This window comes from Ammospiza caudacuta, chromosome 5 (assembly GCF_027887145.1).
Source record: "Ammospiza caudacuta isolate bAmmCau1 chromosome 5, bAmmCau1.pri, whole genome shotgun sequence".
In the NCBI taxonomy this organism is placed as follows: domain Eukaryota; kingdom Metazoa; phylum Chordata; class Aves; order Passeriformes; family Passerellidae; genus Ammospiza; species Ammospiza caudacuta.
Genome location: NC_080597.1, coordinates 42887678 through 43163187, shown reverse-complemented (window position 1 = coordinate 43163187; position 275510 = coordinate 42887678). Strand labels below are relative to the sequence as shown.

The window sequence follows — 275510 nt, the reverse complement described above, 5'->3', positions numbered from 1 at the left end:
ATATTTCCTTCTTCAAATTGAATGTCATTATTTGTCATGTTTATGGAAATTAACAACATATGGTAGAGGGAGTAAGATCAACTGCATTAAAATACTAAGTACCTATGACACTTCTAAAAACAGTTAAGCTGAAATTGGGAACCTAAGTTCTCCCAAAAAATACTTGATGTTACAGTTGTTTTCAACTGCCCAGTGTTTCAGAAATCTGAAATGCCTGAGTTTTGGGAAACTTCTCACCAGTGAGCACAGAACTGGTAGCTTTGCTACTTCCAGGTGGGAGAACGGTATGGCTCTTGTTTATCAGTTAAATAAGTATGTATGGAGATTTTAAAATCTGTGACTTAATTTCATATTACACTGGGTTGAAGCAAGAGAAACAGATATAAAGAGAAAACAAGGTGTAAGGTTGAAGCGATTTCTTAACTGATACCATATTAATTTTAAAAACTGAAAAAAAGAACATACTGCTTTTTTTACTGAAAGGAAGAACACCTCAGCCCTCATGTACATACTCATGTGGCAAATGGGTGACTGAATTGCCCTGCAGATTTTCAGACTGACAATTAAGGTCTAAGGCTTATTAAATATGTTTTTACATTACACTAACACTATAAATAGGAATATACTAGAAGCCTGTTTTTAAATTTGAGGTGGGTGTTTTTCCCCATAACTAGTTTTGTACAACAATGTGCAAGGTAAGTTCTGGGTAGAAAACCCAGTGTTCTTGGAAAAAAGTAGTAATATTCCTATTTCTGGCCTGTCCAACATGCTCTCATAGTCCTTGTTGCATATTGTTTAGAAATCTTCATTGAATAGTTAGCTCCACTTTCTCTGCAAATCCACTACCTTCAACTTCCAAGGTTTAACAGCAGTTTCACTGATTTGATTACACCCACTATTGCAGAAGATACTTCGTATTTCAACAGTTGTTACTCAAACCACCCTGCTTGTGGAAAAATCAAGTGTCCTGAAGGAAAGGGATAAGGATGCTCCACTGAGCTGTGTAGAAATAAACAAGAACCACCCTGCACTCCATCTCCTCCACCTTAGTGGTCTGGTGCCACAAATACATGAGCACCTGAGAACCTTCATGGGCTTGATTAATCTAATTGAACACCCAAGTAACCCAGGGAAGCCTGCAGGTACTCACATGGGTAAAAATATTTTTCACATGACTGTTACCTTCAGTGAAGTGTCAGCTGCACCTGTGTTGGGATTCACAGCTGAGCACACCACTCCCTCCTGGCTGTGTAGCATTTCTGCAGTGCAAGGATGTATGATTATATCACTTGGCTGCATGGCAGGCCTGAAATCTTCTCTGACCCCCAGCCAGTACTTCTTGTACTGGTCTGATTCTGTTTTACAGTTTCCATGAAAAAAGGGAGAATGTACCCAAATGAGAATTTGTGTGTTGTAGTCAGATGCAAGATTTTTGCAGTATTGACAGAGTGTTTCTGTCAACCATGAAGAGACCACACAGAGTCTTTGGCATGACCTAGGCAGCACTGGGAAAGAGAGGTCTGTGGGGTCATCATCTTGGTCCTGAGTGGCTCCTCAATGGCCATGGCCATGGAAGAAGGCTGTCCATCTTCTAAATAATACTGTTTCAAGTTACTAGTTACTTGAAAGCAGCTTCCCCCCACCCAATTCCTTGTAACTTCCAATTGAAAATCCTTCCATGGCTGGACATTGAATGAAACAAAAAGGAAAAACTGATTGCTATCTGTCACACTCAAGAAAAGCCTCTAAATGCACAGCTGCCATCCTAAGCATGGAATAGCTAGACAGTGCTTTTGGTTTAAGGTCCTAAATATAACAATAGCTTTTCAAGCCAAATTTCAATGTGCTTAGTTTTCAAGTATCCTTTCATTGTGTCCCTCAAAATTTGCCACTGGCCAAAATTATTGCTAGTAGAAGTTGAATTCTGATAGTGCAGAGTGGACTAAGAAGTTAGTCTGGATTGACGGCTGATGCTTTTATTTTCATATATAGTATGTGAATTAATTTTTTTTCCTCTGTGATAAGCATGCATGCTCTCGTTTCCATAAATCTGAAAGCTTCCAGTACATTAAAAAGACCTGAGGAAATGCAGCTGGATAACCTACTTTGAAATTTTGGCTTTAATATTTTCAGTACCTTTACTCCTTAAAACCACTTTAGTGTTAGAGGTGAACTTTATATTTTTGAAAGTAATGTTAAAGCACATTGAACAATAGCCATGACTGTTACTGATTCAGTTCACTTCTGGATTAGCAGATGTGAACCAAGTTTGTGTGGTTTTTTTCTAGGCTTCAGTTTCTCATTTGTATTTCATACTGTCTTCTTGGTACTAATGAGCTAATATATGTGGGTATATGTCAAGTTTTTTCCTGATGAAACTACCAAACTAATTTTCTGTAAAATCACCTTTTGAACTCCCTGTGGTTTAGCAGACAATCCAGTGAAGTAGCCAGTTGTCATGACTGGGGCATCCTGCATCAGCTGTAAACAGTCCTGATGAGGAGCCAAAGGAAGGCAGTGTCCCAGAGCTGCTCTGGTGCAGGCATTGATGAACCTCTGTGGAAACCCTTCAGTGCTCTCTAAACTCATTCTTGACTAAAGGGTGGCTTTGGTGGTCCCAGAGATCTCTCTTCCCTTGGAAGGCCAGTTGACTTTCTGGTGCACATCACAGTGTTGGTTTTATAAAGGCACTCTGTTGTTTTATATGAACATTTGCTTTTGGAAAAGGCAGTTCACTTCCCGGGAGAGGCAGCATCCCACAGAACAGCACTGGGCTTGTGCAAGGAAACGGGAAAGGGGCGCTGTGAGCCCGGTCCCCATGAGCTGCCCTGTGCGTGCCCAGCCTGCAGCTGCCCCACCAAGGCACAGATGTTCTCAGCACTGCCCGTACCCACTGCAGGTGGGTCAGCTGCAGCTGGCCACAGGTAAGGCTGTCCCTTGGCTGTGGGGCAAGGAGGGGCCCAAAAGAGCAGGATCTGTTCTCCTGCTGTTGAGATTTTCATACAGACACTGGATTTTGTATGCTGACTTTCTCAGCACTGGTGGCTCCTGGTGCAGCCAGGGTCCTGGAGCCAGCATGCCCACTCCTGCCCTTGGCAGATGTCAGCAGAGCTAAAATCTTCACAACAGGCCCCCTTCACTCTGCTGCAATGATCAGGCTTTGATAATCATTTTTCTCTTCCAATTGATCCAAATAGACTTTGAGTCTTGACTGAGTCATTTGTGCAGAAAAGTTCAAAATCTATGAGATCACCTGGTGAATGCTAAGGCCATTCCCAGTTAAAATACAGCTTCAGCCTCTCCCCAGCTGTGGAGGATGTAGGGATTGGATGCACACAGGAGGACTCTGTCACCCAGTGAGCTGTTGCCTTAATTTCCGCCTGACAGCGCCTGATGTACAAGGGACTGCAGGGAGTTGGACCGAGTGTGGAAGGCCAGCTGTTCAGGAGGTAAGACAGAAAGAAGCTGCAGCTCACTTACACTGGGAAAGCAGAGCTGGAGCTTCTCTTTCAGGTGGTAAGTGACCAATCAACCTGATTATAATGTTATTTTTTATATTATGAAAACTCTATGCAGCAAGCCTCTTCCATTAGAGACTGCTGTTACCATAAGTGCTGGCAGCAAAACCTGATGATGGGTATGAATGAACAGAGCTAAGGACTAAGCAAGAGGAGTTGAGTTTCTACTATAAACACCTATAGGAGGTTTAAGTAAAAAACCCATAATTCTGGCTCAGAGCTGGTATACTTTTCCAGAAACCCTTTGATAATCAGGGCAGGCTCCTGCAAAGCAGCTGGCTTGAGAGGAGTGTGGTAGTGTACTTGTGCAAGCAAGGACAATATTTACATCCATCTATATTCATGGCACAGCGTGGACTCTTAATAGCCTTCCTGCCAAACCTTGCTTAATAGTCCATTTGGAGAACCTATGGATCAGCTTCATTTATAAAAGTTTGATGTTACACTCTGCAGTGGGAAAGAGATTGAAAAAGGAAAGTGCTATTTCCCGAACTTTTTCTGTGTTTCTATGCCTTCTTCTCTGCTGTGTCATCAAGTTCATCTATCAGCTCTGGGCTCACATTTTGTTCTACCTAATTGCCTGTGATAAAGATGACAGAATAGAACTATAAGAATTGCTATGGTACTTTGGCACCAAAGAACTTGTGTTGCCACAGTGGGAAATGCTGGGTAATAACCAAACTTTATTTGCCAAATAAATATATTTTCTTGAATCAGTGGCTTTTCTTGCAATCCTGCTTGGAAGAGAGCACTTCTTAGGGTGAACCTTCAAAGGTCAATAACTTCCTGTTCAAAGCAATTCCTGTGTGTGATAGCTATCATCTTGCTTGTCTGTTATCTCTGTCCCTGCTGTGCAGATGCTGGTTTTGGGGCTGGCCAGAGTACTTTACCCTGCACCCCAAAAATGTTAACATTTTGCCAATTTCCATTATGTCCTTTCTTAATTAATGAGGTAAAAATAGAAGATGCCTTCTCACGTTAATAGTTTCAGTAGCTTTACTGAATATTTCAGTATTTTTACTGAAATATTCAGTAAAGCTACTGAATATTTACTGACTTGTTCAGTAGCTTTACTAGATATTTAATTTCTTTAATTTGAGCTTAGTTTCCTCCTCTACTCATAGAGACCTTGCAGACTTTGATGCCTTGGGGGTACTAAACCAGACTTTACACAAGATCTCCAGGATTTAACCAAGCCAGTGTTGCCTTAGAGGGGGACCACAATGCACCCAAAGGACCCCACCCACCCTGTTCTAGATGTTGTACATTGCATGCTGGTACCCAGTATTAATCCGGACTAGCCCTCCGCACAGCAAATCTCCGGGGTTAGATAATCCCGCTGCAATCTGTCCCTTTCCACCCCCGGAGGGCCCTGAATTAGGTCAGACGGGATTAAATTTGCATTTTATTCATTTATCTTTTTTTTTCCGTGCTGGTTACACGCACAGTCAGCCTCGGAGGAGGCGGGGAGGGAGGCGGGGAGCGGCGGCGGCTTTAGCCGATGGCAGAGGCTGATGCCCGGCGGCGGATGCCAGCGGCGGCCGGGCGATGGCGAGGAGCCGGGCGGCTTACGAGTACACGGAGGCGGAGGACAAGAGCATGCGGCTGGGTTTCCTCCTCATCGCCGCCGGCTTGCTCTCCCTCCTGGGTTTGGGCTGCTGCTGGCTTCGCCCGGCGCTGCAGGAGCGGGGCGGCGGCGGCTCCGCCAACTGCACGGTGCTGGCGGTGCGGCAGCTGGGGGAGCGCTTCGCCTGCACCTTCTCCTGCGGGGCCGCCTGCCGCGGCACCGCCCGCTACCCCTGCCTGCAGGTGCTGGTCCGCACCTCCCGCTCCTCCGCGCCCGCCCTGCTCCATGAGGACGAGCGGCAGCTGCGCACCAACCCCAAGGTGAGACCCGCGGGCTCCCTCCTCTCCCTCAATGCGGGCGGTGGTCCCGCCGCGCTCGGTGCCCCTTCACCGCTCCTGCTCCCGCCCTCTGTTCCGTGCGCGGATTTCTCTTCTAGAAGCGAAGGGTGGTAAGTGAAGTGGGGAGGATCCGTCCGAAATGCCGCTCTGCTTGTTGCTCAGCAAAAAGTAGTGTATCTCTACAGTGTGTATCTATAAACATGCACTGTACATCTATATTTATATGTTGTGTTTATATCTGTATCATCTCAGGGAAGGTTTAGGCTCGATACTGGGAAAAGGTTCTTCACCCAGAGGGTGGTTGGGCACTGGAGCAGGCTCCCCAGGGAAGTGGTCACAGCACCAAAGCTGACAGAGTTCAAGAAGTGTTTGCTGTCAAACACATGATGTGACTCTTGGGGCTGTCCGGTAAAGGGCCAGGAGATGGTCTTGATTATCCTGGTGGGTGCCTTTCAATTCGGGATATTTGTGATTCTATATAGCATAGTATAACATGCTCTGTATAATGTATAATATACTATATAGTGTATTGCACTGTACTATATACTATACTAAGTATGATACATGCACACACACACACACACAGACTCTCACACACTCTCACACACTCTCACACTTCTCTGCCATCCCCATCCCGTCCGCGTCCGGAGCGCAGCCCCCGGGCGGCAGCGCAGGGACAACAGCGAATGCCGCTCCCGGCACGCCGGAGCCCGGAATGCCCCGGAGAAGAGGAGCAGAAGCCCCTGCTGTCGGCGGGGCGGTCTGTCTGTCTGTCTGTCTGTCCGTCCGGGCAGCGCTCGGTGCCGCTGCGTGGGGATCTCGCAGCGCCGCTCCCCAAAGCGCACGGAGACGCGGTGATGGAACTGCTGCTGGCGGGGCGCTGGGGAAGGGGCTGCGCCAAAACAAAAGTTTCCCCCGGGCTGTTTTGGTTCCTAAACTCCTCCATCACCCACACGAAAAGGGACCAAACGAAGAATTCGTGAAAGTTGCATCTTCCAGCAAACTGGGGAAGGCAAATGTGCGACTTGTGCTTTCTCTTTTTTTAAAGGCAGTTACTCTGCCTTCTTCTTTTTCTTTTTATGCTGGGTAAAGATGGCTTTTGACAGCACACACTTGTGTGGAGGAGACCTTATTAAGGAGTTTGAAGAAGAAAAAAACCAAATATGTTGGAATGCTCCTACTCCTGAAAGAACTTGAGATTAGGAGTGTATTGGAGTAGGAAATTTCGGCTCTTTGACTGAGCTGTGGATGCCAGATAGTGCCAAGGGCCATGTTCAGCATGATGCATGGGCTGTTTGCAGGGGCTGGGAAGCATGCTTGGGTGTCCAGCTGGGATGTGCAGCCTCACATCTCCTCAGTCATACTTGTGCTGGTGTGCTCCATCTCTTGGAAGGCAGGTTAAGTTTCGCACTCAGGGTTTGAGGGTTGCTTTTTTCCCCTTGGCAGCTTGGAAGGGTGGCGGAGGTAAAAATCAGCAGAGTAAGTAGCAGGATGGTAAATCTGGCAGGATTTGGATTAAATTGTTGGCACCGCTCAGAAGTGATGAGTGATTGAAGCTGCAGTGCTGGATGGAGCCTGATCACAAAGCAGAGGAAGTGCTGGCCTTTTCCTGGGAGTGCTGCTGCCAGGCTCCCTGTGCAGGGGGCTGTGGTGGCACAGCTGTGCCAGGATTGCCCTAGCTGGCCGGGCTGCAGGACTCCTCTGAACACCCCTCCACTTGCAGGCGGGCAGGGGGGAGTTGGCAAAATGCAGGAGAAAAGTCGCCCTTTGAGAGGGGGTAACGATGCCGCGGCTCTGCAGAGGGTGCAGCGTGGCTGTCTCCGAGCACGGCCCTGCTGTGGCCATGTCCAGCAAGCATGGAGCTGGGAGATGGAAAGTGGGAGATGGGAGGTGAGTGCTGATTGCCACCACAGTGCCTGGGCTCAGCAGCTCTGGCAGCCCTGCAGGCTCAGCAGCAGCTCTCAAACAGGACCATGACCACACTGCATTTCTGGCCCACCACTTTGTTCTGTTCTTACTTCTTGATCTTATTTTCTTCTGCCTTTCTGGAAGTGTGGTGGGAAGAGAAGGATTGCACCTGGCTGGATTGCAATTGCAGGCAGGCGCTCCGAGCTTCAGAAGTAATGCCTGTAAATGTCACTCAGAAAACTATTTTTATTTAACAATTAATTTCATGTTAACTCTACATAAGAAAACAGGGCTGTTGGCAGTGTGTGGTACTTTCCTGCTTTTACAAATATAATCTGTTTTCTTTACCTTCCACCTTGCATCTCTAGATGTGAGCTGTTTACCCTGGGATATTGATTGCTGAGGATTAAATCTGATTTACCAGATGTGACCAAGCAGAAAGGATGCATTTTTTTGATGTAACTGTATTTTTTGTTAGTAATTGAATTTATCTCAGTGGAAAACTGTGTAGAAAAAAATGTACTCTAATTATTTTTCCTACTTTGAGAAGCTTATGTAAAACAAAAACAAAATAAGAAGAAAAGTTGGTTAGGTCTCTTCAGGAAAAAATACCTTTTTAAGGGATTGAAGTCTGCATCTGTTTCTTTGGTTTTCCCTTTTTTCCCTACTTCAATGCCTGTGGAGCCAAACACTTACATCCTCCTTTAATTTTTGATTTCAAGTCTTGCTGTCTTTGAAAGCTTTCAGGATTTTATGCTGGAACACATTAGCTAGAGGCACAGAGTAGGAACCTGCAGGATTTAATGCTCAAGATCCTGTACGTAGTGATGAACAAACACTTAGAGATCTGTTTAACCCTTCCTGTTCCCATCACATTTTGCACTATGCCTCCTTGTGTTCATGCATTTAGACACACATACAACATGTTAATCAGTTCTCACTAGCTAGAAGGGAAGAAGAAGATCATTTTTGTTTTGAACATTTTTTAAATTTAACTTTCTGCTTAGGTGCTTCACTTTGTGGGGTAGCAATTTTTCCCTGTAAATCAATAGTGTTGAAAGGGCATAGTTCAGGCTCCTTACAACACACAACAAAAAAAAATCAGTTGGTAGCTTCACTCCACCCAAAAATACCCAGTGTATTTGATTAAAAATCTTCTACTTTCTGTAGTAGAGCAGGCTGACATATAAACATATCACAGATATGAATGACTGTTCCAGTGAGGAAAAATATTTTTCTAGATGCAGGAAAATGAATTTTATTTTCTTCTCTTGCTTTCTAAGATAATCACATCATTGTACAGCCCAGGATTCATTTTAGCTCTTAAAAGATTATATAGCTGGGTCAGAGATAATCCAGGAATGTATATATAAAGCACCAAACACGATTACATTTGTGTTCAGTCTGAGTGATCCGTGGATTTCCTTTTTTTTTTTCTGATTGCTGTCTCAGAGGAAGAAATTCATTGGAGTGACTGTAGCCTTTCTTCAGCTGCCTTGATAGCAATAATAATCTCTGAGATAAGGCTTAAGCAGGATTAATTCCAAAGTCAATTTGTCGCTGTTCTCTCTGGCCATGGGGTACGTTGGTGGTGCGCAGGGACCAGGCCCAGGGGAGTACGGCAGCTGCTGAAAATGTCTGCTCTCTGGCTTTTTAGACATTTCCTTTCTACATCTGCAGTTAGTGTAGGGTTGGAAGGAGTTGCCCCCTGTTTTGCCTAGGAAAGTTGAGGGGAGTGGCTGGTAAGGCAGATGTTGGCAGCTGTGCAGAGGACCTGGTTCTCGCCCTCCTTGTCCCCAGGCAAGGAGCAAACAGCAGCAGCCCCTTGTCTGCTCTCCACACCTGCGTGTGCCCCTGTCGTGCCTCTCTGTGTAATGGCTCCACATGACAGGATGATGTGCAGCCATCTCTTCTGCACACCTGTAAATAGACTTGGGCTTAATTTTTGGACTCTCTTAAACATGGCCTGTGGCAGAGGAGGTATCATAACAGAGTACAACTTGACAATAATTTTGTGAGAGTCTGGAGCCTCTGTCTGGTGAAGCATTCGGATCTGTGTTTGGGCTGGCACCTGGGACAGGCAAACTCTGCAGAGGCTGCCAAGCAATTCCTCTGCAAGTGGGCCCAGGGGCCATGGATAAACCCCACAACCCACTTGTCTCACCTGGGCACCACTCCCTGCCTCCAGCCTCTGAGAGGGGTCATGGCTTTGATCAGTCCTGGTGGGCTGTGCAGCTGATGATGATGATGATGGTTTGCACTGACAGATGCAGGTGGAAGCCAGGCACGGTGCTCAGCTCCAGCTCCCTCAGGACCCTCAGCTGGGGGGGGCCATTTCTGTACTAATGGAGCGAGCCCACCTGCTCTGCCCTGCCCAGTGGGGTGGCTGTGGCAGCCCTTCCTCCCCTCCACGCCATGAAGGTAACCCAGGAGTGCATGGAGACACACACAGAGCTAGGAGAAGCTCATCTACTGCTTTCTGTGGTGGGTTGACCCTGGCTGGACTTCAGGTCCCCCCCAAGCTGCTGTATCACCCCTCAGGTGGACAAGGGAGAGAAAATATAATGAAAGGCTTGTGGGTTGAGATAAGGACAGGGAGAGATCATCCATCCGTTATCATCATGGGAAAAATGTACTTGACTCAGGGAAATTAATCAGGTTTATTGCCAATTAAATCAGAGAAGGGCACTGCATAAATAAAATCAAATATAAAAATGCCTTTCCCCTGCCCATCTTTTCCTCCAGAGCATAACTTTGCTCCTGATTTTCTTTACCTCCTCCTTCCCACCAGCACAGAGGGACAGGGAATGTGAGCTGTGGTCAGTTCATCACACATTTGCACTCCTCCCTGTTCACACTCTTTCCCTGCTCCAGGGTGGGGTCTCTCCCACAGGAGACAGTCCTGCATCACCTTCCAGCATGGGTCCTTCCCACAGGCTGTAGTTCTGTATGAAGTGCTCCAGCATGGGCTCCTCTCTCCCCAGGAGCACAGGTCCTGCCAGGACCCTGCTCCCATGTGGCTTTCCTCAAAGCCACCACCTCCTTTGGGATCCCTTTGCTGTGGTGGGGGTTCACCATGGGCTGCAGGTGATCTCCACTCCAGCAGGTGTGGTAGGGCTGTGCCCCACCAAACAAATGGCACAGGCTCTGCCCCACAGCTCACCAGGAGCCAGCAGGATGCTCCTCCACAGGTCACTTGGAAACTCACTTTGAAATCTTGCTCCTGAATTACTTTGTCTTCTGTTGGGCTGAACTGCTTCTACTTTGGGCTGGAATGCCTCTTCCCATTTGAAACTTTCTTTGACTTGTAGTCTGTCAAGTCTGGTTTTTTAAAATTAAAAACGTGACTGAATTAGGCAAGAATTGATCATTGAAAAGCAAGAAATTCAACCTGGAACTTAAACCATAGTCAAGAGTTCATGCATCTGCTCTTTCTCTGTGATATGGAAGAATATCTGCCCTCATTAAGTGCTCAGAAGTATCAGGAATCTTTCCAGACACCTGCAGGGACACTGAAGTGGGAGAATCCAGCAGCAAACACAGATACAAATCCTACAAAACCTTGGTGTAAAGATGTATTGGCTATTAACTGACCTTTTTACTGGTGTCCTGGCTTGCTTTCAGTTGGCATTTGTTTATGTTTTGATGTCAGTATTTCATGCCATGTCTTGCATGGGAGGACTACAGATTTCATGTTTCAGAAACTGCCTATTGCCAAAGTGGAAATTATTTCACATCCATCCATCAAGTCACAGCAGCAAAATTTGTGAGGACACAATTCCCTTTTATCTGCCTGCTGGATCTGCTTTGGAGGGTGATAGATGTGGCTGAGCAAAGTGCCCTAGAAGTATGAAGAGAGATCCAGCCCCTGTGTGGGTCAGAAAGGGACAAAAATCACCTTGGATTGTGGGGACAGTGCTGGCATCCTGGGGAGGCAAACAAGCTCCAGTGTTTGTGCAGCAGCTGACAAGGCTCACTCTGGAATTGCATCTTGGGTGTTTTCTGTTGCTCAAGGCCTTTGTCACATGGAGTTGATGTTTCAGGGTGGCCCCTGGGATTCATATTTGGGCAGGGACCATTCCTCTCCTGAGGACTGTTAATCCTCAACAGGCAGAAGCAGAGAGGCCACGTCAATTTATGGCAAGACCCCAGGTGTCTCCTTTGTGTTTTCCACATGGAAATAAAGAGGAAGAGGTAGAAATGTATCCAGATGCTTTCTGTCAGCTGGGATTATGTGTGCAAAATATGATGTGAAGCTTGAGTAATGGAAAATATTTACTCTTGTGCCCAACTTCCAGGGGTCCCTCCTGTAGGCACTGGCAATACTCCTATACACTGCTTTGCTTTGGCACAGGAAAACACAGAAGTGCTGCCCAGAGAAACTCTGTGGGCCCCTTTACATCTTCCAAACCAAGAAAAATCCCTGCCCTGAAAAACTCAATTTTTAATATCTATGTATTGAGCTAACAGCATGGGGACTGATGGGAAAAAACGTGAAGCTCTCTGTGATGAAATGTCCTGGGCGACTTGATACTTGTCTGTTCAGAGGAACATCTCTTGGGAAAAGAGACCTCTCTGTTGTTTCTAAGCCTGAAACTCAGCATGGGGCTAACCAACAGCTCACCAGGTTATGAACTTTGTGAAGGATTAAAGTGATATATTGTGGAGTGGAAGGTCTCTGAAGGATCCAGAGAAAGTTTAATCAGGACTGGTGGGGCAATGGCTGCATTTTCATAGCAGAGGACAGCAGCAGGCTCAGCCAGGAGGAGGAAACATTTCAGAGGATAGAGGAAATATGTGTACTGGAGCCAGGAACACAGGAATAGGAGCTTTGAGATAGCTGGGTGTTTAGGCAAAATAATCTCTATTGGTACTTAGCTGGTTTGTCTAGTTATGCATTTTGTGTGCTGGCTAAATAGCGTCTGGTTTGGGAGCTCTTTCTGGAGCCCCTAAAATCTGGGGGCTGCCCACAAGCAGGGGCTGGGAAGAGCAGAGCGGTGGTTGCTGTCAGATGGGGGCAGTGAGTGCACAGCCCGTGGGGTTTGGTGCCATTCCCAGGGCAGGGAAAGTTCCCTACAGGAAAACCTCGGAGTGGAGGATGTTGGAAGGGCTGGGGCGCGGGCCAAGCAGGGAGCAGGGGAGCAGCTGGGAAGGTGCAGCGCATGGGCGCTGGCAGGGGTCAGAGCAGAGCCAGCAGAGCTCTCAGGTGTCTTTGTGCCAAATTTGCTGACTCTGCCCAGCTGCTGCACAAATTGTTTGTGCACTGGGAGTGCGGAGGAAAAAGGAGAGTGTTTGATGCTTCCAAAGTGGGCAACCAAACCAAAAATTCTGCTGGCCAAGGAATCTTATCTGAGATGGCAATAACAGTATGTGATAAGCCCTGCATTCTGGTTCCTGAAGTAGAGTGGGGTTGCCCTCATTTCTGTCCTCCATCATCAGCAGTGGGACACCCCTTGTGTAGGGTCCCGTGAACAGGGAGCTAAAGGGAGCTCTGTGCCATGGCAACACCAGCCAGGAATCCATGTGAAAATGAAGATCCTTGCACGTGCAAAGGTAGGTTTCAGTCTGGAAGCAGCAAGGAGGACCTTGCAGATTCTTTCATTCTGAAGCACATAAAACACTGGCAGCAATTGCAGGAGCTGACAGAAGTGGTCAGATTTTACATGACCAGGAGAATAAAATCCTGAGATTTCTCCCTTGCCCTTGGAATGGCAAATCTTCAAGCTGTTGTATGGTGAATTAGGCTTGCAGGTCTGTAGATCTTAGGTATAGTGTGCAGCTGGGAGCAAGGTAAGCCCCTGTGAAACCTCAGCAGAAGGAGAGGAAGCAGTGCCAGGCACAGTGACATGCATGGTGAGCTTCATGCTCACGTCAGAGAGGGCTCTCCTTGCTATTCCTGCCTTCAGGACACAAGAGAAATTAATGCTGTGATCAATTGTGGGCCCCCTTTAGGGGTTTCCCACACCCTTCACCTTCTGTGTGGGGGGATAGAATTAAGAAAATAAAGATCGTGCAGAAGGCAATCTCACCCCTGAGGAGCTGCAGCTGTACTAATTACCAGAGATTAGGAACAGACCTGCCCTTTACAGGCCACGGCTGTGTCCAGCAATGATGAGTGCTATAGAAGAGTGGGTTACCTGGGTGAGGAGAGAGCTGGAGTTTGTTGGCTGAGCTGTGAAGAAGGAGTCAATGCTGTGAGGAGATGTCCATGAGAAATCACCGAGAAGGTATGGGAGCTTTGCAATAAGATGACAACAATTCTGCTTCCTCATCCTTCCTAAGCAGGAGGCCTTTTAGCTGCCTTCCCAATCACGCTTTTTTTCTGTTTGCAGCTCCCAGTTTTAAAGGAATTAAAATTCAGTGTGTTCAGTTCGCTTGGTGTCCGTACGTCCTGCAGGGGGAAAAGCCTCTGTGTTATGGGAGGGTCAGCCAAGCTCTGTCACTCAGTGTGGTTCAACAGCTCCCAAGGAGCTCTCTTCAATGATCTCCTGTGTGGATGCCTGGTAAAAATGAGGGGGATTGTGCTTGGACACTGAACTCTGATAGGCTGACACTTGATTCAGGGCACTGTTTGCTTTCTGTTGGTTAACTGCCCTGTGGGTAGGACTTGAGGGTGCTGTGGCAGAGACTTGGAAACAAGGAGTGTGTGTCTGTGTCTGACCCATAGGGGAGCCTCTGAAAGCCCAGCCCCAAGGACACCAAGCCAGGGGAGGAATCTCCCTTGCTCTCTGGGCTCTGAAGCAGATATCTGAGGGTGAGATCTGCAGATAGCTCAGCTGCATGCTCAACTCTCCTTGACTTCTGTACAGCAGAAGCAGATGCTGAACCTTTCTGCTGAAGCAGGGCTGTGAGCCTTTTTTCTTCTTTCCGTGTGTTGTACACAGTAGATAAATACCTTCTTTTATCAGTGGACATCAGCCAGCTATCCCATCCTCTGGGAAAGCTTGCTGGACTCTTTGGGATATTTATTAGCATGATATTTAACTAAACTTCTGATTATGTGCCTCACTGAAAATAGGAAGTTATTCAAATCCAATCCATGCAGCTGGCTAGGAATACATCAAAATGAAGTTATCATTTTCCCATTCATCATGCCAAACCCCAAGATATTATGAGGTGGTTTGATTTAAGAGTGGAACAAACACGGCAAAGCCTTTCTTTTCTTTCTACTATATGCTACTATATTCTTTTCCAGTACCCACACAGAATAATTAGCAATTGAAGTGAAGTTCAGCAGATATTTCTTTTCTGTTTCTTTGGGGCTTTTGTTTGTCATTCTCAGTCCATTTCAGTCATGTTGGTATCATGAGGAAAAGGCAGAGAAGTGATGCCCTGAGTTCCTGAGCACAGCAGTAACCCTGTTTTGCAATGTGTCTTGGCAGTGCTCATACATCCCTCCCTGTGCAAGAGATGATCAAGAGAACTCTGAGAACGTCACGTACAAGCAGAAATACTGGAAGGAGAAAGTGGGATCTCAACCATTCACATGCTACTTTAACCAGCACTTGAGGTGAGTAATCTCCTTTTGGCTGGGCAGGAGTGCTTATGCATCTGCTTCACAGCTGTCCACTGGCTCTGTTTGAACACACTATAAATGCATGCATATGTGCACACACAGAGAGACCCCCTCCAGGGCAGTCTGCTTTATCACACAGAGCTCAGTGCAGAACTTTGCAGGACAGCTCTACTGATGAAAAGCTATACAGAAAAGAAAGGAGTATTTTTACCACTTGAAGTAAAAATATAAAACACTGAGAAAAGTTTTCCTTAAAACATAAATATAGCAAAAAGCATCTTGGCTTTTAACGCTCAGATGGCAGATTTCTGGTGTGGATATTAAACATTCCTTTCCTCCACAGGAAAGAAACCCTAGTGTGTTCATGGAAGAAAGGGGGAGATCAGTAAATATGACAGACTAACTCAGCAATTGTGTTCATAGAGGGTTAAGGGATCAGATATAAATAAATAGCAACAGAACTGCCAGGTTTCATACATGCTTGTAGAGTAGAAAGTTGTAACCTAAAGCATCTCCCCTTCTGTTTTAGTTCTTACTTTTGCTGCCAGTGTTGATGTGACTTGATGTGTATGACGTGTGGTTTCCTTCCTCCAGTAAACAGAAAGGGGAGGGAATGCTTTTTCCTGTCTCTTTCTGATGTGATCTGCCAGGAAATAAAAGGTCCTGTGGCTGCAGGAGGAGGTTAGTCCTGTCCCACACACACTGGAAAGGTAAATAGATGAGGGACTAGCTTATGGCTTGCAGGTGCAGTTCAGGGCTCCGTCTGGGAGTGTTGGCACCAGATATTTCAGTTCAGAAAGACGATCAGGAGGAAAATGGATGGCAGGTGGAGAAATGCCTGACTCACTGCGAGTGTCCTGCTCAGAGCCTTGGGGGCTTCAGCTTTGTCCTAGGTTGGCTATAACAATTGTCTCCTTGAAGAGACTAGACACAGCCAGCATGCCCAGGATGAGTTTGTTGTCCCTGGTTAACTCTTTGCAGAGGGACACCACAAAAACTTTATAGCAAAACTTTTTCCTTTAGAGGGGAAAGAAACATTGCTTACAGCATGCAGAGGTTAAAACTCAGGGCACTCTGAGTCATGGCATCAGACCTTTCAGGGACCTTCTTGGGAGTCCTCTGGTCCTCAAGGAGCCAAAGCTTGGATCTGGTGAACCAGGAGCCAAGTTATGGTTCTGGTTTGTCTGGGCAGGCAGGTGTTGCCTGTTCCTTGTACTCCTGAGAACTGGGACTTGCAGCAGCCACTGCCCAAGTGAGCAGGAGAGTCAGAAACATGGGATTGTCTGCAGGAGAAGGCTAGGATACATCTAAACTGGTGTGGGAAGGATGGTGTAAAAGGTAACTGTGTGACTTTTTTAGTCAGTGGAGAGAAACAGGAGCCTTTTATCTTACCCCAAAGTAAATGCCTGATACAGGTCAGATGCCCAGAGATGTTTATTTCTCTCCTCTAGAGGAGTGGAGGGTGGTAGTTGTCCAGAGCTATGGGAGCTGATTCTCACATTACACTTTGGTGTAGCAAAGACAAAGCTTTTCTTTCTGCCTAGCATCTGACATTTATGTAAGCTGGCACTGAGAAGCTGTGCAGCACTCAGGAAGGGTTTTTTTCCCTAAAGATGCTGAGTCCTATACTGCTAAAAGTTCTTGCCAGCACAATGGCTGCCTTGAAACACTGCCTTTTGCTGATCATGCAACAATTCATACACAGGATGAGAGAGGCTTGCTGCCAGAGATACTAGAAGATAGTCTAAGCTGAAATGTGTACACCATCTATTTTCTTCTGGAGATAGCAATGAGCTTTGGGACATAAGTTCTGCTGACTGGGAATGTGCTTGCTTGGGTATACTTTTAGAGCAATGATGACTAAGCAGCCTGAAAAGCAGTGAAAAGAAACCACAACAAAGAGGGAGAAATCTGTTCCCCTCAAAATAGAAGTGTGCATGTTTTCTGACAGTATTTTTTCACTGTGTGGATAAGCTAACTGTTCTCTGTCAGTCTGTATAAAATGTACAGTAAATAGTTCCTTAGAGAATGTACTGTTTGTAATGTTAATACTCCCTCTTTTGAAACAGCAGAATAAAATTCTACTTAAATATGCAGGCAATGAAAGAACATCTTCATCGAGTTTACTCAGTTTTCATTGTCAGAACTGTTGCTGCATGCAGAGTGCACTGTTGGGTAACTTCTCCCTTTCAGTTTGGTGGGTTCAACAGGTTACTTTGGAAAGTTGAAAAAAATGGGTGCCGTTTTCACAGTTCAAACTTCTGCAAAAGGGATGAGAAGCAGACTTGGCAATTTCAACCATTCTTAGTTACTGTAAATCAAACTGCCCAGCAAAATTAGCTGCCTGACATTTGTCATAGGGAACCAAAGTACAGCTTATCTTGGAGCTCAGTGCTCTACTGAAGAGTGAGGTTTTGCTTTGCACTGTAGGCACTTAACTTCAGTGTTGCACTCTTCTCTGACAAGCTTTGGGACAAGGGGCTCAAGCTGCATGTTCAAGTTGCTTTTCTGGATCTCTGGTGAAGGTGCCTCTCTGTTGGCATGATGATACCCCAGGCTGAAGGAAGCACAGCAGAAACCAGCCTTCAGTTGGTTTCAGACTCTAAAATAAAGGACAAATCCAGATGAAGTTCTCAGGCTGTTGCCAAAGGTTTGAGAGGGCACTGAGCTCTGGGGCTTTGGTGTTCTGGGTCTCACACCCAGTCCCAGCAGTCTGCAGTCACGACCTCATGCAATGCAAACAAGGGCCACAGCTGCGTGCCCTAAAATGGGAGGCCTGTGGGAACAGGCAGGATGGGGAAAATCCTGTCACTTTATTCCTTCGTGCTCCAGGTGCCGTTGACATCCATGACAAGAACAACAAAGAGAGAAGCTAAGATTGCCATGAGCTGAGACCTCACTGTCTCGTGCCATGCAGAGACAGGCAGAGCCACCTGTGTCAAGTCATTTCTTATTAGTGGCTGATTTCTATGGCATTATTGCTTGCTAGCTCTGGGTTTGTCCCATACACAAGAACACTCTCTTTCCTTTGCTGTGGCACAGCAGATGAGCCAGCCATGCTTTAACCTCCTCTGTGTTTGCTGCAGGATGCTGTATACAATTCATCAGAGATTTGAAGAGCAAACCCTGTCAAGTGATTAGTGGCAACCTGTGTGTTGTTGGGGTGCCCTGCAGGGTTCCCACTTATCTCAGAATAATTATGTGTGCAAACCAAGGGTGCTCAGGTAGCAAGGCTGCTCATCCATAAAATGTTGGAACATAAATCTTGGTTTGCTGTCTGTTACTTCACAGTTTTCTAAATTAATTCCCTCCACCTGTGGAGCAGCGCTTGGGCCTGAGGGGAAAAGGGCTTGACTGTCAGTAAAACACTGTGCTGCCTCTGCATGCAGCCATCCAGCTGAGGATCTCTGCATCTTGCAAAAACAAGGGAAAAAATGACTGCTTGTCAGAGCAAAGGGATGTGAATATCTGTGGGGGAAAAAGTCAGTGTATTGCAAACATCTTTAAATCCAGATTGTTTGAATACAAAGATACTTGTAATGTTTCCCTATCCAGCATCTCCACCTCTGTCAGCTATTGTTCTGTGACATTAAGTTCACAGTTTGGTTCATAAGTGATGACTGAAATGTTTATGTGCCTGTAATCTTTTGGTCCTGCATGACATTTTGGTAATCTCTGCCCTGCAATTCTCCCCATGATGTTCAGTAATTGCTCTGCAGGCACCTGTTTTATTTGGTGTCTGAGCTACCTGGCAGAACCTAACAGGGATGTGTTGCATAATGCAAGTAATCCAGTTAGCCCTGCTCAAAGCTCCACAAGGGTCTAGCCCTAAGTTCAAAGTCCTGCTAAAAATAAGTCCTGGTCTCACCTCTTAGCAATGAAAACAAAATTCCTCCCTCCTTGCCTGTTCAGTGAAAGGGAAAGCTGTGTTTTCAGGGGTAAGGCAAAGGCTTCTTCAGGGATGTTTTTTCAGTTTGTGTGTTGTTTCACCCTGGGACTGCTGCTGGGCAGAGGTGGTGCTGCACGGTGGCCATCATTGCTGGCAGCAAGAGCCAGCTCTGGATGCCTGAGCATGGCTTGCAATCGCTGCAGGGTTTCCCCCTTCTGTCCCACCAGGTCTCTTTCTTGCCTCTGCTGTTGTTTTATGCATGGATAACTGGTGTTAGGATTTTGGGTGCATCTCCTCAAGAGGCTTTACATTTACTGGAAACCTGAATGGCAGCATTGCCAGAAGGAAGAGACTGCCAATAATCATGCTTAGGGTGAATATGCACAACCCCTCTGCCAACATCTTTGAACTGAAGTACTGTAGAAAGTCACAGAGCAAAGATGGGTTTATTGAAGACACTGTACTTACAGGAGCAAGGCAACAAATTTAATTGTATCAGCTGATTTTTATAGGGAAAAGAAACATGTTTCTAGGCATGGTGTACCTTCTTTGGGTTCAACATCACTGCCTCAGCACCAGGAGAGTGATGCTCTTAGGCTCTCCAGCAAGGACAGGTCTTTACCATGAGAAGTCCTCCTCTAGGGAAAGAGCCTTTCCTTTTCTGTTTCCAAGTAAAACAACAAGCCTTCAGACTGTGGGAGCAGGCAGATCACCTTTAAAAAGATAGCATGAAAAGTCAAAACTGCTAGCTTTGCCAAGCAAACCCAAAGCAGTTACATTACTGTGCTTCAAGCGCTGCAGAATCACAGAATACTCTGAATTGGAAGGCACTCACAAGGATCATCCAATCCAGCCAATGGCCCTGCACAGCACCATTCCCAGAATCACTCCATGTGCCCAAGAGCATTGTCCAAATGCTTCTTGAACTCAGACAGTCTTGGTGCTGTGACCACTGCCCTGCAGAGCCTGTTCCAGTGCCCAGCCACCCTGTGGATGAAGAACATTTTTCTAATACCCAACCTGAACCCCCCTGACAAAGCTTCAGGCCATTCCCCTGGGTTCTGTCACTGGCACCACAGAGGAGGGATCAGTGTCTGCCCCTGCTCTTCCCCTTGTGAGGCAGTAACTGCAATGAGGTCTCCCCTCAATCTTCTCTTCTCCACACTGAACAGAGATGCCAGCCACTACTCATACAGCTTCCCCTCAAGGCCCTTCACTGTCCTCATGTCCCTCCTTTGGATGCTTTCCGACATCTTAACATCTTTCTTATATTGTGGCACCCAAAACTGCACACAGGAATCAAGGTGAGGCCACTCCAGTGTGCAGGGACTCTTGCTGTACTTAAAAATAGCAGTAATACCCATCTAAACCCAAACCTCAGCTCAAAACTTACTTAAAGGCTTTGTCTTTGACTCTTTTCTAAAAGGGAAACTCTTTTAAATTACTAAGTCATTGTCATATCTATAATGAGTGTTTGACATCCATCACTGGTACCTTTGGTATCTATGTTTTTCAAAACATTTAAGATTCAGTCTAAAAGATATCTTACTTTCCCCAATCACACTTTCCTTCCTTTAATTGAATCCAGTTTTCTAGGTTTTTGCTTGTCCCTTATTTTTGAACTAACATCTGCTTAAAAAATACTTGAAATAATAAGTTCAGAGCTGTGAAGAATGAGTGTTGCCAACTTATGGCCTACTTGCCAATTAGCACTCTGTTGTTACAGGTGATGATTCAGTAACTGTGGGGGAGCAGGCTTATTCCTCTTGTGAGAGGATTTCTCTGTTCAGGTGCACAGTTTGGTGAGTTTGCACCCAAGAAGTTAAAACTGCTTTATTCAATGTATAGTCTCCACCTGTGCCTGCTTATATATCTGGAGGATTTTGGTTGTGCAGAATTCATACATTTCACTTCTGAATACACCTGGGATTCTTTTGCTATCTTTTTATGCTGCTGAATTTCCAATTTTATATAGCTGAGCTGCTCACAATCAGAGTTTTATTCTGCTCCTTACCACAGAAACAAAGAGAGATGAATGGTGCTGGCCTTGGGGACTTTCAGGCTGGCACAGTGCAGAGGATTCTCCACACACAATTTTGGGGGAGAGACCCCCAAATGCAAATACAGGAGCAATTAAATCTGGCATCAAGGGTAGCTTGGCAGTCTGGCTCCAGTAGCTCCTTAAGGATGGATAAAACTCTGTAGACTTGCAAGCTTCTCCATTCAATTTCTCAGTGAAGGAAGAAGAGTTCCTTCTTTTTCCTCGACAGAGAATTCTTCCTTAGGGCTCCTTTCTGATCAGGACAGAGGTATCATGGGAGAGACAGCACAGTCATTGAGCAGGGATCTGCTCCCATGTGGCACCATGTTAGGAGACCTTGATTCCCAGGACATTGCTGGATGGGCCTGGTTTGCCAGGACTTTAGGCTGTGAGGTTTGTTGCTCCAAGAAATGTCAGGTGGCATTGGTGAAGCAACAAGTGATGGATGGGAGTGCTCAATGTGAGTGAGGACCAACATGAGCCAAGACTATTGATATTTTTCTAGCTGGAGCTTTCTTTCTCTCCTTTGCAGATAGTTTTCCAGCAGACTGCGTGTCTCTGGCTGTAGATGGGAAAGCAAGAGCAAAGTGCAAATGCCACGAGATCGATTTAATAACTATTAAACTGCAAGGGAGAGCAGAAAGAGCCAGAGCTGAGAAAAATCTGCCATCACATTTTGCCAACAACCTCCCAGACTTGGAAGAGGCAGATAGACAGCAAGTCTTTCAGACATGTGGCTCAGCTAAATTTCCAAATGTCTCAAGATACTTCCACCTCAATTCTCCTCCTTCCTTCGTGTCCCTTTGGAAGTGCATAAACCTGTCACAGGCCCCACCATGAGTGTGTGTTAGATGCTGCTGCTGGAGGCAAGGAGGTTCTGACCTTCGTGGGAGTCTTGCCAAATTGTCCCTGTAGGAGCCAGCTCCAGTCTACTGAGGCCCTGCTGTGTGCAGCCCCAAATCCCAGCCTGCTGCTGAGACAGCCACTGCTGGGAAGGAGCTGACCTGGGAGCCCTGGCCACCCAGGCAGGCTGTGGTCCTGGTGGGGATGGATTTCCTGCAGCCTGCCAGTGCAGCTGGGCCAACCTGGGCCACCAGCAGGCCAGTGCTGAGCACAGGGACCAGCCCCCTGCCCAGAGCCAAACCACAGCCAGGGCTTGCTTCATCAGGAGCCTCCATGGAGCCCCATGGACGCATCAGTGCTCAAAGCTAAAAGTGAAGCTTTAATTACTGTTTAAATCCTTTCACGGGGCCTGATAACATTTGAGGTAGATATGTATAAATGCTGCCTGGTATTATGTTTTTGCCAGAGTGGTTTTGCAATCCATAGTCAGTATGATACTGTATCTCTCACGGCTGTTTGTGATGACCACATTTGCTGGAAGATCTAGAGCACAAACACTTTTTTTTCTCTCTTTATCCAAGTGAACTTGTTAGCCTGTAAACACTGCAAGTGGAAAGCTCTCCCAGTCTGCCATGAGTGCTGGCGATAAAAAGGCAAATGCAAGCAGTGAACAAAATAATCCACTTAATCATTTTCTAACACTTTGGCAAATAAATCACCTTTACTCTTACCATGTTAGATGGCTCTCACTGATGAATTGATGATATTATGTTGATTTATCTTTTCTCCATCTTCTGTTCCCGTTTCCCAGGCCGGATGACGTGATGCTGAAGCGCACCCACGACGAGACTGTTCTCTTGCACTGCTTCCTCTGGCCCGTGGTGACTTTGCTTGTCGGAGTCCTCATCGTGGTCTTGACCATCTGTGCCAAGAGCTTGGCTATCAGGGCAGAGGCAATCAAAAAGAAGAAGCATTTGTGAGTGGCAAGGCTGCTTGTGGAAAAGAGAAACCTGCATGAAAGTCCGAGGTGGGGCAGCCTGACACACCTGCAGGTCTGTGGGGCACCCAGCTGCATCTCCTGCCAGGGTCTGATCTGTGGTGGAGTAGCTCTTGTCTCAGGATTGCTCTTGGGAGATTGCCCTGTGAAATGCCTGCTAATTGCTTCTTCTGCTATGGCACTAAATAAGTATATCCTACCAAAAAAAGAGAGAAATCTACACTGCACCAAATATGCTGTGTGCTGTTAGTGCTGAAGAGCAGCTGCCCAGAAACTGAGACAGTTTATGAAACTCCCTGATGATGTTGCTTTCATCTCCACAAAGCAATCTTTGCTAATGTTTAATATGAAATATTTAAAATATTTACTTTAGATAGAACATATTTCTAAAATAATAAAATGTTATTGTTTTGGGGGTTTTAACTTTTGGGGGGTTTCTTTTTTTTCCTTTTTTTTTTTTTTAATGCTTTAAGGCAAACGTAGCATTGTGCTGGTTAGGTTTTCTCCCACTGTGTAGAACTTAATTTTGAAGTTCAAACTTTACCTTCTGTCTAGACAAAATCTTTCATCATCACCCATTCACTGTGATGAAATGTAGAAATCTCTCAGAAATACTTCTTAAAAAAATGAAGCAGTTATTGGAAAAGATGATTAAATACTGGATCTACCTTTATTGCCTCAGTGGTATTCAGTCCTAGAGTTTTTCTTGTCCCCTCTCAGGCACCCTCTTCACGAGTGCTCCATGCTGTAAGGAGCAGGGATTTTACAGCAGTGGTTTTACAGGAGTGTGTTTTGCCAGCACTCTGCCCAACCAGTGAGTGCCTGAGTGCTTGCTGAGGGTGACTCACAGCACCAGAGAGGGACAGCAGCTCCTGTAGGGCTGTGGGTGTTTGCTGCTGAGCTGCCCATCCCAGTCTCGCCAGCTCCATCGAGGCTGCCTCCGAGGGGATGCTCCAGAGGACACAGGGCACTGTGGGCATGGAGTCCTGCTGGGTCTGCTTCCCCTGCTTGCCCCACTCCTGGCTGTGTGTGATGGGAGCACCAGCTCTAGCCCATGGCTCGGCACAGAGAGCTCCCTGTTCCTGGCAGTCTCCCAGAGCACATTTACCCTGCTGCAGCCAGGGGCTGGGGCCAGAGCAGTCCCATGGCACTTGTCACAGCCCCACAGGGCCCCCCGGGACCAGCTGTGCAGCTTGGCAGTGCTGGAGGGCAGCAAATGGAAATGCCATGTGGCTGGGTCGGGAAAGTGAGTGATTACTGGTAAAGCACTTTAAGCTACATTAACAATTCTGCAATTCTAAACATACTGTGCATTATACTAATCTCTGATATTCTTAGTATTATGTGTAAATACCTTGGGGTTCGTTGTGATTTTAACACATAGCAGAAATATTTCCTGAGGATGAGAAAAGTGCTAGATTTGAAAGGCTGAAAGCTTAGTTGGCACAAGGCACGATGACAAACCTGCTTGTATTGCTCAGTGTCCTTTTCAGATTAATTGTCTTGTGTGTTTTAGAACTGATTTCCATAAGACCTCTTGTACACACTGTGGTGCCCAGTGACGAGGCTGATGCATGGCAAGGGCAGCAGAGTGACTGGAGGTCATTTGCTGCTTCTCTTCTTACTTGCTGTGTGACTTTTGGGGTGTCCTCTGGTCCCAGTCCACGCTGGGATAGCTGTTCCCTCAAAGCAAGTTAAGGAAATGTGTTTGTAGGGGTAGGAACTTGATCTTCTTGGCACATTACTCTGTATGAAAGATGCAGTTGGCATTGGTTGCACGTGTTCAAGCACCTCCAGTCCTGCAGATGAAAAAGACCTCTTGTAAGAAAAAATTTCCAATTCTTTCTGTTAAACATCACCACTTTGAAGGTGCCTGCTGTCTAGCTCACACTGGTACCTTCTGTCTCAGCCTGAAAAGAATAGTGCTGGATGTCCTGGGTGCAGAGAGGTTGTGAGCTCTCAGCCTCTCAGAGGAAAGCCTGCAAACTTCTGAAAGAACTGTCCTGCAAAGGACACTGTGTTTTGTTTTGCTCTTGTCTCTCTTGTGGCCTTGTTTGCATCCACTGCGATTCTCTTGCCTCAGCTACCCACAGAAACACTGCATCGTGTCTCTGACTTGGGGGTTTGGCTGCTGTTTTATATATATATATTTGTATATTTATATCTAAATATTATATATATATATATATATATATATATATATATATATATATATATATATATAACTTGCTTGCCACTCTGCAAATCACATAAAGCTGCAGGTGTGGGGTGGTTTGGTTATCTGAGTAGCATGATGCCAAATTCTCTTCATTTATTTCTCCTTGGTAGCTTCTTACAGTTAAGAGGAATAAGCCTGATTTTCTACATACATTCGTCCTTTGTTTTCCCAAGGGAGAAGGAAATACAGGGTGACACAGATTCATCATGAAATTTTAAACCAGTAGCTTGGGGCTCCCAAATCCAGATTAACAAAATCCTCTCTTTCTTTGCTCCAGAAGCTTTTGTGAATGGATCCTACAGCTGGTTCTCTGAGCAAAAGGCAAGAAGCAAATTGAGTGGATGCAGCTCACTTGATTGGCAATCATATATTTAAATCTGTTGGAAATGCCTTTTGCAAAGGCCTCTGGAAGAAAATAATGGCTACAGAGATGATATTATATTGTTTTGCTGAGAGATTAACACCCCAAGTTAAATACGAAAACTGGTATCCAAAGACCAGCAATAGGAATAAGCCTGGCATGGCAGTATGGGATGCTAAGGGGAAAACTCAAAATCCTAACATTCAGTCTTCTGTCTCATCCCATCCCTCAGTGATTTAGAAATGTCTTTGTAATCCCTGTACTTGATTGTGGAAGCTGGGGATTTCCCCCTAGTGGATTATTCATTCCTTGGCTTTGCAGATTTCCAAGTTTTGTAGTGTGTGCTCTGAAACATACTTGCAGCCAGAGCGGCTGCTTTTCCCAAAGCCATCTGCAGAGTTGGCTTTTGCATTTTATTCAATATTTATATGCCATTGCTTTGAGGAATTTTGTTCTGGCATGCTGTCTACTGCTCTGCTTCAGTAAGACCTGCCTTCTCTTTCATGTAGTGCAATTAAATCAATTTGCTTATGCAGTATCTCTCTCTGTTAGTTTCTTACCCTCATTTTAAAAGTTGTAGTGATAGAAGCGTTTTTGGTTGCCTTTTTCCTGCTTATGTGTTTCTGTGTTGCCAGTGACAGACAAAATTTCACAAAGTTAGAAAATATAGCTGTTGAATGAACAGCTTAATTCAAAATCAGACAGATAAGGGATGTCATGGGGGAATCCAGGGGCATTTTAGAAGATCTTTACCCATAATCTCTGCTACAAACGGAGCCCTTTGGCAGGGGTCCAGCACAGAGTGCTGGATTTGAAGGACTGTTTCCAGCTCAGCTCTTCAGCAGGTGCTGCAGGGGGGATGCAGTTTGGGAAGTGCAGTGGGGAGGTTGCAAGGTCTCAGTTTCCAGGCTTGCACTTCCAAGTGTGTTTTGAGGGATTTGTCCTAGAACGGAACGAAGACATCTGCGAGGAGAGAGCGCACAGATCTCTCCATGCATCTGCTGCCTGGCACAGCCTGCTGTGCCCACCCCAGCCCTGGTGCTGCCATCTGCAGTGTCCCTGCCTGCAGTTTGCTTCCTGGGAGCCCTCCTGGCTGAGCCAGGCTGTGGTGTCGTGCCCATAGGAGCAGGGATGTCCTCAGAGGGCTGCCACACAGCTCAGCTCATTTCACACACAGCGCAAAAGCATCCATCTAGTGTGTGTCATCCCATCGAGCCCAGCTGGGAAAGGCAGAAGGGGAAACACTGGTCAATGTTTAAAACCTTTTAACAGATAAAGTGGTAGGGTTTCAGTATTCCTGAGGAAGTGTCTAATGCAATTTGCTAAGGCTTACTTGGAAAATGAAAACTTTAAAATTGGCAGTGGGGCTGGTCTGACAGCAGGACAGTGTGGATTGCCTGTGAGCAGGAGGGAGGAGCTGTGCAAGCATCTTTGCTCAGCACTGCAAATACAGGCGCTGCCCACCAAATCAGGGCTTCTGCAAACTTTAGACGAAATGGCCAAAGAATCAAGAACAAACACATGGAAGAGGAGACACCTAAAACAGTGTTTAATCAAAAAGAAAAACACTCATGCCACGGCTTATATTTCAATAATCAGATGAGAGGAAGCACAGCTGAATTTCTAATTATGATGCCTATTATATCATGCAAATATGGTCTTTCAATCCCTGACAGAAATCCCATAGCCAGAGTTATTGAAAAATCAGCTTATTCCCATGTGTGGTTTTCTCTGAGAATCAAAGCCTGTTTGGTTTGGGGCTTTTTTCCCCCTCAGCATGAAACAGCTGCTGTTCCTCCATTAACTTTCAATCAGAAACCAACCTCTTCCCTTTCTGGTATCTTAAGAGGCTGCTATGCTGATCTGTCAAGCTAACAATCTTTGCTGCAGAAAGCATGAGCAGGAAAACCTCAGAGGGAATTTGTGTGCAATTAATCATGCTGCCTTGTCAGGTCACAGACCCACTGAATGAATCAGCCCCACAGTTTGGTGTTTGAGAGGCTGTGCAATTCCCCCTCTGGTTTGATAGCCAGCCCAAGTGCTGCCATTGCCTGCACTGGGCTCAGTCCACAGCTCCTTGGTGGTCTAATGGTTTGAAGTCTGGTAAGCCAAAAAATCCCTCTGTGTGCATTGGGTGCATGGCTGGAGATGCTGTAAAAAGAAAAAAGAATAGCTTATTACACTACATAGCTGTAATTTGCATGTAAAATTATATTATAAAGTGTGTTGTCATGGCTGTAAAATTGCATACACAGCTAGAGTACACAGTCTCCAAACAGCACATTGCAATCAATTGAAAATAACCCTCCCAGAAATTCACTACTACTTCTGACACTGCATTAAAGAAAACACTGTAATTTAATTTAATGAGCTAATGGAGTTCAAGCTTTACTTTTAATAATATAAGTTTTTCATAATGTTTCAGCTAGCAGAAGTTCTATCCTTGTTTTTATTTGCATGCCAATTGCCATTCGCTAAAAGCAGTTGGAAAAAAATCAACCTGTAAGATCTTTCACATAACTGCTTGTTCAGCAGCTGAAGGTTTCTGGACAAAATGCTTCAATGTGGACCCCATGCAGCAGAATCATTTCCTTTCCCCTCTTGCTGTTTTGTCTCATGGTACCCACAGGAGAGGGAGCAGGGCAGCCACCCTCTCTGCCCTGCTGTGTCCATTCAAAAACATCTCTAGAATGTAGTTCCTGGGGTTTGCCAGGGGCCTGGATATCAGGAGCACTGCCAGGGCGTGGGGCTGTGGGGAGGGAGCATCACCCAGGGGCATCAGGGAGACAGCTCCCACCTAAGGAAATGTGGAACATCAGAAGGGGCACGGGGTTGGCAAAGAATGGAATCTTCCATGGAATCCAAAGGGCTGAACTATACATCTCTGCACTATTCCTCTGAAGAATAATGTTCGAGACAATTAAAAAATTACTGTGAAAATTCCAAGAAATCTGTTCTCAGGTAGGGGGAGAGTAGTTTGGAAGGACCAAATATACAACAGCACACCTAAACAGCCGGTAACCTATATCGTTACTAGTTTTTTCTGAAAATTCATAAAAAATGGGTCTGATACAAAAGGAAAAAATGTATGGAAATGATGGAGTTAGCTAGGGGTTTTTGCTTTTGATGGAATAATTTTAAGTCCTTATAAGAAATACAAAGCATATGTTATGAATGTGCAAGTATCTGGGTAAGTGAATCACAGGCAGTAAATTATTCTGCTGTATTAAACATAAATAGTGTCCAGTGAACTTCCCTGCTTTTTTGCTAATGGAGACATGTACGAGAAGCAATATATCATAAGGAGCATTTAAAGTATTATCTCAAGATTTTATTGATAAAGTTAATTTAGTTCAAGCTGGCAACAACAGAGACTGAAAATGGGCTGCAGAATTGTCAGCACAAAGCAATAATGAAGAGTGAGCTTCCAAGCACAGGTGTGGGATGATGTGTCTCATAACTTTTTTTCCATTATATTAAATGGCAAGATAAAGGGCAAATTAATTGAATTTTTTAAAATATGCCAGATCAGGAGATTTATGAGCTTCAGTTTGATGGGCAGGTGATTCAGTAACAAATATTAGGAGTTAAGAATACTAGCAGAATAATAAAATGTCTTGTCTATTCTTGGAAAATATAAGGTAATAAATAAAGATAAAAGGTACAGACCAAATGTTTTGGTGAGAGGAAACATCTCAGCAAGCAAAACTGTAACTGTAAAGCCTTCAGATAGGCTGCTAAAAACACACTGGTGCTAGCTAACTCTGGGTTTTGATGGCATGCAGCTGATGTTTTAGGTCTGAAACTGCAGCCTTTTCTCCAGTAGCTGTCACTAGGTGACATTTCGAGGACATGTGGTGGTACCATGTTTTTTTAACCTGTTTCAACCTATTTTTTTCACCTGTTTTGCTCAGAGAAATGTATTTCCCATTCTTTTTTGTGTTGAAATTTCTGGGAAGTTGAGAGCAGTGTTGCATGGGAGTGTTTACAGCAATTTGGATGGGTTTTGGTGCCTGAGGAAGGATGTGAAGCAGGCAGAACCCAATGGAAATAGCCCCATCCTGTCTGGGTCTAGGTAAAGCAGAGTAGCAACTTCTACTGCCAGCTTCAAGCTCTGCCAGTGCAGCACCCGGACCATCGTGCTGATCTTTGTTTCCAAACAGCAGCACAGTTCTGCTGCAAACCCGTGCACGACCAGAGAACCCCTGCCTTTCTCCTGCCAGGGGAAGGAAGTTTGCACAGCTGGATGCAGCAAGCAGGACCTTGCTGGGGTGAGCACCTCAATGTTCTCTGGGGTCAGTGTCCACAGGTTTGGGGCTAGGGGGGCTTTTCCTCCAGACTAACTTTGGGCATAAGCCATTTATTCATGCACACAATCTACTGGCCAGTAACCTGTCTTCCTCACTGACAGGACGTGCATGTGTGCCCACAGAATTCCTGCCATGCCAAGCAAAGCAAAATTGAAAATGGTTTAGGCAATACTCCATGTTTCAAGTCAGTTTTTAAATTATGCCTTGGCCTATATTGAAACCTTGTGGGAATTGGTGGTTTTTGTTTGTAGCACCTATACAGATTTACAGTCCCTTTTGTAGGAATAGAACAACTACTGCATAGTGGAAGCTCATTGCAGCACTAACAGTGCCTCAAAGTCAGATGGACTGGAAGTTCTTCCTTCCCTACATACTGCTGTTGGAGTGATGCACACATGCTTTGATTTCCCTCTGTTGCTTCCTTGTTAGACACTCTCTCTCCAGGCACACAAATACATATGTATTGTGCAGTAAGTGTTTACCCAACTCATCATTATTCTGCATTCATGCACACTGAGCTGTCTTTCTCAATAATTAGCTTTGTAATGATCAAAGACATTCTGTACCAACTTGCATTCCTCCTTGTTTTATTGTTCTTCCATCACTCCTCTCTAACTCTTCTTATGTTACATTTTCAAGGTTGTTTTTATTGATAGCCAAAACAAAAAGACAAAATTAAAAATGAAAAGCCAAATTGATTAAAATTTATTTTGCAAAGACATATTAAAATGAACTTTTTATTTTACTTGATGTACATTCTGTGCTTTGCTAAATAACGTTGAAGACTGTGCTGCCAAGTCAAGAGTGGCTATTAGCAATGCTCATTATGTAGTTCAAAAGTGTTCTGATAATTTGTCCCCCTATGTTTAAACACTATCTTTTGAGAAAACAAAACAAAACAAAACCAAAACAAAACCAAACACATAAGAGCTGCAGTCTTGTTGACAGTGAAGCATTTGCTTCCTCTTTCACAAGAGTAAATTTCTGGCAAATGTATAATGTAATAATGCACTCTGCCCTTGGATGAGGAAGAGGGCTGGCAGTAGAGCTATTAGTTGGAGTTGGGTCCCCTCTCAACCCCAGGAAGCCAGAATTTTTTACAGGAAGCTGAACTGCTATATGCAGAGGTTAGATTTTATATGAAGGGCTGGACAGTGAAACAGAGACAGGTATGAACTGCAGGGGACATGGTTCCTCCACCCCTGCCTCAGAGACTAGCCCAGTTCCCATCCCTTGCTGGAAGCATCTGTGGGAGATGCAGGTTCTGTGGAGCAATTCGGTGTTTCTGCACATCAGCAGCCCAGTTAAGTGCCTAGAGTGCTCTGGGGAAGCTGGCTGTGCAGGCCAGGCTGTGAGGCTGTGAGTCCAGTGCTTGCTGCTACTAACACTGGATCCTAGCTTGGCAATGGAGAGTGGCTCTCCATGTTGGCAGGGGTTGGTACTCACACATCTGAGGGAAGGGAGACAGCTTTGCCTCCTTTTTCTTCCCTTTTCCTCCCTCCCCCGTTGCTTTACCCCTTACTGCTCCTCTGAACAATGCCCTCGCAGTTTGAACTCATTTTCTTTGAACTGCAGGCACTGCATAACTCATGCTTGTGCCTGTTATTCCATCCCTAAACATCTGCCATTATTTATCTGGGTGGTTTAAACTCTTTATGTTCGATTTATTAATCTCCCTGAGAATTACCTCCAGCTTTGAGTGGAAATGTGTTCAGCAGTGGAAACAGCTGCAGGGCTCCCCAGCTCCTCCTGTGATGGATTCCATTACAAGGCGACCTCCAGCATTCAGAGGGTGGGATCTGATGACTGTGCCATTTTCCTGGACAGAGGCCATAGCCCCATCCAACACAAGCTGGAGCAAGCTTTTTTACCACCTATGTGTTGAGTGAGGATGCTTTTAATGCAGATCCAGAGGCAAATGTCATTGGTGAACCCCTTTCCTCCGTTGTGGTGGCAGAGGAGCTCCAATTCTGTCCTGCTGGACCTGCTGCAGTGGGCTCCCACCACACAGTGCTCCTCCAGCACGTCTGGGGACATCCAGCATGTCTGGGGACATGGCATTTGTGCTGCCAGCAGCTGTGGCAGCTGGTCCTCACCCAGCCTTGCCCGCTGTGGTCTTAAATGTAAGGAAGACAGGGGGACCAGGGGCTTAGAGCCTCACATAGATTAAAGATCTCTTCTTTTTGGTGTCTTTTCCCCTTACATTTCAGACTTGTGCCAGGCTGAAATGCTTGCTTCAGGGCTCCATCTTGCCCAGATCCCACATTTCCTACCATTGTCAGTTACCAAAGACCTGGTCAGGTCACACCACATTCTATGGCAGATTAGACCAGCCACAATCGTCATGGAAAGGCTTGATTTGGATACTTAGTGGTCAGTATCAAGTTGAAGGCTGGAGGGCCATTCATTCTTTTTGCTTAAAGGTCAGTGCACAAGCAGCCTTTGAAGTTCAATTGCTTCAAGGCCCATATACCTCCCAAATCTGTCTGTGTCTCTGCTGTAAGGTTTAAAATGCACCACTGTTTTCTCTAGCATCTTGCATGCCATCTGTTTTCCAAATCACTTTCCTCAGCTGCATAATTTAATTACTGAAGATAAGAACTACAGGGAAGAGGATATGGAGAAAAATGAGAAATTTGTTTGTGAAGCCTCTGCATTCAATTCTCCCTTTCAGTGTGTGGGTACTAGAAGATGTAAAGTGGCACTTCAGGAGCAAAGGGGACCTGGTCACACTAACAAGGCTCTGTTTCCCTATCTCCCTGGAGAAGGTTGAGGCAGGGAACAAAGTCTCACCATGCTGGGCTTTCGTGTGCTTGGCATAACACATGGCATGAACCAGTATCCATCCTCCTGCTGCAATCCAGATCTTTTCCTTCACTTCCTCGGGTCCCTTCCTCTTTGAGGCTGGTACCCAGCCATTGGTCATACTTGCATTTATGGGAAAGTCAGTGTTGGAATAGCCTTTTTTCAAACTCATCATTCCTGTTCCTCGTGGGCATAGGTGGTAGTCTGGGGGCTGAGGTGGGTTGGAGCTGTCCCCATTTTCTCGGGACAGCTGGGAGGGACTTGTGAGTGGCAGATCGTGTTTGGCCAGAGCAGCCAAAGGTAGTGGGAAAGGGAGTGGGAAAAGTCTGAGAAACAAAGAGAGTGATGTCTGACAATGCATGTCCTGTGAGCCCATGGCTGCACAAAAACCTCTGACTCTCTCCTGTGGAACAAACTGGGGAGATTAAAAATAGCTATTTGTTTTTGTTGATGACAAGGTAATTTTAACACAGGTCACTTCCCCAGTCTGCTGCACGGAGAGACAACACGCAGAGAGATGTGGGAACAATTGGGCAGCAAATGGGGTGGAAAGGAGGAGGTGGGAGAGAGCCACTTCCTTGGGGGCAGCAGCACCCCACACAGAGAATTCCAGGGTGGCTTTCCCTGGGGGGGCTGAGTGAGGAAGGAGAGGTGAGCCCCCCTTGGTGCAAGGACCTCATGGAGAGGTGAGAGTGCTCCTGCACTGTGTGAGCTCCTCAGCTCAGCCCCCTGCTCAGAGCACAGCAGAGACTGTCCCCTGTGATCACACCATATGGTCCTCCACAGGCTTTTTTTCAGAGAAGGGGAAATAAATAAAAGATGTCACCACAGTACTGTTGGAGGTCTTTGGTGTTTTTCCCCACTGAAATGGATGGATCTTCCTTAGACAAGAACAGAAAAATTAACTCAAAATCTTTTCCGTCTTGTCTTCTTTTTCTCTCATGGACTCAGTGCAATGAGATGCTTAGATCTAGCCCCAGCAAAGTAAACACAAATCCGTGGTGAAGAATATTGCCGGGGCAAGGATATGAAATACATACCTGACACTAGCACTTATTTTTGGTTTTTCCCTTCTCCACTTTTGTAATTGAAAGCTCTGGCATTTTAGAGGCAAGATTTCACCCTAGGAGCTGCTGGAGGATGCTGGGGGACTTTCTTGCTCACCAGAATGTTTACAGAAAATTTGTCACAGCCTGACCGGATCTAATTGGCATGATGTGTAAAGAAACAAGCTCCTTGGATATTTTTAGTACTCTCCAACCTTTCTAGCACAGAACTGTTGGGCGTTAATTAATTCCAGTTGTCTGACAGTTCATTCTTTCAAAGTTGGATTCTCACAAATAATTTGGCTCCAGGTGTCTTTCAGATTCAATGATAAGACAACAGGATGCTGGCATTTATCATGTCTGGTGTCTTGAGCATATATTTTCTGATGTTTGATGCTTTGGACATTATATATCTCTTTATTGCCTTTGCAACTATCCATCTTTTTTTCCTAGTGGTTTCATTACTGCAACTTTAGTCATTGACAGGCAGGAGGAGTGCCCCCAGTTAACACATGGACCTTTCTGTCTTTTATTTGTACAACATTTTCTCCCTAGCTAAGATGTGTGGAGCATTCTGAACATCTTCACTTTGCTTTCTGCATCCAATTATTTTTATTCTGTGTTTTTACAGTGGAGCTCCATTCATACCAAGCTATTTGGGTAGCTTTACTACGGGCCATATGGTCTCTATTTGATTTTCCAGGATGCTTGAGTGTTCTTATCCAGAATGCCCCTACTCTCTTCTTTAAATTCAAGATTCTTTACTCTCTGTGGTATGGAAAATGAAATTGGAGGGCTTTCTTCCTGTGCTGGCCACGCTACAGCCTCAAGCTCAATCTGGACAAAAACTAGATACATTTATCCCATGTATCCAACAGGTCTGGGAGAGATTTTGTGATATAGTGGAAAGAGTTAATTTTCAAAACTATTACTAAGTTTCCAAAGTAAAATTTTCTGAGCTAGAATTGGAGACAGGATTTTGAAAGAAAAAAAAGTACTAGATCAAAGCAGAATTTGTACTCCTGATAACCCACCAAAGGAGTTTTGTGATGGTATTATACTAGCCTCATATTCAGCTTTCTTCTGCCCAAGTTTCAGATCTATGAATGAGGATGCACTTGGGCACTGCTTAGTAAAACATGGATAGTTTTAATGCTTTGTGGAAGCCAGCCCAGCCTAGACAGATACATAGAAAGCATCCATGAAATCCAACCGTTGAAAAAGGGCTGCTGGGAGACATGGATCCCCAGGAGGGGTTCACTCATCTCACCCCTTTATACCTGCCCTGTCCTTTGGAAAGAACAATTCCTCTTTTTGAAAAATGAGTTAATATTTGCAGGGGCAGAAATATCCAGGTTTGGGCCCCTTCTTGTCCTGAGAGGACTAAAATTGCAGCTCTCTGCAGAGCTCACACCTCTGCGAACAAGGTTGTGTGGCCTCACGGATGTCGAGAAGATGAGAAATCTCTGCCTTTATCCTTGGTAAGAAGCAGATTCTCCACCTGCTACTGGTTTGGTTTGGCACATCAGCAAGCAACCACCAAAGGCAAGCAAGGACACTGTGTAATTTGGCAGGGATTTTGGCATGAGTGTGCAAAAAGCTGTGTACAATGATGTCTGGTCAAGCAGCCATAAGACTTGCCAGCGGTGCTTGGAGCCTGGCATTCGGCTGCTGCACAAGGCCATGGGCTGTTGCCCTCTTGGCACTGATCTTGGCTCATGCTCTGGGCCCCTGAAATGTACAGATCCCTGTCAGCCTTGGGATGAGGCACTGGTGGATCTGGTGTGTCCCCATCACGTGTCTCTGCAGTCTCCACCACGTGCTGCAGCCCCACAGCTCAGCGACTGAAGGCCTCAGCATGGCAGGGCCACGCACTGCTCACACCAGTGCTGAATCCCAGCTGGGATACCTCACAGTCCCCTCCTTCCCTGAAGCTCTGTGCACCATCTGGAGCACTCTGTTGGCTAGGACATGCTTCTGCCACCCTTTCTGACTGGGAATTTGAGTCAGGAGGGGTGGGGAGGGCAGCCTGCAATTGGGCTTGGAACATACCCTCCATGTGCCGACAGTGGGGACCCTGCCTGGTCAGTGAGAGCCCTCAGGGGAATTTTAGCCTCTTTTGGGGGCCCCAGGACTTCTCAACAGCAAAGCTGTTGGTGCTGAGGTGATGTTTTCCCTGGAGCCTTAAAGGCTTTGAGGTCTATAAAATGCTTTGCCCTCTTGGGCAAAGGTGCCTTTGTGCCTGCTCTGTGCTGCTGACACTCCAGATGTCTGGGAGCTGGGACCATCTCTCACCCCAAGGAAAGCTGCTCATTGCAGTGAGGTTCTGCATGGCGCAGGAAGCACCCAGCTGGGATGTGAAGAGGATGCCTGGCAGCTGCAGGAGCCAGACAACAAGTAGCTGCAGCTGTGTCCTGAGGAGAACCAACAGCAGGTCAGCTCCAGGGGGAGCCCATGGGTGGCTCAGTGACCAATCCAGCCCAGCCACGCCACAGCTCCCTCCCAGCCTGCCCATGGTCTATGCAGCCACTGCAGAGCATCCCCCAGGCCCACAGAGCACTGACCATGGCAACAGGAGAAGGGCTTCCTGCTTTTAGAACATCTCCACAAATTAACTGAAATGCTTTTTTCCTCCTCTTTTTCTCCTGTGGTGTTTTTGTTGTTGTTTTTTGTTTTTTTTTTTCACAGGTTGGGAATGGTATTGTACCAGAGTGAAGTGCAAAGCCTTGGCTAGTAACATCTGAAATTTTCACTTGTGGTATTTGCTGATATACCAGCACTGACATGTCCTGCCTGCCATAAGATGCTTAAGCAGCTATTTCTGGGGCATAATAAAGCAACTGATAGTGAAGACAGGCACAGACATAAAACTGAGATTAGGGTACAGGAGCTGACTTTATCAGGCAAAACCACCAGCTCGTAGGCATGAAGCCCAGGTACAAATCAAGTGCACGTAAAAATATCAAAGTTAAAAACTAGATTCTGGGGATATTTTAACAGGAATCAACCACTGTGATCTTGTTGAACTAGAAGAGACCCTTTAGTTTCCTTGCTGTACCTTGTCAAAAGATTTTTATCTATCCTTGTCTGCCATGTTGGCCTTGTTTTTCTTGTGTGGAGATATTAACTGTACATTATTTTATCTTTTTCACTTCTCTTTGGTGTCTACATTGGTTTCAGGACAGAGCAGAACTCAGAGATAAACTTTTATATCACGAAGAAAAAAATCTCACAACTCCCTCCACCTTTGATACACATCCCCTCAGCAAATAGTTCACAGTACACGTCAATAAATCATCCTTTCTTTGAAGTAAACTTGTCTTAAACGCTTCTGATGACCAATAAGGTGTAATGAGAGCATTAGCAGCAAACACACTACTGCCAAGCACTGTGACCCCACAAGGACAGTTATGCTATTGGTTTTTAAGACCTTTGGAGAGCAGGAGGAGAAGAAATACATTTGTTAAAAAGCATGGCTCAAGATCCTCGAGGGGCAGGCAGCGATGGAGCTGCAGTGCTGTGCTAATTGGTGCAACTGCCTGGCAAAATGTCTCTAAAATAACAGGCACTCAAGTTCAAGACCCAGTGTGGTTTCAAATATCCACTGCATAACCCAGACAGTATCTGGCTTATTAAAGGAGGGCACAAAACCAGGGAGGAGAAGACAACAACGGTATCTTTCCACATGGGCACTAATCTGGCCAGTGGGCAACAGCAGAGCCTCTTTTCCCCCAGCAGGCTGAGGCTTCTGATGAATTTAATGCTCTCTGAAGACTGTCTCAATTGAAATCAAACTCACTTATGACCTTTCCTCTGAGCAGCAGGGCAATAAAATCCATAATGAAAAGGCAGTCAAACAGAAGACAAGAATATGATTTTTTTAAATGAATGTTTTATTCATGAAGTATTTCTAAAAATGTGTAAAATACACTCAAATATATTTGATTTGTTGACTGTAGCTAAAAATACAAAAATATACTTAAATGCATAAATTAAATTGACAATAGTAGCACAGTTCTGTGTTCACCCAGTGTTTGTTAGGAACACAATTATAGGTAATTATATTGCATATGAGCATGGAATAAATACTGAAGATGTTTTTCAGACACTTTACTCCAAGCACTGCCAGAGAATTTATGGCCAGCCAAATTTCAAAGTGGTGGGGTTTTCACTATAGTGTACTGCCCTGCTCTAGAGCAATATATATTTAGCTTCCTAATGTTACTTACAGTATTTCTCTAGCTTTCAAACAAACCAAGAAACAAGTAAACTGTAATGAATATTAGACTACCTGCTTTGCTGACACTGTGTGTGTTCCAGTTCCACATTTTTTTCTCAATTAGCTGGTCCCTAGTCTCCAGCATTTCCTGCAAGCCTTGAAACAAAAAGTCCCAGTTTGAACCAGTTGTTGATCTGTGAGATCACTGATAACAAACCAGTTTGCTTTGGCCACAGAGGTGCTCCCAACAGGTCAGGAGTTTGATTTTGTCAGTGTGAGGGAGACAATTGAGGGCATGGGGTCTACAGCAAGTTGTTCAAATACTGGGGTGAGCACTCATTTCAATTCCAAGTTACAGCACCCTGAGATTACAGGTCCCAGAGCTCACAGCTCCAGAGTCCAGACATCTGTGACAGGGCCATGAAGGGAGTGGTGTTCATTCTATATTGCATTTTATTTACACAAATTGTATGTAAGAAGTACTGAAAGAAATCTGAATAAATGTTAAGCACCTGCCAAGGCACTCCTTGGGCATGAAGCTGTGGCTGTGGTAGGCTGTCTGTCTGAGTGTCAGATGCATTTCTCTGTTCTGTGGCCTTGTAGAGAGATGCTGATAGATTGATTTGATGCCTGTTGTTCTCATCCCTCTAGTCCATATATTAAATCTCAGGCTGAGGAGCACAGCTAAGTGCTCATGTACTCCTATCTGTCTAGTGTTTAACTTTGTGCTTTCAAAGAGTAAATAACCATATACAATACATTATATAAACTTAAAGCTCACACATTTTCTTTTCTCTGTTCTACAATTGGAAGGAAATTCATTGCATATTATGGCACAATATAATATTTCTGGCATTTTAGGCATTATTTATTGCTAAATAACTATAGCAGCAGAGAAAAATGTATAAAGTTGCACTTTTTGACATCTTCACAGTATGCCTATTTCTCTCACCCACTTTTGTGTTCCATTAGTAACAAAAAATATCATTTATCAACTCCAGCTATGTAAAATCTATTTTTTCCCTACAATTGCTAGTGGATCTTGTAATTTTATTGCACAGATTAAAAAAAATATTTATTACAATTTTTTCATTATTAAATAACTTTCAATACAAAAATTTGAATTAACCTAAAAGCCCAACCCTGCAAGTGCTTCAGAAGTGGAACAGTTTTTTCTTCAGGCAAGCATTCCAGTTGACTTTCATGAAAGTACTCAGGTAGATTTGTGGACCATGCAGAGATTCAAAGGATGGGCTCCAAGTGTGCAAATCTTAGCTTATGGATCAGCAACAACACTAGCTTTGCTTTGTAACATTATTATTGGGAAACATCAAGAAGGGAATTCTGAACATCATCAAGGACATTCAAAAGATATCTTTTTCCTTGAGCTCCCTCAAATCTATTTTTCTTACATTAACAATTTCCCATCGGTCCTGTTATTCAGCTTAGAGGCACAATAAATATAACTACTTATACTGATAAGTAGGTGTTGTATATTAAAAAAAATGCTACATAGATACTTTTTTATTTTTTCTCAGTGGATTTACACTGGTTTCATATGAGCAGAATTGGCTAGAGAGCAGAACCAGAGCAATAACGTGTGTATACAGTCTCAGGTGTGACCCACTTGGGCAGAAATGTAAAGCTGCTCAAGAGCATTGTGCCAGAGTGTTTAAGGTCATCTGTCATGTTATGAAGTGATGAGGAGGAAGAGGCTTATGAACAGTGTCCATTATTAGCTGGGAGAAAAGATGAAACTAGCTGTTTGCTATGACATAATTTTGGGTACACATGTACAAACTCTGCAGCTGCAGACAAGGGAGCTGAGAATGATAAAATAAACTGCAGAATGATGTGTGTCTCTGAAAATGATGAACAACACACATACAGAGCATACAATCAGACTTTTGCCCTCACATTGTGTAGCATTGAGCGAACTCCACTTCCCTCAGCATTAGAAAATGACATGGTGATATAGAGTGTGAGGTAATTTATAGGGTACACTTGGTGTGTGCTAACAGTGTAATTGTACTGCTGGTAACTAACATGGTGATCTTCGTTCCTCGGCTACCCCTGCAAAAAAGAAAGGACCAAATGCAATGCATGTAACACAACAGCAGTTTTCACCAAGCCTTAAATGCAGAAGTTACGAGCCCTATCAACAATTGATCTAAAGCTACCAATGCTTGTTTGTCCTCGCTTGCTAACCTAGCCATCTAGCAAAGGAAATAGAGAAAAGAAGGCATCTGCAGAAAATGTGCTCATTTCTTTGTGGTTTTGCTTAGGCTTTCCTCTGTGAAAATGTCTCCCACCCTAATGCTAGTTCCCTTCTTCTTTGGTTTCCATTAAGGGTGGTGAATTTTGAGGTTTGTGTGGTACCAAAGAGGATGCGCAGGAGAGATGAGCAGTATTTTCATTCAGAAACACCTAAAAAGAATGACCAAGTTTACATGTTCTGAGCAGTTGTGACAACTGATTTGAAGGGTGGCTTCTGAGGCATCTGAAGGTATTTGGTCAAGAAAGGATAACATTCCGGACAGAGTAGGAAAGAGTGGAGTAACATGGATATGCACAGTCCTGCTGTGGCACAGGAGTTCCTCAGTTAGGCACTCAGTTAGCTACTTACTGATTCTCAGAAGGCCTTCAGAAATATTTATTTTTCTCCAAAACAGAAGTGGAATTTAGGCACTTGTCTTCAGCAACATGCTATGTTTTCTCTATGAAAAGTATGGGTAGATATATGAAAGAAGAACTATGAAGCCCTTCCTTCTTTTCGTGGTGGAGATGAACTGTGTACTGGCTTTTCACTATTTGTTTGAGGAGCATTTTATAAAGATAAGTAATAGCTGAACAGAGTGTTTAGACCCTTGAATGAGATGCCTCTTTGTAAAGGAGAGAGAGGATGCGCACAATCCACTTGGCTGCGCAGGATACCTGGTAAGTGCTCTTTGATTGTACTTCTTGCTGTCATTCAGTTCTTTTATTGATACAAAATTAAGTTGATACGTTTTGAATTTTAAACACATTTTCAGCAATGTGCCCCTGCCTGGGGCATGGAGGTTGGAACTAGATGATCTTTAATGTCTCTTCCAACCCAAAACATAAGATGATTCTATGATCAGGACAGCCCTGCCAGCCTACATTCCCTGATGAACTTTTTTCCATTCTAGCTGCCCCTGTGGTGGTGACATCATGTAACATTCCAATGGAGAACTCTTTCTATGGAGACATGCTGGGGCCAAACTGTCCCACTGTGAAACCAAGTGGCATTTGAAAGATACCAACACTTGGGGCAAAGTGCAGCTTTACTCCAGTTGAGTAAACTGTGGGATATATACCTTTACATGTCTTTGTTTCAATGTTTGCCATCTCTCTACTTTTTTAGCTCTCGTGGTACAGAGAGCTAAAAAAGTAGAGCTCATCATTGTTTCTGATGAGCTATGGAAGTTGCCAGACTTCACATCCTCACAGGTTTGTTAACACAAATGTCTGAGGAGTGTCTTTGAACACCTTTCTTAATAAAAATTTTACACACATGAAAGTGCACAGACACAAGTTGTGGTCTGATTCTGCTCTCCTAAACCAGTGTAAAGAAACCAGTATGTGACCTGTCTCCCCCCAGAGTATGTGGTCAGAGAAAGGTCTGCTAGACTTCACTGCACGTATGTTGTTTGATATTTTTCTACTATGTCACACTAGACTGAAACAGTTGCTTCTAGTGAGGTGAACACTGTTTTGGTCAGTTGTTAATGAGTTCTGTAAAAGGTATGCCACTGTGATATGGGTTACTCCCATTTTTGTCAGATGAAAAGCAGTAAGTTTGAAGTGTAGAGTAACATTGTAACTGCTATACAGGACTACTGTTCCCTTGCTTAATAGTAGCTTATTTCATCTCACACAAACACTGAAATATTTTTTAAAAATGAGGTTCTCTGTATAGGACTTTTTCCATGTCATGCCAATAGCGCCCCAAATGCAGCAGTCCTGTTAGCCATACAACTTAAAATAGTTTATGTAGAACAGTTTATAAAAACTGTGATAAGAAAAAAATAGTATTATCTGAAGCATAATATTAATATAAACAATATAGAAAAAATACATATTTACACAATGCCAAAATACAATTATATACATTAATATCTATTACATTTAAATTATATATCTTTAAAAAATCACCAGACCAATAAATTATACACAGTCTCATCCAAAAGGTCTGGCACCTTTCTTGTGCATGAAATACATACATAAAAAAACCAAAACAAAACCCCTAGTTCATAAATGTGTTCACAAAAGCAGATATCTCTAACATTCTTAGTGCCTTGAATAAACAGCATCTGAAAGCAAAGAAAAATGAGATTAGAAAAAGTAAAACAACACAGATTCAGCAGTGCTCTGAGAGGTGGCTGTGTGGGAACAGCACTGGCTGTGATGGATGTTACAGCTAAAGTTCAGATCCCACCTCTGCTTGGTCTCTCAATATGTGAAACCTGGATGTTTCAGTTCTTGGTCTCCTCCAAGCCTGTTCTACCTGTCTATGACAACTCTGATTTCTACAGGCTAGATCAGGAAAATTATTTAGATTTCTTATGATATAATCTTAATTACTAATGTCCAAATTTGTGGAACTACTGAGATCCTTCTGTCTTGACCCTAAAAACTTCTACATCCTTTAGGAATCAGCTCCACCAAGGCACATGGTCACCACTGCTTACAGCTTCTCCACACTGGTCCTCTGGCCATGGACCCAGGAGGTGAAGGGCAGTGCTAGTGCCAGGTTTGCTACTCCTGCCACTCTTATCAGCAAGGGACTGGATACAGGCTAGGAAAAGGAGCCTACAAGGATGGGGAGTCTGGGGAGAAAGAAAGAGCACAGCCTGGGACACTTACATTTTTCAGTCAAAGCAGATGGGAAGTCTCCCAAGGCTGCCTATATTGTCAACAGCAGATGAGGATGATGCAGACAGAAATTGAACTCCATGAATGGCAGAAGAGCCCAGTGAGTGCTGTCAACATTCTCGGTTGCTTATGGATAGTGAGAGCATAAATATAAGGTGGGAGCAGGAAGTGATGCTATAATGACTACTAATGGAGAAAATAAAGACACAACTGCAAGAATGAAAAGAGCACAGAGAACAAATGATGGTCCAGGAAGTAAAGAAATATCAATGGTTAAGAATAGCACAATTCCCCCTCAATTACACTGTCAGTGAGCTACTACATTTGAAACATTTTACAATTTGATAAACTTGCAGTTACCTCTGTGATACTCTGGATTCACATTTTCATATATTGGAAACAAGGGATTTTCTTGTTCACTGCGAAGTTTTCTGGCTCTTAACACATCTCTCACACATTGATGTAGATACACATATTGACACTGCAAAAGATTTGTTTTTAAGACACTGAGGAATTTTGTAACTTAATTTTATGAGAGCTAACTCCCTCAAAAAAATCAAAGGTGGTATTAAAAATTAAAATACAATTCTAAAATTAATCTCCTTTTCACACTAGTAATAGAATAAACTTTTGTGATCACCTCTCTTTAGAAATAATACCAGTAAAATATAAATGAACACAGTATGTTTTGACAGATTATGCCATTAGTGAAAGCTTTAGCTTTCAGTGCAATTTCACATGGTGCTGTGTTGGATAGCTACTACTTCTGAATGCTTTGGTATAAAGTATATATAGAATAATTAATATGCACAGGGAAGCATGCAGGAAAGACAAACAATTTTTGATTTTTCTTTTTGTTCTAAAAGAAATATTTTCCACAGAATTTTACAATAACATATAAATATTTCAGACAACTGTGAGAAACCTAAATCTCTGAAAAAAATCAGAAAAATCTCTGAAAACACTATTTTTTTTCAGATCTAGCATAAGTTCTAAGATTGATTCTGACTATACAGCAAATGACTGTCTTTTCTGAAGAGTGCCTTTCATAGAATAGAGCTAAGATGACATTTACAACCAAAGTAAGGAGGGTCAGCATGTTATTGACGGTTGATTACTCACCAAACTATCTTGACAGAATAGCTTATTAAACTTTCATGTTTTGCTACTCTTTGTGGTTTATGACATAGGTCATAATAGTCTTTCAATTAGTGCAACATGGTACCCAAAAGTCAGGCTGAGCATGTTTATATATCAAGGTGTACCTTTTTAACATTATCTCAAAAACATAATTTCTCCAATAAGTGTATGTATTTTTTCCCCCTCACATCTTTAGCCGTTGCTCTGTGTCTTTCTCTCAGTGCTCTGGCTCTGAGAAAGTGAGGATATCTGCCTTTATGCACATGCAGCTGCTCTCTCTGCAGAGCTGAACCCTGCACCCCACCACCAACATGATGGAAAGGTGGCCAAGCATGGAGACTTCTTCAGGCAAAGACCATTTTTCAACTGGAATGGTTACTGCTGCTGGAGCATGCTGCCTTTTGAGCTGATGCACAGAGTTTTCCCTTGCCTGTCTCCACCTCCAGTCCCTTGTCTTAGACAAGGTTGAGCCAAGTCTGAGGCAGAGGCATTGTTTTGTTGCTGCTGGTTTCCTGTGACTGAATATGGCCAAGTATGCTGGTACTGTGGCCTTCGACTTTTGTGTGGATCTGGCTGCCTTTTGACTCAGATGTCATGCCAAGCTCATGCCAAAGGCAGGTTTTGTATCACACAACTTTAGTTGTTTATAAGTCAAATTTAGGCTCTTAAGGTTGTTGCTTCTTTTTTCCAGCTAGGGAAAAAGAGCCATCTTCCTGAGATGTCTGACTGCCTTTGCAGACTACAGATGATGGGGAATGTAGGAGGATCTGTCTCTGAAGATGCAGAGACTAGACTGGGAACCTGTCTCCTCTCCAAAAGAAGGTCTTCTGCAATTAAGATATTTCCACGAGCCCCTTTGTTTTGTGTTCCCAGCTGGGCCTCTCTTTATACCCATATGAGACATTTAATCTATCAGAAAACACTGTCACTGACACATTGGTTTCCAAATTGCAGCAAAGAGCTCCATTAGTATCAAGCCACAGGCAGACACATCAAACTTGTTCTCATTCTTCTATTAATGGTTCACAGGGAAAATGTACAGAGTAACTCCACAAGTGAACACCTTTATTAAATCAGCTCCTAAATGTTTAGCTCCTATCAGTATAACATGATTTTCTTGCCATTTTAAAAGCACGAAAGAAATACAAAACATTTACTTTTTCTAAACTTTGAGTACAAATGTACTTGATTTTCCATAGTATGTTAGGAGAATGCCAGTCAACTTTCCAAAATCATTGTAATGAAAATGACAGAACAGCTCAATAAAACATAAACTGCAAAGGCACAAGGTCACAGCGGCCAGAGTTTTAAAATTGCATACATCTAATTTTCTCTGTCCTGCATTCCTCTTTCCTATTATGCCAACCTATCTGTCTGGTTTAGGCTTGTCTTCCAAACCCATCCCTGAAGGACCTATCTCCACTTAAAGCTCATTTACTGGACTCTGCAGTGAAGCAACTGTGAGCTGTTAAGTGCCTGATGCATAATGCTGCTGGGGTGATGATGGGCCTGGGCAAAAAAAAAGGAGAAATCTACAGGAAGCATAACTGCAACTTGTTATGGTTTGGATCTTCTCTAAAAGAGCCAATGGAAAAAGACTTGAACTGGAAATTCTCACAGAGCTAAAATACATTTAACTCATATTTCACAGTGGAGTAAGTGCAAAGTGCTTTGAGAGCCTTTAAGATGAGACTGATTTTACATACTGTAGGCATAGCAAGCTATCCAAACCTTACCTCTGTCTGAACCATGTGAACACGGTGAAGCCTTAGATCATGGACTGCTGCATAAATGTCAACAGTGTCCTTCGAATCCAGCTGCTGCAGAATTCGGTCCAGTGCAATGAATGTGCCAGTCCTGCCAACACCAGCACTGAAAAAGAGAACAAACCAAGAGATTCAAAAGCAGATGGATCAAAGCATTCACTATCTTCATGTGATACTTTTGTGAAGTTCAGATCTCCAGGGTGAAAAGCAAGTTGTTCAAATGGCATCTTTGGGTCTTTAAACCACTTTATAACGGAATTTATTTAGGAAGGAGGAAAGGATAGTAATGGTAGAGGTATCTCTGCTACTGCCTGCACTGCTTTCTGCTTTGGATTAACCCAGTCATTGAGATACACTGAAAGACTGCACCTGACTCTAACTTTGAAACCTGTTCTCTCCAGAGATGCAGCTGTGGGACACAGCAGACATCTGACATGCTGCAGCACATGCTGTCCAGGCAGACACAGGCAGGGTCATGTAAGACACAAGCCTCAGCCCATATAATGGTGGAGGGCTCAGATGCTACAATCAGGTACTACCAGTGAACATATGGCTTTATCAGAAGATACAGCACCAATTGCACTCTTTCTCCCTCTGTAGCCCTATACTCTGCTGCAGTTATCTGGCCAGTGGAAACAGATCAGGCAGTTCAATTTTGCAATTTTTTATGCAAGTGTAGTGGTGCACCACAGAACTGAGAGAAAACTGCAGTCCTGTGACTGCCAGGGATGGAAAAAGCACAAGAGCATGAAAAGGCAGTAGGAAAAGAGAATCTCAGTCAGAACTGGGGAAGGATGGATCTGTCAGCTAGTCTCAACATCCACACACAGTCAGATTCACCCCTGGTATATCTTACCTTTTAAACACCCCTTTGTGATTCCAGTGATGGGCCACAACAGCAGCATGTGGGCAATTTAAGAATGCAAAAGCTGATGAGCAGTGGCAGCTGCTGACACTTTCATGCTCTGCAGTGGTACCACAGAGACACAATGGTTCCCTAAGAATAATTTTTGAGCCATCTCCAGGGTGAGGTTGTGGGTGAATGCATGTGCCCTGGGAATACTGCTCTGATGTATCTGGAAACTTAAGACCATCAGCTATCCCTCAGATTCTACAGCTGCCCATAGTGTAACAGGGATGAAGATTTGGGATCTTCCCAAGGGTAGGCACAAGGGCTCAGTCCCACTGACGTTTTGCTGCTGACATACCTGCAGTGTACAATAGTTGGTCCTGTGTCTGGGGTCCTGTTGATATAATCTCTTACAGTTCTGACAAACTGGATCAGGGATTGGGTGGTCTCTGGCACACCATGATCCGGCCATACAGTGTAGTGGAAGTGACGAATGAGCCTTGTTGAGTCAAGCTGCTCTTCCTGTTGGGATTCAAAAGTGTGGGTCATCAGGGAAAGAGAGGAAGGGACATATAGAACAGGTACCCTCAGAGAAAATGCTACAGCTTCCACCAGAGGGGAGTCAGGCATGATGCAACTATGGTACAGCAGAATAAACCTTCCTAATTTAGCCTTGCAAGTGTTTTAAGCCAATTAATCAGGAAAGAAAAAAATGCAAACATACACTGCAGATTTTAAATTCTCGTATTGTCCACTCTGGGAGCACTGATTCAGACAGCATCTCAACAATCAGGTCTCCATAGTACAAGGAATCCTGGTCATGGGGCCAGTATTGATCACACTTTACCTGCAGGGACACAAGGAAAGACAGATTTAGTGGTCAAAATAGCTACAAACAATGCCACCATCCTGCACTGGCAGAAGCAGACTTCAGACTTCTTGGGCCTGAGGATGAAGGAAGAAAGGCAGCAGCTGAATTCAGAGAGAGATGCAACTCTCTGCCATGTCAATAAGCAGGGTCTGGCATGGGAATGGGTTAGCATGGGGGTAGGAAGTGGAAGTTTTCATAATTCATTTGTGATGGAGGGAATGAGAAGCACTTCATTGATGACTTCTTATAGGGCATATTTTCTGTGCCAACACTTCTCAAATTTCTGCTTGGATGAGAGCCATGCCTCCAGTGCCCCTTGCTCACCCCTTGCTAAGACATGGCAGTAAGGTCCCACTTGGAACCAGTGAGATGCAGGATACACATCCTATTCTGAGTTGGCTTTCAACCTCTCCTCAGGAAAAAATGGTAAGCTGAGGGGAACTGACCCTATATGTGCTACCAGAGGATCACTACTTTAAGTTTGTTTAATCTTCTTACAGATCTAGTCACTGTCTTACAAAGGGACAGGACATGGTCATACCTGGGGAGGTATGCTACACCTGCATTCAGGAAGAGTGTTAAGTGCATGAGTGGTCTCTTTGCTAACTCCATTAGGGCTTATATATCAGAGATAATTTGATGTATTTACTGAACAACATTGGCTCTCCAGAGCTTATATTTAAAGTAGAAGTTGATCAGAGTTGATGCGACAAACAGGCACATTTTGTTGGTGGTTGTCCTTCTGCATGCTGAAGAGAATTGTCTAGTGAACAAAGTACTGGATTAGACACCAGAAGCACTGAGCTCTGTTCCTAATTCTAGCCTTGACATGCTGCATGATCTTGAGACAGTCTGTGTATCCTCATTTCACAGCCTTCATCTGTCTCCAGTCTTTATATTACACCTTTTCTTTCATGCTGTGTATCTCCTTGACTGGGCTCTTTTTGGCTTTAGTGTGATGAAAATAAGAAGCAAAAACTTTTAATAGATGTTAAAACAGACATTAATAACAAAGAAGAGTCACTGCTTACCCGGCCCTTCTCAACACACTGGGTTACCATGACAATATTGTGAACATTTTGCTCCCATGCCATCTTCCAGAACTCATCTTTGGTTCCAGGCAAAGGGCCCTGAGTTGCTATGTATTCCCTGCGGAAATTATTGCCCTGCAAATAAAGAGAACTCCATTAGTTTCCAAAAGGGCAGAAAAAAAAATCTTCTAACAACTGAACAAGGCTTGGGATTGCAGACAGGGCTCTGCAGCAACCCTTCCTGGGACAATAGTTTTGAAAGCTAAATTGCTGCCTTGGACCCGAAAGCAAATGACTGATTGGAACAGAGAGAAGGAAGAGATGGTGGCAGTTTATCTAAATACTGTCCCTTTCGTGACAGTCAAAGCTTTCCATTGTTCTTTTGTGTTCAGCACAGTCTCAAGCAATTTTAAAACTGCTAGGGGTTTTTGTTTTATTTATCATTTTTAATAAAGTAGCTGAGTTCTGGCTTGAAATCTGGATTGCTAAAGCCACTGCTATTATCAATCATAACTCTTTGACAAAGGGCATTAATTTAATTTCAGCCAGTTTTGTCACCCTGCAAGGTGCCAATGCTGTCAGGATGAGCTACAGCTCTACAGTGAGGATGCCACCTGCAGTGATAGCTACAGTTGTTGTGGACACTGTATAAAACCAGCGACCTTTAAAAATATGTCCTTGGCCAATTAGACTTGCTATCTTACATAACTATAGCAATGCTAGAAAGTGTCCTTAAGTGCTGGGTAAATCACTCACAGTTAACTTAATGGTAGTCAGCCACAGTCTTTCAGCACACCCACAAAATGAGTTCTTATTTTTTTAGCTCAAGTGAATCAAGGAAGGGGGAGGGGAGCCTTAACCATCCAGCTTTATATTCAGTTTTAGATGACGGAAAAAACCCAAACCACTGGAAGGAGGATTGTAAAACACCACCCTTGAGTCACTTACTGGTATGTAGCTTGCATTAATGTAGTCTGAGCAAGGGTCATCATCCACATTGGAAAGCTTCACTCTCGATGTATCATCTAGCAAGAAATTGATTACAAGAGGCTCAGGGCTAGGTCTTGATTTTCAGTCCCTCTCAGCACTTACAGAAATGTGTTTATGAAAGGACTGCCAGCACTATTACAAGATTTTATGTGAAGAGCTAATTTATAAGGAATAACTGCTGGTTTTACTGCCTCTTTAATCTGTGAGTGCTGTGGAGTGTTCCAGAGACTAGGAGATAGATGGGTAAGAAGGATGCAATAAATATACTGAATTTCCTCTGCTGAGCTGCATAGGATTTATGACAACAAAAGGGCCAAAATAGCATCCTCCTTTGATCCTAACAGCAGTATGCTGTACTGGGAAGTAGTGCCCAGCTCTGCCCTTGAAAGAACAGTTTCACTTCAGTGGTGTTCTGAGCTAATGCTGAGCAGGCCAAACATCTTCTGTACGTGAAGGGCCCTCTGTACAGAAACATATAGTGCCTGAGCTGCCAGGACATTGATTCACGAGATGGTGCCATGTTGGATCTCAGTCAGGTGTCATTGCTGGCATGAGCAGGCAGGACACAGGAGAGGCTGTGCTGCCAGCACATGCCACATCCATTAGTGGGGATGTGGAGCAGTGAGTTATGTGGTGTTCCTCCTCAATGTTCTACCTCCAAAATGACACGTAGGTGATTAAAGGGGGAAACTCTCAACAACAGATGGGTCTTGCCTGAGAGGAACAGGGTTAACTTACACACCTTACCATGCAGAATCACACTAGCTCTATATTGTATAGTAGGTTTAGTGTACACTGAAGAACAAAGATTTGGCAAGGCTGTCAAAGAGCACTGAATGGATGATATTCTGTATGTAAAAAACCCTACTGTTATTTCTACTATCCTTGTTATCAGCAGTGACTGAATGCCCCTAATAGCTGGAGCTTTTTCTCCCTGGACTGAATGCTAGTCATTACACCTCTATTGTAAAATTAAATTACTGGTCTGTGTGAAGCCATTCAGGGCCATGCATCATCTGCCTCCTAGCACAAGAACCTGAGCTGGCACAGATATTTCATCTTGGACAGAAAGGAGGAAAGGGATTGGCTGCACTCTTTTCCACTAGGCTTGCTGAAAAAAAAGTGAAAAATAGCTAGTGTGATGCAATATTACACAACCAAAGCTAAAACTCACAGGGCAATATATTGTTGTATCGATTTTTCCCTCTGTTCTCTGGCAGAAGTGCTATGTCACATGTCTGGTTTCGACCCACATCTTTCAAGTCCTGCAAAAAAGGAATAGGAATAAAATGTGAGGTGAAAATAATTAAAGGACAAGACAAAACAAAGTGAAATAGTGTTCATCAGCTATCAAAGGCCGTGGACAGAAAACAGGTGCTTTTTTATAAAAAAACAAACTGAAATTACATAGGTAATCATACTGTTTTAAAGCAAGTGCATGGCTGGTGGGTGCCTTGCATACTTTATCCCATAGATGTGCCATACAAACAAATGCTCCTAATCTCAGCCAGACAAGTATCAGGCAGAAGCTGTCAACCAGAACATGCCAAATGAAGAGTTGGTTTCTGCACATGGACAAGTGGAGTTCAAATGAAATGTTCAATCTTTTTTGTATTTGTGTAAATAATACAAACAAATGCAGGCCTTTCTAATACATTAACCAGTTGACTCAGTCATCCCGCCCCTTCACAAAGCAAGTCCTTTGCCTAGGTTAGGATCCCACCTCATACTCCTTGGACAGAAGGTAGTTGGAGTCTGCTTGAAGTTTGGTGAAGTGTGCTTCAAAGTGACTGACTTTGATCGGACTGAAATATTCAACAGGAGGAAGAAAATCACAGGATGAATCACAGTCATAATTTATCCAGTTGGCTACCAAGAAGGTTTTAGATATTAATTTTTTCTTTTTACCTGGAAGTTTTCCGGTATCTGGAAATTATTTCAAAAGAAAAAGAAACACTTCATCAGTAAGTGATCAGATGGCTCTGTTCAACCACAATGCTCTGTTAAAAAACCAAACTTTTTACATTACCCTTTTTGCCCCAAGTTCAAATGGACTGACAGTGGCCTGTCTCTGCGAATGTTCAGCCTCGCTGTAGGTCTCTCATGGCCATTGCTGGAACAGAAAGAAGATATTCTATCATTAAGTTTTGAAACTGGTAAGTGCTGGCAAGGACATAAGTTATACTTTCTTAAATTTCTTTTTTTCCAGTTTACCATTTTCCATTTTCCAGCGTGTTTTGAATTTTGGCTCTGATCCTGTGACACTGCTCTTAGCTCAGGCTCAGAGTTTTCTTGTTGAAACACTCACAGCCCAGTCCATCATTAAGGAGGGTGCCCTGTGCTAAGATGGACCCTAAATCAGTTGATTCTCTACATGTATAGGAACATGGAGGAAGATTTGCAGAGCTGTAAAAGGTCTACAGCTTCCAGCACATCCACTCTGCAGACCAGACCTGTAGCAGATGCCCACATTCATGGCAGGAGTGAGCGGCAGAACCACAGCAGGCTCTGGGAAAGCCACAGAAGTGGTACTTACTCCACACAGCTAGTGTATGCCTTTCATATGCCTTTCATATTTTTGCTGCCATCTCCTCCTTCAAGACATCTCCCTTAGAGAACACTTTCTCTTTATGTCTGATGTGGGAAAACCATAGCAGTATTACTGCCATCCTGCTGGGTATATAACTCACAACAAGAAACCGCATTCTATAATGAAGTTTATCCATTTTGGTTAAAAGCCATGACTAGTCAGAAAAGAGATTTTGTTTCAATCTGAAATTCTGACAAATTCAAAAACATATCAACTTAATTTTGTATCAGTAAAAGAACTAAATTTCAGACTTGCAGTGTTTCCCATGCACTGGAAATGTTGAGGTTTTTTTTCTAATTTCAGAAACTACAAAGAATTTCACATTTCTCAGTCATGCAAAATAGTTTAAATGGATAAAGATTTTTTCAGTCAACATATAGTATTTAATTTTTAAAAAATATGTAAGTTCACTATTTAAGATTCATCTGTAATGTGAAACATACAACTATAACTGACAAAAAAATGAGAAGCAAAATTTGAGCTAATATTTTGGACACTGAGGTAATGTCACATTTCAGTATTTTTGCATTGAAATGATAAAGTCTAAAGGAACAGTTTCAAAAGCTTCCCATCTACAATGCAGATGCAATTAATCTGAAACACTTCATTTTTTGACAAAAGACATTTTTTCCCAGAAGATAAAAGTTTGAATGATAAACCATTTTTTACTCAGAACTATTCAGACTCCTACTGCAAACTAAAAGTTACAAGGATCCTCTATGACATAATTCTGACACCATTTGAATTAAGCATATATAGATTCCTTAATATGCAAGTCATTATTTGTATACTTAGTGTGTACAAAATTTGGGGGAACATAGATTTTATCTGTTGAACAGTTCAGTGCATCCATCCAATTTTTAGCTAAGCCTTATAAATTGTATTACTTAAATGAATATAATTTGATCTGACTTCAATAACAGAGACTGACAAAGGGAGTCAGCTTACCCAACTTTTTGTCTGCAGACAAATAAAGCAGTAACAGCCACCAACATCACAATCAGAAACAAGCCAGCACTCACACCTTCAATAACTCCAAAGAGAGGCTCTAGAAACAAAACAGTGTATTTATGTATCTTGAGGAAAGTATCAAAGGAATCAGAGAATCAATAACTTTCAGAGGTTCTGTTATTATCAGCTGAAGAAAGTGGCTAAATACAAGGAAATCTAAGGCATTAAAACACTTAGCTAAAACCTGGCCTTGATCTTCTGTCCTCATTTTTTCAAACCATTAAACAAAATTTTTCACTCCCAACCACAGTAAAAGAAAGCAAAAACTCCATTACATGGGAGTGGTTCTCTTGCAGTTGGAAGCTTTCTTGGTGACAGCCTCACTGAGCATTTCTCCTTTTCTCTACTTTCAGCAGCTCTGTCAAGCAGTCCTCTGAATTTTCCAGTAGAGGTAGATAAGCCAAGTCAGCTTCCTCTCAGAGCAGCTCTCAGGACATGCACAAGCTCTGTTCCACTCCTTACAAAGAGCTCTAGATGCCAGAGTACTCTTAGGCACAATATGTAATCACATGGCACAGTCACTGATACCAGCCTGAAACCAACCTGCCTCTGTAGTGATCGGTAAAGAGAAGAAGGTGTCTGCAAAGAGCGGTTTAGGAAGTTCCTTTGGGTCTTCACTGAAAAGCTGAGTAAAAGCTCGTATGCTGATTCTAGAAAATACAGTAAAAAAATGGCTCATCAGATGTTCAGAACCAAGAGCAGAAAAGTAAAAACTCATTTGCCCCTTTGAGACAACGAAAAACTTTCTACTGACCACAGATAATTCTTAATATAGACACCTGAGTTAATCAGTCTTCTACCGAATTATTAATACTTATCCCTGAGTTAAATATGGGGGACTACAGCCAGTACAGGTGGAGGGCCCTGAGGTACCCTGGCAGAGGTAACAGATGGGGCCCTGGCTGCAAGCACACACAGCCTGACCATGTCTGAAGGCAGGACTAGCAGAAGCTGCAGAGGAGAGAGGACTCAGAAATGCTTCTCAGGAGGGACACATGTTCCCTTCACTTGGCTGGGCACGACTGTGCTAATGGATAATTGTTATAATCCTCTTTGCTCTCCTGGTAATGTGGGTATTTCCCAGACTGAAGTTTTGGGAAATGTGACCTAATGAGAGCAGCCTACAGTAGGCTAGCACTGTTTTAATGATGATGAAGAAGCTGAGAAGCACAATGGGCATCCCTTGGCGTTCTGTCCATGTGGCTTTCCAGGGAGCAGCTTGCAGGTCTCTTGGGACAGTATTTGCCTGTGGTGGGGGGTGTCACTGAGCCACACTGTTTGGTCTCCCAGCCAGTGTAACTGCTGAGGCTGGTCTTGGCAGTCATTCTCTTCTACATTCTACAGCTAACCTGGACCTAGCTCTGGAGCCTGAGAATGGTGCCACAGGATAGAATAGCCTCCAGGTTTTTCTAGCTTGTTCCAAAAGAACAAGCGGGGTAGTTCTGCCAGACTGAGTGAAGCATGCTTGCCTTCTTCTTGCCTTAACTTAGCCAATTGTCTTCAGTCTTTCCAAAGAAATGTTGAGCACCAATAGGAGAGCTTCCCATCAAGTTGATGTAAATAAATAAACCTATTCACTGCACAGAGTTTTGTGCATAATTAATCATATCATTCCCATGCTAGTGGATGACTGGTTCTTACCTATGGAATAGGGCCATGGATAATAAAGCTTTCATGAATTTGCAGTGAAACACAAAGAACATTGCACAATGCAGTCACTAATCTACTGAAGCTCAAGTGGATGAGGCACCCAGATGACACCAAGCCTAATATAAGAGCACAACTACCAATATGAGTCTAACCTGTATGCAGTTCGAGGCTTTAGAGGTCCATCACAGAATTTCTGGTGATCTGGATCACACTTTCCTCCCAGATTTTCCATTTCTCCTCCAAGCTTAATGTCAAAGCTTTTATAGTCACTGTCAGGGTTTTCAGCACAGCTACTGGCAAAATAATTTGTCTGGTAGATGCGTATAGAATCATTGTGTTTGTACTCCAGGTAGGAGGGTAACGGGTGCTGCTCATCGGGCTTTGGTCCTTCACTGCCTACACCATGTGCAGAGAAAGACAGAAGGTTTAGATGCCACAGCCATTAATGTGATGAGGTTTATAGGCTCAAGCTCTTGACAGACACGTTCTTATCCAATTTTCTATTTCTTGGAGGCTACCTCATGAATACAAAGCTACAATGGTTAGGGTACCTTGTTTCTAGTACCAACCTTTCTATTATTTTTTAGCCAGATTTCATCACAAGTCCTCAGTGCAACTTTTGCTGCAATAGGCATGCCCAAGTCAATTGCTATGATTTTTTTCCTGTGCTGTTGTAGGGAGTTTTTGTGATCCAGATTCCTGGATCCTACTACTAGCTATTTTAAAAAGAAGTAAAAAACCCCATAAACTGACAACTCTTCTGTATATAGAGAAAAACTACAGTAGGAAATTGCAGGGACCCCCTGAATGTAAATTCATAATACTGGAAGAGATTCAGATAGGCAAAGCTATGGCAATGAGTGGTCCTTCTCAAAGAGCTTTATAGTTTGCTCAAACACAACAAAGCAGACAGTGGAAATATTATCTGGCTTTTTTTCCTAAGGGCTGATGGACAGAGAGATTAAGATTTCATAAAGGTCACAAAATATGTCCTGGTATGCCAGCAAATGAAGCCACTTCTAAAAACAAGGTATAAACTGTTGAGACATGTATCTGATTTGCCAGACACACATCTCAGCAATAGGTAAGCTGTAGAAAGGGAGGTTTACATGCATGTCACAAGGACCACTTCTGTTCTGCTTTATAGTGCTGCATGCAAAGTCATTTTCTTCAGTTAGCAGACATCACCTGGCAGACCTGTGGCTTCTCAGCATGGTTTACTGAGACTCTCCAAAGGGGTTGCTTTTTAGTGTTCACACCTAACATTTAAACTACCTTTCAAAATCTGTGCACAGCAAGGCACGGATCTGTGTTCACTGGCAATGGCAACCAACATAAGCCTTTGACTACAAAAATTGTCTGAACATACATGACAGTGTAATCTAGAGTACTGCTTCTCTCTGAGCTCTGTAGCTGCTACAGACTCTCTGACAACAGGACTCTCTATATCCTCAGGCTAGGGAGGAAGTATAGATCCAAAACCTGTATGACACTCAGCCATTAGATGAGGAGAAACCCTGTTGCTGTGCAGTGATAGGGATGTACTTCCCCATGGAAATTTTATTGGCTATGGAGAGAATAGCATTAAATCATGACACTTACCATCAGCCTCCCTCACAACCACAGTAAAGTACTTCACAGCTCCATTAGTATCACTAAACCAGCTGCAGTTAAAAGTAAAGTTGATGGAGGATTTGGTAACCAGCACCTCTTTTTTGTTCACTCGTACATCTGGAGGTGGCTGAGGAGGACCTGAACAATTAAATAAACAAAAAATAAATACAAAATAGAGAAAAAGCATTAACCATGTACTTGCTGTGAGCTAGACCTAATAAGGAAAATGCAATTTGTAATAAATCTTGGTTGCCTGGACCTAAGTCTCTGATTCTACTCTCTTTGCAATCAAGAAAGTGTCTTCACCTCCCACAGTGAAACTGCCAGAAGATGAAACAAGCCAGCAGTGTGTTCACCATAATAGGAGCGACACCTCCTCAGTACGAATTCCTGCAGAAGCCCACATGGAAATGCATTAAAGTCGTGTCAAGCCTATGAAAGCAGAAATTGTAGCTGCTGAAAACAACAGTTTTAAGCCAAGCATTTGGAGGCCACTTAACATACTATAGACATTACCTATTTCAAGCATATATATTTCTGCTTTCTTTTCCAGAGGAACAGCCAGCGTTACACAGAACATTCAACTGCAGAGTACCATTTTCTAGACTGACTGCAGAATCTCCATAGGAAATGTTCTTTGTATGATACAAAACTATACTTTGAACATTGACACAGTAGAAGTAAATTGGAAAGTGAAGTTCACAGGGAAGAAAGTGCAGCAAAGGTGGGGATTTTAAGGATCTACATTACGGATTCTTTTAAAAATCTGTAGTACTGAAACTATATTGCACTTATGGGAAACATATAAAAACTGTAAGCAGAAGGCTAAATTTCAAAAGCTTTTAGAATGCCAAAAGATCCAAAAATTCACACATTTATATGCTTTTTAGCTAGACCTCTTACATCTATGAAGTCTAGCTGCAATTTTTTTTGCTCCCTTGAGGTCGGGCCTCCAGTGTTAACCAGGGTCTGGGAGAGCAGCAGTGTTCAAAACAAGTAAGTGACAATAAACAAACATGAACATAAACCAAATAAGAATAAACATGATCAGTAAACCTTCAAACAGGACTCAGTCTCACCTCTTGTGACATGAATAACTAGGTCTTACATCTGGATTTGTAGTATCCTTTGTGATAGAGGAAGGAGATTAAAAGGCAACTGAGGGGCAAAGGAGAAGGCAGTTTGGTGATTGAACTCTAGCTTAGCTCAACAGCTCCCAAAGCAAACATAATTTTTATGATCTAGCATTTCACACAAACGTGGGTTTTAAAAAGCAGCTACAGAGGTGTCCCTGAATATAGGACTCCTGGCTCTCCTCTCATTTTTCAGTTTAGCCTTGGAACAGTGCAGGCCTCTGCATTGTGCTGTCCCACTGAATCCTGATGTAGTGTAAAATCTGGGGCTGCTCTAGGGTCAGCAGTGGCAGGCTGTTGACTGCAGTGATGCCTGGCAGTGCAGAGGTACCAGCAGATGCTACTGATACATTCCACTCAGCAGCCTATGGGTAGAGAAATGGAAGAATCTATTTCAAAGCACATGCTATAGATATCTGGATCCTCCCTCAGGTAAAAGTCCTGCAGGTGATTTGGCCAGGTAGCACCTCAAAAGAGTCTATAGATGCCAAAAGAGAATGTGGTACTACAATCCAATGCCCTTATTGATGGATATTTGTGCTGAGGATGGCTACCATCAATAAGGGGTACAGATGGCCAGATGCAGAAAGCCAAGAAGCAAGCATGAAGACAACTGATGAAAACAAGGCATGTGATGATGAGGACAAAGTATTTATGTTTCTCAGGCTATATTTAATGAATGAGCCAAATAATTGGGTCTGGCAATGTAATGAGAGGCAATATAGTCAAAATCCTGCATGGTCTGTCACAACAGAGACCAAAGAATGGGTTCAGTCTACTTTGGCCACCACTCCACACAGTGGCAATTGTGGAGTTCAGGACTCCTTTTACTGCCTAAGCAACACGAGCAATTGCTTATTGCTGCTCAGTGCCTGTCTTCAGGGCAACTCTGAATTGCACTTACGATCAATCATTGTGATGGTGCTGTCTTCAACCACTTCACTCGTCATGTCTGCAGAATGCACCTTGATGGACACCAGGTATCGCTTGTGGGGAACAAGGGTCATAATATTAAGTACAGATTTGTCTTTTTCTATCCTTTTAGAAAATTCCACTTCATGGGTGTCCATCTTCTTGCACTCAACGCTATAGCCATCAAAGTCAGAATCAGGAGGAGTCCAGGAACACGCGATGGCAGTAGAGGTTTGGGGCCGACAGTGGAGGCTTTGTATCTTGTCTGGCTCTAGAGAAATGTTGAGAAGTTGAAACTCAGTGGGAAAAGGGACAGGTGTCACACACTGTCTGCTCACACTACAGCTCCTAGATTCTGCATCAACCATCAGATCAGAACAGGAGGCTGGGACTCAGAATTCCCAGTTATCCTGCAAATGTGTGCTGCCTGATTATTATGTAAGGCTAACTCATTTTAGCCATCTGAAATCAGATCTAGTGACATCCGCCCCATTAGCATTGTGAAGCTCCAGTAATTAATTCTGAAAACAAGGAAATTACTTCAGTCCTACTTGAAGAAGTCTTAACATGAACAGCAACACCACAAAGAAATGGATTTCTAGAAAGTTGTTACAACTTATTTGGAGGCTTCATGTGGTCACTTATATCAGTAAATACTGATACTGTCATCTCATGACAGATCTGGTTTCCTGGGCAGCATGTGATGTGTCCATATTACTAAAACATAACATAGAAATATGCTTCATCCATGTAATATGGGAGCACCATTTATATCATGTAACCTGTAACAAAAACAGGATTTCAGTCTCAGATGGCAGGCATCTACATTTAAGTGATTAAGTACAGGAGAAAATTTAATTATTATGCTGTATTAAAGAGTATATAGCTTACTAAACATAGATGTCAATTTAGAGCTGAATCCCACCCCAAATAACATGAGGATTTGCCACTACTTGGTTATTTTTACAACTTCATGTCACTTTTTCAAATCAGCCTTTTACTGAAGTTGCTAGAGACAGCTAGAGATGAATCAGATTCACAGACATGGGCAGAAATGCAGAGCAGTAAGACACTGTTTCCAGTCTCAAATCTAGTACAGCACAGTTTCTTTCATCCTTCCTGTCTTATCATTCAGAAACATGATTATTTCAATATACTACCACCAGAGAAGTTTGGATATTCAGCCTTATTTTACCCCTGAAACTGAGTGATTTAGGCTCTGCAACCAAACAGCTTGACTCTGGATGTGAAGATTATAAATGTATGTCCATTATCAGTCTTTAAACAGCTGACCTTGCACACAGCAAGAGCTTAGGATCTAGCTGAATTCATCACTGTCATTCATGAATTTATTAATGTAAATTACTGATTGCAGAAGGAATTGGTAATATTTTACAGTTTTGCATCTTCTTCAGCTGAGTGTTAGGGTGCAAGAGAAATTTTTACTTACTTGTTCTCACAGTTGCAGACTGTGACTGGCTGTATGTCTTCCAGCTGCCGCCACTGACAGTTCTGACACTGAACTCATAGAGCCTCCCTGGTCGCAGGCCATAGATGATGCGTACTTTGGATTTGCTGCTGCTGTAGGGATTGAATACTGTGAGGGGATCCTTTGGAAGCCACTGCACCTCAAAATCATCATAGTCTGTCCAGTCTGGAGGACCCAGCCAAGTGATTGATAAAGAAGTGTTTGCAACATCGGTAAATGACACAGTGTTAGGAGGGCTGGGTGCTATGCAGAAAGGGGGTGAAAAAGGAGAGAAGAAAAAGAGATTCTTAACAAATTTTTACACAAGACAAATAAAATGAAACATGGATTACTTCCTTCATGCATCACAAAGTAGTTTGTATTATCTCATATACAAAGCCAGTTACTGCACCTGTGCTAATGATGGTGACTTTCACAGTTGTAACATATTCCCGAGTCTTTGAAAGAAAAACAGTGCTGACTGCTTTTCTTTCACATTCCATTGTTTTAATGCTCTTAAGGTTATCCTTCATCTTTATACCTTCAATGACTCTTATAATAAATCCTCCCTCAGAAAAAGTCTGTTGCATAGTTGTGAACGAATGAATTCAAACACATGGGACTAAAAAAAAATCCCATACCTGTTCTTCCTTCAGCATTTGCTGTGTTGGTCAGCTCACCACTGTGAGTCACCACAACCAAAGTATACTTTCTGCCAGGAATGAGCCCCTGGAAATGCCACTCTTCCAGATCTTTCATTTGCTCAGTTTCTTTCTGTGTCCCATTTGGGTTGTAAAGATTCAGCTCATAGAAGTCAACATCTCCTGCTGCTGGACCCCAAGTGAACCACAGACTGTCTGTCATGTTTCGGTTGGATGCCTTGAGACCAACAACTGGGGCTGGTACTGAAAAAAAGGAGGAATGAATATTACTTTATGTAGAACATCCTTTGGGTGAGAAGAAGCAAAAAGGTCAAGCAGACCTTATATTTGTCCTGTAATGACAGTCATTTTATAAACCAGACAGCCACCACAGCTGGCTGAAAAGCATAAAGCATATCTCAGTAGCTTCCTTTATTGTTTTGAACTGCCACTGTTACCAAAAGAGGTTGCAATGTTTACAATGGATAGTTTGCAAATATGAGGCAGCTTTTTCCTAGTTAGTATTTGGAACCATCCATTTCTGAGGTAGCTGAAAAACTGTACCACTGTGCGGACGTAGTCCCACAGCTGGGCTCCTATATGGTGCCGCAGGAGAATAAAGAAAGGTTTCACAGAATGCCACAGCTGCTAGAGCTGCTTAGAAAACTGCCTCCCACATGTGGCTGAACAAGCACAGAGCTGCAGCCAGAGCTTCCCATGAGAAACAAGTTTTATTTCTCTGGTAGATTGGCTATCCCATTAACCCTATTTGTTTTGCTTTTTGCTTTATCCACTCAGGCCAATATTGCTTTTAGGATGGGAGACAGCCATTTTCCTGCTTAGGGAGCATACACTGGGATGTCTTTCTTCTGACATGAGCTCCTGGGAACAGGGCTCTTCACTTCATTTTTCCTGCTGTAACTACATAATTCAGAATTTATCTTTTTATGTATCTAATGCTTTTACATATTAGAGCCAATTTGGATACTTTTAATAGTTGCTCTAATCTAGTATGAGCATCAGACTCAGACCAGCTCACTGGTATCCCCCATGAGCACCACTGGTGACAGATAGCTTTCTTAGATGTCCTTGCCTGTTCTTCCATAGATAGATGACTCATTAGCGAGGCCTCCACTGTGTGTAACAATCACCATTCGATACATCCTGCCTTGACGCAGGTTCTGGAATGAACACTGCTGGAGATGCTGCTCTCCTGAAATCCTGTCATGAAGGGACTTGTCTGGATTGTACAGGAAGATGTCATACGAATCAAGCTCTCCTTGAGAGGTGGTCCAGCTGAAGGACAGTCGGTCAGTGGTGTTCTCTGTGACTTTCAGATTTGTAACAGCTGCTGGAACTGAAAAGAAGGTAAGAGTAAATATCAGAATCTAGGCACTAAGTTGAACCTTTAATAAACTCATGGCTGTAACACATTTCAATTAAGCCACAAGTAGTTAGTTAAGTAATATCAACAGCAACTATCAGAAACAAGAGGAAAGTATGAAATGACATTGATTCTCTCAAATACAGTGTTTTTATTTTCCAGAATGCCTGATTCTCTAGACCATGCTTACAGAGAACTGTCCATTAGCTTCTACAAGAAGCTATAAATCAGTAAAGACTGCAAGCAAGACTTGGCCTTGAGTTTAGAAGTGTGTATTCACATCAAATCCCACACTAAGAACCTTGAGACTGTGAATTAAAAAATTGATGACAATAAAGCATTCAGGTATATCCACAAAAGACAGAGGGAAGCATTCAGCATTTTGATTTAATATCCTTATTATGAACCATGGTCACATTATTATGATAATAAAGTTCAGATTCACATACAAAGCATGTATTAGGAAAAATGATGCATAAACATCCAGAGTCTGTACCTTACCAGAATCTTTGTAGAATCAAAATATACAGATGGTTCATGTATTTAATGATATCTGACTGAGGGAAACATAAGTAAACCAAGATGTACTAATTACCTGTTCGGCCAACAGTTTCTGCACGCTTACTGAAGAGTCCACCACTGACTGTCAAAACTTGTATTTTATACTTTTTGCCAGCTAGTAAATCTTCAAATTTGTGTTGTTTGGCAGTAGCTGGCTCTGATTTGTTACTCAGGAGGATTCCTTGCTCATTCAAGAGCAGAATGTCATATCTTTCGGCTACACCAGGAGATTTCTGCCAGGTCACTAACAAGGAATGACTGCTGTACGCATGATGGGCTAATAATTCCTGGACAGCGGCTGGAACTGGAAGCAACAATTAAAGGCAGGATATTACCAGGTGAAATACAGACCACTCAATACACAAATCTGAATAAAGTAATTAACAGAACATAACTCTATATATTTTCAGGTTCACTTGTGGGAAAACAAATGTCTCTGCATATGTTTATGCAAACAACTAATTCCTAGACATAAATTCAAACAGATGAAGTTACAGAGTTATGAAGTTACAGATATCATGGATATCTGAACCGGGAATGGAGAAGCAACAGATATATACAGACTATCATGAAAAGATGGAGAAGGAGAGTGAAATGAGCTGACTGAAACAGTTAAGAAAGGAATATGAAAAATAAAGAAGTGGTAAATTGGTGCAAAATAGTAGCCCAAAATAGAAAATGTTAGCCAGCAGCTGCTGCACAAAAGTCAAGGCCATAGATAACAAATGCAAGTGCTAAAGAGAGAGGATACATTAAAAACAAGGTATTGCATTGTTTTGTATGTTCTGACACCCTGGACACTGGGGCAATATGTTGTCTAACAAGCCTTGCCCATGCAATAGGCTCGGCTAGGACACAATAATTGCCTACATGGAGTGGATGTATGTGTCAGATGGGTACAGGCATAGGAAATGAGAGGGGTGGAACTGCATTCATCCTATGAAGGAAGAGACTGGGCTGGACTAGAATTCCATGCACATTCATCCAGGTAAAGCTACTGAAATGACACATCTCACTGGTATTAACAGACCTATGCCAACATCATGACTCATGCTTTGAGATAAAAACTACCCAGGAGTGTGAATGTACCCATGCCCTATGGTACATTCATAAACATTATAAAACATTATCAAACAAGGGTCGGTCTCTGGGAAGATAAAATACAACTTTCTCATTGTCTCAAGAAAAACATACTTGTTCTCCCAAAAGCAGCTAAGCTGTTGTGCAAGGTGCCACTGTTAGATCGCACCACCACCCGGTACTGCTCCCCAGGTTCCAACTTGTGAAACATGTGCTCAGAGATGTGTTTGGAGACACTCTGAGAATCAAGTTGATGGCTTTGTTGAAATATAGTCACTGTGTAGGAATCAACATCTCCACCTCCAGGGGTCCAGCTCACTTTCAGACTGTTTGTCATGCCATTAGGTGACACATGAATGTTTCGGACCTTGCTTGGAACTGGAAAAAAACAGGGAACAAAAAGGCACCTGCTCACAAATTTCCTGTTTGACTCAGGCTTCCTAATTTCTACCTATTTTATGGCCACAAAGAAGTGACTCAAAAGAGAAAGATCATTTACAGGTACAAATAATGTCATTCATGGGTAAACACAAGTAAAGTTGTAAATATTTGTGTGGGATTATTAGAAACACAGTTCTATGTATAATCTCCCTCTTGTCCATGTGATGTCTTAAAATCACCTCAAAAAATGAAGGCTCTTTAGGTACCCTCAGTTAGTAATTTCTCCATCATTATCTCAATCATTCACTTCAGGTAGGTAAATAGAGGTGTAAAATAAGTAAGTGATTTAACTAGAGACACTAAGCAAACAACTGGCATGCATGGGAATAGCAGAAACCTAAATGCTGACATCTCAATACAAATCAGATTGTCTTCCAACAATCAAGCGTTAGTAAATGCGACACTTTTTTATTAAGCATGGGTGTTGGCTAGTGTGATTTTCAATGACATCTGCTGTCTCTGAGCCAGTGTTACATAAGCTTGAATATAATCATGGCTCACCCTTGATTTTGAGTGGTTCATTCTAGAAAAGCCTAAACATATTTTAAATACCACATTATCTCTTACTTGTCAGGCCTTCTATGAAAGTAGCACGCTGTGCATCTCCACTGATGGTCAAAACAAGAATTTTGTATAGACGTCCTGGAGTCAGAGCTGTGAACCAATACTCCTCAATGGTGTTCCCAAGGAAAATGGGTGGGAAGATCTTCATATCATTGAAGAGGAGCTGAATCTCATACTTATCAACATCCCCCTCAGCCTTTGACCATGTTACCTGCAGATCTTCTGTGCTTCTGTTACTAAGAGTCAGTTCCTTCACTGACTCCGGCACTGAAGAAGTAAGAAGAAAAATGGGAAACTTCTCAGTACTTACTAACAGATCACAGCAAAAAGCTAGCAGCTCTGAAGTCATCCTTCTGAGCTACAATTCTTCATGTAGTTCCCTTGAGAAAGCAGTAGATTGCACTTATTTGGGTGGTTTACACCCCATCTAACACTGGAAGGTCCATTTCAGAACAGATGTCCACAATTTATCAGCATAAAAATAATAAATACATAATAATGGAGCCTGCAGGGAGTTCACCTAGCCAACAAAAACTGAGTAAGATCTGCATGTACAACAAAGACAGAGAAAAGAGGCCTGAGCTAGTGCCAAGTCAAGGCAATCCATCTGTGTGATGCAGCACCACAATCCAGTTTCCAACTTGTGCCAGACACAGGTGAGTTATTTTTGCCCTATGCTACATCTTTGTTAATAAACTGAGTTTCTCAGCATGGCTTCTTAACTCACATATGGTGCAAGGTGAAGATTGCACCCAGATCCCTGCTGGCTCCCAGCTAGCCACCTTACCTCTCTTGCCCCATGCTCTCCAATTCCAGCGCCTGGGGTAGTTTGAATAGACTGAGGTCTAGTCTATCTTCTGTCCTATATATTTCCATGACCAGAGAAAACTGTTCAGTACATTCTGGCATAATTTAATGATAAATACTAAGCTTATGTGGAAAACTGTACAACTGTTTTTTTTTGCTTTTAATGTTTCAAGATTAGCTTTCCAATTTAACAGACCAGGTCTCTCCCTTTTTGTTTGTTTGTAACTTAAACACTGGTAATAAACTAAATACTGCTTTCTTGTATTATTTGAAATAATACACATTCAAAGAGTCACAGTCAACATTTTATGTTAAAAACCATATGAGATTTTTGTTCCTGGGTATGGTAAATAAAAATACCCTGGGTTGTCTCAGAATGTTTCCAGGGTGCTTACTTACTTGTTCTGCCATAGACTCTTTCACTAGTTTCGTATTTCCCACTCCTTGTGCTGACCGTGACACTGTACTGCCTCCCTGGGACCAGACTGGTGAACACACATTCATTTTCATCCTTTGGGACACTTCTTGTTTGGATGAAATCATTGTTGTTCCTGATGGTCACTTCATAATTATCAAAATATCCAGATGCATGTAACCAAGACACCTTCAAGTAGTCACTTCTGGCTGAATTGCTGACAGTGAGTCCCTGGACACTTGAAGGGACTGAAAGAATAAAAAAAAAAGCAGAAATTTCCAGAAGTTACCAGAGTTGTGGCAGAGACCTGCATTTGTGGTAGTTACTAGACTTTTGTGAGGAAGTTGCAAAAACCCAACAATTTTTTAAAGTAATTTAAGTAATAAAGTTTAAGTAATTTTAAGTAATTTAAGTAATTTTAAGTAATAAAGTAGTATCTGCACTTTCCAGGTTGCTTTACATCTTATGACAATAAAATGGTTTGCCTTTCTAATTTTTGGTCTTATGGAACTTGCTCCATTTTTGTAAGTGTAGTGAGTTCCGCAGACAAACACTGATCCAAAATTTGGTTCTTGTCCTTTTGTGGCTGTTCCTTGGATTTTCACTTAGATCACGAGAAGACTAAAATTGCACTAACTTGATACTCTTTGCTATTTTAACACCCCTTACAATCTTTCATTTGTTCTACTGGTCTACCAAGTGTAAAGTTTTAGTTTTTTCCACTTTTGAGAAAGTTTTAAAAGGTTCTCCATCACTACTGCATCCTTTTCTGAGATTTCTCTATTCTTGTTATAATATCCTTGAAAATTGCATGACCAAAACCATAGATGTGTGTTACATTACCAAAACCAATTGACATGGATGTTACTCATTATTTTGACATGTCACTAATATTTTACTAATTAGCCTATCCTTTTCTGTTCTTTCAGTGCCTGAGTAACTTTCTGAGGAGATGCTCTGCAGGATATACTTGAAGGGCCACATAGAGGCATTAAGGGCAGGACAACACATTTGAGCCAAAATTGACACATTATTTCTGTTGACTCATAAGGACTGACATTACCTTCATTCATGCTAAGGCATTTTTGCATGAAATAAAGGAGCAACAGGGGCACAAGAATAAAACTAGGTCCATAAAGCCGTAATTTTATGGTTTGCCCCTCCAATCCCTAGTCATCCATCCCAGTTTGGTCAGATATTGATAAATCATTGGTAATGGCTATACATCAGCCATTACCAACATAAAAATGGTTACAGTGACTGTACTTGCCCAGAGCCTCTCTTTACCTGTTCGTTCCTGGCTGAGGGAATGGTTTTCATACTTTCCACTCTTGGTGGTTATCATCACATCGTAAAGTGTCCCAGGAGTAAGGCTGCTGAAGGAGCATTCACTGAATGATTTGGAAATGGTGAGAGTCTGAACAATCTTGTCATCATGAGAGAGTGTTACCAAATAACTGTCTACATCTCCAGAAGCTGGCAGCCAAGAAACACTGAGGTAGTCACTCCGACCTGAGTTATTTACTGTTACTCCAGTCACACTGGAAGGAACTGTGCAATACAGAGGAAAAAAGCAAACAAAAAAAATGCATTTACTAGCCAATTCTTATTGTTGTGAGTATCCCTGTAATGCCATCCCCTGCAAAATAAGAAGTCTGGGACTCCTGAGAAGTTCTGCACTGACTGCCTCTCAGCAACATTCATCTCCTTTTTTAAATACAGTGGAGGAAATTGTCCTTGGTGGCCCGATCCCAGCACTTCTAAAATTCTAGAAGCTGAGTTATCCTATCAAATTGCCATTCCTGAGTAACGGCAATAACTGGTGAGGCTGGTAAGAGGCTGAGGCCCACAGCTGAATGTTTCATTTCCAGTGGGTTTTCTGACGCCTAGTGGACAAAACATGAATGTCACTTGTTTTTCAAGCCAGCAAGGTGAGCTCAAAGGCTTCACATTGCCAGTACTATCATCACTCAGGTACAAAATTCAGTTTTTACAGGGACAGAACTTAGACATAATGAACTTCCAAATTTTAAACGGACTCTGCTGCACTGAACTTACTTGTCTCAGCAGAGGGGCTGGCCAACAGCTGGCAGAGTCAACACCCCCCCCCCCCGCCTCCCACCACCTCCCTGCTGTTACAAAATAACTACTCTACTTTAAGCCTTTTGGTATTATTCTACTCCATTTTTTTTCAGGCTTGTTTGCCTTTTCACCTGAAAATAGTGGTTTTCAAGGAGAACATTGCAGAAAACTGCAAAATGCCTTTGCCAAATTCACATAATGGGTAAAATTGCACTATGTTGCCAAATTTTCCCTCTAAATATCCAGAGAACTAGTATTACATTTCATGACTCTTTAAACCTAAAGAATTTGATGCAACAGTAAATCTTGTTTATGAAGTACAGAAGGATCTCATAATAACTAATTAGCCCTGGTGGACATTCTTTGATGCTGGATTAAAGAAAAAGAATGAGTTGTGAGAAACTGAGACACAAATTCACCCTATGGGTGAATCACCAACCTTTAGGCAGGTTCTTGGCACACATAAGTAAGGAGCAATCATACTACACCACCACCACATAGCCAATGGAACAAGAAAGTCCCTTCCAAGGAGTGATTTGCCCAGAAAGTTGTTCATTACTCTCGGGGCATATTTTTGTCTTTGTTACAGAGTGATCCTGCTGTACAGTTCCCACTGCAGTGAGAGCAGTTAGCTCTCTAAAGCTATATTTACACAAATCTGCACAGCCAGTGTGCACATATTGGAGCTGTACGGATGAAACTCCTGTTTTTCTGAATTCTCAGTGTAGTGGCTTAAACACAAGACCACTCTCTTAGATGAATTCAACTATCAAAAAGCGTGCTGGAGTGCTTTCTTTTTTACCTGTTCTTTCCTCTGCAATTGTTTGCCTTGAAGATATCCCTCCACTGACAGTGGTGACAACAACTGAATAGAGTCCTCCAGGTTTCAGGGCATAGAAATTGTATCTGTTAGTTTCACTGGGAACAGTTTCATTTTTAATGACAACATTCTCATGAATCAGTAGCACTTGGTATGAGTCTACATCTCCCAATGCTCTTGTCCAGTTGGTGAACAAGCTGTTGGTTGATCCCTGACTTGACACAGTCAGACCTGTCACTTGGGCTGGCACTGGAAAGGAAATCGTCATACTGTTACTGAGGAGAAACAAAATAAAACAAAACAGAATCCCCCAAAGAACGCAAGTTTAGTCACACTGAGGAAGTGCATCAAAAGAACATTCCAATTTGCAGCCAGACTCAACAGGACTAAAAATATTTTAACTGGGGACTGCTTCCTGTCTGGGATGTGGTCTATGGGAAACTAACTAAGACACAGAAAGTCTTTCAGCCTTTAGCACAACTTTTCTCAGACAGATGAAAATTATTCAAGATCCAGGAACTGAAAGAGATGGCATTTTATAAATACCATTAAATAAAAGCCATCCATTTAGGAAATCATTCAGGGTTTTTGCTGACTACTTCAAATATAGTCTGTGCATTTAATTTTCCCTTTCCTCTCCCATTCCCAATCTTTAATTTCTAATAAATGGCAAACTTGTTTGAAGAATACCTCAGGCACAGTCATCTATGCTGTGTCAGACCCTTTAATTTTGAGGATAATGGAAATGCATGGTTATGGTTTAACTCTTTATGCAAGAAGATCTGCAGGATAACAACTTTTACAGCATCAAAAGATGAATTGTTAAACAAACATAACATTTATCTAAGCATAAGCTCATGAACTTAGCAAGACCAAAAAGGATCAAGAAATAACAAAGGAATGTAATATGTAGCACAAATTTCACCCCCAATCCTCTTTTTTAATTTGGTTTGACAATATTTGGTCAAAGCAAGGAAATACAATTACTTCTAAAGATTTCTTTTTACATGACCAAGCACAACTGAAATAAAGAAGACTCTAACTTTATAAAATGTGAATGCACTCTTCCACTCTTGTTTTTTATCAGCCTTTTTGCACACATAGTACTGGTTTAGTAATCATTAACAAAAGCTAGAAAGTTATGCACAAAGCTGAAGAAAAAGCAAAGTTGATAAAAAACTCAGTCAAAAATCCTTCCAGTTTTATAATGGTCTCATAATATAGTTAGCTCCAACAAGATACTAAAATGCCATATTTCTGTGCTAAATGCTCACTTCAGTGCTCTTTGCAAGTAAGACCTACTTCTGTCATGTTTACAGCAATATTTTTAAGCCTACTAAGCTGTCCTGCTGCAAGGAAGATTCAGAGGTTTGGAACACTTATTAAAACCTGTGTTCTAGCTAAATAATGTTTGCTCTTTATAACTCACTTTGAATGTAATATTGACACACTATCAGTGCCTGATGTGTTTTCAAGCATTGACTCATACTAGTGAAGTGGGACCTTTATGGCTGAATAGGTCCCCTAAAGGGGTATAAGTCAGATGGAAGTGAAATTCCAGTTATCTAATAACATAACAGGAAAAGTATAAGCTAAACTTCTCAGGCCTTGGAAGGAGTTATAAAATTTAAGTAAGGACCACCATCAACCCTAGGAATGCTTCGATTCAAACACAAGCAGCTTATTTTTCCCTGTGCTGTGCAAGGCCAGAGCTACATTTTAAAACTTTACTTGCACTGGAGAATGTTTAAGTCAGTGCTTTAGCAGAGTAAAGCAACTTGCATGGTTTAAAACTTGCACGTGTGCACAAAATCAGCACCCTGCAGGGGGTAAGCATGGGACCTTCCTTGTGACACAGTCAGCATCCTCAGTAACAAACACATATTCTGAAATCAGAAGAGCAAAAAGATTAGAAACACATCTTCAAGTTCACATATGTGACCTTGTGTCGGTCAACCTTGGAATGTTCCCCCTAAAGTAACATTTTCCTGTGTGGTGATGTTTCTCTTTTTCCTAGATGATGGATGCTTTGCATCAAGGAAGTGACCCTCCTGAAAATACACAATGAAAATGGCTCTTCTTAAATGGAATCTTGTGCTAATGTAGATTGACTAGATATGACATAATATTTCAGAAAACTGTTCTGCCAGGAATTACACATCTATTTTCCAAAAGTCTTAAATAAATACAGCAAGATAACTGACAGTCAGAAATTAGAGACTCAGACATGTAACTTTTTTACTGAGGAAACAAACATAAGATCAAGACTTTTGAGATTTAGACACCAAGTTAATTAAGTCCACTGCAAAGCAAAAAGAAAATTGTTAATGGTTGACAGAAGTAAAGATTAAAACAGTTCGACAAGATGATACCTGTTCTTCCTTCTACTGAAGTCCAGTTGCTTAAAGTCCCACTAATGGTAGTGATGATTGCTGTATATTTCCTTCCAGGTATCAAGTCAGTGAAAGTGAATTCCTTAGCTTCTTTTGCAAGTCCTTTTTTTACAATAGGGAGCTCACTGACTTCCAGGGAAACCACATAGCTGTCCCATTCTGCAACAGGGGTCATCCACATGACACTAAGTGAAGTTTCATTAGCATGCTTCACACGGAGCTGGAGAACAGGCTCTGGAGCTGGAAAAGCACACAGATATAACAACAAGAACAAAACTATGTGGTGAACACACATGCCCTATCTCAAGCTGTTGTAAGAAATGTGTTCTGTAAGACAGAAATGTGATAGCAGCAGAGTATCTGCAATCAAGAGGAGATTCTTTACCTTTTTCTAGGAAGCCATTCTTATAAATCTAGTATTTGTGCCCCTCTTCCAGTAAAGGACTGTTAGCAGCAGACTTCAGCAATGCACTATGGCTATAATGCTTAGGTTTAAACTTACACCAGGATATATATTTTAGTGCAAATGGAAGTGCAGGGAAGTCAGCAAACTTCCTCTTGAACTCTGGGCACCGAACAGGGATATAAGACATTTGTACTATAAATCAGACCTACAACAACGTAGGTCTGACAAACAAGGATGCAAATGATAAGGTCAGAGTGACATTGATTTTGCATTGATTTATACCTAAGTCAAGCTGAGAGACACTTCAAACTCACAGGGGCATAAAAGAAAGAATCTGATCAGTGAATTTCTCTGTGTGTTCATGTGTGTCTGTGCCTGCATACCCAGCAAGCATGTCTTGCCCAATATAGTCCCTGATCTGATTTTGTCTCTGCCACATTGAAAAAAAACTCACTTTCCAAGTCTGTGGGTTAATGTCAGAGAAAACTGAGTCACAACAGGGCCTAATACCTGTACTTCATAAAAGACACATTATGCACCTCACTGTGGATCAAACAGTCATGATATACCCACTGCTGGATATTATTAAATGGACCATGTTCTAATCACAGAATTGCTTAGGTTGGAAAAGACCTCTAAATCCAACTCTTAATCACTTAGCTGAGTCAATTAAAAGTAACACCATAAAGTTAAATTACTTGCAACATATGTCAAAGTAAGGAAGATGAGACTGTATCTTGCTCTGATCAAGTTTGCTACAAGTCAGAGAAAGCTTCAGTTCTGTAGCTTCTACTGGTCTTGCTGTTGTGCAAAATTAACAAAATTAAGTTATTGGGGAATGACAGGTAAGGGTATAGTAGAAAAGGCAGGCCCCAGGAAGGGTGAGGATAAAGTAGAATGGCACTCCCCTATCTGACATTTTTCAGTCAAGTTAGCCTTGTGCCTTGCCTGTTATCCCTACTCTAAGTCTTCCTTTCCTCTGAATTGCACTTATTCTGCATTCACTGAGCAGAAATTCTAACAATTATATAAGAATTATTTTTTAAGATTGAAGCAAATCAGATGTGGCTTTGACTAATACACTGCAAAAGAATTCCACTCATGTCCCTGCAGGGTATATGGATTTCCTTTGGAAACAAAGACTAACCCATTTTCTTTATGAAGCACAAAAACAAGAACTGAGGTGTTAAAGGACAGCCATACTAAGATACACCTTCACCATATGGTTAATATTCTTTACACAGACTGGCAAGGAAATATACTGATGAACAATACAGTAAGGCCTAGAGTGCTTTCTTTAACACCTTTATAGGGTGCCCTACAATCAGCTATAAAATATAGCACTGAAATGAACATGTAATGTGACACCTGAGTCATGACAGAATCATTATATAGTTCCCATAGCTTTCACTAACAAAACATTTACTACAAACGTAATCCCGAAAGTTTTCACAGAACTGCTAAAATTATCTCTGTAGTTTACAAAGGAAGCTCCTTTTTACTGAATTAACAGTGAATTAATTAATTAATTCACTGTTAATTCAAAATTAATTGGTGGATTCCCAAGTACTCTTCCATTGCTCACAGAGCTGAACACTTTGCACTCTCACAGTGCCTGGCCAAGCATGCTGACCTGTTCTTCCCGTGCAACTCGTCTTGCTCTGCAAATCGCCGCTCTCCACAATGACTTCCACGCCGTACTCCCTCCCTGGGATGAGGCCCGCATCACGGATGAGGTACTCGGTGCTGTCCTTGCCGAGGGTGGCGTTGAGCATCAGCGCTGAGCGGTTCCACAGGAGCAGGTGGTACCTCTCCCAGTCTCCCGCAGGGGGCACCCAGGTCACTCGCAGAGATCGCGGCCAGCCGCTAGCGCCGGCCTGCAGCTCCAAAACTTTCTGGGGAACTGGAGAAGGAGAAAAAGCAATTCTGAAGTGGGGTATTTCTGGTGAGATGTAAATGTACTGGCAAAACCTGTCTCACAGCACAGCTATTGTACGAGCACTTGGACTAGCTAGAGCAATGTGAGTTAGCTTGTTGCAAAGGTTGGCTTTCATTTTAAAGACAATTTTTACTCTTCCTCACAAAAACCACTCACTTATTTTCCTGCTGGTTTCTGACATCTGCCCATCAGAAATGGGCAACCCATCTTAGGGCACCCCTGTACACTTCTTGGATGCCCCTTGCAGTTTTCAGTCAGGTTCCCTGTTGTTTCCTGCACTTAAGCTCACTTACAAATTATCAGTTTTTCACTGCTAACATTCAAACTTCAATCTCTATCAGCCCAAGATACCAGCAGCAGAAATGCAAAGCCTAATGGCTTCTTTCACAGAAATAGCTTCTTCCACCTTGTATGCCCTAATTCCTCCCAACTGTAAAAGGCACTGAGGTTAAGACACTGGTCTATTAAAGCATCCACTCCATCCTGTCCTGTACTTCAAGGATCCTGAATTTACAAGCCTGACCTTCTCCTGACTAACTGTATGCTCCTGCAGGTCACATTGGACCACTGAAGATTTCTGATTTTCATGGAATAATTAAATATTAGCCAGACCAAGCAGAGATTAGAGGACAGATGCAGACCCTGAGGACAGGATACCTGTAAGCTTCATACTAAGATACTCAGAGATCAGCACTGGAGCCCTGAGACCATCCACAAGTATTAGCTACATAACTACAAGGCTAGCATCATGTTCTTATGCTTTATCTAGCTTAGTTAATATTTAATTGATCAGTAGGATCAATTAGTAGCAGAGGATTGAAGCCTCTTTACTAGCATCACAAAATACTCACCAGTTTCACTTCCCATGGGCATAGCTGGCTATCAGACCTAGAACTCCCATATGCCAGTGAATATGGGAAATGTGTTTCAATTTCTGAGTGAATGGATAAAAGCACACAGTGTATTATTAGGAAGCACAGATGAACTTACATCACAACAGATAAAGTTCAGCCTTGTCAGGCTGACTGGACATCATTATACCCTAATGGCACAAAGTTTCAGTCTCTGAGATGTCTGTATTTCTTACTACAACATACAGCCTGGTTCTGCTGCACCCTCTCAATACACAGCAATGTGTATTATGTTCTTGGGGACCTTGCTCTCTCTATGAATTACAGAGGGACCCTGAGAGCCTAATCCCTTCAGCATCTGTAGACCTGTCAGTCTTCACGTAGGAATTTATCTCTGCTCCACAGAGCTTCTGCTGCAGTGACTGTTTTCAAAGCTCTTGATGTCTGTGGTAAAGGAAGGAATTGCTTATGATCAGCATCCTTGGAAATAGGATTTGTAATCCCAAACTTTGAAAGCATGGGGTCTAGGTCACAAAGCTGGGGATCAGTGCTGTTAAATGAGGTCCTGAAGTTCTCCCTTTAGATTGAAATGGTAATCTTAAAGGACTTTAATGGTAGGCTAAACAAACAAAACAGACATGCATATAAACCAGTCCAGCTTTGTACCTTCTGGACATGAAAGACTTCTAGGGCTCTTCCAGCCTGCACTGAGAATGTGGTATCAGCCAGGTATGTCAAGGATGTGATTTTCACATGAGATGTTTAATTGTAGACAATGGATATGTACTAAAACAAATAATCTGCTCTCCTACACACACATTTTCTCCCTTTGGGCTCTGAGTCTACTAGAAATTTATGTATGCATTCTTCACTGAGTTTGACCTTATTTTTTACCATCTAACTTTTGCTCAGGCTAGGCTGGTGTGGAAGAGATGACACACCTCTAGGGTCAGTAATGCTGTAGGAGAATGATGAAGGATTTTTCAGGTTCAGAACTCATACAAAAGATACCTGAAAGAAAATTATTACTTCTGAAAGAACATAAAAAACTCATAACTCAGCTCTATCTCAGCTGCCACATGCCTTTGTTAATCCACACTGTTTATAGTAAAGAAATCTGGGACGTAATCTTTTTCAGTTTCTAGATTTGTTTGGAAGAAGGAACAAGACTAGACCTTGCAAAATTACTTTAAAGACTGTTAATAATTTGACTACATGCGCACTTCCCCATAATGTAAATCAGTTTATGTAGTATGCTGAGCTGAATTCAAGACAACAAAGTTGGTCAGAAGTGCAGTAGTATGCAACAGTTTTATAACAGACTCACTCAACTAAAAGGTCCAAAAAAATTTCACGACTGTTGCCTGCTCCCAAGATATGCGGGAGCTGCTTTTGGCCGTCAGATTAACTGTTGCCACAGAGTCAGCAGGGGGTATTTCTGAAACAGTATTGTGCTCGTAATCTCATTTTGCCTGGAATCCAAATAATTTTGTCTCTTACAATGATTTGCTACAAGGCCAGTGTAGGCAAAAATTAGTTACAATGTTCTTACTGAAGCAGAAGACTTACATGTCCTCCCAGCTGCCATCCGATCGGTGAACAGCTCACCACTGATTGTGCGGGCAGTAACCTGATACAGACGTCCTGGAGTCAGCCTGTCAAACTGTGTCTCTGTGACTGGTGGCTGCACACTTTTGACTTCTTTAACTGATCCAAGATGAGACAGAGTGATATTATAGAAATTGAGGTTTCCTGAAGGTCTTCTCCACTTAACTTTTAAAGCGTCTAAACTGCCATCGTTAGTCACCATCAAATCTAAGACTTCAGCTGGGGCTAAAAAAAGAAAAGAAAGAGAATAAAATACAACTACCACAAAACATGTAAGACCTGCTGCCTCCCAAACTCCCCTAGTTAAGTTTTGATTTTCAATTGTTATATGAAATGGAGTATGAATGATTTTGCTGAACAGTGAAGACTGGTCACAGTTCACATCACTTTCCAAAATCACTTCCCTAATTGCCTCCCATGCAAAACCACCATATTTGATAAGATTTCTGTAAAAGAAATTGCATCTTACTCTTCCCAGAAATTAAGGAGAGCGAAGGCATGACCCTTTTTTTCCCCTACACAAGTGTTTTAACCATTGGACTCCAGTAGGATGTCATCTTATCATTATCTCTATGACCACAGAACTCCAGCCCGAAAAATGTTCCTGAAAAAAAAATTCTATAACTCCAGTTCTTTGAATCAGTATTTCTTTGTGAAAAGAAAAAAATCTTGATAATCCCCAAAAACCCACCAAATAGGCAAACAAAAACCCCAAAGAACCCAAACCATTTGATATTATAATTCTTAACCTACTTTACATTTTTTTTCTGCTTCCCTTTCACACTTTTTCTACTTTCATTTTAGCCTCTACGTTGTTGCAGTGGTAACTTAGGGAATTAAATAAGCTTATGGTGTCTCTAACTTGGAACACAAATCACATATTATTCTGAAATATGTCCTATAATGCTATTAGGTTATGGCCTTAGCTTCTTGTTTTGTTGTGGTGAATTCTGAAATCATACCTGTCCTGATTGTTTGAAAACTGCTGCTCTCCAATCCTGCAGCCTGGGTTATGATAGAGAGGTTATACAGGTGGCCTGCTGTAAGTCCTAAAAAGGTGTAGGAGGTAAGGGAGCCTTCCTGGTGAATCTCATGAACTGGCACACGATTATCCAGCAACAGCAGCCTGTAATGATCCACATGTCCAGAGCCAGGAGACCACGAAACAAGGATAGTGTCTGTCTTGACACTGACCTGAATGTTTTTCACAGGAGATGGCACTGTTGGTATAAAAAGGACACATGCTTAAGGCCTAATGGTTATCTCCATCATTTCAGCTATTTTAAATAGATTTAATCTTGGAATATGTTGGGTTTCCTCAGGGTTACTGAAAACCCAACCCCAAATATAAATAAAAATGAGACTCTATTCTTAGCAAACAATTCTTTATGTCAGTCAGAAATTCATACTTTATTTCTATTTATAATCAAGAGATACTTCATAAATATATATATATATAGCCATGTAGAAGAATTATACCAATTTGCTAATTTCAAAATGCAGAAGTACAGAATACTGTAAGTGGTTTTATTCAGATGAACTTCAGGAAAAGAAGTCCTACCAGTGGATCCACTTATATGAAGCTCTGGGGTAGTCTTATTTCCAGCAACAGCACTGAGGACAATGTTGTATTTATTCCCAGGAATGAGACTGGAAAATGTATTTTCTGTTTTTGAAATTCTTCCTGGTAGGGAGACTTCTTGTATCTTTTTATTATCACGATCAAGTAATACTAGGTTATACATGTCCACCTTCCCTGAGGAAGGATCCCATTGAACCTGCAAGCTCGTGAATGTAGTTTTTTCCTTATTAATTTCCAAACGAGATGGTGGCAAGGGATCTGCAGTTAGGAAAAAAAAAGCAGAAAACATAAACCCTTTCTTGCTTTGGCATTATCTGAAATTTTACACAGCAGCACAAGAAATCTTCCAAAACTCTCCCTTTATCATCATCATGCTGCCAATACTTTTCAAAAAGCTTTTTCTTTCTATTTATAAACACTGTACATTGAAGCCAGTCTACAAGAGTCTTGAAGAATTCAGAAATATTACTTTTCAGTATTTGTACACACTCACACAGACATACACATAGCAAAACACTTCCACTGTGGACGTATATTGCAAGCTTGGAAATCTGCTGATAGTATAATTGTAACAACTTTAGTAAGAAACAGCAAACATGTAAACCCAGTAAATTATACTCAGTGCCTCAGTGTACTGTGGCTTTATAGATGGCAGCAACAGCTTTCATTTCCTAGCACTCACCCTAAACACTTTATCAGTTCAGGGTATGAGCATTTATACAATTTTAAGGGCAATAATCTTTTGCTTTTAGTATTAGCTTCAACAACTTCAGATTCTGATACAACATGCTTCTGCTCTGCTGTAGTTCTGCTCATAAAAATTCAAAAAAACCCAAACAGTACATTGGATATACTCTAAGGAACTAATATTGGGCTTACTTCTCTGAAACTTTCAACATTCATTATGTTGTTTATTAAGAAACTCTCTGGTAAAATCACCTGTGAAATAAGATACACTCTAAAGGAAAGAGAAACTGACCAAACCTAAAGAATCTGGTTGATTTTATACTCCAGGTGCATTTCCTCACTCACAAGACTTCATGCAAAGCACAAAATAAAATGTACTACATGTTGATGTACTAAGGTATTGACATTTATGTCTTCCAGTAAGGTTAAGCAAATGCTTATTAAGAAGATATCATGAAACAACCCAAAGCAGTGAAATCGAGCCTTCATAAGCTGGGACGTTAAAGTTTCCCAACAATTCAGGAATAAATTTGCCTACCACAAGAGTACACTCTGTGCTACTCTTTCCTAGCATCAGACCAGTAGTGCAAGGTGCATCCAGGCTGAAAACTGTGGTCTCTGTATGAACATCTCAAAAACAGAAGAACCAGACTATTTTTCCAATACAGTCATTGCTGCTTGTTTCCCTGAACAAAGAAGACAAAAAAATGTCAATCATATAAGTTAAAAATGCAATGTAAAGGCTGCAAGGATGAAGTTGAACCTACCTCCCACCTACAAATACATAAGTAAGAGAGCCTTAGCAGCCTTTAAGCTGCTTTTTCTTCAAATTCTGGATGATGTGGAAGGTTTAATCACTTCCTACAAAGCTCTGCTGAGAACAGAGTAGTGCCAAGTTTTGGTGGCATACTTTGTCAATCAAATACATTAGGAATGTCAAGGAAGCATCTCCTTCCTCGGAAACAATCAAAAACTGACTGAACATGGTCCTGGGCAACCAGATCCAGGTGGCCCTGCTTGAGCCAGGTGCTTGGACCAGATGACCTCCAGAGGTCCCCTCCAACCTCAACCTCTCTGTGGCTCAGAAAGCACTGTGTCCCTTTGAACCCAGGTCTCTGCTTAGATTCAAATTCTTCCTTTGGACCACAAAGATGTTAGTGCTCTTCAGAAAAAGAGATGAAAACTAAACAAATTGATTTAAAAAATCAATCAATAAAAGTAACTATCTTTTCTTGACCGCTTTCTTAAAGGCCAAAGTAAGTCTGTTTAAATCTGAAAAAGAAGAAAGTAACATTAAAGACCAAGCACATCAAACTTCAGGCCAAATAGTTAAAACTTCACCCAATTACAGCAACTGAAACAGGAGGTTTTAATGAAAAGTGTCAGGAAATCTTAACAATAGGCTTGACTACCAGCTCCACCTATAATATATACTAAGCCAGTAAAGACTATTATGTTGGCAAAAGTGAATAGTGGGGGTATAATCTTGTTCCTTGAAGGCAATTGTTCTAATCCGAAAGGTCAGACTTTGGAAGTCAGAAATAAATTCCAGCACTATATATGGTCAGACACACAGCCAGCTGAAAAAGTTTTAATTTGACTGACATTGAGAGAACAGTCATGATAACTATCAAGAAGTTTAACCCTTTCTGACTAACTTAGGACAAGGTCGACTGTTCTTTAGTCCTGCAAAAGTAATCACCATTGCCATCTGTATTATTTGCCAAATTTGACAAAAAAGATATCTGCATTTTTAGAAGCACTTTTACTGTCCTGGGTAATCTGTCTTCTAAGGTGCATGAGCAAAGAAGAAAGTTGCGTGCCTAGAAGGTGAAGTTCAGAAATTCAGACTTTATCTAATCTATCTGGTCCAGAAAACAAAACACTCAGTGCTTTGTACATCCGCTAGAACAAAGGAACAATGAGACTGGGAAGTGCCTGGGCTGAAAGAACCCTGGATGGAAACAAACACTTAAAAAACCATTTACATTGTTAGACAAGTCTCTGTTGGCAATGGTACAACACCGATATATCACAGAAATAAAATCTTTTCATCAAGATATTTTTATACCATTTGACACTATACAAATTAACGTCCCCTGGTCTACAAAGGCATCTTCCAGAGACTTAATGGTCTTTGAATTATATTGCAACTCCATTTTCACTTCTGGGGAAGAGGATATGCTTTCTCTGCACAGCTGCTACAGATCCAATTTACAGATACGGCTATGTCAAACTCCAGTGACATGACTCCCAGATACAGCCTGTAAGCACAGAAACACACCCGCCTTATGCAGGAGAAAACAAAAACAGCTGGGAGGAATGAGCCCAGGACTTAGTAATAGGGAATTCCTGACAGTCTCAGTTATATTCCTACCATATTTTTTCCTGCCTTTCCCTCCTCATAAAACAGTAACCTACTCATAAGGACTTTTCTGAAGATTAAGTAAAGAGGGTTGATTTCATTGTCTTTACTAAGCACAAATATCCATTTCTTTGGGATGATACGCGACTTAGAGAATCTTTATAATACGGTTATTTATTTTCTTCTGGTACTCTGCCTTTGAAATGATGATCATAATCATTACATGATTACAGATGATAGGATTATACAGCCTATAGTTAGAGCCATATCACTTGTTTTTCCTATAGACAGCTAATAAATCAAATTTGTCCCAAATAACTTGAAATTTACAGGAGTGAACACATGGCTTGGGTATGCTTCTGGCACTTAAAGAGTTAAATATTACAATGAAAAACCACTCTAACAGTTATGTCTTGGAAGATAGAATTTTATCTTCTTTTCATTCAAATATTTAATGGATTTTCTAACAAAAAATTATTTATAGTACTCTCAGTACAGGAGGCTTGAATTGGATAGTAACATAATACAGCACTGCAATATTTTTGTAGACTAAGATTCTGAAAATGGCATTTATAAGTCTATTTTAGAAGACATAGTTGAAAGTGGGGTAATTGCAAAATTGTTTTCCATAGCTCTCTAGACCAGTATCTCAAATCTGCATTTCAATTCTGAATTGAAATTTATAAATTTAACTGTAATTTAGGATCTATTTATATACTACTATTTTTACCTAGACCTAATCATTCACTGAAATATAGTTATACTGTGCACAGACATTTGGAGATTTGAGAACTTAAAATGTATCTTACTTATAATTGGGAAAGACAAAATCCTACCATCTTTTGCAGTACATCAATTCTTAATCACAGAAATAGTTTTATTGAGAAAACAGTATGACATGAAAGGACTGACAGGTGCATATCCCAGCTTTACAATGTCAGCAGCATGCTGACTAGTTGTATGGTTTTATGTGCTCTTTAATGTCATATATATATAACTTAGAAAAACCCCAACAAATTGTAAATATTAATATGAAGTAAATATGCATACTTGTGCCTACTGACATCTGTAATCTCAGTTTTGCAGTGGAAAATTTATCTATAGTTAAGAGCTGATAAATGTGTTATCAGCTTTTTCTTCCTTTCCTATTCTACCAAAATAGCACAAATGTCCCCACTGTGTGTATTTCCATGCCTATGTATACATGGCTTATGAAGTGCATGTGTGACTGTATTTTCCATCACTTTGGATGACCTATTTTAATTCTGCTCTACAGGATTAAATACTTGCTGTTTTAAATTTACAACCCACAGACCAAAATTTCTTGAGTAAAAAAAGTCACTTTAAAGGAATAGTGTGGATTCGTGTACCACTATTTCATGCATCATTAGACTTAAGATCTATGTGTCCACAAGTGAAATAGAAGCTGCTTCTCCAAGAAAAGATTCACAAGGGAATCTGGTGTTACTGGAGAGTTTATGGAATCTTCTCGAGCTGCACAATTATTCAATCAGACTTTGAAACTTGCAAACAACATAGACCACGACTTTAATGTGACATTGTATACTCAAAAGGCCAATATGGTCCTCTCCAACCTTTTACATTACCGCTGCAACTGTGGCATGCATTATTCATTGCTTTCACCATGAGTTCCCAGTCAGAAAAGATCACACTCAAAATTTAACCAAATGTTTTGGATTTTATGTGCTTAGCTACTCCAGTATTTTGTATAAGAAACTTCATGAAAACCAAACTCAGAACTGGCACACAAAGATTTTTACAGGATTGAATATGAGCAAAAAGGTAGCTTCTGATCCAGGTATACAATCAAACCTGTAACTTTCTCACACTTTCTCATGTGTATTTATTTTATCAAGACAATACAGATGTTCAAACATCATTTTGCAAAATAAAACACATGAGATGGGAATTCTTTCATTTCAACCAACTACACTTCAGCTTTCTGGTTTAACCTAGCCTTCTTTGATAGCCAGTGGAGAAAGCACCTTCAATGGACAGCTTAGCCCATCTTCCTTAGAAAAAGAGCTCAGGAAGGGAACCTCACTGACTAAAGTCAGACATTGTGGTTTTAGATGGCCCATGATAACTCAGTTCCACTGCCAGTGAAATTGGTAGAAATTTTGTTTACAATATGGCTGGAAAGACTGTTTATACTTCCATATTCACAGGACAATTTCCAGGAACGCATGCCTATGGACATTCAGGCTCAGTAAACTAAAACTACTGTCATTAAGTTACAAAGAACAGGTGAAAAAGAGCTTCCATGAAATTGGTTTAAAATGCTGCCCCTAGTGGAAACATAAGAGGAATAATCCTCTCTCATTCTGCGTTGAAAAGCTCAGTATGGACAATACAACATGGGTTGTTCACAAGCATAATTTAGAAAAATTCTTTAGGAAAAAAAAATTGGGGCTAATTGTGTATTTTGAACACCATCAAGTAATTCAACTCAAGGAAAGCAAAGAACCACAGAACAATCTCAGCATTTCTCTGCAGAAAACATTCATGGCTCCTCGATTCTTATTTCATGCTTTTGACTGATCTCTGCTATCCAAATCCAAATGTAAACCTCATTTAAACTATGGTATACCAATTATCAGTATTTCAATTTAAACTTTAATCAGACTTTTCACTTTGATATCAGCTACATAATATGATTCTAATGATCAGCTCTTTCCAATCACTTTTATCGTACAGCCTGGAAAAATCTATTCAGTGATAAAAAAGTCATAAATGGCATGTACAAGCTTCTGTGTTAATGGTACAGCATTAATCAAAATGTGCTCTAAAGTGGTATCTTCTCACCTTCTATGCAAGTGTTCAATAATAGAGCTTTACTATACAGAAATGATGGTGATTTACACCTGCCTCTCTGATAATGGTTGATCTATTATTCCAATTTTCACATTACAAGTCATCAATATCAAAAATAATCAGCATGATGCACAACAAATTTAAATCACTTTCTGCATAGAAACTATTACTCATTTTTACCAACTGACATGACTTGTGCTTAGAGTACAGCTATGACACCAGCAGACTTGTCAATGGATTTTTTTAAACTTGAGTTACCACAGGAAATTAATGGAGAGTATTTAGTGCATTTGTATGGTTAATGCAGGAAAAAGGTTCCGACAGAAAGCAACACCTCTGAACAGGTAATTGTGAAGTACTTGGCTGCTGTAATCTTCAATACTAATATTAAGTACCTCTCTAAAACTAACCTTAGGAGCAAATCAGAGAGGCATTTAATGATGGACTTGATTTAAGACATCTTTGTTTTGGGTCTTGAACTACTACCTTTAAGATGTCGAACAGTATTATATTTTATCATCCTCACAAAGCACAACTAGAGCCTAGAAAGAGGCCAGTTGTGCCACTGCAGCTGTTGTCATTCAATGTCGTCCATTGCTTCACAGCTGAATTGTTCAGATGCCCACACAAACACGAATGCAGAAGGGGGGCTTTCCCTGGCAGCCCTCTGTCAGGCTGCTGGACCATTTTTATAGCCAGTCATGGATGTGTCACTGGAAGTGCTCTGTACACAACTGCATATCATAATACGTCACTGGTGATACCCAAGAAAAACATAAGAAGGAAGTTTCAGCCTTACTTTCTGACTTTTAGTCTCTGGCTAGACAGAACCAAAGTATGGAAACGGGCTGAAACAGTACGTTACCCTTAAAGAAGGCTTAACTGCTATGAAATAGATTGTATTTTAAACACAGTAAATAAACTGTCAGCTGAGGAACTATGACAACAATGTATTTGCATGAGCACGAAGGATGTTATGGGCTACTACGACAAAAACTTTTTTTTTAACTTAATATCCTCACAGCACCTTCTTGTTTCAAGCCTGCTGGGTTAACTGTCGGCAGGAGTCACTTCTGGCAGTGGGCTAAAGAGAACTCAAGCGCTGGGCTGCTATGTTCAGCAAACACTGTCCACTTGCAGTAGCTGTAAATGCATCGCTCTCCTCCTCCTCTTGGAGCCGGCCGAAGCAAGGGGAGGAAAAGGAAAAGCCCGGCGTCCCTCCCCGCGCACCTGCCGCGCCCGCGCCCCTACCTGTCTGCAGGGAGATGTTGAGAGCCTCGCCGCCGGCGAGCGGCTCGATGCGCAGGTGGTACCAGGTCCCGGCCTGCAGGTCCCGCAGGGTGCAGCCGTAGGTGCCGTTGCCCGCGGGGGCGGGCTGGCAGCCGGCCGCCTCCCCGTCCTCGGAGCGCCCGCTCAGGCTGAAGTTGCAGGCGCGGCCCGCGGCGCCCCAGCGCAGCCGAACGCTCTGCCCGGCGACGCTCCGCTCCGTCAGGTTGGCGCTGCATCCCGCCGCCTGCTCCGGCGCGGCCTGCGGAGAGCGGGGAGAGCTCTGAGAGACCCGCCGGTACCCCCGCGCTCAGCCCCCAGCCCCGTCCCCGTGCTGTGCCGCTGCGGGGCGAACTTGCCCGTGTCCCCCAGGCTCGCCTGCGACCTGCGAGGGACGGCCCTACACCGCCCCCCTCCTCCCGGCCGCTCACCTTGGTCAGGGCCAGCGCCGTCCACAGGGCGAATCCTGCTCCATAGCTCAGCATCGCCGACAGTTTTTAACGCCAAAAACCCTCGCGGGGAGGGGAAAAGGGGAAGGGACGGCGGGGTTGGGGTGGGGGTATCCGAAGAAGCGAAGTGGCGGCGGCGGGCCCCGGGGGCCCCCGCTCCCCGCCGGGCTCCGAGCCCTGTGCCGGGCCGCCCGCCTGCTGCATGCGCTCGGGGCTGCCCCGGCCGCCGAGCCGCCTCCCTGACACCGGCGTGGGGTGGGGGGGCTGCCCGCCCGCGGCTGAGGAGGAGCGGAGGAGGCGGGGGAGGCGGCCGCCGCTTCCCACGCTGCCATTCTGACCCGGGCTGACTCTCCCGGAGCCCTTCCCGCCGACTTCCGCAATCAAGAGGCGATTTCCTCGCGTCTCGCTGCGGGGGGCGAAGCTCGCCGACTCGGGACCTGCCGCCCACCGGGCAGGGGACCGGCCCCGGGGTGCCGCCCCTCTCTCCTTAAGGATCCCACCTTCCTCCCGGCTCCTCTCCCACGCCACCTCTCTTCCTTCCTCGCTGCTTCCTCCTCATGTCGGTTTCTCCCTGTGTCTTGTCTTCCCAAGCGTTCCCCGGCGCACGGGGCCCTTCAGCGGTGCCGCTGACTGCACCTCACCGGGCGCTGCCTTGCCTTGTCTCATGGCTGCATCGCCTCACAATGTCTTCTTGCCTCTGCCCTACCTCGCAGCTGCCTTGTCTCATGCTGACCTTGCCTCATTTCCACCTTGCCTTTTGCCTGCCTTGCCTCACGGCCATCTTGCCTCCTGTGGCTCCTTCTCCTCCTGCTTGCCACTCCTCTTGGACATCTCGCCTCATTCTTGCTTCATTCCACGGCCACCTCACCTTGCAAGCCTGCTCTCCTCACACCTGCCACCCTTCACAGCCATCCCTCCTCCTGGCCCACCCTCCTCTTGGCCTCAGCCATCAGTAACGCACCACTCCAGCTCCCGTGTCCCAAACTCAGATGTTTTTAAGGGTTAACCATAGAGCACCAAGGGCTCCATTCTCTCGCTGGCCATGTGGCACTGCAGCAGGGCCTTGCATCCAGGAGAGCCCAGCTGAGCTCCTGCCTGCAGCAGCAGAGTCTGTGGGAGAGGCCAAGTCATCTCTGTTTTCTGTTTCAACTTGTGTCCTCGAAACAATTCCTTCCCACATCCCCCGAATAACTCCCAAGCTAAAATTACACACGCCGTGGAAAGCAAAAAAGTGTCCCTGTTTTCAGACTGCACCAATAAAGCTGTGTGCAACTCTGAGTTGGCTACTGCCAAAATGAAAACTTTCCATTTCTGTCATGCATACCCATTTCCTTCTTGCTTACATTTCAGCCTCTGAGAACTTGCATGCCAGTGTGTGCATGGGCAGACAGGGAAGGAGTGTAGACAGAAGCATTTTTGCACCTTCAGATATTCAAATACACCATAGCAGCCATGGAGTGAATTCGGGGGTACACAAAAGAGAAGGAAATGGAATTTACTTTCTTCAATGGGAATAGTATTTTTCTGCATCTTTCTGTACTGCATTATGTGTGTGGGATTTTAACTTCTAAAAGCAGTACCTCAAGCAAATTCAACACCATCTGTATCACTTTTGCCATCTTTGAGGGAGAAAAGGTTCTAGGTTCTACAAACATTAGTCCACCTTTCAGAGGAGCTGCTGCTCTAGGATTTTTCTGGGCACTAGCCTGTCTAACAAGATACAAATATCTGAAAAACCTTAGCTGTTCTTCTGTTCTGAAATCAAAGGTCTGAGCACTCAAAAGTGATACCTGCCCCCTTCATCTGTCCCAGTGGAGCTCTGTGCCTGATCCTGGGGACATGGTACTGAAAGTGTTGTGCTGTACTTTGCAAAGCTGAGGGTAGTTAATAACTTTATGATCTTTGCCTTAAGTGACAACATAAATCTGTGTTGGTTGTTATGCCAGAGAGAATCTCCTTTGGAAGAGATGTTTTACATACTTCAGACAGAAGGAGGAACCAAACCCCAAAGAGCTAGCACAGGGATAATCATACCATTGATAGGAAACACAAGGTGTGTTTCTTAGACCTAAACTAGGACTAAAATGACATAGATGTCTTGTAATTATTTAAGGTGAGAGTTTTACAGTGTGATTTCTTCTTTAGGTGATTGTGATTTTTGGGCTTAACAGCATAAACCACACCAATACTTTTCCAGCACTGGAGAAGTACAAATCTGAAGGCTTATTGGGATGGTTGGATTACTTCAAAACCCTCTCTGAAAATTAAAACATTCAGGGTAACCTGCCTTTTCTTGAAAAGGAGCTCACATTATTCTAGGGAATTTTGAAAACATCCATGACCTGAACTTCCAGGGAAGATATAATTTGGATATTTAGATATAAGTTTTTTAAAGTAGGAGTAATAAGTAAAAGGAAAATGAATCATAATCAACACTGCAAACATAAAATCCAGGAAAAAAAAGGAACCTACCACAAGTAAAATTTAAAGACTTTTGGACATAAATAACTGTTTGTCTCTTCTAGCTAGCATAAGATAAATTGTGGAAGAAAATTATATTACTGTTTCTCAGAAGTGCTCATAATTCAGAAGTTCCTACTTTCTTACTCTTATTCTTGATATCATAAAATATTTACTTTTCTGTATTAGTAGGAAAGTACTGGTTTATTACAGGTTTTTGCTCCTTCTGTATGTTATCCAGAAAAAGTTGCTACATGGGTAAGGTCTGACACAGATGTCTATGCCAGCCCTGGAATAAAACATGAGGGGTCCATCATTCACTGGTGGCAATATATTTATATAGAATAGCCAACATAATGCCACAAGTAATTATTTCCAGACTAATATTGAATAAATGGGCTTTTAGTAAATCAGCAGTCACACAGCCTTTAACACTTACTGACCTGTGTGGCAAGCCAAGAAACTAATTAAACTGAAAAAAGAACTGGAAGTGAGTTTTGGGAGTTGCCGGACGTGTCTCTAATAGCAGGCTCCAAAGTCCCTTTCAGACACTTTCCCAAGGTTTCCTGACTTTTTTTTTTTTTTTAACACCAACCTCTCTGTCTCTCTAATCAAGAGGAAATGGGCTTTGCATAGCTTTTGTCATGGATTCAAAGTGCAAGCTGCAGTTTTACTTGAAATCCAAGGCAGCTCTAAACCAAACATTTTGTTCAATTGAAATGTCACTATTGTCCCCCCCAAAATGGCTATGTGCACAGCCAAATAACAACATGGCTTTACTTCTGCAAACAAGAGGCCCCAGCCTGGGCAAATGCACTTCATAGAAGGTATTGTCTTCCTCACAACAATACTCAGCACTTAGTGTATGTGTTTTCAAAGTATTGTGTTAAATCCAGTTAATCCTTTAAACATCCCTGAAGCTTGACAAAAATGTTTTTAACTCCACTCTAAAGACTTGGAGACAGAGAGGGAGGCCAAAGATTTTAAGTTTCTGTGTCTAAATTGCTATATCTAGATTCAAATGTCCAGAGCCAGTTGGAGGCTACAAGAGAAAGCTACTGCTGATTTTTTTTTTTTTTTTCATAGATATGCTTAGACAGCTTATCATCAGAATTCTGGTTTGAAAGTTTTGACCTAAGCAGCTTGTTCAGTGCAAATGTTGTGATTCAGGAACAAGTGGGGTAGAAATACAAGAGGCAGTAGTTTCTCTTAAAATGGTGCCATTTCTCTTGCTTTGGCAGGATTATGTAGTAGTAGTGTTGGAGGCAGTTTGGGTAATACTTGTTTTTATAGGACATCTCCATTTGGAAAGAACAAGTATTCTGTGCAGGAGGAATGCAAATGAACAGAGGGCATGAGGAAACAAGCTCAGCCTGCATGCACTGAGCCAGAAAGATGATATTTAGAAAGAACTGCATCAGCTGTGGAAGGGGGTGCAGTGCACCCATCCTTGGCTCAGTCCCTTTCCCTTGCCAGCCTCAGAACAGCAGTGTTAGGGTCCATAAACCATTAAGTTTGTGGACCCTGACACTGTCCACAGCCTTCCCAAACATAAAATACATTTCATATCTGCTTCAACACACAGTAGTAACTGAAGCATGTTGGCCTGCCCCAATACACTGAGTGTAGTGTGGTCCCCTGGAAGATAAGCCACAGGGAATTTAGAGATTTTCAGTTCTAAACCACTATGTGATAATAGTGATACAGGGACCAATAATGTCCTGCATGCTTTAGTTCTAACTGCCTGTACACATTTTGCCAGTGGTGATTCCAGATTTGTTCTCACATTACTGAACTGAGTCTTGCAGAAAAGGAAGACTGGAAATTGATTTGGAGCAAATGGCCTGCCATGTGCTCCTTCTGCAGCTGGGCAGGCAGCCCCATTCACCTTCTCTGCCAGGGCAGTTTGTGGCCGGGCAGAGCAGAGACCAAGAAGTGTCTGTGTGTTTCCACTCTGCCTATCAGCCAGTAGATAAGCTGACCATGGCCAAGGCCAGGGTTCCTTTCGAGGCCAGTAAAAGCATTTGGATTTCTCTTGATTTGATCTGTAAACAATGTATGTAATCATCTGTAAATAAGGGCATTGCATACTGTAATTCTTAGCATGTAATTAGAGCTAGACCCTCACATCATACAACAATCAATACCAGAGCCTGAGTCACTGAGAACAGATACCCAGGCTCCTGTGGGTCCTGCCATATCCAGGAGCTTTCCATTGCTTCTCACATATCCTGATAATTTCCCTTGTACTTCTCCCAATGCAACATTTGCACCAGGACTGGGCTGTACAGAAGAGGCAGAATTTTTCTGCAGCTATGCTTCTAGCAAAGGACACTGTCAGCATAAACATCAAAACAAAGCGTCCCACCAGGAGAAGAACAAAGCTTAGTCCTTTATGTAGTTTGTTTCAGGTTTTGGTTTGTTGTTTTTTTAAGCCCACTTGTAATAGCTATCAGGCTCCACAGAGTGGAGCAGCCTTTATAAAAATCAGTAATTCATCTGTCTTACCTGTTCGGTAGTGCTAGAGTACTGAAGAGTGGTTGTTGGAATCCAGGCTTTCTCTGTTACTGCAGATTTCAAGTCAAAGTAGAGGTTTTCAATTGGATTTTTACTGAAGTGCTCAGTCACATTTCTGATGAACATCTCTGTGGTACTCTTCAACACATTTTCAGGCCTAGAAGTTACAGCACTTGAAGAGGAGTATGTAGTTCTAGTACTCCACACAGAAGTGTCTGCATCTTGGAGATCTAAAACAAACAAAGGAAAATTATTAAAATCACCTTAACATTTTTATAAACAATTAATTAGATCAATAAATGTGGCTGATACAACTTCCAAGTAGTTCAAGTACACCTGTCAGTTCTATAGGTTTTTTGTTTTCAATGCAAACATGTTTTTGCATTAATACCAAAGCCTGAGAACCACAACCAGAAAAAAATAATGTCCCTGAACACTCATACCATTCATTTATTCATACCAGACATTTACCATGTCTGTCAGTGATTCTGAAGGGAAGAGAAAGGTTGTACTTTGTCATTAATGGCACATTTTTTTTCATTTGCAACTTTTCCACTTACTTGTATCTATCAAATGGCACACAGTCATATTGTCAGCCCTCTCCCCTCCTTTCTAAGTGCATGGGCCAGATACACTTCTGCCTTTTGTTGGTGTAAGTTTAAAACAAGACTTTGTTCAGTACAATTTTTCAAGATATTTTTTTTTCTCAATGCATGTGTTCAAGTTCCTTGTGCCCACATGAACATTTCTCTTGCTTTCTAAAATCAGTCCTGTGCTGACCCCATGCTAGTCCCTGACTGCTGCCTTCCCAAGGCTCAGCTAATGATCTATCACTTAACTGAAGTATCTGTAAATATGGCAGTGTGTTCGCTTTTTTAGTCACGTATCCTTCAGAGAAAGCCAAAGTTGCAATTAGAGCTCAGGAAAGATTTTACTACACATTTTTCCTCCACATTTTCATGGCTCTTCCTCCCCATTGGTATGTATTTAATATCCTTTCTTTGTGGCAGTGAGGGCAGGGTTCAAGCTGTGGTGGCCTCTACATCTGGTAGCATCACATTTCAGCTAAACTATTGGAATTACTCACTGGCCCCTTCTCACAAAAAGCTGCCCGGCCATTGCTGTAGCACAGCTAGTGTGTGTTGGCTCAATGCCCAAGACACTTTGTCTGTCCTTGAACTGGGGTCTCCAGCATCACAGAACCTTGTTTTGCTGCTGAGCCACTGGGCTGGTTGCCATTTATAACAATTTTAGCTCACAAATCCTTTAAAACCAAAGTAGTGACTGGGTTAAATTGCAGTAAAAGCTTTCAAATGCAATTAATTGGTGTGCAATTATGATGTCTTAGCTGGGCAAGGTGTAATTACCTCTTACCCAAAGGAGCAGTGGGTGAGCTTCCACAAAATCAACATTATCAAGTTTTTGTATATATGTAAATATATATGTTAACATGTTTATGTAAAGAAATTTGCATCACTCTGATTTGCACAGAAAAGTGAGATTGTAAAACTCTAGTAAGAAACATTTCCATACAAGTGTTAGCTGTGCTTGACAGCACAATGTGTTCATCTGGTACATGGTTCTGGAACTTGAAAAAGTTTACTAGTTTACTGGAATGGGTTGGTATCCAGAGTAGATATTTCCTTTCCTTTTATCTAACTGTGCTTCTCTGAAAAAAAAAAATCCAAGTCTGTATTAAATTACAAGAAATGTTGATGAAATATTTTTCCAAATCAAGGCAGTGAAAACAATACTACAGATCTCATTCTTCTCTTACACTTGTGCAAAGGGTTTCATCGAAACCTCAGGTCTCATCCAACTCTGCATGATCATCTTCATGCTGCTGCTTTTGCTTAAACCCCTGTAGAGTGCCTGAGGTGCAGAGTCTGCTGTGGTCCCATGTCACATACCTTCATGGTCCCCACCAGAAGGACAGGAACCTTGTGCTCAAGCTGACATCAGGTGCTGCAACAAACCCATTAGCTGACAAAAGTCCAGACTTAGTCTAGATTCCATGACAGTCATTGTTCCTGGAGATATCCCATTTGTTGTGGGTCTCTGAAAGTCTACAGTAGGCAACTAGAAATCCTAGCCCCAAGGACTTGGAAAGAGCTCTAGGCCTGTCAGATGTCTCTGAGATATCCCTCTACTTCAGCAGGAAGTAGAACTTACTGATAGAAAGACAGCAAAAAGAGGGTATATCTGCAGTCAGCAATCCCTTAGAGAAAATCCCCACACATTTGGGTTTCTAAATATATATTTACACACCCAACATGAAAACACTCTAAAAAAAATTTTTATCTTAATTTACAGAAAAATAGCAGTGATTCCAGCAGGAAGGCATTTGCATTCCAGTGCAATTATGCTTTAGGAAAGCTACTCCTCCATAAAAGGAAGCTGGCGCTGCCAGTGACATTTATGGGACTCAGCAGCCAGGGAATAACTGGCATTCTTAGTGCAGGAGCTGAGGGGAGAGCTCAACAGTCCTGGAAGCAAAACACGTGGTCCTCAGAAAAGTTCCACCATCCCACAGAGATCCCATGAACAAGCATTTGGTCACTGCATGACCCAACCTTTCATGTTAATAAGCTTCAGGCTATTCTGGGTTTCAAGCTAAAGGATCTTTCCCAGAAAATACTGGTTTCAGTCTGTTACCTGTAACCTGTGGGTAGAAGTGACTTGTGTACTATGCCATACTGGAACTTCAGATATATGTACCAGTGTTTTCCATATATCCCACAGTGGACTGACTAATGGGGTTCATATCTGTTACCCACTTTAAGAAAGTCAGAATTCATGTTTATATTCTAAGTAAAGCCTCTATTGTGATCCTAGCATAAGGACCCTCACATCCCTTTTTCAGTAGTAGGCACTTAAAAAAGAAAATTGCATATTATAAGGTCCATGTAGTAGATTTCTACACAACTTGAGTTCCAAATTTTTTAACTAGAAAAAACTCACTTCCTCTCTGGACATTTGTGAAGTACACAGAAATCTCAACAGTGGTATTTTTTCACGTGTTTAGCATTGTTCCAGCAACTTCTTTGGAAATTGGTCATAAAACTGTTCTCGGGAACAGGACAGCAGTACTGACACTGTTGTTGATCACTAGTGGCTGTATGATATACAGTGTGTGAACATAATATTGTAATAATCAGTAGCACACCCAGGAGAAATGATGATGTTCTGACTAAGTGCATATTTCATCCACGGAGTGTACTGCAAACGCCATCCACCCACACAGCAGCAGGCTGCTGACAAGGAAGGGACTGCCATACATTTCCATGTAGGAGCAGCAAAAGTGCTGGTTAGTTGTCAAGAGCTGAGAACCCTACAGTGGTGCTTTCAGCCTTAGCTGAGCTGGCACAGTGCAGCTTTCTGAAATAGCTCACATTGTACTGATCTGCCTACTCTATTAGAGCGCAGTTTCAGAAAAGTAAGGCTGAACTGCTAGTGAAACATAATTGAATCAGATATTTAGTGTATGAGACACAAAATACTCCATAAAACTGCATCTAACTCTCTGCAAGACTTAAAACAAGAAGGGACTGCTTTAAGATGTCTTTATGTGCAGGACAAAATGAATTCTCTTTTTACCTAACTACTTGTAAATAGAAGAAGCATAATTCAAATTACTGTTGTACGTTGGGGTATGAAAGAAAACCAAAATTCTCTGAATGTCCTTTCTTGTCCATTCAACATGACTTTTAAACCTGCAAAATCTGTGCTGCTTAAAAATTTTTTCTTTATTTGGATGTTGTAGAAGTTAGTATCATTTGTATCTTATGTCAGAGAGGTTGAATGTCTCCAAACTCCAGTCTAATCCTGAGCTGCTGTTTTACTTGCTTGTTTTTGAAATGCTGAAGTAGCCACTGAAAGGTTCTTTCAGCATCAGTGGCAGCAGAACATCCATATAACTATGATAACAACACCATTGCTGTACCAGCCCTATTTCTGACACTATGGGTAGTTCCAGCTCACCCTGAAGTGGATTTTTGGTCACTGGAAGGGGCATCTAGATTCCAATAACTCCATGGATTACACCTCTACTGAAGAGAGCTCAGCTATGCAGAAATTACATAGACACCTAGGTCTTGGTTCAGCTGCCTAAACCTAGTGGAATCTGAACTGCCCTGAGGCGTCTGCCCAGGCTCTCATAACACTTATGGGAGACCTGTGTCTTTCTGGGCTGGCAGCCAGAGATCATGTGGAATACTGTGGAGCATCTCAAATGACAAAAAGCACCTTGTTGAGGTAAGTGAAACAATCCCTTCCTTCAGACACCTACATTTAGACACCTGAAAGTTCAAACCCACATGAAGGTCCACACAAAATAGAGAGAATGTAATAATGAAAAATACTGGTAAAGTTGTTAGCACTAGCAGAAGATGAAATCATAAAGCAGGACATGCCTGATTGCTCTTGGAAGCTGTGCCTATTGTTCCATTTTTTTTCCTTATGAAAGTAGCTGAGCTGGTTTTGTTCTATATTCTTTGTGCTGTGGCTCATTGAGGCTTTAAAAATTTACAAAAACCAAGGACCAAGGCTACACTGCAGATTTCTCCCTTTCTTTTTAGAAAATCTAAACCCATATTTATCTCTGAGCTTCCATCAGTATGCTATTGGATTTTGTACAGTCTTGAAATTATGTCCAAGGATCTGACATTGATGCCTCTCCTTAACTAAGTGAAGCTCAGCAGAAGTGGTTAGCCATGTATTTCTTTGACCCAAGAAAGAAGATTCAAGTAATTTTTGATATTTCATGGGTTCACATATGTGTTAGCAAAATCTTATACTTAGAAAACCCTATAAAATAACTTGGAGAGATTAAAATGAATTTCAGTAAATGTATTTTAGGAAAAAATATTTTGGGTCAACTTAAAGGTAGAATGAAAATATTGTTTATCACTGTTCTAATTTATCCTGAAGAAAATTGTAAAAGTTCCACACACAAAAAATTACAACTCGTAGTGAACTTATGTATGGATTACTGCAGTATCTACAAACACTAAAAGTGTGGAAAGCTTAAAGCCTAAAAATATTTAATTTACATTATTTCAAAAATAGGTAAGCGTTTCTCCCTTTTCTGTGCTTCTGCCATCTTTCTTTGCTGCTTTTCCACCTTCCCAAGAGTCCCAAGAAGAAGCCTGTGTCTTCCCTTCCCATGTTCTGCACTTGCTACTGCTGCTCCAGTGGCTCAGAGCACGCTTGGAGTGTGCACTGCTCTGGTTTCTTCTGTGCTCCATCTCAGCCACCAAAGCATCAGCAGTGGGATGTGAACTTAATTAGATGAAGTTCTGATTATGAAGCAGCTAAACTGAAAGGGGGATAAGGGGAAGAGAAAAGCTTATGTGAAAGAAATGATCCCAGACAAGAACCGAGGCTAGAAAAGGGGGAAGGAACAGCATGAACATCAGATGGCACATCAGACTTCAGCTCATACCTGGTATCTGGAATTTTGTCTATTTCAGGCTGGAAACAAACAAGAGATAGAAGGATGTTCTAGTTGTTATTTGAATTCCTTATCCAACATGTTTTATATCTTTGTAGATCCTACTATGGTTCTTCAGTGCTTGGCGCACAGCTGTAAGTAAACCCTCCACAAAATCAGCTACTTTTTTTGAATGCCTTGATATCCACAGCTCTAGGGTTGTCCCTACCATGTATGATATGATAGAAGAGAAATGCAATGAAGAACATCATATTACAAAACAGTTACAGTCACCTTCTGTATCCAGACTGCTCTAGAGCCTGTGTGACAGTTTCTAGAGCTCAGTGCATAACTGCAGCATACAGCTTGGCCTTGTGTCTACTCATTTGAAGTAATTCCCTGCTTAGTGAATAATTTTTGGTCAGCAGTGGTTTTGAGGTTTGCTGGTAATATTCAAGATGCCACATAGCATTGCATCTGTTCTTAACTGGATATTTTATTGAAATTACCCTACCCAGAACAAAATAAGCTTGGAAGAATTACTTAAGCAGCTCAGAAGTGACATCAGTGTTAGTCTGTCAGCATTAGTGGTGGACATTTGTTCCACAAGTGTTATTTACATGCAACATTCTTTGTTCTTTTTCAGTCATCCTGCCTTCTACCTCTTCAACTGCCCCATCTTTTCCTCTTGCCTGTTTCCATTCCTGTTCCTTGTCCTGGTTTCTGAGCTTAGAGAAGCTCTGAACCCAACAGTGGGCTGGTGAAAAGAAGGCTTTAGCATTACAGAGATTTTTTCTCTCTCTGCCCACAATGTCCTCATGAATTTGGTGGGAAATGAAGTCTCAGTTTCTCAAGGGATATTAATACCTTATGACCATTCTTCATGTTAGCTGTTTCAGCTGGAGGCCAGATTCAAACATGAATTCGTGTGAGAAGGACTGTTTGCTACTACATTTGGAATTACCTCTGAGTGAGCAGAGAGGGGTTATATTCCCAAATTGATCCTGGTTTCCACAAACAGTCATTTAGGTCAGGACTGTTACAAAACATGTAAATCCAAACACATCTCAGATGGATGATTTGAAATCCAAGTCCAAATCCAAGCTCAGACTTTCCCCAGGCTCAGAAAAATAATGTTTGATGTTTGAGTAAGGTCCAGAATAAAAGGTAGTTCAGTTATTGGGTTTGGAGCTTCTATTCCATCTGGGGTGATGTTTGGGTGCAATTCAGTGAGCTAGTCCTATGCCAAAAGAGAACTCTTTTTATGAGTACTGTGAAAATAGAGGGTAAATTATAGCAAAATGTGGTCTTAGTCAGGAGGAGAAAAACTTACAGCCATTTCAGCTCCAAAAATTTTGCTCAAATTTTACTACCTTAGCTAAATATAGACAAAATATGTTATTTTAGGCTGATCCACTTCTGCTTGTACTGAAAGCAGATAGATGTTCTTGGAAGACTAATTTTACACATTTAGCATTGAAGATTTTCACATGCATATGGATGCCATGACCAGAACTGGGGGCATTAGATATTGTTATCACAGTACTTACTACTATTTGGAAAATTAATCTCTTAACAGTACTTCCACTTTATGAGCTTCTTATATTCCTAAAATTCTTAGTTGGGTATTGAAGATTACAATATTTTATTGGTTTTTCAGCAGAGCTTCCCAGAGCTGTCAAAAATAAGGTAAGTAACACTCTTAGAAAGGATTTACAGGCTGGAAAATCAAGGCAAATTCATTTAAGAACTGAACACAGTAAAAAAATGAGAAGGTGCTTTAATATCTCATGACAATTGTCTTAGTACTTATTGGTCTTAAATTGCTTCTCCTCTGGGGATGATTAAGAAAAGTGTGTAAGGTTACTTTAACTTTGTTAGGCCACACTCCATCCAAAGGAAATAACACTACCTGTGCACCACATCTGAACTATTCATAGTGTCTTTGAATATGCAAGCCATTTGCATCCCACAGGACTTCAAATGATTTTGCCATTTTAATCTCTAACATACACGTGAGGGCTGGGATAGCATCATGGCCACTTTTCCATTCCCTGGTTCTGCAAGCTATTCTTTCATGCCTCCACTCAGGTGAGTAGTCCTGGTCCTATGAGCAGAATTCTGCAAGTGCAAATTTGCTGAAAAATGGTACCCTGCCTTACAATAACTAGGAGTTTAGAAAGAATGAGGATTTGGTTTAAACATTCTGAAAACTTGGACATATGCAACAGTTTTGAGTCATAAAACTTTTTTTGACCCTGTAAAGACAAGAGTTAACACTAAAAAGATGTCTGTAGGTTGTTATTTACTGTGAAGAATTGCTTAATACTGCACAAGAACAATATCAACATCTTTGCCAGGAAAGATCAACAATGGGACATTGAAGAAAGCATTATCAAGCAGTATTCCAATCACTGTACCTTCCATTTTGTCATGGATATGGAAACCCACAACTGCACAGATATACTGTAGGTATATCTGTATGTCTGTAGGTATGTGCACAGACCTTTGCATTTCAAGGTACTATTCCAAGAATTTCTGAGACTTTTGATTCAGTTCATTATTCTCAGGATTTTGAGTGCTCTCATGTATGTGGCATCTAAGAGCAAAATTACACTGAGTAAACATGCAAATGTGTAAGCCATGACTGTTCTAATAATGCATTTAGGCTAATCAGAGAAAGAATTGTGTTTGATTTTCAGATGTTGTTTTGCTCTTGACAGATTGGATCTGTATTTGTATGATAAAATGAATGGGGGGGGGGGGACTTCTTTGCATCTACATTTTTGAAAAGTACTAGGAATCAGTACCCATAGTTTAGAAATGGAAAAAGGAAATGACACACTAATAGTGAGCTGAGGTTACATATAAGCTCATTGATCCAAAGATTGGGAGTAGACAAAACGAGAGACATCCTGAAAATATAAAGTAGATTAAAAACTTCACCAGTTGTGAGAAAGACGGCACTCATCTCAGCTGTTCTTTAATAGTTCTCAAAATGCTTTTCAACTGTGAAAAACATTCTTCTGTATGAATAAAATATCATAATTTTTCACATTTGAGTTAGCATAACAGAGACATTTTTGTTACCAAAACTCCCAGGATATTTTCTTGAAGGAATAACTCACCTTGCTTTGAGCACAGATTTCCATAAACAGGTTTTCCCGTCTCGCTGGCTTTTAGCTGCATCCATGTATGAAGGTATTTTTTACTCCGCTTGGCCATGACCTTCTGACCTTGTTTTGTGAGGAAAAGGGAGCTGTTGGCCACCTTCAGGAGCCCATCCTCGTGGCAATTCCACCTGACTGCCTGGGGACAATTGACGGTGATGCTGCGAGACGACAGAGCAGAGCGTGTGGAGATGCTCAGGCACTGGGCAGACTTCACATGGAGGAGCCTGTCATCTGCCATCCACTGCCACTTCTGGTTCAGGTCAGTCATATTGCACTTTTCCATAATGACTCCTCTCTTTTCTGAAAGACACTGCTGTTTCTGGACATGGATAATCAGAAACCCTTCTGGAAAAGGAAAATTCCAGAAAAACATGATTGATTACACATTTACTTGACAAAAAGCAAATTATCAATGATTTAAAATACATCAGCAAATAAATTTCTCTTCCCACTTTCTGTGTGTTGAACTTTTCATGAAACTTCCATACATTGAACCTATTTTAAAAAAACCCTCCAAACACAACACCCACGTGATGCATGTGCTGGTAACATAAATAATGAAAATGCAAAACCCCAAGCTATTGTGGCAAGGTTATCTTGAGCTTCATTATACATAAAAATAAGAAAAAATTAAACTGGATATAAAAAAAATCCAAGAACTATTAAATTCAAACACCAGTCCCTCATTTCCCCTGCTGGAAAGCAAACATGTCCACATGAATTCTCAGTCTCTGTTTCAGTTTTACAACACAGACTTTTAAAAATATAATTTACTGCCTAAAAGTTGTTTTAGTAAAATTCATAATGTTTCTGAGGGAAACGTAGGAGGATATTCATAAATTGATGAATCTCTCAATGCCTGTGTTACAGGAATGGAGGTTCTTTACTGGTAGGAAGCACATCTGTTTTACTGGATTTATTCCAAAGTCTCTAGTTGTTAGCTTTGTGACCATTCCAATTCACGTAAGATTAGCTCTCTGTGTCACCACACTTAAAGATCAACACCAGCTACTCAAATGAAGAAAATTACAGTACATTAATCAAAACCCCACAAAGCTACCAATGCAAAATGCATACTTGTTACAGAACACAGAACTGGTTATTTCAAATGCAGCCTCCCTGCCATATCATGTTTAGGTTGTTCTTTGTTTTTAATCTCAGTTGCTCAAACATTTCCAGCCCCATTAGTTACCAAGTGCTAAACCAAATGTGTATTTATTTCCCTCAATTGATATTGTCATTCCCCTGTTTTTACAGACCTGGGAATTTTCTAACTAAGCATTATAGAAAGTTCTTGTCTCTGAAGTTTCATGAAGTATGAATAAAAGACAGGCATCTCCTGTCTGAAGCATTTGTCCCAAAAACTCAGCTCCTGGATTGTCTATCAGAAGATCTTCTTAAAAAAAAGAAGATGTATTTCCAGCAAAGAAGGCAGTTTATTTTCCTTTGGAAAGGAATCTAAACAGAATGGGCTGTGTTGGCCCTGCCCTCATTCCTCTGGTATGAAGCCCAGAGAAGAGGTGACTCGGTTTTTTTAAGTCACCGGCTGTGCCGGAGGGCTCTGCTCAGTGGCAGAAAGAGCAATTCAGCAGAGGGGAAGAGGGGAGAGACACTTACCTGAGAATGTCAAGGCAAGACAGGTAGAAACCAGGACGTGAAATACAGAATCCATTTTCCCTCTAGCAACTCCCCATGCTTCTCTTAAAAAAACCCACCTCAGATAAGTGAAGCGAAGGCTAGGAAGGAAATGTGCCTTCACGGGGGAAAAAGTCAGTGACGAGCACTTCCTTCTATTCAATTGTTTTGGGGGGTTTTACAGTACTTTGTCCTTTTCATATGATTCTTCAGTTTACTAGTTAGTTTATTTTGGAAAAATACAAGCAAAAGAGAAGTTTTCAAGCACCTGGGAAATTAAAAGAGATTTTATTGAATCTCTTTAGACTAAAAGAAAGGGGATCGTACTTTTGTGTAATTTGTTGCATGTGAACTATTACAAATCTACAGGTCACCTGGATGGTGCTGACTAAGTATGTTCTATATTATTCAAGGAAAAACATGTATTTTTTGTAACTATACACAATCAAGCAAGATCTCAATATATTTCTAACTCCACAAGTTCTAAAAGCCAAGTGGAGGGTGGGGAGGAAGGGGAAGAGGAGGAGGCAAAGCTCTGGCATCTGTACCAGGTCTTACAGAAACTCCCCCTGAGGAATCAAGTGATGCTGGGTTTGCCTTTCCATCAGGTGATGCACCTTGCTCCATGTCAGCTGGGGATTGCCTGTGCCCTCTGGATTGGTTTCCAAGTGGTCTGAAGCCATGGTGGAGGCTGTCCAAATTGTGCTGGACTGAGCCTGTTTATAGGGGTACAAGAGTGTGTGTGCATTAACTACTCTAAGCAAGAACAGAGACTTCAGTTGATATTTTATATTAAGGGTAATTTATTAGCAGTATGAAGCAAAGTCAACATCACTGCATTAAAAACTCATTACACCCTGTAAACAGACCTCCCAGTGCTGTAAGCCATAATGCCAACTTCGCATATCTCTTAAAAACAAACTTTTACTGAGCAATAAAGGAAACAGTCATAGCAGCATTTTCTTTCTTGTATAACCTGTCATGGAAGAGTCCGTATCACTAAAGGCATCTATCTCTTACTGAAAGAAATAGAGCAGATAAACAACATATGCAAAAAATTTCTGTGTCAATAAAAGACAGACAAATATTTAAAATCCTTACCATTTAATATATGCTACAAAGTTTCTTTTAAAAGTAAAATTACTTACACAATTTACAAATACACTGGATTCAGGTCTGTAGCAGAAGCATGTTCTAAGACAATCAACAGTTTAGGGTAAATACATACACACTGAATAACAGACATTGTGCTCTGCAACTGCTCTGTAAGACCTACAGTAAGTACACATTTAATAGTTAATAGGATGAAGAACATATATTTCCATATAAAATATTAACTGCTTTTGAATATTTTCAAAAACAAGATTTTAAAATTTTTTTATTATCTCCTTTTTTTAATCCATAGTTGAACACTTGCAATTTTAGCAGCAAGAATATTATGTGGCCAAGAAACAAGCTCACCACATAATCAGTAATAGCACTTTACAGTACAGTTGACAGTCCATTCACAAGACAGTTTGCAAACGTCAAAGCTTTTATACACTTGTTAAACATTTCTTCTGTAGAAGTCCCAATGTCCATCTGACTGCAGCAGTAGTACATACATACATTCCATATGGCAGATACCAGCATTACAGAATTAAACCCACCTTTAGATACATACACAGAATCCATGTGTAATTTCAGTACAGTACCTTCTTTATAAATCATTTTTGGGAAGCTCGCAATACATTCATACATAGTGAGGGTCCAGCAATCTCTGTGTGCTTTTGCCAAACCATCCATAATCCTATCAGAAGTTGGCCTCAAAGCCATCTTTCCCACTGCAGTAAACTTCTTGACGAAGCTGCTGGTAGGTAATGAAACAAATTACCTCAAGAGATTGACATTTGGTTTTACCCTCTTCGGCTTCACTGGACAGCTTCTGCAGAAAGTCTGCTTTCATACAGACTCAGTGCATGGTGCACAAATTCATACTGCTCGCTGGTCTGAACCATTCCACCCCTGGAAAGGAAACAAACTGCACTGGAATCTTATTTCTTAAGAATGCAACACCCTCCAGCTCCTGCCAGCCCCATGACCCCCACAAGCCCTTTTCTCAGTTTTTGATTTAAAATTTGCTTGACTAAGTGGGAGATACTTGTCAGAGCAGAATTACTTTCTTCACAGCTTATGGCATCCAGCACATGCCCAACATGCAGAATTCCCAGTAAGAATTAGAGAAGAAAACATGTGGAATCTACAGTGTTAAAACCTACATTTCAAATTCAGTATATTCAAAGAGAATTTCGCTCAAACACTTGGGCAAGGAAGGACAGATACATGGATGCAGCATTACCACTGATGGAGCAAGGAAGTATACAGAATCTGGCCTTTCATTTTTGCCCTTCACTAAAAATGTAACCTTCTGTGACCTGCAGATGGCCTGTGCAGAGAACAGCTCTTCCTGTCCTCTTTCTAACGCCTACAATGCATCCTGTCCCAACAGCCACCACCTACAAAATTTTACAGCGGTGAATCATTTCACCACCAACAATGCAAAAGAGTTGAACTTAACCATAAAAAGAACTAGTTGCAGCCAGCTTGGATTAAATGCTTACTTCTTATACATTCACCAAGTAACAATTAATTCTTCAGGTCTAAGTATGAGGATCAAGTCCCACATCTCCAGTGCTGGTTACTGTGCGATAGGAAGGAGATGTCCTACAGGAGGTAGGTGGGATAGAAGTGTTACCATTTAGCTCTGAAATGAAAGTGAAACTCTTTCTGTCAACACTGAGGTACTCACTCAGGGTCTCCCTTCTCATGGAGCAAGGCCTCAAGTTTACTTTATACCACTTCCATTATCTCATCTGCCAGAGTATTCAAAGCTATCTACTCTGCTTCTAGAAACAAGCCCTTGGTTCATCCTCAGTGCACCATGGAGCAGCTAGTTACCTTTGGGATGATGAAAGACCAAATGACCTTAGTGAGAATGAAGACATTAAGATGTGTGTCACATCTGGCTTCAGTTCATTGAAACATTTAAATTTGAGAGGTATTTGGATCCAGAGCACTGTTGGAACCAGATATCTTGCAGGAGCAGGTCTGAAAATCTCATGAGATCCCTAACAACAAATGTAGTACTGATATACCAAACTATTTGAAAAATGGTAAAACTTCCACAACTAGTATTGTCCTTCAGTATTAGAGAAGGTTATCTACAACCACAAGGTCCTTTTATTTTCTTCAGTGCTTCTGGATGGCTAAATGGCTATGGCAGGAAAATCATAATTAAAATAGTATGTACTTCTTTAAGCAAGTGAGCAGCAGTCTGTGTTCCTCCAATGAGATCAGGCAAATATAGAACACCTTTTGGTGAGCCACATGGCTATTTATGATATGCTATTCCTAGGAAGAAAATCACAGGCTATTAAATGGTCATATCCAGCCCAAAATGAAGCACTCGTAGTTTTGCCAACAAAGACATCCACAAATTCATAACTCTTGGCTGCCTTTTGCCTTCAGCTGCTTTCCTCTGTGCTTGTCCCCTGCCTGGAGATGCAGCGAGATACTAAAGGTGATGGGAGGGCTTTGCTCTGGTCCTCTGTGCTGCCTAGTCTCCTTCCTTCCTCCTTGCTGCTGCATCCTGCTCTGCCCACGCAGCCCCTTCCCAAACAGCTTCCCTCCCTGCCTTCCTCATCAATGTTCCCCCAAGATGTTCTCTAAGGGAGTGCACTTCCCAGGTTAGATCTGCTGTGTGCAAGGGGTGGGGGAAGGGAACACATCCAGGGAGAAGGACTTAGCAGAAAGGGCAGTTTAAAACAATTTTGGTTACACTAGGCTGCTTGTGGTTGTGATCCTCGCTCCTTCCTCTTCAGTGCTAAAAAACCCCAGGAAAGTGTGTGTAAGACTGTGGGGGCTGAGCTCAGCACCACGGTGTCTGCCCTGTGTTAGCAGGCACACTTCAGGGGTTATGATGCTTCTGAACCTTGTATGGGCCAACAGTCCATATCTCTGCCAGCTGAAGGGCATAGGAGTCTTACTCAGAAGTTTAGACTACTTAGCCTTGTCAGTGCCATTATACACAGGATTTATTGAGCCACAGTACCACAAAATGGTTTGGATTGGTAGGGACCTTAAAGAGTACCTACTTCCAAACCCCCTGCCATGGGCAGGGGTATCTTCCCGTAAGATGAGGTTGCTCAGAGCCCTATCCAACCTGGCTTTAAACACTTCTAGGGATGGGAAGGTAAAGAATTTCTTCCTAATATCTGATCTGAATTTACTCTCTCTAAGTTTAAAGTCATTATCTCTTGTCCTATTATTACAGACCCTGGTAGAAAAGCTTTCTCTGTCTTTCTTATAAGCCCCCTTTCATATTGAAATGCAGCAAAAACATGTCCCCAGATCCTTCTCAAGGATGAACAGCCCCACCTCTCTCAGACTTTCTTCATAGGAGAGGTGTTCTGTCCCTCTGACCATTTTCATGTCCCTTCTCTGGATCCACTGTAGCAGGCCCATGCCTTTTTTGTCCCTGGGGAGCCCAGAGCTGGATGCAGCTCTCCAGGTGGGGTCTCACCAGAGCAGAGCAGAGGGGCAGAATCCCCTCCCTGGACCTGCTGGTCACGCTGCTTTAGATGCAGCCCAAGATACACTTGCTTTTCTGGGCTCTAAGTGCACACTGCCAGCTCCTGGTCAATTTTTCATCTATCAATATCCCAAGTCCTTCTTACCTTCATTCTCATGCAAGGCTCACATTTAATAGCAGGGAATTATCTGTGATCCCAAGACATTGGTTTGTGGAAATGTCTGTGTAGATGAGCGTTTCAGGAGGAAATTTGCTCAAGGAGGGAGGTTTCCTCTCCTGTGTCCCTAGTGTTCAGAAGGGATGTGGCCACAACTACAGCACCTGTGGGTGTGCACCCTCTGTCTATTTGCTAGCCTGTACTGCCAGCTACTCTGTGAGCTGCTGGGCTCTCTGCCTCTGAGACTCTTTGGGCTGTTGCTTGGAAGAAACAGACCCTGGTATCCTGAGGGCTCAGGGACTGTGACCATCTTTGCTCGGGTAGCAATGAGTGCATAAAAAGTCCTTTACCCTGCCCTCTGGCTTGCTGCTAGTGCAGCTGCATGCAGTCTGCTCCAGAATTAATGTGATGCAGGGTTTGGGATTATTTTTTTTTAACCTGAGGCCATTAGTCAAAACACTTAAACAATGAATTGACGCACACTGGAAACTCTTTTCATCCTGTCTGAGGAGCCAAGAGCAAAGTTATCGGATGTCATTCCAAGAATGTGCCTTTAAGGTTAAGAATGTGCAAAGTTTCTCGATGTCACAGTAAGTCTTGAAGATGCCTCACATCAAACATTTCCTGTTTCTGTTGCAAAATATAAAAAATGAACTGGGAAAAAAAAGCAAGCTGAGCAGACCTGTGGGTCTGTCTTTTTACAAATTCACACAGACCATGGCTGTATTTACATCCTGGGCCAATATTTTTAATGGATTGTCCATTTTCTCATATTACTGTCAGATCCATTTACCCCTTAACTTACACTAAACAGCTAAGAAGGAAGTGGTACCTGGACCTACCCTACCTAGGAGCAGCTCTGTCCTGTCTCAATCCCTGCTGGAGTACTTATTTAAAACTCTGTTTCCAGGGAGAGTTACATGGTGTATTAATTAAACTATTTTCCAGCATAACTTTTTGCCACCATATGCAATTTGTCTGGGTGCTTGTTTGGTTTTTATTGAACATGCTGGGCAATAGGAATGCATTGGTAAGTCACTACAACATTAGTTGTGAGTCTCTCAAGTCAGCTCTTTTCTTTTTCCTATTGCTAGATTCACTTTGGTAGAAATGTGGTCATGGACCCATGCGATAAAAACTCCACATGAGAGTTGATATCCTTGAGTGTGTTCATTCCAGTAGTAACTTGTGTTTGGAAGATACAGCTCTGAGTGGCCAGGAACTCAGTGGAGATAGGATATCAGGGATAAAATACTCAGTGTACCTCCTAGCCAGGTTCCTGGATCCCAGGTGGTCAAATAAAACCATCCTAATCTCTTTTTGGTTTTGGTGGGTTTTTTTGTTTTTTTTTTTTTTTAGTGCAATGTGATGCATGAAGAAAAAACTGCTGGCCAGCATAAATGAGGAAGACAGCCTCAGCACTGATCCTGCTCTGCTCATGACTGTACCCACTGCTAACATTGGCCATGCTGGCAGTGCAACGCCACGACGGCCACAGCCAGCTCTTGCAGCCAGGTCTAGTGGGTTATAAGTTCATTTTGCCAGCTTCATGACACATGTAATGACCCTCTCTCACACATCACCTGCCAATGACCACCATGTCAGGACTGTGACAGCAGGGGAGGCCAGTCTCATTGAGCTTTGTCCATGTAACAGTGACTCTTGGCCACTTTATTGACCCATGATCTGATAGGGCAGGCAGTGGCTACTGTAGTCTTAGGGGCTGCTAAGCTTTGCCTTAATAATCATGACTATAAACTGACTGCCTGGTCAGTGAGATCCATTCTGCAATATGGCCAATTGGGAAAAAAAAAACAACAAGAAAAGAAAAGACAGGTTTTGGTTACTGAGTTTTATCCAGAAAAATGTCTTTAAAAATTAAAACAGAAACATACTCTTTGTCTCAGGCAATGCCTGCAAATATGAAGCAAGATCTCTATAGTCTATACAGCCTGAAACTTGAAAAAATACAGAAATGTACAAATCACAATATTTAACAATTCTTATAACAAGCTTTGTGTCATGGAAATTGCTGTTATGAATGTTATATTTGGGTCAGATTTCCATTCTCTTTCCAAGTTTATCTAGGATACTAATATGTAAAAGAAAGTTTATTAGGCAGATCCACTCAATAAAATTGTGTTGTCAGTTAATAATGCTGAAAATCTGGGTTGTTTTTTTATGTCTGAAATAGAGATATTAAAAGAGGCAGCTGAGACCAGAGTTTGCTTTCACTTCTCTATAATGGATTGTAAAAGCAATAAGAAAAAGATTTTTTCATAATAGAAATACTAAAATGGGGAAGAACTCTTCAAACCTTTCTCAATAAGACAGACAGATATTCAGAAAAGAGGTTTGGAAATTTGCAGTTGGTAATTTAAAACAGAGTAAGCATTTTTCTCTCAGCTATTCCTTCTTATTTTGTTGCTGAGATTTTTAGGCCAATAACTCCCCTTGGAGAATTTTACACTCTGAGCAGTTCATGTTGCCCTGTAAAGCTCATTTTACAATGTCTAGTATGATGAAGCCATATGGGAGGGGAAGGCAGAGGAGATAATCCATAAATACAGTCAACTATATGGATTCTGGTCCTTCTGCACTTCATGGTTCCAGTACCTTTCAGAGCTCTTCACAACATGAAAAATTCTGTATTAACCCTTTGACCTAAACTATTTTTCAGCATTTGCACCCTATGTATTTTTTCATTTAAAGAAGACACACATGTCAGAAGCAGTTAAGATACTTGCAAGGAGATTATATGAACTGTACCTACTGCAGAAGAGGAGACTCCTCTATTCTTGGTACAGTTCTGTTTGTTTACTTTATACAAAATCCTGTTTCTCCAAGCAGAAGAAGAAAGAAAAGTACAATCCAACCAACAGTTTCCACTGTGCACAATACCCACATCCTCCTTCAAAACACAAATCCCTCTTCAGCCATGGTTTCACAAAACAAAGCACTCTGCAACAATGCTGGCTTACACTGTTCCTGCTCCCAAGCTGTGAATTCAGTCAGGGAATTGATCTGACTTCAGAAAAGTCTGGAACAAATGCCTTGGTATTTTCTTAGGCTGAGAAAATTTGCCAACTCAATTTAAAAGGACCCCCAGCACAGCTGATGAAATAGCAACAACACCAGATTTGTCCTTCTCCACTGCTCATAGAAGCTACACATTCAGCGAGCCTGCATTTCTTTGTCAACCCAGGCTCAAAGAAAATCCCTTGTCTCCAGATTGTGTCACCTCTCTTATGTCCCAATGGGATGATGCAGACAGCAAGCAGAAAATTTTAGTGGGGGAAAAGAGAAGTGGCAAGTGCCCAGCAACTACAGGGTTGTCATTTCATTCAATGGAAGTTTCACCCAGAAGACAATATGATTCCTTATTCAGGACCTAAATACATATGTTACCTTGATTATTCAGTTCATGTGGTTGTGAAAGTCAGCAAAAGCAATGGCAGCCAGTAACATTCAACTGTGAAAATGTTTTCAGAACCATTATAGAATAATTACTGATCATTACCAAATCATTTTGGTAATTATTTCAGAATCATTGACTGATTTGTGGTTCTTCTGGAACTCACCGATCCATTCGTAGCTGGCAGACAATGCTCAATGCATCTACAACTCCCTCTTCCTTTAACTGCTGACAACCAATGGCTGTGGCAATAAAACATCCAGTTCTCCCTATACCAGCACTGAAAAAAAGGCAAAATTTAAAAGGAGAATGAAGTTCACAGATCCAGGAACTACATGAAAAACACTAAATAGCTATGAAAATAGAAAAAAAAAAAAAGAAACTTGGAATTGCTACGACCCACAGTTCCTGGGTGCATGTCCAGCAAGGATGACTTCTCAGCTCACTTTCATAGAGAGAAATGAAAGTGTGCACTGTTCCTGCAGTCCAGTTGTGGGTATTGTGAGGCTTACATTTTTTCACATTGCATACAAGTGTATGGTAAGAAAACCAAGTTTCATTAGCACTACAAAATCTGAGTATTCTCAGGCCCAGTCCAAGCAAATGATGGAGATATGTACTGAAAAGGAGGAGAAACCAACCTAAAACCAAAATTCAGTAGGGCTTTATGTTTAAAGTCCTCAAAGTATACAGGGGTGCTGCTAACCATACCTCTAACCATGGAGGCAAAAAGGACCTAGACCCATGCTGATGAAGTTAACTCTCTCTCCTGTGATTCTGCAGGATGGTGAAGGACTTGGTGCCATAGCTCCCCAGGTTTTCTTGATGCCTGCTGGGAAACAGCCACTTGGGCATTTTTTTTAATCCCTGAGGCCTCAACAATTTTGAGAATCTCTGCCCCACTCTGTTTCTTGCTTAAGTAATGTAGAATGCAGTGCAACTCATGGCTTTCATGCTAAATGGCAGGAAAATTGGCGGAAAATATTAAAAACTAATTTTGGGTCCATGTCTTCACTCAGACAAAAAAGGAAGGAAACTATCTGACTGGAAAATGGAGTGTGAGATTTGTAGACCACAGTGAACATATAGATAGCTGAGTTGTGACTGAAGAACCATGAATTTTAATCACAACTGGGATGATATCTTAATCACAATTGAGATGATATCTCTCTTTGATCATGAATAAATTGCTGCCCATGCTTACAGACTTTACTGTCATATCACTCATCTCAAACAAACATCCCATTCTTCTGAAGACCTTCATTACTGAAGATCTGTACTAGAAAAAGAGCAATCTCAACAGCTATCCACAGATTTCTGCATTTTTAGGGAAACTACAATCCCTGATAAATACAGCTGCATAAAATTTGGGAAAGTTGCTTATTCACCACATTCTAGTTTTTAAAAAATATGGGCGGTTCAAATGTGTCTTCCATTTCTCTAAATCTCCTAAATATGGAACCGGAAAGTTGTTGAAGATGAAAAGTCCTGATTTAATGTACTTCTAGGAAAAAGAAAGAAGTATTATCCTGACTGTAAGAGATGTGTCATCACTGTTTTGAGACAAACCAAGTAAGAAAACAGATTTTCTTTTTTACTTTCTGTTTTGCTTCATCTACTTCTTTCCACTAATATAACAAATCCAGTGCTACTTCCTATTATTTAAATTGCAACATGGGGTAATGAATCAATATAAAGCAATAAAATAGAATTAAACTCGAATTATTAGAAGGTCATCCTCTGGTGCATTATAATTTGTGTGAGTAAAGCTCTATTCTTGAGTACTGAATAGCACTTTGCTCTTGAATATCCAACCAACTGCTTTTGTGAAAATGCTCACAAATTGCAGTACTGATGTGTTTTGGTCTCCAAATTTGTACCTGATTCTTGCTCCTCAAAAGTGACTTGCTTTGCAATATGCTTTGCCTACTGGTCACTAAAAAAGTCAATTAACATGAAGAGGAACTGGGGAATTTTGTTTTTCCCCAAACACATTCTTTAGGAGGGCTATTTGCTGCAATTTGCTGCAGCCTTGCTTTAGGCAGTCCCTAAAGAGAAGGGCTGGCCAATTACCTGCAGTGCACAACGACAGGCCCTCTGTCCAGGGATTCCAGCCTGTCCTGTTCCACGTCCAGCATGAGCTGCAGCAGAGGCTGGGCGCTGTCGGGGGTTTTGTGGTCTGGCCAGGACGTGTACCAGTAGTGCTTCACACTGCGGGACTGACTCCCTTGCTGCAAAGAACACCAAGACTTTATATGAACAACTGTATTCTTTTTATTTCTTACACTGTTATGGTAAAAAGGCAGTAAAAATGTTAAGAGAGATTAAACAATTTTTTATATTAGACTTGGAAGATGTAACTGATGTGCTTCCAGACACACAATTATAAGAAGGGTTTGTGCACCTGAAAACTTGGCTGTTTTTCCAGCTGTGTTAATTCTGTTTTATGACTACCGACTTTTCCAGCTGTGTAAGTTCTGTTCATCTGGCTACTGACTTCATGAGTATATTGTCAATTGAGAATTATCAGATGTCTGTGTTATATCAGCAACAACATCTAGACAGAATAGCTTGATGTGGGCTTCTGAATGTCTAAATTATCATGTTTTTCTATCTTTAAAGGTCATTATAATGTTCTGATACTAAAATTACAAGAGTATTGAAGTTAAAGATGTAGAAGAACTGCCCTTCTAGATTAACAAGACATCCCAGTTTGTTCAGTTATTCTCTCCAAAAGAGTCTGCTACCACTTATTTCAACAAGGGGGTTAAATATGGGCTAGGGCAATTAGTACTGCATGATATAATGTCTCCTCACTTCTCAATGCTGGAGCTGAAACACTACACAAATTTTCCCAATACATTATTTATTGTAATGCTCTATCAGGAGCAGCAGGTCAATCTGATAGCATGAGAGTGTAATAGGGGAGTTAACTCAGAAGAGGAGCATCTGTCTTATTTTCCACAATTTATGTTTAGTGAGAACCAGGAAAGCTTGAAGATTTCTTTATATACTTCTTTTTAGCTTCTCAGATAGGTTGTAGTTGCACTCAGCACACAACATGAGCAGTATATCTTTCTTCAGAACGATGCTATGCTAGTTTTGTCATTAACTAAAATCCTTTTACTTTGCCTTGGCAATGCTAAAAGGGCCTCAAAACAAATGCAGTTCAAGAAAATGAAACTTGCACTCTTTTTTGAAGCCTTTTTTATTGCCAGAGTCATACAAAGTGGCAATACAATAAGTATTCCAGTACTTTGGCCTCAACCCTACCTTGCAGCTTCATAGCTCCTCCTGCAAAACTTTATATGCTTTAAAAAAGCCAACACTCTAACTTCATTTAACAATAAAAAAAAGAGAGCATTGTGATTGAGGTTTCTCAGATGCAGATAATTACCTTTATTGTAAGCTGACGGACAGTGTAGTTTTTACATTCTTGCACACTGTTAACAAGAACTTCAACCTTCCCATAGATTCCTCTTTTTTCTGGCCAATAAAGCACACATTTCTGGAAAGCAAGCATCAGTATCATCAACAAAATGAATCCTGGAGCCATATTCATATCTAATTTTTACACAGAATGTGTTTTTCTGCAAAATTCAGATTAATTCAACTGAAGTGTTATTCATGTCAGGAGTACTCCTCAATAAGATTTTGTAGAGATTTTACTAAATGACATAGGCCTGGTTTTCAGGATTTGAGTTTTACAGTATAGATCTCTTCCACAGAACAATTTGCACAGCTGTCTTTATTCTTAAAAGCTAAGTGAAGTCAGTTATAGGAATTGTTTTCCACATTCAAAATTAAAGAGTTTTTTTTTCTAGAAAACTCTAAAATTCAACTTTTGAAGTTTTGTCTTTCCAAATGGGATTTCCTTCTAAGCAAGAGATCCAGATTTTGTCCTCTGCTCACAAGACCTTTTATCCTATTTACTCTCCTGGGCCCTGATACAAGAAAGCATTTAAATGTGTCTTTAGATCTTACTAAACTCAATTTGCCTTAATGTGTATGTTAAAGTATTTTGAAGATCCTGAGTTGTTTTACTATATAACTTACTGGAAATTGGTGTTAAAAAAATTCTTCAGTCTTGCTAGAGCTACACAAAATTTTATGCAGAATTCTTAAGGAATCAATAGTTTTACACTATATCAGCAATTTATCTGACAAACTTCTACTAAAAAGGAGATGAAAAATGGTACTTACAAGGCAAATAATTTTACTTTCTCCTTGCAATAGTTTGCTTATATTCTTCACTATTCATTTAAATTAGAGTATCTCCACAGGCTATATGAAAGCAAATACCTCTGTTGTATAAATACTTCTCTAGAAATGGATGCTTATTCCCTTAAGAGAATATTTCACATTTTCTGAAATAATGCTGCCCAACTCATTCATTAAATAAAAAGACTCCCCAACATTTAAAGGAAACCTTCTATTTTAATATCCAACACACAGGTATAAAAACCCAAACAACCAACCACATAAGAAAACATACAAACAAAGAAGCCCCAAATCCCAAGAGAACAGTTCTACAATTATAGGAATCCCAGAAAGACCTTGTTTGTATTTCCTCATAAACTCTTGCTGAAGCAACTGGTATACATGTAGATAGATAGTAGCCTACATTATGCAGCAAAACGAAACAATGCCTTTAATATAATTAATAGCCATAAGGCATAACTTTCAGTAAATACTGCTAAAAATTATCCAGAAAAACAATCAGTGGAATGCAAGGCTTTACCACCAGGTGTGATATTTAAGTTGCTACCTGATACCCCAACAGTGGATTGAATTGAATCACCTCAGTTGTATAAATGCTTTTCTAAAAATAGATGCTCATTACCTTAATAGTGTAAAGTGTGTGAAAGCCACATTTCCTGAAATAATGCTGGCGCTTCTGACTGGCTTCGTTCAAATCCTGTCTTTTGCAGAACTACTCGAACATCCTAAATTTGCTGTCTCCCCGAAGAGATCAAGAATGGCAATAAAATACTCAGAAATTTGTATGAAAAAGAGTGTTCACAAGTTCCACAGTCTACCCATGTGACACATAGAGTTACTATCATCTGCCAGATCTGCAGTTCATGCCCCTCCCTGGGAGTGTAGTTTTCAGTGCTAATATGGGAAAAAGAAAAGTCTAAATACACAATTGTGCCCTGACAATCAACAATAGTTGAGTAAACTCCTGAGACTTCTTGATAAATGTGAGCATGCAATGCTCACTACAAAACCTTCAGGCACTCCAGAGGAGTGTTTTTCTTGACTCTTTCCCAGAACTGGAATTGGCAACTTGTGCTGGGTGGACAATGAAATGTGGCTGTTCATTAAAATAACTTTCATTTAACAGTCTGTCTACATTTAGTGAGATACAATGGATTATTTTTAACACTGTTGCTGTGCATCCTTTAAAAATACTGCTTGTTGCTGCTTTAAAAATAGCCTTGAAAATACAGGTGGGGTAAGCTGATGCAAGCACTTCCAAGGAGTGGGGAATGAACATATTTTTGAAACTTAACTGAAAAAAGGGAAAAAAGATGGTAGTAGGAGTGATAAATTATTATATATACATAAAAGAATATACAAAATCTCAGGACCTTAAAAAGTAAACTGCCTCTAGCTGTTACTTGTACATAAAAGAAAATTCTTCTCTGGTAGGAACATTTTAAACCTTTTCAAATATCCGATATAGTGGATGAAGTGTCTGGTGTCCAGCTTCATGTGTGCAAGCAGTAACAACTCACTGCACAAAGTATTTATCAGAAACAACCAAACATGGCCCCTCCCCACCCCCAACTTAACATTCCCTGACAAACAGGAAGTTCATACAAGAAACATTCTCTCACATGACTTTTAATTGATTTCAGCCTTTGCCCTTGCCCCTGCGACAGGGCTGCAGGCTTGGGTTTCCTTCCATTCCCTCTCCTGTCTCCAGGCATGCCCTATGCCATGCCCACTGGGTGCCAAGCCTCATGGGACTGCTCCTGAGCTGGATTTCCATAACTGAGGCCATGCCATGGTCTGGGGCTGGCACCTGTGATTTATCACAGTCAGCGTTTTCAACTTTGCAGCACTGTGCCTACTGCAGCCTGGTCCCCAGCTCTGCCAAATGGAGGGAGGCTGCCCCAGGTGACATGGTGTTTAGTGCCTTTACATTCTCTGGACTTGGACCCTGAACAAAATTAGTTTAAAAAATCTCAAATATTTGTGCAGTTGCTTAACTTCAACTCTGCTTCTGGGGTATTTATCCATATAGCTATGCCTGTAAATTTATACCTTAAAGGTACCAATAACAAAATAGTAAGGAACAATAACAGCAAAGCTTCAATGCCAGAATCCCTTTTACTCCTGCCCTCTATTTACTGTCACTACTAACTCAAGCATGAGAGGTACACTTTAAGGGGGCTTGCAGGATTTGCCTTCGTATACTGAAATCCTCACAGTTAGCACCAAATCTTCCCAAGTTTTTTGAAAACCTGTATATGGTACCAATACTCAACTAATAAGTTGACTTCAAGGAGGTTTATGTGAAGTCTGTAAAAGGTAGGATATCTGAATTCCAAAATCTACTTGGCTGTATATATGTGGACCATATATAGACCAACTGGGAAAAAATGTTACATGAAATGTAGCATGAGCCTTAAACAGTGAGTTAACAGGATTGTCCTAGATAATTACTAGATTATCTAATTACTAACGAGATTTGCATTATCAGAGTAATTTGATGCATCAGGCAGTATTAGTTCTCTATTCTTGCAGAATGCTGTACAAGATTCTTTACTTACACTTTCCAAAATATGTTTCCTGTTTAACAGGTAATGTTGCTAGTAACTTTTGAAGGCAGAATAAATGCTTATTATTGACGTTGTACATAGGTCAATGACAAAAATCAGCTGATACAACAGAAGTCTATAAATTTCTCTATGAAATTTATATATATATTTGTCTGTGACATTCTTACATCTCATATATTTATCTAAATTCCACTGCTCAGTTGTTCTGACTAAACTCAGTAATATATGAAAATTGTATGTGCCTTGTGTGTAAAGCTTTGGAAGATTGTGCCCTAGAATATTAGTACAGAATTAGAGATGGTCACCTTCACTTAGTGATTTATCTCATTCTTTCAAAATGGGATGGATCATCCTCTGGAGGTGAGTACTGCTCTTCAGTGACCACAAAGGGTACCTCAATCACTAGATGAGATGTCTTTTTCCTCATAATAACTCCAAAATCATGGCCTAGTTTCCAAGTTTATCACCAGTTATTCAGGCAGAAGCTCCTTTGCTCTGGACTCTCCTTGCACAGGGAGATTTTCAATTTGTTCAGACATTCTGCAGTTTTGGGGACAGGTTTTACAAATTCTGCATGTTTCCTTTCTACAGCTGAAATATTCTTCTCAGCACTCTGTACTCATTTCTTAATCAATCTTGCAAAAACTCATACTTACCACAGCAAGTCTAAACCATTTTTTCATCTGATACATGGAAGTAATCCTATAGTAACCTTTATACATCATAATTTCACACAATTCCCATCACTAATGCAAATTTGTTACATCAATATCTTGAACTAGGACACTAATGTCCCAAATAATTTTTTAATGCAAAATAAATTAATTTATTGTTGAGATTAAGGTTTTTCATGTGTCTCTCATTTGAGAGGTCCTTTATTATACATTACTTCATACATTACACTACATCATAGTTCAAATGAAGGCTGAGTGGCGTTACACCTACTGAGGAATACAGCCTATACACAAGAGTCATGTATGGTGGTTTATTTGTTCAGGAGTGAATGTGGAAGAGTGGATAAATATGCTTGCAGATATGAAGGTACTTGTATGTCTGTATACTGCAGATGTACCTCCCTGAAAATGATGGAAATAAAGCAGACCCCAGAAAGGAAAAAATACCAAGTGTTACTATGCTAAATAAGATCTGCTTTTGCCTTCTCTATAGAGGGCAAATATTTTAGCAGTGAAGATAATATGCTGAGCAAGGCCAATAAGAGTTTGCTTTCTTTTCAATGGCAAGCAAGGTATAAAGAGGAACCTGCTGACAGTGGGAGAGCTCCTAAGGTTTCTAGACAGGACAGCTTGCACAAACACAGTCTCTCTATATAGCCTGGGAACAACTTGAGATTCCTCACCCTTTCTATGTGGAGGAAATTACCATTGCCAGGCAAAACAATGCCTATAAACACCAGTGCCTAGAGCCTGCGTAACTCAGGTAAACACAGAGCTTCCTGACATGATGAAAACCACTGGACACTTCTTTCAAGTCATTCTTCTTACACAGTGTCAGATGTGAGTGTTTAAACAGTCAGCATTTCCTCAGCGAAATACTTACTCTTTTGGTCTATTAGCTTGGTCAATTGCTATGCTTTCATGACGAATCCTAAATGTGGGATTCTGAACCTCTTTGAACAGTCTAGTGCAAAATGGCACCTGGTTTGGGAATAGGTCTTGGGACATTTTACAGGACCCACCTACTTTTCATATACAGTTTCTTAAAATCCCCTGGATTTTAAATTCATGTTAGAAGTCCAAACTCATGCTGAGAAAGAGGGAAGCAACAATCAAGGGCAAAAAAAGACTATGTCTACTGAGTTCATATTTAAATGGAGCAGTGAGTTTGAGCCCTGGGAATGCACTCAGACTCTTGGTTCTTGATCACTCAGACTAGAAACTTTGCCTGAATAAACTGTTGCTCTGCCATCATGCACCTGAGTTTGAATAGCAGGGGTGTGAGTGTAGCAGGGGAAATACAGCCCTGGCTGTGTGCTGAGATGTGATTGAGGCACATACCTGGATCTGGGAATCATTACTAAGTCTGGACTCAAGAAGAAAGTCCATCTCCTTTATTTCTGACTCTCTCTTGCCCACAAGCCCTGTAAACCACTTCTTTAGCATTCAGTCTCCAGAACAGGTTTTTTATTGGCCTTCTGCATGGGAGAGTGATTTTTGTTTGTAATTTTTGGTAGTCAGAAATATGGGCACTGGCACTATCAAAGAAAGCCTGACAAAAATTTACATGATTACTTAATAAAGATATTGAAGATATAGTTTGGAATTGATGCAAAAGTCAAGGAATGCATAACAGGCAGTTAGTTGGCCATTAGCCACTAAAATAAAATTGTCAAGTCTAATTGATACCAAGGTAAAGAGTATTATTTCAATTCTGTCCAAGTTCCTCTGTGGTGTTGGCATCTGGGAGCCCAAAGTGTAGTTCTGGGATGGTCCAGAAGATTTGTAACATTGGGAATGGATTAAATCCCTGACATTATAGCAAGGTGCAAACTTCAGCCATGTCAAAAAAAAACCTGCTAAGCACAACATTAACCATCTAGTCTTTATATACCAGAACGTAAAAACAAAGTACAGAGGTGACTAACAGATAAATGAGGTGTTTCTTAAAAAGTAAGGAACCCAATAGCACGGATCTAGAAAATGGAATTCTTTTTTGTAATACATAATGTCTTACAATGGCTATGCTATTACACTTGATGTACTTGGCTACCCTCATTATTTTTTGCATATCTTATTAACAGATTATTTAAGAACCAGTTATCTGCTAGCTTCCTTCTGTATTTTCTGTAGTCCCTTCTATAGTATGCAGCCACAGGAGTAATTTCTCAATTTTGCCAGTTGTCATACCTCATTTTTTTCTTTCAGCTTTGTGATCATAACAATGACAGGGCTGTCTTCTTGCCAAACCATCTGCCAGAAATCATTCACGGTATTAATCATGGGTCCCTGAGTTGCAATGAAAGCCTTCTCTTTACCTCCATATCCCTAGTTTAGAAACAGACACAAAAGCATTTACTTTAAATTCATGTGATCAATCTATATTGCAGGTGAATAAAAGAGCAGAAGGGGCAGAAAAATTAACCTGAAAAAAAGAATTAACTGAAAGAAGTTACAACTAAAAGTAGAGCAGATCAGAAATTTTTCAGTTGAACAGTTTTTCCTCTGGAAACCAATCTGATGAACTCCTGAGGATACAACAATTCCTCTCAAATTTCCCTGCTTATTTGGCTTCTTTTAGACAACTCCCTTCTTCAAGTTATTGGGACTTTCCTCATCCAGTGGTACTTTAATCTATAATTTAAATTGCAGCAGTGTTTTCAAGCTAGTTTATAGTCAATAAGCCACAGGAAAGAAAAGAAGAACAATAAAATTCATATCTACAAAGACTCTCCTATACCTGTTTTCTAAAGAAGAAGAGGCTTTATGAAACTTTGCAGGAAGGACAACATATATAGGGAGTATAGGGAGTTCCAAGACACACATGATGTTCAGGAAGTCAAAGAAAGGTCAGAAAAACAGTGAGGAAGCAGAAGAGAGAGAAAGACAAGAAGAAATGGGAAAAACAAGACATATTTTCTTATTTTTTGCGTGAAAAGGAGAAGTTATGGTTTTGTGCAGTGACAGGGTGCCCAACAGTAATGCAGGAGAGAGCCTGGCAATGTCTGGAGGGAATGAGTGAATGGACAACAGCATGAGGTGGTGTGGGAGCCTTTGGCCTTGGCTCTTCCTTTTGGGAGCCTTTCTTCATGACAGCTGCTACTCATTGCATGACCCAGTGGGATAATCCTGAGCTGGCACAAACTGTCCTCCAGCCACTCACCAATCTGCCTGAACATACTTTGTCCGTGCCAGGTCTGTCAGGATCCCAGCAAGCCCAAGGATTTTGTACACATAGATGTGAAATTTCATTTCATTGCTGGGTTGCATTTTTTTCCACAGTTGCTGACAGTTCAACTGGTGTTAGTAGCAGGAGGAATCACCATATGTGAGAGTGAAGGGGGCTGGCATAGAGAAAAGGGAGACCTCAGAGGACTCAACATATGGCCTGGCTCTTGGATATGATGTCACTGCTGTCCAAATAGAACCACTCTGCTTACTTACATGATGATGTCTTCATAAGAAATGATGAAAGTACAGGATGCAAAGTGAGGCAGGGTAAGGGGCATGGTGCTGTGTACCTACACATCATATACTGTTAATTAAAGAAGCAACATCATTGTAGAGCTCTGTGGCCAAATTTTCATTGCACTATTACTTTTATTCCAGCAGAGGGTCTGGGTAATAACTCTAGAGAAAACATTTAATTTTGTAGGTAGAGGATTACATTCCTAAAATATGACTGAATTAGTTTTTTGTAGTCTATTTAGCATATATTCTGTCATGAGTTCAAGAAAGCTCTGTGTGCAGGTGTGTGTGTCTGTGTGTGTGATCAAGGACTATAGCTCACCTGACACTTAGAAATACTGCTTTTGATCAGGATTCATGCTGGTTATGTCACTGTGTCATGTGACCAGTACAGGGAGTAAAATGGGAATGGCTGTGTTGTGGGCACATGTGAATATTTAACATGTCTGGTTTTGTACCTTTTCACAAACTTGTTACAGTATTTATTTGATTACTTAACTGTTAATTTCAGGACTATCAATTGGTATCTTGAAAGTACTGGTATCAGTCCCTATTTAAAGGTAGCCCTCTTTACTGTAAGGCAGTAGGTCAATATGAAACAGTAAATACAAAAGTAAACAGTAATGCATGTGTTTCTTAATATTTTTTATAAACATCTTGGTAATTTTTTAATTAAAACCATTTCTGTACATTCATGACTTTGTGCTCTTTGTTAGAAATGGCTTATGAAACTACTTCTATCACACATATGCAGACAAAAAGATCTGGAATTATCAATGAAGATGATAAGAATAAAATAAATGGCACCTCGGCAAACCCAGCTATTCACACGGCAAATAAAATATTTTCTCAAAAGTACATGAAGAGTGTACATTTACTTACCCTAATGTAGTTAGCATTTATGTAGGTACTCAAGGAGTCAGATGGATTTTTTGGTTTCAAATACACTCTGCTTAGAGGATCTAAGAGCACAAGGAAGATGGAAATTAATAAGAAAACCCATAGTTAGAAGATTCCTAAAGAGAATCAAAGACTTTCTGAAGGAAAAAAACTACTGTTATTTGGGGCTGTCAAGCAGTAAAGAATTACACACCAAATACTTCCCTCTGCAAAGGATCATGCCATGTAACTAAGGCAGCCCTGTACTGCACGGTGCTGGGCTGTGCAGAACCACCTCAGCGAGCTGAGGGCACTGAAGCAACACTGTGAGGCCCAGGCAATGCCCAGTAAGGTTGGGTCTGCCCGTGCTGTCTCTGAAACCTGTGTCCTATCATTGGACAGTGGCTCATAATCACACCAAGCTCTTTGAACTTTGGTACTTTGGTCAGAAGCTGTAGTGTTCAGTGACTGCACTGGACAGTTGGATTTAAATTAAGAAAAGATTCCTCTGCCTGGGATGAAATAAAATATACATCTTTTATACCACTTTAAGTTGACTGTAAGGAGCTTGACTAGGTAATCCATATTCTTCCCTTCAGTCCTGTGTCCTCATCTGATACAACTTGTGACCATTCTTCATGTGTACTGGTCTAGAGACACAGTGCCAAAATAGAGGAACATTTTTCGTTACACTCTTCTTCCTTCAGTCTTGGATGCTCTAGAATGGAGTGGGGGCCATTTCTATTGAGTAAAGAGCTGGGGGTTATTAAATCCCTCCTGGAAAGGAAGGTTTTGCTTCTTCATTGGTGATGGTGTGACCCCCCACCCCATGCAATGCCATTTTGGAATTAAAGCAGCATATTCTCAAGTATACAGTGTATCAGAAAGGGGGAAGCAGGCAGAGAGCAAGATGCCTATGTTGGGGCTTTCTAGGGATGCACTTGACTTTCTTCACACTTTTTCTGAAAAAAATATTCTACCACTAAAAACATGATACTGAAATATTTCCATGCTGAAAAAAATCTTTTCTTCTGGCAATTTGCTTAAATACTTAGTTGTAATCAGCAAGGTTTTCTGACAGTATACAGACACATCAGTTTGGAAATAGTCTCTGGATAGCTCCTCTGCTGAGTGCAATCTAGGCAATGCATTTAAAGATACATACGTGGGCACTGAGCTGGCAAGAGATAAAAAACACTGTTTAGTGTGTGGCCCTGCTGTTTACACAAAAAATATAGAACTGATAAAAATACATATGCTGCAGCAAAACCTAGTATTTTCAGAGTTGCTTCTGGATTTCTTTTGTGACTTTTCTTCCTCTTCCTAAGAACACGATAAAACCTTTCCAAATCAAAGGAAGAGGAGGGATGATCCCAAACATACTTTATGTCCTTTTCCCACTGGAGGTCATGGGAGCACCTTGGACAGGAGTGGAGGCTTTGTAGAACCCAGGATAATGTTTTGAAAGTATGTTTCTTAAAATACGCAAATGACTGCAGGACTTCAAGTTCTGCACATGGAAGTCTTATCTTCTGTGGTTAATAGCACCACGTGAACCCTAATTAACTTGTGTTAAAATATATTTGCACTAGTTTTCCTAACTTTTTTCACTTAGAGCTTTTTTTTTCCTTTAACAATATGAGGACAGGAAACCTCTCATTTCTTTTCAGCACAGAGTGGTTATTAGCCACTTCCACAAATGCCTCAGGCTATGTGGCCTTGAAAAAACACCCACTTCCTCTAGCTCACACAATGCCTCTGATTCTTGTGTTGCTTGACCCCTACCTTAAAAAACCTCTTCCAAGCAGACCCAACATCCAGTTTAATTGCCATGTCTTGAGATAAATGCCTCTGTTACTAGGGAGCAGCTAAATCATCTTCACAATTTCTGAGACCTCCTTCCAACTCCAATCAATGAAACAAACACTGCTTCCGAACAGGAATCTTTTATAAATTAACAGTCATGATCAGTTATGAAATAGGCAAGTGCTGTAAACTGAGCCCTGAGAAGAGGAAGGCCTGAGCAATGCTAGCGATCCAGACCACTAGGCAATCATCAGACACAAATGGAAGTCATTAGCTTCCTCCTGAATGACAAGTACCTTGGACATAATAATCTTATCCTTAAGGATGGCAAAGTCTTGGAGTCTGAAGCTACAGCAGAAAGACAGATGTTGACTGCAAGGTTGAATTCATCAATGTCTATAAAGTGTCTGAAAATGCACTGGTACTGCTAAATACTTATATTTACTAATAAAATATGCTTTCTATAGTTTTAACTGAGGCAAAATCACTGTTGTTTTTTCCCATGTATCTAGGAAGTCTGGGATAGTTCTCTCAGTGGACTAGAAGGTGCTTCTTCTAACTCCATCTTTAACAAATTAATGTTGTCCTGAATTTATAATGTTGGAAGAATAGGAGGGTGTTAAAGGGAATGTAACTTGACTCCATGAGAGTGGCTGGTGCAGGGAACAGGCAGGGTTATATGGTAGCAGTGCTGGACAGCCTCCTGCCATGCCATGGGTACTGGAGGATCATTCACTCCAAGAACTCCATTGGTGCTTTCATTAGGGGGCAGAACTGGAGCAAATATGACTGTTTGTAGTCAGGACTGGGGAGTGAAAGGGAGCTCAAAAATTTCAGCATCAGGAGAATAGTTTTCCAGCATCTGTTTATATGCTTTCATAATAAAGTGCTTTGATCATATGATTTAACCTTCTCCTTGTCTTTAGTGGAATGTCAGAGTGAGTGTTAGCACAAGCCACAGATTGTGGGCTTCTGGGTCTGACCCCCTAAGTGGTTTCTATCTTCATCTTAGTGTGAATGCTGTTCTGCCCAGGGTGTCTTAATACATGCTTTTGACTTCAGGTTAATTTTCAGAGAGGGACAGGGTATGGTAAACTAATGGATGTGTTGCACATACAAAGATACCCACAGAATAGTGTTAAACGACTTGCTCCTTTGTAAGCAGAAGTCCATGCATACTCTGAAATACCACAGGAATTCTGCTTCTGGTCTGAGATGGACAAGTGAGACAGGAAGTAGGAAATATGTAGGGCTGAAGAAGTAGCAGGAGATATAGAAGATAGTAGGAAGCTGCTACAAGGACATGTAGTGGGGGCTGCAGGAGACAAGCAGGCAAAGGTGAAGATGCAGAGTAAGAGGATGAGGAATGAGCAGCAGGGCTGCTATTCTGCCACAGGAATGTGGCTGTGGTGAGAGATTGGGAAATCTGTGTGCAGGACTGGAAACCTCCTCAGAGGGTGTGAGAAATACTGTAGATTGGTGGCAGAGGGAATGCAGCTAAAGATACAGAGCAGGGTTTAACAGGAGCTATGGGTGGGGTCACAGTCAGGAAGAAGGAAGGAGAAATACTGATCTTAGGGAACTGCTTAGCCTCTCGACTCTGATCCCACACTGGCCCCTCAGTAGTTGAATTAGAATATTATTGTAATGCGCTTAATGTTAGAGAACTTAAAGCAGCATCCTGGTGTTTGCATAAGAGTCTCTGCAACTGAAACATCTGTCATAGAAGTGTAACATCTCCTGTTCTTTTTAGTTTTCCATATAGAATTATTTTTCAATAGGCATTTCACATGATTGTGTCTGGCTGGGTGGTATCTGCTAACATAAACCTGCCCTCATGCACCCTGTCACAGAATTATCTCTTAGAAAATGAGAATATCCACTGCAGCACAGAGGGTGGAGCTGGCAGGACTGGGCATTTTTAGCACGTCACTTGTCATCACAGGTGCCCTGATTCAGGAGTCGCACCCAGTGCCGGGAATGGAAAAGCTGATGCGGGTGTACAAAGCAGAGGGTTGATATCATCTGAGCAGGAAACCAGGAAAGCTGCTCTATTTAATCACTCAAATAATTTCCAAACCCTCTCAGACTGGGTGTGGGGTGCACGAATATTTATTATGAGCATGTGCCTCAATCCTCAAAATATCTTCCTTGAAAAACCTAGTGCTAACACACACCAAACCTTCTGATTTCTGTCAAGGATGGTTACAAAGTGCCTGTCAGTGAGCAGCTGTGGTGCACACCAGCAGTGTGCTTGGGTTGAAAATGTGCCATAGAGCTAGTGGCACATCCCAGCTAACTGGAGGTGAGGACACACAGGCACACTGGTTCTCAAAGCTCACCTGCATGGAGCACGGCCCAGCTGTCGTGTCCCAATTCAAAACACATGCTACAGTGAAACTGGACTCATTGCACTTGCAAGGCGTTGCTGGAGGTGAACCTGATGGTGGCTGGGGCACCCTGGATATGAGATGCTATGGGAAGGGAGAACTCCTTCCAAAAATCTGCCAGTCAGGCAGAGGGGGGCTGGTGATATCTTGTCTCCACTGCAGCTGATGGCAAAAGTCCTGCTGTTATCAAGGGGGTCAGGATTTCACCCTCTGCGTACATCCTGTTGACACTGGGCCAGACTCTAAGGGATGCTGAATTGTCTGATTGTTGGTATCCAACTTGCATTCAGTTACCTTCTGACTTTAATTGCCTTCAATCTTTCTTGACTGAACTCAGATACACAGAGCTTTTGGCTGAAATAGATAAACTAACCTTGAGCACAGTGAAAATATTACTGCAAACTGAAAAGAAGCAAGGATTCCACACAAGCTTCTTTCCCAGCTACGTATCACATTTCTGAGATTATTCTGCATGCTGAAGGCCATCAGTTTTCAATAGTCTGACTGCAAGGCCTTGGTGTGATATGAACAAATGATGATGTTTTCAGTTTTGGTGAGAGAGACCTCATAATAGAAGATGTGTGAATTTGAATGACTAACATATAACACAGGCCTGCAAGGATATTCTAGAGAGGTTTAGAAAGCAAATTTCTAGTTGATAGGATATGCTGTCATTTTAAAAGTATTCTTCATTCCAAACCTAAGCAAGGGATTTACATTTTTATGTGGGAATGTTCTGTAATAGTTTGAATCACAGAACTTTTTCACTTTGGTGATGCCAAAAATGATAAAACCTCAACTATTCATGTCTATATTTAGTGTAATGTAAAAACTTCTGCAACCTATTCTGAAACAGAACACAAAACAAAATGTTTAATAGAAGTGAAATGGAGTATCTTATTATCCACCAACAAATGTTATGAAAATAGCTCCATTTCAGAGAAACATGTATTTTGAAGGAAAACTATTCCACTGAAAAGTTTTCAATCACCTTTTCAATTATAACAAAGCAATGCTATATGAAAATATATACAATGAAAATACAGAAGAAGTATAGCAAGGCAGTAACAAGTTAAGAGCAATGAAGAAGCAGCACTGCATCAGGAATGTAAACACATTTCTGTAAAGAGAGTTTAGTGCATGGAGAAGGAAAAAAGCAATCACCAGAGGACCTTTAAAGATGGAAGCCCACTACAAGACAAGATAAGCTGCACTTGCTTTTTGTAGTCTGGTTTTTTTCAGTCCCAAGGATCTTGACCCAACCAGAAAGAAATCAGTGACTGCAGGATGGTTTGGGCTGCGATGAGGAGCTACTGCAAAGCATGGCAGACCTCACTGTCCCATCTGCCTGAGCTGCCTTTCAGAGAAAACCAGCATAAGCCAGGCTTGCCCTGCAGCACGTGGCTGGGGTGCTGCCAACCTGTGTACCTACTAAGGCTTCCAGTGAGAGCTCTGCATTTGCCAGTCCTACAGCACTGGGCTTCTGTTATCTTTCTACATGGATTATAAATACAAGTATGAATGGGTTCACATCAAGCAAATACAAAGACAGTTAGATTTTCACAGCAATACGTTCTCAAAGCAGGAATAAATGTCATAGTAGGAAACCACGGGCTAGCTCACTTACTTGGCAAAATTGTTTTATAGCGGTTTTTAGTTCCATGACTCGGGATGTCAATTTCTTTGGGATCCACAAAATTCATTGGTATTTCCTATAAAAAATAAATTAAATCAGACTGATGTTTCCAAAGGAGCCATGCAGGAAATTATCACCAGAAGGCCATCTGCTGTTACACAACTGTCTCTTCACATCAAAGTTATTAAGAATAAAAGTGGTTCCCACCTCAAGACTGTCAACACCCTTCCTTCAATAAACACAGGGAGCTGCATACTGAAGGGGTGACTTCCAAGGAACACTTCTGATGAATTATTTAAAAAAAAAAGTTTTTATGGGATTAAGACCAAGGTTAAAATGCACTATAGTTCCAGAAAATAGGAGTTCAAAAGTATAGTGCTGTGGCAAAAAAGAGCAATTCTTTACATAACTGGGGCAGGAACTTCATAAATAATTAAATATAATGGCAAATAATAGAAATTGATTTATGGCAAACTTTTAAAAAATTTTGTGCTTAGCCCTTATCAATGAAATTCAAAGACCTCATTTGCCTTTTATTTAAACTACTAGAATGAGATGCCTTACTCTTTTGCATTCAGACTCAAAAGTAATAAAAATCTGAAGCTATTTCTTTTCCTTCTCATTTTCATCTGTTAGCGACTGATTTACATTGCATGTGTAGGTAATTAATGTGACAGTTTCCTTTAAGTTTCAAAAATACACAAATTATAAACTCCTCATAAACTTAAAATTCCTATTTTTCAAACTGTTTGTCAGCATGAAAAGTAAAAATCAAAATTTGCATTGAAAAAAATGCTGAACTTGGTTAAAGAGAGAGTAAGAACAATTTTGATTTTGAGGTCCTGAAACAATGTTCCTACAGTTGAATAAACCAACCCTTTTAAAATGGCAGGAGGAAACATTCAGTGGTTGTTTTTTTTTTTTTTTTTTGTTTCATGATTGTGGGGGATGTTTTACCAACTAAAATAATCTGGCAAAATCACATTAAAAATGCTTCAGTTTACTAAAATCTTCATTTTTATGCTGATTTCTTTTGGGCCACTATTATTTAAATTGTCTTAGAGTAAGCTGGAATTTGATCTTCAGTAAATTAATACTTCTACTTAAAAGAACAGTCATAACTAAAGACCTGGAAACATCATGCTGGCCTGGGATATTTAGCCTAAGAGACAGTGGCATATTACATAATTGCCTCTTAGGAACCTGAGGAGGATCTGTTGACTTGCATCGCTGGAAAATTTACTCAAGGATTTTCTCCAAAAATGAGCTAGTTTCTACTCTAGAGGTGCAGGCCTACCAGTACTTTGGTACAGCAGAGATTCCTGGTCCCTGTCCTTCAACACAAGCTCTGGTCCTGCCCAGCATGACCAACCTCTGCAGGGATTTTTTTTAAAGGAACAGGGATGAAGTCTCTAACAGCTTGTCAAGCAGACACCCAACAGCAGACTTTTATATGGGCTCACCAAACAGGGAAAGAAGCACTTTGCTGTGTGAAGAGATGGCAAAGTTAAGTAAAATTTAGATGGCTCATATTGAAATGCTGTGATTCTCCACTTCCCAGCTTGGCTTCTGAACATCTTCCTATGTGAGGTTGCAGCTGTTTCAATTTTATTTTTCTACCTTCTCTGCCTTATGCCCATGCATTTCATGGACCTTCTTTACTCTTCCCCTCTCCCTCACTCAGTTTCTTCCTTGATCTCTTCTTGGTCTTCAGCTGGCTCCTCAAAAGAATGACTTGCTGTGTCAGGCCAACCAAAGTGTTACTGCTAAGACACACCTACCTTGCAGGTACTTCACCCAATCCTTTTTCAGATCACTGTACTGCCATCCATATGATGGCTATCTTAAGTTCAAGATCTTCTCATTTTTTAAGACTTCATTCTTGCATAAACCTCATCCCCACTGTTGAGGTCAAACCATCTCACTGCTGTCCTGCATCTAATGCTGCTTCCTCATCCACAAAACTACAAAATGAGCTCCCATACCCTCCTCATGGTCACCTCTGACTTCTACTGCTTCCCAATGGTGACCTCTGTCTGAGACTTCCCTTGGACCCTGAGTCTTGTTCCAACTGGCTGACCTAGAGCTTCCCTAGCTCAGTTCTGGCTTAGTACAAACACCACCAGTACATGACCTCTGAAAGGTTTCCGTGCTGAATTATGCACCAAGTGAGGGAGAGCAAGACACTGAGCTTGTGCTTAATGGGCTCTCTGTCTGTCATCAACAGAGACTGGAAAAAATGTGTGAGCAAGAGTCCTCTGCCTGCCCAAGTGATGGTGGTCGGTGAGGGTCTTCCAGATGTGTGGCTGTCTCCCTTACTATGCCTGCTGAAACTTTTTAATAGCTCATCATTTGGTGAGTTACTGACAGATGCAAAAATGCCACCGAGGTGAAAACAGAAACACATTTCTTTGGGCCAAGCGGGACCATTAATAACATTAATCACTTACATCCTGTAAACACTTTCTAATCAGTGGTCTCCTCCCAGTAGTAAGTACTTGTGAGTCCAAGGGCACAGACAGAAATCTGACAATACACCGTGGATCACAGCCACAGACAAGTCACTTATTCTGAAACTGGCTGTGAGAAAAAAGAGATTATTCCAGAAAAAAAAGATCAGGATAATATGGTGATAACATTCCTGCTAACAAGGGGAGCAAATAAGCCCAGCAGACTGCAAATAGCAGGAACATGTGCAAACTAGTATACAAACTCAGTAGCTGTATAGGCAATATATATATATATAATTATTTTATTAAACATATGTATTTAATTTAAAAATTGCAAATAATGCATAAACTGCACACATTCCCATGCTCAGCCACTTGCATGCAATTATAGATGCATATGCATATTGTTCATGGGCTGGTTTCCCTGTCTGAGTGATGCCTTCTAATAGCAGCTATTCTGGCTCACATTAAGTTTTAAATGCTATTTATACACTTGAAGAGATATGATTTGGATCTCTGAAAGCATTCAAGAAAATGCGGCAAAATTTAGGAAAATTCAGGCAGGTATTCATTATACTCATCCCTCTTATTTTTGAGGATGTAATTTTTTAGATTTAACGATCAGGCACTTTCCCATGCAGGACTGTATTTTTTGACATTTGGTTGTTTTGGAAATGAATTTTATCTTCTGTTGCCAACTTCAGATATTCTATCCTTTGAAGAGTAGCAACTCAGGCTACTAAAGAAAACATATATGCTGGGCAAATTATGTTTCTTCCTCCTTGCAAAACAGGTATATTCTCCCAGCCAAATATACCCTTTAATTAAGTAATGCCCCTTTAATTGTTAATGAAAAAAAATGAAGAACTAAAAATAACCTGAAACTGCTCATGTTTTAATTTTCCACTGAAAACTTCAAACATTTCATCACTTCTTTCACATTTGGAAGTTCTTCAATAATTCTAGTCTCCAGAAGACTGCCTTACTGTACTTCTTTAGCTAGTTAAAATGAGCTGTGTGAGCAGAATGGCTGAGGGTTATATACTGCGTTCTTTGCATGCCTCAAGTTCCTACTGAGCTATTATCTGTAGCAAGGAACATAGTAAACAGATACTGTTCAACAGTTTCATCTTAAAACACATTTTAAAAAATGGTTTAAAAACAGAATAGATGAGTCATGACCTCTTCAATAAAATCCTGTGGAAACACTGAATGGCCAAAGCCATGTTGTCCCCCCTTGAGGGACAAATAAAATGTGCCTCTGTCTCCCCAAAGCTGTGCACAACTGCTGTGTGGGACAATTTGGCTAAGCAGGATTCTATGAAGTGCCAATTTGTCTGTACAAACTGTCTCCTAACATGGGGGGCTTAGGCATGATGAAGTTATTTCTTCTGTCTTTCCTGCCTAAGCAGCAGAACGGCAGAGAACCTATGGAATAACTGGTGACAAAAATATGTTGGATGATTGTAATTTTTCGTGTACACTGTCTGTCCACGTTTTGGTAGAAGAACTGAGGGATTTACTTTTCTTAAGCAAATGGCTTTTAATAAAAACTTCGGATTTTAAAGGTAATTGAAAAGGCTGCTCCATAGGATGCAATTATTCATAATGAAAAGCTATTTTTAGAGTAAAATGGCACTCATCTGTTTATTCACATGCACAGACTGGAAACAAAATGAAACCTAAAGGATCACATGCTCTGGCATGTTAATTTTAATTCCTTACAGTTTCTCTGATTTAGACATCAGATTTCTAGACATACAGTTCTCTGGATCAATTCTGGAGCCCTTCTGAAAAATTGCTACCTTTGGCCCTCTGATTCCTCAGCTGCTGAAGCACAATGGCTACATTACACCTCTCTAGTTAATACATCAGTAAGTGCCTATATGGACTCCTTTAGGATTCCTGGGTGACTATTAACTTACTTTTATTAATTTTATCGACTTGTTATAGAATCCCTTCCACTAATGCTTCAATATGAGACAGAACTTCTAGTGATCTGCTTGAGCCCATCCCTGCCACAGATGAAGGAAATGTCCGAAGTTCTTCTTAGGTCGATGCAGATGCAAATAATGGAGTCACTCCTCACCTGCTGGTTCAACTTCCCCAAATCACTTTTACATCATTTTAATCATCAATTGATCTTTGTATTCTTTAGTAAGCTTCATGCTTTTGATCTGTTTAAACATGAAGTTATGATTTTTTTTAAAATTCAAAATCTTTTTTGTCTGCCTTACTCAGCTTTCACATTCACGTGGCTTCAGTTAAAGCTCTTTTCTATTTCCCTTGTAAAAAAGGTCTCCTTTTTCTCTGACAACTTCTTTCATCTGATGTTTGGCAATACCAGACTTTTTCAGGTCTTCTCAAAGTAATGTGTTGTAATGTGTTTTCCCTGAGTTTTTCTGCTCTGACTTTTTTCCACCTGGCCACTTTCTTCATTTTAGATTCTTACCCTTTTTACTAATAAATACACTTGTGAAACACTTCAGGGTTTTTTGTCTTGAGTATACTAGGTTGCTGTATGGCATGCTTGTTAAAGGTATTTTGGACCTTGGGAAAAAAGTCCCTTTTGGACAGGGACTGTGGGTGTCCCTATCTGCTCCAAAAAATAATTTACGGTGACTAAAACTTTAGTGCTCAAATTGCAAACATACATGCTGTTTACATGGGAATAAACAAAATCTCCACCTCTGACTGTGTTTTCATCATAGTCTTTATGATCTCTTTGAAACTGTAACAGTGTTACAGTTCTGACTGTTTGCACTGTAGTTCTATCATAATACTTAGCCCATCTATGATGGGACTTCAGACCAAGAGGGATCTCTATTGTCCATGGATATAACTGACTGACTTTTCTGTCTTTAGTGCAAAAACATAAAACACCCTCTTGAAACTATCTAATCTGCCTTTTGGAAACAATTTGTACCTTGACTTTAAGGTGTTGCCCGAATATTTTTTCCTCACAGTTCCTGTTGTGCCACTTATGTCAAAAATCCTCATTTCAAGTGTGTTGTTAAACTCACCATGAATTCTGTCTGAAGCAAATGAGAACATGCCACTGCCTCTCGAAGCTGCTGCCGTGTCAGGACGCGGCCAGCTGACTGCAGGTATTCCATCGCTACTTTTTCTCGTGGGGTTGGCACAGCGACGAAAGGTTCAACACTTCCCAAGCTGCTCATATCCAAAGTCAGTGAGACGTTGGATCCTCGTCTGCATCAGAAAATAATCCAATGGTTATATGAGATCTGTGTTACTGTAAATCCCATACTCATGAAGCTGACCCTGAGTTATTCATGCACCCTCACTTTCTCTACAGTCACTGATGGATTTGGGCATGCAAAGACTGCAAGATTAGCTTCACTGGTAACACTAAGAAAATGGAAAACCAAGGACATCCTACTTCTCCAATCTAACAACCTATGCTGCAAAAATGGGTGATGGGGGCAACTATTTGAATTATTCTTAGAAGCAGAAACAACTCCCTATATGCTACTTTATTGTTACGAATGTAAAATGCAAAAGTGGTATCTTGGTAAAGAAGAAATATTTCACAGAAGAAAGTACAGAACATATATTTCTAACTGATATACATAACAGTGTGAAATAAATTCAGAGTTATGTCAGGCGCATGTTTAAGAATTTACTGAAATTAAATATACATATAAATATACATAATGGAGCAGGAATATTTTATAAAAACAGCAGAAATAAGTGAAAGGCAGTATAAACATTGGGACTACCAAGACATTAGACAATGTCTTATGCTAGGTAGCAGGGAAGGGAGAGGCAATAAACCACAATAAATTATCTGTGTCTGAGAAGAAGGAATGGTCATAGACTTAAAAAGGGCCATTTGGAAATGCCATACATCTCTTACTATAAAATTCATAACATTTCCATTTCTACAGGAAAATAAAGTTGGATTCAATAACAACTTTGAGCCATGACAATAAAAATAGATCACACTTGTATGGGGCTTGGTATGAGCCCTTTTCTTTTTGAGGCTTTCTTAAAACAATACTTAAGACACCTGGCTTTTTTTGTATTTTCAACCCATCAATCAAATATTATCTACTTGACCCTTAACTTTAGGCATATTGATTGCAAAAAATCCATGGTCTGCAAACTGTGATGACTAAACACAAAGTTATAGGCATTTGTCAAAGCTTTTGTGTTTACTAAGCAGCAATCAGTCCTATAAGACTGACAGATTCAGCTGGATGAGCTGGACTACAGATGCCCAGCTCAGTCAGCCTTTACCAAGCAGCTATGCACAGAAAGAGATGTGAGAACACCAGTGAGATTCCTACCTCTGTACATTATTGGTTCTCCATTAAGGTGCGTTTACAAGGAAGTTCTTTGAACTCTTCGTTACTTTATCATGCTTGGATATAGACAAACATAACATAAGATTGTCTCAAGTCTCTCCTAATAGCCATCCTGCCAGATCAGTATATAACTCTACACATTGCCCATTTGTAACATCCCATATGCCAATGATTAACTATTTACTGGGTAATCTATTATCCAGTGGTTCCAGTTTTTCTGCTGAAACTCTGCTTGGTTGTGTGCAGTTCTCATCTGCAGGAGAACTGCTGGGAGAGTGTGACTACACACCTCTCTGAACACTGGATGTTAAGATACAACTGTCCCTTTGACAGTAATACCACATATTATTATTATACAGACATCATCTGATAGTATCTGTGAGGCAAATGCTACTAATGTTGGGGGAATCCTTTCCTCTATAGAAACACAGAATCATTAAGATTGGAAAAGACCTCCAAGATTGGTGAGTCCAACCTTTGATTGAGCACCACCATGCCAAATAAACCACAGCATTAAGTGCCATGTCCAATTGTTTCTTGAACACTTACAGGGATGGTGACTCCACCATGTCCCTGGAAAGCCCATTCCAGTTCTTGACAACCTTTTCAGTGAAGCAATTCTCCCTCATTTCCACCCTGAATCTGGTGCAGCTTGAAGCCATTTTCCCTTATCTGTTCCTGATGGCTTGGGAGAAGAGGTTGACCCCCTCTCAGGTTGTTGTAGAGAGCAGTAAGGTCTCCTTTGAGTCTCCTTTTCTCCAGGTTATAGATCCCCAGCTTCCTCATCACCCTTTCAAAGGACTTGTGCTCCTTCCTCAGTTTCATTTCCCTTCTCTGGACACGCTCCAGCACCTCAATGTCCTTTTTGTAGTGGGGGGGCCTAGAACTGGACACAGGACTTGAGGTGTGGCCTCACCAGTGCTGAGTGAAGGGGGACAGTCACTGCCCTGATCCTGCTGTCCACATTCTTCCTGACACAGACCAGGATGCCATTGGCCCTCCTGGCCAGTTGGGCCATGTGCAGCTCCCATTGACCAGCACCTCCACATCCTTTTCCACTGGGCAGATTCCTAGCCACTTTGCCCCAGCCTGTGGAGTTGCAAGGGGTTTTTGTGACCCAAGGGCAGGACCTGGCATTTCACCTTGTTGAACCTCATACATGTCAGCAGACGCTTCAGTAATTTTATTTTAAATTAAACTATTTCTATCATGTCAGTCTACATGAATAGAAATTACTCCAGTCACTCCCCTGCCACTTAGCAAAGCATAAAGAAATAATGTCCAAGAGACAAGACCACCCAGTGGAATAGGTGAATCTCACATTGTGTCATTTTGTTCACAAGCCTATTTCATCTTAGGTGATGGGTGGGTGGCAGCAAGAGCTTTGCTGCCCAGGCCTGCAGATGGTAACAGTGAGTCAGCAGTGGGTGTCTGGCTGCCTCCAGGGGCAGATGGGGACAATTTCTGTTGGCACAGGGAAGTGGGTGGGTATGATTCTGCTAGTTGTGCTAGAAGGTAAGCAGAAGGGAAGTAGCATCCTAAGCAAAAAATGATGGGTAAGTGGTACATGCACAGACTAGTGCTCTGTGCCTCGTGGCACAGGCTGCATGGTACTGGGGTCCCAGCCAGCAGTACCAGCACTCACACCCAAATTCAGAGCTGTGATAGTCTGGGAAGTGGGCACACCATGGTGGCTGCTCTCAGCTGGACCCTACAGGAGGGTTCTGGCTCATATGCCCATCCCATTTCCCTGGGGCCTGCGCCAGACTGTGGGAGAAAATCAGTTCCCAGCTCCACATCACTCCTCAAGGAAAACATCCTGTTAGACCTGTCACAAAACCTCTCCACACAAGCACCTCTTCTGACCACGACTAGCAATTTATTCCACGGAAAAAGGCAGTCCCTAAAACAGGTGGCTCTGAGTGCATGTATTGCAAATCCAATCTTTTGAAAATCATCCAGAAATCCACAGAAGAGCTGTGCAATGAATCCCTCCAAACCTGTTTAGGCTACCTTTGCTTGAGAAATGGGTAGCAATTTAGATTCAGACATACTTCTGGGAGAGCCTACTGGGATTTCCTAATATAGAGGAAAAGTATTCCCATTGTCCAGTAACAAAGTACAGTGAAAATGTTAATATTTTCTTTGGCTTTTACATTGTTATAACTGACAGTCTTGGCAACAGGGCTATTTCCTTTTTAACAACAACAAAAAATATACCTGATCTAATTATAACTGTGAGTTTACAGCTTTTACCATTTATGGGGATTATTGATGAACACAGGTCTTAAGGATCTTACTTAATCTGGAAAGAAGAACCAGTTCTTAGGTGCGTATTTAATGCATTAAAAGGTACACATTGACTAAAAACTGAATATAAAGCAATCTGCTTAGTAGTTCATAAGAAGACAAACAATAGATCACAATTCTTAAGGTAATGCTTCCATAAATATGGATATTGCAAAGAACCTTTTTCTTCAATTAATAAAATACTTTAAATAATGTTTACATACATTAGAAATGCTATAACAAAAATTAGATTGATCACAGAGACTTCTTTATTGCATTCTTTATGCTGAGAAACAGGGCTGAAAACAGAACATTTTGCATTGTCTTGAAAGATGAGGGGAGGCCTGAACCATCACGTGTTTGTATGCTCTAATAAAAGATGCTTATAGTCTCAGGTCCTCCTCTAGACTCTCTGGATTCTCAATGTTCCTCTAATAGTTAAATTCCTCACTCCCTGTTAAAGAATAGAAAGAAAGAATTCTCTTCTCTTTTACTGTCTGGATGGAAAGAGGTTACCCTTGAGCTCCCCTTTTTCCACCATACTAGGAGGGACTGCACAAGGTCAGCAACAAGGAGGTACCACCTAAAACAAAGCCCATTTTTGGTAATTAGTGCTTGCCTACATTAAGTTTTGAATAAGGAAATCCCAATCTGACCAGTGACACTTCAAATCAGACAGCTCATTTTACTTGGAGATACACACATACATACATAATATATATATATATATATGTCTGTGTGTGCATATGTATCTCCTGACTGGCATTTTCCACTTCAAATTAGAATAAGGGACCCATACACATGGGTTTTCCCTTATTTCTCCAGGCCAAGCTTTTTTTTCCCCTTTTAAAAAACTTTATATTCTTTATGTTTCCCATGGGAATAGTCTGGGCCAAATAAGAGAATTTGTTATGATACACCTACCCCAGCATCCTCTCGAGGTTGTGTCTTAATGGGGAAGAGTACCATGTGAGGAATCTGAGGAATTGTAAACATTTGTGCAACATATTAAAATTATCAGGAGACTAATTCTTCTGAAGTTCCACCAGCTGGGACAGCCACCTCATCACTGGGTACGTGAATAAGTGCAATCAGGAAACCACTTGTGTCTGTGTATTGTCTGGAATCCCAGAGGGAAGTCTTACTACATACCCAAAGATCTCTTTTCACTTGGATAATAGGAACACGTTCACTGATGAGAATTCACCAGAGTATTTAAATAATACAGTTATAGAAGCAGATTTTAATACAAGGCATGATAAAATTAAAATTTTAAAAAGCAATGTTTGTTTGAAAATTCTTGAAAGGAAGCTCCACCTGTCCACTTTGGAGGGACACCAGGTTACTAAAGCCCTTTTAAACATTACTGAGGTCATTTCCAGTCTTCCCTGACCCTAAAATTAAGCCACAGATTCGATTACAGAAATCCAATTACCCCACACGTGTTCCCAGCTGTTTATTTGAGCTGAATAATTCCTTTAAACACATATGTTTATTCAGCACTTGTGAAAAATGCAACACCCAGATTCCTGAGCCACGGCCTCCCATTGTGTCCCGTTCTGGAGGCAGCGGCAATGGCCGCTGCCCTCTCGGAGTCACTGCCCTGTGAGCCAGCACCAGGGACACACACGGGAGGTGCCTCCTGTGCCACCCCCGGGCGAGCTGCCCTGCAGCCCAGGAGGAGCTGGGCCAGCTGTGTGGTGAATAATGCCATCAATTAGCATGGCGAGCACAGCTGGATGCAGTTTGCTCTGGGTGCTCAGATCCCGCTTGCACCAGGGATCCACAGGGCTGCTCTCCCTGCGTTTTGCTGAAGGGAAAAGCACCACAATCCCCCCGTGCCTCTTGTTCCTCTGGTGCTCAGGGATTAGGCCTAGCCATGGATCCTGAGTCTGTCAGTCGATCTCACCAGCAAATGCACTGCCCGCAGGTGGGGTTTGCTCTGCTGGAATTGTGCTGGGAGAGCACAACTAGGTACAGCCTTTCCAGCACCCACTGCTGCCAGACTCCACCTGCATACCTAGTTTCATGTTTCAGCACAGCAATTCAAAGGGAAAAAAAAAGTATATTTGGAAAAAAGAACAATGGAAAAAATACAGTTCTTGGCTTTCTTTCTGCTTTTAGCAAAACAGCTAAAAGAAAACATGGTCATGTAGATGAACTAATGTGATATGTAAAACGCCAGTGAAGTGTGAAAAGTACAGTAAATTAGAAAAGGATTATTATTAATCTTCTATTCCAATGGAAAATAAATAAAAATAGGAAACTCTGACTTCATCAAGAAAAATCAGCGTTGAAAAAAGGGAAAGTAGAAAAGCAGAAGTACAAAGAGGCTAAAATAATTTTTTCAAATGACTGAAGATATTGCTGTTTTCTTCTTGCCTTGGGCAAATAGTAATATGGACTATCTAATAAACAACTGAGACATTTCTTCACAAATGAAGATTTATAATATCCATTACAGACAGTCCTGAGAAGGTTAAGAGATGACTCTCATTTGAAGCAATAACTTGATAAGTTTTAAAGTAACATTCACAGTACTATTAAGTACTTGCTTCTAATGCATAAGAACAATTTCTATTTTTTCCAAAACCTATATGTATTATTCTTGCTCTGTACTTGCTAGACTGAAATATACATCCACCATGTACTGCTGATATTACTGGATATCTTGGGAAAGTAGGGGTGAATGAGTATGGTTACATTAATGGGTATGATAATCTCTTGATTTTCTTCTGAGCATCAGCATAATACCTCAAACAAGTTTTCTAAGAATACAATAAAATTCCATTATTGAACATCCCAATTTGAAATATGAAGATTCATTTTTCTTACATCTACATTCTTTCCTTGAAAGAATAACTCAAAACTTTCAATTTTCTGTTGTGCTGCAGCACATATTAAAGAATATTCTAATACAAAACCCCATGAGTTCTGATAATATACAATACCCATTAATGTAATCATCCTCCTATTTACTTTTCCTTTCCACAAAGGTTAATCAATATCACCAGTATTAGTTTGAGAAAATAATGAAGTAAAAATATTTGGGTAAGTATGTGAATGTCATCCTAACACATAAATATTTGCACTTAGTATTTATTGCCAATACTGTACTTTTAATTTTTACACTCCCAGGTGCCCTATGAAGCACTGATATACAGATGCTTGGCAGATCCACCATGAAAACTCAGCTTCCCAAATGCTCTCTGCTTTACCTGCTAACAATTCTGGGTTTTACTTGAACAAGAGCTGCGGCTTTTAGGAACCACTCTGATCTGAGGCTATCAACATTTTCAACAAACCAAACCTGTACCACACCCCAGACTGAAGTACTCAAAAATCAGAAGTCAAGATCAACCAACTAACAAGGCCAAACCAGAATTTACTTTGCATTATGACCAATTAGTCTAAATTGATAGAATCTGATACCTTGAAGAATCTATTCTGCTCAGCTCATGTCAGGTTATTTTACAGTTACTTTATTATGCATAAAAATAAAAAGTTCAGGACTTTAGTTCCACCTTCAGAACTTGGGTGTGCAGTAGGTCAAAACTTGACCTTCCCCGCTCTCCTGCTATCCCCTGACATAGCAGTGCTACTTAAACCACCAGAAGTTACCTATTGACTTCTTACCATGCATGGGAATGGTAAACCTCTCTTTTTCCATGGGTTCCTGGCCTCATTTCCAAAACCTTACTCCTCTCACAGATAAATATTCTTCTGGCTCTGATTTTTCCTCTCCAGAGAGGAGATCCTGGACAGATAGGTATTAGCCCAATTTTCCACAAACATGCTTAACAATTAAATGTTTAATATCACTGATATTTATATTATTTCTAGTCTGCCTTGCAGATATCTGTACCTGAGATAAATCCTGTGGCCATTGATCTAGCAGCCCCATCTCACCAAACCAAGGACCTAATTTACAGAGGCTAATTGGATGTAACACTGAAGTTAATACCTATCACCTGAAAGCCAGAGATGGAATATATTTAAGCTCAGGACTCTAAGAAAGGCAACAATATGAAGTATGCATCTTCTTGAGGAGAATGTCTGCTGTTTCTGTTCATGTTTGCTCTGTCACACAGCTCTCCTCACAGTATTCCAGTGTCTTTTTATTTTTCCCTATTTTGATAACAGAGAAAACATCAAACTGATGTTTTCTGATTCTGAGGAAGGGGTCTGGAAATGATAACAGTAAGCTGTGCACCTACTGGAAGAAGAAGAGGGATATATGGCTGCTGTGAGGCAAGACTTCTAATCCTCTGTGGCCTCCCAGCTATAAGAAATCACCTGGCAGCATATTCCATCTCTCTGAGTCCACAGAAACAGATCTGGAGCCTCAGCTATGAAGTTTAAATAGTTTTTTTGAGACCTGGAGGCAGTTCATGTTCTCTCCAGAGGGTCTGGTCTTGTTCCCACAGCCATGAGGGAGAGGAGACCAATATATCTAGCACTAAATTGCAAACAATTCTCAGGATCTACTCACAGCTCAGCAGGTCAAAATGAGCTGAGGAAACGGTTTTGACAAGTACTTCTGGATTAAGTTTTAAGCAATCAGTATCTGGTTAGGACAGGAATGGCTCAATATCCTGTAGAGGAAAACAGCTGACATGAGTGTAGTTTCAACTTTCCCTCTTTTAATCAGGCTTTCTAATGTTCTGCCAATTCACTCCTGTTCTGCCCTCGATAAGGCAATGCTGCTCAGCCACGGGAACTGACTGTTCAAAAATGCAAAGCTTAAACAGCCTCCCATCTTTTCCTGTAGATTATTTCTACAGTCAAATTGCATTTTGTCACGCAAACTTACATCTTCAATAAAATTTGAATGGCAACATTAAGCTCTGTTTCTGCTTCATAGTCACATATATGTGTCTGCAGCATGAGTGAAAATTGAGTACAATGTTCAGAAGCAAAAATAAATGAAGATGCTAATTTGTCGTGCTTATTTGAGCTGTTTATTCCAAAAGCTGAACAAATGTTTACCAATTAGTGGTTAATTTTCTTTACGTGGTAGAGTTTTAATTGAATGTAGTATTGTTTATTACTATTCTTATCTGCTTGCATTGCAGCATTGCTCTATTTCATATGGGAGGCCTCATTGTACAAATTTACTGGATGACCTGTTCTCTCTGTGATTAATGCACATGCTAATTTAAACCAAGCTACAATGAATATAGGCAAAAGGAGTTAAAAGAATAGGAAAAATGAAAAGAGAATGGGGAGTAATAGTAATTGACTGCTAGGTCTGCAGATAATAAATAAATGCACAACTTAAGGAGCTCAGATAATGCACTTATTTAGGGTAAGCCAGCATGGACTGTTAAAAAAACCACACATATTTTGTCTGTTGTATATTTTGTTTAAAGATTAAGAAAAAAAGCAATTTGCAAAATGTTTTTGTCATACTTGTACAAGTTTCCCCTTTATGTTTCCAGTTCATAAGTACCTCTTTGAGACCTTGGAGAAGCTGTAGCTATGTGCCACCATTGTCAATTTAGATCTCTTGTCCAGGTGCAAAGCCAGATTACAGAACATGCAAGGCTCACTTCCTCCTGAGCACTACATGATGCCCAGAGGATGCTTGTCTGCATTATATGGAGAACAGCCTATCTAGGAAAACTGAACTAATCAGTGAGGATGAAGAGGTGCAACACTACAGCAAATAGCTTCAAGGAAGTGTTTTTTTAAGACTACTTAACTGACATTTTCTGCTATTCAGTTGGTCTATAATTAAATAAATGAAATATGGATCTTAGATTTTTGATGTTTTAGATTAAAAAAAAAGTTTTTGTTTTTTTTTTCATAGGAGGAGCCTTAGATAAATCAATTTAGCTTCATGTATTCCATAAGAATTCATCTCTTAAGCACAAATTCTACTTCCATCCTGCAACTGCTGCTCATTTAAGGAATATAATCTACAACCCTTACATCCAAACAGGCAAATATATAATTAATTTGCATACTGATGTCCTTCAATACTCTTTTGAGACTTTAACCAAAACCAGCTGACCTGGAAAAAGACATAGGCGGGAATATTCTAAATGTAAATGGGCAGTATCTTCAGACAGTATCAGTAGGAGAAAATTATTTTTTATTGTGACTTGAAGGCTAATCAGTACAATGAGTTCTTTCCTGGTGAGTTCGCCATTTGGGAAAGACAGGAAGGAACATCTGGGAAAAGAGGCGTTTACTACACCCTGTCAACCTTAAGATAATAAAAAAGCACATTCCTTGTTTATTTGACTTGGTCCTCATTATCTTTAAACTACTGCAAGTGTCACACGGAAGATTTCTAAGCACACAAATGAATTGTTAGTGCACTTTGAAGAAATGACTGAACAGCAGCAGTTTCTGAGGAGTGCAAAAGCTCCAGAGCCACGACGCTGCTCAGGAGAGCTGCGCCACCTACGGACGTTTCCAAAGGGAGCCGGCAGAGCGGCTCTGCTGGGACAGAGCACCTGAGCCTGCCTGTGCACAGCCCAAATCCTGGAGCACATCCACTCTGGAACACAGCTCCATTCCTAGGGTGACCCATGAACCTAAGCTGTACAATGAACTGATGGGGTTTAAGCTCTTAGAGACAGGACCCGTATATGTGCTCTTAGATCTGCCCTTTCTTTAGTTGCTTCTAAAGTCTCCAGACCCGACACCTAAGCTTTACATATAAACCTTTCTCTTTCCAGCTTTTTTTTCTTGATCCACTGGCATAGTCTGGCTTTCTGGCCTTGATTTCTATGGGAAGACTTGCTCAAACAAGCGTACTAATGTGAAAAGTGCCTGCATTCCCTTTGAAAATAAAGTTTAGGAAATCCACTTAGGCTTGCAATTTGAAACAGAGCAAAGTTTAAATGCTTTTAAGAGAGCTGCAAATGTCTGCATGCCAAGGTGTACTTTATCTGGCACTTCAGAGGTTAGATAGAGCTTTAAAAAATATTGCCAAACTGTGCAGTCCCATTTAGGGCTGAAAAGCTGATGAGGAACTGACAGGTAAGTGATCTGGAGCTCTTTTCTACAGAGCTTAGCAGATCCCTTGAAGTCCATGGCCTTGGACCACCTGCCTTCATCAGAGACATTCCTATAGGGGGCTGCACAGGCAGGACTCTGGAACAGGGAAATGCATCTGTACCTGTGCCAAGAGATGAAGGCCAGAGCAAAGGCTTTCTGATCTACTCTTTCTCATACGCACCATCACAGATTAAAAATTTTGGATTGACATAATAACAATTGCTTCAGATTCACAGTCAGTCCTCTATTAGCAAAGGACTCATAGCATTTAGAAACTTAAACAGCTTGATTTAAATTTACTTCTATGAATTTGAATAAAGGAGAGAAAAGTGAGGATCCTGACAAAAGCAGTGTTCCTCTAAATGTACACTGCATTCTGAAATAAAGAGAAAGGAGAGAAGTCATATCTGAAAGATAAACTGAAGTCACTCCCAGCCTGACCTCCTCTCCATCCATCTCAGCACAAATGCTTCCAACACAACACACAGAGCTTCATATGGCTGATGATGTAATATAGGTCAGGCTAACATACATTGAAGCAATGTAGAAACATAAATTTGGTATATTCTGTAAAGCTAAAGGTTGATCAGTATCCTGTTTTCAATAGAAAGAGGAGTTTTAGGGAAAGAATGTAAGAACAAAGCAAGCAGGAATTATTGACTACTTCATTAATACTGTTACCTATTTTCAGTATGTTCTCCATCTTCTGCCAATCTGTACTTTAGAATGTTCTGAACCAAAGGGTGCTTTCCCATCTTTGTGGCTGGTGTTTCCCTTCTGTAGTTTTTCCAGTATTCTTAGCCCACCTTATGACCTCTGCACTGACCCTGGATGATGAGCTCTGTAGCTGGGAGCCAGGCAATAGGAAACACTATACATGGGGACTAGAGGGTTGTTGAAACCATCTACCTTTGTGAAAATCCTTGTGATGAAGGAGAAAAAAGGCATTTCATTATAATCTTATCAGTAAATTGCAAATGCATTCTCTGTAGCTACAGGATTAACTTGAGGATTAATTACAATACCAGCTTTCTGCTTTTCACAATGCTGCCTTCTTTTGCAAACCCATTCAGTATTGTGTTCTGTGGGCCAAACTCTCTTCCCAGATACGTCTATAAATCCACTGAGACCAAACAAGCTAAACAGTCTGGAGTGAAACAAGCCCATGCAAATTGCATTTTTTAACCGTTGCGTACTTTTCTGCCATTCTGATTGTTTTCTCTTTTTGTAAGACCGTGCTTTTAGATCCACTATCAAATCCAGGGAAAGGAACTGAAAGCCTCTGGACTATGCAGCAGTCTCCCGGGGAAATTTTTTATGACTCAGGAAGGATTTGAGACATCTCAAAAACAGGAGATGCCGCTGTCAGGGGATGGTGGGAAGCAGAAGAGTCTCTCAGCCCTGGCAGAGGGGAAAACTCAGCTGCCTCCTGCCCAGCACCAGCCCCATCTCTTGCTGGCAGCAGTTTTCCAGGGAGCTGCCATTGGTCATCCTGAAGCACTGGGACTGAATTCCCTAGAGAAACATTGTACTTAACGACATTTTTCTGTGTGGGAATTATATACACTACTTCCCTTTCTGATGCCTATCGCATATTTGAGCGGTCATTTGAAGTTGCTGTGTTCTGTTTTGCTCCTGTTATCAAATCACAATATTAACATAACAAGGATAATTATAGATACCATAAATTAATAACAATACTCTCTGTTTGCTAAGCATCAAAGTACATTCTTTGATAGAGAGCATAAGGAAAAGTCTCAGAAAGAAATATCACTTTTGTAGCTTCTTACAGACTCCCCTGGTTAGAGAAATGAATGGAGAGTTCAAAGGTAAGGTATTTAATGAAGATAGGCACTGATTTGCAACACATATTGCAACACTTAACCAATTAATGTCCCACTCGTCTTAGTAGGAAAATCACAAAAAGAGTTCCTAAAATGTCTTGGAAACTCAGCTAAGATTCAAAGCCTGACCAAATGGTTGCATTAGCTTGGATGTGATGGTATCAAAGCAGACAATTCTAGCAAGAGCCTGGCTGAAATGTCAGTGTTGCATGGAATCAGCTCGGCCTCTGGGCAGTATTTCTTTGGCTGAACCATTCTCATGGTATACTTTGGGCATCCTCATCTCTGCCATGATGCTGTTGCTTCTCTGTTTGCTGAGGCACATCTGATTGCCTGTATGCATTTACCACTTTGTCTGATGTCTAGAATGTAAGTCTCTTGGATAGAGGAACACTGCATTTTTGTGTACATATGGAGTCTTGCACAGAGGGATCCTGATCTGTGACCAAGGCTCTCAGAGAGAATGCTAAAGAGAATTTCCAGCAAGAGCTGAGAAATACCCCAGCCCAGAGATTTACATGCAGTATTCCTTGAGCAAAGGTGTATGTGCACACAGGAGACATTTCTGCTAGCTACCAATGTTAAGCTTTCTGTACATACTAGCTCTGACTATGCAAGAGATCTCTGCTGAATATCCAGAACTGGATTTTTCAAGAAGGAAGTAGTATAATTAGTCAACTCTCATAATTATGAAGAGTTCTCCTAGCACAGCATAGAAGTAAAATTAATTATGATTGCACTCAAAGAAGAGATTCATGGCCTGGACTGTTAACTGATAGCTACAATATAAGATGGATGTAATCACTGCCCAGCACATGGATTCTTGCAATTCAAATAAATACTTGGATATCTTACACTGCAGGAGGCACTTTGATTTTTTTCTTTTCTTTCTTTAAGTGTTTTCTTTGTCTGTTCCTAACATTTTAAATTAAGGGGAACTGAACTTTGTTCAGCGTTAGGCTGCCCTGTAGAAGAAATATCATAAACAGAGATAAATGCATTCTAAAACGAGAGGAAAGAGGAATATTTTTGTTTAAGCTAAAAGCATTAGTCTTTTCCAGACCTTAATGTGGACACTCAAGGAAACTTTTCTATACAAACCCCAAATGTGAAAAATCAACCTTCCTTCTAAATATCAGAATGCTGTATATCTGATACGGATGCTTCCCTCTATGTTGTTTGGCTGAAACCAGTACTTGTGGGTACTAGTGAAGGGCTCAGGAGATGCTTCCTGCTCACAAACCAATCCCATAAAGAAGCTGGTGCCTTTGTCCCTTAGCACAGCACTTCCAACCCACCATTGTGAGAAGGTGATATATTAGGTTGCAAATGTCACAGATGGAACACATCCTGCTAAGGGCTGAGACAAGGTGCTCAGAGCATTCAAGTCCAGCTAATGTGCATCTCCTCACTTTCCCAGATGTCCCACTCTGCTTGCACATTAGGATGGCTGGTGAAACAGTCACAGAAACCATGCCTGGATGGTCAAGCACAGCAACAAATTAGAGGCAGAGAGGAGCTGAGGAAATCAGTCACTGGAAGGCTGCATCAGAGTTTAACTCTCTGGTTTCCAAACAGCACTTAAAGATCCAAAACTGCTGCTCAAAAAGACAAGGGGATCATTCACACAACTCAAATTACTCATGTGCTCAGGGCAACAGCAGTCCCTGTAAATTCCAGGCTCAAGAAGCACTTAAATATTAACATGGATATTTTCCCTTGTGTGACTTTTCAAAAGATCAGCTGGACAAATCCCTGCAAACCCACCAAAACTGTCTACCAGATGGCAGCCACTGATTAATTTGTCTTAACTTAAGCCAAAAAGGAAGAAAATGTGATGGGTGGAGCCGCAAAGACAAGCACAATCAACATCCGACCAAATAGGGTTTCCTGTCACCTTGGGAATGACACTGATTGGCACTGTGGTTTCCTGTGTACAAGCTAAAACCAGTAGCAACTGGAGTAACAAGAATAAATGCCAGATGAGAGATCTGGGAATACAATAAAATTATCATAAAATTCCTGACTAAACCCCAGAGGACAGTAAAGGCATAACCAAGGGTAAGCACAGAGTGCATATGCTAAACAGAGCATTCCTCTGTACATGAGAGCAGAGAGCCATGAAGCTGCATTACAAGAATTTCTCTAAACAAAGGTAGGCTAATTTGCCTAAATTAACCACTTCCAAAAGTGAGAGTCATGTGCCTTGGAAAGCTTATTTTTTGCAAGGGAAGAAAAAAGGGATGTGGGACAACTGAAACCAGAGATGGAAATAGGAGTGTAAACCCACCATCCACCCACACTAATCTGAAGTAATTTTAAGATGTGCCACAGACACGGGGAAATGAACTGTGGGTGTAAGTTTGGGCAATGGTACAGAGTTATTTGTGTTTATTTATTGAGATTACAACTCCCACAGAGTTTTGCTTCAAAGAGCTCTAAACACAATCAAAACAGCTTCTCAACCAGCCAGGAGTCAAATAGTTAAAATACAGGTTTTAGAGGGTCTTTGTTAGGCTGGTGACTGAGTTCACTTCCTCTCCAGAGAAAGGGGACAATTCACATTCCTGCCCTCTTCCTACACTGTAGATAAGCAAAGACGTCTGTAATGGGTTGGACAGAACAGACGTTCATGCAGCTCAAAGATCTGGCACTTGCAGAAAGTTTTAGTGTTTCTGTGCACTCACAGAAATGTTCCACAAATACAGGCTGGGGGCACAGCATTATTCTCTCTCTAGTGATGAATCCACGCGCCAGCACAGACCCCTTGGGAATTGAGCAGCAGACCCTGGAAGCTGGATCCCATCTCACGCTCCCCATTACTTAGAGTAGTTTCTCCCACCTCAGTAGCCCAGGTAGCCCAAGGTCCTTGCTTTTACTCTTCACCCAGACTTCAGGAGCCAGAAATCAGCGTGGCTTTCAGCTAATTGAGATGGCCTGAGAAGGAGGGAAGCCACAATGCAGGGCTTCAGGGAGACCCTGCACTGAAAAGACAATTACCCAAAAGGCAATAAGCAACTGCTTCAATCAGGACTGGTCCCCTTGCACACCCACTGCACACTACATGTGCAAGCTACATCTTGAAAATAAACATCACAGTGCCAGGGAAACAATCCCAGGCACTGAATGACAGTGCTACATAACAATCATTGTGGCCCTGGTTGTTTTTTTAGCCTGTGACAACAAGAGCACTCCAAAGCAATTTATGGTTTGGGAATGAGCACATGCACAAACCATTCCCAGGAGGAAGTATGCATCCAGGCCCTGCTTCTCTAGAGGCAGAGAGCTTAGCAATATGGACACAAACCAATCTCTGCTACACAGCCTTAGTGCTATAAGTGTATCTGGGTACATTGAATTTATAAGAGGATGCCCACCCCTGGAGGTGTTCATGGTCAGGCTGGATGGGGTTTTGAGCAACCTGACCAAGTGGAAAGTGACCCTGCTCTTGACAGTGGGGCTGGAACTCGATCTCTTTCAAAGTCCCTTCCAACCCAAGACATTTTATGATTCTATGATCTTACAGACCAGAATGGAATATAGGTGCCAAATGAGAGAAATGTATTTTTAAGTCTTTCAGAAAGTGTGTGTATGAGGGGGTTGTAATTGTATTCCCTCACTCTTCTTAAATGATGTGAACAAATAGTAGCAAGTAGGACTTCTACTGTTCTTATCTTTGTTACATCTCTTCAGATGGACACAACATCCAGCCATCCTCAATCCAGTGGTTAGGAATATGTCTGGAGATTTATGTGCCATGCCCAAAGTGCTCTAAGGAGATGGTAGAAGAGACAGATCAGAGCACAGAAATTCCTGCCTACCACCTCAAACTCAGTTTACTGGTGCCTGGTGCTTTGCAAATTCCTTCTGATAGGATATCACCTTAAAACCATTCCACAGCTAGCACTTCCATGTTGGCATATAGCTTTGCTTCAAACAATTACACTGACATTTTCCTAAAACAATCCCTACTATTTAAATGAAGAATGCAGAAAGCATATTCAGCACCACACAATAGGGAAAATTTATCCTCCAAATCTATGCAAAGCTACTTTATTTTAGCCAGGAAATCCAAAGCCCCTTCCTGTAAATATGTTAAGTAAATTCCCATGTTTGTGCAATAAACTACAAAATCTGGCATGTTTACAGTAGCCCAAGTGCAAGGTGCTACCCTCTGAGCATTACTTGAAATTATGACTCAATGGAGTTTTGTAAAATCATAATGGATCAGCAACACCATAACTGTATTTGCAGCAACTGTGCTCTGTGATCTAAAAATCAGAACAGAGAATTGTTAGAAATTTTTCTCATCTATTAGAGCAGAGATGTGGTTGAACAGTGATATCCTGAGGTGCAGCTGAGGTTATATTAATGAAGAAAAGAGCACATCAGGTTCTTTACCCTGGCTCCAATGTTTCTTATGAGGTTTTATTCAGGATACTGTATTGTTAAGATAATGATTCATTTTAATGAATGCTGCCTTTCTAAAATAAGGAAAACAGGTATTAGAGTTAGTTTTTGTGGTATTTGTCATCTGTGGTATTTGTCATCCAGATGGCAATTTACAGTATTCAGAAATTGCCTAAGACGCTGAGGCTATAGTTTAATAATTTGTGTGTCTATGCAGAATGAGTAATAAAAGAGAATACTTTTCAATATTAAAAGCAATTTGTTTCCACCTCCAAACCTGAAGCCTAAATTATACAAGATTTTCTTTGTAAAGATGTAAAATACAAGATGTTTCTGAGGAAGGATGCTGAAGACAGAAAGAGAATAATAATTGCTCTCATTATTTGTACGTGCACTTTTTGCTAATACATTCCTGTTTAAAAATTTACCTTTTGGCACTGAGTTCCACAGACTCCTATGGGTTATCTGAATCTTTTTTTTTCATATTATAAAGAAATATATTGCCTTTCTTTCCCACTAGAATACCTCTCTTTCTCATGTTACAAGGAAGTGGACAGAGAAGTGCACTTAGCTTTATAATGCATGTTACATTAACTTTGTTTCATTATACTTACAGGGAGCTGTACTCACTGCATGTCTACTGAACACTTCTTAGAACTGGTGAAAGAATTCTGCTGCCAGTTTACAGGGACCTTCAGGATGGTAAGAGAAATCTCACTGGGGAGAGTCTATCAGCTATGGCATAGCATTGCTCTGCTTTGTGGGGAAAAGTAACATCCCACAGAGTTCTCACAGTCAGAGTTCAAGCCAAATTTCACTCACCTGTTATGTTTTTAGAGAGCAATAATGATTGATTCAGGTGATTGTCCCCGTACTGTTCTCTATGCTGATGCCTACTGATTTTCCATAGAGGTTGCAGAATTGGTTGCACATTCTGCTGAATGATGCCTGTGAGCAGCCCTCTCCCCTCCAAGTTTTGCTCTTGCTGGCTCTTCTTTTTCACAGAGTATCTTCTATTTTCCTGTGTCACAGATGTTCCTCTATACCATTGCATAATTATTTTATTTCACATTTTAAAATGGTTTATTATTTCACTTATCTGCTGGCTTTTTGCTTTATTTGCCAAACTGTTTTCTATCATCATCTTCACTCTCTTGTGTATATTTGCAGGGGAAAAAAAATCAGCACAAGGCACATGTAAAATACTACCTGTTCTGAATAAGAGTCCTGCAAACCCCTGGCATCCTGATAGTGATCATGAGGAGCTCTTCATTTTAGACAGAATAAGTTTCTGATGAATATGTAAAAGACTAAGAAAACACAGAGCTGTGATTTTCCCCTCTGATTACTTAAATATAATAGCCAGTTTTAGGATTTTGTGGTTAGAATGGAATACAAATGCTTGAGAAATTTTTCCAAAACACTGTTTGTTTTCAACACACAGTAGAGGAGACATTTTCCACATTTTCTTTTCTTCCATGTATCTTTGCCCAGTAACTAATTTGAACAAAACATCATATTGTCCACTAGTTAGTTGAAATGCAGTTGTCTTAGTCACAAACAACACTGGAACTAAAATTCACAGCTGCAGTGGCCACAGAAAATGTAAACCCTGTTGTAATACTGTGCTGGTGTGGTAACACTTGTATTTATATCTAACATGATTGTAATTTAACAACTCACTGCTTGCACTAAGAATTTTCAATGCTTGATATGTCAGAATGAAATCTAAAATACCACATTCCACTTCACCAGATTCTGCTTTTGGCTGGGACCATTCATATCAACATGAATTTTGGGCCAAGAAACAGAATAAAAGGAAACATTATTCTGATGAAGGAAGAGTATATATTATTCATATAAACCTATAAAAGCCTAAGTAGAAAAGTAAACACTGATGCAGTATTCATAGATGTGCTTATGGAAGAGAAAACAATTTTTTGCATCTGAAAGTCAGGTGTTGGCACTGTGATACTGTGACAGCTCGTCACGAAAGACAGCCACAGGACAACAGCAGCTCTCCTGCTCCTTTGGTCAGCAACAGAACAATGTGGGCTGCCAGGGGAGAAGGTCTTTGCTGCAAAGGAGCAGCAGTCGTGGGCACACAAAAAGAAAACAACTTCAAAGCATTCTGCACTGAATGATCCAGGAGATGCACAGAGGCTGTGAAGAAATAGCCCTTCACTGGCCTGCCTCAGCAATTGTAATAGAAAGGGGACAGTGCCTCTGTTCTGACAGCCCCGTCACCTCCACACCTTGAGTCCACCCTCTACTCTTGGCCACCACTTTCCAAACTACATGCTGCATGTGAGCATACATCCATGAGCAGCATCTAGGAAAATCATAGAATCAGAGAATAGCTTCAGTTGGAAAAGACCTTTAAGGGTCATCTAGTCCAACTCACTTTCCATGGATAAGGAAAGCTTCAATTAGAATAGGTTGTTTAGAGTCCTGTTCAACCTGACCTCAAATGTTCAAAAACTACTTCCTTGTAACTAATCTAAACCTAGACTCCTTCAGTTTGAAGCCACTTGCCCTTATCCTATTGCAACATGCCTGAACAGAAAGTTTGCCCCCATCTTTTTTATAGGCCCTCTTCAAGTATCAAGAGGCTGCAGTAAGGTCTCCCCGGAGCCTCCTCTTCTCCAGCCTGAACAACCCCAACTCCCTCAGCCTGTCCTCATGGGAGAGGAGCTGCAGCCGCCTGATCATTTCCTTGCTCCAACAGCTCAGAGTCCTTCTCACGCTGGGGGCACTGGGGCTGGATGCAGCGCTCCGCGGGGAGTCTCACGGGAGCGGAGCACGGAGCACGGGAGCAGCCTCGCCTCCCGCGGCCGCTGTGCCGGTCAATCCCGGCTGCGCGAGCGCCTGCCCGGCCGCGGGAGCTGCAGGAGCCGCAGGGTGACCGAGCCGCCCGCCGGCTCTAGGTGTCACTGTCCCCAGGCCGCCCGCCGGCTCTAGGTGTCACTGTCCCCGCGCTGCCCGCCGGCTCTAGGTGTCACTGTCCCCGCGCTGCCTGCCGGCTCTAGGTGTCACTGTCCCCAGGCCGCCCGCCGGCTCTAGGTGTCACTGTCCCCGAGCCGCCCGCCGGCTCTAGGTGTCACTGTCCCCGAGCCGCCCGCCGGCTCTAGGTGTCACTGTCCCCGCGCTGCCTGCCGGCTCTAGGTGTCACTGTCCCCAGGCCGCCCGCCGGCTCTAGGTGTCACTGTCCCCGCGCTGCCTGCCGGCTCTAGGTGTCACTGTCCCCAGGCCGCCTGCCGGCTCTAGGTGTCACTGTCCCCAGGCCGCCCGCCGGCTCTAGGTGTCACTGTCCCCGAGCCGCCCGCCGGCTCTAGGTGTCACTGTCCCAGAGCCGCCCGCCGGCTCTAGGTGTCACTGTCCCCGCGCTCCGGCACAGCCGCATCCCGCAAGGCACCGGCCTCGCCGCGTCTGCGTAGGCGGCAGAAAAACTGCGGCATCTCACACATTTGATAGTGCAAATAATCTGCCGGGAAGCTGTGTCTTATAGAAATAGCTGAGTAACAGCATTTCCACATACACAGAAAAATATGTTCATGGACTTAGCTCAAGTATTCAGAAGCACAACATGTTTTAAGAAGCTGGACAAACTCCCAGAAATATTTTTATCCATGCACAGTAGTCCATTAACAATTTTTTTGCCTCTGTACTGGCCAGTGCTATTCCAAATAAAAATGGAAAAGTTCAGAGAGCCAGAGGCTGATGTGGTGCTTTGTGAAAAATCAGTTCCGCTATATTTTTGCATTTAGATCATAGAATCATAGAACAGTTTGGGATGGAAGGGACCTTTAAAGGTCACATAGTCCCATTCCCCTGCCATGGGCAGAGACAGCTTCAATTAGATCACGTTGCTCAGAGCCCTGTCCAATCTGACCATGAATGTTTCCAGGGATGGGGCATCAGCTACCTCCCTGGGCACACTGTGCCAGTGTTTCATTCTCATTGCAAAAGAAATCTTCCTTATATCTAATCTAAATCTACCCTCCTTTAGTTTAAAATCACCACCCCTTGTCCTGCCGAGGGTATGTTCCTCAAAGCAGGACCTAGTGTATAAAGGAAAGAGAACTTGAGAGGCAGGCACAGATTAATGGAATAGTTTTGTCTAGAAGGGATCTATTAAGGTCATCTAATCAAACCCCCCTGCAATGAGTAGAGACATCTTCAACTAGATCGGGTTGCATTATCCGACTTTTCTGTCCCATCCTTCAGAGAGATTGTCACAGACTTCCCACCTAGATGACTATGCACAGCTCACTATGTGTTCAAAGAGAAATCAATGAACCGTGGCCCAAACCAGGAACAGTTTGGTCTGGATCACACGAGACATTTCAGGACTATGGATCGCTTGTAAGGAATCAAACCAGGGAGTAGTCTGGATGGTTAGAAAATACAGCTCAGGAACCACTGCCAAACCATGTGACCAAAGGAATCTCCATGCTAATTTTGTCAATGAGCCCCCATATCCACTCTAGCCTGCCAAGAGCTTCTTCCCCAGGCAGAAACCAAAATCAGCATAGCAAAAATTATTGAAAGGGTGCCCTAAAGCTGTGCCATGAGTAGTACAGAACCTCCAGGTTTGATTCACTCCATCCTAAGAGAAGAAGGGCTGCCAGTAGACTGTTTTGAGCATGGTTTGCAGTGGGCAGATCCATACTGTAAGGTCCACTCCTCCCAAAGGTAATGAGGATGGCCCGAGGCTGCCTAGTGCAAGGATTTTTTGGGGCAGAAAAGTGGAGAGGAGTTTTCAACTGACCAGTTATCTAGTCACTAGATAAAATCTGAGGCAGAACGTGTCAGTGTATTATTACTTTTTGCTTCCAACACTGCTGAGCGTTAGAACGCATACAGATTTGTTCATAGTAAAGGTTATAGTAAATAAATAAGAAATAGACATAATAATAGCTGCTTATGTCAGAGGAACAGAAGATAAACTATTCCCTAAAGTTCTCTCCCTCATAGCCCCAGACCTTTGTACATTGAGCTTGGAATAAACAACCATTTCTTAGGAGTGGACTTGGGCTGATAGAGTCTGTGTTAAACATGGCAAAAAAGAGCTGCACAATGGGATGTTATCACAACGGATTTCGCTTTTTCACAAGTCTGTTAGTGTTCTTTTACAGTAGAAACTGAAGTGCTCAATTCCTTTAACTTCTTTTGCCTTACTAATAACCTAAATGTCTGGTTTATTTGGTCAAACATCAGGTTTAGTTTTTTCTCTTTGTATCTCAGCTGTCCATTTTGTCAAATCTGACTCAGAACTTTGTCCTTCCAAAGGATGCAATTAGGTTGAGGAGAATTAAATGTAAAATTCCTATCTGTAGTGGAACTTAATATCCTAAATCAATGGTTTTTACTTTCTTTGCTTGAGAAATGGAAAACTTTCTTCTCCTTATGTACAAAAAGTTTCTTGTCCTTAGGTATGAAATTTCTCTGCAAATTCCTTTCGCTCGATCCCTCTCAAGTATTGCATATGCTATGTTAGATATTAAGTATTATAAATTAGCTATGTGATTCTTATGCTTTTGGGTTTATTTTAAGGCTCTTCTGGAATGAGAGAAACTATCAAAATGTATTTACTTGCTTCCTCCATTACTTTTTTTTTTTTGCAGTGATATCACTACATATTTTATGACAGCTTTGCCTTTAAGCCTCTTTCAGTCACAGAAGAATCAATCCCCCTCCCTGAGCTCTGTCTGTCATAAATCCATTGATAAAATCTCTGCCACTGAAATCCCCATGGCTGAAGCTGAATCAGGGTTACAGCTCAGCTGAGATCCCTCACAGATGAGGCTCTGCTTGGTCTCTGCATGGCGTCTGTTCTTTCATTTATCGTCTGTGCCGGGGCAGCAGAGTTCACTTGCACAGCTGCATGCTATGTGAGCTATTCAGAGCACTGATGCTTTATGAAAGCAGCCTGCAGCCATCAGACAAGAAATTATACAGGTTTCTAACGGAGGAGAGACAGATGTCAGTGTGCATTCTCTTATGTGAAGAATAACTAGTTTTATAAAAAGAGCACTGGCCCAGTTTTGAAAGGCGCAATGAATGGCAGGGTTTGGTGCCCAAGCATTTCTGAGGAACTGCACACAACAGTTGGTTTCATTACTCATCACTTCTTCCTTTTAGTAAAGCCTGTAGACTTTGCACAGTATCCTGACCACCACGAAAAGCTGCATTTAAGGAAAAAATATGTCCAAAGGTGATAATGGAAACACTGTATAAGATTGCTAAATGCACTCGGTGTAAATACTTCTAAGTTTTCCAGGTGCTAGGGACTCCCTGAGAATGAGAATGTCCTTTGCTGACAATACATAACCAGCCCGTGAACTCTCTTTCAGGATCTCCAGGATCAAAACAGGCAAAACCAATGAAAAATAAAAAAATTATTTCTTTGGAGTATGGGAAAAATATAATCAGCAAAAAGAATGCTACTAATGTAGTTAATCTCAGCCTAAACCTGAACATTTTCATGTGACCTGAATCTTTGGTCATATGTAAAGAAAAGGAGAGAATACCTGTGAGATAGATGTTAACACACCAAAATCCCATTTCTCAGATGTCCATATGGCAAAGTCTCCCATTCATTGACAGAAGAGAAACATACGAAATCATGAAGGATAAGTATGAAAAAGTAGAATTAATCCTGAGCACACCAGGCACCATCCTACCTTTCCTGGAGTCCCACAGGTTTCATTCTGAAAGGAGACGGGCTGGCACACAGGGGAGGTTTAAGCTCAGGAACACATTGGCCTTGAGGGTCCACTACAACATTGATAACCTTTGGAGCCTGTTGAGGCTGGACCATGCTGTTGGTGGTCTTGTACTCAGTCTGAGATGTCTGCAGGGGAAGGGGTGACAGGTGGATCTCCTGCTTCTTTTCCTTCTCTTGCCTTAGTGACAACTGGATCTTCTCCTTTAATCTGTACAGAACCTACAGAAATAAAGAGGACAGCTCAATCTCAATTGCCTGGTAAACAAGGCAAGGAAGGTATCACAAATGCTGGAGAAGATTGCCATAGGTGACTTTCATTCCTAGAAGGTAAGTCACAAGTTGTGTTACACAGCATTTCCCACAAGATAAGCATTTCCATTACATAAACTGCAGTGTACACGCGGGCAGCAGGGATTTTAACAGTTCTCACAGTGAGTTAGTACTTATTTGCAATACCTGCAGTAGTATTATTTAAAGAGCAAATAACACAGAATGGAGAATAGTTTCAGAAGATATTGTGAAGAAGGAAATACTAATAAATACAGTAACTGTAGAAGAAATTTTAAGCATTTTAACACAAGAGACAATGACACAAAATAAAATAGATGTTTATGATTTAGCCATATACAAGTCTCTAATTACAGCAGCCTCAATTTGTTTTAGAGCAGATGTTTTAGAAGCCCTTACTCATCTGGCATAGAGCTGGTGGTTGAACAGGGTAACTTTACTAGGTCACTTTGGTAACAGTAGGCTGCCATTACTCTGAAATACTCCTCCAGGTAGGGAGAGGCTCCAATATCCTGAGAGAAACATTAACTATTCTGAAATAAAGCTGAAGTAATGAGTGGCCTATGAAGTTATTTAACCATCTGTTCAGAAAAGTGTGCTTTACAATCACCAAGAAATTGATTTCTGAACACACTGTAATACCAGGATTATCTGTCCACATATTGCTTATGAATGTGAACATCTGGAATGTGCAACAAAAGCAGAAGTTGTACTGATCTTCTTCCATCAAACTCTACACTGACGTTGCTGAACCCTGGCTTGGTGAGGGCAGGTAGGTGGCTTGTGCTCAGTAATGTCACTCCAGAGGTACCCATGCTACACCTGTTTAACATATCTTATTTCTTTGGAGGGCAATACAAAAAACAATTTCTGAGCTATAGCTGTTCCATTTTCAAAACATGCCTTACCAGCTGTGACATTTATAAGAATTGTAAATATTGCGAGTGGAGATGGAAGGCACTTACACAGTTTTTTGAAGGTCTCTGCAGATACCCTTGTACTTTCCACTTTGCTTTATCTGTTCCTGTAAAGCATTTGATTTGGATTCTTGAGTAAGAGAAAACCTAGACCAGAACATTTTTTTCTCTGCAAGCTAATTCTTTGACAGTTGTTGCCCCTGCTAGCACCACATAAAGATCTATCATTCCTTAGCTTTCCAGTGATGGCTAGATATATCTGATGGGTTTGTTTGTTCAAGGATTAGCATTAGAGGTTTACTGGGAACTGACCTAATGTCATTAGCAATACACAAAAACAAGACTTGGCTAGGTAAACCATCTGTTCATTCTGAAGGGTTTAGAATTACTAGGATAAGATTTCTTTCCCATAATTTTGCAGAAAAAGAAGTCCTCTCAGGGGTACCTGTGAAGCAAGGGCACTGGTACCAATAAAGAGGGACTTGAAATATTTTTACTGTCTTTTTCTCTAGTGAGTGCTTTCAGGTAATTTGTTTCTGATAACCAGCAGATAAGCAGCTCACAGACTCATGGCCATGACAATGCTCACCATACCTTCTTGTCACTAATATGTTTTGACATAGTTTCACTTCTTGAGGACCTAAGGAATTATGGTTTTGACTTCTAAAATGTGGACAAGTATTATTTATTATACTATTTAATAATATATTATTAAGACTCTAGGAAAAAAAAGATAGCTTGACCCTAGCAGAAAATGAAAAAAATCTAACCAACAACATTTGATCTAAACACTAACATTTTTCCTCAGAAAGTGTTACAGGGCTATAAGAGTTTTAATGAAAGTAAAGTAAAAAATCCAGAAATGGCCAAAAATATAGTGACCAACCCAATCTGCCACTCTGACACACATTAAATGGGATAAAAAACAAACATGAGTTGTTTGTTAGCTTTACAGATTGGACATACCCATGTATTATCAGATCCTGGCAAAATCTGAGACAGTGTCCATTTGTAGTTTAAACAGTAGCACATGTAAAGATACAGGTTGGACCTGGGAGGAACAGAAAGGGGAATCCCTGCAGAAAAGACCACAGAATAATAGCAATTCCATCTGAAAGGAATTCAAGGAGTCTACTAGTATTGACCTCTGCCCTAACTTCACACCCTGAAATAGGGTGTAACTTCAGCTACACCCTATTTCAACAATTTCTGATGTTTGCCTAAAATCAGATGTTTGCCTAAAATCTTAATGGGGGAAAACTCACAAGCTTCCCCAAGCAATGCAATCCAGGGTCTGGTGAACCCATGTGATAGCAAAGATCTTTTTAATGAGTCAGCCAAATCACCTTGTAAAAATTTTTCTCTTTTCCAGTCCCCAATGGAGAAAGTATTATCTTCTTCCTTACAACAGCCTTTGAAATCTTTCCACGTTTGAGAACTATCATGTTTCTGCTTGCTCCTTTTCCCTGTCATAAATAAACCAATTATTTCATGTCTTCTGTGTTTCTGATCACTCTTGCATCTCCTTCCTCCTATAATTGCCTGAAATTTTAAGCAAATGTGGTGGACAGAGACAATAGAAAATGAGTAAGACATGACAACCAAATTACCATAGCAGAGCTGAATTCAGATCTTAGAGATCATATCCTCATTTATATATCCCAGGGTAAGAAGTGTATTTTTGCAACATTGATGTTGCTTATCTCCTTATCTACTTCTGTAATACTGTTCTGTGATACCGCTGGAACCTTTCCTACAGAACTGTTGTTTTGCCACATATCTCCTACATTGTATTGATGCACATGATTACAGCTCTTGTCACTGCCAAGCAGCATTGTTGTTCTTCCCCATCTTTTCTCTGGCACCTGAGGAATATTTGAAGTTCTGATATTGTCATACAGAATGCTTTCAATTTCCAATATTGCTGATGCATTCCAGGTCATTAATGAAAATATTGTGTGGTACCAGGCAAGAACAGCCAGCATTTTCTATACTTTTCCAGTTAAATAGTCAGTAATGACCAAAATATCTCTTCTCCAAAACAGAGAGTAGAGAAGAAGAGATTTCTAGAGTTATCCTCCTCCTTTGAGTGAAATGGCATGGAGAGATGGAGACAACAAGAAAGTAGAAATTAAATAAAGCAACAATTTCCTGTGATAAAACAAATACTTTTCAAATCTTAGGGAGACCTTAAAAGATGAAATAACATTTTGTTATAAATTTTTGTGAACATTTGTATAACTGTGAACATTTTTAAATAACTTTAGATTAAACATGCTTTCCATCTTAAGGTTGTAAGTGGTTAAAGAAAATTAAATGTGTTTGAGAGCAAAATATCTCAAAAAGACCCCAAGATACTGTGTGTTCATAAATGCTGACAATTGTCAGAGAATTCAGTTAGCACTTGTATGTGTGCACTGTAGAAGTATCACACAATTTAAAGAAGGAAAATGTATAAGATACAACATTGGAAAAAAATGCAAAAATTACGCTACAAAAATCAGTAGTGGTATAGTGTTCTTCATCTTCTGTGTGACCACTGCACTTCTCATATTCAATATATTAGAATTGTGCCTAATGCTCAGAAACCTAGCCACTGAGCTCATGCAATGTGAATGGCAAACCTGCTCAAAAATATTATTATTCCTTCACGTTCTTACTAGTTATTTCAGTTTATTATTTGTGCATTTGATACACAAATACCAACACACACTCTAACAACTGTGCACTGACAACATTCTATCAATGTGGTGTTGCTTTTACTATCGAATAAAACTAAAATAAAGGCAGGTAAGAGGACTTCAGGGATCCTGGGAACTAAGAAGGTTGAGAAGTCATCACTCATGTCCCTACACAGTTATCCTGTAGATTTAAGAACCTGTTATTTATTTCTTCAGCTTCCTTCTAGTTACATTCTTCATTCAACTCAAAATGCATCAAGATATGTGATTCTTCAAACTTTGGTTTCCCAGCATTACGAGAGTGACCAATTCTTACCATGGAGTTGAGTTTCTATTAGCCTTGAGAAAACACCCATCATGTAAAGAATTTGTGACCCTATCCTTCAGACTAAGAAAAGCACGAAATAAAAACAAAATAAAGGTAAAAGGGAAACTTACCATTAAACAAGTCACTAGAATGACAAAGATGCTGAGAAATATAACAACTGCATAAAATCCTTCTTTGCTCCAGATTTTGTCTGCTTCGTGCTGGCCTTGCAAAACATTTTTCTTTTTTAAGCAATGAAACAGAAACAGAAAGAGAAAAAAAGGTTATAGAGTGGCATGTGCAGATTAAATAGCTCTCCTTGGGCATTAATCACTCTCCTCAGCTTTGTCAGCGCTGAAATTCCACAGCACATGGCATGACTTGGAGCGCTGCTATTGGCACCCCTGCCCACGCCCAGTCCATGGAGCAGGCACACCCCGCGCTCCCAGCGCCACGCCGGGATCTGCAGCCCAGGGAACTGTCCCCAGCTGGCACAGGCTGCCTGAAGGTAAAGCAAACATGGCCCAGCACCACTCTTGGAAGCCACCTGGCTGCTCAGGTGAAAGGGCTGTGCTCCCACACGGCCTTTGGGAAGTGCTTGCCCTGCCTTTCTCCCCAGGGCTTATCTCCAGCCCCCGCACGCACGCGCCAGCCTTCCCAGTGTCTACACCTGACACGGAGCAAAGAGCAGGTGACTTGCCTGTTTGCCTTCGTGAGCCAGGAAGGCCTCACACTGTCACCTCTAGATTACACACACAAATACGTAAAAAATATTGATTTTGCTGAAAATAATCTCATTATCTGTTTATCTTTAATTCTGATTATGCTTAATCTCATTATCTTTGGCTTCCTGCTGATAGAACATTTCTGTAACAGCTGCGCACACTAAAATTTCCAGAACTCCTAGGGAACTCCTGGGAATTATGAAATAATAACGATTGTAAAAGCATTTATTTTTGTCTTTATTGCAGCAGTGGGACTTGGTTGGAGTATTAAATTACCAGAATTTCACTATGTTTTCAAATATAGATTTTGTAGCAGAAACAAAGTACATGCACCCTTGGTCTAACTGCAATATATTATTTATAATAAAGTATGTTGTCTGATGCTTCTGGGACCACAGTTCAGTAGACATTGCCAATTTTTAGCTACTTGCTTTTATTTTCTTAATTGTGTCTTTTCAGTAGAGTTCTCAGACTGAGTTAAATCAACTTTCTAAAATTCTGGTTTCCATCGTAAATGGTCAAGGTCTTTGTGTTTCCCTCTTGCTGAAATTCTCTAATGGCTTTAAATAAACCTCTAGTTTAAATACAGAGCTCTCTTCCCATCCCAATGTGGCCTTTTCTCCTCTCTGGGGATATTGTGTTTATCACAGAGGTTATCACAGAGGAAAGAGTTGCTCCATACAAAGATGAGTGGCTGCTCAATGGGCCTGTAGAACAGCAGGGATGCTCCAACACTTTTGCTTAGCCACCCATTAGCCTGCTCTTTTGCACAGCTAATGCATCAAGACAACTTTGTCTTCCAAAAAGGCAAAGCCTCCCAAAACCAAACTTCTTTAGCCTCCCCCACACAGAAAGTCTGGATGATGATGAATTCATGTGGGAAAGCTTCCTGAGGAGTGGGAGCTCATGGCCTGAGGAAGAGAACAAGCTGACCAAGAATGCTGGGTGCTGGATCCTGATATAGTTCTCATGGTCCTCCTTTCAGCACAGCATTAGGCACTGCTAGTTTTGAAAAGAGGACAGTGCAAGACAATTCCCAGATACAATTACCACAAAATGCAAACATTTTGAGAGAAATTTGGTAGCATGGCTAATTTACAAAGACTTGCTTGCTTGAAGAAATGCTTGTGTTTAACTGGGAATTGAGTGCTTTAGAACTGAAAGTGTAATAAAGAAGAGTTTTCTTTGGAAGTAATAGTCCTGGGCACCAGAATGGAAATCCTTCAGCACAACTATAGAAACCAATCTTGTAAAATTAGTATATTTGTGTGCTAGTGTAAACATGCATCATGGTCTCAGCTCTAAAATGTTGCAGGTATTAACAGTTTAAAAAGGCTTATAAAGTGTCAGTCTGATGTTTAATGAGCAACTTAAAACTCAGGGCTTTCAAAAAGAACCTGGAAACCTTACCAAATATTTCTGCAAAAATTGTTCCTAGACATATTTAAACACTGTGGCTACTGTAGTGGGGTACAGCTCTCTGTGCAATCTGCTACCTCAGCACAGCAAGGTCATTCTGCTGTGCTCATGGCACAGGACTTGGGTCCCAATACTGGCTCAGAGCCCAAACCTGCAGCTGCTGCACGTCCAAGACTGCTCCTGTTGAGCTCCATGGGAATCCCATGGTGACAGCAGCAGCTGCAGCTGTGGCCTATAAGCTATGAACTCAATGTCTGACCCTGAGTGGGTTGGTTACCTGATGGCTTTCCGGTGTTTCATATCTCTCAGGAGGAAATTTAGATACAAAGCAGGAGCTAAAGGAGAATTGGCCATGCTGACCTTTTGTAACTGAGTAAATGAGATGGTTTAATACCTCTTTACTGAATGGACAAATACACTAAAAATAAATGAAAAGCTAATGGGATTTTTAGTCACAGTGGATGAGAGACATATAAACTATAATTCAATGATGTTACAAAACTTTAAAAATATTTTATAATAGACTTCATACATATAACAGACTGAAGCGAATAAAAGAAGACTTTAAGAGAATTAATCTCTATAACGTCTGTCTATTGCTATGTGTGTTCAGGACATGTCTTTGCCTGACTTGTCTTTCTAACAATAATGTTCAAAGAATACTAACAAATGCTGTAAAAAAGTATACCACAACTTAAACTTACTTGACACACCATTTTGAAACACTTTAGTAGTACCTTCACATACTCAGGTAAATCTCTCTCCCAGATCTAGCTGGTGGAGAGCAAAATCACTGCTTAAGCTGCTTCCTAATGACAGAAGAAGTTGTGACCTCCAGTAACTGAGTCATCTCACACCCATGATAAGGAATTGCTTTTTGAAACGTCAATGCAGATCATTCAGAACTTTGTTCCTTTGTCTGGGAAAACTGATAAGAGGGATAGCAACTGCCACGCTCACTACAAATTGCTGACACCCAGGAAAAAAGCTAATAGGGTGGCCAAATGCAAGGCAGAAACGAGAGGATTCTTGTCCTTCAGATAGTTTCTGAGGAATAGGCTTGAGGATATACTCAAAATAATCTGCAAAGATCTGCAGCTAATAAAAGTGGGGGAATATCAGAGCAGATGGAGTGGCAAGGGAATTTCAGTAGCTCAGGGAGCACCAGATCCTAGAGCAAACAGGGAGGAAGGAATAATTTCCTAGCATTTCCATTCCCTAACAAGTCTCCAATAAGGTGAGTTTTTCAGGCAGAATGAACCAGGTCAGTTTAAACGATTTGAATTCAGCATAATTCAATGTGTGGAAGAATCAAATGTAGTCTTACAATGGCATTCAATCACTAACCTTACTGAAGAGTGCCTGCACACAAGGGTATCTACGGAACTGAAACAAATGTGTTTTTTCTAAACAATTTTTATAAACTTTTTTTTTTAAAGATACTAAAATCCATTCTGACTTTTATGGTCTTATTATGGGAAAAACAGTGGAGTATTTCTACAAGCAAGTAAAATGAGCAGCCAACTTTTGATAATAACAAGATAGACATTAAGTAGTCAGTGTGAAATCTGAGATGGAAAGATTCTCCTGCAGTATCAGGACCTGCCAAAGAAGGTAAATTTTCGGTGGAAAATAGGTGAATTTGCAAATTAGGTCAGTTAACCCCAATTAGTCTCTTGGGCTGGAACACTAATGAGAGCATAGCAATCTGTAGTTCTGAGCTCAGAGGAAAGCTTACAGGGAGCTGGGGGTAGAGCTCAAGATCAAAAAGGGTTCATGGAAGTTCACACTGAATAGCTTTGTTTTTTCTGCTATTTTAACTATGTTAGCTGAGGCACATTAGGAAAGGCTGCCAAGAAATCATTTCCACCCCCAGTGAAAACATGTAGGAATGTGTGTGACCTCTCAGGCTCACAGGACACTGGATAATAACCACTTAACCATGTCTCCCATGAAAAATACACCCCAAAGGCTCTACTTTGGGTACATGTGTGATGAAGTGCTGTGATTCCACATCCACATTGGCAGCCTGCAGGGCTCCTGTTTCTGTTGGGTGCTCTGGGTGCACCGTGCAGGTTTTACACTACAGCTGCCTTGCCTGATCACAGGAGCATGTCCTTGTGCCCTGCTTTGTTTCCCAGGTGCCTCTATCAGTCCAGGCTGTTGTAATTTCTAAGATATTGGTTTTGATCATTTGTCCTTACAGCGACTCACAGTTTCTGTATACTTTAAGTGCATGATTGCTTCCTTTGATTTCTTCTCTAATATGTTAATATCACATACTTCAAAGGCAACCTCTTTGTGCAAGGAGGCTGTAATGCTTCATTTTGGGATTGCATAATATTGGTATGAACTCTGGAAATTTCTCCCTCAGTGACACATTTCCAACTGGCAGTTAGCTTAGCTCTCAAAACATAGTAATCCTTATCTTATGTAGTGTAACTTCAGTTATTTTTGTCATTCAAAATCACTTCGAGTTCTCTTCTAGTAAATTCTGAAATCTAGTAAATTATGAAATCCAAGCAATTTAAAGACTTTAGGACGCCAGGATTCCCACACCATAATAACAGACTGCCTAAGTCATTGAATATAGTCCTACCATCATGCACAATTTGGTACTTTGTTCTGGAGAATTCTGCTCCTGACTGTGGTACATCCCATGGAGCAGAACTCAGTCTGAAATCCCACTTTAGACCACAATAAAAGAACAAATGCTACAACTACGATAAGCCATTGGAAAATCAAGGAGATATGAAAGGTATAGACATTGTCCTAGACCCCTGAAATGGCAAAGACACCTTTAAATTTACACATTTCCACTGGTACACATCTCATTTTACACCAGGCAGTAAAGTACTCTCATGGTTCCTACAGAAAGACATATAGGGAAACTGCTCTTTCAGCAACTGCAGAATAAGAAACAGGGATATAATTTTGAGACCAGCAATTTACTTGAAAATAGATCAAGCAGTGATCAATGCATCAGCAGATGTGAACAAGCAAATTATTTCTGTAATGAATGGAAATGTAGTTCCAGGTACTGACATCCACTGGGTCTTTTGCTGTTTATGGTATAGTATGGGCTGAAACTTTGAGCAGAGCAGCTTTCCATGTGGGTTTTCCTACATAATTGTGGTAAAATTTCTTTGGACAGGATAATCTCCCACAGCATTAACCCTCTGGGGGTCTAGTTTACACTAAACCTTGTTAAAAAGCAATCTCAGGAGAGGTGTGTCACAGATGGGATGAACTGCCTGTCAAACATATCTTTTTTTGTTTACCATAGAGAGAGAGCCAGAAGGCTTTCAAGCCTTAGGCAGCTCTTACTGAAATACAGCTGAAAAAGGAGACAAATTTCAGCCCTAACACCTCTGTGTGTGCCACCCACCTAGAAAGATGAGAGTAATGCTTCCTTTGTGCACAGATACACTGATATTGCACATACAATACTGCTTGTGAAGCATTCATACTTTTGGTAGAAGAGTGTATAATTTTAGCTCATGATTTAATCAGGATTGGTAGCTCAGCAGTACACACACACACAGCATTTTACAATGGGCAAATCATGCATCATAGCTATGTAAGGCTTTGTATAATTATACCTTCCTTCAAAGGTTTGCCTGTTTTGTTTTGGTTTGCTGTTACTTTGTTTGGAGCAATTTGTTCTTAGAGCAAGTTGAGGGAACATAAATGGTTGGCAGCTGACCAAGTAAAGACTGTATGTTATTTTTTGATGTTCTTTTCTCTGTAGTCTTATATGTGTAAACTATTTTTTGAGATCCACAAGGAATATGTAATCAGTGTATTACATATTAGTGTAAAGCTGCATTATTTTTCAGGATCAATGCCTTAGCGTTATAATCTGCTATCAATTGAAATATTAAAATACTCTCTTGTGTCTCCAACAGTATTAGGACTTAGAGACTGCACAGCTTTCATTCTAATAATCCTGTTTTAAATGATTACCTATATTTTTTTTCATATATCAGAACACTCTAGATTATTGAAATGTATCTAACTCAAGATGAGCTTTTGAGTTCAAGGCTTGATTTTTTCCAGCATCTCTTCACAGCTTGATGACATTTCTCCATTCATATATTATTCATATAAGTTCTTGCCCCATGTCTACCTCAAGTGTTATTTGTAGTACTAGGAATAGATAATTGCCTCTATCCAACTGTCAGACTCATATGCTTCAGATAAAAAGGAAATTCTGACCTAAAGGAAGCTTCACTCAGTTTGTTGATGGGTGATATAAAGACTTGATTTATTTGGAAACCACTGCTTTGCTATGTTTTGTATTAGAACAGCAAAAACTTGGGAATCTGAATTTTGATAGTGGCAGGTTGCTGCAGTAGAACATGAATTGGCCTTGTTTTATATTTCATTTTTTTTTTTTGTAACAAAGACATCTAGATTCTTAGAATACTTAAAGTGAGAGAAACAATTTCCAATCAGTAGAAATACAGGTAGGCATAACAGCCCAATGGCTCCAACAGCAGTGTCTCAAACCCAGCTTTGGATATAAAAAACCCCAGGAACTTTTTACCCATGGAGGGAAACACAGCTCATCAGAGTACTTGAATTTTTTTCCCATTTTTTTGGACAAGGACACTTCCTCTGCCAAACTGGGAGCTTCCACTGAAAATCTTCATTCTTGACAACATGATTGAAGGGGTTTGGCCCCAAACTGCATTCTGAGGGTCTGTATATATATGTATGTAAGAGCTTCAGGTATAAGACACTAAATAAAACACAGTGTGATATGGCAATGTCCATGAGCTCACTGGCTTTTTACCCTTAAGGCTTTTACTTTCTTTCATTTTCTGGGCACATTTTAAATGGTTGATCCAGAATCAGATATCCATCTCACTGATAATGTCTCAGACAAGCTGTGGAGATGACAATGTTATCTCTACTTGGAAATGGATTTTTTTTTCTTCCAAAAAATGGATGAAGTAATACAAATAATAGCTGCAAGTTTTATTTTTACTCTCTTTTTGGAGCACATAAAGAAAATAAATCTCTTGATGATGCTAAAAATAAAAAGAAGCATAGGTGTAATGTACAGATTCAGTTTTTCAAAATCATGTCAGACAAATGTTCCATGGACAGTAATGGTGACACACAATATCTGCATTCCATTTATCTCTCTATTGAAATTGTTATGTCTTCCTACCCCCATTAATACACTGGAATTCCTTATGTCCATTTCCTTTAAGACAATTAGTGCATGCTTAGGATCTAGACTCCAATTTCAATGGTAGCTCATCTGTGTGAGGAGAATGCAGATGTTAAAGGGTAAATAGCCTAATAAAGCACTACTAAAGTAATTCAACAGAGAGGGGCTCTGAGCAATCTGGTCTACTGAAAGGTGCAGTCCATGGGAGAGGGGTTGGAACTAGGTGATCTTTAAAATCCTTTTCAAGCCTCACTATTTGAGGATTCTATGATAATTGCCTTACACTAGTGATGCTCTCTAAGCCCATACATTTTCTGCCTCATGCTTGAGAACCTCAGCTGGAATACTACCAAGGAAGTAAGTGCCTAATCTGTATCAAAATAATACAGGTTAGAAGATTGATAACTAACCTCAGGGGAGACCTCTGTTATTCCAAACTGGGATAAACTCTGATGCAAAATGTTGATATTAAGGGAACGCAGCACTTCTTCAGATGGGAGCGCCTCAGAAATTCCTGGCTTCGTGTTCAGTGGGGACACAAACAGTTCCACACAGTTCTTCTTTCCCTAGGGAAAAAAAAAAAAAAAAAAAAGCAAAATCATAGGAGGGGTCTGGCATTAATCTCTGCTCTCTGTAGACTGCAACTATAATTCCAGAGGCAAAAGCATGGAGTATAAAGGTTGCAACCTGCTCTGTGAGCACAGCATACCTTTTGCCTGTCTGTAAATCTCAGCAGACTGTGGAAGAAAATGCAAATCCTATACATGGGCATGAGTGCTTTGTCTCAATCAATATTGACAAGGTAGACTTTTCCTGAGTTTAGTATCATTAAACAATCAATATAACATAGTGGTAGGAGGAGCCATGGGATGGGGTCAATGGCAATGTGCCAGCAGGGATTTTAGCAGACAGTTCATCTGAGCTGAGATGAAATAGGAATGCTTAGCATAATGCTGTGATATTTGGACATTACTTTCTAGTCCCTTCTCAACATATGGCAGACACATACCACAACAAAGTCCTCTTAGTTGACTGCAGTGCAATTTAGTATGGTCCAACAAAATTAAAGGACCAAGGAAGTTTTGTTAGCACTTAGTGGGTGACCTGAGGATGTCCACTCCCTTATCTATTAATTCTTGCCCTGGGGTCTTTGATGCAATCCTGGCAGCCTAAGAGGTTCTATATTAGAAATGTAGAAACAGATGCCCACTCTGTTTCAAGGTAGCAAAAGGAAAGACACTTTCTCTGTTGTGATAGACTTGAAAAGCATGTGAAACAACTCTGATGTCCAAACAGGATGTGGGAACCCTATCTCCCCAGGGCTGTGGCCGGTGTAGCTGACAGTGTGGTGTGGAGCAGATTCCAGATCTGGGGGATCCCCCACACATGAGGTAGGCATGGAGCTGTTCCTTACATTGCTGCCTGGACAGGCAAGAACCTCAACAATCAGGTTATTTGCTATTCATCATTACGGGATGGGAGAGATCAGTTCAAACAGGGCTAATCCTGATTTCCCCTGTCTCCTTCCCATCACATTGAATGAGTATCATTATCTCTGCTGAAGTGAAGAAAAAGCCATCTTTTGCTCTTCTTAAAATACATTTGCATGAAATACTCTTTGCATAAAATATTCCTTGCATTCAAAATAGAGCTGCACAGAAAGGGACTCTTTCAAACATGTTTGCCCTAAATATGTCCTCTGTGCTCTCACATGTGCTGCTGGTCCATCTGCTCAGTAACAATGGTAAGAACACTGGCTACCAGTGGGAGCTGAAGAAACTGGTTAGAGCCTGGGGCTGTAGTCAGTCTCTGACATGGGAAGGGGACTGCTGCTGTGTGCAGGTCACAGGCACCAGGCAAGGCTTGGCAGGCATGCAGCATTCCCAGTGTTTTGTGCCCCCTCTGTTTATGAGTTTCTCTATCCCATTAAAGGGACTTTATGGGAGGAGGATGTACTGGAAAGGCTAAGGAGACACTGGAAATAGTGAGTTAATTTTTCCTGGCATCTGTGTAACATGTAAGAGGTTAGCAGGCTGTCTGCTCCCTCTGTGCCCATCCACATCCTGGCTTCCAGGCTCCTGGTCACTTCTGAGAGCTGCTCACTTGGGACTGAGTCACCTCACCTCACTTCAGTCACCTACCTTTGAAAGCCAGCAGAGAAGGACTGGCATCTCTTAATCCATCCTAATATAATCAGGATGGATCTCAATGCCTCTTCTCCTGCAGTTACCATCATCTACTGCTTTTACAGGGAGCCTAGATGAGTAGTTGAGAAACAACACACTGAAACAAGGCAAGATGAATTTTGATTTGCTCTGCTTGCTTGCCAGCACTCTGTGTGAGAGGAACTGTCTCATGTTAGAAGGATGAAAAGTGGGAATAATGTCTCCTAAGATGTATTCGTCTTCTTTGTGAATTTTGGCTCTGTGTGATTTTTAGAGCAAACAGAGGAAAAGTTTACTTGCCTTCTTATAGAGCTGAAATATTGACTCATAGAAGAAATTTTTCAGGTGTTGAAAAGACTAATTAAAAAATAGTGCTTACTGTATTCTGGGCTATATGTATGTGCAAAATGACATTATCTCTTCCCTTAAATCATAAATGAGAGGAGAAAGAAAAAAGCAGTGGAGCCAGTAGGAAAATAAACAGCATATTTCTTCTGTTTATTTACATAATTTCTAAGGAGCATAGTAAGAAAGCTACTACGTGATTCAGTATATTGAAATATATATCTCAGACTCCAAAACATTTCTCATTTAATTGTGTTTTTCTCTGAATATATCTTTAAACTTTTCATTCTGGTCAATGCAGGAGACAAATGAAATTTAGCATCACGTGTCACGAATGAGTGAGATTCCTGAAGAACAGGGAAAGAGCGGCAGTGCATTCCTATTGATCTTTCTTGCTGTATTTCTTGTGAGATCTTTTCTCACAGAGACATTTCTTGAAGGAGTTTTATAATCCTTTTTGATGTATACAATCCTATCAAGCTTTCAAGGCAGAAAATACTTTTATGCTGAACTTGTCAGTTTTCTTCCCTAATATTCAACCTGCACATAGCATAAAAACCTCTTCTTCCCTCTGCAAAGTGAAGTCTAGCAATACATAGATGATGTTGGATTTTCTTGCTTCATGGTAAAATTTTCATAAAAAGACAACAGTGTTATTAAGTATGCATACCCAAAAACCATACAATGACAGTTGATTATAAAAGTCCTTTTTGCTGGAAGCAAATTTATCACCATCTTTAGTCAGTATGATACCACAGTCTACAAGATAATTTCTGAGGACAGATTATTATAGCAGAATAACAAAGCATGAATATTAATATTGTAGATGACATTTAATTTATAATGGAAAGTCTGAGGATAAATTGTGAAGATGCCTTTGAAAGGATGAATCACATGTATTCTTTGGGCAATATTCAACCTTCGAGAAACAAAACATGGATAAGGTGTGAACATGAAAAAGAACCGCATTGGAATGAGAACTAAGGGATAAGCAATCTGCTTATGAACAGGACAAAAAAGAGATTTATCTGGCTTAGCTGAGAATGGTGTATTTTCAAAGAAGAATTTAAATAATTTTGTAATGGGGATCTATTTTTCTATAGTGCAGTTGAAGAAATGGAATAATAAGTATTTTTCTGTCCCATTTAATTGCACTCTTCCATAGTGACAGGAAAATTAATATAAGAGAATTTAAATAAACAGGTACACTTTAATACACACAGACTTTTGGTACTTACAATGAGTCTGTTGATATGAACTTGCTGAGGTAAGAGTCCTAGTGCTGCTGCCACTCCTTGGCGAAATATCCGAAGCAATGTGATATTCAGCTTGTTTACATCCATTTGCAGTGTCTGGAAAACAAAATCAGTTCAAATGAACTCTTTGTCCAAGACATTTAATTCTCAAGATGACTGATCTCTGAGGCTTTTCACTAATTGTTGGATTTTTTCCCTGTAACAATAATCTGTGTCATCTATGTATATCACAATATATAATAGGTCTAAAGGTACATTTCAGTACCTTAAATGCTATTCATTAGCAAAGTACCACCTTTGCCCAAGTACACTCAGAATGGGTTCCAGATGGTTTTGGCTTAATTCCTTGGACAAGTCACAGTGTTAAAGACAACACAATTACTACCTTAGAAATGAAAGTTAAGCATTAAACATCAATGCATCCTTAAAGAATGAGATGTTGAGTTTGCACAATGAAGATTCCTTTGGAATATTGTCTTAGCATGTCTCCCTGAAGGTGAAGAATGAGTCACACATAGTGAAATCATACCACTTTAATTTTTATTAGCAGTTTCTGAGATCAGAAATGAAACATTCTGGATACATTCCCCATGTTTGAATTTCCTAAAGCTTCCTCATCCATGTCATAGGATGAGACAAACTATAGCACTGATGCATTTTCTTTCCCTGTGTTAGAATTTTAGTGAAATTTAGAAGTTTGCTTAAGTTCAGATCCTTTTTGTGAAGTCAGAAGAATTCTACCCAAGAAATAATTTAGGCTCAAATCTTCTGTGTCCAAGAAGACCCAGATATCAGGTCTTCACATGATGCCTGATAGACAGTACTTCCTTGTGGTACTTTAGAGTCTGCTTCTTTGTTTTCATATCCCTTTTGCAGAAAATATGCAGTGGAGAAGAGAGGAAAGATGGCTATGTCAGATGGCCACAGGATTCCAATGCTTCTGGCAACTTCTGACTAAGGAAGTTACCAAGTTTTGCCTGAGCCAGTTGACTCAAGATAAAAAAGATTTTTATTTTAAATTTCCTATTTAGAGCCATGGGCCAGCTTCCTGCTCTGGGAAGCAAGTAGGTATTCTTCCTTCCTAACCAGAGCTGCATAAAGAGAATTAAATATCTGCGGGTCAGATATCACACTGGGAATATGGTTATGGTTCAGAAAGAAAGGAAATATTTATCTTAAAGAAAAGCAACATCACACATTTTGACTGTTGTTCTTTATCAGTGTTTATAAGTGCAACATAAAACCATAAAATATTTGCTTTCCTTTTCCACCATCGATTTGATTTTTCTGTCAGTACTGAGTGGTTTTCTTTCTTTTCCTCCCTTTTTCTCATCATTTTACTGGGATTGTCAGGTCTTGATGCATGAGATTTGCTCTTACCACACAACTGAGCTTTAATTCAGTCGGAAGTATTACAAGAATCTTCCATTTAAAATACCCTTTCTACCCTGGCATTTTCAAAATGCAAAGTCTTCCTCTCTTTACTTCTTCTTGAATTTGACAGACATCCTCAATGGCTACAAAACTGCTCCAACTTCATCACTGAAACAGAGAGATGTATTGAGAGGGGACATGTGGAGGTCTAACAGATGTGAGCACTTTTTCTTCTGTACCTCAGACAGACTCATGGAATACCTGACAAGAATTGGTTTGGAGCTTTGAAGCTGTGACTACACTGAGACAGCCTAGACTGGAGGTCTTGAGTAAATGAGAAAGGGAGTTGCTCCTGAAATAGAAAGGCTGTCATGAGGGCTCCTGGAGATACATTAGGATGGCATAAAGAGTGTCCAAGCCAGTGACCCTGAGTAATGGGATTAATAATAACTGTTGTTACTGAGAAAAATTAGCAGGCATAAAATCAAAATGCATTCATTTAAACATACTTGATCCAGGTATCATAACACATTATAGAGATATTATTAAATAGTGTGTTAAAATCTCACTTATGAAGACACAGAAATGAAACAGCCAGAAAAATATCTAGCTTCAGAAGAAATAGAAGACCTTAAAGAGCCTATAAAAAGGTAATAAATTCTCACAGATTTAGCATGCTGGGATTGTGGATCATCACAGCCAAGCACAGTAAAATGTGGTGGAAGTCTGTTATCTTCAGGAGAGTCACATTTCCGCCTACCAGGTCTGAATTCAGTCCACTGTCTGAATTAACAAGTATTCATCCATGGCTGCAGTGTGTGTGTGTCTGTAACAGCTACATTGTCCTCTGTGGTCCTGGGGGAAGCCTGAAGACCCCAGCTCTCTGTCAGTCTGGCATCAGCCTGCTTAAAAATCTCACCTGGCCTTGCACACAGAGATTACAGCACCCTTTTAGAAAACTTCCTTAGAAATTTGCCCTTATGCCTTATCTCAGGATGCATCTTCTGCAGGTATAAAAATTTGTTATAAAGATTTTCTTCTTTTATTTTTTTTTTACTTTTCATCCCAAAAAAGCTCAAAAATATCTAAAGAAGAAGCATCTCACATTGATTATAAGAACTTTGCTTAGCTGTTCACTGAAGGGATCTGCTTCTCCTTTTCTGCTGTCAGTGTGAATCTTAGCTCCTTGGCAATTATAGCAAAAAATTAAGTAAGAGAATTACAGGTCACCTTTTTCTACTTCAGACAGCACAAAGGAGTGCATTTGACTCTTCCCGTCAAAAGGAAAGCAAGCAATCCAGAATCTGTCACTTTAGGAATGGAATTTCTAACTCAATCAGTGAAAGGTAATTTACATAAATGCTTGATGGAATCCCCAGAGCACCTACTTTAGACTGTGGAGAACATCACAAATGTGCTCTGTGCTCTCTATTATCCCTTTTTTGGTACTGTATTCATAAAAGCATAAAGCAGCACTGGACTAGATTGCAGATGTATCAATTCATTACACTGCTGCGAATTCTGGGTGCTTACAGTAAGTGACAGGAACAGAGCAAGATTAAAGTCTTTTCCCAAGTTCCTTCTGACAAGATCACAGCTAATTCATGTCTATTCAGCACAGGCATCAGGTCTCCTCAATAAAAAAAACATTACCAGACTGGTCTGGGATGAAGGCAACACTTGGGGGCATTATATTCTTGGCTCTAGCATGTGCCTCCTGGAGGTGACAAGGTGACTGAAATTTAAGTCTGACCTGAAGGTATAAAATTGCCTTTCTGCAAATTCTTAAGTATAACAATTTTTTGTTAAGAAAACTTAGTAAGAGAAAAAAAAAAAGAAAAAAGAAAGAATATAGAAGAGAGAAAGGAAATGCTACTATCAGAAAATTTTCAAAATGTTATTAATATTTAAATATTTTAATATTATTGTGCCATTCTGATGGCATGCCTAGATACTGTTTTCACTATAGTCCACAAAGGTAAGAGATTAGGACAGGAAACTGCTAATGGATGAAGTACAAATGCAATAATACCTGTACTCAGACAAACCATATGACATGTCATTATTAAGAGAATCACTTGTACAATGGAAACCTGACAAGCCATTTACAGGTTATAATTACAAAAATTAAATCCATGAGTACTAATACCACCAGCAAAAAAAGTGAAATTAACCTCTGTAAAGTAATCCATCTAAATAAATAAAACAAAGCATTAACATAGATACACAAGCTATGTCTTACTGTGTTCCTCTAGCTGCTCCTTTTGCTTTGGAAAAGAAAGGGCTGAAACATCCCAGTAAGACAGCACAAATCCTTTACCTTTGCTCATCTGCAGTGTTTATCATGGACTGCAACCACCTCCCCAAGGAGGTTATGATTTGGAATCAGCTGCCTCTGTTGGCAATAGCGACTTGTTGAGCCCAGAGGCGAACCCCCTGGATGGCTCATTTTCCTGAGCAATTACCCACCTGGATATTGCAACTGTGGCGACGGTTTCTAGGTTCCTCTGATCCAAGGAAAAAAGGTAGCTTGAACTGAAGGATTTTCTGCTTGTAGTGGAAAACTTGGGAAGACAGAGTTCCAGAAAGGGAAACTCAGCACAGAAGCCCACCAAAGATCATTCACAACTGACATCCTACAGGGGCTTTTTAATAAAAATCTTCATGTTAAAGGGACAAAGAAAATCTCTAACATGAAAGGCAATGTGTGACACAGAGTCTGAAATAATACTTTTAGGATATTACAATAAATCTTAATTTGCCAAGTCATGTTCTGCTGCTTAAGAAAAATTCAGAAAAGAACCACCTCCTTACATTTTCCTTATCAATAATATCCTTTCTGCAATGAGCTTCAAACATACAATTCCATTTCTTTGCATTGTTTCTACCCCCAAAACTCCTTCTGGTCCTACCACCACAGATGTTTTCTCAAACCTCCAGCTAAACTGATTATACAGAACAAAAATAATCAAAGATAAAGAAGATTAAAGGTGAAAGTATACATCTTAACAACACTTTTATGAAAAAAGATGAAAACTAAATCAACAAATTATACATGCTAGGAATTTTACATACTTAAGGGCCACTGGGTAGTGAGTTCTATTTTGTGCTAAAACAAAAATAAAAACAAACACTCTCATTTAGTTAAGCCAAACAAGTGAGAGAGCTCAGAGAAGAGTTTTCTTATCTGCCCGTGCTCCAGTTATTTATATATGGTTTTAAAAATTCAACAAAAATGCTATAAAATGGGAGAGTTTTATGCACTAAAGCAAATATTGCACTATGGCCACCTGTGGGTCCCTCTATCTGAGCACCCTAATCTGCTGCCTGCACAGTTCATCAGTGCCACAGTGTTTCACCCTGTCACCCTCATCAGCTATACAACCAAAATAAGGATGTATTTATCAGGAGGCAAGCTGAAAGTGTTGCAGATTTATTTCTACAGCTTTGGTGCAGAACTACAACAAATATATCAAAAACCTGTGAAAATACCTGTATTTTCTTTCTTTTTCTCCCCCTAAACACATTAGATTTTCCTTCCTGTCACTGTTCAATATTTGAAATTGCAGCTGCACTGGGCATCAGGTGAGGCCCTTTGGCTGGCTCAGGTACCTGATACACACTCACAGAAGATTTTGGCTTTCTAAAATTCTGTGAGTCATGTGTCACAGCAACTTTAGTGTCTCTGGTAGTCCATGAATCACCTGGAAGCCAGTACATCCCTAGCCAGAATTATACAACTACAACAATGCATTCTGCCAAGTGCCACTCCAAAGGAACTTTGCCCTAAGCCAAACTGGTATCTGAGATGCATTCACTCCTCTCCCATTTGCCTCTCCCATTTGCCTCTCCCACTGCCATATGATCTTCTGCAAGAGGAAAGACTCGCCCTTTTATGAGGTCTACATTAAACTTTGAATTATGCCTGTAAACTAAGATAAAATTCTCATGAGTATAAAATCAATTATTCTTAGTGATTAATTAAAGTAGCTTCATATTTCTCTGTATCAGCAGTTGTCTGCAGTGACCTACTCAAACTTTCATACATAATATATTTCTGCTAAAACACCATATGACTAGAAAAATCAATCTTGGGACATTTAAATACTTCCAATGTCAGGGAAAAATTATTGAATAAAGTACAGTGAAAATCACCAGGAATAGTAGAAAAATTACAGGCATATACTTGAGTTTATAAGAATCAGTGAAAAGCAATGAGAAATATTCTTGACCTGGAACATGCTTCTGTTTAAGTCATCCATTTTCTATTGAGGAAACACTGAGGCTGCAGAATATTCAAATCTGCCAAACAATTCCAAAAATCATATGTAGACTGCAAAAATATACATGCTTGTCCAAATAGTATTTGGGTGATATGAAAACAGAGCTCTAAGTTGGTTCTGTATAAGTATTAGGAAGGACGTGATAGGAATAGGTTACTTTGATTGCTTCAAGTCCTGATTAGTTCAGGGAAGTTTAGCATATTTGTATGTTGCTTTTCAAGATGTGACAATGTAAAATTTCACTTGTATTTTTGCTAGGAAAAAAAACCAACCCACATCTCTTATGAAAAATCTTTGTTTAAAGTAAGCATACTGTTTTCTGGAATTATGCATCTCTCATATAGTATTAAATAGCAATTTTGGCTCTTGATCAATTTTTCATGAAAGCATATACATTTAAATATTTATGCATATTATGAGCTCTACGGAATAAGACAGAAGTAACACTGATGAGAAATATAGGGTTAATCCAATTAGTCCAGATAGCTGTATGGTCCCCCCTCAAAGTGATTTTCAAGTGAATGTTAATTAAAATATGAGAAAGTGAAAATGTATGGATCAAAGCAGTCTTTTCCACACTGCAATTAATCCGCAGACTCTACCCCAGGAAGGTGCAGAGGCCAAAGACTGAATATGAGGTAGGAATAGGGCTGAATGCTTATATGGACATTGAAAGTCACAAATGTCCCTGGAAACTGTACAGAAGGCATACTATGAGCTTTGTCATACAGTTGGCTATCATACTCTGACTGTCAGAAACTAAGATGAACCCTAGTGCTACAACAGAAGAAATTCTCAGTCTGCCATTGTGAGGTTTGAGTGCTGCCCACCATCCTGGGTTAGAAACTGGGTTCCATTCTAGTCCTGTTTGCACAGGTAGGTACCAGCTGAAGATGATCCTAGAGACTGCTGCATCACACAGGCTGAAGACACCAAACCAGCTGTTGAGGTGATGCCAGGGCACTCCACTGGCATTCACTGCTCAAGACTGGCAAAACTTTCCTGGAGGTGGGTGCATGATATAACTAAACTGGTTTTCTCAGCTGTGTGACAGATTTACATTTCTTTTTCCAGAGAGAAGAACTAATTTCTCAAATGAGATCAGCTGATTTGGGGCTGATTTGTTCAATTCTGTAGGAAGCATCAACATAAGAGTGAGAAATGTTCCATCTGTGAGGTCTGGCTCTTGGCCACAATTCCCTCACTGAGCTTACTTGCACTTGGGCAGTGAGTCAGTCAGCTATAGGAAGACTTTATGACCTTCATTGATGACTGAAGTGTACAAGAATGAAATTCAGCCCACTAAGGATAAGGTTTGTGTCTTCAAGAGGTGCGCTTTGATTTCTATCAGTCCTATGTTTTGCAGTAACCTCTGGGCTTGCAGTCTCTAAGAAAAGATAAGAGCCAGCTCTTACAGTGTGGTGCCACAAGGTAATGTGGATTGACTGATCTCATCCAATGAGAAGACACAGAATAGTTTTCTTTATTCCAAAGGAAACCTCAAAAGGTATATTATCTCATTCTCCTGGCTTGTGAGTTGTGTGGGTCATTCCTGTACCACAATGTGAGGTAGTTAGTGGGGCGAGTCTGAAACCATGTGTCACACTGTCCTCACAATGCTCATTGTACTCAGTTCCCTTTACCTCCTTCCTGTGGTGTCATTAATGCATCAATCATTAACCACATAGTTGGAAGTCAGAAGGTATGTGCAAGGTTCCAAACACTGAATGCACTGCAGATTTTGAGAAACTGCTGTTCCATAGGCCCTACAACTCAGCAGAGGAATAACCTTATTCAAAGCCCAGTAAAGTTAATAGCACATGTTTTGAGTACGAGTGTTGCAGAATCCCATATCCTAAATGCCCAGAGGATGCATGCTTGTCATTGTTGAGGGGCTGTAGGAGAGGAGAAGGAAAAGCTATCTGCTGTCCGTGGGACACCAGTTTGATGCAGCCTCACCATTAAATAATACCAATACCAGCAGGTCTCTGTACTGTGGGAGCCCTTGGGAAGGGGAAGGGACAGGAGCAGGAGGCTGCAGTAGTTCTCTTGTTCTTCATGGCTATTTTTAAAAGTTTGACAACTATTTTAAAAAATATTAAACTGGGAGTGCTTGCAGTTACTGCCAGTTGATTACTAGTAGGGATGAGAGGCTGAAATATTGCTATGCCTCTGGCCTTAGCAAGTCTGCCTCAGTTGTACTGCTTCAGTTCTATGCCTATAAATGGGAATAAGAGAATTTGACTCTTCTCAGGATTTTTTCTATTTGAAAAAGATGGAGGTCAGATATGTAGAATACAACTTTTCAGCTTCTTTCACAGACAATTTTAATGTTGCCCCCAAAAATTACTTTCTGTCTTTTTTTTTAATTAGGATCTGCGTACCTTCAAGGACTGGGATTTTCTTAATCACAAAATATTTTAGTTTTCTTAAAATAACAGTTGAAGTTCATTTCAAAGCTCTGATAGTTTTCTAGACTTTTCCCTGCATCCATCCACCTCTTCCTGCCCTCCTCCGTTATGGCAGACAGTTGCAAAGGACAAGATGATGGAAAAGCACAAGACAATTCAGGGATTTGGAAACACAAAAGAGCTGGGAGAGCTCAGCTGAACACTATTTCAATCTTTTTGTTCTTTGAGAGGCATGTATAATGAGCTCCATAAAATTGTCCTATCTGTCCTTATTCAATATTGGCAAAAAATTTATTCCCTGCATTGCAAAAGAAATTCATGGTGCTATTATGTACAGTACAACTTTTATGCACAGCGTGATTGTACCAGTCACATCCTATTTCATCATCACAAAACCAGCTGTAATCCTCAGGGCAAACAGATCCTTTTGAGTCTGTTCAGCACAGCACTTTAGAATATGTTTAGTTTTTCTGCCAATTATTAAACTTCTAGGTAAAGCCAGTGTAAAGTCCTAATTGCCAGAAACCCAGTATTGTTTCTTCTTGCTCTTTTTGTAAAACCCTCATTTCAGCTATTAATTCTGTCCAATTATTAAATCTCTGGGTAGAGCCAGGGTAAAGTTCTAAATGCCAGAAAGCCAGTATTGTTTCTTCTTGCTCTTTTTGTAAAGCCATAATTTCAGTTATTTTTTTACTAAAGGATTTTTAGTTACTGAAGTTTGAATTCCCATTACAACTTTGTATAATGATCCTTAACACAAAAGGCAAACAAAATGCCTTCTAAAAAAATTAGCAGACATAAAACTCCACCCCAAAACCATCCTTTATATCTTCAGATTTTAAATTTCATTTGTAGCAGGCATGGATATAAACCCATATATAAGCTTACAAACTAATGAAGAACAAAAGTGGAAACATAAACAGCAACTTTCACATCTTTCAGGAACTGATGTGGCCAAAAGACTCCCACTGATTTGTTCATAATTTTTCTCTCTGCTTTGAAAATCAAAGTAAGATTTCAGTACTGCTGACATTCTATCTTTCTCATGCATTTATTTTCAGAGACAATTTTTATTGCTAGTTTCAGATGAACAAAATCTACCTGAACTCAGACACAATGGGCATATTATAAAAACAGGCAAATGCTTTCCCTTTTTCTCTCATAATCATCTCTCTGCAGCTCCTGGGCACAGGAAGAGGAAAATTCGAAATACATCTGGAAGAAAAAAATCAAAAGAGTCTCAAAATTCATTTGACTCAACTGGAATGGAGGTATTTACATAATGGCTGTTCTTGTGAGATTCCTGAATAAATTTCATGTACCAGGGCAGTCTGGATTAATGGTCCAGCACAGCCAAGACTTTGAAAGTAATAAGTGATTCCTTAGCCTTCAACTCTTGAGAGAGCAGAATCCCATTTTCAGGAAACAAATATCCAGTAACAAGGGCTGTTTAGCATGATGCAATTCATTGGTATGTTTTGGATCCTTATCAGCTTTCAGCCTCTTAGGTCAAAAAAGTCTGTTTACAGACATTATCATCACCATAATTACAAATTATTGAAACGAAGCTTGTATTATTGATTTTACCCCTCCTACTTCAGCACTCCAAACCAACACAAACCAAGGACAGACAATACAAGACAACCGTGTAATTCTGGACTTAAGTTCCTTTTACCATTTTGCACTTTAAAGAAAGTTAAGCAAAATGAAGCAAAACCCTTGGAGGCCTGATATTTTCTCTTAGATAAAAACTGAATTACTTTGGGTTTTATTCTGTCATGGAATCACATGACTGATGGCATCAGAGGACTGAACACGTCCCTTTGTCCCAAGTTTTAGCAAAACTGTCATTTTAAGTTCAGAAACAAGAAAGCTGATGAAAAGACAGTCTCATGATTTTGGCAACTATCTCAGGAACTTTGACCTGATGCTAATACTGAATGTATTTCAGAAGCTTTTAGGCAAAAATTTGCTTTCCCATGATCAGCTGAGCAGACTAGATTTTCCTCTTCTGTCTAGTACTAAAGAGAGAGGCACGGGTGAAGGGAAAACATTAACACCAAATTTTCAAAGATTTAAGGAGAGTTTTACCTCAACAGTTCCTATTAATGTTAATAACAATATTGTATTTTTGACTAGCAGGTTTCTGGCTTTGATAATGCTATGCACACACTGTGACCCAAATGTCCTAATACAGGACAAGATTTCTGACTTAACTATTAGAGAAAAAAGTTTTCTAAAATGGCTTTCAGGCTAATTTGGGGGACTTTTTCTTTAGAGGGGACTCCACTTGTGAAGTCAAAATGAAGAAATGAGGTCAAATATGAAGAAGCTGTGCTGCCCTGTACTATTGGATGTTACATTTCTAAAATGACAGGGAGATAGGGCCTAATTCACGGATCTTTAATCTCTCTCCTTTATATTCAGATCAGAAGACCATTTTTGTGTTCATTTTTTTTAAACAGGCAACACATCTGTCAAAGCCAAGCTCAGATGTTTAGAATGAGAAAAATGCATTTTTTCCTTTTATTCCTAGAATTGATCACCCTTAAAAGAGAGTATTGAAAAGTATTTGCATATAGTCCTCTCATTCTCACACATACACAAAAGCAAAACAATTTGTAATTCTTTCAGTGAGAAATAGCAGTTACAAATTTGGAGGTCTCCTTGCCTTGCCTTGCCTTGCCTTGCCTAGCCTATCCTATCTTCTTTAAACGTACTAGAAGCAATCTCCCAGACTCCCCCAAGTGATCACAACCAATGCCATCTGTGTTTGAGAGGTTCTGCTCCCCTGTATGAATGCCACAAGTGCACCTTTGTGTACATTTCCTACCTCTTTTTTGCACTCTGGAAACCCAGGAGATTCCCAGTGGTTTTGTGGCTGCTGTTCCATGTGGGCAGGAAGAGATGCCTGGGAACAAACACTCAACTTCTCAGATACTGAGTGGATGGCTCTGATCCAGTGCAGTATCTGTTTTCTACCTGTCATCTCAAAACAAAAGTCCGGTAAATGATGGCAAGAGGACTTCTGTACTTCATTAAAAAACCCAACAAACAGGACATCTACCTTAGATCCAAGGAAAGAGACAACAATAGCATCTATGCTTGTTAATAAAAGGCTTCTATCTCAATTGGTATACAGATAAAATTTATGGCCTAACCTACTAGGGAGCTGTGTTACTTCAACAAATCCAGAAGTTAACTGGAAAAATAAAATGAAACCAAAAACTACAAAGTTTCAGGAAAAGTGGAAGAGCATTACTTAAATTTGTATATTCATGTTACCCTTTTTTCACAGTATCATGCAGATAAAGACAGGAATTTCATTGGAGACTATGGTTATTGTTGTCTATGTTTTATACATAATGTCCAACTGATCTTTAGCTTGTTTTGAAAAAATATCTCAATGATTTATCCTTTAAAGATCTTGTTGCCATTTGCTACGATAAGACCATTTTGCAAATGGTCTGAATCAGCAAAGGTTTCTGGGAAAAATATCCACTGATAATTTCTGGGAAAATTATCCCACTGAAACTCATGACTTCCAGAGAGACACTGGCTGCACACAGCAGAACACAGATGTGCCAGGTCTGCACAGCCTCTGGTCAGTGCACAGGAGCAAACTCAATGGATCCAATCCATGTTGGATTAAACATGCACTGTATTTTCAAAGATGTAGATGTGAATTTTCTGGAGAGCTTTAAAGAGCTTTATTTCCTGCACTATCCTCACTTCCCACTTCCCTGCTGTGTTTTATCTTCTCCTCACACCATGCTGGCAAATCACGTATTTTGGACAGTTTATGTGTTCCATCTTTTACTCCTCCAAAAGACAGAGATATCACAGTGTTGTGCAGCAGTCTAAATGTATATATTATACCCATTCATCCCCTCTCTTGTCAGCCCTGCACAGCAGAGCCCTTATCATACAGCTCAATATGAGGCTGCAGTCCCACTTCACCACCCAACAGGATGGCAAGACAGAGTACCAGAGGTGTACGTACAGCAATGGGATCAGCACCATCTCTTCCATAATTTTACTATCATGGATTTGCATACAGCAAATTGCCCTATATCCAGAAACCACCATTACACTAAAAAGCAGCAGGGTGTCACATTACCTCAATGAAAAATGGGGTAGATTACTGCAAATGGAGTTTTGGATTGCCAACGCCATTAGGGTTGGCAGGGCTCATCCTCAGCCTGCCAACTAATCCCTTTCGCCTTTTCTTTGAGTTACAACTAAAACAAACAAACCTGCCTTACCAGCCTCATCATTATATTGTGTCTGTAGTAGTGGAGGAATGTTCATTTCACTACCCAAAACAATGTTGAACAAAAATAATGGACCATTAAAGGAATTAGCTCCATAACTCCACTTTGTTCATTCACTGGGATGAACAAAAAAACAAAGATTAACTAAATGGCTATTCAGCTTCTCATTTCTACAATCTTTTCCCCATTAAATATAAAATTCCCAGGAAAACTTACAGAAATTGCCTGATTAAATGTGTGAAGGGGAAAGAGTAGGACCTGTGTTCAGCAAGAGCACACTTAGCCCCATGAGGACTGATGAAACTCCTGCTGAATTCCTTGGAATGTATTTCTTCTGAGGTATTTTGGACAGCTGCTACACTGGCATAACCAACAACATGGGTTTCTAATAGACAGAATTGTTATTATTTGTAGAATCATCTCTTGGTCATCCGTATGGTGATCTTATTTCTTGGGTTGGGTCTTTTATGTCAGGCAGGTACAACATGGTCCAAGATGCTGCTGTCTCATCTGTTAAAGGCAGAGTTGCTTCTATTTTTTCTAAACAATTTCAACAGCACTGTGAAGGTTTATGTCATGCTGGGTGACAGAGAGAGCAAGAATACAGGAACAAGGAAAACTTTAGCAAAAAACAGTAATTCTCAGTTTACATTTGTAGTTTTCATGTGAACATGTACTTACTTTCAAGGTTCTACTAACAGGGGACTACAAATATTCATGAGGTCTGAATAACCAAAAGTACACCAAGGCCAAGTGCTGTCTATCTTAGAAACATGAAAAAGTGTGTCATGTCAATGCTGTAAGTAGATTTGGGCACCCAACACTGAATTCTGGCCAACATGCCTCACTATCTCTTTTTCTGGATTTTTGGAGATATTCTTTATATTTTATGTCAGAAAATCTTAGTGTTCTAACCTAACAAAGTTTAGGTTATCTAAGTTCTTTTTATGTAATACCTCCTGAGTTCATTGAGTCATAGAATAGCTTGAGTTGGAAGGGATCACAGAATTAATCAATACAGAATCAACCCCCTGCCATAGGCAGGGACACTTCCCCCTAGGTTGCTCAGAGTCTCATCCAACCTCTCCTTCAACATTTGCAACCTGTTCCTGGGCAACCTGTTCCTGTGCCACACAGAAAAGAGTTTTTATTTTGGTATCGAATTTAAAGCTCCTCTCTTTCAGCTTGAAGCCATTCCCCCTTATCCTTTCACTACATGGCCTTGTAAAAAAAGTTTCTTTCCATCCTTTTTGTGGGCTTCCTTCAGGTCCTGGAAGGTCACACCAAAATCTTCTCTTTTTCAGGCTGAACAATACCAATTCTCCCATCCTTCCCTCACAGGAGAGGTGCTTCATCCCTCTGATCAATCTGGTGGCTCTCTATGCTAGACTCAGTCCAACAGATTGGTGTCCTTCCTGTGCTGGGAACTCCAAAGCTGTTATTTTGTGCTTCGCCACGTGTGCTACTTTCTGTCTGCAGCATGTATTGTATAAAGATTCTTCTGTTTTATTAAGAACTACTTTTACAGTTAATTGACATAATAATATATTATATAGCTAATATACAAAACACAAGACAAGCATTTAAATTATTTGCATAACCTGAATGAGATGGGAACTTCATCGTGTCAGTTGAATAGTGTTTTTTTACCGAATATAATAAGAAAACATATTTATGATTCATGAGTCTTTTAAAATTAGACTGTAATTAGAGATTCTAAGCTCTAACTTTGCATCTAACAGTGAAGCTTTAAAATTTCATTTAAATTCTGTATTCTGTTTTTTCTCTGTCTTCTGCACTAGCAATTCATATAGAGATTATATAGATCATAGACCAGCTCACAAATGAGAAAAAATACATTTCCAAAATATTTTTTCAAACTCAATGAATAAATAAATATTAGAGTCCATATACATATATATATATAGAGTCAGAGTCCAAATACATTTAACCTTTAACTTGAACAGCCATTCTGCCATTTATGAAAGTAAAAATGTCAAATCTTCATTCAGTGACTCAAACCTTTTAATTTTAATATTTTTAAGATGGTTTAGTAAAAGAAAGTAGAATTGACAGCTACATGGAAAAACCAACAATTTTTGTTATTTAAAGACATTTTTCACATATCTTTCATGCAAGAAAGAAGCTGCTAGCTGACAGCTTATGTCCTTAAGGAAGATGAATCTTTCTATATATGAGACTTTTAAGGTCATATCCTTAAGATATTTATGCACACCTGTGTACTCAAACTTCAAGTACAATTAAACACAAGTAGAGCTTTGATTGTTAGTAGAGGATGTAGCTGTTTAGACTGAAGAAGTATTAAACCTGGTAGTAAAGAGAAGCTGCAGTGCCATTCTTGGTCCAAAGATGAAATAAAGGTATGTGATGAGAGCTGGTACTAACATGCAATAACAGATGGCCTTAGAAACTTGAAAAAGCAGGAAGAGAATTGGGAATACAGACTTAATGTTATCAATCAGTTTGCATCCCCCATGGGAATTTTACACTCAAACATTCGAATTCCATTAGGTAAACTCGATGAAAGGCATAATTTCAGAGTGATATTGTACTTCTGTAGCGCCTTTAATTTGGGTTTTTTTGGACATGAACTACAAAAGGTTGTAAATCAGTGTTTCCTAAAGAGCCTTATGATGAATATGACCTTAAGCTGGGGCTCCACATCTATCTGCAGTGCAAACCCATTTGCAGGCTGCTTGGAACTCTGACAACAGTGACCATGGCAGTGGCAGTGCTACTCCAGCCTAAGGCTCTTGTCTTACATACTCTACAGATCTGGAAAAGGCAGTCTGCCCATGACAGCTCCACCTTGTAAGAGGTTCTGCTGAGTATGGCCACAAATGAAAGAAAAAAAATGCCTTTAGGAGAAACAGAGAAATACTTTGTGAGCTACAAATACAGTCTGGCCCTCCAGGAAGCCTGTTGCCCTCCTTTCAAATCCTGACATCTAGACATTCCTCATTCATGAAAACCCAAAGTGCTTCCTCGTGCAGAAAGCTGTGAAGTTTGTGAAAAGACTAGAAACGGAATAATAGAAATTATGCTGCTGCAAAGAAGGATAATTCTTATTGCTTTAGATAACCATGTAAATACTGTATAAATACATGATGTGCTGTAAAGCCTATATAAAAAAAAGAAAGCAACATGAACGGTTGGCAATGCCTAAAGGAAGAAAAACTATCAATGAGTATCTAGGGCCAACAGACTTAAGTATTTGTAAGATATTTTTGTATAAATATCAAACAGGGATACACATTGAGATGGCAAAATTTTCATACTTATAGAGAAAAGAAAGAAGGAGATTCTAAGTACCATTTGAGGGATAAGAAATTATGGGTGATAGTAATTTGATGTATGTATTCTACTCCAGAAGTAATCATATTGGATGTTGGAAGACCAAATAGAAGGGTAAACCTGCAAATATGCTGGAACAGATGATCTCTTTCAGAAAACTGTTTGTAGCAAAAAAATGCCAGTCAACATGTTTATTAGATGTCCATTGAGTCACACAAAGTCATACAGAAATGTGATGATAATGCAGAAGCTTGGAGATAACTCACAATCAGGGATCAGGGGGTAATTAGGCAGGTCAGACACATGGGGTAATGCAGGGGAAGTTCACCTGAACATCATGTACTCAGTATGACTAAGCTCATGATAATAAAAATTTTGGGACAACATATGTAGTTAACCGTCAAAGAAATGTATTTTTAAAAGGAGTGATTCATGAAGTGAGTCAGGGTTCATATCCAATAAACAAACAAACAGATACTCCAGGAAAGCATGGAGGGGTTATATGAATACAATCCCTATTTAACCTCTGAACTGACTGAATGGTGTACAGCCACATCAGGGAGGTGGTAAAATTCATTTATTGTGTCTTTTATCTCGGTAATCAACAGAAAGAATTACATGCATGCTGTCATTTTCTACCACTTTTCAATTCATTAATGTCTTGCTCATGATGGTGATCAGGAGCAGGACCATGACCATGGCTGCACACATTCACAGCACACAGCTTCTATGGGATGTAATGATTTTGTAATTCTCCAGCTGCTTCCAGTTCTGTAAACACTTATTGACTTTGTTTCTACTAATGAGCTGAGACTTAGCCAGTGACACAAAACACCTGAGGGGCAACCTGCACAGACTGCAATTAACTCTTGGTTCCTGTTTCTGTTATTTAATTAGTAACATCAATTTTGAACACCACACATACTGATCTCAGAGCATACAGGCAATTACCAACAGCCATTAAACCCTATTTTCTAAATTACATGCCAAGGATAAATGATTTCAAAATATAAAAATAATGTAACCAAAACATTTTTTATGCTGTGTCTCTGCTAGATAAGCTTAATAGCTCCTCACATTACATGATTATTCCTACTTCTGTCTAGTATCAGTAGACCCAGGATACAATGATATAATAAAAATTGTTTTGCTCTGCAGAAGTCTCAGAATGTGTTTTCCTAGAGAACAATGTAAAGATGCAGAGTGTGCTAAGAAGTGAGTTCAGCCCTGGAGTATCAGGTATCTTTTGCTACTGTACACAGATGAATACTGAAGAGGCTGAAGTGCACAGTGGCTGCTCAGGGTTTCCATGTCTGTTTCACTTTGGATCCTGTTTCACCCACCTGCAGCTAAGGAGCACATCACAGTTCTGGATCCAGAGCTGTCAGGCATAGTCCATACATGCATACTCTGAATACTGAAGGGAGTATCTGTGCCAGGAAAAGCTCTACTTTCAATCCTATGGTTATATAACGTGGGAAGCCTGGAATGAGGTCTATGCCTACAGGACTATACTGCCTTCTATGTCATCAAGATGAACTAGGTTTCTCAGGTTAGCTCTTACCCTTACACCCTAGAGGCTAGACACTGTACATCAGCAATTGCTCCAGGTTTCTGTTGAGCCTGAAATAAGCCAGACCAGGGGAAGAAGTGCAGATGCCTTTGGAGGTGGCAGAGGTTTGATTTGGGCAAAAGCTCAAGGCTTCTGCTGAACTGAGAAGACTGTGATGGTGAGTGACAGGGATTGGCATTCCCAATGAACTTCAAACAGATGGAGACCTGTGATCAGGGACCCACTGCTGCTCACACAAGCACCAAAACATCACCACTGTGGAGACAATGGCTCCAAAGCAGTTGCTGGAACTTGATGTGGGATTGCGTAGATTGGAGAAGAGGAGGTACAGGTGCATAAGCATCTGATGGGAGGGAGTAGAGAAGAAAGACAGCTCCAGGCTCCTCTCAGCGCTGCCCAGTGACAGGACAGGGAAGCAATATGCAAATTATGTGAGTTTGCAGATGCTGACCTCAATAGCAGCATCCCCAGCAGCTTCTGTAGTACAGGCTTCAACCCTATACCTTGCTTCATTCATTAGGAATAGCAGGAGAGCATATGGAAGATGTAGGAAGGCTACCTCCTTAGGTATAGGTATTAAAAAAGCCCCTTTTTTCACCCCACAGAACTTGCTAGAGATCAAAGCACTATGGCAGAAGCTGTCAGTTTTGGATATGTTTCTGAGTCTAAGTAGGATTTAAACTTTACCCAGTGTTTCTGGGTGCCTTCTCACCTGCCCAGTGTTTCCTAATGGCAGGGCCATAAAGGTGCCATGCAAGTACATTGTCTTAGAGTTTTTCTGCTAGATTCTTTCTGATCAAGTCCCTTCCCTTTATAGTTCATGAAATATGAAATTGAACCTAGACCCAGGGTGCTAAAGACAATTGCCTATGCTGATGCTTATTCTAATTCAATCATTACACTAAGTCTGCTTTGTTGCAGCAGAGTTACTATCACTGCAAAGCAGAACATAAATATATTTTTTCCTTCTGGAAAGGACAGATCTAGGCACACAGAACTTTTAGACAAAGGATGAAGAGTCACCGAGGATGTGGTTTGAAGACAAGAATTCTCCACATATGATACAAGCTATCCCTTTATTTTGGTAGCTTCATCTTACTCTTCCTTGCCCCCTCACCAGCTGTTATTTTTCTGTATGTGAAATGCATCCAAACCATTTCACACATAGAAAACCAAAAATACCTCCAACCCCAAATCATGTTAAGAACAGGGTAATTCAAACATATGACAACATGATATCCAAAAAAACAGTCACTTTAGTCATTCAACTGATAAGTCAAATACCACATTGTTAGAATTTAATTAGCAGCCATTGCAAGATTGACAAATGGCACAATGGAGTGGAAAATCTTGGCTAGGAGATGATAACAGAGCTGTAGTGTCTGATGTTGTCTATCCTCACCCTCCATATCCTTTACAGCCTCTAATGACATAAGAGGCATCTTTCAAAATAACATTTCTGTATCTTAAGAATAATTTAAAAATTACCCATGCACTAACTTTGCATGTTCAAAGTCCTCAGAAAAGGATATAATAATTTTATGTACAATTTAGTCATCCATATTTTCACATAACTGCAAGCTATTTCAGAGAGATAAAGGTGATAACTACATTTTGTCCACTACATCACAGTGTCTTTGCAGCATCAGGGCTGATAAAAGTTTTGTCAGCCATTCAGCACTGAATAAATAAAGTTTAAATGACATAAAATAAAATAAAAGACCATTAATTACTTCATTCACTCAGGCTGAGGGCTGCAGAGTACTTTGCTTGGCATGGTACATAGAGCCTTTGCAACAGGAATTTATTAGGGTAATGCTGATTGCTGTGGGAAATCACACATGCTTTAAATGTATAGAAACATATTCACAACTATAGCAACATCTTTGTAAAAATCATAACATGGACTGGATAAGATGTGTTTTATCCTCCTCTACATAAGCTGAAGTAATGTGAAAAATTTGTTTGGTTTGATGGTGTTTGATAACAGCACTCCATCATTAGCATGTATCTTTGTTATGGACTTATTATCACTTAACTCCTACTGCTCAGCTGTCTCTCTGTATGAGGTATATGGAACATACACTAATAAATTAATCTCCCTAACAAATGGGGTTTTTTCCTTCTGTCAGTATCTTGGTGGGAAAAACACAAGGTTTGAGAGAGACAATCTTCAGAAATTAGTTGATCAAATCATAAAATATGAGCAGGGAGAAGAGCTGAGACATTCTTTTTTTAGCAGTGGTACAGACCATCCACCATTTAAATTAACATGACAGATGCAGGGTGAGGAAAAGAAAGACAAGGAAAATTATTAAAATAGTGAGAGGTTTAATGATATAAAGTTTTGATTTAATGATATAAAAATTAAATAGAACTTCCGAGATGCCTTGTTTTTCTAAAACTGCAAGGCGTGGGAGGAAAGTGATTTATGGCAAAAAGTTTCTGCCTCACTGTGACAGAAGCCTGTGATTCACAGAGATAATGGTGAGTACCTTTCATCTAAAAGGATGTTTAGGTACATTACAAACTGATTCACAAACTATACACAGCATTAATTATACAAAATTCTGCCATTTTACACAGAAATTCAGTTATTAGGGGGAGAAACAGAACAAGTAATGAAGGCAGGGAATTCAAAGTACATGTTCTCTCACCTCCGTTGTCACAAACTCACCCTCTAGTTTTCCAGTGAGCCTTTCTCTTTTTCTAATGGTCATGGTGAATAACTTGCAATAAAGGCAGGATGTTTAAGTTCTGCAAAACAGAGCTCAGCAGGCGTATGAGCTGCCCATTTTCTGACACATTACAAGTTACAAATGACAAACCATTTGCTACATCCCCCCAGTTTGCTTTCTGCCACCAAATAATGGATGCCTGCTGTTATTGATACCATGACAGCAGTTATCTTTCCTGCTCAGGTGGAAGAGATGTACATTTTGGAAATGAGTATTTATTTTCCAGCTCTTACTGACTGTAAGGCTGCAGAAATACTGAGTGCTTTCATCTCTCTGACAAACTTCATAAATGAAGCAAAGCTAGAAATTTTGACTTCCCATTGAAATTAAATGAAGCTCAAAAAAAAAAAAAATCAATTGCTACCAACTGACATTTTTCCCTTGGCATTTCACATTTGGGCACATACAGAAAAAAAATAAGGACAATGAAAAAGTAGATTTGGTCAATGTTTCCACCTTTGCAGAAAGAGCATGGCAATCAGAAGATACCATGGGAATTACAGGATGAAAGGTCTGCCACTCTGCCACCCCCATGGCTGGAGGAACTAATTGCCATCTCCAGCCCTGCAGGAGGAAGGGACCCCCACAAGGTCAGCTGGCACTCTTAGCAAAGGAAATCCTGATTTCTCTTTCAGAAACACTTCAAAAACACATTTTATATAAAGCACATTCAGTCAGTAAAAGGTAGAGAAACACAGTCTAGCCTAGTGGTTAGGACACTACCCATGCCTGAATGCTGCAGCAGCTATTCTAGCAAATTGCCAATTAGCTCAGATTGGGTAAAAAATTGTCAAGGTAAGGCAATGAAAACATCCAATGCAGAAACCCAGAAAAACAGGCACTAACTTAAATATTCAATTCTAGAACACAAATCAGTTTAATATTAGAAGGATTGAACTTGCACGAAAGAAAAAAAACAAAGGAAAGATCTGCATTTAAACAACTAGCTTTTGCTACAAAATTTTTACTTCATTTCAAGATGGTGCTGCTAACTTGAATACTCCCTTCAGGTGAATTATAAAAGGTCTCTGAATAAGACCTTAATCTAGAATATATTTACTTCTTAGGTGTTACTTAGCTCCTACATTATTATCTCAGCAAGAAATGTCCCTTTACATTTGCATGCTACTTTTATCTATTTTCTTTAATTGCTTGGCTCATTTAAATTATTAGCCTGGGAAATTCTGGTGATATTGAAGAAGAGTCTCTTAAAACAGTACCTGTGCTAAAAAAACCCAAGGTTTCCTTAGCTGTCAGTTCATTAAAACCACTTCCTGCAATTTTTTCTTCCCTTTTGACTCTGTTTTTAAAAATATACTTTATGGACTTACAAGGTTACAAACAATCCCCTTCAAACATGAATGAACTTCAAATCTTTCACAGTTGTCTTCCTGAGTCTTGCAAACACTACTATTTCTTTGGGAAACATTAACTGCTACATTTATCTTTTCTAGAACTGAATAGTCATTATCAATATAATTAAGTACTGCTAAAATTTTACTTTCTTGCTAATACCTCAAAATCAACATGCCCATGTTTCTGCATGTATTTTAGATGCCAAACTCCATTCTTCCCTCTAGCTGTTCCCTAAACTCTGAGACAAGTCTACAAAACATTCTTAAACTTCTCCATATAAAAAATGAGACAGAAAGAAATGTCAAATGAAAACAACAGAGATGATGTTGTGATGATCATTTTATCCTTACTGAAGAAAAATTAATCTTAAAAAATCTGAGGGTAGAGTTCCAAAGCTGTCTGCTTGCTTTCATAATGTGATGCAGACTCTAGCCTTGCCACTGGCTTTCCACACATAATCTGCCACTTTGGCTACACTGAGCTTGAAAGATGAGATTGAAAAAAAAGAACCAAACCATCCTTTCCTCCATGACTTATTAAATCTGCTCAGATCATTTGGCCTGCTCGTTGGATAATGAAAATGGACATGGAACCATTGATCAGAGCTTGCTGATTTACAATGGGAAATTCTGTTTTCTTCAGTCATGCTAAAGCACAGACCATCTCAGTGCCCCACACAGCTCCTCTGCCTCATCTAGACTCCAAAAGCTAGTTCTAGGTCAGTGTGCAAAACACCTCCTTCCTTCGTTCTGGACAGCTCCATAATTAAATCTATCAGTGTTGATTTAATTAAAGGCATTAAAATGAAGATCAGAGAGTGTTCTAAAGGAAAATGTGAAAGATTTGTCAGGTATGGTAAGCTCGGGTCCCTGAGTAACTGGTTCATTTATTTCAACGTTATTCACTGTGCATTTCCTCTCTGGTCTTACCCCATAGCTTTAGATATCCCCTTCTTTTTCAGCTGCAAGTGCCTGTCTCAAGCTGCCACTTCTGTGGGCTACTTCGTGGGCAATGTGTGGGGTTGTTTAGTGGCAGCTCTAATTTAGAATTTAAATCACTTTTGCGTAGGCCTCATGAAGTGTATTGGTTCATGAGCTAAGGAATAAGTTGGAATAAAGCTGTTGGTGGATGATGTTAAGCTCCATGTCCTCACGTAGCCTAATGGGGCAGAATCTGTGCAGGGGTGATACATATAACATAAAAATAGTATCTAAATATGGATTTTAGAGGAATGAGCAGAGGCTTTTCTCTAATACCCTTACCAGTGACTTAATAAAAGCAGTGTCCCTGAGAATAAAAGGACAGTTTTACTTATAAGACAGCAAGCAGAAACTCAGAACATCTTGCTAGATTCAATTAAAACTCCATAGAGGATGCTATTATGAAAGAGTTATATACCAGATGAGCTCAATTTCTTCATAAACTGAGATGAAAAAACAGAGGAGTGATTTTTCAATTAGTTTCAGAATCAGCTGGAAGCTCTCTAGGAGCAGAAAAGAACCCCTCCACTGCACAGATATAACAGTGAACCATACTGAAATGATAAACAAGTACAAATAGGTGTCTGAAAATAGATGTACCTGCTAGGCCACTGGGCTTGTTTTGCTGCTAGTGCAACGTCTCTGCAGTCAATGGTGCTATACAGACACGTAATTCATTCATCATATTTTACCATCTACACTTCGTTTTTTGGAATGATCAGACATATTGTGCGTGGTGGGCATATGGTGTAGTTGCAAACCAGAAGATCTGCCCTGAAACTATTTTTGGTTATTTTCCTATTTCCTGTCACAAAATCAGAAATCTGTAACAACAAATACTTCACTGAAAGGCTATGTCTACTGCTGCAGCAATTATGCTGAAGTAGCCAGGAATATTAATTCAGTACACGTACAAAAAATCCTCTTTAGCATTTGTCATGACACTAGATGGTAGTGGCATTCATAAAAAATGGTTCTACCTATTGTCCTCAATAAGAAAACACAAGACTGGCAAATGAGCAGGGACAGTCATCTAGCTCTTACTTACCACTGGCAAATAATAGAACAGGAGATTTTTTAAGCCCTTTCTAGCATAAAGCAGTAAACTATCCTAACTAATTAACTATTGAAATGTGTAAGAAAAAAAAAGCTTTCCATGCATACTTCATGTATCTTTTCAAATTTTTGTATTTAAGAAGGATAATATGACAATTAAACATGACAATTAAATAAGCATACTATTGCCAGCTGCTCACTGGCAAAAAAAGTTTCCAATAAACCAGAGTGTATCATAGCACTTATTTTCTGCATAAATCAGGGTGTTTTAATTTTTTTGAGGTTGTCTTATGAACCATAAAACCCTATTCCTGTCAGAGAGAAATTTAACTATTTCCTCTCCTTATCTCCAGCTATGATGATCCCTACTCTTCCAGATTTATCTAATATTTTAATGACATCTTTGCTGTATGCATTCCCTCTCCCATCTGCTGCTTAATTGTATTTTTTCCTTGAAACAGGGAGACAAAAGCACCTCTGTGCCAGTTCTGCAGGCCTTTTTTGGTAAGGGAATCAAGACTAATTGAAATACACTCTGACAGTTGGGCTGCAGCCAGTAATGTCAACACTAAGAAGAGTATGAGGTAACAGATCAATAATTACTGAACAGACAGAGAGGCACTCTAATAATCTAATAGTATCCCTATGCAGCATCTCATCACAGTTCTTCATAGTTTGGTGAAGTAACTATTCTTTGCTAGAAATGGAAATATGTGTTAGAATGTTTGCCCATATTATTTAATAAACAACCCTAGAAAATAAAGTATTCACATAGAAATAATCTTTCCACTGCTAGGAAAGGATCACTGATAAAAGTTCCTTGTCTTAAAAATGCTTCCTTACAAGTCTTGACTTCTGCAAATTTGGAAAGTTCTTGGAAAGGCTTAAATCCCTTATAATCTCAGAAGAAACCAGGTTTAGAAATGGTTATAATATAAATCAAATAAGATGCTGAAGGACAGGCAGTTCAAGTCTACTGCCTCAGAGCTGGAAGACGTTGTGAAGGGTAATCAGAATCTCTGTTTCTCATCAACATGTCTTTTTTTGCTCATCATCGTCATCTCAAACATGATATAATTACAGCTGAGTATCTGATGTTTTCTTCTGCATGGGATCACCTTTCCCACTTCTGACAGCAGCCCAACCAGCAACTTCCAGACAAGTTCAGACTAGTTCAGTTGTATAATCCTCTGATTTTTGAAGCTGTCAGCTCTGGAAGAGCCAGAAGGCCACAAGCAAGTCAGGAAATGGACGTCTGCCCTTAAAGGATTTTTTCTTTCTTTCTGTCGAACAACACTCTCAGGAACAGCATGAACTATGTGCCAAAGCAGAAAAGCTGATGACTTCTTCACTTTCCATTTTATACAGTATCATCAGAGATGCTCCTATTATTTATTTATCAGGTTTGCAAGACTAGAATAACTGATAATCTGCTAACAAGTAGAGCTCATTTCATTTACTTTATTCTCTGATACTACCTGTGCCCTTCTTATTACCACCCACATTATCTGAAGGCTGGTGGGAGGATTGCACCAGTCAGATGGGAGATACTGACCTATATCTCATAGTGAATTTGGTTTCTCACCAGAGACTTGCCCTGCCACAAGAGAAAAGAGAATTCATTCACTAATGCAGGAAGCATTTGCATGTGGCATTATATCATCTATAGAGAATGAACTTCATTAACACAACCGATACAAAACCAAAAACCCTTTAAAAACGTCTGAGCTCCTTTTTTCTTTTAAGGAAACACTATAATTGATTTAATTTCCTAGATGAACCCTTCGTCATATTCTTATGGCCATCTTTAGTGTTTTACAGTAAGAAGAAAAAATTCAGAAGGATTTATTTCTCAGAGGACCACATTTATTGGCACATTTTTTCCCAGGATTTTTTTCCTTTTTCTCCAATAATATCCAGCATATGCAATAAAGAAGATTTTCTGTCCTCTCTATATAATGTCTTCTAAGTAAGACATTATTCAGTTAACAATTAACTATTAATGGAAGAGGAGATTCAAGGTTTATTTACTCTTTTCATTTCCGCTTCCATGCAGTCATGCTAAGTTCAGTAACAAGTGAGAAAAACTCAGCTTGTGCTGGGAGGCTAAGACAACTTTTAAAGAAAAATTTTAAGACAAATTTTAAAGACAATTTTTTCCTGCTAAAATAGGCTCCAATAATAGTGTTACATGCCCAGTTGGGCTCTCTTCTCCTAGCAGTTAATAGAACTATTGCACCTTTCTAAAGCTTCATAAAAAATTAAACCATTTTGGAGAAATATTTTCCCCAGCTCACTGGAGAGTTGAGTAGGAAGAAGAGTAGAGAAAAACCCTCTTTGAAGATGATTCTTCATGTGATCTCCTTGACTGTCTGCCTTCACACAGGTTTAGGATATATATATACATGGAAGCACTAAAGTAATTAATCTGACAGGTTCTTACAAAAATGTTATGAAAAAAGTATAAAGAGAACACAGTGGTGAGTGCAAGACTACACTTTTCAATAGTCTGACACACAATATTTGATGGAAACAAAAGACAGTCCAATCATGACACAATTTGGAATGATAATGGAAGCTTTTTTTCACAGGGGTAAATGGGGAAGACTGAAGACTGGATTTCTCAAATATGTCCTCCTGTGATGTCAACAAAGGAAGAAGTAAGCTTCCTCAGAAAAGGTCTTCTGGACAGAAGAAAGAAGGGATACAATTAATGACTTTTGGAAAAGGAGGATAACTGACTACCTCCACTCATTGACTCCAGCTGTTAATCTCTGTGATAAAGTGGAAGATGTAGAAATTTAGTATTAATCATTAGGGAAGCAGAATGAATGAGTCACATGAATAAATCTAAAGTCAAGGAGAAATACTACTAGAAATATCCACTATTCCCTTTCCCCTCCCCCATGCCCTATGAAATGAGTAGAAAAGAGGAATGAAATGAGGCAGCAAAAAACCACATAAGATGAAATGTAACATGGGAAAAGGACTAGAAAGAAGTGATCTTTAATCAACAATGAGTAACACAAAACCAACTAAACTAATGTGGGTATGATCTCCTCAAACATCAGTGGAGTGGTGAATTGCTAAATAAAATCCCAAAAGTGCAAGAGACCAGCATACCTTGCAGGACAGTAATTGTATGCTACTAATGCCATCAGGACATTTCCCGCTGAATTCAGAGAGTAATGAGACAAAGCCTATAAAAATGAGATTTGTAAATGCACTTTTTACAGAACAGTTTGTCTCATATCAGGGAGAAGCTAAACCTTTGGCAGACTTACAGTAATGAAATTTTTCCATGACCTTTTACTATGTCTCTTTACATTACAAATAAATGTTAACATCCTACTAATTTGGATCAGTCTGGCCTTCCCAGCCAATATTCTTCTAATATATTTAAAGTTTCTATGATACCACAAGCTGGGTGGTTTTCTTTGTTCTGAAGCAGTCTGTTTTCCCAAGAATTATTCACTCTGATTCATCAACCGACCAATAAGATAAGCATATACTGTCTGTAGCTGTTTATTTAGTTTTATTACAGGTAAAAAGGACAACAACCAGCAGTAAGTGAACAACTGTTTGCTGAGACTCTTATGGTTACTGCATAAGAGTTCATGATGACAACCCTGAAGACATATGAACTTCAAACACATAAAGGCATGGCAATGGAGATCATACATTAATAGAACTAAATTCCCCATGAGGCTGTTAACTTCATTCAGAATAGGCTAGGAAAGCTCTAAGCATGTCTTCCACAAAGGTATTTGCAATACATATACAAATGTTTTTTTAAAAATTCAAAGAAATTTTTTGTCTCCTAAGAAAGATTTTCACTAGAATTTTTAGCTTTCTTTACATTTTCTTCAAAGAACTTGTGGAAGAATAGTTTGACTCATCTTGGAGGATAGAAACTGCATGCCAAGAGTAGAAGATTTAGAGCTAGTTTAGCTACTGGCCAAAAGATTTTGCTACATTTTTGTCCTAGTTTTGGTCAAAAAGCAACCTAAAATTTTTTTCAAGATTCTCTGACATTAGAAGTCACTATTACAAAAGGCTTTAGTAGATTCCCCCCTTTCCCCCACTGCAATTACCTAAAAGTCTTAATATTACAGAGACATAATTCTTTATTCAGACTGACAATTTCATGCTTCCACCAACTTTAAGGTTGAAGAAGATTGATAATTTTATTTTTCATGACCTATTTGGAGACCTCAATCATCAATACCTTTTATCTGTGCATAGATAAAAGGCATTGTTTCCAGTTTTTCTGCAACTTACCAATTATATCTACAAGAGCAGAGTATTCTATTGTCCCTCACTGCCCTCAAGAAGGGCATGCTTTCAAGAGGGGGACTTTGTATAGATCAGCTCTGCTGCTGCTGCAGCCATCCTCTGAAATTACTGCAGCATGGATAACACAATTCAATAGCCCTAGATCAAAAGCATTCATATTTTCAGATTATTCTGTTTCACTCCACATGATTTAATGCATGAAGGATAACATAAAGGCCTTGGGGAACTCTCCTATCTCCTTGGTGCTTGTGTGATACTTGCTGTAATGGTAATGGGAGCTACATGTGTGCACCAGGGAAGAATACACCATGGTTTTTAACATGATAAACAAGGAGTAACCTAGAAATAACTCCGTTTTTACTTCAGTGCAATTCTGCAGCGTATATTTGAAGCACATACACAGCAATAGGTTTTTAAAATGATCACTACTCATTGAGAATTGTGGCTGTAAAATTCTCTACCCCTAAATAATTAGGCAGATTGAAATCTGATTTGACAGACTTCTTTTATGAAAATTGAGTTTATTAATCATTTATTATTTATTATTTTAGAGATTTGTACCACAGCAACCATATACCTAGCTCTGATATATATTATTGACTGTATAAAAACATATACACATGAGATTTTACTTTTTATATATATATATATATATATGTATAATGTGCATAGCTATGTATACATACATGTGTATCTGGGGAGCTACATGGGCCAGGACAATTAGGTGCTATTTTCTGCATGGAGACTTTGTGCTACTTTGAAGAAAACAAGCTGTCAAACCATACATATGGGAAACTTTGAAGAATGGTTTCAAAATGGGTGATACCACTGAATGATACCATGTGCATGTATGTATGCATAGTAGAGACAGAACATATTAAACATTGTCTGAATTGCTTTGAATGATGAACTCTTTCCCCTAGAATGCTGGAAACTGTACTTTTATTATTCCAGCATGCCTGTTTTTCAGGCACACTGACCTTTTCTAATTATGCTCTTCCAGCTTGAAGTGACTATGTTGTAAATCAGATACACACACATGCACAAGTAAAACTAGAAAGCAACTGCATGCTTTGAAAGTATTAAATACATTTGGTATAATTTATAAGATAGAGAAACTCTAAAGTAGAGAATACCCTGTGGGGAGACCAGCTTTGATTCACATTCTTTCATCCAGTTACCAAGGCAAGGTCAGGGCTTAAACAAGATAATTTGACTTCCTCTGTTTCTGAGAGAATTCTTTTCTCTGAAAGATGTACTTTTAATTTAATCCACTTTTAATTTCTTACCATTCTGTTAGAGAATCAGAAATAGGCTAACAAGGCTATTAACAACAACAACAAAATGAAAAATATTAATGAGAACATCTGCTACTCTAAAACATAAATATGTGCATTAAAAAAAAAAATCAAAACTTCCTTTTCACTACAAACTTTTTGCCCAAGGATACTGACCTAAATCATTCATGTGAAGACAACCTGCAGAGCAATACCCCAAGTACACAATCAGACAGTGCACATCCCTCAGTGGCCACACACCAGTCTGTAACTTCACAGGGCTGCCCTTTCACTTGTAAAACCTCACTCTAGCACTGCCCTTCTTCACCATCATATTGTTACTGCAAAGATGTAGAGTTAACAATATGGTAGATAAAATTAATAGTTCTTGGGAAAGGTAGAAAGAGCTGCTGGGAGACTTAAAACTTCACTGGTTTCTCCACAACAGACTCAGCAAGATAAGCTACACTTCAAAGTGTGTTTTCTTGTACGATGCTTCTTTCTTTCATATAAGACAGCATACAAAGTCTAATATTTCAAAGTTGGATATAGATGAGAATATTTTCTTACTAACAGAGACTTAACTTTTAGTCCTGAACAATGCATCATCTACAATATACAATCGGGGGCAATGCACAACAATGTAAATCACATACAGAATTCACAGCATCACAAGGCTGGAAGAGACCTTCAAGATCATCAAGTCCAACCCATGCCCTAACACCTTAAATAAACCATGGCACCGAGTGCCACATCCAGTCTTTTTAAACACATCCAGGGATGGTGACTCCACCACCTCCCTGGGCAGACCATTCCACTCTTTCCATAAAAAAACATTTTTTTCCTAATATCCAACCTACATTTCCCTTGGGGCAGCTTAAGTCTGTGTCCTCTTGAGAAATGAAACCTGGAAATTCCTTTTGCCCAGCTGACTCAGCTGATGATCAATAGGCTGTTGGCATTGGCATTTGTAACCTCTCAGAACTGCCACTTGATCCTTGGCAGTTTGGGGATGCTTCTGAGATCACTGCAAAGAGAACAGCTCCTAAACTTTTCCAAATCATGATTGTAATCCACAGGAACAAAAGAGCTATCAGCCCCAGAAGGACCGAATGACATATTCTGTCTGAAAGTTTACCCACTGGAAAATAACATTGTCTTATTTTTTATCAAAGAAAGCAACATTTGAATGTTCTTAAATTTTTAAGCAACACCACCCAACAAACACATCTGCAAATTTGACATTATTCCCCTTGGAATTCCTACACCAATTCCATTTTGGAAAACAAAAAGTATGATACACCTTTTTTCCCCTCTAAGTCTTCGCCCCCAATCCAAGTTTTTTGCCATCTACTGGAATAGAATAAATTATTTCCAGCTTTGCTATTTATTTTCATTTCCTTTCCAGTTTTCATATTTTGTGTGTGTGTGTGCTATTTTTTGTCACTGCTTATTTAAATTATCCAAATCACATCAAGTTTTTAAGTATTACAGAATGCAAAATGAAAAAAAGATGAATAAAGAACAACCATGAAAAAAAGCAAAGGTACAATTAACTTAATGAAAAACAAAACAGCAAAAGAGAAAAATAAGAAGATACGTAAAACTGGAAGGGTGTTGAAAACTAAGAAAAATGAATTTTGATCTAATTAATTTATGTAATTTTCTACACAATATGCAGTGTTGGAGAATAATAAAAGGAAGAAATTTCCATTTCTTTCATTTAAATAGGAAAATAATTGAAAAAGAAAAATGGAAATATGTACAGGAGTTTAAAAGCATGCCCTATTACCTTTAGAACTATTATCCTTTCCAAGAGAATTGTCACAATTTACTACCACTATGGCTTACAGAGTTTCTACAGTTTAGGATGATTACCTGCAGTGTTAACCACCAACCTCTGCAAAATACTGAAAGACATGTAATAACACAAATAGAGCCTTACCAATCATCCCTTTCTCACAGCCTTCTCTTTCCAAAGAAAACATACTGGAGATGATGCTAGCTTTCTGAAATCAAGGTACTATGAATGAGGAGAAGGATTTCCCTGCCCGCGTAGGACATAAAAAATAAACACTGACCTACCTGATCTGCCCTGTTTGAAGAGCAGAATTCAGTGCTGAACAGTTTGTCATTCGACAGTTCACACTGAGCACCACACATTAATCCTGACTCTTAAGTTTCGATTTTAAGAACTAAAAAAATTTGTTGAAATAGATGGAAACCTGTAATTTCTTGCACTGCTTTTAACCTTACCTGCCACATCTGCATGCAGCACCTCATCTGCAAATTAGGCCTTTCACTCGAAAAAACCCCAAACATATTTATGGACTGATTCACAGTTTCACTGATAGTTTCACTAAAACAATTTATTTGCATTGTCATACAAGCAAATGCAGATTTGTTTCTACTAGATACATATCCCCCTATCACATTGTGTCAGATTCTTTATGATTATATAAATGCCATGGGAGTTTTTGTAAGAGATGGATTAGTACAAAATTAGTAAGAAATGATCCATGTTTAGTAGATAAAGCTAGATCAAAACTAGTGAATGTATTACCTATGCCATAATACCAACAACCCTGTATTTTGATTTTTTGTGTTTTCAGTGTTACAGCTTTAAGGAGATATCCTGTGTATAATGAATGTATATTTGCAGCTATCTCAGTATGTGTGAAAATCAACTAATACCCTACCTAAAAGGAGGGGAAACCAAGGCACAGACATGCACAAAACCCATATTGAAGCTGATGACTAAACCAAGATCACTGTGGGCAGTGACTGGTCTAACTCTTAGTCCAGAGGTCTGGGGCAGAACTCAGTTTACTTACACTTAGCCCACTTTCATACCCAAGACAATACAAGACTTACCATACCCTCACTCCCCCCTTCTAGTAATTTGGAGATTAGGGAGGTAATTCACAGTAAAAAGATATGGGTCAAATATTCTCTATTTTAAAAGGAAACTTCAAACCAGATTTCCTAGGAATGAGTGTTGTCTAACAAGCCTGAAGTCATTCCAGGACTTCCAGCATTCTCCATCTACCCTATTGAAGCCAGTTAAGTGTAGAGAAGCTCAGACTTTTGAGGGAAGAGATAAAAAACAAAAGTGACTGTGACTCTGCAATTTAGTGACTGCTTTAGGCACAGGAGGAGGCAAGTCCTGTCTTCTTTTCCCTGGTTTTAATCTAGCAAATATATAATCATACCAGTATTTGGTGTTTTTTCCTTAGCTACCAACAATTAGTAATTCTTTTAGAAAATTATAACTAAACAGATTAAAAAAACTACTCATATTCATTTAAAAGGAAAAAGAAAAATCTCCCACTGAGTACCTAATCTCATTTTATGCTGAAGTTCCTTACAAGAATTTCATTCCATCTGTTAATTTCAGGGAACTAGGAATTAATTTTACTCTAGTTCATGATTATTAATAAACATACATCACTTAGCATATATACAATGCACCAAATTTGACATACTGTTTATGACAGAGGCCTTATTTTGTCAACTATTTTATGATCTTAAATTTCAGAGGTCATTTGTTGGGCACCATTCACACCTGGTCTAAGGAGCCAGAAGAGTTTTATGGCCACATGGTCCCTTCCTGTTCCTCAAATGCCTACAGATGTCACTTCCTAAGTCATGGCATTTTGAGGTGCAGTGTAGAGAAACCCAAAGAGCTTCCTGAAGCTTACAAGTTGACCGTGGTTATGGCTACTATGTGATGATGGCATACTGTTTCCAATAGCTGATCTGGCTCATTTACAGTCAGTTCTTCATGATATGTACTATAGACATGTCCTTATTTGCATCTCTGGCTTCCAAGAGGGCTATATGATCAAGACAGAAATCAGATGCTCATGAGAATGCTCTTTATAGAGGCTGAAAACATGGAAACGTCTAAGAGTGTGATAGTTTCTTAAAGATGAGTGCATCTTGGCATATTTGTGGTTGTGGTCAGAAAAAAATATGTGTGTTGGGAAGCTACCTTACTCCAAAGGCAGAAGATTCCAGCACAGAGCTTTGACCCTCTCCAAAGGTCATTCTTCTCCCAGCCTACTCCCCAGGCTGAATCAAACAAGCAGTTTGACATGGCCATGTTTATCCAGGTAAACTACTGTTCTTCCTCTCTTACAACATGCCACCCTCTCTGGTACTACCTTTGTCACAGGTGTTCCACCTCTACTATTCTAGCAAGAGAAGCACAATCAAAAAGAAAAGGTTAAAATTGAAGTATGTGGGAGTTAAGCTTGAATGAGTGTTACAAGATCAGACAGATGCGCTTTTGTTGTATTTAATGTCATTATGTGATATGGCAAGTCATAGAAAGAAAAGCAATTAAAGAATCAGGAACATTTTGTTCATTTATGCTACTCTGCTGAAGGAAAGTTTTTTTCCTGGATCTTTGCCTTTGTGAATGTATTACATCTATCTGGGACTGCAATACAAATGCTTAGAGAAATAACTAATATGCTAAGTTAGGAGAATTGCCTTTTTTATTGTGTAAACAACCTTCAAGCACTGTTTTGTAAAACTTATGCACAAATGCTCTCTAAAATACCAAAGTACAATTTAATAGACCTAATGCTGTTTGTCATTGATGGAGCCAAGCCAAATGTAAACAAATTAGTTCTCTGAAAATCACTCAGGAGTTAGGTTTGTCCTCCAAAAAAAAAAAAAAAAGAATATCATGAGTGCTGTATGCCCACATGGGAAGAAGCAAAGGACAGGACGTGAAACAAAGTATAACTGCATTCTGGGCAGCTCCAGTGGTCTGAAATCTCAGTCAGGGAGGTCTCAGGCAGAGCTCAGTGTCACACTGACTAACAGCAAGTACAGAAACTATCAGAAAAGTATTCTGGAACCACAGATGTAAACTCGACAGCTATTCAAAACAAAAATGTAGCTGTCCATGCTCACTGAAATCTGAAAGCTTCAAGATGACATACTCATGGTCATATCAATAAGACTCAAGATGACAAGGCATAAGCAGACAGGACTCATTCAGGCCCTTCTACCTTCCTCATGCATTTGCTGTGCTGCAATAGCACACTGTGGGATGGGAGCTGTCATTTTCCTACATCCTGACATCTCCATCCTCTCCAGGCAGAAATTTACACTAAACTTGACCCATTTCCCACCAAAGTAGAAAGGAACACAGTGCCATATCCTGTGGAGCAATTTATCTAAGGTCTGTTCCGTTTGAACAAGTAATCATAGGCTCCTTTGTCCGTAGGGACCTTTGGCTCCCTCCCTCAGTGAGACAGGCAAATAGATGCCAAACATTTCAACAGATCCCCACAGACACAGAGCAGATCTGGGTACAACCTAGAACAGAAACACTACGAGCCCAAGGAACACACAGGCATCTTTCACACACCTGCCAAGGAAACATCATCCACACCAAGGAAATAGAAAAAACATACAGTCATGGAAGTACGCTAAGCATGAAAAAAAAGAAGTAATAGTGTAAACATTATCTAAGATCTTTTTTGCATTTTACAAATTATCTTACACATTATCTTACAGATAATACTTCAGAGCCGCTGAATCGTTCCACGTTTCTTCTAGCCATAGTTTGACTTTAAAATAGTACATAAAATAGTGTTGAGCAAATGCATTTATGAACATACACACACACACACACACACACATATATAGACAGGTGTTACTGTCAGTAAACACAATTCATAGATGTCACAGTAGGAGGATTTTGACTTCTCTATAAAGATTGTTAAGGAAGAAATTTTATTTAAAATGGCCATTGCTGAACAAAACGTATCCACATTTGTATAAAATATACTTCATAGAAGTTCAGGAGAAGTATTGTAATATTTCTTGACTATCACTGTAGAAATAATCAGCGCTACATTGTCTGTAAACTGCAATTTAGGTCATTAAAAGAACGAGATGTAATGAGCAGTCAAGAGTCATTCTATTGCAGCATTAACAACATATTTCTAAAATAGAGCTAAGTCACAACTTGGTTATTATACCTTTGCCTATTTTACACCATTCATTCTGGTTTTGAGCACAAAATCTATATAACAATTACAAGTACTTAAATAATCAGACTTCATTACTACCTTTACAGTAGGGGGTGTACATTCCTACATTCAAATTAATAAAGCTGCACAAGAAATCATTTCTCTTTCTTTTTCAGCCAATGCTTTCCTGAACACATGCAAGCAGTTTAGTAAGGACAATATTTCATGAGATTAAAGAGCTAGAGGTAATCCAGAAAACTGCCAAAAAAAACCCACAACAAGATTAAGTTATAGTTAGCCTAGTGGAAGAGAATTTAGCTTACTCTGTTGGGCTGAAATGCATGTAAAAGCTTTTACTTTCACTAAACCTTATTTCTGAAAGCTTCTTTACATTAATTTTACAAATAGTATATCACAAACTGAAATTACGTTAACAAAAATAAATATATCTAGAATGGAAAAATGGATTTAAAAAATAAATTACATTTCAATTGGTCTGTGGAATTGGAAATCAGAGTAGCATTTTCTAATACTCAGACTTGGAATAATCTTTCATGCCTTGTTTACCAGGCTATTGCAGTAAACACTTTTTCTTGTTCTTTTGTTTGATAGCAGTTCATCAGAGATAATAATGCCTCACAGAAACAGAAAACTTTGCAACCAGGAAGTCAAAAGAAAATACTTTAATTTCCATGCAATACACCATCTTGACATACATACACACAAATATACATAAATATAAGATATATTTTCATGTAATAAATATGAAGCGTTAGTTGATGTCTTAATACAGGAAAGGCAAACTCTTGGCACATCCACCAAGATAAGGATGCATGCTTCTTTCAGAAGTGCCTTGTTTTCTCCAAATTAGTTAGAATTTTGTTCTATGACACTCCCTTCCTGCCTCCTTGGCTCCTACTGATTTTGCTTTACTTTGTAAAGCTGACAGTGCTTAGGCACCAGACAGCAGAACTCTTAAGACAGAATTCCTAGTGATTAATCAATTGTCAGAGACTGGCATGCTTTCAAAATTGTTATGAAGGAGTTTTGCTCATAATAGCAAAAAACTATAGCCCACCCCTCCCTGAAGATGCCTTTGCACTGTGAGTTGAGCTGCCTAGATAAGATAAAGGAGGCACTGTCATTCAATCATCTCAGGTCTAGGGAGAACTAAACAAGGCTCAGGGAGAAGAGTGCATCCACAAGAAAGCCAAACCCAGCAGAAAATCGTCCCTGGCTGGGTTTGGGGTGGGGAGGCCTTAGCCCACAGAGGCCAGGTTTGCACAGACTTCCCCCCAAGCCCCAGCAAACAGGGAGCAGGAGAGTTTTGGGTGTGTGGTGTAAGCTCTGGTCAGAGGCAGTGAACACCCATCCTCCCTTACATAGACACACCCAGCAGTGAAACCCCCAGCCCTGGGAAGGCCACATCCACGGGACATTGCCGTGAGAGGCAGCTGAGGGGGGTCAGAATCCATCCAAGATCCACCTGGCCTCAACATACATTCATCCATTGGATTCTATGTTTTCCAAGAGGACCCTCATCCCCAAGAAGACCAGATGAAGAGGATCATCAGGATGCTGGTGGGATCCACGGAGTGGTAATATTTTCTTTTATCTGTCTTTGTCACTCTCCTTCTGTCCCCTCCACCTCTTTTCTCTTTCATTCTCTCTCTCTGTCTCTCTCACACTTAGTGTTAAATAAAACCCTTACTTGGCATATGGTCTCATTTACACCTTAATTTGAGCAGAGCCATCTCTCATAATTTTAAGAACTGGACCATAACATCAATCTATGTATCTTGTATTACAACTTATATAACTGCTCATTGATCAAGAAACATGCATATAATAAAAGAAGGAATCACAAACACATTGAAAAACAACAACAAAAAAAAACTGTATCATTTGCTCTATAATCATTATCAGAAGGCACTATTAAGAGGCAATACAAATTTACCCAGTTTTGATAAGGAATTTTTAGGTATAATTTTTTTTAAAGAAGCAAAAGATAACAACAGTAATACCCATAAATACATTTATGCACATTCAACACAAATCTTAAAGGCTCTGCATCTTGCAAAACTTTTTAACTACAACTGAAAAGCAGAAGATTGGTTATAGGACCATCATTACAATTAAACATTCTAATGAAGTGATACGTTGCCAAACAAAGAAACATCTGATGGGTCACAATTACAACTATAAAATAATAATTTGGTAACATTTAATCTCTATAATTTGAGTTAATTTAAAACAGAGAAAACGAAAGGAAGACTTGAACATAGGTTCTGCCACCAGTGTTTGATGCCGCTCTGTCCAAGGATTTCTCCCCATGTAGACCTGACAGAGGGAATGCCTGGGGTGGGATCTCTCAGTCATGCCAGGTCCCAGCTCCCAGCATGGATTCAGATGCCCTTCTGGCAGCTTAGTTATGCAGGGAGAAAGAGGACAAGGTGTCCTTTCCTTATTGTGGTTTCACTAAAAATTCAAGTTATGTCCTCAAATCAGCCACAATGCTTAAAGCACACAGGCACTGGCAGACCCGCCCAGGTCCCGCCGTGGGTATGGTCAGGTATATGGTTATTCACAGATTGGAGGGCAGCAGCCCAAGCCCCCACTAGTGAAGGGATACCTCACAGTCCTGCTATAGCCACTAAACATGCATGGACAGCTGGTAGCCAAGCATTTGGCTGGAACATGCTGCACAGCAAGCCAAGGGAGCAGCTGACAGAAATGAAACACACTGCATGAATATAGGTGCCATAACCAAAGTCTGCTCCAATAGCTACCAAAGTTAAAAGGAATCTCCACAAAAGCCACAACCCTTCAACTCACTAGTTCTTCAGTTCTAGTTACTTAAAGTCTTTTATTGATAGGCAGATAGATGAAAACATATTGCTTGGCGATAATTATATGACTAATGTATTTAAATGTATAAATTTATATAAATGACAGATATAAGAGATGAATAGTTATTATTTTTACCATGCAACACATGATAAAGGTAGACTATTTTCCAAGAGAAGAAAAATCACACAAATCTGAGTGGCAAGTAGAAACTTCACAGTGAATTCCTGTAATTTATTTTCATTATTACAGTTCTCAATTACTGCTAATAAAATTGCCAGTTATTCACGGTCTTATTATACAAGGTTAACAGAGATTTGGGAAATGCATATGCTATGTGAAAATTGCATTTAATAAAAGCAATTAGACAGGTGAATTAATATTGTCCATTACCACCTATGAGTACAGGGACATCTGGTGGACAATATTGTTACTTGATGTATTTTCACTAGACATTTTTCCTCCAAAACTCTACAGAGTACAAATTCAACCCATTCAATGCCTACACTGAAAAAATACTGCATACTTTTATGTTGCTAAGTAACCTTTGACATGTACACCTTACAACAAATTAATCTTAAACTAATATTTTGTTTAACTGAGATAACTTTTTTATTGTCTTTGAGCAAGCATTAAGTTAGCTTTGGTTAGTCACAATTCATGTAGCAAATATCCTTTTCAAAGTGAAAATATATATTTTCTGTAACATTTTGCCAAGACCAGCAAAATTTTATCTTGGACTTCAAAGTATATTTTGGTCATGAGCTTAAATAGGATTTTTCAGAAATTAGTTATACCATAATTTAATTCCCGGTCTGTGAGTACTTGGGTAAGTGCTTTGAAGTAATTCCTTCAGCAACTGGAATCCAAAAGTCCATGCAACACTGCAAAAGCAAAGCAACCCTATACCAAAAGCAGGAATATTCTATAATTGTTTATTTCAGCTTAACACAAGCAAATAAGAAAACAAGTGCACTCACAATGAACCAAAGCAGTTATTTGCCATAAACAAGACAAATAAACCCAAAAAAAACTCAACTACAAAACCACAAACAAACCAACAAGAAAACCAAAACCCCACCAGACCAAAAAAATCCTAATTCATATCAGAGTTGAGAACACCTGCCATATTGCCTTAGTATAGGGTGAGAAAATGGACATTACAGTTCAAGAAAATTTCCAATATCCACGGCATTGTCAGAGATCCAGTAACAGAACAGGTCTGGGCAAAAAGGCGCATTCCCAGTAAAGGAGAAGACTACCAAGGGAACGGTATTGGTTTAGCATAAATTCAGGAGGAAATGTGTTGAAAGGGTGTTTTTTTAAACAAAGAGTAGGTTTTAATAGAAATCATTTAAATAGCTTTTTAAAATAGTTTTTTGACATGTATTACTGGGAGAAGAGAGAGAAGTGTAGGCTACAAAATATGTGAAAATTGAGAGGAAAACAGTAAAGTGGTTTGAGACTACAAGACTAAAGGAAGGACCAAAAGACAAAGGTGAAAAGAAAGACAAAAGTAGAGGGTAATTAAGAAGCAAAGGCAAGGCAAGACCCTGATAACAGCCTGAGGAAAGGGACCACACTTACAGAAGTTAAAAGAGTAGAGCATGAGAAGAATGATAATGTGTGAGAAAAAGAGATGAGTTCACAGGCAGAAGTGTGCAGAAGACCAATAAGGCATTCCAAGGAGGAAAGAAGAGCTAAAATTCCAGTGGCTATCTGAGGGCATGACCAAGGAAATGTGCCATTTAAGGCATTTTTCCAAGTTTGAATCTATTATGAAAGATTTTGCATAAGATTAGATATTTGCCTTATCATAGCCTGAAACCCAAACACACGTTTAAAAAAAAAAGACAATAGAAGTGTTGGCTGAGGAAAGGATACGCCTTGCATACAGCAGTGAGAGAGAGAGAGCAGATGAAGGAACAGAATCACTGGGGACTAGGTGAAGGGATGGTGAGACAAATGTTTTAAGTAGACACTACAGACTAGATAGTCTGGGGACAAGAACTCCAGCAAACTTATTACAGGAATGAAAGAGAAGGGTAAAAAGGGATAGAGAATACTGTGTGGGAAGCACCAAATGGTTGGCTAAAACAGAAAAGAATGAAATAAAAAAGGATGTATGAAAAATGCAGCAATGTTCTGAACCATTGCTTTTGAATACATTACATGCCTTATTAACTGGAGAAAAATACAAGTTTTATGCTGGGATACACAAAGCAGTTTCAAGCAGTTAGGACTCTTACTTTCATAAGTTTCACATCAATTCACATCAGCAGTATTAAGCTGTAAGTCCCACTAGAAAATATCATTCAGGAAAGAATGAACAATGCAGAAGTAATGTAATGCAAGTTTGGCTGAAATGATTGTCTAGTTGACAATGATTTTAACTAAATTACTCCTGAATATACATTCAATTTTTAAAAAGTAGACAATAACAGAGTGTACAAAATTCAAACAGTAAAGTTTTATTCATTCCTTTCTGTTTATGTAATTTATCTGGTATTGCCTCTGAAAAACAATTCCACTTCACCAGAGAAAGCACATGGACTGCACATGATCTTGCCTCCCTGTACAAAAACACATCTGAATTTTTACTTTACAGTGTTTCATAAATTTTGTTTTTTCTCTAGCAAGGGTGCAGAAACTCCTTACTATCGATATCTTGCATGAGCAACTCAGTATAATCACAATTATCAGGATAATCTGTGTTGAGACTTGTGCTGATATACTGTCTCCTGATTTTGTACAGACTGTTAGCAAAAGAACAGCTAAGAATAGCTTCTTTCTCCTGTTCCTGTCCCCAGAATTTCTTGTCAGGTTTTTAGTTTTATACTGTTTTATACTGCTGAGAAATAATATATTGCTGATAATCTCACTAAGGAACAACATACTGAAGATCTTAAGAAGATTGATTTATTTCAGAATAAGCAACAGATATGTGGTAGAGCTTTATATTGCATGTGGGAGACCCCAGCTCAGGCCCCTGATCTGTATGTGCTTCAGGATGAAGAGTTATTGCTTTGTCCTCATATGCCACATGATAAATTGAATGACTAGACTTCCAGACAAACCTTTTTCCAACAACACTACAGATTCCACTCAGCTGAACTAATTAAATAAAATCTAATCTGGAAAGAAGAGCACAACATTTCAGCGTGTAAAAGAGACTTGGCCTTGCAACCCCCATATATTGAAGGCAAGACCAATCTCAAATGCACTGAAAATTCCCCCTCCATCAGCCTACCTCACCTCCATCCTACAATGTAAATAAAAGACACCAAATAACCTGACTTGGATAGTTTAACCAATTTCCCCTGTGACTCTCAGCTCCTACCAGGATGTGACAAAAGAGGCGCTGGAACCTGAGCACTCATTGTAGCCTTGAGCTTTGGGATTTTTGTGATACCTGACTTTCATTCCCTCCTTACCTCCCAGTTAAAGGATTTAAATAGTTTCATTTTATCCCAGTGAGGTTGTTTTTTTATACCTCAAAATTCTCTAAAAAGGGAATTAATTTTCACCTCTGCCTTGAGTTTTTTGACTCAGAAGACTTCAGTCATTTCAGTGGTTCTTATCAGCAGCTCATACAGCTCAATTGCTACAAGGAATGTGTGATCCCCTCTATTACTAATGAGCTGTTAGAGAGCTGTTTCACAGTTGATGTGATATGAAAGTGAAGGTATTTTTGCATTGCCTCACCATCAAAGTAATTTTGAAAGAAATCCACAATTAAAGAAAAGGGCAAGAAAAAGAAAGAGTCAGCCAGCCTCCAGGCAGAATAACATTTAGGAAAGCAAAGATGCAGAGTCTATGTTGAAGAGACTTAACATTGTAGACAAGCCAAGAAAATAAATTGCTATGTATTGGAGCCAAAGATTATAGCAAATTCCTTTCTATTACAATTCAAGAAAATACAATTGTAGTAACATGGCCAAAAGAGCAAAGATCAATCATTGGATGGCAAGGGTTATAACAACATTATGACATAGAAAAGCTAGCAACATTTGCCAAACTTTGCTTGACAAAGGCTAGGATCACTGGGACTGGCAACACATGGAACATTAATGAGGCCACATTGATTGAACTGTCCTTTTAACCATCAGATATGTCTTTCTGAAGCATTTAATTTCTTCAGTGATTGATCAGAAAATATGAATATGCAGCATACCAAAAGTGCTGGTTTTTTTGTTTAAAGTCTCTTACCTTTAATGAAATTAATTTAAAGGGCTGTGCTCATAACAGAAGTCTGGACAAGTGGCACTCCATGAGTCAAACAGGGCATGCAAGGAAATTCTGACTAGCCCCTGGAACACTCTGCAGCTTTATGCTAAGCCTATTTTACAACTCACTAAAAGATAATGGTAGAAAGCAAAAGTGAATTTGATGTGGGCCAAGAGAAAGCCTTGAGAGACATTGAACAAACTTGGCTGGTCAGTCAAATAAACTGGTGGCATTGCAGAAGAAGAAATATCAATTACATGAGAACAAGAGAAAGGGCTTGACTGTGGCATTGACAGCTGGGAACATTCAAGTCTGGCTTGGAAATACAGTCAGTGTTCAAGCTGTCCTTGATCATCAGTTTAATGACACATGAATATGGAGACACCAAAGTTGCCCTTAGGCATTAGTAGCTCAGAGTCAGAGGGATTCACAGATTCACAGAATTTCTAAGTTGGAAGAGACCTTTAAAATCATCAAGTCCAACCGATGTTCTAACACCTCAACTAGATCATGGCACCAAATGCCACATCCAGTCTTTTTTTAAACACATCGAGGGATGGTGACTCCACCACCTCTCTGGGTAGATGATTCCAGTATTTGACCACTCTTTCTGTAAAATACTTCCTCCTTAATTCCATAACTCAGTATTGATAGTGATGCTCCTTACACTCTGCAATACATTCCCCCAGGACTGGAACTCTAAGGGAATTTTTTGTTAGAGATGGCCAGCTCTGTGCTCTTGTGCTATGCCCTAGATAGCAAGCCCTGAAAGATGTGACCTAACTCTGTGCCCAGGACATCTACTCCATGTTCCTCACTCTCTACACCCACCTGAAAGGAGGCTGTAACCAGGTGGAGGTCAGTCTCTTCTCCCAGGCAACCAGCAACAGGACAAGAGGACACAGACTCAAGCTGTACCAGAGCAAGGTTAGGCTGGACATAAGGAAAAAGTTCTTCACAGAAAGGGTGACTGGGCACTGGAATGTGCTGCCCAGGGCGGTGGCGGACTCACTGTCCCTTGAGGTGTTCAAGAAAAGACTGGATGTGGCACTCAGTGCAATGGTCTGGTTGACAAGGTGGTGTTATACGTTGGACTTGATGATCTCAGAGCTCTTTTCCAGCCCAGGTAATTCTGTGATGGTCTTAATATACTCTATCATAGTTTTACATAACACTATACGAGTTTTTTTCATTATCTACAACATTCTTTAGTTCCTTACTTTGAATAAAGAAAAATTGAATATAAAAACATCCTACTCATAACACCTGCACAGAAATAAATATGGCACTTGAAAATAAACTGCCTATCTCTACTTTTTTGTAGCATATTTATCACCACAACAAAGATGTACTATTCTAACTATATAATATTATTGACAGACTGAATTTTGTATATTTTTAGGATCAATAGTGTAAATCCATTTCCTGGTTAAAATTTTTCTTTAAGTATTTTATCAAAACAATCCTGATCATTTTGCCATAGGTGTACCTCTTTGGCAGAATAAGCTTATAGCTCAAGTCTCACATTGATTTCAGCATTTATAAAATGTTCTCATTTTGTAATACAAAACATTTAGTTTGGCCATTTTAGTAATGAAATTAGATCACTATTAAAGATGATAAAATGAGAGTTTAAATTATTATGTTTAAATATAAGAAAAGTGAAAAAAACCCACAAAAAGGTATTTTCTTCAGTGTTCCCTTGCTCCTACTGTCATGAAGGAGTGGGCATAGAATGAACTGCCTATAAAGGTCCTCAGAATCTCTGCCTGTGGAAGAGCAGGCTACTGACAGTCACTGTAAATAATAGATTACCTTCGTTTTGTAACTTTACCATACAGTCAGTAGAAGCATTTGGAATTGTCTGGGAAATTCAACAGTTAATTCTACAAACACAGCAGTATTCCATCATGCTTTCTGAGCAAGTTAAAGTAGAACACAACTCGCATTGACCAGAGGAAGAGCGTAATTAAAATAGAAAAAAACTCCCAAACATTACTAAAGTAGCACTGTTCTGCAAGTATTTTTAATGGATCAGGCCCTCAGCCTTCTAAAATTAATTAATGTTTTAATGAAAGTTGTCTGTTATCTGGCTAGAAAATCTAGTTTTTTTAATATCCAGCTACCCTGGATTTCAATTAAGACTCAAAGAGACAAGAACTGATGAAGAGGACATCATAAATGATTTATGGATGTCCTACTTTTGTGTATGGTACATTAATTATTCTACTTAATGCATCCATATGGTTTTCTAATTCATTCATTACCAAAAGCCTCACATTACAGTTATTTCATTAAAGTTTATATCCATTTTCAGGAAGATTCTTACAAAGTATATTTAAAAATTTAAGCCTCAATCAGATTTTTTATTTAGTCTATGGATTTCAAATCATATATCTATCTATTAAATTATTGCTCTATTACCTGTTGTCAGTTGCTGTTGTTTTGTTTTGTTTTAGATTAATATATTGATCAGCATTCTAGAGATTTCTTGCTATTTCATTATTTGTGTGGTCTTTTACAGATGCAGTTTATCATTCCCTCTTTGCCCAACTCCAGTCATTTGTTCCCAACTACAAATGTATACAGCATGCCAGAGGGCTGTTCCTACAGCTATTAACCACCCTCCCTTCTCCCACCACAGCCTCCCTTTAACAGGGATGCTACCAGGGTCAGTCCAGATGCCCTTAAAATTAAGTATATGTCAGAGTAGCCAAGGGAGAAAGGGGAGAGGTCTTTAATGTAGCTACAGTTTAAACAGAAAGGAGGGGGGGGAAGGGGAGTATTTTTAATTTTCAAGTTAATTTCTATTGCATGAACACACTTTTATTGTAGCTAATTAGGCAGAGCCACAGCATCCTGTAACCCCATTTCAGAGAAAGTCTGTGACAAAGGTTTTGGGGACAATGTCTGCTTATTTTTCATCTTCAGCCTAAAACAAGGAATATAATTTCTACACTGCTGCAACTTTACTTTGCCTAAAGAATAGAAAGGCTCTAAGAGTCCAGTACTTCAGGTCATTCTTCCACTCAGCCAAAACATTTATGTTTTAAAGGACTGACAGCTCAGAAAACGGCACCACTCTAAGACCACATGTTACAGTACCTGAAAGTAAACTGTTAAAACATGAAATTGAAATATCACATACATTTGTAAAGAGTAGCCTCCAGAGCTGTGTTCTTAATTAGACAACATACCATGTGTTGCACAAAGAAAGCATATCAGCAACAATTTGGCTAAACAAAGCAGAAAGATGTAAGCACTGCCAGAACACCACAGGACCATACAAGAAGTGATCCTTACTTCCCTGAGTGTGTTTTCAAAAAGAAAACAAGATTACTGGTACAATTAGTACCAGCAAAAAGATAACCTTTATTCACACACAGAATGACTAGGCTGGAAGAGAACTTCAAGATCATTGAGCCCAACCCAGCCCTAACACCTCAACTGGATCACAGCACTGTGTGCCACATCCAGTCTTTTTTTAAACACATCCAGGGATGGTGACTCCCCCATCTCCTCAGGCAGACAGTTCACCCTTTCTGTAAAAAACTATTTCCTAATATCCAACCTATATTTTCCTTAGCGCAGCCTAAGCCTGTGTCCTCTCGCTCTGTCAGTTGCTGCCTGGAGAAAGAGACCAACCCTCCTGACTACAGCCACCTTTCAGGAAGTTGCACTGAGTCTCCTTTTCTCCAGGCTAAACACCCCCAGCTCCCTCAGTTGTTTCTCACAGGGCTTGTAATCCAAGCCCCTCACCAGCCGTGTTGCCCTCCTCTGGACGTGCTCAAGGTACTTTTGAAAGTACCAACAGAAAAATGGGGGAAAAAATGAAATTCAATTCAATCTGTGACATTGTATAAATTTAGTTTAGTATCTTTTAAATGAAAAAAATTCATTTACATTGTCATTGATTTCTCTGCATTGTTTATTAACAATGACTATTCCCAAGGAGAACATGTGATCCCATCCAAATCTGTACAAAGCAGACGTTCCACTATTATTCTCCAACAGCTAAAAAAGGTTCAAATGTAAATCTGTTACAATTCTTGCTTAAATAAGCATTGACATAATATATGCAGTCAACCACCTTTCTACACTATGAAACACTATTATTTCAGCAGTCCTCATATATAGCCTGACATTCTTCATGATGCATCTATCCTATACTCAATTTAAAGCACTGTAACCACTAAAAGTATTGTCCACCAGTTCATTGTGGTGCAGAGACAAGTAAGAATTAGTAGAATTACAAATTGTCAGTCATGGCTGACCTTCAAAGGGAGGAGAGTGAACACCACTTTAATGCTTTCAGCAACAAGACAAAAGACAGAAGAATTTGTACCTCTCTGCTTACTTCCCTTTCCATGTACCAGTTTGATATTGAGGTGACTGAAAAAACATCCTTCACCTGAGAGCTATGCTATCACATTTAAACCCCAGTATCATCTGAGCCTGTGCATTTAATTTCAGAATCCAGTATTTATTCTTTACAAAAGAGATGCCAAAGTGCAGAAATGCTAGGCCTAGGAAGCATTTTAAAAAGTAAATTCAGATGACCATCTTCTGCTCCAAAATATTGTTTGGTATTGTTTGGCTTATTCAAAAATTTAAAACTGTGTTTTAAAATAACACATATTAATGTCATGATGATAGAAAAATAATGTGTTTTTAAATTATTTTTCAAAAGCAGTTTTTAGAAGGCTTAATATTTAATGGGTTACACATAGGAGCACATTATGAACCATCTATTAAGAAACTTTATAGAAGCTGTCACTTTTCCTAACAACAAAGTCAGAAGTGAAGAACCAGAAGGATTATTCCAGAGGCTGAACTGCCAGATCCAACAAAACATTGACTGATAAGGAAATACATGCTGTCTTGCTGTCTTTTATCTGAGTGCCCTTTATCTGCCTTTTAAATGTTTCTGTAAGGGACTTGAGTTTTCACAAAAATAGTTCTCTGAGGGTGCTAAAAGAATTTTTAAATGCTTCTGGATTCTTTCTTCCTGAACATTATCAACACGATGCATGGATTTATTGTGGGTAGTAGTCACCAATTTTCTATTGCTGGGTCTCATGATCCCAATAGGGCCATCTAGCTTATTTATGATTTTGAACATAAAAATGTGTGAATCTAGTGATGGCACCTGTAACTCTGCTTGCCAGGAAACTTCCCCTTTCCTTAGTCCAATTTAGGCAGTAGTACAAGGTTTCCACTCACTTGTAAGAGGAAAAGAGAACATTGATAGAGGTAGAGCAACCTCCTGAACGTCTGAAGTCCAAGCGTGTCTGTACAGTTCTAGGCAATGAAGTCTGTGCAATTCCAACCACTGAGGAGTCCTCTGAACTCAAATGCCAAAACAACCAAAGTGCAGTTTGGACACTGTCATAAAAAAGACAAAGACTTTCCACTATTCTCTAAATCTCTGTGTCTTCTTCTGGAATCCAGTACAGCATGGCACAGAAACAGTATAGAAGCCTTTTTCAATCAGAGGAATAAATGGGGCCATGTAAGAAACAAGGCTGGGGGGTCTTGGGGGGCTTTGTTTGGGGGGCGGGGAGGGTTGCCTCTTTTGGAGAACAAATCAAAACACATGCAAGATATTTGTACTGGATCAGCTCAAGAACAATATTTCCCTGAATTTTCAGTTACTTGAAACAATGCAATTTGGGCAAACAAATAATTTCATCTGACAGTATGAGAAAAGTGGTGCTCTCTACCCCTTAGCTCAGCAACTAGATCATGTGAAATGAGAAACAGCTCAAATTCAGTTTTCTCCCCTACCTCCTTTAAAACAAGGCTTTAAGGTAGCTCTCCTACACCTGGGTAAAGAGCCTAAGTAACACTGAAGATCTTTGCTTTGGCTGCAACTGTATCTGAATTTAATTTCATAGAAATGCTTTAAAAAAAATCTAAAATTATCAATTAATAAAGATTTTTCCTAGAGGACAAAATTCACATATTTGAAGAATGGGATAACATAAGCAGATTCTATTCTGCTACACACCAGTATTTAATTTATAGCTGGGATTGGCCAGTAACATGAATACACACTTGAAAGAAATATGGAATAGCTGACACTTCCTTTAGAGAAACTCCCCAAGGCTAACTGTCAATGACAGTTTAGGCTTTAGTTTAAAAACATATAACATGCCTGCTCCTGAAATCCCCTTTTGATTTAAACAGTGCAGCTTTTGAAAAAAAATTAAATGACTTCAAGAAACATCTTCCCTTCACTAAAAATGCAGGAAAAGGAACGCTGTGACTGAAGAGGATATGGGCAATTGGTGAAAGATATGAACAGCTTTTGTGCAACATCCCACTGAATGTTACAAAAGCACCCCCAAAGTTGCCTTCAGTAAGATAATCAATCAAAGCACTAGGTTGCTGAATATCCTACTAACATTCTTTTAACATTTTGCAAATCAGATGAAAAAAAGTGCCTTAAGGAGGTTTTAGAGCATGTTACAACCAACCTAATGCAATCATTCCTGTTTTCCACAAAGACTGACAGTAAACACAATACCACGCTAATGGTTCAGTATGCAATTATCTCTACTGAAGTGCACAGAGGGAAGCAGAAAGCAAATGAGGCCAACTAATGCAGACTCTCTAGATTTCTTTGTGCAAGCAAAATCCAGAATGACAGGGCTGCAGGCTACTAGGTCTATTTGCAGGGCTTGCTGCAGATATGTTATGTCGAGTATAATAACTTAAGGAGTAATGGCGAGCATCAATCTCTCACAAGAAGGTGGACTTGAGTCTAGAAGCAAAATACTGTGAAAACCTGATATTTGGGGTCACAATGTAAAAAGACACACAACAGTGATTAGAACAATCACACTAAGTGTATTGGCTGATACTGCCCACTCTTAAAACGTGTGACCAACATTTAGAGCTTGTTAACAATTCAGCGCTGTAATTATAATAAGATCTTAAAATTTCACTAACAGCATGGCACTCATCCTCTGCTATTCCAAGTATTGCACAAATACATGACCTGGAAATGGATATGGATACAGCTGATACTTCCCTAGGTTCTAAGATCTTACACCTCAGAAAGCTCCTTTGAGAAGTTACTGCAGAGACATGATTTTCTATTTATGCCTCCTTGGCCTGGGCTAGTGCCAACCCCTTTCTTAGGCCAGCCATAACAGATGTTCAGTGACAAAACATGACATTTGACTTTTCGTTATATTTCATAGATAGTTAGCTTGACTGTTTGCCCCAGCACTGATTGACCTGTCATTTATGGACTACTTGTTCTCCTCACTCATATTTTTTGCCTTATTTTCAATCCATTGTTTTAGCTTAATGTACTTTCAAAAGTATTTTGACCATGTCTTCACAATGTCTACAGAGGGATTGAGCTTAGGGTACTCTTATTAACCAGGAGGAGTAGGATGCAGAGAGCCCTCTGAGTTACAGCACCAAACTGTGCATGATCTGTCCACACACACAGGAAAATGGGGTTTTTTGAGTCAGAATTTGACAGACTAAAGGCTGAGACCCCAGGGTCAGGCATAGTATTCAAAAAAGCAGCTCCTTAGTCACTTCTATTATTGCAATATAGCATAATCACATCTAGAAATGCATAGAACTACATATACATATGTTTACATCTATGCCAGTCAAAATCAGGGCATTACTGTACAGGATTGATGGGATGATAAACCTACCATTTTGAATAACTTTCAAATTGACCGTAGTATAACATATCATGCAACACATGATGCAAAGCATCAAATCATTTGGTTCAGAAACTGTGCCTCTTCTTTTTTAAGAACACCCCCAATCCTCTTCCATTCTCTAGGTCCCAAAGAAAATGACTTTTATTCTGTGGTATCCTAAAAGTAATCCTAAATTTCTGTCAAATGGATCATGCTTAGCTATCGACACTTCTCACAGACTCCTATGCATATTTATCAGACTGAGACTGTAACATTTCAAGATACCTTTACTGATTGTTCAGCATGGCCTTACTGGGCCACTTAACTGGGTGGATGCTGAGCCAGCAGATGCTGATACGAGGGATGGAAGAGTTCCTAACAAAGAGAACTGAAGAAAGGAAGAGACTTCCTCTTATGTCAAGGCATGGTATTCAGGAAAGAGAATAAAAAAGAGATTCTGAAAAAGCAGTCAGTAGAGTGGACAGCTGGGGAAAAAGCGAAAAAAGCTATAAGTGAAAAAAAATTATCAGAGCATCTTATTGTCTTGTAAGGGATTTTCAGAAGGTCACTTAGCTTCCGGCATGCAGAAAGATCACAGACAACTTTGCGCTGTGACTCGGAGGGCTCTCTCTATCCTACTCCTCTCATTCAGTAAGACTCAGTGACTTAGCCTTGAAAAGAAGGCATCTTGTATTACCAAACTGCCAGTGAGAAGAAACATCCATTTTTCATTTAAAGAAAAGTAAAAAATAAATTCCATAAAATTATGGAAATTCCATAGTGCTCTTTGTTCATGAAAGGAAAGCTACATTAAATGTCTTCACAAAAGAGGCCGCACTAGGGAAGACATTTTTTGGACTGAAAATAATTGTAAACATTGGATGCCCCCACCTTTTTATCAGGTTCTTTTAATAGAGTTCTTCTTATGGCCCCCCCCAAACAAAACCAGTCAGTGGAGAGAACTGCAATGCTCAACAGAAAGGGAATATAGTAGTGTGGCTCCCCTTGTCTCACTGGTATTTTCAAGGAAGGAGCAAGTGGATGCCGTGTGGGCTCCTAGAGGAACTTAGAGACGACATTTCACATGGAAGCCATGACTTCATAAAGAGCACAAAGTATTAGAAAAAGAGACATTTCCAGCAGCAAAGAGGTGTGGGAAGATGAAATAAAATTTAGTAACAAATAACATAGACAAATTCTGGGCTTTGACACTGGAAACTAAACCTGACACATCAGGATATGGGGAATTAAAGGAGAAATAAACTTATACATCTAAGGCCATGTCATCAAGTGAGCAAAAGATGCATCTTTTCTGAGTATGTAGTATGAACAAAGTTATATAAGAGAAATACAGCAGTACTTGTGGGATGAATGTGACGTAAGTGTAAAAGCAGTTCTGCTGTGGTTTCACAGCCACATGGTTTTCAGATACCCAAACCACCCAGAAGAAGCCCACCTACTTGAACTGTGACCAGATTTGGAAAGGATTTCCACATTATTTCAACAAAAAATGTGTTGTTTAAGCTGGGATCAACTCCAGATTAAGATGTCACTAAATGTCTGTGTGTGTGTATGAGTATATACAAATAGGTAGTCAGTGTGCAGCTCTGCCTAAGCACCCATTATCATCAATATGAATCTTGCCACTACAGCCATGTGGAATTAGGGAACTCACCCTGAAGCAGATATCTAGGCTTTATTATACTAGGAGACTAAATGCATCTGATACTGTTCTGTGGCTGAGAGAAAACTGATGTGGAAATGGTTCATGTCAGTACTAATCTCCAGATCAGTATGATCACATCTAGTCTGCCTATTGGATATGGTCTCCAACCTATATTAACTCCCTAGTAATCCAGAAAGTGTTTAGAAACATGCTAGATATCTTAATAGATACCAGCCCAAATATCTGGTTTCCACATGAATATCTATTACAGATACATATGTTGCTGTGCTTTATTCTTCCACTGAATCCTCTCTCAAAGTAGTAGCACCTGAAGTTCTTAATTGTGCTCTTCAGCATGCTTGAAAGTAAATAGTTCAAATATTGAGACAAAATAAATATGATGATATGGGAAAGCTATAGCTCTGAGGAATACAACCCTACACAAAATGCTGTGGAAAAGGCAAAGAAAAGCTCTGTATGGCTGTCTGTGAATCATATGTGCCATTGACATTAACTGAAAGAAACTAATTAAATCAATTCAGTTCAGTAACACTCATGCAAATCAAACAAAAGAGATGAGCTGAATTTTAGCTACAGTACAGCACTGTGGAATTTCTAAGCAAGAGAAAAAGAAACAGATTTCATGTTTATATAAGAAGGTGTATAGTAAGAATGAGGTGTGAAAGGGAAAATTTTGATATATTGAGCAAGTGTATTACCTTTACATTTCTGAAACACTTCACAGGATGCAAGTGATAAAAGCATCTGAGTACCTTGGTCCAATCTTGGTCCAATACACTTGTGTGCCTGAGAGGCTTTGGACAGACCAAACTACATCAGGTTACAAGGGATGATGCTTTAGAATATCCATGAGGTGATAATTTAGACCTAGTCTGAGCTGAAACCTTTACTACTGCTTTTCTCTCAAGTTTTTATATGTCTGTATTTTGGCTTTTTTTTAATAAGTATGTTAGACGGTATTTTCTATCATAAGTGATTATCCACATTCTGTTCCCACTTTCCATGTACTGTCTTGACCTTTGTGGTTCTTATATTCAGAATTGCAAAGACTTGGAATAAACATAAATAAACATTTTGAGAACTTGTTCACTGCACTAATAATTCTCTAATACCTTCAATGAGTATATGGTTTCTGAAATGCAGATAAAATAATTCTGAAATAAAAGCTTTCAAATAGAAAATTCAAGTATTACAAAAAATTATGTAACTCTGTATGTTATCCAAGCAATTTTCAGATGACTTAGTCTCACATCATCTAGAGAGACAGTTAAACAGAACATATGGGTAAGCACTAAGGCATTTATAGAACAGTCAAAATGCCTCTAAGAGCTCTGAATTGTCCTTGCTTCCTTCAATAAACAAGGTGAACTGAACACCAACACACAGACACAAACAAAGGAACTTAGTATCAAGTAATGTGATTGCCTTTCATTATATAAAACTGCCTCCCAGAAAATAAATACCTCCTCTTCCTCACTTAGGCAAACAAGAACTACACTGTCCCCAGTTTCAGTAAAATTACTTAACATGTTCTTTATTGTTAGAGTCACAAAACATTGCTTTTTGACAAAACACCTGCAGAATTCTTGGCTTCATAGCACTCTGGTGGGCATTGGCAACATTTTCCTTGTCAGATGGTTTAGTCCTTAGCAAAAAATGCAACCTTGTTCTGCACTAGGCATCCATTCACCCTGCCTTTCCACTTTAATCATGAGGAAAATGGACCTTAAGTCACTGAAATTAGCTTGAATTCAGTTTCCTCTCCTCTGCAGAGCTAACAGAGCATAGATTTATTAAACAAAAAAAAAGTTGCTGGCTTTCATACTAAATCACAATGTGCACCAATCATATAACTGGATTACAGGAAGCACCAACAGTAGCAACTGCTCTTTCAAGTTGAGCAACTAGCAACATTGCTAAAGGCTGGAACAAAAAGGGTCAGCCAGGGCAAAACAACAAACACTCACACTCGCCCTACATATTAAAAACCAGAAAGCAGCAACAGGCAGTAAGTGCTAATTCAAAACAAAGAGGGAACAATCCACATGCAATTCAAAACAAACCAGCTTCCCTTGGTAATTACATTAACAATACAATCTACTTCAGGTGACACTCAAGAGGGAGCAACAGAATGTTGAAATACAGAAGCCTGGAAAGAGCAGGGCTGTGCTTGGATGATGGCAACCACTCTGCTGTGGGACAGCTGCCCTTTTAAAGAAGGCATCTTCAAAATTCTGATGGTGGGATTAATCCAATGCACTGCCTGACTCACAGCACTTTGGCCTCAAACATATGCTTCCCCAAAGGCTTTTTCTGAAAGGATGACATTAGAAACAAACCTAAATCACTGTCCTTCAGCACACCCAGAGACAGCTGAAGAACCCAAGCAATAAACAGCTTTCATGTCATGATTAGCTCATGCTGTTATACCTCCCCTTAAAGCACATATGGTTCTCAGCCAGAACAGAAGGCTTCAGAGCAGCAGTTCCATCCTAGAAATGCAGTAGCAAAGCCTCAGACCAAAGCCACTTAATGAGAACTTAATACAGATTTAATGGACCTTTTTTTAATGTGAATTTATCTGCCAATTGAAAATCTGCCTCATTTAGCTTTTAATGCAGGCACAGAGCCAGTCAGCTAAAATCAGGGTAGCCCTAGAATATTTTGCAGGATTCTTCCATTACTACTTGAGGACCATGGGACTCCAAAACTGTGCAAAACCTTAGTAAAACAACAATTCATAGGTAACAATGTCATCTAATGAAAAAAAAGCAGGGCCATGCCTATTCTGAGTTCCTTGCACTAATAGAAAGGAACTTCTACACCTTGAGTAGAAGTGAAATAATGCTTGCACTGGAAAGAAGGGAGCAGGTACCTTCACTACAGAGCCAGCCCTGCTGGCTTAGGCTAGCTTTGAGGATAGATACATCCAGTTGCTTGGCATCTCCTTCCCTTGATCAATACCATTCAGTACTGGGACTCTGTTTGCAGTTGGTCCACAGCAAAGCAAGACTGACAGTCCCTTATTTTGCTCTGATATGGATACTTCCACACAGCTAGTACACTAACAGTGCTAGCCATATAAACTCAGATGAGGAGGTCTTCTTTGTATGGGATGCAGCAAGTCCAGAGCACAGCTTTTTGAGCCTAGTTCCCTGACAGTACTTTTTATCTGCTAAAATAATGGGCAAATAAAACTACTACCATCTTTTTCTTTCACCCTGATTATTCTTTTCATTGTCACTACTCTATTGCACTTGGAGCATTCATGAGGGCAGATCTCTAGAGTACCATACAGAGAACTCGTATGGGATTCTGAAACACTTGCTGTGCTAACATGCTCTTGTGTTCTGTGCTCTTTTTTCCTTGTTTGTAAAGTCCATTTTCTTTTAATCTCTCATCTTCCTCTGAAACAAGCAATTTACAGATTTCACTTTAATCTTTTTTAGTTCCCTCTAATGAGTGCACAAGTGGCTCTTCCTCCCTCCAGGAATCAAGGAGAGCTGCCCACGCATGGGGGTGAGGAAAGCAGTGTCTGTGCAGAACACATACAGACCGTACTGTGCACCCCACCAAGGACAGCTCTCCTGACAGCAGGCTGCTCCACTGGCCTGAAGGGTGAGGATGCAGCAGGGCAGCACCAGGATATGGTTAAACTGACAGGCCCTTCCCTGCAGGAGGGAGCACTGCCATCATCATCCTCAGAATGGGAAAGGTCACACACAGAGTTAACTGACACTGGAGGGTCCCCAGTCCATATGTCCCAGAAGAAGTGCATACACCAACAAAGTTCTTACTCTTTGCAAGAAACAGAATTTTTTTTTTGAGGAACAGAAGTGAATGAAACCTTTATGTCACCCTTTTAAAACCTCACTGCCTCTGTAGAATAGTTCTCTGAAGTACATTTTCTTGTGACCTATGCAGAATAAGTTTCAAGCCTATCCAGAAAAAACTGTGCAAACATCAGTCAAGACAAGAGGATCAACAGCATTTGAGGAAAGGTAAGATCTTTACCTACAGAGAGGCCATTTTCTGCACTGCTCCACCAGACTGTTTGTTAATCAGAGTGTGAGTATATAAATGTAAATTCCACCAAAGTGAAGAAATTTAGGATAAGAGGTCATTATTTGGATTTAGATGATCAGTCAGGCTACCCAAAGTTGCAATCTGTCTTTATTTAAATACAGGCATATTTATTCTAAAAAATTTATTCCAAAAAAAACCCTCCAAAACCCATAAAAAGTCACTTACCACAATTATCACATTCGTTGCAGGAATGGGAAGATTCTCCACTTCCAAATCTTGACCAGTCATTGCTAAGAGATTGAGGGATGGGTCATAAACAGACCTGGGGAAGGCTGATTTAACAATTATTGCAGGGTGCAACTTGCTTATTTTGGTGTGGGAAGAAGAATGGAAATTTTGTTTGGAATCCTTATAGCTGTCTGTATCCAAACTTTTCTCCACACTCTCCACATGGTGATAAATAAACACAGGTTTTCCACTCTTTCGCTGATGAATTGCCAAAAAGTGATCACTGTCTCCAGAAAAGCAGCCTGTGGAAAGAGAAGAGTAAGTTTAGAATGTCTCTCTCGGCTATTCTGTACATAGCACTGGAAATTCAATGAGACCTTTGCATTCTGAGAAATTCAGAAAAATATTTTTGGAATACAAGAATTCACTTAATAACTTACAATGTGTTTTCTATAGCAATAGATTAACAAGACTACAGTCTATTAAGTATGTGAAGTGTACCACATTCTTAAGCTCATTCCCACAGGGCTTTAAAAACGGGTTTTATATTTCCAGCCATGGGTACAGTTAAAAAAATTATATACAAAAGCAGAACACATGCTGAGCCAAGTTCAACTTCTGTATTGATATTAACTTCAATCACAGAACTTATGGAGTCAACTTACTGATACATTTTGTCACCTAGTAATACCAAAGATGAGAATAGCAGTGATCATGTTAAAAATGGGCACTTAGAAGAAGAGCTAAAAAACCTGATCAAAAAATCAGATTTAAAATTCAGATGAGTGCATAATCCCAATTCTACATTATTTACTCAGCTGCTTATATCAGGAGATCTTTTAGCTCCTTATGCCAACTCTTGTTATGACCCAAACTTCACTTGAGGATTGCCTGGCCAGCCAATGGAACATCTGGCTGTCTGCAGAGGAGAACACTGGTATGTGGCCATACTTTGCATACCTTGGAGCTGGGCACAAAGAACTCTCTTTGTCCCTTAGATTAGGGAACTGGAGACAGGGGACTTGAGCATTGCTAACAAGGAGTTAGAGACTGAGTTGGGCCTGTTCAGCCTTGAGATGTGATGGCTGAGAGGAGCCCTCATCAATGTCTGTCAGTATCTGAAGGCAGGGTGTCAAGAGGAGGTTTCCAGGCTCTTCTCAGTGGTGCCCAGCCATGGGACAAGAGGCAACGGGCAGAAACTGAAGCACAGGAAGTTCCACCTGAATATGGGGAAGAACTTTACTGTGTGAGTGACTGAGCACTGGAAGAGATTGCCCAGAGAGGTTGTGGAGTCTCCCTCACTGGAGAAGCTCAAGAACAGTCTGGATGAAATCCTGTGCAGCGTGCTCTCAGATGACCCTGCTTGAGCAGGGAGGTTGGACCATATGATTCCACTGGTCCCTTCCAACCTTACCCATTCTGTGATTCTGTAATTACATGGGTTTAACTAATTATGTGTTAGTAAAAAAAAAGATATCTTTTGAAGGACAAAATACTTCCTGATGATGCGTTTATAAGAGGAACTAAGACTAAATTTTTATTTGGTTTTCTGTTTTGTTTTCCTTTTTTTTTTTCATGGATGAAAAATAGTGAATCTTCAGTGCCTTTATGCTGAACAGAAAAGCTACAGTTGGGCTCCCAGTCTGGAAGGCAGTCTATGTGATCAGAAAAACAGGCAAGGCTCAGCTGCCTCACAGATAAAAAGTAACTGAAGCTGCATTAGTCACCTCCAGAAAAAAACTCCAAGAAACCCAGCGTGGTAGAAAAGGGACTTTGTGTTCTGAGAGAAGTGCACCCAGAGAGCTCACTCTGATCAGCCTGCAATTTCCTCTTCAGATGCTGCTGGACTTAATGGCAATGTTAAATTTGAGAGCTGATTTTTAGTTAAAAAAATATAAAATCAATCTTATTTTAATTCTCATAATGAGCTATGAAGACCAGCTTAGAACCAACAACATTTCAATTCAGGGTGAACAAGAAATCAATTTGTTCTATTCAAACTGAATTTTTCCTCTGATTTCTTTTTGCTCCTGTAAACAAATCAAAATAATCAGTAATTTGCACAGCTCTACCCAGTGCCCTTAGGAGGTTTCAGTGTAGGTAATTACATTCTGTTGACCTAATTTCCTCATGAAATTTCAGTCAGGGAAATCAAGGACAATACCTTATCTGTGCTATAGTATTGCTTTGCATCATTGAGAAATGCATTCTCTGGAATAAGTGGGTCCCTGTCAGTAGGCTGTGAAGCAATTTATAATATACATGAACAGAAAATCAATAGTAAAAAGACAGAACACAGATCCTCTATTATAAAGTAAAATGCTAAATCTAAGACTACTCTTTCAAATGGCTGAAACAAACACAATCACCTAGATAACTACTGAGGTCAGCTCTCGTCAGGTTTTGATTGCAAAGACATCTGAAAGCAGAAGAAATAAAAGAGAACCTGCAGACTATAGTCTTAAAGAGGGCTGAACTTCAAAACTTGTTAAACTTGCTGGGTTCTCATTAAGCTTTGTGGGTGTTGGCTTCATTGATAAAATCCTAAGGGCTGGTCTTAAATAGCAATTTAGAGAGTTGTGTCAGTGACAAAATAAAAAAAAAGAAGCATCAGCACTTCTCATTGTCACCTACTTCTCACAGTCATCTCTTTGCGGTATTTATTTTCATGTCTCCTTCACAGAAAACCAGTATTTCAAAACTGATCATAGATAAGACAAAGGAATGGAACCACCAACACATTCGGTGAGTCTTCTTTGCTTCCTTCATTCCTGCTCCTTTGTTTCTGAGGGTATCAAACCAACTGTGATTCTTCTTCAATGCTTTGTATGGCATTTTCTACCCACTTCAGTATTCCAAATTTCCCACTTTATTTCATTATTTTCACTGAATGGAGCAGAAAAAAATACAATTAACTACCAGCTTAAATTCTCCCCTGAATATTTTTGACTGAAAAAATAGTTAAAGGAACTACTGAAAAAGCTCATTTGTCCTTGAATCTCAATACTTTTAACAGCAGAATCACCATTTGCTTCTAAATCCCAGACTTGCTTCCATTAGAATGCTAAATATCACATCAGTAGCACCAGGCCCTGCAGCCAAAAAAGGTTCATTGTAGTAGATTTTCAAGATGGACAATGAAATATATTGTTTAACCTGTAGTTATGAGAAATTAATGTCTAATTACATAACATTACACTTTATACTCACACAATTTTATTTTCATCAGCTAAGCATTCAGATGTTCAAATATGTTCCAAAAAAATTACCACAATGAATTTGTTTATCTGGGAAGTCCACATAGCCCCAGTATCTTAAGTAAGTTACAAGCATCCACAGTGCCCCATGTGAAAAACTCCACTACACTTGGATGACTGTGTTTAAGCCCTAACTACTACCAGACTTTGGCTCCCAGACTGCCATGGATGCCTCGGGTGACCCTCAGAAATGGCCACCCTTGGTACTACAGGGGAACCTAAACACCTAAACTTCCTCTCAATTTGATGAAGTGATAATATATTCCTTCTCGACCCTCCAGACTTCAGCCCCAAACACAAACAATCAGGCACCAACCAGACACGTGGAGAATTAAGGAGTTAGAAATACTAGTACTTCTGCCACATAACACCTTCAAATATTTCCACTCTCCAACCCTCGAGGGAGAGAAGACTGGGATTCCTATATCAAACTATGCACTTCTACAAAAAAAGAATGCTTCTCTGCAGCCACCAGGGAAACTCTCAGAAGCTATGAGGAACTGATTTTGGTGCCTTTTAAGCTTCAGATATTCCAACACACACAAAAATTCAGTAAATATGGTTTAGGAAAAGGTTCAAAAATATAATTCCCAGAGGTTTCTCTTCAATAAGCTTAGCAAACTTCATCCACAATTATGTTCTGATATTCTCTTCACACTACCCTGTTTGAACTCTACTTCAGGATGTAGAGTTATTTATGACTCATTTGAAATATTCACTCACTTGAAATACAGTGCTGCTATTATCTATTAACTATAATAATTTTATTCCTTCTCCTAAAATTGTCTCCCCTCAAGTGTATTTACAAAGAATTATGGTTTATTCTGCCTCAGCACTGAGAACAGACTAGATGTTAGATTGTGATTCCATGCTATTTCTTCTATCCAAAAAAATGCTGAGTCTTCACCTATCTCTCAGCTCAATGTAGCCATCTTCATGTCAAGAGAAATTTTATTCCAAAGTGAACAATAATCAATGGTTAATTTCAAACTCACATCAGACCTTTATGAGTAGCAGGTCTGTTTTTCTCCTAGAAAACAACCAGTCCTTTCCTCAATGCAATGGTTATTACTTATCAAGTAATAACCATTCCAGCTTCCTTTAGTAACAGAAGCTGCACTGTGATTCTCCACTGATCTGAACTGCTCATTCCACCCTCCAGTTCTGCTCTGTACAATGTAGTGACTGGTCACCACTCTTTACTAGATTTTAGCTCCTGATGAACATTGCTATTTCTTTCTCTGCTCTTTACCTATAGGTTAACTTTTCCTTCCTTGCAGCTCCACCATGCCACTGCTTTTCTTTAGATTTTTTTTTAACAAGAAAGCCTGTCATGATCTTGCTTCCATGTTTATCCACTGTAAGTCCCTTCTTTAATTTAGCTGCTCCTGTACAATAGTATTCTCTTTACAGATACTGTCAGATTTAGTTACATTTCCAATCCCTGGAGCTGTGCTTCTAGAACCTCTACCAAGTATAACACTACATCCATTAAAGTGCAACAAGAAGCTCCAGGCTGATGTAGAATGCATATTTTCTAAATCTGAACATCTTCACTACTTGTACTAGTTTCAGTATTTCTATCATTGCCACCCTTTGCCATCCTCCTGAAAGGAAAATTGGACAGATCCCTAAGAAATTCCCTGTTCTGCAGAATCCAGCTGCTCTGCTTAATAGTTCAAAATATGTGTTCACTTGATCTTTTTAGTTGTCTGCAGAATCATACAAGATAAAACTATTTCTAAAACTATAAACTAAAAAGAGGAAAAAAAATATAATCTACAGAAGACTGATGGAGAATGGGACAGTAGAATTCCATATCAAATATACACATCATTACAGTATATGGACAGCACAAAATTTCCTCATGAAAACAGATGGATAAATCACAGGAATGTTAGATAGCACATGCTTATGAGCCTGTCTACAAAGTTGCATTATATATGCAGAAAGAAAAGCCTATAATAAATAGTAAATCCAATGTGCTGAATGTTTTGGGCACTTTTGACTGTTCCAGTTGGCCTCTGCCAGATAGAGGAAAACCCAAGATTTCTTTAGACTGTCTTGACTCTCTAAATAGTTTAAGACAATTGACATTTTATTTCAAAGCAACCTGTCAGAAAATTATTAGACTCCCAATTCCCAAATATCTTCACTTTTGCTAGAACAGACAGATAAAAAACTTCAAGATAGTAAAGATCCATTAATCAGCCAGTAACACAGCAGCATGTTTTTTATCTTCTTAAAACATAAAAATATCACAGCTTTACAGATATTTTATTAAACATCCTTGTTAAGGAAATTATGCCTCCCTACTCACCCCACTCAGTCAAAGAAGCTTTCCTTGCCAGCTCAGCCCCAGGTTTCCCACAGCAGAGTCTCAGACCTCTGGTTCCTTTAAATAATTTTACCATGATACAACAACACAAAAGCCACTCAAGCCGGGTGCCTCCCCCTTAACATCCTCTACAGCCACAAACTAGAAATTTATTTGACTGGAAAAGGAAAAGTCCCAGTGGGACATAACATAAACCTGATAGGGCCACGATAATGGTGTCTAAAGTAATGATGTGTGTCTGGAAAAACAACTTGAGGTAATTTCTTAAATCTTGTTATTTATCTTAATCCAAACAAATTTGGTTAAGTTATGTTCCTGAAACGTCACATTTTTCTATAATGGGATACATACTCTATATTTGCTACTTGTAAGCAGTGCAGCCACCCCAAACCCACTGACAAAAGTGCAGTGCTGTATCTGACTAGTAAACGAAACACACAAATGAATATAGATACCTAGTGCATATATTTTAAATGCACAATAGTGCATTTAAATGTGCATTTAAATGTGCATTTTAAATGCACACCTAATACACTTAACACACTAGCACTATAATAACACTGAAGTCTTTTTATAGTAAAAAGAACTTGGTATATTACACAGCTTGAGGTTTCTATGCTAAAAGCTGGAAACTGAATGGAAAAAAGCATAAAATGCAGACTCATTTCATAAGGGAACAACATGCTGAAACTTGATGGATTGCTTTCAAAGATAAATTTAATTCAAATGCAATTTGAGTTACAGTACTTAGGGCTGTTGCCAAGTAATTTCTCATTTTCAGTAACAAAAATACTTACCAAATTTTGGTAATTAAATTTTGTACCCTGAGCTCCCCATGCTTTTTTCCTTTCTGTTTGGCTCACCACTCTGAAAGAAGCTCTCTGTCCTATACAAACTTCCTTCAAACCTATAAATGGGGCCCAGACTGGACAGGCTTGGCTTTATCATCTCTTGCACCATGGTTTATTACCTGTTGATCAGCTATCCTAGTCACTGTGAGATGCAGGTCAATGTACTTGTGCAGACCAATGATCAATCCTCTCCAGTAACTCCAAAGTTCTCACAGCTGGAAGATTCATTCCCTGCCTCTTTTTAGAACATCAAGATAGAAATGGACTCCCATTCAGAGCAGAGTTTGCAGTTCTCTCTAGTCTATACAAGGACCAAGGAGGTCTTGTCCCACAGAAAGGAGAAAAAAAATGCTTAAGTGCCAAAATGCTTATTATCATGCTGACCATTTATGAGCATGGTTCTAACCCTCAGGAGTTACAACAACAGCAATGATCCAAAGGAAAAAGGTAACTGTTGGTAATTCTAGACATAGCACAAACACTGCTGCAGGTTTAGAAGACTTCTGTCTGTTCTGGACTGTGAAAGTTGTCTCTTCTGGTGCATGCAACAGGACCTTCCTTTGGCTTTGCCTTTGCCTTCAAAAGACAGAAAATCTATTGCTTTATCCCTATTTCATCTACATTACCAAGAGAAAAGAAAAAACACAAACAAACCAACAAACATACTAAAAGGAGTCAACATATCTGGTAGAAAATGTAAAGGTTTTAAATTATGTTGAAAACAAAAATGAAAACAAAAGCTGTCTGGAGGCAATATGCTTTGCATCTGTACTGTCTACCTAACAATATATCTCGCTGTCAGCAAAATAGTACATCAATCAAATCTAAATCTCATCTGGATAAAGTTATGCACTTTTAGCCAAACATAAACTGCTGTTGAGCTTTAGCATGGTACACCAAAAATTATTGCCAATAAAATTCAGTTAAAACAGTGGCTAAAGTACTACTTGAACATTAGCTGGGCAACAGAACATACTTTCATAAGTGCTTTTGTGAGGTACACCAGGGAAATCTGAAAAAGGAAAAAAACCAAATCTACTTGCTGCTTTGGTAATACATGAAGTTTTGAATTGACAAAAGAATTCACTTAGGAAACTACTTTCCATAAATAACAGAGGGACTTGCATGCTGTGACTGTTCCCATCATGCAGAGACTTATACCAAAACACCACTGCTTTGTCTTTAGCCAAAACCTGTAGTGCAATACAAATGAAGCCATTCTTTACTCAAAGTAGCTGCTAGACCTAATGATCAGGTATGCTGCTGTATAGCTTCTCACAGCCTCCTTTGGGTAGATTAATTCCTCTGTTACTTTCCAAGTCTTTTTTATAAACAAAGATGAAGCACACCTCACACATGTAAGTGAAGCCAAGAGTTTATAGATAACATAGTGAAAATCTTAACAAACTAATTCAAGAAGTGTTGTTAGTCTAGATCTAACTTTTATAGAAAAACAACGAATAGAGAAAAAGTCACAATTACAGGAACAGTACAATCAAATTGTTTATTCCTTTCCCTGGTATTACCCTAACTCCATGCTTCTCTGGGTCCTCAGATCAATTGTTTCCCACTGGTGTTAGTGATGGGCATTGTTATGAGGAGCTGTCAGCACCTGGAGTTTTTCACCAGGAGTGATATGATGTTAATGCTGATGGATTTTTCTTCCTCCTCTTTTCTTCCTTCCTCTTAGGAAGCTACATATATCTATGTTTTCTAATATGTATTTATACTTCCTCTTTCTTCACTTGGTCTTCAGTTGGTCTGCAGCTCCAGGTTATATCTGAACTTACTATAAAAGGTGCCACATAAGTATGTTAGATACAATCTCTTAGTTCTCTTCATTAATGCCCAAAACCAGTTTCTCAAGCTCCAGGTCTGCATTTTTACCTTTTACTGAGCTTTTTCTATCATGGAGTCTTCAGTGCCAAGATTGTGCTCTCTTATCATCCCACACCTGCACTCGTCTAAAAAAACATCCTGTGCCTCCACTCCTCAAGCCTCTGCTGTTCTACCAAGCCTTTGTTACTGCTCCTGTGTATACTACAGTTGTACCACACACACACAAAAAAAAGATCAAAACAGATACAAATGCTTGCTTAAGTAGAAAACCTGCTGTCAGAGCTAACCCAAGCAAAACAAGCAGGTCAAGGAAAGCTGGGACAGACCAGGTGTGATTGTGCTTGAGATTGATCAAAAATCACCAGCAAAGGTATGAGCAAAAGTCAGATTTAATATTAAATATGACAAATACTAATCACAAGGCCTTGCAAAATCAGGACAAAACTTACAGCTTTGCTACTAGCAATGGCTACATCCCATTATAGAACTACTAGGTCACATTCCTACATGGGAAGGGTTCCCATGCTTTCCCAGCTAGGTCCAGTAACCAAAGGCCAGGCCTTTTCCAGCAGAGGCACAGTACCCATGATAAGTCAAAATTCAGAGCAAATAAAGTACACCAGAGCTAAGCAAGAACAGGATAGGACAATTGTAAACATTGAAACACATTTTGGTTTGCTGCTAAAAACAAATTTTTGACCAAAAATTTCAGACAAATTCAAGTAGTACAAAGTGTATGTATGTATGTGAGCAGGAATATAAATGATTCTTTATGCGTGTGTTTGTAGCTGTGAGAGCAAGAAAGGGCACACACACATGCACGTGTGGTGAGGGTGGGAGTACCCACAAGAGAAGCAGGAAAGGAGGGAGGGAGGGTGAGAGATGATCGCAAGGATTTTTTTGCTTTTCTAATAAGCAATCTGCTGAAAATAGAAACAACTGGAAATTTATTTTTGCTAAATTTGTTCTTTTCTGTAGGAAAAAAAATGCCCTGGCCAAAAATATCCACAGCTATAGTGAATCAGGATTAAACATATGAGTGGTATCTTTTTCAAAAAGACACTTTGCATCTCATTTCATGGGCCTGCTGCCTGATACATCAATACTGAAACTAGATACCATAGACCATTGATTTCACTAGGTCTACTCATGTGAATTAAGAGATGAGCTAGTGGTCCCAAAGGCACTTAAGTATTCTGCCATACTTATGCCTGGCACTAATGTACCACATAGACTGCTGTCAGAATTTTTTTCCAAAAGGTGCAAGAAAATGATGCAATAATTTTCTAATTTTGTGATTACTGTCATTTTTCCAATGAAGGTTATAGATAAATACTGCTCTGCATAAAATGGATGTAAATACATGGCATTTCAAGGAAATAAATTGTATTTCCATGGAAATCTATAGCTGTTGTGAAGCAAAGTTAACTCCAGCCTTAAAGTTTTGGCTTCCTTTTACAGCAGTATTGTTCTAAAAAATCCTACTGAGGATTTCTGAGCAGATCTTAATAACTTCTCCAAGTATTTATTCTGAAGCCATGCTGAAATCCTACAGCACAATGACTATGCTTTATGGAGTAAGAGCCCAATGCTTCCATACAATTCCCCACAGCAATCATTGTAATACCCCTGTGGAGGGGGGCCTGCCACCAAATAGAGCCACAAAGTTATGTCATTGGCCTCCTTCTAGAGAGACAGTCCCCCAAGAGCCTAATTCATGGACTTTCAGCAACTCTCCCACTTTGCTCTCCAGAGAAGCTCAAACAAGCACTCACTGTCTAAGATGTTTTAGTCTTCCTTATAATACAACAAATGGATTAGTCAGAGATTCCCAGACCACAAACTTCGATAATTTCCTAATGGATGTACTGAACATAAATCTCTCATGGAAGATGATGCCTTTTAAAATTATGAATAGCAAGAATTTCCACATGTAAAAATATGATGAGCCTCTTTTCCAACTAAATACTTCCTCAAAAATATGAAGTCAGATAATTAATTATAAAACTGTTTTTCCCCCAACAGAATCTTTGAAGAGACAGATGACTACCCTCTGATTATCCATGAGTCCTACTAATAAAAGACAGAAAAGACTCCTTTAGTAAAAACACCCACTCATGGCCAGCAATGTGTTTTTAAAGAAGGCAATTATAAGAACCAGCTTCATTTAGATTATGTTAGTGTAATGTTATTCATTTTTTAAATCAATAGCTCCTTCACTTTCACTCTAAATGTATTTGGAACCTAGAATTATTCATTCATTAGTATGAGATTTCTGAAATGGATCTGATGGCAAATGCATTTTATGCAGATCTCACCTCAACCCTAAAAGTACAGTCTCCAGATTCTTTTACTTTTGTTCAGAGCTTGTGCATTTTAGAGAAAATAGGCCTGCCCAACACCTAAGTAGAAACTGCAGTGCACTCGATCAATTTCCAACCATGACAATATCACACAGTGCATGTGTGACCAGGAAAGCTGAACTCAGCAGAACTTAGTCAGGACACCCTGTGAGCTGTGTGAGAACCAGTCTAGCATATTTATAACATACACTTCTACCTAGCAAATTCTACCCAAAGGAGTGTTAGTTTGTGGTCAAAGAAACTTCAGTTTTGATATAAGCAAACCTCCTGCTACTACAGCATTGCCCAAAAAAGATAAAATGTGATTCCTCTGAGGGTCTGGAAGAACGGATCCATCAAGAGGTGGAGACAAGGATCTACACACTTCCTCTCTGACAAGGCCAGCAGCAAAGCATTGGTTCATATTGATTAAAGGCTGGCAATGCATGTCTTTACTGCTGGAGAGAATAATAAAATGAGGTAATAGAAGCTCTTAGCAAGATAGTGTAAGACCTTTCTCAAAAAACCATGACGTAGATGACCCGACCAAATAATCAGTTGTTAACTTTCTGCTTCTGCAGAACCAGGATTTGTTTATCCTAAAAGCAAATTCTGCAAAAATGCTTTCTCCAAGAGAGGTTTTTAATGCAAGGTAAGTGATGCGTTGAGACTGTGATTGATAGCTGTTAAGTTTTGGAGTACCAACCAGTCAGGTTGGTTTTCTTACTCTATTTCACAGAATCACAAATCTCCAGTAACTGAATACAAATATTTAAATTTTATTTTTTAAAATTTGCTAAAAAATAAAATTAGGTGAAAGAGGTAATTAATTGAGTAATGTGCATGACTCAAATGGCTCTCTAATTACAAGTTAGTCTAATGCATTGCTTTGTGTTTTTCCTACTATCTGCCACTCTTTTACAAGGAGACAGTGCCTCCTAGTCACCTTGGGATACACTAGGTTTTTATTGCAAGAACATGTGTATTAGATCATACATACTAAAAGAGAGTATAACCTATGGTGTCGTGCACTCTCTCATGCAATGCATAATGTAAGTGGAAGGTTCATGCTGACCTGTAATCACTTGCTACAAATTTAGGTCTTCCTGCAACAGCAAGCTCTATATAGGTTGATTACTTCACCTGCTGCACTCAGCAGAAGGGCCTAATTCTGTTTTCAGAGATGCACACACAAGTGTCTTATTTTAGGTAGAAATGTATGCATATACCAACAGCACAATCATATTTCATTTTCTGATAACATGACTTTCATGCTGTATTGGAATCAGTATCTAAGTCAACTCAGTAAAATGGTACCTTACTGAGCACATGAAAATCTCTGATCACATTTTTGACAAGAACATTTCCTTTTTATTGTAGAAAATTTTACTACAACAGTAGTAGAATTGTATTTTCTACTTTCTACAAAAGGAAACTGGATTTGCTATATGAGCTCTACTTAAACACATTAACTCTTTTTGCTGTAGCATTAGCTGAAGTAAATGTAGACTTATGTTTTCTCTAAAATCTATTACCACCAACTGATATCAAGAGAGATTTTCCTAATACATAGTGATGGTGTCTTAAGCACTCTCCAGAAACATGTCTCATAGAAATTCAGCTTCAGAACAAAAAGCCAAGCAGTTTCCAACACATTACACAAAAATTGACATTTGGGATATAATTTGTGACATAGCAAGCAGAATGCATCTTGTGATTTCACATGAACCAAAGGTTCAAAATCACCATAAATAATTCAAAGGTCTAGGCTATACATAAAAGATGTCCATAGTGGTAGCCTGTGTAAGATTTTCTACTTGTAACAGATGAAACAGAGATATCTTAGGATGTTAAGCTCCCTTTGTTATTTCACTGTTGTGACATCTTCAATGACTTCCAACAAGAGCAAGTTGTATGCAGCCCTGCCTCAGAGGAAGCACAGCTCTTGTGCTCAGTGCGAACCATGCCCAACCGTGCAAAGGTTGGGTTCAGCTCCTGTACATCCTCCCCCTTGTCTTCTCTGAAACAATTATTTTCCATGATTACTCAGGCAAAACAGCAGCACCATATAAACATCCATTCTCCTCTCTTTTCCTTATGATTAGAGACATTTGCATAATAAAGACAAGATCTCTTTGCAAGAATTCCCAGTAACTTAATGGAACAAGCAGAACTTAGTAAGGAAAGTGAACAGCTTACTGGCAGAATATATATCCAGTTTCCATTAGCAGGATAGAAAAATGAAGCACAACAAAACTAATGTAAATTCCACTGTTAATAGAGGATATACTGAGATTAGATGGCATGTTATGTCAAATAGAGGTTTTACTCTAATTTTGTACAGATGGTAATTTAATACATGTTGTAAAAGAACAGTTTAAAAGCAGCTTAAGGCTTTTATTAAAACAGATCATGAAATGCTCCCATCTTTCAGTCAATAATCTCTTGCACATATGAATATAAGCCAAAACAGCATGAGCATCCTAACTATAGATTTACAGGAAAGAGGTTCCATAAATTTTATGAAGTGTAGCCTAATATTACAGGGTAATAAAACACCAATAACTGAGACAAAGTTATTTCTCCTGACAACTGTAAAAAAAAAAAAAAGGGGGCAGTAAAGTAGTTATTTTCATAATACATCTTATTTGGGATGTTCATACAGCTCTTCTATATTAAGACACATGAAGTTCAATTGTTCCTGTCAATGATTCTGCAGTAAGACAACGCAAATTTGTTGCAGCTTAAAAATCTTTCCTAAAAATAACATTCCTAGGACCGAAAGAATCAGTACCTGTGCATTCAATTGTAGTTCCTAATTAAACTTAATGGAACTTGCAAGCGTTTACTACTTCAGAAGTGGCTAAGCTTGTCATAAATGACAAAACAAAGAAACTCTTCAACTTTACTAATTGAGAACTTAATTCAATTATACAGTTACCCTAGATTTTATTTCCTTCCTTAGATAATATATGCTGAAGTCTGCACAGGATAAACGGAGGCTCTGAACGATGAGCAGTTTTTCACGGCTTAAAGGAAGCCTGAGATTTACACCAGAAATATAAGCTCTGGCTACTGGAAGGAAACTGGCAGTGGAACTTCACGTACATACTAGGGCGCTGATCGCTCATTGCATTTCTGAATGAGGCACACGTTTTGCCAGCAAAGCAAAGAGAGGATTTATTAGCATCGCTAACAGCCGAAACGCCTGCTGCTGTCGCAGCTGAAATTTCCCTTTCTAAAACCACTGCTGCCACGAGCACATACAAGTAGCGACGCCTCCTCACCAGTATCTAAAAATAAATAAATAAATAAAATAAGAAGGAGGAATACAGGGAGTCCCGATTTCCCCTCGCTGCCGTAGCCCCCGGCCAGGTCCTCGCGATCCGGGGCCGAAGCGCGGCCGCTCCGCGGGGCGCGCAGCGCGGGGCTCGCCCGCCCGCCCGGGGCCGCCGCTGTCCGCGGTGCTGACGGGCGCTCCCGTCGCCTCCGGGGCTGCCGGGCTCCGGACACAGGCAACCGCCGCCGGACCCGGGCAGCCGCCGCCGGACCCGGGCAGTCGCCGCCTCCCGCCCAACAGGTGCGCCGCCGGGCGCAAGAGGGTCCCCACCGCCGTCCCGCCCGCCCCGCCGTCCGGCCGCGGCCGCCCCCGCTCACCTGCGGCGCGGAGGTGGAGCAGGAGGCAGAGCGCCCGGAGGCAGGCGGCCGCCCGCCGCCGCATGGTGCGAGCCGAGGGCAGCCGAGCGCGGGGAGCCGCGGGGAGCTGAGGAGAGCCGAGGGCAGCCGGGCAGCGCCGCCACACCGCGTCCCGCTCCCCCCGCCCCCGGCAGTGAGCATGCCTGGGAGCGCGCTGCGCATGCGCAACGCCGCGCGGGCGCGCGGGCGGGCGGCCGCCCTCACCTGCCTCCCCTCCTGGCGCGGGGTGAGGCGAGGGGCTGGCACCGGCGGCAGCACGGGCGGCGGCTGACAGCGGGAGATCGGGGCGCGCAGTAGCCGCGGGGACCCGCAGGGTCCAATAGGAGAGGCAAAAAGAGAGATCTCCGTTCCAGTGGCATGTTCGGGGAGGAGGCGAGAATGGGTGGCGGGGGGTAATTTCCTCCTGGGTTTCCAGCTGGAGCAGCATTCGGGGCTCCTGCTGCGGCGGCACGGGGGAGATTGCATCTCCCCAATCTTGCAGCGCCGAGGAGGCGATCTCGGGAGTTTGGGCATGTCCGGGAGGACTTCGACGATGTGTGGGTTTATGCTTGAGGCACAGGTAATCCTCCTCTTCAGTGTGTTTGAAACACGTGTTGTAAAACAAGCAGTGTGCAAAAACTGCATTGTGAGAAATCACGGCTGATACATGAATAAAGGAAGAACCGCTGAACTCCAGGCAGTGGTTCAGACCAGGCTGATGCAACACCTCCTCAAGAGGCACTTAGTGAATTTGATTACACGGGTATCAGAGAGCAATGCAAAGAGGCCAAATATGAAGCAGTCCTGTAACAAGGTAATTTTCTAAAGTTGAGTTTAATTGATCAAAAGGTTTTCTGGAGAGCAACCATGAGAGCTAGTGGCAGATGTGTCATCCAGCAAGCGATCCATCTACAGGAGTCTGTTACTGGCATGGCAGGCAATGTACAGGCATGGTCAGGTCTGCAACTGAAGTGATGTGCCCCAAGTGAAAAATAGCAAAGGAAATTAACAGAGCTTGCTTGGCTCTAACTGGCTTTGGATGAGCCTTTCTGCAGAAATATTCTCCATACAGAGATGGGAAGGGCTGTGCAGGCCCTGATATCTAGATGGAGTTGCAAGTGTGACTGTACATATGCAAACGAGCTTCCTTTGCCAGCCCCCACACGGCTGTTCACGCACGTAGAGGCAGTCAGGTCCCTGGCTTGACAGCAATGTAAGTGAGAAAAGGCTTGGGTTGGAAGACAGCACTCAGTCATGAGCTCTGCCGGAAACGGGGAATTAATATGATCAAGGGGATTTTTGAACAAGGAATGGTATTTTAGCCCTGTCATTTCAGTCATATCTTTTGTAAGTATTGTGCCTCAGATGTCCTGCTAAGCCATGAGATTTCTGCTGCTTCCTCTGCTGTGATGATAATTTGCTGTGGGTATATACAAATTACAGCACATCCTGTTCCACTTTAATCCTTTTAGTCCTGGCTAGTTGAAGCGAAAGCTAAAAGAAGTGAAAGAAGTCTTGTCTGTATGGTGCACCACACTTGTGCCCCTACAGCTCCAGTTCCTACATGCCCCAGCCTCAGAGGTACTTTTGTACAATACTAATTACAATTTAGCCAACTCCCAGGAAGAGATTAAAGAAAAATTTACTTTCAATCCTCTGATGTTTTGTATTTTTTTGTCCACAAGTCCTCACCCTTGTGTGTTCCAGGTAAGGATTTAGAGTCAAATATGTCAAGAGGATAACTTCACTGAAGCTAATGCTATTGATTTGTCTCCATGTGGTTACAGATGAGGCAGCTGTGGTTTCATATGATTGAGTGCTGTAGCAATATCTACTCACCTCACTTGCAGAGCCCTAAGGCACAAAGACCAGATGACTCACCACTACCCTGTTAAGGAAATTATTTTCCACTGGGGAAAAGTCTTAAGATACTGTTTTGAGCCCACATCCAAGAAAACATTTAAACTCCATAAACATAAAACATCCAACTCATGCATAAGCTGAATAGTGGGAAGCTAAGATTAGACTAAATAATTTGCTGAATTTTGTATCAATGCATCCTTTTTAAAAGACAGTCTTGTCAATGCAAGATGGAAGCATTACTATGGAGTGGGAAGTTGTTACACAGAAAGTAAACTAAAACATGTTGCATCAGTTTGAATTCTCTAGCTTTACTGATTTTTAAATTTATTTCCACATGTACAACACTATATTAACAGAGTGGAGATCATTAGTGAATGACTTAGTTAAAGTGTATTAAGTGTAGAGTTGAATTAAATGTTCAGCTGAATATTACCAATAATTCTAAATGAGATAAATGGTGTGGGACATGGCCAGTTCTTTCCAATATTTTTTCCATAGGACCTTCATCTCTGATATGACATGTTGAACATGCTGCTGAGAAGTCACACTTGGCGTTGGTTACAATTAAAAGAGACTGGTCTAAGTGTTAGAGTTCTTGCTGTTTTCCTCCTGTCACATCGACTAGACCATCTTCCTTGTCTGGGAGCCATTTTGCACTAGGCTTTCATTGACAAATTGCTTTCAGAGGAAGCTAAAACAGTGAAAGCCAAATTCAAAACTGATCTTTAGTTTAAGAAGCAGCAATACGCAGATTATCAAGCAGGGAATATATCAGAAGGAGAAAGAATAATTGGTCTGACGTGAATAATAAGGATCCTCATATCTCTTGTCCCTTGACAAGCTCCAGCAAAAAAACTGAAGCAGTTTTTTTAATAAATGAAAACAGGTTGTAGAAGAGGAGGAGGGGTGAAGAGGAGGTTATATACATAGATCAAAGCATTCTTTTGAGATATTAATGCAAATCAGAAAAATAAGTACTTTTTGGTGAGTGCATGTGTGAATATACAGCAGTCTCAGCAGAGGAAAGCTCATGGCATGTACAATTAGGTCTCACACTAAATGATGTTGCCAGGATGGGAAGAGGGCTTGTTCTGTACACAGTGCAGAAAGGTAACTGCTACAGGAAATGTGTCAGGGAATAGCATGTGTCCTGGGAGATTGCCAGTGGGCAAAGTCATAATTGCACCGATGCAAATGTATCATATTCCCTAATGAGTACTGTCAATATAGGATTACAGCCTTCTAAAGTGGTCTGAGACCCTCTGGTGTATTTTTGGCGTAATCTCTAATATAGACATGCAAAATTGACACTGACTCAGCTGCGAGTACAAAAACTTGGATAGCAAGGAGGAGGGGGGAAGAGAAGGTGCAAGGATATTTTAGTCTCTGAGCTACTAATTTATGACTATGTGTGTAGAACTGAAACTTCAAGGCCACTATTCAGAATTGTGCAAGACCATATAATAATTTTTATATAACTTTTTAAAAAATTTTACTTAAGATGTTGACTATAGCTCGGATGGAAACAATTCAGTCCTATTTGGTGGGGCTGTTGGGAAAGAATCAAATGGATTCAGCCATACCTGACTAAAATCTGCCTGTTAAAGACACAAAGCAGACAACTCTTAATCTGCAGCATGAGCAGCTAAGTACTAAATGAGACCATTAAGGGGCTGGTATAGTCCTAACCAGTACTGAGTATCTAACAAATACATGAGTACTTGCAAATGGATTTAGCCATCGCTCAATGTCCAGGTCCATTCAAAGCAAGTATGTGGAACAGGCCAGGTACCATGTCATCATTTTCTCAGATTTCAAGTTTTTCTCTCTTTTATGCTTTTCCTACCATAGGGTAGTGAAATTATCATCCTCCAATATTCTACAGGGGCATCAGGATTCATAAAGTCAGGTGCTTTCAATTACAATACAGCTATAAAGAGATAAAAAGAAGTTTCAGATTATCCTTAAACGACCTTTAGTCAAATATACTCTTGAAATATACTTATTTGTATAGTCAGTTATTTACTGTCAAAGTAATTTGATATGATATGGCTTTCTCATGAAATACTGGTAAAATACCCACATATGTGCCTATGTGTACACTAATACACATTTAAATATGGAAGGCAAGTTACCCTTGGTTACTAATAACTATGCAGTACATCTCTAAATGATGCAGTAACTAAAGTAAATTGCACAGGACTATTTATATGCTAAATGTAAACTTCTCAACACAGAAGAATTAAATTTGTGTAAAGATAAATGAATCAAAACTTGGGCAACTCTGATCAAACCCATGATGTCAGCTTGAGGTTAAAGTCAAGTTCAGATAAGATGAGGGAATCTTGGCATTTGACTATTTTCAATATTAGCCTCAGATGATTTACTTTGATGTTCTATTTCAAGAAGAGTAGCTTTGCTTCAAATAGGAAATAAAAGGGAAATCAGTCAAAGTCTTATTAATTGAATATGCAATTTTGTGCAAAGTTGTCTTTCTCATCCTAGCTCAAGACCAAAATGCTAGTCATCTCACTCAGACTAATTTAATATTCTGAGATTAATTTAATATCCATTTAATATATTAAATTATAAAGTTTTTATTGTTTTTTTATTAGCCTGACTTGGTTGCCTGTTGGCTTTTCACACAATGTTGCTAGAATATATTTGCAACCAGAGAGGATGTTTCAATGCATCAGAAACTGCAGCACCTCCAACTGGAAGACAAAAACATGAAGAGGAGACTGTCATCTGTCAGAATCTAATTGACATTCACGTAACATTAAGGGACAGGAGTCACAGCAGTTGTCCTCAGCAAATAACAATTAAACATCTTGTGTAATTAATATTCAGCCTAACACTGTTCAGAGATTCAGTGGGTAGAAGAATTTTTTCATTAATTATTTTTCTTTAGTGTATAATTGGATTAAGTTTTTATTAGGCACATGACATACCATAATTGTAAGATCAAAGTAATTGCTCTAGCTGGAAAGTCGAGATAATTGGTGGGACTCTCTTATCTGTTCATGTCCAGTGAAGTTATACATGTCTTTGCTAAGGGAGAAGCTACAAGATAACCCCAAGACATCTCAAGTTGGGCCTGATTAAATCTCTGGATAAATTCTGTCCATCTCCGGATATTTTTTTTAAAGATTCATAGTTGTTTTGAAGTATCAGATCTTCACCTTTCTACTCACACAGTTCCTTATACACAGACAACCCCCTGAAGTTCATGGGTGCCCTAAAAACAATCTTTTTCATTGGCCAGTCAAAATCATGGAATGAAATTCCACAGGGATTAAGAGCCATTTTAGAGCAAAAGCTAATTTACTTTTATTCCAAGTCTAAGGCATATTTTTTCAACCTTCCTTTATCCAGGATGAGCCCACACAATAATGCACATAATATTTGTTCTAAAATCTCTTTTAAACAATTTCCCTCTGGGACAGAAGATGGGTAAATGAATCATATCAGGAAGATGATAGCTAGGTTGCTTAATATGATTCTGGAAGAAAGACCAATCTCACATCAGTGAATTGGTATAAGCTGAACAGTATGCTGCAGGTTTATGAACCTGCAGCATACTCCTTAATCTTTAATGAAGTCACATATTTTCTTATTAAAAGTACTGTTTCTTGGGTAGTGGTTTGTTGGTTTGGGTTCTTGGGGATTTGGGGGTTCAGGGAGGAGTTTGCCTGCTTTTTTTAGAAGTATAAACTGGAAAGCAGCAGGCTGTAATAAATTAATATCTCACTTCAATAATACATATAAAATATGTATAATATAATATTTAAATAATGTTTACAGCTAAATGTGCTTTTAAAGAGAGCAATAAAGGAATCATCAGAGATAAAACTCTACTGTGTGCATTTTAAAAAAATTAATTATTCATAGCAAAACATTATTCAAGTTTCAATCTACAGTTTTGGAAGTCTTTTTATGAATTATGAGGACTGTATGACAATTTCATAGCAAGCTTAGATACCCAAGTGGACATAGTTTTGTTGAGAGTTGGAAGCGTTATGATTCAGAAAAAAAAACACAATTTCTTCTTTAAGAAAGAGAACACAAATAAAAATTTCAGAACATCTGCAATTTCTAAGTGTCTAAGATTTCCTGGCATCCTCCACTAGAGAGTGCTTTTCTTCTCCAGCTTCTCCTAAGGCCTATATTTTTTTTAAATTGATATTTGATATTAAATTTTCCATGTTTCTTTTAAAGAGTTTGTCTAATTTTATTGCGACACACTTGACTCTACCTAGTAATGCCAAGTGGTACCCATTGAAATGATACTGTCTCCAATATATCCAAGTTCTCAATGGAATGTAAGAACCATTCTGATGTCACCATGTGTCTCTTGTTGTTCTGTAAAATGTTCATCCAAATTTGACAAAGTTGTAAGAATTAAAATTTTTGCTGTGTGATCTTGAGGGTTTCTGGAGGCAGTGACTGCTGTTTGTTTTGAGTTGGAAGCAAAATTCTCTCAAAATTTAATCTGCCCTGAATACTATTCCATTCTAGTTGCTGGCTGGAATGCTCCTGGGCCATTCCATCAGAACAAAAGTGTATGATTTATTGCAAAAGTAGGAGGGCTTCCTTAGAACTTCTGTTCTTAGCAGCAGGGAGTCATAATGTGTCAGGAGGGAATACAGGGAACTTCCTCTTCCCTGCTTAAACGGGAAGCTCAAAAGGAAATATTGAAACAGGTATGAGTGAAAAGGAAAATATTAGTAACATGAGACAGAACAGGCATTAATACCCTGATTCAGTCTGACTGCAAAAAGAAAAACTGAAGTACAGCAGTCAAAGGGGGAGAACATGCGACTAGACAAAAAGTGGTCAGGGAAACAGGAGGAGATGGCAATAGAGGAATGAGGGTCTGTGGACAGTAAAGTAAACATTCTCATTTGGAAAAGAATGCCAAATACTTTGTGGGTTGAAAAAAACATGTTCCAATTTGCTGAGCAGCAAATAATTTAATTCAAACCAAGAAGTAAATGCAACTCCCCTCTGCAATTTATAATCTGGAGAAATAAAAATGAGAGGCCAACATTTAGTAATTACTTCTTTTAATGCTACTTCAGGGACTCCAGTCCTACTCTCCCAGTCACATGGGCTCCCTCACCAGCACCTAGGGGACACAATGATTAAAGGCAAGGAAAATAATTGTGCTTATTAACCATGATTTTTTTTAATTGATAAAAAGAGGAAAAGACAAATTAAAAACAGAACAAACAAAAGGAACTGCTATTTCATTTTAATTGTTTTTATTTATAATTTTTTGGAAAGGATTTAGTGAAGACTGCATCACTGTGTGTGGTCTAACCATATGGAGAATATCTACTTCTTCCAAGTAGGAACAACTCTTTTCTTTACATAAGTAACAAAGATAGTTCATAGCTTGTGGATCAGCAGTTCCAGCTAAGGATTGGTCAGATCTGTTTAATGTATCACAGACAACCTAACCTGTAGGGTTAGATGATCAATAGATAGAAACTTTACGTCTTGCAAAATCTGAAAAGTGGTTCTGTAAAAACAAGTTACTTGGGTAGTTGTCTGTCTTGGTTTCAGCCAGAGTTAATTTGTCCACAGTTGCTCTGAAGAAGCAAACCTGGAGCTGTGTGGGCATGTCTAGGCAGTTATTCTATACCACCTCATGTCATTGCTGGGGAGCAGAAATTAGGGACTCTAGCTTCTGAGAAGTGAGTGTGGCTTGCAATCGGGGAAAAGTGTGGTGTACAGAGGCTCTGTCTGCCATTGTGTTTCATTGTTCTGGCTCTGGTGACCATATGTGCATGGAAATCACCCTTTATTTGTACACTTTTGTTATTAGTATTGTTGCTGTTACTGTTTGTTTTCCTATCTCATGGCTGTTTCCATTAAATTGCTCTTATCTCAACACATAATCTCTGTCTTTTGTCTCCCACTGGAGGGAGGGGAGGAGACCGGCTTGTGGTTTTCTTTTTAGTGGGAGTATGAAATTGGAGAGTGCCATTCCTAAAACATGACCTTGTCGCAAATAATAATCACACAGATATATCTCACTAGTCCTATGAATATAAAAAAATTAGTCTCTCTAATGTTCTCAGTTACTCTTAATATTGAAATTTAAATAGTAAATCAGTATCCTGGTAGGTAATTTAAAATAGGTATATCAGTGGATAAGAAATTGTCTGGATTGTCAACTCAAGGAGATGAGTCAATGGTTCAATGTCCAAATGGAGATCAGTGACCAATGGCATTCCTGGTGGTTTGGAATTGGAATTAGTGCTGTTTAACATCATCAGTGGTGACATGGACCGTGGGATTGAGTGCACCTTCAGCAAAGTTGCTGGCAACACTGAGCTTCATGGTGTGGTCACCATGCTGGAGGGATGGGATGCCACCCAGAGGGACCTTGACAGGCTTGAGAGCCTGTGGGACTGTGCAAACCTTGTGAAGTTCAACAAGGCCAAGTGCAAAGCACTGCACCTGGATCAGGGCAATTCCAAGCATAAATAGAGGCTGGGTAGAAGATGGATTGACGGTGACCCTGAGGCGAATGACTTGAAGGTGCTGTTGACAAGAAGCCCAGTGCAGCCCAGGAAACCAGACATATCCTGGGCTGTATCAAAAGAAGTGTGGTCATCAGGTATGGGGAGGTGATTCTTTCCCTCTGCTCTGCTCTGGTGAGACTCCACATTGTGAGACCCCCCAGCTGGAGTACTGCATCCTGCTCAGGAGAATATGGATCAGTAGGAGCAAGTCCAGAGGAAGGCTGCAAAGATGATCACGGCACTGGAGCACCTCTTCTGTGAGCACATGTTGAGAGACCTGAGGTCGCTCACCCTCAAGAACAGAAGGGTCCAAGGAGACTTTAGAGCAGCCTTTTAGTACCCAACGGGGATAAGAGGACCTAACAGAGCCAAAAAGGGACTTTTTACTGGGGCAAGTGGTGATAGAGCAAGAGGGAATGGCTTCAGACTGAAAAAAATAGGTTTAGGTTAGATATGAAGAAATTGCTGTCTGTGTAGTGAGGCACTGGAACAGGTTGCCCAGAGAATTTGTGGTGGCTCCATCCCTGGAGATGTTCTAGGCCAGTTTGGATGAGGCTCTGAGCAACCTGGTCTAGTCAAAGGTGTCCCTGTCCCTGGCAGCAGGATTGTAGCAAATGGATCTTATGTTAAAAAATCAATTTTGCTTGCTCTGTCCTCCATATCTGACGGGCTGGACCCCCATTTCCTGGCTGCCACACAGTGTGACTCCTGTGTCATGTTTCCAGTGATGTGTAACAGTTCATTCCCTCCTTATAGCAAACTTCATCAGATCTCTGCAGAATACCCTTGTTCCAAGAGGAGCCAGGTAAAACTTGAGAACCAGTGTCTGTGTTGGTGGCAGTATGTTTATGACAGTCAGCAGTCCTCTTCTAAGTCCAGTTGTGCCTATCTAATAAGATGCAGATTCCTTGAGATGTCCAGATACTGTGCTTTTCTTTGAGATAAAACAAGAAGAGCTGTAACACAATGGAGTAGTGTTCAGATTCCTTTCTTGACATTTGAGATATTTGCCCAAGTTTTCCTTAGATGTGTGCCCACTTTCAGCATTTACAGTGAGGGAAAAAAAAGAAAAAAGAAAAGAAAAAAAACCGGCACTGTAAATGCCATGACACAGAAAATGGTCAAAAAATCACATTGCAGTGGGAATTTATTTTATTGAAGTAGCATATAATGAGACATTTGTGTAAAATAAACTTCTTATCCTCCAGCTTTAGAAACTACATAGCACATAAGGTAAAGATTTAATCACCTTTAATCTTCCACCAGTCTAGGCCTTATCATAATTTCTGAGTTTCTTCAAATGTTGGCAGGTGAATATATGGGATATAATAATCTAGGTGTGAAAGGATTGTGCCTTTTTAAAGCAGCATAATTACAGAAAACATGTTTCTTAAATTGCTTTAAGAAAAACTGCTGAATCTGACTCAGTATTCTTCATAATACTAATAAAACATATGTAATTTATGTAATAAAATGGATTTTTACAGACTGGGCAGGTAGGATTTGGTGTAATGGTCATTTATCACACAGGTGAAAGGTCACGTCTCTTGATGCTAATGAAGTGCTGAAAACTTCCAGTTTGATGTATGTGTACCTCAAAACAATTTGTAAACTCGAAGATCATAGTGGGATTTGCTGCAATCTTTGAGATTTTTTCCTTCATAGTGACATTTCTAATTCCTTTTGACTCCCTTTCCTCTGTCCACTCATCCTTGGAGTATCATCCGTCTCCTCACTTATTCACAGTGCCACAATGTAAAATGAATGGAACTTTCAGTTCCAAAAGCATTTTATTTCAAAGCTCTAACGTCTTTGCTCCTTTGTGGATGTGTCCACACACTATCATGGTCCTGGGCTGAACCCCAGGATAGGAGTGCAGGCTTTCCATCATGGGTGAATTCCGACCAGTGTCTGGGGAAGTCCATCTGGCTACAAGTGGAAGTGAGTATGGCTACTTGCCCTGGGATCTCCAGGATGAGAAAGCAGCTATGAACTCTGCTGGGATCTTCCCAGGAGTCCAGAAACAGAAAATCTACCAGGAAAGTGCTGAAATAATGAACCGCTTGCACTTTGTGGTTTCTGGCTGATACAGCTCCTGACCTTTGACTGACAGCTTGATGCTTGTTGCCTAGGCAACTCTGCTACCACCATAATTCCTCTGCTGCAGCAAGTCTGTCCCAGGCCACATACCCATTCCTTGCCATGCTCTTCAAAGTCACCCCACTCCCTCACCATGCTGTGTCACAGCTACTTTGCTGTTCGTGTTCACTAGACCTTGCCAGAGATGAACAGCACATGCAGTTCTGACTCCAGGAACTGTGAAGTTCAAATAGTAGAAAAAGAAGATAAATCCAAGTAGAAGGCTCAGTCTTAAAGACCCCAGGGAATGCTCAGTTTCGATCAGGATGCTCACTAGGTGTCACTGTACTCCCGAAATAATCGTGTGAGCGCTTTTTCCTGCCTGCCGAGTATGCTGGGTCTTTAGCCTTGTGCAGCAATTCATATTTTCAGAAACTGAGCTCATCTAAAAAACTTCCATAGTACAGCAAAAGGTTCTCCAAACTCCTTACTTCACTTGTACTGTCTGATTTTCCACTCATTAATCTCAGAGTAAACAAAGAACAACTTCTCTTAAATTTGAATAGAGGGATCCTGACATTTTTCAGTTTTTATAATACCTAACCATACTTTATGACTTTAGAAATGGAGTGATCTCAAAATGAGCAGTGCAGCCTTTTACACTGCATGGCTGCTTGTGTTCTTAACATTTTTTCACTCTGAAGATAAGGAAAATATTTTTGATGACACTTTTCTCCAAGTACTTAATTCTGGGCTCTCAATTAGCTATGTCTAAATTATAAGATATTTTTCTTAGGCTTCTTATACGATGATTGGAGGGTAACTGTGTCACCTTCTGTGGTTCAGAAAGGAAGCACAATTCACATCCTTCTGAAAGCACCTTTTCTTTTTCCTATGATAACATCTGCAGCTCAGAGGAAGCTGGTTTTCTTTACCTGAGGACATAAAGTTACATGATTAAAATTTGCCAGTGTGAATGCCCCCAGACATACTGGAGTGTGTTGTATCCATGTATTTTAAGTTAGAAATTATGCTATGAGCAAGAAAACAGGTAGGAAGAAGAGACAGATGAGTTACTAGAGAGGTAATCATCTGTGAAGAGGATAATGTGGTGAATTACTCTGTGTTAAGCTAGGCCCTTTGGAAAATATTTCAGAGCACTGTATGTTTGCAAGCAGACTACAGCATGGAGTCACTAATAATTGCCAGATTTGGCACTCCTTTCTTCACATTTGCTAAATCAATAAACATTTCAGAAAAAAAGCCCAACCCACCAAAAGTCACCCAAGTGTGTCCAGAACATCATTACTGCACAACAGCATGTTTCAGCGTGGGGGGTCAGGCTGCTGACTTGGAGCAGTTAGCTTAGGTGCTCCAACTGCCTCATGCAGAGCCTACTGCTCTCCAGTGACTCCTTTATTTTTTATATAGAGAAACTAGGCTGTGAATCGTCCTCAAGAGCACAGTTCAACAGCATTTTAAGCTGATCTAAATCAGTGGTGTGGCAAATCCCACCTCCACCTCCAGCTGTACATTCCTGCTCTTTCTCCCTCATGTCTGGTAGGTGGTGATTTGGCTCTCTAAAGAAATCAATCCAGAAGAAAAAATCAGAGTCGTTTTCTACCTTGAATAAGCTCCCTGAAGAGATGTGATGTTTGACCACATTGCTAGTGAAGGGGTAACCTGATGATGTGCCACCAGGATGACAGAAGAAGACCCAGGTCCCCGTGGCTTGGGTTTGTTCACACTGCTGGGGTCGTTCCCCCTTAAGCAGATACCTGAATCGGTCTGTGCCAGGCAATGGGAGCTCCACTCTCACTCACAGAATCATGGAATGGTTCACATTGACAGGGACCTTAAAGATCATGCAGTTCCAGCCCCACTGCCATGGTCAGGGACACCCTGCACTTGACCAGGTTGCTTAAAGCCCCATCCAGCCTGGCCTTGCAGACTCCTCTCCGTGCAGTCCTTGTCCCAAACACACCTCCTGAAAAGTAAAGTTTCCAGGGCAGATTCTGGCTCCTGGCTCTAATGAGGTAACAAGTCTTTCCTCAGCACAGTGTGGAAGGGTTTCTGCCAATGGAGAGAGGGTGGGAGGGGGTGGAATGGACAATCATATTCCCTTGTGAGCAAAACATTAAAGCACAGCTAAGCTGTATGGCAGGGAAGACTAAAAGAGCAGTGATGCAATTTTCTGAGTCGCAACAGTTTCTCAGGGCCATCTTGGCTCCCACTTTGGATACAAATTGGGAAGATCACAAATGGCTTGGAGTTATCTTCCTTTTTTAAGCCTCAGTTCTAACCAAGTACAGCTTGGGTAGATCAAGGGGCCTCTCTCTACATATTTTGAATTATGCAAAGCAATTAGTCTTCATTAACATCTTGTCTAATTCAATTTCCAAAGATCAAACTGTTTCAGTTTGTAAAGTAAAAAACAAAAACTCAAACAAAAAAGTAAAAAAAAAAAAGTAAAAAACAAAAACCCAAACAAAAAACCAAGCAACCAAAAAAACCTCTTCAAACTTGTATGTGACTGTGAAGTGTATATATATCAACTAAACTCTGGAGTCATTACTAATTACCTCAGCTTGTCATCTGCTCTCATTTTAACCACAAAATTCATGTCAGTCTTGACACCCTATCAGAACATTTCATGGATGGCCTTTTGCACTACAAAGTGCCAAGTACTATGGGAGATTGATTCTTTACTTCCATAGAAGAAACTAGGAAAAGGACAGAAATCAAAGCCTTTCAACCCATAGCATCAAGAGTCTTACATGAATTGAAATTCTTGTCATGTGTAATTTCTCAAAGAAATTCAGAGATTTCATTGAACTTCCTTAGGATGAAGGTAATGCAGCCATCTTTAAATAAACTGGTAGTTGTCAGATTTGCATTGGTGAGTGCCTTCACCAGGCACCTCTAGGTTTTGTCAGCAGGATGCTGGTTTCTAAGATCACATATTCACAGTAGCATTAATTGATAGGCTACAAATAAACGATTCTCTACTCTTCTTATCCATGTCTGGGAGCCTATGCTACTTAAAGATATTCAGTTTAGGTCTGTATGCCTCCTTGGTTACCCTTCATTGCTGAGAAATAAATGCCAAATTCAGAGGTTTTGAAGGCACACAGGTATTTGCCAGAGACTTATAACTCTGTGGTCTGTAATGGAGGTATTTATCCTTGCCTGCATTTAGGAAGGCTAAAAATCAAATAAATTCTGGGGTTTTTTTTCCAAGTAAGCCATTTCTGGTTTCCCTGCGCTGATATCACTGCATTCATATAAAACTATATCTAATGAACTAGAAGGCACTCAATAAATAGGCTTAAGGAAGGGTGGAAGACAATATAGTTTCTTACTGTGGCTCACATTCAAAGGAAATGGATGGTCTTTCTTTATTATCCTACTCTTATTTATTCTTAGAGTGCTGGAAACTTTCTCATATTCAGGAGGCTGGAGAGTGCAGGAAATTGATAGAAATGTAAAATTGTGTCAAGATTTGCCAGAGTTCATAGGACTGGAACAGAGAATCTGGAGAAAAAGAAGTAAGACAGAAAGCAGGGTGGTCTTGAAATGTCAGTCGGGATGTGAAGGTCATGATCTAAATCCCTTTAATTTTCATTCCCATCAGGGATTTGCTCTAAATTCTTCAATTTCTCCAGACAGTGCCCTTACCAAGGATATCTTTCCTCTCTTTTACGTTCTTTCTGTAAAAATACAGCACTTTTCATGAGTGCACTTCTCTAGGCCCTCATTTGCAAACAAAATATTTGACGGGTTTTTTTTTAAATTCTTTTCAGTTCAACATAATAAAATATATAAATGGTGTGAGTATTCCAATTATGTTCCTTACTAGAGTTTCCTGTCCGTTCTTAGACTGCCTTTAGTCAGACCTTTGTACACTTTGCTTTTCAAACCTTTTTTTTGAAGAAAAGCTGAGGACCTAGTTGCTGTGTGAATAAGTAGCTGTTTAGCAGCCAAGAAGTTCCTGCTTGTTTTCAACTTGTCGTCTAAGGTGCGGTTCAGAAACTTGAGAGGTTGTTACTGGCAGAACCTTGACAAAAATATTGCTTCAGACATCTCATAAAAACATTTTAGAAAAAATACAGAGAACACTGAACTTGTGAGAACTGTAGATATAAGGCCTTTAAGGCTTTATGGTCTTCTTGTATTCAGATGATGTCGTGCGTAAGAGGTGCTTTTCCTACACTAGTTCTTGGAAAATAGTCTAGCTACAGAGCTCAACCCATGAAACACAAAGGGGGGGGAGAAGTTACCAACTCTTCTGGAGGAGGTCATATCAGCATGGGGGGCAAGGGGGAAGAGAGATAATATTTGGCCAACCAGGCAAGTCAAATGGCATATACGGAGTTTGGTCACCCTAAGTTTCCTCTGCTATGAATGCATGAAAACAGGTACTGATAAACAACTTTTCTGGCCATAGCTGGGCTACATTAAATGTCAAAGGAGCCTCTTATTCTCCTGCTCTGACTGTAGAGAGAGCTTAAAACAACCATTTTGCTCACTTGGATTCTCTGTCCAATGAGAATCTACATCACATTAGCTCCCCCTCAATACTTATAATACAACAAGTTCAAAGGGGGTATTTTCTTCTCTGTAAGTATTGAAGCAAAGTAAGATTTAATAACTCATCCAGGGTCACCCAAGGAGTCTGTGACTGAGACAGATATTTAGGCAATGCAAAGCCTATTTCAGCAGTTTTAATATGAGGCAATCTTACCTTTCCCTATAAAGCTTTCTTGATCTCTTCTGTTTTATTTTTATATCACTTAAATGGAAGATTTTGAGAGTAGACTCGTTTATCAGAACTCATCTGAAAAGAGTAAGTTGGACAGACTAAATTAGTTTCTGATAATCAGTTTTGGTGTTTCTTATGCATTTACCATTTTAAAATCGTGGTACTACTTCACAATAGAACAAAGATTTCCTTTTTTCCCAGTGAATCAATGCAGATGATTGCTGAATAGGTTCCGTTGGCATTTCCATTTTATTATAAAATTATTCATACTTTGGTCTTTTGGGAGGAGAAGGTTGTGACTGAAAGATGATTTGCTTGGCAAATGAGCTAACTCTCCATACTGCAATTTTTCCTTCTTCAAGCCCAGATGCTTTTAAGACTTTACAGTGCTGTCTCACAAATATGAAAAGGCATATTCTCTCCCTAAAGGCTCCTTGTGCTCCTCATCCATTGATCTAAGTACCTCTGCTCTTGACTCCAGACTGAAGGCTTCCTTTGACAGTGATTGATGGCCACCCTCTCACAGGAAGAATGACTAACTCCGACCTGTGAGTATTGGAGGCGCTACAGAATATATCTGCTGTGCTATTTATTTTGGGAGGCGGATGTGTGCCCACATTTTTATTCTTGGAATAAACATTCTGACATTTTCTGGCAGGTGTGAATGCTGTAACATACCAGCAGGCAGAAAAAAACCTAAAACTCTGATGGAAACAAACTGACTGTTACTAGTGTGAAAATTGTATACCATCACCAGATTTCATATGAATCGTATCACTTGGAAAGCCAAATTTTGATCGTAAGCGTCCCCTGGCAGCCCAAAAGATATGAATTTTTTTTTTAATGGTGCCTACTTGCTCTTCAAAACCAAATCCAAACCAGAAGACAACTGCATAATGAATTATGTAAATTTTAAACCTCAACCTGATTGTGGCCAACTCGTTTTGCCAATAGTCTGAAAAGATTATCCCTAATGTGTAAGTGACAGCATGCAGAACCCTTCTGAAACCTCTTTCAGCTGTTGTCTCATCAAAAGTGCATTGGTGTTGCCAGCCTGATGCGAAGAGACAATTTCACTTTCTATTTAGTTAAAGATCAGCAAAAACTAGTCTTAATTTCATATTGCTTTATTCCAAAACTTGCCTAGAAATTTACATAAGAACTTTTGAAATAAATATGTAAGAAAACCTGTTACAATAGTAGTTCCTTGCACATTATTTAATAAGAGCTGTCTTGACTGTGCTGTCTTAGAAACTAGCAGTATATATATGTATATATATAAAATATTCAAAATCAGTGATGAGACATATCCTTTTTACCCTGAATCCCACATATGCATAATTCTAGATTATAAATAGTAACTATTTTGATTGGTTTTGGTCCGTTGAGAGATAATCTCAAATTTTGAATTAAATGAAATCTTGGCATAGCACAAATTTTCTGGTGTCAACCAGGACAACATACAAAAAATAGAAAAATATAGGAATCAAAATAGGAAAATAATAATAAATTACAGTATATAGGGCAGAATAAAAAGAGTTCTGGATGTATTGCGAGAAAGTCTTAGCTAAATTAAAATATTCTCCTAATGATATTTGCTGTATTAACACTTATATCTACCCCTCTATTACTCAAAGAACATTTTGGTTGTGAAAAATGGCAGCTTAAAAATTAATCTATTCCATGTGAGTCCAGCAGTATAAGTCAATAGTTACCCACTTTGGACAAGTACACACAGAACAATTTGTCCAAGAAAATGTCCATTGAATCATTTCAGTGCTTTAACACTACCACAAGAACAGAGTATCCTGAGAAGCCAAGGTTGAGATGTCTGACTGAATGCATAAAGGACTCTCTCACTGACCTATTTCAGTGCTTCAGAAGTCACTTCACTGCTCTGTGCCTCAGTTCCCCATTTCTGTAACTATCATGCCTTATCACTGTGATAGTCTTCAAGACCTGAGTTATAGTTTTTATCACAACAAATATTTGAGGTTCAGTTTGGGAACTGGTGAAGTCTTGTTTGTATAGCATTTCTGGAACAATACCATTTCCAGAATATGTTGCTATTCATATGTGACTGAATAATAAATAATCAGATGTGAATAACTACGGCTAAGAACAAATGGGCTTGTCTCTGCACAGATGCCTTGTTCATAAGCAAATTGTTCATATGCACAAATGTCTGAGAGCACAACTGAGCGGAAAAATATTTAGCATTTGAATGAATGTAGGACTGCCAAACCACAGTGTCAGACCACCAACATTCATGGCATTGGTATAAAATCCAAATATTAAGAAATACTACATTTTTTGTTTCTTTTTATTGGTCTTCTGGTTTTTGAGCCTGACATGATCTTTTTTTTCCATCTTTCCTCAACAACTAGAGCTATTCATAAGTGGAATTTCTATCCTTAACACACAAAAAAAACCCATTAAACAGAAAACCATTAAATTATTAAGAAGTGTTTTGGAATATAATATCTAAAGAAAAATAAAAGTAGGTATGAAAACACAGGCATATTTCATTCTGAAAATGTTGAAATACTTAAATAATTTGAAGTCCAGATGAACTTTTCAAATTTATTAAAATAGGAAAGTGGAAATTATTTTCTCTAAGCAATAATCATTAATGCATAATGATGATAATATGATGATAATGATGTATTTTCCAGGAGCAAGCCATATGGGTAAATATTTTCCTATCTATGTGCATGAGATTTTGAGGTTGATTTTTAAAAATAAAACTGACATTTTCACTTTCATGATAACAGTCTGTGTTAAATCAGAAGAATTTTCCATATCAATGAGATCCACAGCATTTCTGAACCTTCATATAACCCTCCATTACTGCACTTCAATATTGCTCTGAAAGAACAATTGCCACGGGGTCAGGTGTAAATATGCAATGGAGAAGGGCGATACATTGTCCTCTTTCCTTTCCCATTGCCATCATTTACACTAGTCATAGGCACTGTCAACTTCATGATAGGATATGACCACAGGCTGTGCAGTGCCTGTCATTTGGGTCTGTGCTGGTTCTTGTTGGAAGAACTATGCAGCCAGGTTTAGGAGACCACAGCACAGTTTTCTGTCAGGTCACTGGCTCAACTACATGATGCTGGGCAATTTTCCGCACTGCCTCTGCAGCACTCAGCCACCTTAATGAGTCGTCCTTTAGTTTCAAAGATCCTGGGGTGGCTTCTTTCAGAACAGCAGCAAATTTGTAAACCTGGCTTCTCATCAACACCATGAGTCAGTGCTTGTCTATGGAGCCAATGGAGAGAAACATCCACATCTAATTAGAAGGATTGGACTACAGGAGTTATAAGGGCCTAGATTGTCTTGCCTTGCTGTGTTACCTCTCTCATCTCCCACTCCTCACTTGCACAAGGATCCAAATGTGATGCCCTGGAGAGTGACTCTTTGTTATCTTTAATGCAAAATCCTCATTACTGTAAGGTAAGGTATATGGTAAGTCGGGCATGGGGGCCATCTGCATACACCCTGCTTAGCCTTCATTCTCTCAAAAAAGGGTGGAAATAATACTCCTATCCTTTCTTAAGAGTGAACATACATGAGTACATTTGCTCTGCCTATATTCTGCATGTGCTGGAGTGGTACCCTGTTCTTAGAGATCGTTGTCAAAGGAAGACACCCAGCCTGAAACCCAGAAAGATGTGTGGCTAACACTGAAAACAGAGCTCAAGCAGTTTTCCCCAGGAACAAGTTATGCCTCTAGCAGTTCTTATTGAATACTGTAAAGTAAACATTTATACTGGCTTTTCTTTTGCATCTACATGGGCTGTGTATTCTCCATGTGCACTACAGCCAGCTAATCTGAATGGAACAAAAACATTTGTTTTTCCTCACATTTCTCTATGTACCAAGTCCTTCCAAATAAATACTCAGCTGAAACGTCTTGTGCTATTAGGGAAAACAAATAAATCAAATTAATGAATTTATTTGAATGCCAGAAAGATCTATCATTTCTGTGTTCTAAGAATATCCCACAAACAATTAAATGTTCGTGAAACAGAGGCAAGACTGATAAAATGATGAGTCTCTCTGGCGCCAGCAAGGGGCCTGGCTGAAGGCCAGCTACAGACTTAGCATTTAAAGCCCTACAGAAAGCATAAGTGACCCCAGAATGGATAAACTGAGGAAGAGCTTTCCTTAGCAGCTCACCATGCTTAATGTTCCTTTAGTCTTTGGCTTCGTTGCCTGGCTCAGACTTGCAGATGAATAACCATATGTATTTTGTGGGTCTTTACAACCCAGCAAAAATTAATCAGACATTTTGATTTTGATTGAATGATTTTTGACTTTTGAGTCAGTGTTCCTTGAACTGATAAAAAGTGATAAAGTGATGGAGAAAATTTCCCAGCACATCAGTGGAGAAGATATGGAGAAAATTTCCCAGCACATCAGTGGAGAAGATACTGGGTACCATAAAATTTATTTGTTGTGCCATCAGCATCATTAGCTCCTTTGGGTCCAAAAAACGGACCATTCCACAATGAAGCAGGAGGCAGAAATTAGCTTCTGCCTTCACTGCCTGCTCCAAGTTGTGCCGTGATTTGGCCCGTGGTCAGGGGATCAAGAAACACAGGAGATTTTCAGGGCAGAATGGATTAAAAAATGATCTAGCTTTTGGGATGTACAACCCCCGCTAAACCAATTTGATATGTTTTAAACTAGATTTACAGGCTTAAACTTTCTGGTAATGTAAATTATACTAAGCAATAGGATTTTCCCTTAAGGAATTCTTAATTGCCCTCTGCTAGCAATGGTACTATCATTAATGATAGCTGAAGTAAGCCAAGATTATTATACTGCTGTAAAAAGGAAAAAAAATACCCAAAGAGGCTGAGAAAATTGCTTTACAGTCATTGATGGGTGCTTTGCATCCATTGAAAATCACCCCTAGTAAACAGGCATCACTTGTAAATATCCCCAGACTGGGATCAAAAAAATCTTGAATGTAAGATTACAGCAAAACTTAATATTTTTAATATCTACAATGCATTAATTACACACTTGTCAATTTTAATTTAAAAAGAAAAATCTGTGCTCCAGTTACCGAACTGAATCTTTAATCTCATTTGAAATGCTCTAGCCTTAGAGATTAAACTCTTTCTTCTACCTCTTGACTTTCTTCCTAATTTCTTTATTTAAATGGAGCCATGTCCTCTTTCTCAGCCTTTTGCTCAGGAGGGATGCCCTCTGAGTAATGGGCAGGGCAGAGCTTGTGCTGATGCCCCCATGGGAGTTGGAAATAGAGATGAAAGCCTAGCCCAGGATGCCACTGCAGTTTCCTTCTGTAATTCCATGGGAAAACAGAAGAGTAAAATACCTAGATTTGCTGAAAGGGTTGCATGACTACTGTAGTGGGAAATTGCTGAATAATGTCACCCTTTAATTGCACCCTTTAATTCTATGTGACCAGGGCAGCCATCACAAAAGGCGTTGGAGTTATGGACTGTTCAGTTCAAGCAGAGGGAGCTGCGAGCAACCTCTGACATACCCACTCTCCCTGTAAGTACAGCTGGTCCTGCACATCACAACTGAGAGACTGACACTTCCATGGAGCCCTGTTCTTGCACTTAAATTCTCTTGTCTTGAGAGTCCTGCCCCTTCTCCTTTCAAATATGGTGTATACACAGGGATGACTCTGCTGCTTCACTCGCTGATAACCTGCCCATAAGAACAAGCACACAAGTGCATTGGAGTTCTCCCACGCTGCAGAAGGTTGCTGTGTGTGATGGGACTACTTCAGAATAAAATGCCTTGAAACAGTGTCTGAAAAACAGAAATTATATTTTTTAATGCCCAAGTTTCTTATAAATCCCATCAAATGTGTTTCAGGCACTTCGCCTTCAGTCTACCATGAACCCTAATGTTCAGACATGAATCAGGATTCTTGTGAGGATCCTACAGCAAGATCACATGCCCTTTCCCTGAGGGACATACCTCTTCAATGTGAATGAGGAAATCCATGTATTCTGGGCATTCCAAATAAAATAATTCATAATTGTGTTTGTGTATATTCTATCTGGAAACAATGGCTGGATCACAATCAGCACTTTCTTGTTTGGTACACCCCGTTGTCTGACAAGGTAGAACAGAGGTAATTTGGATCTTTGGAGTTAAGACCCAATGCTTTTTTTCTCTGTAAAAGTGAAGGAAATATCACAGTGCCATCAACATTTCCCTTTTTTTATTTCAGGCTATCACTGTAGTTTACTTGGAATGATTACTGAAAAACTGGTTTTGGACATTTTGTGTTTACAGGTGTGTGGCTGATTTGTGTGATTTTTTATTTTAGCATATAGAAAGGTAGCTGAAACAAACATAAAATTCAGCAAACATAAATTGCTGTAAACCAGAGCATTAGACTCCTCAAAAGGAAACAAGAAATATTCTTAATAAGTTGTTAGCTTCAGAGATGAAAGATACATCCTGTACACTGTAACTTGCAGGGCTACCATCCTATGGCTCAGGTAATACCTGCTTGTAAGTACTAGTAATATTTCTTAGAGTCATATGCAGTTAGTGTAAATGATCACACATTGTAGAGACTTTTAAAGTAAGTTATGTTGTTTTGTAACATCTGCTGAAATCTATGAACTATGTTAGCTTTAGTTTACATTACAGAAAAAAGAAGAGGATCAATTCAAACTGCTCGCTGCAGGTAGCATCTTGGTTAGTGTGGCATACTGTAATAGCTGAAAGGAAATAGAGTTTTGGAGATGCTGTGATGTCCTCAGGAGTTCTAAAAGAATGGATAAAGCTTCCAGTGTTGCACTGACTGAGGCAAATCCATAAATAAAGTGTGAGATTTTTCATGAAAAAATACTGTAAGGTAGAACCTATGATCCTTCCAGTCACCTGCAGTTTGCTGCTGTATATACTGTACTTGTTTTTCCTTACTGCACACGAAGGTGTAGATATTTTTCATGCAATATTTAATAAGTGGTAGTGTTTTCACAAGAGAGTTGTACTTACTATAAAAACAAAATGTAGCAATGCTGCATACCCTCAAATTTTGAAAAACCTAAAATATAATACTGCTTAACAGAATTGGTGATGCTTTTTTTTTTTTTTAATCAAGAGGGAAATATTGTTTGCAGTTACAACATTTCTTCAAGGTTATTTAAGTATTTGAGTGTTCTGTTTATTGTGCTGATTATGACTTGCTTTGCCAAACTCAACAAATTTTAAGTCACTGCTTTGATAGCCTACCATTCCTTCTGTTCGACATGTGGTTTTTCTAGCATATGGATGTAATATTTCATATTCCACTTCATACTTCTTGTTAAAACTCCAGTTCTTCTGCAAATCTTGGTTCTTTTGCCTTCTATCTGTTCTACTATATCAAATCTGACCAATTTATGACATGCCCAAGGCTGTCATGATAGTCTGCTCTAAATCCTCCTGTTAAACCTTTATTCAGATCTGGTGAGATTTTCTACATTTTTAAGAACTTAGCTATGTGTGTATCAACTTCTTTCAAAAAGGCCAGCATTAAAAAAAAAAAGTTATGCTGGGGCTTTTATGCCTAAATCTAGTAGGTACCATCAGTATGAAATGTGATGTCTTCCAGATGTTCTGAATGTTTTTGTGATTGTTGAGCCAATTCTATGACATCCCAAATGACAAAATCCAGAAATTCATATTCTGAATACTTCCTTGTGGCATTACATAAGGGCCTGATCCTGCAACATATTGAGCATGTCATGAAAGGTCATAAATGCCCTGAAATCCCACTGCACTCAGAACTTTAGAATTAAATTTTTAAGCTGTTGAAACTGTATAAGATCTTTGAGCTTTCACAAGTTAAACTCTGGAGTACTGGTAATTGAGGATACTCAGTTTGGAGACATATGTTACACATAGTCACAACAGTTGAGGAAATCAGTATATTTAGAGCAGGAAATCCCTTTATTACACATGCCAATTAGATCAAAATTCTCTGAAAGAACTGAGAAAAAACATAACTAGTTTAAGAAACATATTGGTTTCCAATGGTCTTGATTTTTGAGCAAAAGCATCTGCTAAGAATACTAATCATAGTAGAAAGAATATCCTAATTAAAAATGCATTTGACATCCAAAAGTTAAAACTCAAATTAAGATTCTGAGGGTTTTTTTAATCACTTGGAAGTAAAAAGCATTTTAACCCTTACATGATGTTCTGATTCAAAACCAAAAGTCCATATAATTCTTTACCTTGACATGGACAAACATTTTTTCCCAATAAAAGCAGAAATTAGTTGTGTGTATTAACCTAATAAATTAAATGAAACTCATTATGCTGTGGCAGTTGCTCCCACTTTCTTTTTTACCTGTGCAGCTTTCACATACAAAGTGCAATTTTCTTACCAACTGTACAAATTGCTGCCTCTATGTGTATCATTTAATGGCATGTATTTTTGTGACACATATTTGAGTAGGAATAGATGGTTCTGCCATTCTCAGAGACTGATTTTTTCAAGTGATCCACCAGAAACATGCTTTCCAATCTTTGGTCCCTGAGATATTCCATGGCAAATTTAGTCCCTTTCTGACAGTTCACCCTGAAATATTTAGCAAGCTTTTATGCAGAGCAGAAAGTGGCAGATTTTTACCCTTTAAACTCTTGTGTGTTTGATCCATGGTACCATTTGCAATTTCTCAGATGACTGCAAAATCATCAGGGCAATGCCACCTATGAATTTTTACCCCTGTATATTCTTCTCTTAGATCTGCATCATAAATATTTCAGCATTTATTTAAATGATGGCTGATGTTCATCATTGTGAGCTTGCCCTGCTGGTAATTCTCTTGGTCTTCATCCATGAAAAATACAAGCAAAAAGTATGGTTGTATCCAGTCTTTAGTTATCTCCCAGTTTTCCTGCATGTATTTTATGTAAGCTCATTCTTTTCTGAATTTCTATAAATTAACAGATTTCACTATTTACTACTTCATTATAAAAACCTGTGAAGGTTTTCTGTAATTGGTACCTTACTATGATTAAATATTATTCTGTCCTATAAACCTTTCAGAAAAGTAGGAGCAAAAAATGAGATTTTATTAGTGTATGAGATTCACAAGAACATAAGACTTATTCTGGCAATTTCCATCTCTAAAATATGTGAGACTAAATATACTTAATACATCCAAAGCTTTCACCATAAATGGCTAGCTCTTTGAATTTGAGAAAGACTTTTACATTTCAGAACTGTTTCAGGCTGCATTTTCTAGAGTTTAAAATAATTTGTAAAACTTCAGGTGATCTATAGTCCTTCAATTTTATTCCTGAGTTTTTTTTCTCCATGGCTTCCGAGTATGAATGCCTGTCAACCTGTTTGTACACTCTCTCTTGCTGCATATTGGCAAGCTGGCAAGTAGATCAAAATTTTAAGTGGCTTCCATCATCCAACATTTGTATAGTTCTTAAAAGGAGGAAAGAATACTTTCCCAGAAGTATTATGACATTTTACATTCAGATCTTTACATTATCTGAGGTTTTTAAATGTAATATATTACCACAACATGAAGTTACTTTTGACATTAGCATTGGCCTGACTATCCACAGAAAAGAAGGAAGGAAAGATGCATCACTACATTTTACTAGAACAAAATTAATCTACTCAAATGCCTGAAGCACACAAGCTGGTAGAGTGACCTTGTACTAGCTTACACTGGTAGAGTGACCTTGTACTATTGGCAGAATAGTAGGAGCTCCTTCATAGCATCAAAGTGCTTTAAAATTAACAAAGAATATAACAAGGTGAGAAGTATAACTCCTAAAAAAGCAAAACCTCAAATCATTGATCCTGACCATCCCTCTGATAGGAGCAGAGCAGATCAGCCATGCAGATAACAGATGTGAGAACTATGATCTACTTCCTACAGAGAATGGACTATACAGGACTTCATCTGTTTTCATTTCTTCTGAGGACATGGGAAGGCTTCTCTGGCGACTCAATCAGAAATAGGCCTATGGTTTTTGTGTGCTAAATTATTGCTGCCTCCCTTTGGGTTGCAATTTTTAAATGTAAAATGCTACATTTATTCAAGCACTTGCTAGCATGTCAAAAGTAGTATAAAATTGGAAGCAAAATATGATTTTTTTTTCTCAAATTAAAGCCATGCAATTTTTGTGTTTGCTGAGTGTTAGCTGTGGACCCTTCTTTTGGATCCACAGGATCCATTTTAGCCTCTTAGTATTTTATTTCCAGAGACTCTGGGGCCCACTTCAGGAACAGTGAGCTGCAGGATTTTGATGGACAGTGGTTATGTTTATGGAGCACTATGAGAGGGATACCTCCAGGAAGTTGAAGGACTGTATAGTAGGATTGATTAGTGTGCTTTCCAGAAAAAGTCAAGTAAAGGTCAGAGACCTTTACTTTTGACACCACTTGTTGTTTTCATAAATAATGTGGGGTTTTTTCCCTACACTCAAATTTAAGAGGCAGCATTCAGCATTCGTGGTCACATTCTTGAGTTTGCCTATGTTGTTCACTATTCATGGTCTATTTGTGGTTCTTCCTAAATACCTTGGCCTTTCCAAACACAGCTAATATGACATGGCTGCCAGTGCTGTGCAAGAGTTACTGGACTCTCTGGTGGATTGCCTTCTTTGACCACTGCTTGCAGAAGCTATAACCCAGCAAGTCAAACACAGATTCAGGGAGCAGCTTCACTTGACTAAAAAAAGGCATAGTGCTGTCTAGGTTGCTGTAAAACAGTCCCTTGAGGGTGTCAGCACCTGTAGAAGATTCTTACTCACCTACAGGCTAAACAGGGCATCCTTGAGGAGCCAAATGAGCACAAGACGCCGATGTTTTGGCAACCGATTCTTTAAATATGTGTTCTCTTCTGAAAATCTCTGCAGTAAGAAACTGAAAAGTATTTTCTCGAGGATGTTAAACATCTAGCTTCTACTTATGAAGAAAAGATGACATCAACTCAAATATTAGAGAAGAAGGTGAACATAACTTTAGCCAAATCCTTTGGACTGGATCTCTAACTCTTACAGACCAACAGATCACTCTCCACTATATATGAATAGATTGCATGGACAGTCTAGAGGGGTAGATAGGCTTTGAAATACACAGTGCCCTTGTGAAAACACACTTTTGATTTTTTTTTCACTGAAGCAAATCTACCACTTGGCAGGGTTTTGGCAGCCAAGGACCACAGCTAAGAGTTGAGCCTCTCTCACTGATCCAACCCTTGGAAAGACTTCCCACTTCTGGAAAACAAGCTTGTTCTGCTCACACTTCCAACTTATGCCAGCCTTGCTGGACTCTGCTGGGTTGCTTCTTCAATGCCTCCACCGTTTTTAGCACATCCGTGCCTGCAAAGTTTTGGTAACTTGGGCACAGCAACAACTTGGGCTGATTCAAATGATTCAACACTCACTAGTCTCTCTTGTTCACATGGTTCAGCACATGAAGAAATGCTGATCTGTAGGCCAGTCCAGTGCAGGAAGGCTCAAGCTGGTCCTCTGTGAACTAGCTCAGGGCTGGAAACTATCACACTGTCTAGGTTTCTTCATGCCAGGGTGCTGTAACACCCAGATTATCCTGGGAAACAGCTGATGTCAGTGGTGTTACATTGACTTAAAACAGATGAAAATCTAGTTCATCATGTGTTTGCAGAAAGAAAATATGGAATAAAGTTTCAGAGGAGATTAAATTAATCTAGAGTCTAACCACACTTTAGAAATTTTGCCAGCCCCATTTATTTGATAGAGTACATTTTATCATAACCAGAACATCTTTCATTCTTTTCCTAAAGAACATTTCACAGCAAAGAGAGTTTAATGGAACAGAAAAAGGAGAAGAGACAGAACATCCATGAGGTCTGTCGTAGATTTCACTGTTGCCCTCTAAATTACATGGAAAGGGTTCTGGTAATACCATGGCTGACAGCAACGTTTCTAAAATAAGATTTATGCTGCACTTCAGTGGAGGAAAGGAGTTAGGGGTACAGAAGTTGTCTAAACTCAGAAATCAAAAAACCAGCACAACAACATCTCCCACAAATAATTACATGCTCTTGAAATGTTAGAATGATGATATCTTCAAAGATCAGGCACTGATGGGTCTCTTACGTAGCTAGTGTGCAATGCTCCAATAATAGTAACAACACTACTGCTGTGATCTGCACCAGTGTCTTCACTGTCATTGATGCTCTCCTCTACTGCAGACTAGGGTTTTACTGCCATACTATTCCTTAAAAGTTATCAGTCCCATCTCCTCTTCTGGATGCTTTCATTACCCAAGAACAAATCCCAAACCCTATCTCCTATACAGCAATATCACATTCAGTGTTTTACTTACTAAAAAAAGTGTTAGTCGGAAAAAACAATTTGTCTGAAATGTTCCTGTTTCCAATGAGAACTTTAATTTATTGGGAAACAAATTAAATTAAAGAAAGGATGTGGTGAGAGGTTTAAATTATAATGAAAAGTAAAAAGGGAAATTTCAACCCCTCCCCTTTTTAGAAAAGCAGGCCCAGACCAGAGGTGGCATTCATTTCACCTAATCATCAATGCCTGTGTCAAAGCTCAATATCTGGACTTGTTTTGTCACCAGTGGGAAAAATAAGAACCCATCTCAATGCAGAAATATAGGTTGAAAGTTCTCTGCAGGGAATGACCATCTAGTTCAGCACTACTGTTGCTTTTGTCTTGAAAAATCCCAGGAATGCAAGGCTAGGTTGGATGGGACTTTGAGAAACGCAGGCTAGGTGTCCCTGCCCTTATCAGGGAGGGGATTGGAACTTGATGATCTTTAAGGCCTCTTCTAACACAAACTCTTCTGCAATTCTATGATTCTATGGAGATTTCACAACCTTTCCAGGAAGACTGTTTCCAGAAAATGTTGTCTGTGTGGGTTTATAGAATTAGGTAGCTCCTCCAACCTGTTCTAAGTGATCACTGCAGAATGAAGGAATGGCACCTCAGACTGGGAGCCTTCCAGGGATTTTGTCAGATGTGGGTGTCCAATATTTGGTGTTTGGCAGTACAAAGCCTATCACAGGTGTATTGTAGCACATTGTCTGTGAGTAAGACTCAGGTCTCCTCATTTTAGATATTGAAAAGTTGGAGTGATGATTTTAAGACCATCACACAGACTCCTTCCTTGATCAGTGGAGAAATGTTTCCAAATGGTAATTCATCCCATCCTAAAGCAGATATCTCTGAGGTGGAATAAGCTGCCTTCAGGAGATTCTGCCTTTTTTCACCTATGGTGGGAGAGTAGGTGAACGATTTAGACAATAGATATACACTCCAGATTGCAGATATTTAGGTATTTTCAAACAAGATAGACCAAAATTTAGGGATAAAAACTTCTCTTCCACCTAAAGATATATATACACACACATATAAATCTCCAAGAAACATTAAAATTCCTGGTTACCATGTAATTAATAATTATTGCACTTTAACAATGCTTTTCATCCACAGAAAGAAATCTTGTGCTAAAATACTGCTCAGACCTCAATTTTCCAAAAATATCTCTCTAAAGAGACAATAATAGAAATGAAATTCTTTGAGGTTGAATTTATATTTTCCACTTTTCCCATTTGCGGGAAAAATACCAAAGGCATAAACGGCTTTTCTCTATAATTATTTAGGATGATGCACAAATTTTTGAAGCAATTATATTTCAGTGTGTGTAGACTGTGTAGCTAAAAGAATCCAGTGTGCAATGAAACATAAACAATGCATGCTGAGATTCACAGTTTTGTCTATATATAAACAGTTAACTCAAGTTTTTAATATTTAAAAATTCAATCAGATAAAGCAAATGCTTTTCTAGCAGCCTACGTCACTCAACTGGGAAAAATCTAGTTAAAGAAAATGTATTTAATATAGCTAGTAAAGGTTTTTTAAAAGGGTCACCAAGCAAAAAGAGAATTTATTACTTTTTAAAATGAAAATGTTACCATCCTATTCATCTTAACTGCCCCATGACTGAATGGTGCTACTGCTATTTGCAGCTTCTGTCTCATTTAGTGAAGATAATGCAAAATATTTTAAGTAAAACAGGACCAGTTCATGACTTCAAGGGTTGGAGTGGGGGAGAGAGAGAATTTTGATAGTTTCAGAAAAGATGCTGGTAAAACAAGCAGCAGCAGCATGGCTGTGACACATCTGTTGTAGGCTGGCAATACTACACAGTGTCTAACTGATAATGCTGTTTTAAGGAAGAAGCTCCCAAAAGCATCTATTTTATGACTGTAGTCCTGCTTAGTGTTCCTTTCCATTTATGCCCAACGTTTGTTCACATAAAATGAAGACAACTAGATTTAAAAGATTTTAAATTCTTCCTAAATAGTTCTTCTGCCAATGAGACCTATTTCTTTCCAGCTAATATAGACTGTGTGTAACCCTGGTCTTGGCTGGTAGTGTGCACCCTTGGATTAATGACTGTTGATGGAAACAGGACAGGCAGCAGCATCCCTATCACAAACCATAAAGGTCTGCTACTCAGTGGAATGAGCAACAGAGTAAAACATTGTTCCATGCAGTCATTTTAAAGGGATTTTGCATTTTGGATGCTTATTTGTGGTGAGCTGTTGTCTGTATATGGTGTGACAAGCTCAGTCACTGACCACAGGACAGATCTGTGGTATTTGCAGAACTGCTTTGTAGACAGATATCAACTCCCTTGGGCCTCTCCTTAAGCACAGTGGTGATCTTCAAGTCACTGGGGTTTGGCAAGTTGAACTCTTGGTTCAGACAGGTCTTCAGTGAACCCTTCACCTTTATTCTAGGCCTCTTCAATTAATTTGGCCTGTAAATTAGTGCCAAATTTTTTTCAGCCAGCCCTGCTGACCATGCACTGGCACAGAAAAACCTCAAAATATTATATTATTATATCCCTTTATTTACATTATTAAATAAATATATATCTCTTGTTTTCCTGGTCTGCTTAAGTATATATTTTTCTCTATTTTCTATGACCAGAATAAACATCATAACTGCAATCTCAATCTTTTAGCTCTGAACAAGATATTAAAACAAGGAAAGCATTGCTGTCTCTGCTGCTACTTTTATCTCCTCCCTGCTAAACTTTCCTGGGGGTTTACCAGAAACCTATTAAACAATGCCTCAATAACTACCCCTGAGCATAGTAAAAACCAAAGGGCTGGCTCAAAAAGGGTAATTCCATCTCATGAAACACACTGAGGTTTCAAAGCTTGTTCTAACAGGAACAAAACCACTACCTTTTTTTAAATTAGGAGGAAGGAAAGAAATCTAACCCAGGAGACATGCTGGAATATTATCCATAACCTACAGATTGGTTACTTGCCTTAGGCCAAAAAAGAGCCAAACTTGATGCTCAGCAAGGAACCAGTCAATGAAGAAGTTAACTTTAAGCTTCCTTTCTTTCAGGCAGATGCTTTTCTCTCTCTCCCCTGAACCCAAGAGGCTCAATCATAAAATTTTCAGAGAATACCAATAAGTTTTACAAAACATTTTGGTTTTAATGAAATCACCATCTTGGAGAAAAAGCGCTAATTGAAGCTTTGAAGCACATACAACTGCAGACAGCAGAATAAACTGCCCCTCAGAGCTTTGGCCTCCTATTCTGCATGCAGTTGTCCATGTCAAAAGCAGTCAGAGAGGGTGACTGGTTTCAGTCAGACAAGTGTCAACATTTCAGGGCACACAGAATATTTGGGGCTTTTACAAGCATAAGTATTTTGGGGTGCCAGCTCAGCCCTCTGCCTTTCCTTACTTCACATTTATGGTCAGCAAACCTAGCCACAAATGAGGCTTCTTTCAGCCAGACAAGTATTCACACCTGATGTCTCAGTACTAAATAAAGCTACACTCCCAGGCTTTAATTCACTTTTGACCTCACCTACACAGGAGTTCCCAGCACTACAAATCACTGGCCCTTTTGACAAAGGCAGGCTTCGTATTTTCAAGTTGTGTATCTCTGGCTTTTCCTTTCAAAAAGCTCTGGTAAAATGGCATGACAACTGAATATTTTACAAGGTGAAGAAGAAAAGGAGAATATGGGATTCAAATTACTCCACCACAAAATTCTATCATGCTAATGGAAATATAAAATTTGCCTATCCTTAGCTGATTTCCTAAGGGAGGCATTGTTCCCAGGTTCATTCAGACTTCTTCATTTCCTACCCTAGGGTGTTCAAACCAGTTCTAACCTAATCTTATATTAAGATAAAGATTTCAAAAGATACCAGAATATGTTGCCAGATGTAGGAAAAAAAGATCATTGTATTGTGACTGATGATAGTCAATATAAATTCCCCAGTGAGTAATAAAGTATGAGCTTCTTTTTCATGTAACTTATTGGAACATTTAGTCAGCTGTAAGAGTACAGTGATTGGAAACTGGGCTTTCACAACTCTGGCAATTAAAAAACTGTAGGTTTTTTTGGGAAACAGATTAGATCAGAAGCCATGCATATAAGGTGCCGCTACACTGAGAGTTTACAGACTGCCTGCATGGGAATCTTTGATTAAATATAAATTCTTTGGGAGTAAAACTTAATATGCTTTAAGTTTGCATGAGGCATATGCCCAAGAAAGCAGTGACAACACTGAACTGGTCAGAGCTCTGTATTGACCCAATCACCCAAATTACAAGAGAACATTTCTATAAGGAAAACAAAAATCTATGTAATACTATTTATGTATATATTTATGCCAGGGAAGCTGTGTGATTTCACCTTCTCTATATCTGAGAGTACGTCTCCTGGAATGCAGGATAGTCCACCAGTCCTCCAGGCTGCAGTGGAAGGCCAGAAGACAGCTCAGCTGGGGGAATGAGCCATGGTCAGGAGAAGGGGTAAGTCACACTACTTTTCTCCTAATCCATTGTCCAGATGTCCTCTGGTTTTGATCAACACTCCCAATACCATTCAATTTGGACATGTTTTACCAAGCAAAAGTTCACAGTTTCTCTTGCACTTTTCATCAATAATATAATTCAACACCAACTCCTGATTTTCATCTAAAATAATTCCAGCAGCAAACATAAAACTTTCCATGTAAATCAGATTCCTTAGTTTGCACTCTGAAATAAAAAAAAAAATTCAGGATTTTGAGAAACATTTTTTCAAATGCAAATAATAATAATACAAAACTGGGGTACAAGAAATAGAAAATACAGTATAGTGTCTTGTTAAAATCCTCTGGTTTGTTTTTCTATAGTTTTGAACAACAATATTTGTCAGCAGAAACCTGTGAATAGATATAGTTAATCCAAACTGTACTTTTAATTGGTCTGCTAAATACCTTGTGCTTTATATTTAAGGAAGTTAAAGATAGGAAATGTTTTCCCAACATTTGAGAGGCTCCTAATGCTTTGTAATTCACAAAGACTGACAAGAATTTATGCGCATTTAATTTTTATTTAGCATTTAGCCTTTTTCCCCCATTCTCTTATGGGAATTACATTCTCACATGCTTTTGAGAGTTTTTAAATTATATCACATTCTAACATGAAATCAAAGTAAATTCCTGACCATTATAGTTGTAAACACAGAATTTTCATGACCTGAAGTATATTGTGGCTTTGATTTTCGTGTGTAAGCAAAACCACATTAGCTTCTTGGTCACCTTAATAAACTTAGATAAAGAAGTAGCCACCATGCAAAACTAGGGGTATTATGCCCCAGCCTGAAGATGATTCAAATCTCTTTCTGTTCATAATTTATCTAAACAGCAGATTTTGTTACCTTTTTGAATTTCTTTCTTTGTTTTTGAAAGATCCTCCTGCCGACTATGTTAGATTATGCAATAGATTAGTTGCTAATAAAAATAAGTTTCACTCAGCCAAGATGGTAGTGAGGCAGTGGCTGTTGAGCTTCCAGTGAAGGCTTTAGTTCCCAGGCCTCCAGTCAGCTCCAAGTAAGCAGATTCAAGGGGTACATTGTTCAGTGTTGATGAGAGATGGGAAAAGGTCATCCTAATCTCTTCTTTCCTCTTTCTAACATAACCATGCAATTGATAGGTCTTAAAATGCCAAGAAATACAGTGATGGGACATCACAAACTCTCAGCTCCCTCCTAAGCAATCTTCGTCATCTATATAACCAGGTTGTGTGCAAGCTTCCACATTGAGAAGTAGCTCCCCTGTTTAGTGCACAGTACCAGTGCATCAGTCCTGCTTTGTAAGAGTGTGCAACGGAGAGGTGGAGTTTGCAAACTCCAGCTGACCCTTTTCAAGCAGGAGGAACCCGTGGTTTCTATGGTTGGCAGGCCTAGCACGTCCTTGTGCATACTTGGGGAACACCACCAGTACAGCTGTGTTGGCTGCCAGCCATCAGCTGCCTAATTCACAGGAGAGGGTTGATGAACTCTCTTGGATTCTATTTAAACATGGGCTTAATCCCAGTAAAATCAGTGGTGCTTATACATACACTAAAGGCTAAGCTTGTGTCGGAAAAACTAAGATGGTTACAGGAGAAGAACTTAATCTTTTCTACTGCCTTCTGCTTTGGCTCCTCAACATTCAACCAGGTGGGTCCAACAATGGCTTCACCATTTTTGGCCAACCCTCCATTCCTCTCTTGGAGAAAGCTCACATTTATTTTGTTATCATTGCCAAATCAGAGTAATCAAATTTGAAATGGCAAAGTACTACATGAAATGGAATTTCCTTTTTCTGCCCAGTTCTAATAACAACTTAGAGTTGAGTTTAAGTAAAATAATTATATTTTTATTAAACTAAGTGAAATTTGTTAGCAACACTAAAGAGGCTAGAAATTGTGTTGCTTCATGCTGCCCAAATGGGTAATAAAATGGTATTATTTCCTTTTCAAAGTGCTGTGATTACTTTTTTCCACTCATTTGTGTGGTATCCCATTATATGTTCCCTGAATGTGCACAGCAGGGTCATTCTGATGAAATATTCTTGCTGTGAGATTCCACGAAAATTCACACTTATCTACAACATAAATATTTCTCTCACTCATAGCTAAAAATACAATATTTAGTGTTCTTCTCTGATGAAAGTAAAGAGGCCTTATGACATGAGGAGAATATGTCATTGCTCTTGGAAATGTGTTGTCAGTTGAACTTTCCACCCTGATCAAGGAAATATATTTATGAATGAAGGCAGTAGAATAACATAAATACATTGCATTTCTCATCTTAACTGATTAGGCAAGTGGTCTTTAAGATGGATTATAGAAAAAATGAATATATATACATTGCTATCAGGCTCATCTTGATCAGAATAATTTATTACAAGGTAATATTGACTACTGATCCTCATCTTTCATACCACTCAGAATGAGCTTGTGGACTGTAGCCTAATTCTACCCAATCTTTAGGTTGTATATGAGGAGTCTTTAAATTAAAAAAATGATTGTTCAGATTACAGGATTTTTTTTTTGTGGTGGGTGTTTAATCCTCCTTTTGAAGGGAGGGGAGAGAAGAAAGAAGGAAAATTGCACAACACCACTTTCCTGCAACTCAGGCCTTTTCCCTGTCTTCTTCAGTCCCACTGCTGCGAGATACTTTCCACCCCCAGAGCTGAACTGTAGTTAACCCTTTGGGACAGAACAAACCATCTCCTACTGAAAGTACTGTCATCATCTTTCTTTGTCATCATCTGCAGAGAAAAACAAACAAACAAACCCCCACCCCCAACCAACCAACCAACCAACCAAAAATAACAAGACCTGTTGCTCCCAGATTTTATATATTCTCATTTTGCCTGATTTTAACATATATGAAGCAGGTTGCTCAGCTCTGTCATGTTTCTGATATTTCTTGGTGTGCAAAAGCAGTTACTCCCTCTGATAGCACTGCTTAACTATTCATAAGTTTACATATTTCCTCCCCTCTTTCTTCCATAAATGCCTTTCCTAAAGGCATTTCCTAACTTTAAACTCTATTTAAAAGTTTCAGTTGTTCACATGCAATTGTCCTTCTAATGATGTTTTGCATTGACTTTTGTTACATTTGTATTGAGTTATACATAAAAATACACACATTTTGTATTTTATTTTATTTTAGTTACTAAAAAACCCCAACGAAATGAAACAAAAGTGAAACATCTATATTGGAGAACAACAGGGCCTTTATGCTCAGATTGGTAAGATCCTGATCTCTCTTGTAATACTTAGTACTCTACAGAAATCTTTGCTTTAACAACAGCATGATCTCGTATTAAGTTCTTGCCTAATTTGTTTTGTGCAGGATTATCCTCCTTTTCACCACTCTCAGCACACCCTCGTGTGTCCTGCCTTTAAGCAAGCACTGGTGTTGTCATAGGTCTTTATTCTCAATCCCCCCCTATGAAGCAGAGATCAAGCTGCTGGCTGGGAAAGCACAGGAAAGAC

The 275510-nt window shown here is 40.1% G+C and overlaps 3 protein-coding genes across 5 annotated transcripts; 1 reads left to right on the top strand and 2 right to left on the bottom strand.

The window, feature by feature from the left end:
• Window positions 1–5066: 5066 nt before the first annotated feature.
• On the top strand, window positions 5067–22600 carry KCNMB4 (potassium calcium-activated channel subfamily M regulatory beta subunit 4). The gene is made up of 3 exons (XM_058805924.1): window positions 5067–5405; window positions 14714–14841; window positions 22432–22600. Exons 1-3 carry the CDS (start codon window positions 5067–5069, stop codon window positions 22598–22600), a joined length of 636 nt encoding a protein of 211 aa, XP_058661907.1.
• A 14641-nt stretch (window positions 22601–37241) lies between these two features.
• On the bottom strand, window positions 37242–99957 carry PTPRB (protein tyrosine phosphatase receptor type B). Of its 3 annotated transcripts, XM_058805948.1 has the most exons (34): window positions 99873–99957; window positions 98211–98600; window positions 89643–89881; window positions 84211–84487; window positions 77052–77330; window positions 76453–76710; window positions 75452–75715; window positions 72726–72995; window positions 70666–70926; window positions 68276–68542; window positions 66679–66942; window positions 65376–65639; window positions 64173–64436; window positions 63279–63542; window positions 62119–62388; window positions 61233–61496; window positions 60140–60403; window positions 59481–59762; window positions 58023–58301; window positions 55974–56123; window positions 54524–54767; window positions 53265–53371; window positions 52659–52758; window positions 51150–51233; window positions 51029–51046; window positions 50844–50925; window positions 50295–50385; window positions 49079–49155; window positions 48131–48265; window positions 46953–47075; window positions 46587–46750; window positions 45349–45484; window positions 42833–42953; window positions 37242–41910 (listed from the first exon to the last, which is right to left on the bottom strand). In XM_058805948.1, exons 1-34 carry the CDS (start codon window positions 99925–99927, stop codon window positions 41888–41890), a joined length of 6630 nt encoding a protein of 2209 aa, XP_058661931.1. In that variant the 5' UTR covers window positions 99928–99957; the 3' UTR covers window positions 37242–41887. The 3 variants fall into 3 exon arrangements, with proteins under 3 accessions (XP_058661931.1, XP_058661932.1, XP_058661933.1); XM_058805949.1 differs by lacking the exons at window positions 89643–89881; window positions 98211–98600; window positions 99873–99957 and adding an exon at window positions 84657–84762 and having other exon boundaries at window positions 37242–39649; XM_058805950.1 differs by lacking the exons at window positions 37242–41910; window positions 89643–89881; window positions 98211–98600; window positions 99873–99957 and adding exons at window positions 41939–42682; window positions 84657–84762.
• A 718-nt stretch (window positions 99958–100675) lies between these two features.
• Window positions 100676–240075, bottom strand: PTPRR (protein tyrosine phosphatase receptor type R). Its single transcript, XM_058805032.1, has 14 exons — window positions 239922–240075; window positions 225635–225939; window positions 170006–170119; window positions 166668–166823; window positions 159063–159173; window positions 154695–154957; window positions 131150–131336; window positions 125668–125752; window positions 119848–119927; window positions 117688–117825; window positions 111430–111540; window positions 110106–110263; window positions 108199–108312; window positions 100676–101894 (listed from the first exon to the last, which is right to left on the bottom strand). Exons 1-14 carry the CDS (start codon window positions 239983–239985, stop codon window positions 101801–101803), a joined length of 1980 nt encoding a protein of 659 aa, XP_058661015.1. The 5' UTR covers window positions 239986–240075; the 3' UTR covers window positions 100676–101800.
• Window positions 240076–275510: the final 35435 nt, after the last annotated feature.

Coding starts and splice junctions, on each gene's coding strand:
- KCNMB4 (XM_058805924.1), top strand. CDS start 5,067: ATGGCGAGGAGCCGGGCGGCTTACGAGTACACGGAGGCGGAGGACAAG. Junction 5,406..14,713: donor AGCTGCGCACCAACCCCAAG/GTGAGACCCGCG, acceptor GTGTCTTGGCAG/TGCTCATACATCCCTCCCTG. Junction 14,842..22,431: donor TACTTTAACCAGCACTTGAG/GTGAGTAATCTC, acceptor CCCGTTTCCCAG/GCCGGATGACGTGATGCTGA.
- PTPRB (XM_058805948.1), bottom strand. CDS start 99,927: ATGGATTCTGTATTTCACGTCCTGGTTTCTACCTGTCTTGCCTTGACA. Junction 66,943..68,275: donor AATTGCAGAGGAAAGAACAG/GTAAAAAAGAAA, acceptor TGTATTGCACAG/TTCCTTCCAGTGTGACTGGA. Junction 60,404..61,232: donor ATCTATCTATGGAAGAACAG/GCAAGGACATCT, acceptor CCTTTTTTTCAG/TACCAGCCCCAGTTGTTGGT.
- PTPRR (XM_058805032.1), bottom strand. CDS start 239,985: ATGCGGCGGCGGGCGGCCGCCTGCCTCCGGGCGCTCTGCCTCCTGCTC. Junction 111,541..117,687: donor AGCTGAAAGAAAAAAATGAG/GTATGACAACTG, acceptor CTTGCTTTCCAG/AAATGTGTGCTTTATTGGCC. Junction 110,264..111,429: donor TCCGTCAGCTTACAATAAAG/GTAATTATCTGC, acceptor TGTTCTTTGCAG/CAAGGGAGTCAGTCCCGCAG.